This window comes from Suncus etruscus, chromosome 3 (assembly GCF_024139225.1).
Source record: "Suncus etruscus isolate mSunEtr1 chromosome 3, mSunEtr1.pri.cur, whole genome shotgun sequence".
Classification (NCBI taxonomy): Eukaryota; Metazoa; Chordata; class Mammalia; order Eulipotyphla; family Soricidae; genus Suncus; species Suncus etruscus.
In genome coordinates this window covers 4,517,512-4,805,869 of record NC_064850.1, presented here as the reverse complement: position 1 = coordinate 4,805,869, position 288,358 = coordinate 4,517,512, and the positions used below count along the sequence as shown (strand labels likewise).

At 38.9% G+C, this 288,358-nt stretch overlaps 4 protein-coding genes, 2 non-coding genes and 2 pseudogenes across 6 annotated transcripts in view; 3 read left to right on the top strand and 5 right to left on the bottom strand.

The window, feature by feature from the left end:
• Positions 1-55,368: 55,368 nt before the first annotated feature.
• Positions 55,369-55,907, bottom strand: LOC126003932 (S-phase kinase-associated protein 1-like; annotated as a pseudogene).
• A 9,985-nt stretch (positions 55,908-65,892) lies between these two features.
• Positions 65,893-96,705, top strand: DHRS7 (dehydrogenase/reductase 7). Its single transcript, XM_049770466.1, has 7 exons — positions 65,893-66,033; positions 79,566-79,718; positions 86,696-86,802; positions 87,688-87,927; positions 92,874-92,996; positions 94,207-94,422; positions 96,504-96,705. Exons 1-7 carry the CDS (start codon positions 65,919-65,921, stop codon positions 96,549-96,551), a joined length of 1,002 nt encoding a protein of 333 aa, XP_049626423.1. The 5' UTR covers positions 65,893-65,918; the 3' UTR covers positions 96,552-96,705.
• On the top strand, positions 72,648-72,812 carry LOC126005490 (uncharacterized; annotated as a pseudogene).
• A 7,328-nt stretch (positions 96,706-104,033) lies between the features above and the next one.
• PCNX4 (pecanex 4) lies at positions 104,034-127,087 on the bottom strand. The gene is made up of 10 exons (XM_049770321.1): positions 126,358-127,087; positions 121,556-121,735; positions 120,960-121,462; positions 120,675-120,775; positions 120,447-120,566; positions 119,433-119,793; positions 115,883-115,986; positions 110,944-111,971; positions 109,902-110,088; positions 104,034-104,735 (listed from the first exon to the last, which is right to left on the bottom strand). The coding sequence occupies exons 1-10, from the start codon at positions 127,044-127,046 to the stop codon at positions 104,487-104,489; spliced, it is 3,522 nt and encodes a 1,173-aa protein (XP_049626278.1). The 5' UTR covers positions 127,047-127,087; the 3' UTR covers positions 104,034-104,486.
• Positions 127,088-133,193: 6,106 nt separating this feature from the next.
• LRRC9 (leucine rich repeat containing 9) lies at positions 133,194-242,160 on the bottom strand. The gene is made up of 34 exons (XM_049770250.1): positions 242,113-242,160; positions 241,531-241,749; positions 240,554-240,694; positions 239,633-239,696; positions 239,267-239,337; positions 235,378-235,560; positions 231,679-231,834; positions 228,462-228,658; positions 227,627-227,758; positions 221,701-221,877; positions 221,279-221,396; positions 211,425-211,557; positions 209,734-209,856; positions 208,476-208,591; positions 202,025-202,237; positions 197,823-197,942; positions 196,968-197,159; positions 195,384-195,509; positions 192,254-192,388; positions 191,182-191,359; positions 190,282-190,502; positions 189,421-189,543; positions 184,326-184,456; positions 180,075-180,183; positions 178,727-178,863; positions 174,656-174,792; positions 173,374-173,591; positions 170,959-171,027; positions 167,770-167,910; positions 161,438-161,582; positions 153,945-154,113; positions 145,222-145,394; positions 133,715-134,077; positions 133,194-133,624 (listed from the first exon to the last, which is right to left on the bottom strand). The coding sequence occupies exons 1-34, from the start codon at positions 242,158-242,160 to the stop codon at positions 133,194-133,196; spliced, it is 5,409 nt and encodes a 1,802-aa protein (XP_049626207.1).
• On the bottom strand, positions 146,168-146,273 carry LOC126004612 (U6 spliceosomal RNA). Its single transcript, XR_007493881.1, has one exon. It is a non-coding gene; the product is annotated as a U6 spliceosomal RNA (small nuclear RNA).
• A 37,140-nt stretch (positions 242,161-279,300) lies between the features above and the next one.
• LOC126004665 (U6 spliceosomal RNA) lies at positions 279,301-279,407 on the bottom strand. Its single transcript, XR_007493930.1, has one exon. It is a non-coding gene; the product is annotated as a U6 spliceosomal RNA (small nuclear RNA).
• Positions 279,408-281,690: 2,283 nt separating this feature from the next.
• The window catches only part of RTN1 (reticulon 1), a 226,029-nt gene continuing 219,361 nt past the window's right edge, over positions 281,691-288,358 (top strand). The window contains exon 1 of the mRNA XM_049770367.1: positions 281,691-281,738. The gene's annotated coding sequence lies outside the window, so the exon portion shown is untranslated. The remainder of the gene's footprint in view (positions 281,739-288,358) is intronic.

Sequence of the window (288,358 nt, the reverse complement as noted above, 5' to 3'; positions counted from 1 at the left end):
ATTTTTAACCTACGTTTCCTACATTAAAATCCTTGCTTTGGAGGCTGAAGCAATAGTACGGGGAGGGGGAGGGCACTTACCTTGCATGTGTCCTACCTGGGTTTGATCCTTGGCATCCCATATGGTTCCCCTACGTCTGCCAGGTGTCCCTGTGTGCAGAGTCAGGAGTATGCCATGAGCACCATTGCTCTATTGAGACAGTTCTTTGGGAAGTGGCAGGAAAACAACAGTTCAGGTGCTCTAACTTAGCTCCATAGGCCAGGTGGCTAAAAACAACAGAAACGTATCTCTTGTGGCTCTGGATGATGATACATCCAAGATAAAGATGCCAGAAAGTTAGTGGCACCTATTAAGGATCTGGTGGAAACTTGTTTCTGGATCCAAGATAGTCATTGCCTTCATGGCAGATGTGAGCGAGCTCTCCAAGGTTTCTCTCGTAAAGAAGAGCATACATACTGTTCATAAACTCTTCACACACATCACCTACCTGCCCACTGAAGTCCCCACTTCCGAAAACTATCCCTTTGGGACACTGACTTGCAACATTGCATTTGGGTGGGGTACAATTTACAGTACACAAGAAATGGGGTATTGGTTTTCTTCACAAGATTATCAAGGGCCAGAGAAAGTCCAAGGTTAAGCCACTTTTCTTGCACAATCTGTTCCTGGTTTGAACACTGGCCCCACATTTAAGATCCCAAGCACAGAGCTGGTAATAGCCTCTGAACACCTTACAATAAACACAATTAGCAATCCCAAATCTCATATATCCCCCAACGAAACCAACACTTAAGCTTAATTTTTAAAACATTGTTTTATCTTTTAAAAATTGGGTTTTTGGGACAAATAGTAGGTAAGGCGGGTAAAGCACTTGCCTTGTACATGGCTGACCATGATTTGATTCTTGGCACCACCTATGGTCTCTTGAACCTACTAGGAATGTCCCTGAGTATAAAACCAGGAGAAATCCCTGAATACAGTGGAGTATAAACCCCAAGCCAAAATAAATATTTAAAAAATTGGATGTAGGGGGCCAATAAGATATCTCAAGTGATTGTAGTGAGCAAGCTTTGTATGTGAGAGCTTCAAGTTTGCTTCTCTGCACCACATGGTTTCCCATAGAACAGGTTGTCTTTAAGCACTGATAGATGGAACCCTCAAATAAAAAAAAAGAAAATATAAGAATGTTCACTTTGTTTTTTAAACTTAATATTTGGGACTGGAGAGAGAGCACAGTGGTAGGGTGTTTGCCTTGCATGTGGCTGACCCAGGAGGGACCCTGATCGATTCCTGGCATCCCATATGGTCCCTCAGCCTGCCAAGGGCGATTTCTGAGTGCAGAGCCAGGAGAACACTGCTGGGGTGGCCCAAAGACCAATCAATCAATTAATAAATAAAGTTAAAAAGTAACTTAATATTTGTATATTCTTCTGTTTTAATATTCTTGAAGAAGATAACTTATAATTACAATATAATATTTAATACCATGGACATATAATAATCCTTTTAACCAGTTCCCTACAGTAGAGCCTTCAGATTGTTGGTTTTTTGTTTTGGTTTGTTTTGGTTTTGGTTTTTGGTTTTTGGGTCACACCCAGCAGTGCTCAGGGGTTACTCCTGGCTCTATGCTCAGAAATCGCTCCTGGCAGGCACGGGGGACCATATGGGATGCCGGGATTCGAACCACCATCCTTTTGCATCAAAGGCAAACGCCTCAGCTCCATGCTATCTCGCCAGCCCCTTCAGATTGTTTTTGATACTCAAATTGTATTTATTTGCTTGTGTGGTGGCAATGGATGTACTAAGGATCACACAAAGACACGTGGGGTCGCACTGTGGATCAAACACTTAGCCACTGAACCACATTGCAGACATCTGTCTTTGCTACACTAAAAATAAGACTTCAGAGAAATTGCTTTTCCTTCTCTGGGCACATTTTGAATGATTACCAAAGCTGTGTCCTGAGAGGTGCGAGGACTAGGTTGGAGAACTCTGTCCCCACATTAGTCTGTCAGTCAAGCAGCAAGAAAACCACCTCAGGAATTTACAAGGTGTCGAGGAGCCCAGGGATTTGTCAGGAAAGCCGAAGTTTAAAGCCGAGAGAATCGTCAGGAAGTCCATGGCGTGAGAGTCAGGGCCAAGGCCTTGTACCGAGGCAGGACAGCGAGGACTCCCCCGACGAGGGGCTGATTGAGAGGCTCACTCGCTGCCCCCCTGGCTGGCACTGGGTCTAGACACATGCAAGAGAAACAACACTCAGCTGGCACCGTTGCCCTGGCAGCTCCCGGAATCTGATGCTGTTACTGCTGCTAGAAAGGGTTCCTGCACCTTCCCAGTTTCTTTGTTATGAGAAGCTACAGACAGAGGCTTGGGCCATGCTCTGGGAATGCCCAAGCCTGGGCGCTGGGATGAGAGACTCCAGGGTGGTTGCTGCCTGTGGAGAATGAGAGAGAGAGACAGACAGAGAGAGAGAGAGAGAGAGAGAGAGACAGAGACAGAGACAGAGAGAGACAGAGAGAGACAGAGAGAGACAGAGAGAGACAGAGAGAGACAGAGACAGAGAGAGAGACAGAGAGAGAGAGACAGAGAGAGAGAGACAGAGAGAGAGACAGAGAGAGAGACAGAGAGAGAGAGACAGAGACAGAGACAGAGAGACAGAGACAGAGAGAAAGAGAGAGACAGAGAGACAGAGACAGAGAGACACAGAGAGAGACAGACCCTGGCTTCCGTTGAAACTCCTGAGGCAGGAGAGGTGGTAGGCTGCCAGTCTGCTTAAGCCCAAAATAGCACCGCCTTCTTACTTTAATTTGCTAAATCGTATTTGCTAGGGAAAGTAGTTATGTTTGAGATAGAATTTTTGGAAGCTTGTGGTTCTTCCTTAGTTCTTTGCCTAATCTGATCTTTGATTATCTTTTATAAAACATATTTGTTTTTTTCCTATGTTTAGCAGAAAGACAAAGAATAGGCTGTATGTTTCCTCTTTCTTTCCCAAATGATCTTTAACTTCATTTAGGGATTTCTTTCCTTGGATTTTGGGTCCTATCCAGTGGTGACTGACTGGGATGATTCCTGCCTCTGTACTCAAAAATAACCCCTGGTGGACTCCTAGGGCCATATGAAATGCCAGAGATGGAACCTGGGTTAGCTGAGTGCAAGGCAAGCACCCTGTCTGCTGTACTCTCTCTCTAGTCTTTTCTTTTTCCAAGAAGAAAACCAGCAGAACTTTGTGTTTATATACTTTCTCTCACTTTTTTTCCCCCTATGGGATGAATTCAGCAGAACTCAGTGGAGCCAACATAAGAGAGGTGCTCTTTCCATATCACTCTTCCTGAGTGGTGTCAAGATTCTTGGAGGAAGTATACCCATCCATCCCTTCCTAATAAGCTATGACCTTGCTTCAGGCTGCTTCAGCAGTACAAGGAAGTGAACAAACACAATAATAGCACCCGAGAGCACTGAGTTTGGGTGAAAACTTCAGAGTTTTGCGATGAATGCAGTAAGTATTGAAGAGGAAGGGGAGGACATGATGTTGCCTGACGAAGTGAAAGGCTCAGCTACTTTTTTTTTCCCAATCCGAATAACATGGCTTCTGAATCTTTCCCTGGCTACTGAGTAAGAGTTGTTAACTTCTTCCAGAGCAGGAAGAAGTGAAGTCATGTAAGAACAGCAAGATGGTCCCATGGTACTTAGAAAGGACTAGATTGGAGTGAACAGGTGCAGTCAAAGCGCTGAGAAAGGAAGGGGCACAGGAACTGATGCCCATGGGCCTCCCCGAAGGAAGGTGTGGGCAGAACTGTCCGCATCGCCTCCTCTTTAGGCCGACAGTGAGGAAGGGAGTCTTGCCCTGGGATTATGGGGATGGCTGACACCTGATATCTGACACCGGACAGATGAGATCAACTGCAGTTTATTAGTCATATATACTTACAGCTCTCAGAGAAGGTGACAGCGGGCCACGAAGGGCCACGTGAGGCTTGCCCTTGGGGAGAGAATGAACTAGCAGGGGTCTAGAAGGCAGGTTTTAGGGTATCCAGAAGGGAAAACATTCTCGATTCCCAGACAAAAATGAGCTGGGCTTTGTTTGAATAGTTTTGTGAGCTGGCAGGGAACGGAACCTTGCTAACCAGGGAGAAGCAGGCACTCTGTCTGGCCCTCTTGATAAGGAGTGTTGTTTAGTGATGAGACCTTATCCAAAAGAGCAGAGAGGGCAGGGGAACTCACAATTAGGCCCTTGAATATCTCTGGACTTTACGCATTGAGTCAGCATGGATGTACTACAGTGCCTCAATTTCAAGTTTAGTGCCACAAATGCACTTAGAAACAATGGGTGATGGTGTAAGCTCTGGGGGTTAGAAAATGAGAACATTTTAGGAGAAAAACTCAGGTCATAGACCAAAGTTCCTTTGTACCTTCAGAAATTAGGATTCATAATCCAAATGATAAAATAAAATGAAATAGATCAGGAGAGAAACAGGAGATAGACTAAATGGGTTAAAGGTCATAAGATACACATAAAGTCAGTCTGGGGTGTCTCGTATCAGCATGGTGTCTATTGATAATAATGTATTATCTATTATAATAATAAAATGTATTATCTGCATTGTATTGTATTGTTTTGTATATATTGTGTTTTATGTTATATATTACATATTACTTATATTGTATATATATTTAAGAGTTGCGTATAGATCTTAAAAAGTCACATTTAAAAATAAAAAATTCTTTTTTTGTGTGTGTTTTGGGTCACACCCGGCAGCACTCAGGGCTCCTCCTGGCTCTGAAATCGCTCCTGGCAGGCTCTGGGGACCATATGGAATGCCGGGATTTGAACCACTGCATGCAAGGTAAACACCTTACCACTGTGCTATCTCTCCAGCCCCCTCAAAATAAAAATTTCTAACTAGGGGTGAAGATGGATGTTTTTGTGACAATTTTGAAATATATGCAAAGGGTAAATCAGATTATGCACCTAAAAATAACGTATTAGTTTTGGGTTTTTTTGGTTTTGGTTTTGGTTTTTTTTTTTGTTTTGTTTTGTTTTTGTTTGTTTGTTTTTTGTTTTTTTTTTTTGTTTTTGTTTTTGGGCCACACCCAGCGGTGCTCAGGGGTTACTCCTGGCTATGTGCTCAGAAATAGCTCCTGGCAGGCACGGGGGACCCTATGGGACACCGGGATTCGAACCAACCACCTTTGGTCCTGGATTGGCTGCTTGCAAGGCAAACGCCGCTGTGCTATCTCTCCGGGCTCAGTTTTATGTTAATAAATGTAGTTTGTGCTTGTTTTGGCAGTTCACATCATTAATGTTGTATGTTTGCTATATGATAGTTATATCACAAATATATGAGAAAAAGGAGGTAGAGGCAGATTGGGACTCACAAATTGAGCAAAGAAAGTACATACACAAGTAATAGTAAAGAGTCAGCTTTTGCCTAAAACCCTACCTGATGAACTAAGCCAGGGCAATCTCCTAACTTGCCCTTCATAAAAAGCCTGTTACTTTTGCTGCACTGTGAGAACTCAGGGAAGAAAAAGTGCATATGATCTCTAGAGATTCTCATAGATTCTCATAGTCTCTCCTCAAGGAGTGGCAGTAATAATAATAATAATAATAATAATAATAATAATAATAATAATAATAAAACATCAAAGGAACTTCTAGGGACTTTCCAGGGATGCATTGTCAGAGTGTGGCCAAAGGTGTTGGGTGGAACTTTCCAAACTAGCAATGTTGGACCTAAGCTTAGCAGCATAAATCACCCGTTAAATACATGATTGATGTGTCATCTGTTTGATGTGGTCTTGTCAAAAACCATGGATTCTACATCAGGTTGCACAGGACAAAATTCTTTTTCTCCAGAAGCTCCTAATCTCCTGAAGGGAAATTACATTTTTTAAATAAAAAGTCAGTGCAAGAAAATATACTAGTATGTTCCAAATGAAAAACATGAACAAGAAAGCTTTAGGAGGTGTCCAGGCACGGCTCAGTGGTAACGTGCCTGCCTGTCAGGTGTGAGATTTCTAGTTTGGCCCTAATACTGCCCTCATGCATCAGTAGCTCTGCTGTTTAAAATTTCTGGCACCACAACCAAGTGTGCTGTATTGGGTGCACTGCCATGAAGTTTGTATCTATGAAGCCATGACCTGTCTATGCTGCCTGTGCTTGGGACCCAGCATGTGATTTCAAAGATGCTGAGATCTCCACAGAGACTGGTACACATCACAAAAAAAAAAAAAAAGAACAACAACAACAACAACAACAAAACAAGAACAATCAAGGATTGGCAAGGATGTGGGGTGAAAAGAACTCTCATTCACTGCTGGTGGGAATGTGTCTAGTCCAACCTTTCTGGAAAGTAATTTGGAGATTCCTCAAAAAACTGGAAATTGAACTCCTATATGATTCAACTATACCACTCCTAGAAATATAACTTAGGAACACAAAAGTCCCTTCCTCACACCTACAATAGCCAGACTCTGGAAACAACCAAGATGCCCTTCAACAGATGAATGACTAAAGAAACTGTGGTACATCTACACAATGGAATGTTATGCAGCCATCAGGAGAGATGAAGTCAAAGAGATGAAATCTTCTTAACATGGATGGACATGGAAACAATTATGCTGAGTGAAATGAGTCAAAGGGAGAGAGATAGATGTAGAGTAATCTCACTCATCTGTGGGTTTTAAGAAGACATTATTATAATAACACCCAGAGACAATAGAGAGGAGGGCTGGAAGGACCGATCCATGATATGAAATTTACCACAGAGTGGTGAGTGCAGTTAGAGAAATAACGACACCAACAAGTATCAGGACAATGGTAGTGAGTGAGAGAAGTAGAATGCCTGTCTCAAATACAGGCAGTAGATGTGGGGAGGAATGAGATGGGAGGCACTGGTGGTGGGAAGGTTGCACTGGTGAAGTGGGTGGGTTTTGTTTTCTTTTTTATAACTGAAACCTAACTACAAGCATATTTGTAATCATGGTGCTTAATAAAGATATTATTAAAATAAAAACACAAGATGCTGAGATGACTCCTAAGAGACAACGACAACTTTCCCGGCAAATTTCCCAGCATGATCAGTCTCTGACCTCCTCCTCAAGCTCCCTCAGGAAGAACACCCACTCTCTAGAGCCTGGAATAGCATCGGGCTTATCCTGACTGCAGGTCATTTGTCCCTGCGTGCCCTCTGCCTGGAATGTGCTTCCTCTCAGACCACCTGCCCGCTTATGCGATGAGCACCTGCCTCCTCCAGATTTCTCGGTCATCTGGAAGAGACTTGTAGGATTGCTCTGGCTCCCCCCTGCCCTTGATTTGGGAATGATTTTATTAGTGTTTATTAACTGCACATCAAGCATGGGCCTTGATGAAATAAACTGGCTTTGTGGAAGCGATTGTTTTACTCACCTGTGCCTGCTACCTACTAACCTTCAATAACTATTTGTCCAAATAAATGAGTGAATAATAGATGCGTTCTTCTCACTTAAAGGAACCCATTTCTCACAGTGTAAGTGCCCCGCAGAACGTTGTTATTCCAAAGACCCAAAGAAAGGCCTGTGGTCAAATAAGTTTTGGACACTGGGGCTAAAACCAAGTTAGACAGGCTCCTCTTCTGTTGGGCTCCTCGACTCCTTAATATGTGACAGTGTGTGTTAAGGGCCAAACTGTAAAAGGAGCCTTTTTCTTTTGTTTTTAAGCAGGGCAACTCTCCTTGGTTTTCTGAGCTCAATTTCTCCATCTGTAAGAGGCCACGGTGCATTTTTACTCTCCCATGCCAACTCCATAGCCAAGTGTGAGTGTGACCTCTGGTATACCACCAACAGCAAATATAATGGAAATGGGAAAAGCAAACAAAGATAACTGCAGTTTTCCAAGGTCACTGTAAGGGTTAGAGAAAATGTGAATAGCTGGCATACCATGACTCCTTAGTAGCTGAGAGATGTGTTTTGTAATCAGGTGACACCAACTAGACTCCATTGAAGAGCTTGAGCCCGATCCTGCCTTTGGCTGGCCTCCACCCTGTGGGGCCCATTTATACCTCATGGTGAATAGGTTTGACCAAAGCCTGGCCAGGATATGAGCAATTTGGGACCAGAAATGGTGGCTTTTAAGGGATTGGAGTGATAGGACTCCAATAGTAGGGTGCTTGCCTGGCATCCAGCAGGCACAGGTTTGGATCCCTGGCACTATATATAGTTAACCAAGCATCACCTAGAGTGATTCCTGAGTGCAGAACCAGGAAAACCCCCTGCGCATTGCTGGGTGTGGTCCCAAAGCAAAACAAAAAAGTTGTGGCCTCTGAAAAAGGTATTTGACCTGTCTTGAGCCTGCCCCCAAAGCCAGAGGCCCTGGGAGCGAAGTCAAGTTAAGTCTTGTACATCTGAGGCAGGAAGGCTGTTTACGATTCAACCCCCACAAATGAATCTTGGCTCAGCCTAGCCTTAAGCTCTCTCTGCTGCTTTCCTCACCAAAGACTTCTTTCTAACCTCAACCGTGGAGGGACATTAGGATTGTCATACTCAGTGAAGAAACTCCAACAGTATGGTGGAAGGTTGATGTATCCCCAGAAAGAGACCTGCTCTCCATCTGGCTGTTTTTCCTTTACTTCTGATGAAATATAGCATTCCTCTTTTTTTTGTTATTGCTGCTGCTGGCTTAGGCTACAGGGCAGTGCTAATTTTTACTAAAGTAGAAAGAGTTCATCGGTAAAACAAAGCTGCCTAAAAGACGTATCAGGCTGATACCAAAGGTCATTACAATGGAAATATAAGCAGACACATAAACCAGATGTGTGTCCAGTATTTGCAATGTACAACCAAACAGGTTTGGATACCTTAGTGACATGTTCATCCATGTTGTATCTGAATGGGGATAAATACCTGAAACACCACATGGATAAAACATGTCACTAAGGTTGAACCAAACTGTGCTGAAATGTTGGCTGTGGTCCTTGGTGTTGCATTAAGGACAAAATTTAGAAGCAAAATTTAGGTCTTCTTTGCCACCTCTGGATGGGGACTAATTTGTTCACCCACCCCGAAGCAACTTTCGCTGCTTCCTAGTTGAATCTATTCCAGAATCTAACTAATTTCCACATCATTCATTTAAGACTGTTCAAGACCCAGCTTCTGCTTTTAAGACTAACCCAATAAACCAATGCACAAGCTGAGGAATGATATTTTAAACACGTGACTTCCTCCTACACGAAGTATTTGTATTTTTTTTTTTTTTTTTGGTTTTTGGGCCACACCCGGTAACGCTCAGGGGTTACTCCTGGCTATGCGCTCAGAAGTTGCTCCTGGCTTGGGGGACCATATGGGACTCCGGGGGATCGAACCACGGTCCGTCCAAGGCTAGCGCAGGCAAGGCAGGCACCTTACCTCTTGCGCCACCGCCCAGCCCCGAAGTATTTGTATTTTAACAAGGGTATTCTGGCTGAAACCAGACAAGTCACTCTAATGATAGAAAGTCAGGAGGTTGAATGGATCTTTCCAGAAGACTGTCCTTCAGTTTCTTCCATTCTTGTTCAGAGGCAGCTGTTTGCTCTGGCTTGGAAGCATTGGCAAAGTTACAGATCTTTGCTCTGCAGTAAAGGTAGGTTAAAGGGCAGCAGAGCACCAAATGGAACTGAGAATAGAAAACAGCACATGGAAATGGTATTTAAGTCGATGGATTGGGGATTACTGTCCTAAGCAGCCAGGATTTTTCCAGGAGAGTTTTTATACAATAAAATTAATGTGTTCTGCACTGTCAGTGTTTAAATAAACATGGAGGATTTATTTCTAGCCAAAATGTAAATTGGTGATGTGGATAGTTATGAAAAGAGAAGGCACGCTAAAACTTCAAACCTCCTGGTTTCTGTCACTGGTTCCTGGGCTTACACAACACTGATTTCTACATAAATAACTCACCTCTTAAACAATTTTTTTAAAAAAGATATTTGACTCTGTTTCCTCACTTCTTTTTCAAAAAGCAATGCTAAAGTGAACAAATGTTTATGGAAATTAACATAAATGCATGAAGGAAAAATATAAAAAGATAGTCCATGTTTTACATATTTATAATACATATCTCTCATGGATAAAAATTGAACACCATGATCCAAGATGTTCATTCCTAATATATGTCTTGGATTAGTGACTTTTCACCCTTTAATTGACTTTGACCTGCAAGAACCAATCTATTTTGCCTATGATGCTTTATTTTTTTGTTTTTCGGGCCACACATGGCAGTGCTCAGGGGTTACTTCTGGCAGGAGGGGGGGACCATATGGGATGCCAGGGATTGAACCCAGGTCCATTCTGGGTCGGCCATGTGCAAGGCAAACACCCAACCACTATGTTATCGCTCCAGCCCCTTGCCTATGACTCAAATACATACACACCTTTAAAAATGTTTCCTAAAACAAAGCTGTTTGTTAAATGCCATGCACTTGAGTGTTTTTCACTCTACTGTCATCTGTTTTAGCTGTTCTTTCTAAAAAAAAAAATGCTATTTCCCACCAGCATTGTTCAAAACATATTGCCTTTAAAGAAACCATGAACCTCCATATAAAAATTTTCATAGATGCACTATTTGAAACAGAATTAAAAAATTGGGAAATACATTGTTTAAACATTGTAATGAGGGCCCGGAGAGATAGCACAGCGGCATTTACCTTGCAAGCAGCCGATCCAGGACCAAAGGTGGTTGGTTCGAATCCCGGTGTCCCATATGGTACCCCGTGCCTGCCAGGAGCTATTTCTGAGCAGACAGCCAGGAGTAACCCCTGAGCACCGCCGGGTGTGACCCAAAAACCAAAAAAACAAAAACAAAAACAAAAACAAACAAACAAAAAAAAACATTGTAATGAGATATGAGGAAGGGATATTCTGAGGAATTGATACTCAGACTGCAAATCAATGCCTGACAGAATTCTGTAAAGTAGGGGCCGGGCAGTGGCGCAAGAGGTAAGGTGCCTGCCTTGCCTGCGCTAGCCTTGGACGGACCGCGGTTCGATCCCCCAGTGTCCCATATGGTCCCCCAAGCCAGGAACAACTTCTGAGCACATAGCCAGGCGTAACCCCTGAGCGTCACTGGGTGTGGCCCAAAAACCAAAAAAAAAAAAAAAAAAAAGAATTCTGTAAAGTAAAGATCTTGGATTTTTCAAGAAACCGAAGGAAGTAAATGTAGTTGGGTCATAGTGAAACTAAGACATAGATAGATGATGAAATTGGTACAGTAGGTTGGAGGTAAATTACACCATAACTTGAAAATAGTATTGGGGTAAGTAGATTTGAAAATAGATTTGGGGTAGGGACACAGTCAGTGATGCTTGGAGGATACTCCTGGCTCAGTGTTCAGGGGGCCATATGTTGTGTCAATTTTCTTCTTCTGGCACCACAAGGAAACTATGTAGTTGTAGCTGCATACAAGACAAATGTTTTAACCATTGTACTTTCTCTCTGTCCCTAAATAAATATTTTCGAATCCATATACAATGACTAGATTTATCTTTTCATCTACTGCTCTGGCTATTTTGTAAAGAATGGCTTAAAGAAAGGAAAAAATCTAGGGCTGGAAAGATAGCACAGCAGGTAGAATTTTAGCCTTGCATGCAGCTGACTGAGTTTGATCATTGACATCCCATCTGGTCTTTTGAGCCTGCCAGGAGTAATTTCTGAGCACAGAGCCAGGAGAAACCACTCATTGCAGCTGGCTGTGGCCCAAAACAAACAAAAAAGAAAAGAAAACCAGTTAAAAAGCTATTACAAAAGCTTGAATTGTGGTTAAAGTGGACACAAAGAGAAGTATACGGATATAGGGAAATCTTTAATACTTTACAAGTTTTAGATCTTGGTGACAACCTGTTTGAAGTTGGATTAAGAGAGAGAGGTGAGGGCCCGGAGAGATAGCACAGTGGCGTTTGCCTTGCAAGCAGCCGATCCAGGACCGAAGGTGGTTGGTTCAAATCCCGGTTTCCCATATGGTTCCCCGTGCCTGCCAGGAGCTATTTCTGAGCAGACAGCCAGGAGTAACCCCCGAGCACAGCCGGGTGTGGCCCAAAAAACCAAAAAAAAAAAAAGAGAGAGAGAGAGAGAGAGAGAGGTGAAATGATAAAATAAGGGCTAGGCTGAGGATCAAACTGAGGTTCGTCCTGGGTCAGCCATGTGCAAGGCAAATGCCCTACCTCTGTGCTATTGCTCCTGCCCTGTAACTTATTTTTGTAATGTATTTTATTATTATTACTATATTTTCAATTAAGCACCATGGTTACAGAATTGTTTATAATCTGGGTTTCAGTCATAGAATACTCCACCCTTCACCAGTGTACCTTTCCAGACATCAATGTCTCCCATAAACTGTAATTTCTTTAATAATGTGAAATTTCTTATAAATAAATGTATCTGGGAGGACACAGGTAATATAATGATTTGATGATGAATATTATTCATTAAAAATGAACAAGCTCTTCTTTAGCAATTAGATATCTTGGTAATTTTTTCTTTTGAACTTTTGGATTTTTTAATTTGTTTTATTTCGTTCTGGTTTGGTTTTTGGGTCATACCCAACAGCACTCTGTGGTTTCTCCTGGCTCTGCACTCAGACATTGCTCCTGGCAGAAGGCCATATGGGATGTAGGGGATCAAACCCCTGTCGGCTTTGTGCAAGGCAAACACCCTACCTGCAGTGGTTTTACTCTGACCCCCTAACCTTGTAGGGTTTAAAAAAATTTTTTTTCGGTGTTTGGAGCACAGTGAGCTGTGATCAAGGCTTACCCCTGATTCAGGAATCACTCTTAGAGGGCTCAGAAAAACATATAGAATACAAGGTCAGGCATTTATTGGCAAAGCTAGGGCCTTGCCTGCTGCACTGTCACTCTGGTCCCTGAATTCCTGTTATTATTTAAGTTCTATCACAGAAGCTTATTCTGATTCTATGCTTTAAAGTCTTTTACTAATTACTTTATCATGTCTTTGTAGTACCAGTAAGTGTAATATTATATTGTACTATTTAAAAATTCAGAGGACAGAGAAATAGCACAGCAGGCAGGGCATTTGCCCTGCACACAGTTAACCTTGATAATATCACAAGAATCTCAAACGATCCCTCTAGTATTCCTAGGAGTGATCCCTGAGCGCTGTTGGAATAAAGGGTTCTCGCTCTAACCAGGATATTTCTTCTTTTGCATGTGCTTGTCCCATCTGGATGGGAGGGACCTCTAGCAGGGGTCTCAAACTCGGCCCTCCGTACGACACTTGGTGGCCCTGCCCTAGAGGAATCTAGTTTGTTTTGTTTTGTTTTGTTTTGTTTTAGGTGTTTGGGTCACACTCCCCAATGTTCAAGGCTTACTACTGACTTTGCACTCAAGGGTCACCCCGACTGTGCCTCCTGCGGCCCCCAGGTAAATTGAGTTGGAGACCCCTGCGAGTCTAAAGTGACCCCCAACACTGTTCTCCATCAAGGGGGTGGTCCTACTCTTCTCAATAAAAACCTCGGGTCAAAGAGATTTGCTCCGGTTTCCGTCCCACAGCTTGCTTGTCTGTCTGCTGCTGGTGCTCTTTGGCCTGCTTGCAGATAGCTTGTGGCAGGATTTCCTGAACCTGTTTGATCTCTCTCACCTGTGTGGATTATTTCCTGTGTCAGTGTCAATTCCAGACTCACATTCCCCAATCCCCTGGAACTGGGGTCTGAGACTTCCTCTACAGGAATAAGCCCCGAGAACTGCCAAGCGTGGCTCACAGCCCCTGCAAAAAAATTCAAGAAAGGTTCAAAGTGTTAAAACATTTCCTGAACTGACTTATCATTGTAATAATCAATAAAATAAAATAAAATAATATGAATATACATTTTTAACTATTTATTAAACACAAAAGGAAACTATAGTACAGTGATTTTAAATAAAGATAGCATTTATAATGATTTAATTTATCCATGGATAAGTATGCAAAATCCTGAGAGAATAATCCTTTATGAAAACAGGTAGATAATATTAAAGTGAATTTTGACATGTGTCCACTCTTCAACTATGAATTCTTTCTGTGTTATGTAACTAAAATTCTAGTTATCTGTAATCAAAAGTATTTTGTCTTTCATATTCAGTTAGTTCTCTTTCAGTTCCATTGAAAAGAATATGAATACATCTAATCTGCAAAAAACAATTGCAAGTGATTTGAGTCATTGGCTTTGTTACTATCTGAGAAAACATTAAGAAGGTCAGGAAATGGTTTTCATTACATAGCTATTAACTACACCAATATCTCTTTTTTTTAGAGGCATCACACTTATGAAGCTAGAAATGTTCCAAACTTTTAAAGCTCCTGTTGAATTAGAAACTAGATGCTTCCAGAGACAATAGAGATGAGGATTAACAGTAGTGAAAATCAAAGTGTGGAGAGAGAGAGAGAGAGAGAGAGAGAGAGAGACAGACAGACAGACAGACAGACAGAGACAGAGAGACAGAGACAGAGAGACACAGAGAGAGAGACAGAGAGAGAGACAGAGAGAGAGACAGAGAGAGAATGCCTGCCCCAGAAACAAGAAGGAGAGGAAGAGGAGGAGGAGGAGGAGGGAAGAGGGCATCAGGGAAGGGGAGAAGGAAATTGCTGCCATTTGTGGCTGAAAATGTGCACTGGTGAAGGTTGCTGTACATTGTATGACTAATTCAATCAAGAACAATTTTATCTGTGGAGAAAAAGAACCCTGTAGTATGAACCTTGTAACCATGGTGTTTAAAAAAAAAAGAAATAAGATGCCTTTGATTCTTATTTTTGGTTGTAAACAAAAACATATATACATCCATATTAAATATTAATTATTGGGCCCAGAGAGATAGCACTGCGGCGTTTGCCTTGCAAGCAGCCGATCCAGGACCTAAGGTGGTTGGTTCGAATCCCGGTGTCCCATAGGGTCCCCCGTGCCTGCCAGGAGCTATTTCTTTTCTTTTCTTTTTTTTTTTTTAGGAGCTATTTCTGAGCAGACAGCCAGCAGTAACCCCTGAGCACCCCCGGGTGTGGCCCCAAAACCAATATATATATATATATATATATATATATATATATATATATATATATATATATATATATATATATATATATATATATATATACATATATATATATTAATTATTAGTTCCAATTGCAGGACCTTAGGAAGGTGCATGCAGTTATGTCAAGAAACAAATACTTGTGATTGCGATTTGTTAATTTAATTTTATTTATTTTTCATGGTTATAATTGGATATCTTCACCTGAAGATATAAAAGTTAGTGTTTTTTAAAACAGGTTGCATTTGACAAACTTAATTGCCCTCTACGTGAACCTAAATGAAAATGCTGTTCTGCTTAGTGTGAATGAATCTGTTTTATGAATACTTAGAAATAAGAATGAGGGTAGGTAGAAGAGAATGGGACCTTGCAAATTCAAATTTATGGAAAGGACTATTAGTGATTCTTGTTAACAATCCTGCCAAGGGATGGTGCCCTGTGGGGTTGTGGAATGTTGTAGCACTAGCTGTAAGCCTAAAAATAGAATCCACCACATATTCTTGTTGAGATAATCGAAAATAAATTAAAGAATATTAAGTATGGGCCCAGAGAGAGCACAGCGGCGTTTGCCTTGCAAGCAGCCGATCCAGGACCAAAGGTGGTTGGTTCGAATCCTGGTGTTCCATAGGGTCCCCTGTGCCTGCCAGGAGCTATTTCTGAGCAGACAGCCAGGAGTAACCCCTGAGCACCGCCGGGTGTGCCCCCCCCCCCAAAAAAAAAAAAGATATTGAGTATAAGTAAACTAGCAGAGAGGCATTTGATGCTGTTAGAAGGTATTCATTTAAGGTAGAAGAAATGTGGGTTTATAATATCCAGTAATTTTTAAATTACTTTGTTAATTCATTCAACTTTTTTTTTTTTTTTTTGGTTTTTGGGCCACACCCGTTTGACGCTCAGGGGTTACTCCTGGCTATGTGCTCAGAAATCGCCCCTGGCTTGGGGGGACCATATGGGACACCGGGGGATCGAACCGCGGTCCTTCCTTGGCTAGCGCTTGCAAGGCAGACACCTTACCTCCAGCGCCACCTACCCGGCCCCTAATTCATTCAACTTTTGAGCCATGCCTTGCAGTGATCAGGGCTTACTCCTGTTTGGCTCAGGGCTTTTTTTTTTTTTTTTTTTTTTTTGCTTTTTTAAAAGAAAATTCATCACATAGTTGGCATAGTTGAACATAATACATTTGTTTTCAGATAAGTGAGAGCAAATTATTATTAAAAGAAAGAATAGAAATAAAAAATTTTAAAAAGGAAGAGAAGAAAGCAAATGAAAAAGATAGGAAGAAAAAAGTAGTATAGTAGCAAGGACATTTGTGCAAACAATTGTATGTCCAATGAAGTCTTTAATACAATGGCAGAAAGTTTAGTAAGCGCTTGTTTTTAGCAGTCCATTCTGTTAAAATTGGGGTGTTCCTAGAGGGATAACAGCATCAAACAAATGAAGTCTGATGGAATTTCAAAGCACTATGATTGAGATTGTGACTTTTAGGGGCGTGTTCTCAGCTACCAGGCTTTCCAGAAGGGAAGAGGATTGCTTGCACGCACTCCAAAAAGCCCTAGTGATATCAGCCCAAATTCTGCCACCCCAGAAGTTTTGTCAGATTGGCGTCTCCAAAGAGAATCATAGAGGAGTGCTGAGGCAAGGCCTATAACAAAACGGTGATGCTGGGTGATGGATGCAGCAGGCATGGCTTTGGCAAGGCGGAAGTTTGGCCCACCTTCTCCTCTCGTGATGGCCAGCTTTCTGCTGCGTGGCCGTAGTAACCGTGATTTTTCATGGCTTTGTTTACATCTCGCTCAAGAAAAGAGTGAGTCTATGGGGCTGCATTTGTGGGTGTTGTTTCAGCTGCCAGACTTCTCAAAAGAAGGAAGATATGGGGGAGGGGACTGCACTCACTCCAAAATGTCAGGAATTACTTTTTACATTGCACGCTTGCGATCAAACTACAATCGGTTACACGCAAGGCAAGTGCCTTAACCCTGTGCTATCTTTTGGCCAGTAGCCAATCATCTTTGGTAAAAATTAGTAAAAACAAAAAAAGTTGTCCTATTCGAAACCATTTTTCTTCAACCTTTTCATACCTTCAGACGTGTCCTGTCCTGCATTCTCATACATGAACTGGCAAGTATAACCACAGCAGTGGACAAGTGGCTTTTAACCTTTTTACATCAGCACGTGTGAACTGGGACCTGAAGATCACTGGTCTAAAGTAGTAAATAAAATATTAACTCTGATTCATGTTCTTTCTTTTGTCTATTTAATTTTTAGTTTTGGGATCATAGCCAGTGGCGCTCAGGGCTTGCTTCTGGCTCTGTACTCAGGAGTACCTTCTGGCATGGATGAGGGATGTTATGTGGTACCAGAGAATGAACCCAGATCTGTCATATGCCAGGCAAACGCCTACATACTGTACAGTCTCTGGTCCTATGTTGTTTTTATTTTAAGCTTATTCTTTACTTCCTGGAGGTGCATATAAAAGTTTTCATCTCTTAGACTGAGGAAATAGCTCAATGAGCTGGAGTGTATGTTTTTTATTCATGAGTTCTGGCTTCTATGTCTACTATCACATATTCTTTTTTTTTGTTTTGTTTTGTTTGTTTTTTTTGGTTTTTTTTTGGGCCACACCCATTTGACGCTCAGGGGTTACTCCTGGCTTGGGGGACCATATGGGACGCCGGGGGATCGAACCACGGTCCGTCCTAGGCTAGCGCAGGCAAGGCAGGCACCTTACCTCCAGCGCCACCGCCCGGCCCCTTTTTTTTTTTTCTTACCCCCTAGTCCTTAACCATAGTTGAGACAAATCCCTAAACACTGAGCCAGGAGTAGTCCCTGAATATTGTCAGAAGTGACCCTCTGATTTTTGGCAAAAAGTCTTCATTTCTTTCTCCTTGAAATCCAATGAAATATGCCATCCAAGCACAGTCTTGGACACAGACCATGGAACGTCATCATTAAAATATGATAATATATATTGAAATATATAGACACTTTCTCATCACTTTGAGTAGTGGAGATTCAAAGAAACTAGCTTTCCTGTAGGTTGGTCTTCGCCAACATGCTTTATTTTGGTTTTGCTTTACATAAACCTGAATACATGCATTCCAAAATAGAGGAATCTTGGAGTTTTGCCACCTTCAACATTTCCTCTAAGTCATTAAAAGCAAATAGTCATCACTCCCACTGACACATTCTACAATATATTTTAATTCAACACATTGAAATATAGGCTAAATGTTTCATTTATACATTTACATTACACATTTAATGAAAATACACTATAGAAACATGTAGTCCCATCATGAATTCATGGTACTGAAAACAGCCTGCTAGAACTGAAGAGGTAGTATGGCAGATAGGGTGCTAGCCTTGCATACAACAGACCGAGGATCAACCCCCAATACCCCACATAGTACTTCAAGCTCCACCAGAAGTGATCATTGAACTCAGAGCCAGGAGTAAGCCCTGAACACTACTGGATGTAGTGTTCAAAAATTTAAAAAATAGGGCCGGAGAGATAGCAAGGCATTTGCCTTGCATATAGAAGGACGGTGGTTCGAATCCCGGCATCCCAAATGGTCCCCCGAGTCTGCCAGGAGCGATTTCTGAGCGTAGAGCCAGGAGTAACCCCTGAGTGCTGCAGGGTGTGAGTCTGCCAGGAGCGATTTCTGAGCGTAGAGCCAGGAGTAACCCCTGAGTGCTGCAGGGTGTGACCCCCCCAAAAAAATAAGTGAATAAGAAAATCTTCAAATATTTCAAAATAATCCTTGACTTAGTGCATCAGAGCTTGCAATATCATACAGTTTCCCACAAGAATTAATTTTATAAATTATTTTAAACTAAATTTAAATCTAATTATTGGGGTTTGGTGGGAGAGAGGCCACACCCTGTTGTGCTCAGGGCTTATTCCTGACACTGTGCTCAGAGATTACTCCTGACAGGCTCAGGGATTCAAATGGGATAACAGATTAAAACCAGATCAGGCATATACAAGGCAAGCAAGCATCTTACTTGCTGTACTATCTTTTCTTTTCCTAATACATTTTTATTTGCATATTATTAATAAGTACATCTTATGTGTAAATATATGTACATATATAGTACATCTTAAAAATATGATGTGATGTGGATTGGGGGGGGGTGTCGAGGCTACACCTGGTGGCATTCAGGGGTTACTCCTGGCTCTGCAAACAGAAGTTACTCCTGGCAGGTTCGGGGAACCACATGGGATGACAACGATAGAACCCAGGTCAGCCCTGTGCAAGGCAAATGCCCTTCCCACTGTGCTGTCTCTCTGATTCCTACACTATAAACTTTTCTTTCCCTATTAACTCTCAGAAGACGACCCTTCCAGGTCTAGCTTAACTATGTTTACCAAAGTCTAATACTAGTTAAGTAATATGGAATCAGATATAGCTAAGCCAACAGAACCAGAAGTAAACCCTAAGCAGAGCCAAAATAGTTCAATGAAACCAAGCAGAAAAAACTGGAAGTTGGAGGATAAGAAGTAGAATATTTAAATAAATAGGATATTTAAAGAAGTGATTGGCGGTTGCCATGTCTGCACTCAGACCGCTCCATAAAGTCATTTTATTCTCAAAAGAGATGCAAACCAAGCTGTGAAAAATTTTGGATACTCCGGCCACACAGCTGAAAGCTGGCAATCTCAGGAGAAGAGGGCAGTCAAAGGCCTGCTGGACCCATCACCCACAATTACTGCTTCACCAATGGCCCTGCTTTACCACTCCTCTACGGCTCTGCAGAAATACCAATCAGACCAAAACTCCAGGTATGCCAGTATTTTGGCTGATATCACCAGGATTGTTTTGGAGTGAGTGTGGGCACCTTCTCATACTTCTGGAAGACCGGGCAACCAAAAACATGCTCCAGAAAAGCAGTAGTATCAGCAATCATGCTTGGAATTTCTGGATGGTGGGGCTGTATTTGTGGATGTGTGACAACCTCATTTTTGTTTAATATTGTTATCCCTATAGGAACACACCAATAAACAAGAAAAGAAAGGTTGTAATACCACCCTCCCAACCAGTTGGTGAATTCATAGATAAAGTAGGGAGGCCCTATAGCTTAAGGCATTTATGCAATTCATTGCATTTATGCAATTTCTGTGAAAGGCTTTTCCTCTTTCACCAAAGAATTAGTTTTTCAGGGCAGAAGTTGTAAATTAAAATTACCTAACAGAATTAGGATTTCATTGGTGAAATTCTTTACCGGAGCTACTGAGAAACTCTGTTTAAATATAACCAGGTCATAATTTTTCTCGGCTCCTGCTGATAAATGCTTCCACATCAGCTAGCAAGCCTTCCACCAGATGATGAAGTAGCAATGGGTAGAGATTGTTCATTCCTATGGGCTAACTAAGAGATTAACTTTCCCTTGAGCAGAAAAATTTCAAGTTGTCTGCACATTGGGATGACTATGAAGTTGTTAAAAAGTACTTCCATCTCCAGATGTTCTGATTTAATTGGATTGAGACACAGCCTAGGCATTTTTTTTAAAGCTGCCCAAGTGATTCTAATGAGTAGCTAAGATAGAGAATCCCAGTTTTGTGTGTGTGTGTGTGTGTGTGTGTGTGTGTGTGTGTGTGTGTGTGTGTGTAGGGGGTGGAGTCTAAGGTTCAGTTTTTCCATCTCTTTGTTTAAGGCCCTTGGATCAGAGCACAATGCTTTGTCATTCCTTGGCATTTCTTTTGGACTACAATTATGAAAGTGCCATGAGCAATAGCAGCTGTTTTCAGCATGTGAGAGACTATCTGTTCATTCACATGCTATAGTGAAGGGAGGACATCTGCAGTGTGAGGTCCAGAGTAACTGTGAAGGGCTGGAGAGTGGAGCTTTATGTGCCCACAAAGAAGAGAAGTCATCTTTGCTCATGACTCATCACTGTCTTCAGTGGCTTCAACGGGAAGCTCCTGAGATTCACTGGGACAAGTCATTGTGAAAGCGTAGAGGTTAGGACTGAAAAGACAGTACAGCAGGTAGGGCACTTGCCTTGCACGTAGCTGACCTGAGTTTGATCCCTGGTACCACATATGGCCCTCTGAGCACCTCCAGAAGTGATCACTGTGTGCAGATCCAGGAGAAAACCCTGAGCACTGCCAAGTGTGACCCAAAATTAAAAAAAAAATGAAAAAGAAAGAGGAGAATTCAGGTGACTGTGTAAGTAGAAACTTTGCGAGAGTCTTATTAGAATGAAGACTTTTGGATTATGCCCTTCTTATTGTGATTTATTAGTTCTAAGACAGATATGGTTTTTATGTAGATGGGCCAATATCCACAGACTTTGGGAAACCCTAAGCAAATTAGTAAGTAAAGTGTATTTAACAAATAGAAAAATTTAAATTACTTCTGATAAGCATTCAATTCAGTTACTACTAGAAGCTGTTTGTGTTTGAGTATAGGGAAGAAGGATTTTATAACAGATATAAGATATGATGATGGTCACATGAAGATTTTTATCATGTGAAAAGTCAAATGACTGAGTTAGTCAATGAGGGTTTTTTGAAGAAATTAGCAATAAACTGGGCTTGGAAGTATGGGTTGGAGTTCAATGGATGTCAACGGGATAGAACAGGGAAGAATATTATTGTACCAGAGATGCCAGTTATTCTCTCATCATCTACCGACCCTTCTAAAGGAAGTTGGTCTGCTAACTTTCTACTCTAGCTAGTATTCAAATAGTATTGTTGATTGGATTCCATATGTTATTTGATTAGGGCTTGCCAATTTATAGGCTCTCTTCCTGGTGTGTCCTGGCTCACAACTTTTTGAAAGATGGAATAAGTACATTGAGATTTTTGCTTGGACATATTGAAAATAGTATAGGGATCTCAGAAGACATCCCAATTTGTGCTTTGATGGACTTTTAAATTATTTAGTATATTAAAGTTATAAATCTTTATTAAACCAAGTTTAATAGTACAACAGTGGATCAAAAACATGATATGATGATACAGTGGCAGAAATATTGGGTTGCTACTATGGTAATCTAAGGAAGGAGTGATAACAATGACAGCTGCATTATTTAGCATTGCTTGGATTCCAAGAATAGTACTTAACATGTATTATTTTATTTAGTTCCACCACCAGCATAATTATGTAAATTCTATTATTCTTCCCATTTTTAAATGGAAAGGAAAATTCAGAGAGTTAGGTCGTTTTCTCAACAAGCAACTGGAAAATAGTGAAGATAGAAAAAGCGTCTGAACCCAGTACAAAAAACTATAAAATCTCTGCTTTGAGCCACTACCTTTTATTCCCTCACACTGCAAAACAGGGGGATTGAGTTGGGAATAAGAGGATGGCAGTACCACAATAGTAACGGCTTCTAAACCTATCCTGAGCTCTTCAGTACCACAGCCATTCTATGCTTTGAGACTATTTCTTTTCCCATGAACTCATCAGCCTATATAAACAAGGTCATGGAGAAAGAAAGCAATACTCAACAGGTTTGACATGCAGATGATGAAAAGGCAGAGGCAGATGGTGATGCCAACCAAACTTGAGATATAAGGGGTAGGTATCCTTTGAACCAGGGGTCTCAAACTCGCGGCCCTCCGTACAACATTTTGTGGCCCTGCCCTAGAGGAATCTTTTTTTGTTTTGTTTTGTTTTGTTTTAGTTGTTTGGGTCACACCCCCCAATGTTCAAGGCTTACTACTGACTTTGCACTCAAGGATCACCCCGACTTTGCCTCCTGCGGCCCCCAGGTAAATAGGCTAACTTTAAAGATCACTGAAAATTAGGGGCTGGAAACATAGTACAGCATGTAGGGTACTTGCCACACATGCAAGGCCAAGCATCATTTAACCCCCTGACTTCATATGAATGAGACACCACATATGGCCCCTTGAGGTTTGCCAGGAATGATCCCTGGGTCCAGAGGTGAGGGCAAATCTTGAGTAACCTCAGATGTGGCCCCAAAATCACAACAGAAGAAAAAACAATTAGCCCAAGTCAGAGAACATGAGATAATTAGCGAGACCTTAAGAACAAGTTATTATTTGGAGGGTTAAAGTTTGGGCCACATCTTGCAGTGCTCAGGGTTTTCTCTCGAAGGTGTACTTAGGGGTCATCCCTAATGGTGCCTGGAAACCCTATGTAGACACCTTAAATATAGAAAGGAAGAGTAGTCAAGACAGAATGAGGGAGACTGAGAGAAATAAAAATCCATAAAATGGATAGTAAGAGAGAGCAGAGGATATTCAGAGAGGAAATTTCAAGAGGGAAGAGAGTTTATTTTATTGGTGGTTTTATTCCTTTTCTTTTTGTAATGCGACAACTTAGCCCTCACACATATAGGGCAAGAGCTCTAGTATCAAGACACCTCCCTGGGCCAAGGTTTATTTGATTAAAATATTTTTTTTTTGTTTTGGGGCCACACCCTGCAGTGTTCAGGAGTTATTCCTGGCTCTGCACTCGGGTCATTACTTGTGGTGCTTGGAGAACATATAGAATGCTGGGGATCAAATTTAGGTTGGCCATGGGCAAGGAAAATGCCCTATCTGCTAAGCTATTGCCCTGACTCTTGTTTTAAAGTTTTATTTACTGGGCCAGTGTGATAGCACAGCGGTAGAGCATTTGTCTTGCACGCGGCTGAAGACACGGGAAGAACCTGGGTTTGATCCCCGGCATCCCATATAGTCCCCTGAGCCTGCCAGGAGTGATATCTGAGTGCAGAGCCAGGAGTAACTCCTGAGTACCGCCAGGTGTGGCCCCCAAACCAAAAAAAAAAAAAAAAACCCAAAGAACTATTTACTAATTTTTGGACCACACTCACCAGTGCTCAGGACGTACTCCAGACTCTGTGTTCATACATGCAAGACAAATGCCCTCCTCTCTGTAGTTAACTTCACCCTCCCGCCCCAGGGATTAATTTTATTTTTAATTAATTAGTTAATTAATTAATTCTGGTGTTTGGGTTATACCCAGCAGTACTCAGGGATTACTCCTTGCTCTACACTCAGAAATCACTTCTGGGGCCGGCGTGGTGGCGCTAGAGGTAAGGTGCCTGCCTTGCCAGCGCTAGCCTAGGATGGACCGTGGTTCAATCCCCTGGTGTCCCATATGGCCCCCCAAACCAGGAGCAATTTCTGAGTGTGTAGCCAGGAGTAACCCCTGAGCGTCACCGGGTGTGGCCCAAAAACCAAAAAAAAAAAAAAAAAAAAGAAATCACTTCTGGCAGGCACAGGGAACCATATGGGACTGGAACCATCATTGGTCCTGGATGGGCTGCATGGAAGGTAAAGGCCCTACCGTTGTGCTATTTCTCCGGCCCCAGGAATTAATTTTAAATGCTTCAAAGAACCAAGAGAGAAAACAATGAGACATAATCTTTACATGGGGTGAAGACATCTGTATCAGTTAGGCTTCTTGGTGATAATCAATACAAGCAAAGTCAAGATAACTTTATCAGAAAAGAATATATTGAAAGAATAGTGGATTATTTAGAAAGAATGGAGATCCAGAGTAACAACCATGGGCAGGCACCAAAGAAGCTGGAAAGAAGAGATCATGGCTAGAGCTTTGACCAGGGAACTCTGGTCAAATCTACTGACATCACTGCACTCAACTAGACTTGTTGTCATTTTGGGGTCTTACCTGACTATTCTCATGGTCACTTATTCCTGGTGACTTGCTTATGGGTCACTTCCAGTAATGTTCAAGGGACCATGTGGTGCTGGGAATTAAACACAAGCTTCCTTTGTACAAAGCAGAACCATATGAGGAACACCCCAATCCGATAAGTAGTACTTTCTGGGGTGTGGGGGGAGGAGGGCCAATGGCTACTCCCAGCTCTATGGTTGGGGGTTGCTCCTGGCAAAGCCGGGGACTGAACCGGGTGCTTGTACGGCCTGAGCCTTAACTATCTTAGCTTAACTATTTTAGCTATCTCTCCAGCCCACAACTAGAACTTTTTACCTCCATCCTGAATAATTTTTCAATGAATAATTTCTAATAGACCCGGGGCTTTTGTTTCATTCTCTCAAAATAAAAGTTTCTTCAGCATTTTGGGGGACATTTCATTGACCAGTTCTTTGTCATATATTCTCATTCTTCGTTGGAGAAAAAGTCTAATTTTATTTTCACTTTTATAATAGGCCAATGAATTCTGTCTACCAAGTATCATGAATGGGTGAGTTCTCACCCACAAAGGCTTCTTCAGAAAAGAAGTTAGTGACAAACCCTGATGAAAGAGTAAGTGTATGCTAGGGAAGTTTTAGCTAAAATATAAACTACTCCCAAAATAAGGAGAACATAGATGAAGAAAACAAATCTTTTAGGAGAGGGAAAGTGTGACTCAATTTGTAAGAGAGAAGTCATTCAGACAAGAAAGAGAAGTGATGTAGGCCTCCGTCATTGGAATTTTAATACCTAAGATAGGAAGAATAAAGGGGAGGAAGTAAGGATACACACACATACACACACATGAACAAAGATATGTAGATTCACAAAGCCTGTTGGTGAAAAGAGAAGATTCTGTTGATATTAGGCATCTAGAAAAGGTGATTTCTTTTTTAGTTATCCACTACGAATACAGTTTTTTTTGTCTATCTCTTATCCTTTTTAAAAAGTATTTAAAAATTAAAATTAAAAATATTTAAAATTAAGGGGCCAGAGAGATAGCACGGAGAGGTAAGGCGCTTGCCTTTCATGCAGAAGGTCATTGGTTCGAATTCCAGCATCCCATATGGTCCACTGAGCCTGCCAGGAGCAATTTCTGAGCATGGAGCCAGGAGTAACCCCTGAGCACTGCCGGATGTGACCCAAAAATCAAAAAAAAAAAAAGTAAAATTAAAAAAATATATGTAATAGTCTAGGAAAATGCCTACAGAGGTTGAGTACATTTTTGCATGAAGGATGCTCCCAAACCACACGATCCTATGAGCACACCCAGGAATAACTCCAAAGTATAGAGTTGGGAGCAGGCACTGATCAGTGACAGACATAGCCCTGAGACTTCAATAAATAAATAAATAATATAGAGTATAGCATACTCAAGGAAAGAAGCACAAAACACAAATGTAATCCATTTAGTATAAAATTATGAAGCATCTGACACACCATCTAATCAAGAAAGAGCATGACTAAACAAAACTCTTAATCTGGCCTCTTCCCTCTCTAGATGTATTTTTGACATTTAACAATTTATTATTATTATTATTATTATTATTATTATTATTATTATTATTATTTGGTTTTTGGGTCACACCCAGTGGGGCTCAGGGGTTACTCCTGGCTCTGGTCTCATAAGTCACTCCTGGCAAGCATGGGGGACCATAGCGGATGCCGGATTCAAACCACTGTCCATCCTGAATGGCTTCATGCAAGGCAAATTCCCTACCTCTCTGTTAATTTTCTGGCCCCTATTTTAACATTTTTAAACACTTAAATATTTTTGCATATGTGCCTAACTAGCAAAGTTTGAGTTTTCCTGAATTTAAACATTTGTTTGTTTTGGTTTCTTGGGGGGGGGGGCACAAAGGATGACTTCCCAACTGGTGCTCAGGACACCTTGAAATCCTCCTGGCAATTCTTTGCCTAGCGGGCCAACTCAAAAGTGCAGCGCAGCTTTGGCGCTGCTAAGTGGAGTTTCTCCAGGTCATCCCAGCTATACTGGAGTGACCATGTGACGCCAGGCATCTGACTGTGGTCTGCTATATGCAAGGCATGAACCTTAACAATCTCTCCACTTCCTGTCACACCCAATTGTGTTCAGAGATTACTCCCAGGGTAGCTCAGGGGACCATGCAAGGCATGAGTTTCATTCATTTTGTTGAGTTTATATTAGATCTTTTTTGAAGGGGGCCAGGGCATCCTGGTAATGAAATCTGGAATGTGACCACTGACTCATATCCCAAGCCCAGTTTTGTTGAGTATAATCATAGTTTGTATACTTTTATTGCAGTACAATGTTGTATGATTATACCATGTGGATATCCGGTTTTTTTTATTTTATTTATTTTTTATTTTTTTACATATATATTTTATTTAAACACCTTGATTACATACATGATTGTGTTTGGGTTTCAGTCATGTAAAGAACACCACCCATCACCAGTGCAACATTCCCATCACCAATGTCCCAAATCTCCCTCCTCCCCACCTGACCCCCGCCTGTACTCTAGACAGGCTCTCCATTTCCCTCATACATTCTCATTATTAGGACAGTTCAAAATGTAGTTATTTCTCTAACTAAACTCATCACTCTTTGTGGTGAGCTTCATGAGGTGAGCTGTAACTTCCAGCCCTTCTCTCTTTTGGGTCTGAAAATTATTATTGCAAGAATTTCTTTCATTTTTCTTAAAACCCATAGATGAGTGAGACCATTCTGCATCTTTCTCTCTCTCTCTGACTTATTTCACTCAGCATAATAGATTCCATGTACATCCATGTATAGGAAAATTTTATGACTTCATCTCTCCTGACAGCTGCATAATATTCCATTGTGTATATGTACCACAGTTTCTTTAGCCATTCGTCTGTTGAAGGGCATCTTGGTTGTTTCCAGAGTCTTGCTATGGTAAATAGTGCTGCAATGAATATAGGGGTAAGGGGTTTTTGTATTGTATTTTTGTGTTCCTAGGGTATATTCCTAGAAGTGGTATAGCTGGATCGTATGGGAGCTCGATTTCCAGTTTTTGGAGGAATCTCCATATCGCTTTCCATAAAGGTTGAACTAGACGGCATTCCCACCAGCAGTGGATAAGAGTTCCTTTCTCTCCACATCCCTGCCAACACTGTTTATTCTCATTCTTTGTGATGTGTGCCATTGTCTGGGGTGTGAGGTGGGTATCCGTTTTTAATCCTTTCTCCCGTTGAGGAACACCTCAATTTTTTCCTGGTTTTGGACTGATCTCGAAGAGACACCAAGATGCTGAATTGTTGCAGGTAGGCTGGTCTCTGGGCTGAGAACAATGGAGCGGTCTCATAATGAAGGTGGGAAACCTCACTCAACCCCCACTTGTTTTGCCAGAAGATGCAGCAGCCCCCACCCCCACCTGACATCCTCTGACATAGAAATAGCTGAGCTCTACAGCTTCACAGCTAATCTTGAAGAGATGCCAAGCCACCGAATCATCCCATTTTCTCATAGGAGGCCTGTGACACCTCCAAATTTTACAGTACTGACAGCCCAGTGGGAGCACAGAAAATTAAATGGTAAAATTGTATAGACGCTCTCTAAGTTCAATGAGTGAAAACAAAACACAGAAGAACCAAATAGTACCAAACAGTTCAGTAAATCCTCAATGACTTCAGTAACTCCATCGTGAGATAGAACATTTTTCAAATATTTCTTTTACTTAACTATTTTTCGATACTTCCATTTAGCATTTTGTTTCAACAAATGATAAAAGAAATTATTTTGTATATGATAAGGGGCCAAACTTGAGGGTGGGTGCGAAACTAGGGACATTAGTAGAAGGAAGGTCACACTAGTGATGGGTCTGGTGTTGGGACACTGAATGTGTGAAACGTGTTAGAAACAAGTTTGTAAATCACAGTGTGCAAATAAAGTTTCAAACATTAAAAATTATTTTCTGTTCCTGGTAAATAAGAAGAGAGATACTAGGGGCCGGCGAGGTGGCGCTAGAGGTAAGGTGTCTGCCTTGCAAGCGCTAGCCAAGGAAGGACCTCGGTTCGATCCCCTGGCATCCCATATGGTCCCCCCAAGCCAGGGGCAATTTCTGAGCGCGTAGCCAGGAGTAACCCCTGAGCATCAAACGGGTGTGGCCTGAAAAAAAAAAAAGAGAGAGATACTATAAAAATTCTTATGTATATTTATTGGTGCAAACGTGCCCAAAATTTTTGTAGTGTAAATACCTAGGAGTGGAACTTCTGGGTCAAAGTGTATGGATAGTTCCAACTTCACCTGATGATGCCAAAAAACATTTGCCAATCTTGCGATCAATCCACTTTGCCCCAGGTAAACTATTAGAGTTCTCACAGAAAGGCCTATGTGGCTGGTGATTTCATAGAGTAATGTTTTTGCCTTTGTCAGACCAAAATGAGCCAACTTACCTCGATCCCAGATGGTTTTAGTATGTCAATTAAACAGATGACCATAATGGTAAAGATAGATTGTTCAAGAAAATATAGAATTTTGATCACTTAAGATAGTAAAGCATGAAATACCTGTTGCCTTAAATAAGTAGCCAAAATAAGAACAAAGTGCTTATTGGTAATTCAGTTACTCAATAAATCATAAATGCTTTTATTTTTTCCTTGTATATTTGCCACAATTCACTATTCAAAATTATAGCCACAGCATAGACAAAAATTGTTGTTTCATTTTATTTCTTTAATAATATATAAAGAACAACTTTTCTTTTTTGTTTGTTTGTTTTTTTGTCACACATGGCAGTGCTCAGGGGTTATTCCTGGCTTTATGCTCAGAAATAGCTCCAGGCAGGCTCGGGGGACCCTATGGGATGCTAGGATTTGAACCACCATCCTTATGCATACAAGGCAAATACCTTACCTCCATGCTATCTCTCCAGTCCCAAGAGCAACTTTTCTGTCTTATCACATGCATCTCATAATAATGGTTTTCTTTAGTATGTAATATTCTAACCAGAATGCCAGCTTCCGAAGAGATTGTCAGGACTGTTTTCAGTGTCTCCCAATTGCATTCTTTATTCTTCATGAGCAATTTTATGTAAATATTCATCTAAAGAAAAATCATTCACTGCATCCAAATGCAACTTTTAAGTGCCCGAAAGGTAGGACAGGAGGTAAGGCTCTTGTGTTGCACTACCAATCTTGGTTCAAATCCCTCGAGCCATATTTATGGTCCCAAGTACCATCAGGAGTCACTCTCAGCACAAAGCTAGGAGTAGCACCTGAGCACCACTCAGTGTGGACTTCAAATTTAAATGCAAATTTAGGCTCCTTACCTCTCCCAACAAAATTATACATTCCAACACTCGACCGTGTAGAAATGCTGGTTCTACTAACTACCCAGGGTCTACAGTATTTGACTATTGACCCGAGTTTATCTTTTCTGCTGAGTTTTCAGGTTTTTTCCTAATCCTCTGAAATGTTAAATTATCCAAATATTTTTTTCTTTTTCTTGAGGTCATACCAACATTGATTAGGGTGTACTGCTGGCTCTGTGCTCAGGGATAACTCCTGGTGAATTTGGGGACTATTTTGGAATGTCAGGGCTTGAAATCAAGTGCCCATGTTCTAGGCAGACTCTTTACCTGCTGGACTGTCTTTCTGGCCCACCTTCAGCATAAATTCTTCAAATAGGGTTTTAATGAGCCAGAGATTAATGCTTTTCTGAAACTTGATAGTAATAGTAACATACTTTTCTAAAATGGATGTTCCAAGTTATCATTGTATCTATGATATATGAATGTATGTATTCTATTATCCTGTTTCCCTGAGAATACAAGTGTCTTATATTAACTTTTGCTCCCAAAGATGTGCTAGGTTTTATTTTCAGGAGATGTCTTATTTTTCCATGAAGAAGAATACAGTACAAGTCTATTGTTAAATGAAAATAAAGAAAATGTATTACCTGTATACTGTACAGTAAATAGTATGGTAGTTGTCAACACAAACCAGACAAACTGTGAATCCTCCAGATGCCAGTCAGGGCAGCCCTAGCAACCAGTTTATGGTAAATTAAATTTCATTCTGAAAGAATGAAAGAGCCTAGGGAGGGCCTTATTTTCGGGGGATACCTTATATTTCGTAGGTCTGATTTTTGGAGGTTGTCTTATTTTGGGGGAAACACGTTAATCAGAGTCCTTAACTGCAAAATAAGGAATGTGTTGGCCCTTCCAGAGTTTCAGAGTGTTTCAGAGTGTGAGCTGTTCTAGAAAAGATAATGCTCTCAGCAATAGCACTGCAGCTCACCTGCTCAATGTGATCACTAATGCCAGAAACTTGGCTGTCTCCAACTCTGGATACCTTGGTCTCTTCTCCTTAGTGTGGGCCAAAAAATTAATGATGATGATGATGATTCTGTGCAGCAAATTTTCTTCTTGTTTCACTCTTTATATCAAACATTCAATTGTTTATTTTTCTAAATTACATGTCTATATTTATGTTGCAAAGGATCTTGAAAAGGGGGTTTTAAATTTTTCCTCAAGATCACATAGTACTCAATTTGGCAACTTTTCCAGGTATTAAAAGGTTGTTCAAAAGATACTCAAAAGATACCTTTAGATAATGAAGCTACTCTAACTATTGAGCTTCAAACTTCTTTTATTTTCATTGATCTGATTGCTAGTTTAATTTCCTCTTATTTCTATGTGCTGATTTTATAATCATGCATTTAAATGATAGATCAGTCTACCTTACTCATCTATTGTTGAAATAATTTTTATTAAAGTATCTTTAGCTATATTTATAAATAAAGTTCTCATAGATATGTAGAAAACTTTGTCTACTATAGTAACTTAGTTTCCAATGTCTTCATCTTTCAACATCTAAGTTTCACAATCATTTTTATTCAGGGAAAAGTTCAGGTAGGTTCAGCTTGTTTGACTTTTGTGCTCTCTCTCTCTTTCTCTCTCTCTCTCTCTCTCTCTCTCTCCTCTCTCTCTCTCTTCACACACACACACACACACACACACACACACACACACACACAAAACCCAGACAATATTCATTCTAAGAAGAAAAGAAGGTGGTTTTTGACATGGCCCAGAGAACTTCAGGCAAGTCTAAAATGAAAAGAAAAAAAAAGAATCTGAAGTCACAAGCATTTGCTGCATGCTATTGTACATTTTATGAATGGGTGGGGTATAATAACATTATGCCATATGTCATTATGTGGCATAGATTCTCGTGTCTCAGTTAGTATTTTTAAAACACGACAGAGAGACTTGACCTAGAACTTGGTCTCCTTTCTTTATCAAGGACTAATGATGAAACATGAGAGGATCCATACATATTTGTTCCTCGTATCTAACTTTTAAAAACATCAGTTTGGGTTCAAAGAATTACTTCTTTATAAACTTCAAACTAAGTATAGTTGTACATGACATAAATGTCCCTCTCACATCTGGAGGAGAAAATAGTTTGATCATTTTAGTCATGCTATAATGTAGCATGATCACAATCAGAACTTTTATATAGGTAATTTGTCAGGATTATAGATGATCTATCAACAGGGTCGTGTTCTCAGTTTTGGTCACATATTGTTATTAATTCATATGCATGCCCTTTAAACAGAATCGTAGAATTACCAAGCCACATTCTCAAGAGCCAGTCAGCATTCTTTAGGGCACTAGGCAATGCACTAGTCAAAGTCTTTATAGAAAAGGTACAAATGAGGGGCCGGAGTGATAGCACAGTGGTAGGGCATTTGCCTTGCATGCAGCTGACCTGGCAGAGACCTGGTTCAACTTCCTGTATCCCATATGGTCCCCCAGCCTGCCAGGGGAGATTTCTGAGCTCAGAACCAGGAGTGACCCCCGAGTGCAAATGAATGTGGCCCAAAATCAGTCAATCAAGTTTTAAAAAGAAGTACAAAGATAGAGGCTACTTTGTAAACCACTGCCCAAGTGTCTAAATCCCTCTGGATCAGTCTCTTCATGCTTGTGACATACACAGAGCTGCCTGTGCTGACATGCTGCCCCTAACTATGAATATCTGTGGATTGTAAATGACTTTGAAGGGTGAATAGCACTTTCTATTACCTGGTGAATTGTGTGCTCCCATGAATAATAAAAATAAATCTACCAACATGAAAGAAGGGGTGGGAGAGCAGGAAAAGACCAATCAAAAGTATCTCAAGCCCCAAATTATGCCCCTAAGGAGTCATCTAGCATATCCTTGGTTCCGTTTCCATGGCAGTAAAGATTGCTTGGGATATTCAAAGGCAATTTAAATGCATTTAGGCCACGGTTTACAAGGGTTTAATCTCAGAAAAAAAATCTGAAATGAGTAAACATTAACAACTAGTAAAATAAGCAGTATTAAAAAGCACGCACCCATCTTGCAAGCTTTTTTATATAGTGAAAAAATTTTAAAAGCGGGTTGACATATGAAAATTATGTCTGCTTCTAACTTGAGCTTAGGATGACTCATTGCAAGACAGTGCTACCATTGCCATATGCTAATTCAGAAATCTGAGACTGCTTATTTATTTTTAATGTAATTTTCAGCAGAGGTTATGAATCTGTATTGCCATGTCTCCATGATCAGCTTTGGGGGGGGGGATCCAAAATAAACACAGAAGTCCCCCCCGCCACCTCTCCCACTTTTGCAAATACATCTCCTCAAAGAGAAGTCAGTATAGAAAATTCATTTCTGAAAGTTTTGGTGATTTTTTTCAACCTTTCAGACTCAAGAAGGGGGAAATTCAAAGGCCCCTAAAGATGGATGAAATGTAACCTGGAACCTTAAAACACAAGTCGGTGATTTGCTAAAGTTCTAGCAGGAACTAGGAGAGAGGGCTTAAAATAAAGGATCAGGAAAGTACTAAAAGAAGAAAAAAGGAGAGCAGGGAAAAAAAAGCTATTTCTTGTTTGTTTGTTTGTTTGTTTGTTTTTGTTTTTTTTGGGGGGGGGGGCCACATCCGGCGTTGCTCAGGGGTTACTCCTGGCTGTCTGCTCAGAAATAGCTCCTGGCAGGCACGGGGGACCATATGGGACACCGGGATTCGAACCAACCACCTTTGGTCCTGGATCAGCTGCTTGCAAGGCAAACACCGAAGTGCTATCTCTCCGGGCCCAAAATTAATTTTTTTTTTTTTTTTTGGTTTTTGGGCCACACCCTGTGACGCTCAGGGGTTACTCCTGGCTATGTACTCAGAAGTTGCTCCTGGCTTCTTGGGGGACCATATGGGACGCCGGGGGATCGAACCGCGGTCCGTCCTAGGCTAGCGCAGGCAAGGCAGGCACCTTACCTCCAGCGCCACCGCCCGGCCCCAAAAAAGCTATTTCTTAACTACTATTCCTAAACTAGTAGTTTATTATACTACATACAAAAGCATTCCTGTATAGTAGTTTATTTATACTATTCCTAAAATAGTAGTTTATTTTCTAAACTACTATGTCCTAACTCTCTCACCCCACTGTCATTGTCTGATTTCAATAACAAAAAGAAGCCTCCGATTGCTTTATTTTATATTTCTGTTGAATAGATACTTTGATGGCACTTGATCTCTGCCTTATTACCACCGTCAGCAGCAGACTTTTTAGTCATTTCCCCTGAGCAGATAAAACACCAGGCACACAGAGGTTTCAGTGCAAGCCCCAAGGTCATGAGCTAGCAGGTGGCAGCCTAGAGATCCTGGACATCTGACTGGCAAAGTCAGTCCAGCTTTTTATCACTCCATTCGATTCTTGCTAGAGTCACACGTGTTTTCAACAGTTTTTGGTGACTTTTGCATCAGGAAATTTGGATGAAAGAGAGGCCAGGTTCATGGCAAGAGTCAGTTTCCAGAACTCAGTGTTTGTAGTAATTTCTACAGAGGACTCAGGAGAGAAAGATCCTAGAATGCCTTTCTTCCTCTGCTGGGTGTAACACTGAGAGAACTCCAGCAACTTGCTGACTCTATTCATCTCTCAGTGGCAATTTTGATGTTGGTCAGATAAGGATTTTAATTTGCCAATAAAAGAGAAGTTGAATTTCCAGGGGCCGACCAGGCATTAACTTTGTGGCCTGTGAAGAATAGATGGGGGTGGATGAAAAAAAATAGAGGGGACTCAAGAGGTTTTGTGGAACCTGAATGTCTTCTCTGTGGCTGAAGATTATGGAGATTTTCTTGGCCTGTGCTGTGAAGGTAGCACGACTTGCCTGCCTCTGAAAGCTATGAGTTATTCACTATTTCCAGCTGTACAATCACTTCATTATGCCCACACCCATATTTTTTGTTTATGGCCAAAGAAAAGGCCCTTTGTTGATGTCAAATTACCACCTGAAAACAAGTGTATCACATAATTCACCTAAAATGATGCTTTGTATGTAGGAGTCCTTGGTTTGATCCCCAGCAACACAAAACAAACAAAAAAAACAACAACAAATAAAATTATATTAGAGACTAGAAAGCAACTCTCCATTGTTCCTTGTTTAAGAAGAATGTTAAATCTTTCTAGGTAGTAAAAATATTTAGATTTGAGCCAGAGTGATAGCACAGGCAGTAGGGCATTTGCCTTGCACGTGGCCAACCTGGATTCAATTCCCAGCATCCCCTGCGGTCCCCTGAGCCAGGAGTGATTTCTGAGTGCAGAGGCAGGAGTAGCCCTTGAGCACCATCAAAATCAACAATAACAACAAACAAAAAAACCCAACAGGTTTCCTTAGCTTTAAATATAATCTTTCATAATCCTCACACTTGCATTTTACTTTTTAAAATGTTGTATACGTTTTTTCGTACTAGTAGTTAATCCACTGAAGTTGTGTTGGATGCCTTTGATAAGTGAAAAAGATTGAAGATGTAAGCCACTGTTAAGAGATCATACATTCCGAAGCGTCAATAAAGAGAAGTTTTGGTCTCCTAAGGAATGATTCTGGCTATACACAGAACTGGTGGGGACAGTCACTGGTCTACAGTGGTTGAATTCAGAACTGATGTTACTGTGGGGTCCTGGGTTCTGAACAATGAGGGACGCCATTTTGTAAAGGCCACATGGCGGGCTTCTCGTCTGTTCTGATTGAGGGACACCATTTTGTAAAGGCCACATGGCAGGCTTCTCGTCTGTTCTGATTGAGGGACACCATTTTGTAAAGGCTATATGGCAGGCTTCTTGTCTGTTCTGATTGAGGGTCGCCATTTTGTCAGGACCACATAGTGTAAAACACATGCCAGGTTTCCTAAGCCTATTTCCATAGATCCCGCCCCAAGCTACTTGGCCATACCAGGTAGCCTATCAGGGAAGGACACAAAGAAGCAGTAGGAAGGTACCCCCAGACAACAGCCAGTAATTTTAAAGATTGATAATAAAAAAAAAAAAAGCTAGAACCTCCCTATATCCCATTCCTATATATTCTATTCATAACCTTGGGCAGGATTTTTCTCCTCCTAGAGACAACACTGATCTGTCTATTTGGGGCTGTTGGTAGTCAGATTAAAGTTTTATCAGCTTTACTCCATGTGTGTGGTCCTATCCTTGGACTCCTGACCCTAACAATATCAGTCAGTGTCCCCCAATAAGAAATTGTCTGGCCAAAACAGACATAGATAGTGCACAGACTGAGAAAATTTGCAAATGAGATTTTCAAAACTTTCTTTGTGGGGCTTTTTACATGGATCATTCATTTTTTTCCCCAAGTGTCTTGCACACACAACTATTTAGTCCATTTTGGAATTTACCAGCCTCTGATGTGTAGGCAGTAAGTATTCAATGTTCACAGAGGATCGGAGTTCTGTTTAAGGACCAATGGCTCGGGATCACACAAAAATAATTGTGTAAGCCCGGCTCTAATGTTTATTTACAACATAGAAAAACAAATATTTGCTCGGTTCTAGTCTTGCATCCGTTTTAGAATACACCTGCTTAAAAAGTGGTACACAGCTTTGATGGCATTGACAAAATTGTTGAGATAGTTCTTGGGCATTGCTTAACTTAGATCTTGGAAATTCTAAAGATGAAGTCATTGCTGGTCTAATCTCCCATAGAAAGAAAACAAAAATATCACAAATGGTGGTAAGAGTGATCACTTTTGTAATTTTTTGGCCAGACCCAGTAGCGCTCATGGGTTACTCTCGCTCTGTGCTCAGAAATTGTTCCTGGCTCAGGGACCATCTGCCGGGATTCAAACCCATGTCTGTCCTGGGTTAGCCACATGCAAGGCAAATGACCTACCTCTGTGCTATCACTTGGGCCTCCAATTTTTTTTATCTTCTTGACTCTTCAACTGTATCATCTACCATGATTTTTATATGTGTGTTTAAATATATGTCATATGTATAATAGAATAGAACATATCCAAATCATGTACACCAGGGCAAGGCACATAACAAATGTTCAATTTTGGCTAATTTCCCCCCCCTGTTTATTTTTCTTTAGGGAGAAACCCCCTCTCTCTCCTAGCTCATGAAAAATGAAGTGTCCAACTGGTAGAAGAGCATTGGGAGAAGCACTAGGAAGGGACTTTCTGTCTTTCCACCCATTGGATTTATTATTCCACAACAGTGTTTTCCAAAGTGGGAGCTGTTGTCCCCTAAAGAGTGTTGGGTGCTTGGGGAGTCCCTGGGGAGCAGTAGTAGCCTTCGGTGCAACTGAAGGTATTTTTTCATTACTTGAAGAAGATAGAGTGGGGGTGGAGCAGAACAGTGATTTTTCCCCCTGAAACTGGAGATAGTATGCTAGTAAGTTTGAGAACCGCTGCTTCACAGAGGAAAACATTCTCATTTGAACCATGAAATGTGGAGAAAGTATATTTTATAACATTTTAGAAAGATATTCATTCTCCTTCTTGTAGTTCTTTTTCATTGCTTTATTTAAGCACCGTGATTACAAAGTTGTTCATGATTGAGTTTCAGTCATACAATGTACAGAGCTTGTAAGGGAGACCCAGGTGACTGGGCTGGTGGACACACCCCTCTGATCACAGGAGTGGATGGCTAGATGGCACCTTTACAGACTTCAATGGCAGACTTAAACCAGTAGCCCAGCTCGGCTCTTAGAGTATGAATTTCATCCTCCGTCTGACCCTCAACCTACCCAAGGAGCAATTTGCACCAATGTGCCATTCTTCCATTCTTGTTTTTTAGACATACTCTGTTTATAGAGACCATGCATTCTCCTCAGCTAAGCACCCTGTGGGTAAGAGCCCTGGTCCAGAGGTAGGCTTGAGTGGGAGAACATTGGGAAGGCCTCTCCTTCCCTTGGGTGGAGGTGGCTCTCAGTGGATCTTATCTTCCTTCCAGGGTTTAGAATTCTAAATTTGGCAGGAAAAAATTAGGAAGCTTGATCCAAGTGATAGGATCACAGGATATCTTCCATCTGACTCCTCACCCAATTGCTCCTCAGGGGAAAGGACTGAGACCGTGTGGATGAAACAAATTAGCCTCTGAGTGGGTCTGAAAATTAGCATACAAGATTTTTGTTGATGGCAAGAAAGTTGGACACTTCAAGTGGGTAGTTCTCTCCTTGGGGAGAAAGACGTTCCCTCCCCAATATCCAGACTTCGTGCTCTTTCTCCAGGACATAGTGGCACGGTCCTTTCTGCTCTTCTCTCATGACTGAAGTCACTCACTGTTCTAAGAGGTTTTATGTCTGCTACTCGATAGTCTGTGGGTCACTGTCCTTACTTTCCTTTATTATATCTGTCACAACTGCTGCTTTTCCAGCAGCCTTCAAGGGGGCACAGGTGAGAAGTCAAGGAGAAATTTCCCTTTCCCAGTCCCCCATTTGTAGGTTTGCTATCTCGACCCTTAACCACGTCTATGTTCTATCTGATTGGCTCCTTTTGATGGTGGGGTTTGAAAGGACCAATGCACTAGATAGGTCTCCACTTGGGAGCTGCCCTGCTATCATTCTGCCATCCTCCCAAACAAACTCCATGCCAAGTTTCCGGCGTGGTCAGAGCACTGTCATCTGCTGAGCAGATCACTAACTTGCAGTGTTGCTGGAGACCAACGGAAGATGCTAAAAAGATGAATCTTTGAAGTTTGGTGGCTTCAAGGACGTTGACTGATATTTGAATATAATGAGACAGTTCACTTGTGTTGGTGCGGGGATGGTGAGGCCTTTCTCGACTCAGCCTGTTTCCTACAGCCTCTATGGACGGACGAGCAGGTCTGAAGGTTGTAGGGGGATGATGGAGAAATTTCCAAAGCAGTCAGATGAAGTTCCAAGAGTCAGCCAGCTTGATTTCACAGTCCTAACCTAACATACACATTTCCTCACATGGCTTCTATGCTAGGCCTTTTCCAAGCAGCCACTTCTCTGCTCCTTCTCTGGCTCTCTCTGCCTCTGTCTCCCTTTCAGCTGCTCTTCAGGCTTCCTGGCTGACTGACTCCCCTTGGCTGATTTTTCTTGATTCTCCTGCTGGCTCTCCTTGTTGATAGTCTCTGCTGATTTTCCACTCTCTCTCTCTAACCTTCCTTCTTATCCCTTCTCTCCCCTAGGCAGACTCCTCTACCCACCCATTCCAAGTGTGGGCTGTCCTGATAATTCCGGTGCGATAAACAAGAAGTTGAGGGAGGGGATACCCACAGTTGACTTCCTGTTCTTAGCAGCAGCTTCTGAACCAGCATCCCTGATAGAAATATTGATCCAGCAGCTTCGTTCACTGGGTCTGGGGCTGCCTCCCACCCATGTGGCTGGCTCTGGGGCTGGAGGGAGAACTGTGTCTGGAACACTCATCATCATGGGTGACGTCAGAAACCCTTCTCTGCAGCCACAGCAGTTCTTGTGCACACCCTTGGCTTTGCTCTTTCTCAGAGATCTTGTAGCTCTTTTGCCCATGGCCTTTTTCATCCTCTAGTTCATCGCCTAGTTGTTTCTTCAGATCTCCTATACATGTTCCTTCTTCTGATCTGCCCCAGGCAACCTGAGGGAAGTGGCTGGCTCAAGATTTGACAGAGGGAAGACAAATACATACTGTCTTAATGAGAATTAATTAACGACATTACCTGGCACCTCCCTCCTCCACCTCCACAGTAACACAAACACTTCAAACACTTCAGTTTGCTTCAGAATCTATGCATGTATTGAATTATTTATCTGACTATTTTTTTTTGCAGTAAATGAACCCCACTCACTTGAATGAGCCATACTCGCTGTCCTAAAAATACTACCCAAGGTCCAGTGGAGAAGAGAAGTTACCGTGTGGTGTGATTTGTACTCTAAAACAGACATAGATTTGGGGTGCTTTGGCACCATGGGGCCAGGTCAAGAACTTAGGCATGAAAAGGCAGCCGGTCAGGCCCTTCTCAGGAGAGGTGGCGTCTGCATCAACATAGGCTTGAAGTCAGAAACAAATGCATGATAATAATATACATACATACAAATAACATACAAATTTGAATACAAAAACATGTTTAGGGGCTGGAGCAGTGGCACAGCAGTAGGGCTTTTGCCTTGCACACAGCTGACCTAGGACTGACCATGGTTTGATCCCCCAGCATCCCATATGGTCCCCCAAGCCAGAAGTGATTTCTGAGCGCATAGCCAGGAGTAACCCTTGAGCGTCACCAGGTGTGGCCCAAAAGTCAAAAACAAACAAACAAACAACCAAAAAAATCCAAACACACGCACACACACACATGCATGCACACACACAAACACAAACAAATACATGGGGAGATAAGCCAGAAAATGGCATGGTTAAGTTTTCTGGCTTAGGGGCCCGGAGAGATAGCACAGCGGCATTTGCCTTGCAAGCAGGTGATCCAGGACCAAAGGTGGTTGGTTCGAATCCTGGTGTCCCATATGGTCTTATGGTCCCCCATGCCTGCCAGGAGCTATTTCTGAGCAGACAGCCAGGAGTAACCCCTGAGCACCGCTGGGTGTGCCCCACCCCCCCCCCAAAAAAAAAGTTTTCTGGCTTAAACAACTAGGTGGAAAATGATGACAGTAGTGAAAAAAGAAGCAGTAAAAAACAATGGCTTGTGAGTCACCTGGAGTTGCCCCAAAACCTGTTGAATATAGAAGTATGAAGAGAAAAGAGTATGAAAAGAGAAGAATGTTCTTTGTTTTGTTTTGTTTTGTTTTTGTTCAGGGACCATTTACTGAAGGTGCTTTCAGAATCATTTGGACTGCAGGAGATTGAGACAAAGTTAGGCCTCCCTTCTATGCTTTATACTTGTAATAAAGATATTTTTAAGGCCAGAGTGATAGCACAGGTGTAGGGCATTTGCCTTGCATGCAGCTGATCCAGGACAGATGGTGGTTTGAATCCCAGCATCCCATATGGATCCCTGAGCCTGCCAAGAGCAATTTCTGAAATGCAGAGCCAGGAGTAAGCCCTGGGCACAGCTGGGTGTGGTCCAAAAACAAACAAATAAAAAGAACATATTTTGTTTTGTTTTGGTTTGGATTTTTTGGCCACACCCGGTAACGCTCAGGGGTTACTCCTGACTATGTGCTCAGAAATCGCTCCTGGCTTGGGGGACCATATGGGACACTGGGGGATTGAACCATAGTCTGTCCTAGGCTAGCATGTGCAAGGCAGATGCCTTAGGCCCTGCGCTACCGCTCTGGCCCCAGGAAACATATTTTTATTAACAAATTTAATATATACAATACCATATTAAGTGATTTACACACTTTATTTCCCTCAATTTCTCTGATACTTAATATTTTTTCTACCTTAAAATAAGGAAAACAATATTTTTCTCATTGTCACACAGGGCAGAGCTGGAATTTGAATCCAGATTGTCTATTCTGAAATTTGTGTTTTTTTCTAGGATCTGGGAGAAATGACAGAGGGAAGATTTGGAGAATTTTGTTGGGATTTAAATAAGAAATCATGGATCATTTTACTGTTACATTTGTTTTACTTGTGATCATTAATGGCACACAATTTAACATATAGGTAGTTCTTTTTTCCCCTTTCCTTTTCTTGCTTTGCCAGAGCCACTCATAGCAGACTCATTTAAGTACTGTTTATGTTTTTATTTTAATCTAATAAGTCAAAATTTAGATTGATCTAATTTAGAGCTTTGAACTAAGGACTAAGTTTGCTGTCTGATTCCCACCCAGACGAAGTTTAATATGTTTTGATGGACACATAACTTTTCACAGCAGGAGTGTTTCATTGTGTTGGCCAGGTCAACAGATTAAAACGTCCTCAAAAGATAAAAGTATATCTCAGGAGCTAAGTTCACATAACCATTAGGGGTCTCAAACTCAATTTACCTGCGGGCTGCAGGAGGCAAAGTCGGGGTGATCCTTGAGTGCAAAGTCAGTAGTAAGCCTTGAACATTGGGGGTGTGACCCAAACATTGCAGTTAGTGATGTCACAAAGTATTATCTTATTTATTTTTTCAGATTGTCAAAATAGTAAAATATTTACTTTGAAGAAAATTCATTCTTATTTTCTCTCTCTCTCTCTCTCTCTCTCTCTCTCTCTCTCTCTCTCTCTCTCTCTCTCTCTCTCTGACTCTGACTCTCTTCTCTATATCTTTCTGATTCTCTGGCTTTGACATTTTTTGTTGTTTTGGAATTAAATTTTATTTTTTAATAGCTTTATTTAAGCACTGTGGTTACAAAATTGTTCGTTGTTGGGTTTCATCCATACAATGTACTCCATCCTTCACCAGTGCACTCTTCCTGTCACTGCTATCTCCCTTTACCCTCCCACTCTCCAACCCATCTTGCTCTAGGGCAGGCAATTTGCTTCTCTCACGTCTCTGTTTCTGTCTGTCTCTCTTTTCCTATTTCTGACTCTGTCTCTCTTTCTCCTTTTGACACCGTGGCTTGCACTATTGTTAATGGAAAAGTGCCTTACCTGTTAGTTTTTTCACTTTCAGTGCCGAATTCTTGTCCAGAGTGATCAGTTCCATCCATCATTGTCTTAAACCCTTCTCTCTTCTAGCTACATCCACTGCTCTTTGTGGCTAGCTTTCTACCCCTGACTGGACCTCCTGATCTTTGTTTCTATTGTTTCTAGGTATTATCCTACTATCTCTTGTTTTTCTTGTATCCCACAAATGAGTCCGATTCTTCTATGTCTATTCCTTTCTCTCTGGATCATTTCACTCGTCATAATAGTCTCCATGTCCATCCATGTATAAACAAATTTCATGACTTCATTTTTCCTAATGGCTGCATAGCAAGTATGCCATGTGTAGCTGTACCTTAGTTTCTTTATCTGTTGTTGGGCACCTGGGTTGTTTCCTGATTCTGGCTATTGTAAATAGTACAATGCTGAACATAGGAAAGCAAAAGGTGTTTTTGTATTGTGTTTTTGTGTTTCTGTGGCATAATATCCAGGAGAGGTATTGCTGAATCATATGGAAGCTCCATTTCTAGCTTTTTGAGGAAATGTCCTCAAATGTATTGTTTTCCCAAAAGGCGGTATTGTTTTCAGTCTTCATTCCCACCAGTGGAATTGAATTTTAGAACATACTTTCCAAAGGTAGAAAAATCAAGACACACTTTTTTTTTTTTAATCAAGACATCTTTTGCTAAAGGAACAGTTATATGACAGTAGAACAGGCATGGGGAACATTCAGTTAACTCACAAATCCTGGTTTTCCTGAATCGCTGAAATAAAAAAAATTCATACACATTTTTCCATAACATGATCCTGGACATAATTCATGCATCATAAAATACAAATCACCCAGTAGAGGGCAGTGCTGGCTTATTCTTGATCCACTTTAGTAGCCAGTAAGTTCAGAAATGAAAGCTTTATCTTGGGGTAAATTCAACACACTCAGTAACAGATAGCTAGTTCTCTGTCCAGGAACATTATGTTAATCACACTTAATTGAACTAACTTTTATATTAGTTTTCTCAGAGACTAAAATCAATAATCAAGAGAGGATGATGAGGAAGATGAGGGGGAGGAAGAGGAGGAGGAGAAGAAGAGGAGGAGGAGGAAGAAGGGGGAGGAGAAGAAGAAGAGGAAGAAAAGGAGGAGGGGGCTGGGCGGTGGCGCTAAAGGTAAGGTGCCTGCCTTGCCTGCGCTAGCCTTGGACGGACCGTGGTTCGATTCCCCCGGTGTCCCATATGGTCCCCCAAGCCAGGAGCAACTTCTGAGCACATAGCCAGGAGTAACCCCTGAGCGTTACTGGGTGTGGCCCAAAAACCAAAAAAAAAAAAAAAAAAAAAAGAAAAGGAGAAGGAGGAGGAGGAGGAAGAGGAGGAGGTGGAGGAGAACAACAACAACAACAACGACTTTTTCTAAAAGCCTTGTGGCTTTCAAAAAGAAGCTATTTTAAGCATTCTTAGTCTAATTTTCCCCAAAGTTCTGAACTCCCAGAGCATCTAATTTCCTTTTGCTTGAAGATCCACTCATCGTCATATCATAACTATTTAGTCTGGAGGCCACACACATCAGTTCTGGAGAAGTGCAAGAGTTACTCCAGACCTGATGCTTAGAGGTTGCCTTGGCGGTACTCAGGGGGCCACTGAGATGCAGGTTTCAAGCTCAAGGCCTCACACATGCAAGAAATCCTCATCTTAATATAAAAGTGCTTATTACATAAAAGTTTGAAACGTTAGTCCGCAAGACCGGTTGATGACCAGAATCATTGAGTTGTCTGAATTTAGCAGAAAATCAAGGGACTCAGTGGTGATGAAATAGGGACTTGATTATATCACTGATCCGGAGGGGCCCCTTGATCTTATCCACTGACCTCTGAGATCATGCCAAGAAAGTGGTCTGAATTTAGGACAGATACAAGACATGCATGTCACAGTAACGGTGTCTCCAGCATGGCAGATGTGAGAAGTTATCTGCTATAATACCTAGCTAAAACCCTAAACAAAGGTGTCCCCCCAACTTCCTCTTCCTGGTAACCTCTTCCTTTGATATGTAAAAGCTCACCTGGATTGCAGGACTTTTCCCCACTCTGGGGGATTTGATTCTGGATAATAAAGAGAGAGCAGCGCTGGCTTTGGGGGGGTGCAGAGAGGCCATGAGAAAAACGAAGGCTGACTCCAATGAATATCTTTTCTGACTGGTTTGGTATTATTTCTCTGCCACTACTCTGCTTCACCAGACCTGTCTGCCTAAGGGGTTTAGCATTTGAAACGGTATCACCAGCTCATGGATATTTTTTTATTTTACAATCTGCTACTTCGCTGGTGCCCATACTTTCCATCACTGAACTACACTGGATCTGTATCATGCGTTAGGTAGGATGGTCCTTTTGACAATGTTAGTTCTTCCAGTTCTTGAGTATGGACTATTTTCTCTTTTATGGTGTCCTCTTTTTCTTTTATAAGCAATGTATAGTTTTCTTGCATAAGTGATTTCTAAGTTTTCACAGTATAATTTTGACATATACCTTGTTAAATTAATGTTTGAAGTTAGTATTTAAAATATTAAAGACTTTTAATGTATTAATATTAAATGGAGAGATGGCACTGGGAGTAAGGCGCTTGTCTTGAGTAGCTGCCAACTTGGTTTCAATCCCTGGCACCACATCTGATCTCCTGAGCACCACCAGGACTGATTCCTGAGCACAAAGCCAGGGGCTTCTCTTTCTCTCTTCTCTCTCTTCTCTCTTTCCTCATCACTCTCTTTCTCTCCCTCCCTCCCCTCTCCCATCTCTCTCTCTCTTATGATACCAGCAAAAAGCTATAGCTGAATTTTTCCTCTCCAACTTGGATCCCTTTGATTTCCAAATCTGCCTATTTGCTATGGCAAAGGACTACCAAGATAATATTAAATAATTATGGTATAATAGTCATCTTTGCTTTTTTCTCCTAATCTGAGGAGGACCTTCTGGTTCACTGCTGAGTATATGTTAATTTTGTGATTATTATAAATGGTTGTTAGTATATCTTGAAGAATGTTCTTCCTGTCCCTATTTTGTTGGGAGTTTTTATTTACCATAGTTTTTTCACCATGGATGTTGAATCTTTTGGTCTAAAGCTATCTGTGCATCTATTGCTATGCACAGACAGATGAAAACCATCATTTTTAGAAGATAAAAATCTTTCTATTTTTGCACATAAAAATAAAAAATCTATTATATGATTTTTATATTCCCTTTTCTTGGTATGGCATATTACATTAATTGATTTGTGTATACTGAGTTATACTGGCATTGCTTGGATGAATGCCACTTGATTATGTTATTTCTTTTAGATGTATTGTTGGAATGGCTCATTGGTTACTTATTAAAAAACTTTATTTTATTTATTTATTTATTTTGTTTTTGGGGTCACACCCAGCAGCGCTCAGGGTTTACTCCTGGCTCTGCATTCAGAAATCACTCCTGGCAGGCTCAGCGGACCATATGAGATGCTGGGAATTGAATTACCTTCCGTCTTGGATCTACTTCAAGCAAGGCAAATGTCCTACCACTGTGCCCTACTAAGAACTGTAATTCTTTGCAGGTGTTGGCTAGGGATTATATGATTCTTGCCAACATAGCAATTTGTTTGATTAAAAAGTAACCTGAGGTGGCAACAGGGATAGAATAATATCAAGAAAATAATCTCGGGGGCCGGAGAGATAGCATGGAGGTAAGGCGTTTGCCTTTCATGCAGAAGGTCATCAGTTCGAATCCCGGCGCCCCATATGGTCCCCTGTGCCTGCCAGGAGCAATTTCTGAGCCTGGAGCCAGAAATAACCCCTGAGCACTGCCGGGTGTGACCCAAAAACCACTAATAATAATAATAATAATAATAATAATAATAATAATAATAAAAAGAAAATAATCTCAGTGTCTCACAATACAACCCAACATATGTTATCTCATCATTTTTGTTCCACAGTATTTGTTAGAAGCTAGTCACTTAAGTCTAATTACAGGAGTGAGGATCACATAAAAATGGAAAGAGTAAAAACAGGAAACATTGGAAGTCGTGTCAGAAGATGCCAACCAAAGAGTCAAAGGAAATATTTTTTTATATTTTATTTAAACACCTTGATTACATACATGATTGTGTTTGGGTTTCAGTCATGTAAAGAACACCACCCATCACCAGTGCAACGTTCCCATCACCAATGTCCCAAATCTCCCTCCGGCCCACCCGACCCCCGCCTGTACTCTAAACAAGCTCTCCATTTCCCTCATACATTCTCATTATTAGGACAGTTCAAAATGTAGTTATTTCTCTAACTAAACTCACCCCTGTTTGCCAGTGAGCTTCATGAGGTAAGCTGGAACTTCCAGCTCTTTTCTCTTTTGTGCCTGAAAATTGTTATTGCAAGAATGTCTTTCATTTTTCTTAAAACCCATAGATGAGTGAGACCATTCTGTGTTTTTCTCTCTCTCTGACTTATTTCACTCAGCATAATAGATTCCGTGTACATCCATGTATGGGAAAATTTCATGATTTCATCTCTCCTGACAGCTGCATAATATTCCATTGTGTATATGTACCACAGTTTCTTTAGCCATTCGTCTGTTGAAGGGCATCTTGGTTGTTTCCAGAGTCTTGCTATGGTAAATAGTGCTGCAATGAATATAGGTGTAAGGAAGGGGTTTTTGTATTGTATTTTTGTGTTCCTAGGGTATATTCCTAGGAGTAGTATAGCTGGATCGTATGGAAGCTCGATTTCCAGTTTTTGGAGGAATCTCCATATGGCTTTCCGTAAAGGCTGAACTAGATGGCATTCCCACCAGCAGTGGATAAGAGTTCGCTTCTCTCCACATCCCCACCAACACTGATTGTTCTCATTCTTTGTGATGTGTGCCAATCTCTGGGGTGTGAGGTGATACCTCATAGTTGTTTTGATTTGCATCTCCCTGATGATTAGTGATGTGGAGCATTTTTCCATGTGTCTTTTGGCCATTTGTATTTCTTCTTTGTCAAAGTGTCTGTCCATTTCTTCTCCCCATTTTTTAATGGGATTAGATGTTTTTTTCTTGTAAATTTCTGTCAGTGCCTTGTATATTTTGGAGATTAGCCCCTTATCTGATGGGTATTGGGTGAATAGTTTCTCCCACTCAGTGGGGGGTTTGGAATCCTGGGTGATATTTCTTTTGAGGTGCAGAAGCTTCTCAGTTTAATATATTCCCATATGTTAATCTCTGCTTTCACTTGCTTGGAGAGTGCAATTTCCTCTCTGAAGATGCCTTTAGTCTCAATGTCCTGGAATGTTTTGCCTATGTGTTGTTCTATATATCTTATGGTTTTGGGTCTGATATTGAGGTCTTTAATCCATTTGAATTTTACCTTCGTACATGATGTTAGCTGGGGGCCTAAGTTCAAGTTTTTGCAAGTGTCTAGCCAGTTGTGCCAACACCACTTGTTGAAGAGGCTTTTCCTGCTCCATTTAGGATTTCCTGCTCCTTTATCAAAAATTAGGTGACTGTATGTCTGGGGAACATTTTCTGAGTATTCAAGCCTATTCCACTGATCTGAGGGCCTGGCCTTATTCCAATACCATGCTGTTTTGATAACTATTGCTTTGTAGTAAAGTTTAAAGTTGGGGAAAGTAATTCCTCCCATATTCTTTTTCCCAATGATTGCTTTAGCTATTCTAGGGTGTTTATTGTTCCAAACGAATTTCAAAAGTGCCTGATCCACTTCTTTGAAGAATGTCATGGGTATCTTTAGAGGGATAGCATTAAATCTGTATAATGCCTTGGGGAGTATTGCCATTTTGATGATGTTAATCCTGCCAATCCATGAGCAGGGTATGTGTTTCCATTTCCGTGTCCTCTCTTATTTCCTGGAGCAGAGTTTTATAATTTTCTTTGTACAGGTCCTTCACATTTTTAGTCAAGTTGACTCCAAGATATTGAGTTTGTTTTCTTAATGTCCATTTCTTCCTTATTACTATTGGTGTATAGAAAGGCCATTTATTTTTGTGTGTTAATTTTGTAGCCAGCCACCTTGCTACATGAGTCTATTGTTTCTAGAAGCTTTTTGGTAGAGTCTTTAGGGTTTTCTAAGTAGAGTATCATGTCATCTGCAAACAGTGAGAACTTTACTTCTTCCTTTCCTATCTGGATTCCCTTGATATCTTTTTCTTGCCTAATCGCTATAGCAAGTACCTCCAGTGCTATGTTGAATAGGAGTGGTGAGAGAGAACAGCCTTGTCTTGTGCCAGAATTTAGAGGGAAGGCTTTTAGTTTTTCTCCATTGAAGATAATATTTGCCACTGGCTTGTGGTAGATGGCCTTAACTATATTGAGAAAGGTTCCTTCCATTCCCATCTTGCTGAGAGTTTTGATCAAGAATGGGTGTTGGACCTTATCAAATGCTTTCTCTGCATCTATTGATATGATCATGTGGTTTTTATTTTTCTTGTTGTTGATGTTGTGTATTATGTTGATAGATTTATGGATGTTAAACCATCCTTGCATTCCTGGGATGAAACCTATTTGATCATAGTGGATGACCTTCTTAATGAGGCATTGAATCCTATTTGCCAGGATTTTGTTGAGGATCTTTGCATCTGCATTCATCAGGGATATTGGTCTGTAATTTTCTTTTTTCGTAGCATCTCTGTCTGGTTTAGGTATCAAGGTGATGTTGGCTTCATAAAAGCTATTTGGAAGTGTTTCCATTTGTTCAGTTTCATGGAAGAGTCTTGCCAGGATTGGTAGTAGTTCCTCTTGAAAAGTTTGAAAGAATTCATTAGTGAATCCATCTGGGCCTGGGCTTTTGTTTTTGGGCAGACATTTGACTACTGTTTTAATTTCACCAATAGTGATGGGGGTGTTTAGATATGCTACATCCTCTTCCTTCTGTTGCAAGTCAGCCCCTGAAGAGGTTGACTGATGAGGGATGGAGGATGAGGTCTTTCCCCTTCAGCTAGAAGCACGCGTCTGCCACCCTGTCTAGCCGACGGTTCTGAGGTGAAACGGTGGGTAAACAGCTCGCAGACAGTCCAGCTTGTGGAAATATTAGCCTTTTTCGGTGGACAAGACTGAAGTCCAAACCTCAGCATCACTTCCTGCCAAAAGCCTCTCGCCTTCCACAGACCCTTGTTTTTATCCCCCAGAATCAGGTACCACCCAATGGTGGGACAGATACCACCCAATGGTGGAAGCAGAATCAGGTACTACCCTAGGGTGGGGGCAGAATGCCAGGTCACACTCTAGGGTAGGGCACAATCACTGATCAGGTTAGGGTCAGTAACATAGTAATCCCCTAAAATATTTACATACACAACACCTTCAACGTGGAAGATTATAAGAGTCCAAGAATTTATCCATTTCTTCCAGGTTCTCATTTTTAGTGGCATAGAGCTTCTCATTTAGTTTCTGATTACCCTTTGAATCTCTGCCATATCAGTAGTGATCTCTCCTTTTTCATTCCTAATATGAGTTATCAAGTTTCTCTCTCTCTCTCTCTCTCTCTTTTTCTTTGTTAGTTTTGCCAGTGGTCTATCAATCTTGTTTATTTTTTCAAAGAACCAACTTCTGCTTTCGTTGATCTTTCGGATTGTTTTTTGAGTTTCCACTTCGTTGATTTCTGCTCTCAGCTTTGTTATTTCCTTCTGTCTCCCTATTTTTGGGTCCTTCTGTTGAGCACTTTCTAGTTTTATTAGCTGTGTCATTAAGCTACTCAGGTAAGCCCCATCTTCCTTCCTGATGTGTGTTTGCAAAGCTATAAATTTTCCTCTCAGTACAGCTTTTGCTGTGTCCCATAAGTTATGATAGTTTGTGTCTTTATTCTCATTTCTTTCCAGGAACCTTTTGCTTTCCTCCTTGATTTCATCTCGGACCCACTGGTTATTTAGTATGAGGCTGTTTAACTTACAGGTGTTAAAGTTTTTCTTCTGTGTTCCTTTGGAATTCACAAATAATTTCAGAGCCTTGTGGTCAGCGATGGTAGTCTGCAAAATTTCTATCCTCTTGATATTATGGAGGTATGTTTTATGTGCCAGCATGTAGTCTATCCTGGAGAATGTCCCATGTACATTGGAGAAGAATGTGTATCCAGGTTTCTGGGGAAGGAGTGTCCTATATATCTCCACTAGGCCTCTTTCTTCCATTTCTCTCCTCATGTCTAGTATATTCTTGTTGGGTTTCAGTATGGTTGACCTATCCAGTGTTGACAAAGCCTTGTTGAGGTCCCCCACAATTATGGAGTTGTTATTGATATTATTTTTCAGATTTGTCAACAATTGTATTAAATATTTTGCTGGCCCCTCATTTGGTGCATATATGTTTAGAAGAGTTATTTCTTCCTGTTCTACATACCCCTTGATTAATATAAATTGTCCATCTTTGTCCCTTACAACCTTCCTGAGTATAAAGTTTGCATTATCTGATATTAGTTTGGCCACTCCAGCTTTTTTATGAGTGTTGTTTGCTTGGATAATTTTTTTTGTTTGTTTGTTTTTGGGCCACACCCGGCAGTGCTCAGGGGTTACTCCTGGCTATCTGCTCAGAATTAGCTCCTGGCAGGCACGGGGGACCATATGGGACACCGGGATTCGCACTAACCACCTTTGGTCCTGGATCGGCTGCTTGCAAGGCAAACACCACTGTGCTATCTCTCCGGGCCCTGCTTGGATAATTTTTCTTCAGCCTTTTATTTTGAGTCTATGTTTGTTCTGACTATTCAGGTGCGTTTCTTGTAGGCAGCAGAGGTTGGATTGAGTTTTTTGATCCATTTAGCCACTCTGTGTCTCTTAACTGGTGTATTTAGTCCATTGACGTTGAGAGAAAGAATTGTCCTGGGATTTAATGTTATCTTTATATTGAAATTTGGTGTGTCTTTTGGTTAGTCTTGTCTTAAATTAGGTCTTTCAGTTTTTCTCTTAAGACTGGTTTTGAGTCTGTAAAGTTTCCGAGCAGTTTTTTGTCTGTGAAACCATGTATTCTTCCGTCAAACCGGAAAGTGAGTTTTGCTGGGTACAGTATTCTAGGTGAAGCATTCATTTCATTCAGTCTTGTCACAATATCCCATTACTGCTTTCTGGCCTTGAGTGTTTCTGGTGACAGGTCTGCTGTAAATCTCAAGGATGCTCCCTTGAATGTAATTTCCCTTTTTGATCTTGCTGTTTTCAGAATTCTGTCTCTATCTGTGGGATTCATCATTGTGACTATGATGTGTCTTGGGGTATTTTTTCTGGGGTTTCTTTTGGTTGGTACTCTTCGAGCATGCAGGATTTGATCACATATATTCTTTAGCTCTGGAAGTTTCTCTTTAATGATGTTCTTGACCATTGATTCTTCCTGGAAATTTTCTACCTGGGTCTCTGGGACTCCAATGATTCTTAAGTTGTTTCTGTTGAGCTTATCATAGACTTCTATTTTCATCTGTTCCCATTCTTTGACTAATTTTTCCATAGTCTGTTCATTTGCTTTAAGTTTTTTTTTCCAATCTCTCCCGCTGTATGGAATTGTTATGTTTCTCATCTTCCACAGCACCAAGTCTATTCTCAGCTTCTGATACCCTGTCCCAGAGCTTATCCATTTTGTCATTCACTTCGTTTACTGACTTTTTCAGGCCTGTTAGTTGACATGTTATTTCAGTTTGGAGTTTTGTGATTTCTGTCTTCATATTTTCTTGGTTCTTTTTAGTGTTCTGTTCAACTCGATCCATGGTTTCTTTGAGTTCGTTGAGTATCTTCCATATTGCTAGTCTAAAGTCCTTATCTGAGAGGTTGATTAGTTGGTTGGTCATTATCTGGTCATCAGAATTGTCATCTTCATTCTCTATGTCTGATGCTGGCCTGCGTTGTTTCCCCATTGTCATACTTGTATTGTGGGTTTTTCTACGTGTTGTGGTGGTATTCATTGGCTAAATGATGCAGGCAGCACACACCTCTGGCTCCACCCTTTCTGGATGAGCCGACTTGCCTCTAAGGGAGGGGAGTCCTCTGTGGATGAAGCCTCACACAGGATCAAATCTTAGGCCCGAGCACGCAGCAGAGAAGACAGTCCGGAGAGAAATGCTTGCTTCTGTGATCCAGCACAGTTCTTAGTGTGATTTTTTTCTTCTTGTTGCGATTGTGTTCTTTCCTTAGAAAGAGCCACGGCCACGTAGCGAAGCGGAGCTAAGTGCTCTGCTGGAGCCTCTTTTCAGCCCACTCCCAAGAGGTTCATGTGACAGGACAGTAGACAGACACACACAGGCAGCACTCACAATTTTTCACAGTTGGGCTGCACAGAGGAAATATTTAAATAAATGGGCATTCAGTGTTCCAATTAAACTTCTTTCCAGGGGCTGTAATAATAGCACAGTGATAGAGTTTTTACCCTGTAAGCGGGAGATCTGAAATGAACCTGGGTTTGATATCTGGTATCCCATATGGTCCCCCGAGCCTACCAGGAGTGATTTCTGAGTGCAAAGTCAGAAATAATCCCTGTGTGCCACTGGATGTGGCCCCAAAACCAAAAACCAAAAGCAAAACAAAATAAACTTCTTTTAAGAATAAAGAAGAAAACGACATTAGCAAAAATGGCAGAGAATTGTATTTTTCACTTTATAAGATGCACCTAACCATAGACACATATAGTTTTTCGAAGAGGGAAAACAAGAAAACAATTCTAAAGCAAATGGTGTACTAAAATATTTAACAAACTATAACAGAATATTTTAGCTATGTTAAGTGAACAGCGGTCAATGTGACATTAAAAACCATTACGGAGGCTGGAGCCGTAAGGTATTTGCCTTGCCAGCTCTACCCTAAGTGGTTTGATCCCCTGGCATCCCATATGGTCCCCCAAGCCAGGAGTGATTTCTGAGCGCATAGCCAGAAGTAACCCTTGAGTGTCACTAAGTGTGGCCAAAAAAACAAAACAAAACAAAAAAAAGAAAGAAAAAGGAATCATTATGACTGTCAGTAACAAATGGAGAGAATTTAAGTTTCAAGAACTCTTCTAGCTTTCTGGGAACCCCAAGAACTCCTCATTGCTAGAGCTAGCATTCACTCTATAAGATGCACAGACATTTTCCCCCATCTTTGGGGAGGGGGAAATGCGCCTTATGGTACAAAAAATACAGTAGTTCCAAGGGTGTGTTGCTTCTCAAATGCATAGTAATGTCAAGCAAAACCATAAGAATTAATATACTGTTAGAATTCTTCCCAAATGGATAAAATTGTACTGCAAATACTGAATGAAAAAAAAATGAAATGGAGCAACGAAAGCCTCTTCAACAACAGTGCTGGTAAAAGTGGTCAGTCATGTGCAAAGGAAAAAAAAAAAGACTCAGACCTCCTTCTAATATTAAACACAAAAATAAAGTAAAAACAGTTTAAAGTCCTTGATATCAGAATTAAATCTATAAATTATATTGAGGAAAACATAGGTAGGATACCTTATGACATTGAAACTAGAGATGTCTTCAAAGATTCAGTGCCATTGGTCAAGCAAATAAAAGCAGAGATAAACAAATGGGACTATATCAAACTAAAAAGCTTCTGAACTGTAATAAAAATATGACTAGGATAAAAGATACTTTATAGAGTGGGGAAAATGCTTGCCAATAATCTGACTGAGGGTTAGCATTCAAGATCTATACTTGGTAGTTACTGGTAGTTTCTTATATTGACAAGGAAACAACTTCACAAAAAGTGGGGGAAGAGATAGTCAGAAACTTTGTCAAAGAAAACATGCAAATGACTGATAGGTATAGGACAAAATGTTCTGCATCATTTATCAGATTAGAGCCCATCAAAACAACGAGATAGGATGTCACAACATGAGCCTGGCACACATCACTAAGAACAGAACGATTAGTGTTGGTGTATATATGGGGAAAAGGAACCATCATTCATTAATGGGAATGATGATTGGTCCAACCTTTTGAAAAAATAATAAGGACATTTCTCAATAAATTAGGGATTGAGTTCCATATGACTCAACAGTTTTACTTTTTAAATTAAGTTAAATTAATTTATTTTTTCTTTTGGTTTTCTGGGTCACACCTGGTGGTGTTCAGGGGTTACTCCTGGCTTTGTGCTCAGAAATTGCTCCTGACTTGGGGGACCATATAAGAAGCCAGGGATCGAATCCAGGTTAGCCTGGATCAGCTGCTTGCAAGGCAAATATCCTACCACTGTGGTACTTCTCCGGCCCCACAGTTTTGCTTCTTGGCATATACCCCAAGGGCCCCCAAACTCTATAATCAGTAGAAACTTGTATATAGCAGCACTAATTATAATAGCCAAGATCAAGACACAACCCAGCTGTCCAAGAACAGGTAACTGGAAAAAGAAACTATGGGACATGTACATAGTCAACTGTAAGGACAAAAGAAAGCATGTGATTTGCTGCTATGTGGAATGATCTAAAGATTATACTGAATAAAGTTAGAAGGAGAGGAACAGACACAGATTAATCTCTCTTATATATGGGATATAAAAAAATCGAACAAACAAACAAACAAAAAAAAAACATAGAAGGGCGGGAGTGATAGCACAGCAGTAGAGCGTTTGCCTTGCATGTGGCAGACCCAGACTGGACCCGGTTCGATTCCTGGCATCCAATATGGTCCCCAGCCAGCCAGGGGAGATTTCTTTCTTTTTTTTTTTTTTTTTTTTTGCAAGTTGCTTTTATTTACATCAACTTTTAATAGATCACTAATGTTAAGACAATAAGTAGGCAGAAATTGTTTTACGAAAAGGGGGAAAGCCCAAAATGCCACTTTCTATAGAGAAACCACCAGTTTTATTCAGAGCAAAAAAATAAAGGGGGGCGGCAAACCTTTGATCATGAGAAAGAATTCAAATATAGATACGGAATCTAAGCAAACATGCAATGAGGACAATAGTCTGCTAATACAACTGATTTGCTGCTGTGTTTGTCTACAGTTTGTCTAATATTAACAATTATAAACAGAGCAGCGCAACCAGTATTTTGAACAATCCTTACAGTGTTACAGTGTCTCTTCACACCACTGGTTCTCTTTGCGTACCTGGGCTTCCTCTTCTTCAGTAAAGTCATTTTTTTATATTGAAGGTCTTACGAATCTCCTCAGGTGTTTTCCCTTGATCATATTGGCAACAGTCTTGCATGTAACATCAAGCAAACCTTTGATGTCTAAGTAGTTTGCAGCCAGAATCAGTTCAAAAAGTGTTCCTTGGTACACTTTCAAGAATTCTTGGTCCTAAACAGGGATATCATCTGTTCGCTTTTCTTTGTTCTCATCATCCTCAGGAGGAGGGGGGTCATCCTTGTGGTGGGTGCACCGCTGAATAACCTTTTTTAATATTGCTGCATTAACATTTGGGAGAGGAACTGGGGCATCGTCTCCTTCATCATCCATTCCCAAATCTTCCAACATGGTTTTGATAGTTACAGACTGTTTGGCAATTTCCACATCAACTTCAAATATCTCTCCATCAGAACTTTGCAACTTAATAGAAAGCATGGTGTTCCTTTCGTCGAGAAGAGATGGCGGGCCACGGGTAGGGTAGACAGTCCTCGCCCACGCAGCTCGGAGAACAAGGCCACTCCAGGGGAGATTTCTGAGTGCAGAGCCAGGAGGACCCCTGAGCTCTGCTGGATGTGGCCCAGAAACCAATCAATCAATCAATCAATCAATGAATCAATCAATTAATAAAGTTTAAAAAACATAATAGAGGAATAACAAATAACCAACGTGGGTGCCCCTGTGGTTATTCTTTCTTGGAGGGAGATCGCGCATACACAAAGGCAAAGACAGACAGACAAAAGTGGGGAAAGGATTCCAGCCAAGACCGAATCCAATTCTGTTTATTGAAACTCAAGGCCCGGTTTAAATACTTTTTTGTAGCACAGTTCCACTCATAAATATGTCAATAAGCGGTAGATATGTTGAACAGGACGAATAACAGGATCCATTGGCAGGTGAGATGGAATGTGCAGATAATGAGCTCTGTCTCCATCAGGTCGGGGCTGTACTGATAATGGAACCTATCTCCGGCAGGTGGAATATACAGATAAGGGAATCTTAAATGTTTACCTTTACTTCTCCAGGCTACCTGCTTTGACTATGGCTCTCTGTAAGGTGCCCTTGAGTCTTAAATGGTTAACAATCAATTCTCAAATCTGCCTGCTTTTAACAAAATTCTATGCCGGTCACAAGGCCCTGCATTTCAACCCTGCATTTTCTGCCTGTTCTTAAAGGGGCTCCCTATAAACCAAGAGCACCAGAAAGTGGAAAGCCTGTCTAGAGTATTGGTGGGGGTGGGTGGGGAGGAGGGAGATTTGGGATATTGGTGCTGGGAATGTTGCACTGGTGAAGGGGTGTGTTTTTTTACATGACTGAAACATGACTGAAATTCATATTTGTAATCAAGGTGTTTAAATAAAGACATTAATAAGAAAAAACCTTCAAAAAATTGAGAACTGATGATTTTCTTTCTTTTTTTTTTTTTGGTTTTTGGGTCACACCCGGCAGTGCTCAGGGGTTACTCCTGGCTGTCTGCTCAGAAATAGCTCCTGGCTTGCACGGGGGACCATATGGGACACCGGGATTTGAAACAACCACCTTTGGTCCTGGATCGGCTATTTGCAGGCAAACGCTGCTGTGCTATCTCTCCAGGCCCAGAGAACTGATGATTTTCAATAGAAAGCTTACCATGGAGGTAGGGGGTGCGAGTGAGTGACAATCCTAGGGGTGCTGGAAGATGCTCAAAGGGCTGGAAAATGTGCTTTGCCTGCAGGAGCCTCATGCTCAATTCTCACAACAGTCCCCAAATTAGCCCTAGGTGTGGGACAATACCCTTTGCTACCTACAAAAGGGGAAAAATAATAACATGTACGCTATAGAATAGTTAGGATCAATAAGTAAATTCAGACTTGTATAGCAACCAGTACAGGCCTGCTACTATTTGCTAAATAAAAAATGAGTACCTTGTTTTTCTTTTATATTTTGCTTTAAAAGGCAAAACTGGCTCAAAAATAAACTAGCCACAGGGCTTAAGATTATCTGATAATAGGATGGAAGCAATTTCTAGTTCCTATTGGCACAGTATTTTGTATGGGAAGCTCATAATTTTTAAATCAATAAACAGTCTTTATTTCTTTGCTTTTAGTAGTACAACAAACTAAGTTGTAGATACCTGTTTCCATGCCTGGGTGTGAGTATATCTGCAGTACAAAATCGAATAAATAAATCAAATATATAAATCAAATCAAATTCCAGCACTGAAGAGAAAATGGTAGGTAACTACCAAGGGTAGTAATGCTCTCACTCCGCCTATGGTTTGGTGGGAGTTTTGAGAATTGGAGTCTTGTTCCCAGAGGTCACCCTAGTTCCAGAGAACAGAACAGAACTATTGGTTATTTCTAACCTATCAGGATTCTACCAAGTTCTTTCTTTTGTTTCACCTCTCCTGTGATCCATTCAAAGAGGACAAGCATTCTCAAAAGGTTACAAACATCACCAATATTTTTTAAGCAAACAGCCCATAAACCACTGTAGGGCAAAATATGAATGGAGGTAAATAATGGGGCCATGAAAGACTTGGAGGAACAAGTTTGAAGACAGTTTCTTTGGGAAATTGGAATATATCTAAAGCACCAAGATGTACTGGGAGTCTGAAAAGCCCTCACATAGAACTTGGACCTCTAGCAGCACAGAGTGCAGGTATCCAGCCCATTGAGCTATCTCTTTGTACCTCTCTGTTTTTCAACTTACGAAATATGCCAGGTACATTCGAATATTTACAAATGTTTACATGACGAGAAGGGATGAATCCTCAGTTTGGAACTATGAGGAAGTTACAGAAAGATAAATCACCTACATCTCCATATGTTTATTTTCCAATCATTTACTGGTTATAACAAACTTTTTCTACTTTTGTAATTATTTTGTGTTCATATGGGGGACAAGAGGAGGGGGTCTATTTTAATTTTGGTTCCGTGGTGGCATTTATCCAACCAGGAATTGAACTCATGGCTTCATGCATGCAAGAAAAACCACCGAGTCACACCCTTGGGGCTCTGTTTTGCCACAAATTTTGCTCTGTTCTTCTAACAAGGAGGGCAAATGTCTTACTGCTGAGTCACAGCCCCGGTCCTCCATTTTCTTTTTAGAATCACTTAGTTTGAATAAATTTCTGTCACTTGCCACCAAGATCCCTCCTCCATGAGACAATACTTTTAACATTTTTTTTTTTTTTTTTTTTTGGTTTTTGGGCCACACCCGGTAACGCTCAGGGGTTACTCCTGGCTATGTGCTCAGAAGTTGCTCCTGGCTTGGGGGACCATATGGGGCACCGGGGGATCGAACCGAGGTCCGCCCAAGGCTAGCGCAGGCAAGGCAGGCACCTTACCTTTAGCGCCACCGCCCGGCCCACTTTTAACATTTCTTAAGTTAAATCACTGTAATTGCAATTTTGTCATAATTTGAATCTTGGTAGCACTTTATTATTTATTTATTTATTTATTTATTTATTTATTTATTTATTTATTTATTTATTTATTATTCCTTTTGATCCTTGCTGAGTTGGGGAAGGTGTGTTATTCAGCAATTGTTAATGCTCAGTTCTTTTTTTATTTAGTATCTTTATTTAAGCACTGTAGTTACAAACATGCTTGTAGTTGGGTTTCAGTCATAAAGTACACCCCCCCCTTCACCAGTGCAACCTTCCCTCTGTCAGTTTTCCCCTTCTCCTTCCTCTCCCACTCCTTGCCTATCTTTGAGGCAGGCATTCTACATCTCTCACTCCTTGATAGCAGTTTAAAGGTGGAACATCCAGACTGCCCCCTTCTCCTTTCTTGCCCATCCTACTGGTAACTTCCACATATTCAATCTGAACCTCGGAGGCTCCAGTAGGTGGAATTAACATCTCTGACCTTGACATGGCCTTGACGTCTCTTGAATTCCAACTCACATGCTCTCTGAATGTCTAATACTTATCTCAGACTTAAAATGTCCAAAACAGAAATCATAATTTCCAATCCCCAATTTTCCTACTCTGTGTTTCCATCTCAGCAAATGTCATTCCATTTATTTATTTACTTACTTATTTGCAGGCCACAAATCCAGGTTATCCCAAACAAGATGTGAACAAGAATAATCTTATTGAAAATTGCTCTGAGAGTTGGTGAGATAGTTCAGAGGGATGAGTATATGATTGACACATGGGGGGACTGAGTTCCATCCCCCAAAACACATGGTCACCTTAGCACCACTGAGAGGGACTTCTAAGTACCAAATTAGAAATAGCTCTCCCCCACCCCAAACCCTGTGGCATGCTACGTGTGCCCCCCCCCCAAAAAAAAAAGAAAACAGGAAAAAACACTACCTCAGAATTGGAAACTAGAATTTAGATTTTTGGGGCAGAGGGTTTTTTGGGGGGGTCCTACCTAGTGATGCTCAGGGCTTACTCATGGTTATGTGCTTAGAAATAACACATGAAGTGCTGGGAACCAAATGGAATGCCAGGCTCAGCTGTAATCAAGGGAAGACCCTTAACTCTTGTCTCTGGTACTATCTCTGGTCCTCTAGAATTGTTTTTTTGGGGCATATACATTATATATTACACATATTATAAGCTATACTATATTTGCTCCTTTATATGTCAAATATAATGTTCTTGGAAGGGATAGCAATATCCCCAGGACTTATTATGAGGCACAGAAATTATTACTACTATTATTGTTATTATTTTATCAGCACTCTAACCCTGGGTCTTAAACATTCCAGGCTTGAGTTCTAGTAAACTCGACCTTTCCCATCTCAGAACCTTTTTGAACCACTTGAGCTCTGTGATTTTGCAAGTCGTAATTGGGCCAAACATTTATCCTCAGAATTTAGCTAGTTGTTGGCAATTCAGAACCAAATCATAGCAATTTCAGATTCATCGTAGTTGAAGCATTTTTGTTGCTCTTGGAATAATGACTGGAAAGTACACACATGTGATTGTGGTGCACTCTTTGTGATGCTTACTCACACACGCTTAGCTGTGCCGTGCCAGAGACGTAGTCTGTATGGCAAATCAGGAATCCCACACAGCACTGCATGGCTCATGTGGGGCGGTTCTGGGATCCAACTCAGGACCTCAGACTGGCAAGGCAGAGCTTTGGAACTGAGCTCTCCAGGACCCCCAGTGTAAAAATGCCTACTGTTTTCACCTCTCCAGGGGAAAGAACAACTATGGGGGCTGACTACAAATGTACATATATGCTAAATATAAGAATAATGAATATAAAAAAGAATAATCAATATAATGACAACAACAATATTAGTTTTAATATAGAATTAATTGCTAATAATAATTCATAAGGAAATGATGTGTGTGATTACTGTAGGAGCCACTATGCCCTTCACAGACTCCTAAGGGGCCCAGAGCTGTCAGGACTGCGGGTTGCAGAGACTCAAGGCTACCAGGGCCTGGTGCTACAAGGTTTGCAGGGATCCATATGGCCCAGCTGTTGAGTGGGGCCTTGTGCTCACCCAGAGACGCCAACTTGTAGCAAGCCCCTGCCCAGGACTGAGAGAGAGCTGGAGAAAGAAAAGAAGAAACTAAGTACTAAGTACTCCTGGTGTTTGAGGCCTGCACTGCCGTCCAGGGATTCCAGGGAGAGGGAGAGAGAGAGTTAGATGGAAATTCATTGGCCAGAGGTGGGCCTGGGGAGACCCGGGTTTAAAAAAGATAGGCTGGCAGTATTTCTCCGATGCTTTATCTCTGGCTCCCAGCTAGCCAGTAGGTACTGCTCTGGTCATTATTCTGGACCCCCTTCAACAGTCCAACTTTCTCCTTTCATTACTGCATGACAAGAGGGAAGAGTCCAAGGAGTATGTCCAGGGGGCATTCCAGGTCCAAGTGCCATATTTCTTTCAATGGCCAACCAACTCTCTCCATTTATCTTTTCTAATTGACACATATTCTTTTTGGTTTGTTTTGCTTTTTTGGGTAATGCCTGGCGGTGCTGATGAGTTACTCCTGGCTGTGCACTCAGAAATTACTCTTGGCAGGCTCAGGGGACTGTATGGGATGCCAGGTATCAAACCCTGGCCAGTCACATGCAAGACAAATGCCCTACCTGCTATGCAATTGCTCCAGCCCCAGATATTTTTTTATTTACACTGCCTTAAACAATTATTTGTAGCTGCTGGTTTATCCATTTCCCGGCACTAGAATTCACAAGACCACTGGGACAGTAGCAGAAACTGCCCTCTCTAGATAGCAAAACATGCTTTCCAAGTTGATTTTACATTTTGGATTTTGGGCCGTACCCATTGGTATCTGGGCAATTGTAGGTACTGGGGCTGAGGAGAAGAACATAGAGGATGCCAAGCAGTGAACCTGGGTTGGCTTTATGCAAGCCAAGTTCCCCACTCTCTGCACTGTCACTCCAGGCCCTGCTTTCCAAACTTAACCAAATACGAGGACAATCCTATTCAGTGACTGGGTTAATTTGGTGGAGTAGGGTGTGAGTGTGAAAATTGATCGAACGGTTTGTTGAGTTCATCTTGGTTTTGGAAAAAAGATGCAAAATAGATAGGCTCACGTTCAAATTCTTCTGATGAACTCAAGTAGAACTTATTTTGGGGGGTTGGGAGAACACACCCAACATGCTCAGGGATTACTCCTGAGTCTGTGCTCCTCAGGAATTACTCCCCGTGGGGTTCCAGGAAAGCAAAGGACCAAACATGGTGGCTTGGTGCAAGGTGCTGTACATCATCTTCCCAGATACACCCAACAGTAATTTGTTTGTTTTGCTTTTTGTGGTGCTCTGGGTGTTACACCTGGTTCTGCATTCAAGAATAATTCTTCAAAGTGCATGGGGGACCATGCACTGGGGTGAATGCCCTGGGGTGGGTTGAACTCTGCTTGGTCTCATGCAAGGCTGTACTCTAGGTCTGGGCCTCAGCTAGAACTGTTAAGACCATTTTCCCTGAGAACATTACTCAGAGAATCGTCCTTACAAATCTTGTGATCACTGGGCCCATAGGGGCCTCTCTAAATAATTAGAGGCCTTTACTGAAAAACATATTAATTATAAAGTCCTTGGTGGTGGGATGGGTGGAGAGAGAGGCCTTTTTCGGCTGGCTCAGGGCTTCAACCCCCTCCAGCCAGCGGTCTCAGGGTGATGGCAAGGAAATGATCCGCAGGTAGTCAGGTTTCAGGACATATCAACTTTATTCAGGCCCTAGCCACCATGTATGGCTCCTAAGCTCTGCCAGAGGTCCTCAAACTTTTTAAACAGGGGGCAAGTTCACTGTCCTTCAGACTGTTGGAGGGCCAGATTATAGTAAAAACAAAAATTATGAACAAATTTCTATGCACACTGCATATCTCTTATTTAGAAGTGAAGAAACAAAATGGGAATAAATACAATATGTGGCCCGCGGGCCATAGTTTGAAGACCCCTGCGTGACCTTTTAAGCCTGCTCCACAAGTAGCCCTGCCTTCAAACCTGTCTCTAGCAGCCACCTCTCTTGCTTTGAAAACCTCTCTCCCAAACCTCTAGCTCAATCTTCCCCAATCTATCTCCCCCCACCAGCACCCCCACTTTTGGCCTCTCTAGGTCAGCTAAACAGAAAGCCAAAGACCCCTCCCAGGTGTGGGCAGGCCTGCCTCTAAAGGTGAGCAAAACAGGAAATTGGGGGAGGGGAGTAACATCTGCCCCTTTCTTTACAAAAACAAAAAGAGCATAGGTTATCCTTTGTTTTCCTGGCTTCTACCTTTGGCTAAAGGCTGGAGCTTAATATTCCCATAGCAACAAAGTTCAAAGTGAGAACTTAAAAGTATCGGTCCTTTCCCAAAACATAACTTTTCTGCAAAATATACTGGTAGCTTAAAATTTTCTTAATGCTAATTTACCAAGTCCTATCCTGGAATGTCCTTGTTCCTATTAATCAAACGTTCTTAGTCAATGCTATTTAACCAAGCATTTTCCCCCTGGAACGTCCTGTTCCTACTCATTAACCTGTCCCTAAACAAAATTACATTTTCAAAACAGGCTACTCTCTTAAAACACACAGTAAAACATCATGCAATTGGAAACATTAATGATGGAAAACTATAAAGCACACTTAAATCAGCAAGAAAATGACTGAGACCAAGAGATACTCCTGAAACAAAGTTAATGCAGGTGGTTTTAAATAAAATTTTTCAATTGGGCTTCGCTGTTTTTATCTCCTTTTTAAATTTTTTATCCTACCATCAAATTGTCCAAGCGTGAATATGCTGTGGACTTCCCCAATTTATCCCACTACCTAAGACCAACTGTCCAGACGCTGGGCTTCTCCCAGGCCGCTCACCACGTGGCTTTACTTCCATGGAATCCTGGGCCCAGCAGACGGGTCTGGGTGAGAGCCAAGCAGTTCCACTTGCCTGCTCTGGAGCTTTATTTGTTGGATTTGTTTTGGTTTTGGTACCACCCACGGAGGCGCTCAGGGGTTACTCCTGACTCTGTGCTCAGAAATCTCTCCTGACACGCGCAGGGGGGATATTATGGGAAGTTGGCGGTCAAACCTGGGTTGGCTGTATGCAAGGCAAGCATGCTGTACTATTGCTCCAGCCCTTGGGGGTAAATTCTGAATGTATATGCCCACTCTGCAAGACCTAGTAAGGAATATGGGAAAATGAAGTTAGAATTTCTGTAACTCCAGTGATTGGCTACAAAATCAGTTGGTTGAAAATTGAATTTGTTGGTTTGCTTTTTCAGTATTGGACAGAGCTTTTTGGTGTTAATACAAAGCAGAAAAAGTTTAAAGTTGCGAACGTAATGGCAAAAGCCAGACTTTAGCCTTTTTTAAAGAGTTACAGAAGCTAAACTGAGCACTTTCCTTGCCTCAGTCAGGGAGATGATGACAAAAAGTCTCTTTCAAGTGGCATTAAAATGTTGCTTTAGCCTAAGTTTACTTTTCTGATTATTGTGAATTGTCCTGTTTCAAGAAGGAAAATGACAGTTTTTTTTGTTTTTTGTTTTTTCCTTTTTTGGTTTTTGGGCCACACTCAGTGGGCACTGAGGAGTTCCTTCTGGCTCTATGCTCAGAAATCACTCCAGGCAGGTTGTGGGGGATCCTATGGGATGCTGGGGTGTGTGTCAAACCAGGCTGTCCTCGTGCAAAGCCTGCTGTGCTGTCTCTCTGGCTCCTCCTGGTGCCCTTTCTTGGGGCTCTTCCCCAGGCTGAACAATTTCATTTTCTATATCGTATTTTCCGACGTATAAGACGACTTTTGAAACAAAAAAAAAGTCAACCGAAAATCGAGGGTCGTCTTATATGCCGAGTATATCCCGAAAAATGTTTCAATATGCTGCTCAACGAAAATTGTCTGAATATTGCCACAAAACAAATTTTCCAACTCGATCCTGCACCAATTACTGCCAGGCTGCTCGCACCACCTCTCTAAGTCAGTCAATCCAAGCAGGCTCTGATGCATGCAAATGAGACAATGTTCTGGACCCGAATCTACACTGTCAAAAGCCTGCTCAGATGGGCCAGAGTCAGAGAGGAAGCCTATTCCAGTAGAACCTTGGCACCTTTGCTTGTTGTGATTGGCTCACTGTGGGACATACAGTTGCAGCACAGGAACGTTCTGTCTGATACAGCGAATAGAGGCCTAAACCTATGTTTTAACTGCAAAGTTAGGGGGCTGTCTTATATGACCAGTCGTCTCATATGCCGGAAAATACGGTAACTAAAACCCAACTACAAACATGCTTGTAATCATGGTGCTTTAAAAAAAAAAAATCAAGATATATATATAAACTATATAAAAAATCAAGATATATTAAAATATATAAATATATAAAAATATATTCATATATAAATGTTTATAAATAAAAATAAATATGATATATCGATGTCATCTTTAAATATTATAATTGAATATATAAATCATAAATGAATCATAGACATTTAAAATATAATTAACATCAAAATTAAATTAATCATAATTAATCAAACATCAGAATTAAATATGATCTAAAAATGATATAACAACAAATAATATCCTATTGTATTATATGATATAAATATTATACACCTATAATAATATAATCTGACAGAAATATAAAATATTTATATACATATAAACAAATACCTAAATCAAGATAGTATACACATATGCATCTATGTACATATATTTAAAATCCAGATCAAAAACTTCCCAGTAAGACAGAAAGAGCAAAGTAAAAAAACAGAGACTCAATCCAAGTTTCATTTCTTCTGCAGTTGTGCAAGGAAGGGAGTAAAAGGCGGGCGTTGTCGGACTCCTATTCGACTTATTTTGAGTGCGAAAAATGAATAAATCAAAGGCAGCCACCCTTCAAGCTGGTGATGCCAGCCCAGCGCAGCCAGCCCAGCTCCCCGAGCGAGTCCCAGGGTGCACCGGCAGAGGAGGGCCGCACCCCGGGCCGATGCTGCGGGGCGTGTCCCGGCCGGGCCAGTCCGCTTCCCGGGGCGGTGCCCGCGTCGCCCTCGCGCTGTGCAGGGCCCGGGGAGCCGCTGTCCGGTCTCGGGGCGCAGCTGCCGCCGCGATGAGCTGGGCGCTGGCGCTGGGCGCGCTGCTGCTGCTGCTGCTGCTGCTGCTCTTCGTGCGCGCCGAGGGCGACCTGCGCCTGCTCTGGGCCGAGCGGTGGGGCCGGCGGCCGGGTGAGGACCTGGGGGGCCCTAGGGGGCCGGGGCACGGGGACCGCGGAGCTGCTTGCAGGCCCCGGGCCTGGCCAGCGAGGGAGAGGACCGCTCGGCCCAGGATGGGGGGCTGCTGATGCTCCCCTGGGGCTCCCCCTACAAGCTGGCCTCTTTGGAGTCTGGGGGTCAGCTGTGGGGTGCCAGGCGCTCTTAGTCGTGGGTGTGAAAGGGAGCCCCAGGAAGAGTGGGGTAGGTGGGCATGGGGCTGCTCTGAGGGTCGGCATGTCCCAGGCGTGTACTAACACCTAGGGTCCCATGCACTAGGCATGCACCCATACTTAGGGTGTCGTGTGCCAGGCGTGGACCAAAAGTTAGGCAAACGCCCTATTGCTGCACTATCGCTCCGGCCCAACATTTAACTAAATTTTTATGGTTACCCATTGAAGAAATCGCAGACTGAAGAGTTAACTTTCCAGAACTGTATTTATTTGTAAAGCACACACACATATGAAATATATATATATATATATGTATATATATGTATATATACATACACCTAAACAAAGCACAAAAGAGCTAATAATTTCATGTTATTGAAATTTTAGGATTCAATTTTCAATATTCAAGCACCAGGACTCACATGAGTAGCATTCTTGTTTACATTTTCCTAAGAGGGAAACGAATGTTCAGAGAAATTGCATGGCTGACCTGTCCAGAGCGAGGTCAGACTTGCCTGCATGCAAAGCTTCATCCATCCATCCATCCATCCATCCATCCATCCATCCATCCATCCATCCATCCATCCATCCATCCATCACATATACGTGCAAGGGCTGAGGGAGTTTTTCTGGACCACTCTCCAGTATGGAAAATGGCTCAGGGCACAGGGAATTGGCTTGAAAGGATAGCCAGTGCTCAAAAGACCGATTGTGCTTTGCAGAATAGAGACAAGATAGGGTGGGGAGCGATGGGACAGTTGTTTCTTGGGGAAAGAAAAAATATTGGACTAAATAAAAATACTTAGCTATTATTATTATTATTATTATTATTATTATTATTATTATTATTATTATTATTAGTGTTCTTTCAAAGCTCAAACGGCCAGTATAAAATCTTTCAAGTTACAGTTATTTCATTTCTCCCATTTTCTAGGCCTTGTATTAGTCTGGGCAGAGAAATACAGAGAAATTGTTAATGCATGGAGACGGGTATTATTACATAATAAATATTAATAGGTAATGTTTTTAAACGTGCTTATAGAAAAGCTATTCAACTCATGCTGAAAAAGAAAAGGTTTACAAGTCAATGATGTCTATAGCTTGTTAAAAGCTATTTCCAAGTATAAAGGTTTTTTTTAAAGGGCCCAGAGAGATAGCACAGCGGTGTTTGCCTTGCAAGCAGCCGATCCAGGACCAAAGGTGGTTGGTTCGAATCCCGGTGTCCCATATGGTCCCCCGTGCCTGCCCGGAGCTATTTCTGAGCAGACAGCCAGGAGTAACCCCTGAGCACCGCCGGGTGTGGCCCAAAAACCAAAAAAAAAAAAAAATTATTTGGCAAATATTGGGGCCAGAGCGATAGCACAGCAGTGGGGCGTTTGCCTTGCACAAGGCTTACCCAGGACAGACCTCGGTTCGGTCTCTGGTGCCCCATATGGTCCCCAAGCCAGGAGCGATTTCTGAGCGCATGGCCAGGAGTAACACCCACACCAGGTGTGGCCCAAAAAGCAAAAACCAAAAAAAAAAAAAAAAAAAAGATTTGGCAAATATGTATTTAAACTCAGTAAATATTAGCTGAAATGATCATCAGTTATATAGTTATATTTTTCTTGTACTGAATCCCTACTTTTTATTTACTCTTAAAAATTGGCAGCACTCACACTGATCTGCACTCATAATATTTTAGCTTGATGGTATTATTAGATCAAATAATAAACACTTCAAAATAACCTTTTGAAGAGTTCTTTGCTATGATTATTTCTTATGATGCTTAAACCAAATGCTTGCTCAGGATTAAACATAAACTTATCTACTTGAAGGCATTCACATGTAGAATTTCTATGTTTATAAATAACTGGGTACTCTCTTATTGCACTTCTGTTACAATACTTGGAAGTTTAATCTTTCTGGCCCACATTTCTACTGTCCACTCTTCTTTTATGAGTGCTTCATAACTATATCTGTGTCCAAGGTCATAGGGTGGTGACATATTACAAACAACATTATTTCTATAATTAAAGATTGGATAAGAGTAACTTGGGAGGGAAATGAACTCACTTTTGTTTTTTATTAATTTATTTTGTTTTACACACACGTTGGTTTCTTTTATTTTTGTTTTTGGGACACACACACACGTTGGTTACTTTTATTTTTGTTTTTGGGTCATACCCAGCACACACACACACACAGACACACACACAGACACACACACACACAGACACACCGAGACACACACACAGACACACACACACACACAAATGTTGGTTTCTTTTATTTTTGTTTTTGGGTCATACCCAGCAGAGCTCAGGGGTCACTCCTGGCTTTATTCTCGGGAATTATTCCTGGCAGACTTGGGGGGTGGGGGTTGTCCTTGTGGGATTCTAGGGATCGAACCTAGGTTAGCCTCTTGCAAGGCAAATGCCCTCCTTGCAATGCTATTGCTCTGACCTTTGTTTTACAATAAGAAATGGTTATTGAGGTCATTAACACTCCAGCTGACCACATATTCTTCTTTACATTCCAGTGGTCCTCAAACTTTTTAAACAGGGGCCATTTCACTGTCCCTCAGACCATTGGGATACCAGACTATAGTAAAAACAAAAACGATGAACAAAATCCTATGCACAATGCATATATCTTATTTTGAAGTGAAGAAACAAAATGGGAACAAATACAGTATGTGGCCCGTGGGCCATAGTTTGAGGACCACTGCTAGGCAATGTTTTTCATAAAAGAAATGACTGACTATTGGTTGATATTATTTGATCTTCTTCAGATAAATAGTTAACTAAAATATTTGCCGAGGATACACTATGAAGAGTTAACTTTCCAGAATTGTGGAAACTGCAGACTGAAGAGTTAACTTTCCAGAATTGTTTTAATTTGTAAAACACACACACACACACACACACACAATACCTAAACAGAGCATATATGAGCTGATAATTTCATGTTATTGATATTTTAGGGAAAACAATGATTGTTATGTGCTGAAAGGTGGGGCGATAATGAAAAAGTTAAGGGGATTTAGATTTAGATTTAGGTTCCAAAACAGTTCAAACATGAAAGATAGGTAGATTCAGTCAGGGAGAAAAAATTGTCTTTTTTGGCCCTAGGTATAGTACAGTGGGTAGGACACTTGTCCTGCATGCTGCCAACCTGGATTCTATCCCTAGCATCCCATATAGTCCCTCATACCCCTCCAGGACTGATTCCTGAGCTTAGAGCCAGGAGTAACCCCCACCCCCCGAGAACTGCCTAGTGTTGTCCAAAAAAAGAAAAAAAAATGTTTACTTTTCTTTTATGTTAAGTTTATTGGGTTTTATGTCTCTTTAAAAATTTTTTTAAAAAAAGAATTTATTGGGTTTTCTGTCTCCTTTTCTTAAAAACAAAACAAAACAAACAAACAAAAAAACTCCTAGAATACAGAATATAAAGATGCAAAAGGAAATATGCTGAAAAGTAAAGCTCTCCCTCTTGCCCTGTAGAAATCCCTCTTTGGAGGTAGCCATCTTTTCTGTCTTTTACGTGCCAATAGAGAAATTATTTGCTTCCAAGAATGCACCGTAAGTGAAAACTAAGAGTCTAGTCTATAGTGTTGCACCTGGTTTGAGAAAAATCAAGACACAGTTGGGAATAAGAAAAGTTGGCACAGCAGCACTTGGGAGGAAACGGCAAGGATTCAGTTGACAGTAGGCTTCAGTCTGAGTCAATAACTGCTCAGTGACTGCCAGAAAACACTAGGCAGGCTGAAGACACATTGAGGATCTGAAGCAACAAACCACAAACAACGACAGAGGCCTTCTGGATACCAGCTGGTATGTGCTGGGCACTGGGGACACAGCAGTGAGCCCAGAAGAAGGCCTCAAAGCCTAGCCCCTGGGCACTTAGCAGGTCAGGAGATAGAGTTATCTCACCTGGCTCTGCAGGGACCAGACCCTCCCCTGAAATCTGGGTCCTGCTCTGCCAGTTCTTTTCAATAGGAACTTTGACCAGACACTGTGGAGAGGACTGTGAACAGAAAAGCTAGGAAACTTAATGCCTTGTCATCTGAGGGAAGGGAGCAGAACTGGAAGTATTTATTTAGCCTGAGAAAAGTAAGAAATGAGAAGACAGGATAGAACAGATGTCTGCAGATACATGAAGGCTGGTTTGTCATCTGTATGAAAAGTTGGACTTATTTTTTTTCCACAGACCAGACTGCTGTTGAATATTGCTTGTCAGGACTAGTTTACAGCAGAGGGGAGAGAATTCCTGAACCTTTGAATACTGGACTTGGTGAAGGAAATCTTGGGATCTTTAACTTCTTTAACTTCTTCCTCCTGTAAGGGAGTTAGAATGAGACTAGTCAATAGCTTGAGGGGGAAATTCTCAAATTGGGTAAGGTGAAAGTTTCCTTTCATTTCTGAGAATCTACATTCAGTGGCTTTTTGTGGGAGGCCATTATAGGTATCAGATTCTGTGTGAACTGGTCAACAAAAATTGGTGGCAAATTAAAATGTTTGAGATTCTAGAGGTTCCATCATTAACTTTAAGTAATATTTTCTTTTTTTTTTTTTTTTTGGTTTTTGGGCCACACCCGGCGTTGCTCAGGGGTTACTCCTGGCTCTCTGCTCAGAAATAGCTCCTGGCAGGCACGGGGGACCATATGGGACACCGGGATTCGAACCAACCACCTTTGGTCCTGGGTCGGCTGCTTGCAAGGCAAACGCCGCTGTGCTATCTCTCCGGGCCCAAGTAATATTTTCTTACAATGAAGAAATCTTGGACTGGGCAAGGTGCTGGAGGACACACTTTGTAGGCAAGAGGTCCAGATTTGATCCTTGGCACTTCACGGGTGCATTGAGCATTGCTTGGGAAACATGGACCCCAGCACCAAGTCAGGAGTATCCTGGAACACTGCTGGTGTGACCCTAAAACAAAGAAAAATCATGGGAAAAACTTTGTTCTATGCTCATTAATAAATAGTTCAACTTTCTTCACCCTAGAGTGTGAGAATTGCTGACTGAATTCCTAACTGAAGTCCTCTAGACAGACCATTCAGTCATGCCTTTCTGTAAAAGTACATTATGTCCGGCTATTGTTGTCTACATGTAGTTAGTATTTGGGATGTTGCTGACCTGAATTCAGTTACTTGTATGAAATCTCTTTCTTGAGGACAAATTTATTTTTTTTAATTGGTGGAAAACAGGTTTTTTTAAACACCCTTTTAAAAAAATTTGATACTTATTATAATTAAAATGTGGGCTATTGGAAAGAGTTTGGCACTGTAGCTGTATATAAACCTAGGCTCATATTCCAGCTCAGTTCATGCTCTTGGGTACTTGTTTATTTCAGTTAGGAGTCCTTTCTTTAGTACCATGTTTCTTTAGACACTAAAGACATGGCAGTGAGCAAGGAGAAATCTGCAGAGCCAAATCTTATATTGCACAATGTTAGATCATTGATTTACTCTCTTTAAATTCATATCCCCCTTGTTTTTTTTATTTAGATAGAAAGAGATTGATATATATGTATGCATGCAGAAGGGTTGACCACATGTGAGGCAAGCATCCAACAGATTATACTATCTCTCAGACTCATATGATTTTTTTGCTATATCTTAAGAATATTTTTCTTTGTTGTTTTTTCGGGCCATACCCGTTTGATGCTCAGGGGTTACTCCTGGCTATGCGCTCAGAAATCGCCCCTGGCTTGGGGGGACCATATGGGACGCTGGGGAATCGAACTGTGGTCCTTCCTTGGCTAGCGATTGCAAGGCAGACACCTTACCTTTAGCGCCAATTCACCAGCCCCTCATAGTTTTTTTTAAAGGAAAGAATTCCAGTTTTATAATGTTCTTCTTGTGAAGGCATTAATAGGGCAATGTATTTGAAAATATTGAAAACAATGAAAAAAATGTATAGCTACAATAGTTAACATCCTATTGCTTCTGCTTAGAGAAATCAGGGCTCATGAACTATAGAGTGAATATTTTGTATTTTGCTGCCAATTTTGTATTTTGCTGCCAGAGGTCCTGTGTTAAGTATTTTTAACAATGATTTAGTCTACATTTTATTAAGCAATAAGTAGATACTGTGATTACTTTATGTATTTTGACTGGTTTTGTATATCCATCCTCTTTTAGGCATTTTATTTCAGATCCATTTCTAGTTGTAGAACATTGAGGAATAGATTCTCACTTAGGAGTGTGTGCAGGTAGCAGGATTTGGACTCTGGAGTCTCCAGTGTTTAGAGCTCCCCCTATTAAACCAACAGTTAGGATTTCTTATTTGACTCAAACAGTAAAGTAGTTTCCTGGCTGTCATTTTATTATGTAAATTTAGAAATTATATATATATATATATATATATATATATATATATATGGAGTGATGCCTTGTTTGCTATTTTTGATAATGACTCTTTAGAAATAAGGTACAGCTTTGTGCAGTGGCAGTATCATAGCCAATGAGGTTTATCCGAGGTGCGATCATTGCTAATTGAAAACTTTTCCCAATACCCCGCCATCGGCATTGGCAAAAAAAGAGAAAAAAAGTAAGGTGCACAGGAATGTTGTGCCAATGACTGTACAAATATGGTTTCTAATTGGACAAAAGAAGAATAAATGACTTAATTCTTTTTCAAAATAGTGTCTTTATGATCTTTAGCAAGAACATATTTAGACAGTGAATACACTATGCTATCTCTCTGTTATGTTTACCTCATCTTGAGAGAACAGCTAGATCCTCTTTAGATGACAGCTCTGGCACTGGGAAACAATTTTACACATTAGCCTCTGGTTAAAAGACATTGGATATGATTTTAAAATGTTGGGAAATAAAGCCCCAGTTTGAATTCAGCTGAGGTGTGAGAACAGCAGGAGCGGCCATAGGCAGTGGCCAGAGATCGGATTTAAAAAGCATGAGTTGGAATTGAACCTCTGGGACTTGAACCCAGATGCAGCTGTCTGTCGGTTGTAGGTGGAGTTTGGGGGATAATAAAGCCCCAGTTGGAATCCAGCTGAGGTGTGTGAGGCCAGAAAGAGTGCAACCACCCTTTGCTTTGCTCTGTGGCTGTGTTGTTGAGCAGCACCACAACACGTATGGTACTTAACAATACCATAAAATGTTCACAATGGGAAAGCTACACAGAACTCCACCACACCTTGTGACAGAAGATACTGATTCTGGAGTCCCAACATCACTGGACACCAACATATTTATCTGATCAGGACTTTAGAGAGGAAATTTTAAGGATGTTCAAAGAACTGAAAGAAGTGATGGAATGGAGGGGCCTGCAAAGTGGCGCTAGAAGTAAGGTGTCTGCCTTGCAAGCGCTAGCCAAGGAAAGATCGTGACCGCGGTTTGATCCCCCGGCATCCCATATGGTTCCCCCCCACCCCAGCCAGGGACAATTTCTGAGCATCAAAAGAGTGTGGCTCGAAAAACCAAAAAACCAACCAACCAAACAAACAAACATAAAAAAAGAAGTGATGGAATGGAGAGCCCATGAGAGGATATGAGAGTAGACATGAGAAAACTTCAAATAGAAATATCAGGGCTGAAAAACATGGTAGGTGAAATGAAAAGGTCACTGGAAAGCCTCACAACCTCACCAGCAGAGTAATAGCCGCTGAGGAGTAGAAGATGAGCTGAATAGCACCACCATACAACAGAAGAGGCTGGGAGAAAAAAAAAAACTCAAAGAAAGTGAACAGACAACAGTAGAACGCTGGGATAAACCCAATATAAGCAACATAAGAATTATTGGGAACCCAGAGCAGTCAATAAGAAAATTCCAAGGAAGAATCAACAATCAAGGACATTGCTGAGAAATTCCCAGACCTAAAGATTTAATGAAACCACATCCTGGATACTGGAAGAGTAACACTTGAAAGAGATCCAAAGAAAAGCACCTCAAGGCACATACTAATCGCAATGATGAAAACCAAGATAGGAGTAGAATACTGAAAGCAACATGATGAAAAAGGGAAATTATATACAAAGAGGTATTCTTTTTTTTTTGTTTTTTTTTGAGCCACACACGGCGGTGCTCAGGGGTTACTCCTGGCTGTCTGCTCAGAAATAGCTCCGGGCAGGCACGGGGGACCATATGGGACACCGGGATTCGAACCAACCACCTTTGGTCCTGGATCGGCTGCTTGCAAGGCAAACGCCGCTGTGCTATCTCTCCGGGCCCACAAAGAGGCATTCTTAAGTTTTACAGTAGATTTATCACAAGTAACTCTCAAGGCACAAAGATATGGTGGGATATAGTGACAAAACTCAATGAAATGAATACTTTGCCAAAGATACTTCACCAAGCCAGGCTTTCATTCAGGTTTGAATGAGGGATATAGAGCTTCATGGATAAAAAAAATATCTCAGAAACTTTACAGACTCAAAACAAAACTTAAAAGAAGAGCTGAAGGGTATACTTTAAGGCAGGGGTCCTCCAACTTTTTCAACAGGGGGCCAGTTCACTGTCCCTCAGACCACTGGAGGGTCTGACTATAGTAAAAACAAAACTTACGAATGAATTCTTATGCACACTGCATAGATCTTATTTTGCAATGAAGAAACAAAACAGATGCAAATGCAATATGTGGCCCGCGGGCCATAGTTTGAGGACCACTGCTTTAAGGCAAGGCAAATCCAGCAAATGCAACAAACTCCTATAAAGACATATATTTAATTCCACGACAACCATCTCTCTCAACATCAATGGACTAAATGCATCAAGTAAGAGGGACACATAGTGGCACAATGGATCCAAGTATTGAATCCTACATTTTGCTTCCTGTAGGAAACACAACTGAATAGTCAGAGCAAATAGACTCAAAGTCATTCAAGCAAACAAATTCCTTAAAAAGGTTGGGGTGACCATGCTAGTGTCAGGCAACACAAACTTTAAGCTTAAAAAGGTATGAGACAGAGATGGACATTTCTTAATGATCAAGGGATACGTGGAACAGGAAGAAATCACACTCCTGAACATATATGCATCCAATGAGGGGCCAGGAAAATACTTAAAATAATGGTTGATATTTGAAGAAAGACATCAATAACAACACAAACCTGGTTGGAAATTTCAACATTGCCCTTGATAGGTCAACCAAGCTAAAATTCAACAATTTGGGCACTGAAGGAAGAAATAGAAGAGAGTGGCTTAATATATATGTGTATAGGGTTCTCCATCTCCCAAAAGCTGAATACACATTTTTATTCATTGCACATGGGACATTCTCCAAGATAGACCACATGCTGGCCCACAAAACATGCCTCATAAAATCATGAGAATAGAAATGGTATCAACTACCTTCTCAGATCATCATGTTCTGAAATTAGAAGTGAGTTACAAACAGATAATGAGAAAGAATTTTAACACATGGAAATTAAACACTTACTACTGAACAGCCAGTGGATAAGAGACAAAAGATTCCTGGAAACAAATGAGAATGAAAACACAAATTACCAGAATTTGTGGGACACAGCAAAAGCAATATTAAAAGGAAAATATAATAGCTTTGCAAGCATTCATCAGGAAGGAATAAAGAATCTACATAAATATATTAGCAGCATAGTTTTAAAAATTGAAAAATGGGGGTCCGGTGAGGTGGCGCTAGGGGTAAGGTGTCTGCCTTGCAAGCTCTAGCCAAGGAAAGACCGCGGTTCGATCCCCCGGCGTCCCATATGGTCCCCCCAAGCCAGGGGCAATTTCTGAGCGCTTAGCCAGGAGTAACCCCTGAGCATAATGGGTGTGCCCCCCAAAAAAAATCAGAAAATGGGGGCTGGCGAGATAGCATGGAGTTAGGGCCTTTGCCTTGCATGCAGAAGGACTGTGGTTCGAATCCCGTCATCCCATATGGTTCCCCAAGCCTGCCAGGAGTGATTTCTGAGTATAGAGCCAGGAGTAACCCCTAAGCACTGCTGAGCGTGACCCCAAAACATAAACAAACAAAAACATTGGAAAATGACCAACAGAGTGAACCAAAATAAACAAACAAACAAAAGCAGTTGGAAGGAAATAATGTAATGAAATTAATGAACTGGAAGCTACAAAAAACAATCCAAAAAATAAATGAAAGCAAGTTAGTTCTTTGAAAAATAAAATAAACAAGATATATACACCATTACCAAGACTTGCAGTGAAAGAAAGAGAAATTTAATAAACTAACTTAGAAATGAAAAGGGAGAGATTACTAAAGATACTGTAGAAATTCAAAAGATACTCAGTTTGCTTTGAGTAACTTACGTCACAAAACTAGAACCTGGAAGAAATAGATAAATTCTTGGACTCTTATAACCTCACTAGATTGAACCACGATGATCTGGAATATCTGAACAGACCTATAACTATTGGGGGAATTGAAATGGTAATCAGAAGGCTTCCGAAAAACAAAAACCAGGCCTTGATGGATTCATTAGTGAATTCTTTCAGACCTTTATTTTTTTATTTTATTTTATTTTTTTGTTTTTTGGGCCACACCTGGCAGTGCTCAGGGGATACTCCTGGCTGTCTGCTCAGAAATTGCTCCTGGCAGGCACGGGGGACCATATGGGACACCGGGGTTCGAACCAACCACCTTTGGTCCTGGATCGGCTGCTTGCAAGGCAAACGCCGCTGTGCTATCTCTCCGGGCCCTCTTTCAGACCTTTAAAGAGGACCTACTGCCAATCCTTTAAGGGGAGGGAGGAAGGAAGGAAGGAAGGAAGGAAGGAAGGAAGGAAGGAAGGAAGGAAGGAAGGAAGGAAGGAAGGAAGGAAGGAGGGAGGGAGGGAGGGAGGGAGGGAGGGAGGGAAGGAGGGAGGGAGGGAGGAGTGAGTGAGTGAGTGAGTGAGTGAGTATGTAAGTAAGTAAGTAAGTAAGTAAGTAAGAAGTAAGTGAGTGAGTGAGTGAGTGAGTATGTATGTATGTATGTAAGTAAGTAAGAAGTAAGTAAGTAAGTAAGTAAGTAAGTAAGTAAGTAAGTAAGTAAGTAAGTAAGTAAGTAAGTAAGTAAGTAAAGGCCACTATCCTTGATGAACAGAGATGCAAAGATCCTCAACAAAAGTGTAGCAAATAGGATCCAACGTCTCATCAAGAAGGTCATACACCATGACCCAGTAGGATTCATTTCCGAGACGCAAAGATGGTTTAACATACGCAAGTTAAAAGTAAGGAAAGCATGACTATTTAAAATTCTGAAGAATCCTATCAGAGTATATATATTGGTATATTTAGACTCATCAACATGCTAGTAATGGTATATTCAGATCCAATTGCAAAGAATATTTGCAAGTTATAATGAAAGCATTCAAAAGTGGGAGCTTTTGTTTTGTTCAGTGGTATTCAGGGGTTACTCTAAGCTCTGCACTTAGGAATTATTACTGGCAGTGCTCATGGTTCCATAAGAGATAGAGAGATTGAATTTTTGTGTTCCTAGGGTATATTCTAGGAGTGGTATAGCTGGATTGAATGGGAGCTCTATTTCCAGGTTTTGGAGGAATCTCCATATCGCTTTCCATAGAGGTTGAACTAGACGGTATTCCCACCAGCAGTGGATAAGAGTTCCTTTCTCTCCACATCCCCGCCAACACTTTATTCTCATTCTTTGTGATGTGTGCCATTCTCTGTGGTGTGAGGTGGTATCTCATCGTTTTGATTTGCATCTCCCTGATGATTAGTGATGTGGAACATTTTTTCATGTGTCTTTTGGCCATTTGTATTTCTTCTTTGTCAAAGTGTCTGTCTATTTCTTCTCCCCATTTTTTGATGGGATTAGATGTTTTTTTCTTGTAAATTTCTGTCAGTGTCTTGTATATTTTGGAGATTAGCCCCTTGTCTGATGGGTATTGGGTGAATAGTTTTTCCCACTCAGTGGGAACACAAAAATACAATACAAAAATTCCTTCCTTACACCTATATTTATTGCAGCACTATTTACCATAGCAAGACTCTGGAAATAACCAAGATGCCCATCGACAGATGAATGGCTACAGAAACTGTGGTACATATACACAATGAAATATTATGCAGTCGTCAGGAGAGATGAAGTCATGAAATTTTCCTATACATGGATGTACATGGAATCTATTATGCTGAGTGAAATAAGTCAGAGGGAGAGGGGGAGAGAGAGAGAGAGAGAGAGAGAGAGAGAGAGAGAGAGAGAGAGAGAGAGAGAGAGAGAGAGAGAGAGAGAGGCAGAATGGTCTCACTCATCTACGGGTTTTAAGAAAAATGAAAGACATTTTTGCAATAATTTTCAGAGACAAAAGAGAGGAGGGCTGGAAGTTACAGCCCATGTCATAAACCTCACCACAAAGAGTGACGAGTTTAGTTAGAGAAATAACTACATTGCGAACTGTCCTAACAATGAGAATGTATGAGGGAAATAGAAAGCCTGTCTAGAGTACAGGTGGGGGCGGGGAGGGGAGGAGGGATATTTGGGACATTGGTGGTGGGAATGTTGCACTGGTGATGGAGGGTGTCCTCCTATATGACTGGAACACAACCACAATCATGTTTGTAACCAAGGAGTTTAAATAAAAAATATTATTTGAAAAAATCTTTAATGAAAATGAAGAAAATTGGGGCCCGGAGAGATAGCACAGCGGCGTTTGCCTTGCAAGCAGCCAATCCAGGACCAAAGGTGGTTGGTTCGAATCCCGGTGTCCCATATGGTCCCCCGCGCCTGCCAGGAGCTATTTCTGAGCAAATAGCCAGAAGTAACCCCTGAGCAACGCCGGGTGTGGCCCCCCCCAAAAAAAAAAAAGAAAATGAAGAAAATTCATGAGAAATCTCAGGTTCAATAAAATTGTAAAAGCCACATGTAAAAGCAAGTGCCTTATCTTCTGTACTATTTTTTAGGCCCTTTTTGGGGGATTTCCAGTGATGATCTTAACTATATCCATCATTTTGTAGATCCAGAAAGTGAGAAAAAGTGAGTCCAGACAGATTTCGCTCACTCGGCCTTTCTTTTCTCTTTCAGATACACAGGTAACTAGCTCCATAGATAAAGGGAGGACAGAGAGAGAGAGAGTTCATAAGCTAAAGTGCTTGCTTTGCCTGTGGCTGGCCCTGGTGGTCACTACTGTGAGAGACCCCCTGAGCACTATTGGGTGTAGCCCCAAATTTACTCCTCCTTCAAAAAGATCCATAAGCTCAGTTAACAGAGTTAGGAGACTTACCTGGAAGTAAAAAGTATGGAAAACTCACCTGGGATCTGGAATACAAAATAAAAATTATTTTTCAATTACTCTTAATACTATTGATTTTGCATTCATCATTTTAAAATTAGGTCTCATTTATTTGAATCCTTGATTTAGGGGTCTAATTCATGGTTTATCTTCCCTTTCTAACCCTCACTTGTCAACAGAATGGGAGCTGACCTCTCAGGTGGTGTGGATAACTGGAGCATCAAGTGGGATTGGCGAAGAGCTGGCTTACCAGCTATCCAAACTATGCGTTTGTCTTGTGCTGTCAGCCAGAAGATTGGATGAGCTAGAAAGAGTGAAAAATAAATGCCTTGGTAAGTACACCTACCATGTCAGCAATTCTTCCTAGAAATAAATCAAAATCCAAACTCAGTTTGGGGAATTTGGGGAAAAAGGGAATTTTCCTAAGCAGCACATTTCAGGTTCCAAATGCTGCAGTACTTTGATCCAAAATCCTTTATTTTGTTATCTTTAAATTAGCTGCCCTTTTATTTTTCTGCCACCTTTCTACTTTTGGGGGGGCGGGGTCACACAGTGGCACTCAGGGGTTACTCCTGGCTTTGTGCTCAGAAAACACACCTGGCAGGCTCGGGGGACCATAGGGGAGACCAAGGATCGAACCTGAATCGGCTTTGTGCAAGGCAAATGCCCGACTCACTGTGCTATCGTTCTGGCACCTGCACTTTATTCTTGTTTCTCTCTTCCTTCCTTCCCCTTCTTTGTGGTAGTTGTTGCTGTGTGATGGGCACAGTTGATCAGACTTCTGCTCATATAGGGATTACCCCAGGAGAGCTGAATGGAGATTACATGAAGTGATATGAGGTGGTGTCAGTGGTGGAACTCAACCTCAGACATGCAAAGCAGGCATTATACCACTGAATCACATCCAGGGGCCCCTCTAGTTTATTTTTTGTTCTGACTCTTGGCTTAAAAAAGTGACCACCAATGCTGGTACATTTTGTAACTAAATATATATATATTTTTTTTGGGGGGGGGGAGCCGGGCATCCCGACTTAGTACTTGTGGCCACTCACAGTAATTCTTGGACGAACATGTTGTGTGGGGCATTGAACTCGGCACCAGCATGAAAGTATGCACTCCCATTCTTTAAGCTACCTCTGGGGCCTAAATATTAAATATATTATAGTGTATATATAAGGAGATAAATATACATATCTGTGTAAATGTATTTGAGGAAGGCTATTGGACCATACCTACCATACTTTGGTGGTACTCAAGGGCTACTCCTGGGCTCTGTGCTCAGGAGTCATTTTTGATGATAATATCATATGTGATACTAAAGATGTAACTGGGTTGCCTGCATGCAAGACAGACACATTACGCATGGTACTATCTCGCTGACACACATGTCTTACCGTTTTATCATAAAGAAAAATATACCAGTTTAGGGGCCAGAGTGATAGCACAGCAGTAGAGCATTTGCCTTGCACGAGGCCAACACAGGACGGACCTCAGTTCGATTCCCGGCATCCCATATGGTCCCACGAGACTGCCAGGAGTGATTTCCGAGTGCAGAGACAGGAGGAGTAACCCCTGAGTGCCTCTGGGTGTGGCCCAAAAACCAAAAGAAAATAACCAATAACAAACAGTTTTATTTCTTTTTTTTTTTAATTTTTTTTATTATTTTAATTATGACAACAAAGATGCAAAGAAAGAGGACAGGGTAAAGTTACAGTGGAAGCCCAATCACCCATAAACAGAATTCTCGGTAGTCCCATCGATGATATCCCAGCCTTGAACTTTCAGCCAAAGAACATTAAGAAAAACAAAACTGAACCCATGTACAATACAATTACTTTGTCCCTCAAATCCCCAGTTGTAGTACATACTTAGCAGCACAAAATATAATCTAAAGACATTAGACTTATATAACTCCTTAAACATTGAGGGCAAAGTACATTTCTCTAGTTCCATGCACATGCTTACTAGTTTAAGTTAGCCTCAAAAGTTTTAGTGGGTTGTTTTTCTTAAGGATTGGAGTCAAGGGAACATAGTAAAAAACGGTATTAAAGTGGCATTTGTTTGCATAGGCCCACCAAAACATAAGGGATATGGAAAGGCAAATTATGGTCTAAATACAAGGAGACCCTACCCCTGAAGTTTCCTGGCACAGGACTGACTCTAGGCTCCAGGCACACTAGTTTGTCCAATTCAAGTCATCCTCTGTAGTGGCAATACACCTCCATTCCTCACTTAGTCTCTGTTGTTGTTGGTATCATGCTTCTGTATTAAAGATCCTGGAGTCTGCATATCCCATATTGTAGTCAGGATGGTGTGGAGCATCCTCTCATTTCACCTCACACTTATGGGGCAATAGAGAGAACCATGTCCTGTAGAGCAGGTCATTGTTGTTGTCAAGTCTTCTCAGTGTAAACGGAAGTCTCTTTTTAGGAGGTCGATGTCAGACCCTTGGTAGAGTCTTTCCTGGTAGAGGACTGCTTCCAGCTGTTGCTATAAAAGACCTTGGATGTTTCGTAGATAGCTTGCCTGGTTCTGGCATGAATGGAGGATGCCCATTCTTCTGAGGCCTGTGCCAGGTCATTATATCAATGTTCAGGGTGTAAGGTACATTGTACTGAGATTTATTAGATAAGAACTTATCTGTATGTATGGTGTTTTCCCATTTTAATGTGTCTATGCAAACAAGGATCAATGCCGTGAAGCATTATTGGTGCATCTGGAGGCAATGGGAACAAGACCAGCAATTTCCATGACATAGTTCAATCATAGGCATCAAACTGAGGGACAGTTCCACCAACAATCCTTACTGAACAGCTTACAAAGAAAAGACAAGATGAAAAGTGGATAGAAACATCATAGTAGAGGAATATATAGAGAGATACATCAGTTAAAGAAAATACGCATAAAATATTCAAAAGATATATGTGTTCAATATGTGTTCAATTTCTGTCCTTCTAAGTAGTTCTGGGATTTGTTAGATCTACTGTATGTCTTTGGTCAGAGAATAGAACTGTTTGTTACTGAAGTTAAGAAGAGTAAATATGGGATACTAATGGTTGGGAGGAGCATATAGCGCCCCCGCGCGGTTTGCAAAATGTAGACTGGTATGGAATTGCCAGTGACAGACTGAGTATAGCTGAGCAGCTATCTGCCACCCCCCAGATCAATCTCCACCCCCTTAGCCAACCTCTGTAGCCACCTGGAGATCCGGAGGAAAGGGGGAGAGGAGGCCGCTGGCACATACGGAGGCCTGCCAGCTGCCCGCCCGTGCTAGCCAAAAATCCTGCTCCAGGAAGGGAGAGAGACCCTCCCAAGCCCGAAGGAAGGGGATTTAAGCCCCACCCTAGGCCAGAGTCCGGACCGGGCCAGGGAGTGGGGAAAACCCAGGGTGTCCCATCAGCTCCTTCCAGAAACCCACCTGGAGATCCGGAGGAAAGGGGGAGAGGGGGGTCGGGTGACCCATGTCCGAGCCCCCCTACCCTAAGCCGGGCCAAGAGGCCGCTGGCACATACGGAGGCCTGCCAGCTGCCCGCCCGTGCTAGCCAAAAATCCTGCTCCAGTTTTATTTCTTATATATGACATAAATGTACATAGCCTTAGTTAAAATATCAGATACAGATATTAATATTACATGAAATGTAAGATTTTTTGGGGGGAGTTACACCTAGCTCTATGCGCAGAAATCGTCCCCAGTAGGCTCAGGGGACCAGATGGGATGCCGGGATTCATACCACCGCCTGTCTTCACGCAAGGCAAATGCCCTACCTCCATGCTAGCTCTCTGGCCCCTAGATGTGAGATTTTTTTTTTTAAAAGAAAAATAGAAAGAGCAGGGAAGAATGAATTTAGGCTTAAAAATTGCAATTTTCAAGGAGTTTGAGAGATTTCACAAAGTACACAAGGTAGGAGACAAGGTACCTAGCTTGCATGTGACCAACCCTGGCTTGATCCCAGGCGCCATGAGGTCCTCTAAGCATTGCTGGATGCAGTCTTGTGACCCCACCTTCACTGGGGTGGCTCAGGTAATCCCTGGCACCTCAGGAGCAAGCAGCACCACATTTTCAAGCCCTGGCATTGAACTGCAGCTGGATTGGCTGAGATTCTCAGAGAGGGGCCCTGGGTCTTTTGAGCACTGTTTGGGAGCCCCCCTAGAACATTGCAAGCTGAGTTAACATCTTTCATTTTCACTATAGGGCAATAGTTTTCTGTTAGTTTGTTTTTGTTTGAGGGCCACACCCAGTGACACTCAGGGGTTACTCCTGGCTATGTGCTCAGAAATCACTCCTGGCTTCAGGGGCCATATGGGTCTCTGGGGGATCGAACCGTGGTCCGTCCTAGGTTAGCACTTGCAAGGCAAATGGCCTACCACTGTGCCATCGCTCAGGCCCCAGGGCAATAGTTTTTATTCACTTTTTTCTGTAGTCATGCTTACATAAAAAATAACCCCAAATTATAATGTTAATATTTTTTGACGCGTTTAGTACCTAAACCGAGATACTTTTAAATTTTCAAATAGATTGGTTGTTGGGTCATCCTGCTACCATTCTTTCAAAAAATCTTTCCTTCAATTTGTTCAGGGAGGTAGCTACCCAGGAATGAGAGATGCCAGCACCACGAGGCCTCTTTCTGGCACTGCTTTAAAAGGCCTTTTGTGTTTTGTACTGGGTCTCTTTCCTCTTAAGGCAGTTGGATCTCTACTATTGAGATTTGTCTGCTCTGGCAGATATGAATCATAGAAACATTTCTGAAGTGGAGTGAGTGAGGCTGATTGGTTTCCTTTTTACCTATTGGATCATTCGCTCAAACTTTTTATTGACTTATTGTTGATGCATCACAATTTACTCTTTTGCCCATCAATTCTTTTTTTGTTTTGGGGACACACCCGCCTGTGCTCCCGGCTTAGTCCTGAGTGTGCTGACTGCACTCAGAGTTCACTCCTGGCAAGTTCAGGAAATCATATGTGGTTCCAGACATTGAAACCTAGTTGGCTGTGTGCGAGACAGGCTTGTGACCCACCATTCTATTTCTCTGGCCCCTACTTACAAGTTCTTGACAGACTCATTTGTTTCTGTACTTGCTTATTTTTCTCATTATCAATTCAGGTTAAGTGCAAAAACATCCATTTCTTTTTTATTTTTGTTTTTTGGGCCACACCCAATGAGCTCAGGGGTTACTCCTAGCTCTGCGCTCAGAAATCGCTCCTGGCTTGGGGGACAATATGGGATGCCAGGAATCAAACCGAGGTCCAGCCTGGATCAGCCACATGCAAGACAAATGTCCTACCACTGCACCATCACTAGTAGGAAGGTCTTGTGTTGGTCTAGCTGACAGGGGTCTTCAAACTATGGCCCGCGGGCCCCATATTGTATTTATTCCCATTTTGTTTCTTCACTTCTAAATAAGATATATGCAGTGTGCATAGAAATTTGTTCATAATTTTTGTTTTTACTATAATCTGGCCCTCCAGCAGTCTGAAGGACAGTGAACTGGCCCCCTGTTTAAAAAGTTTGAGGACCCCTGGTAGCATGTCCTTTGGTTGGGAACTTTAGCATTGTGTCCTCCTTATTTGTCTTCCCGAAATTCTGAGTTTCTGCTAGCAGGAAGCATCTGAGTCGTGTGACTTGATGACTTAAAGCTTCTTACTGATCTTCAAAAATCAGCTTCTTTAGAGGGAAGTAGTAACTGGAGAATAGAGTGCTGGAAGGAGGTATAAATTACCCCTGATAGAGGCGGACTGGAGGGCAGAAGAGTAACTGGGCACATTGAGGGAGGGAAGTGGACACTGACTAATGAAGGGCCTGGTATTGGGACATCCTTTGTTTGAAACTCAGCCATGAATAACTTGGTAGCTTTGTAACTTATGGTGATTCAATTAAAAAAGAAAGCAACATTCTTTTTGTAATGCCAGGGATAAAATCTAAGGTCCCTTGAATGCTAGGCATGTTGTCTATGAAATGCAATGTTCTTAGCCCTGATTTCTTTCTTTCTCTTTCTTTTCTTTCTTTCTTTTCTTTCTTTCTTTCTTTCTTTCTTTCTTTCTTTCTTTCTTTCTTTCTTTCTTTCTTTCTTTCTTTCTTTCTTTCTTTCTTTCTTTCTTTATTTCTTTCTTTCTTTCTTTCTCTCTCTCTCTCTCTCTCTCTTTCTTTCTTTCTTTCTTTCTTTCTTTCTTTCTTTCCTTCCTTCCTTCCTTCCTTCCTTCCTTCCTTCCTTCCTTCCTTCCTTCCTTCCTTCCTTCCTTCCTTCCTTCCTTCCTTTCTTTCCTCTTTCTCTTTTTCTTTTTCTTTCTTTCTCTTTCTTTCTTTTTCTTTCTTTCTTTCTTTCTTTCTTTCTTTCTTTCTTTATCTCTCTTTCTTCTCTCTTTCTTTCTTTCTTTCTTTCTTTCTTTCTTTCTTTCTTTCTTTCTTTCTTTCTTTCTTTCTTTCTTTCTTTCTTTCTTTCTTTCTTTCTTTCTTTCTTCTTTCTCCTTTCTTTCCTTTCTCCTCTCTTCTCTTCTTTTTTCTCTCTCTCCTCTCCTCTCCTCTCCACTCCACTCCTCCCTTCCTCTCCTCTCACTTCCTCTCCTTTCCTTTCCTCTTTTCTTCTCTCTCCTCTCCTCTCTTCTTTTCTTTTCTTTTCTTTTCTTTTCTTTTCTTTTCTTTTCTTTTCTTTTCTGTTCTGTTCTTGCAAGCAAAGGTAGAGTGGCCTGAGGGTCATTCCTAGCAATACTTGGCCCTGCTGTGCCGGCCTGAAGGTTGGGCCATGCATGCAGTTCTGGGGTCCATTAGAGCTATACTCAGCAGTGCTCAGAGGGTACCAGGCCTGGGAACCAAACTGGAACCTTTGCATGCAGGACATGCACTCCAGCACTTTGAGCCATCTCCCTGTCTTTTTTTGTTTTAAACATGTATAAAAGAGTATAAACACGTATAAAGCTAAAATTGTGACTAACCATTAGGCAAATGTGTGTTTCTTTATATTGGTAAAGAAAATACTGCTCAATATATGCCTTTCAATTTGTATTACAATGTCAAGTTCTTTTATTTAGAGTCTGTCTCAAGGAGAAACTACTTTTGACTCGAGGAGAACTATTCTGTTTTCTCTGTATACCTGCCAGCATTTTGTTTCATAATACGTTGCCATTTTCCCAACAGTCTCTTGATCCCTGAGAGAAACTCCTCAGGGCCATTCAGAAATGAGTTTGTTGCCAAATTTGGCTGTATTTTGGGGCTGGGGAGGACTGGGAGAGCTCTTTTAAATGTAAGGAGCAAAGCGCTTGATTGAAAGATTGACTGCAAAAATTTCACACTAACTTCTAAGTGTCTCTATTTTAGAAACTAGCCATTTAAAAGAAAAAGATATACTTGTTCTGCCTCTCGACCTGGCCGATAGAAATTCTCATGCAGCAGCGACCAAAGCAGTTCTCCAGAAGTTTGGTAAAGTAAGTAGCACTGTGAATTAATACGTCTTTGAGGTAGCTGCTGAAGATGTGGTGCTGTCATTAAAGATAAAGGGGCCCATGCACTGATATCCAGGCCTACTTGTTGTCTTTTGTCAAGATTTTGGACTCTTTGATTTCCCTTGATCAGATCTTTTCATATCTAAATAATTCATATATAATAATAACTGCCCATTTGGTTTTGGTATTTTTTCATAAAGACACACTTGATATTGTTAGGGTTGGAGTTGACACCCGAGTCAGCGTTGAGAATCAAAGACCGCCTCAGCTAATGCAAAGCACAAAAGGGAGTTTATTCAGCTGGCCGAGGTCCAACTCTCATCCAACCAGGGGAGTCTTGGCAAGGACCCCGAGTCAAATCTTCAAGCAGTTTATATAGAAATCACAAAGAGTAACAGAACCATTATTTCATTGTATAGATGTCTTAATTCATCAGTGATTTTTCTGACTTCACTTTGATTGTCTAAGGATACTCTGATTCAAACCTAGGTTGTTAAGGGATCCTTCACAGATAGTGAGCTCATCCAACCTCTAGTTCTTCATTCTTGGAGGCACATTCATTGTTTCTGAGTTAATTCCCTCAGAGTGGAAAGCACTTAAACTTTCAACCTGTCTGGGGTTTAGGCCCATCTTGTTCTTAGGCCCAGTTCTCACAATACTTTCCATAAAACGTTAATTATGAGAATTCAATTCAATGCCATAGACTAATTCTGATTTTTATTTGATCCTTTATTAGTTCTGGAAAAACTTTTCCATTTCATTCATTGTTCAACATAGCAACATAACAAAACCATAGATAGCAAGGCGATCCATCAACACACCAACCGGTCAGCTCCCAAAAGCTGTTTTTCTGATTTCATTTTCTAGATCGACATTCTGGTCAACAATGGCGGGAAATCTCAGCGCTCTTTGGTTGTAGACGCCAGCTTGGATGTCTACAAGGAACTCATAGAGATCAACTACTTGGGGACAGTGTCTTTGACAAAGTGTGTTCTGCCTCACATGATTGAGAAGAAACAAGGCAAGATTGTTACTGTGAACAGCCTCATGGGTTTTATGGCTGCACCCCTCTCCAGTGGATATTGCGGCAGCAAGCATGCACTGCAGGTAAGGCTCCTCTCACCCAGCTCCAACTGATCTACGTACATATGTAGTGGATAAACCACCAGTGCAAGAAGTCACTGCAACTGAGCTCTGATAGGAACAAAGACCCAGGAGCCCAAGCGTTGGCGCAGTGGTAGGGCGTTTGCCTTGCATGAGGTTTTGGTATTTGACCCAGTAGTCTGACCCAGGACAGACTTTGGTTCGATCCTCTGGTATCCCATATGGTCCCCCGAGCCTGCCAGGAGCAATTTCAGAGTGCAGAGCCAGGAGTAACACTTGAGCATCACTGTGTGTGCCCCCTGTCCCCCCAAAAAAGAACAAAGACCCAAAGGAGACCTTCACTGGCTAAAAAAGATTAGCCTCATAATTCAAAATGTATTGAATACGTACAATGCTGCACACAGATCCTGGGGGCTGTGATAGTTAAGATATTGCTGGGACTGGGGGTAGAGTGTTTACCTTGGATGTGACTAAAACTGGGTTTAGTCCTAGGCATCCCATCTGGTTCCTTGAGCACTGTCAGGAGTAACCTCTTAGTACTAGATGTGGTCCCCATTTTCTCCTCCCCCCCCAAAAAAAAGATATACAGTGGGGACTGGCCGCTAGTGAACAGGTCTCAACCAGGAGCACTGTGAGGATTAAGAAAACTGTAGAAACGAGAGAAAAAGCAAAGGTTTAGTGGACTAGCAATCGTCAGTTTTGTGGACTGACAGACCTCATTCCATATTTATTATCTCAATACAACAAATTTAGGAAGAACAAGGGGAACCTTGTCAGACATTTGCTTATCTAGGATAATCTATGCTTCATCCAGGTTGATTTTTTTTTTTATTATTTTGGTTTGGATTTGGGCCACACCCCATGGCACTCAGGGATTACTCTCCTGGCTCTACTTTCAGAAATTACTTCTACCCATCGGGGCCGGAGTGGTAGTGCTAGAGGTAAGGCGTCTGCCTGCCTTGTGAGCACTAACTTAGTACGGTTCGATTCCCCATGGCATCCCATATGGTCCCCCCCAAGCCAGGAGCAATTTCTGAGTTCATAGCTTGGAGTAATCCCTGAGCATCATCAAACGGGTGTGGCCGACAAGAACAAAAAACAAAAAGAAATTACTCCTAGCAATCTAGGGGACCAGACAGGGATCAAACCTGAGTTGGCTCCTAAGGCAAATGCTCTTCCTGCTGTGCTATTGCTCTGCCTCCCCCCCCCTCAGGTTAAACTTTTACATATCCAAGAGGATTTAGTGTCTGATGGGACAGAAATCTTTGAAGTGTGTTTATCTCCAAGTAGTCTTCTCTTTGAGAGGCAGCAGAGATAAATCACAGTTACAACAATTACAGGTCTCCCTCCAAGGACGGTTTCCTTCTGTGGTGTCTATTTTCCAGGATGTAAAGATCCCCATAAACCACTTATCTAGCCCCTATCCTCAGCCTACCTTTTTGTTTATTGTTTGTTTTGGGCCACACCTGGCAGTGTTACTTCTGGCTTTGTGCTCAGAAATCGATCCTGGCAGGCTTGGGGGGGGGGGGATCATATGGGATGCCGGGAATCGAACCTGGATATTAAACTTGGTTTTAGTTCCGTCAGAAAATCACATTTTCCACCGCATCAATTGGGAAGAACTCAGGCAGTTCTTAATCACACAGTATTAAAGACCTGAGGGGTCCAAAATTCACCTTCACTCCAGGTAGTAAGAGTAAGGAATACAATTCAAAAACCGAGAAAGTAGACCGTACTGTGAAGATGCCTTTTAAACAGACTGAGAGAGTCCATGTTTAAGCCCACACAGGTTGGAGTTTGGTTGTTTTCCTGATGGGAGGGAGCTGCCACTAGATCTTGTATAATTATTAATTAACGAGCCCTAATTAGTTGTGGGTGGAATGGATGGTGTGAGGCCTTTCTTGGCCCTGTCCAGTACCTGATGCCCTTTTGGCCCAGGGGTCTGTGGGTTCAGGATATCTGTGAAGTAATGATCCACAGGCAGTCAGGTGATATAGGCAAGTTGGGGAGGGTAATAGCTCCTACTCTCTGCAGAGTGGAGGCAAGGAGGGGTGGAAGGTCATCTTACAGATCTGCTTTTGGACTCAGCGTCCGATGGAGCTGTGACCGGCTCATTTGCAGGATGTTTAATTTGGTTTATCAATCTCAGCAGCTGGTGATTTCACTGGCCTAGCAACAGTGGAGGGTGGTGAGATTCCAGGCTCATGGCTTTTGGCTTGAACATGTTTCAGTACTGGGAACGTGCTTTTATATTCTGAAGTTGAAGGCGTTTCAGAAAGCTTGGCCTGGCCGAAGCTATAGCACAGTGGTAGGGCATTTGCCTTGCATATGGCCAATTGGAATGGATCTGGATTCAATCTCTGACATCCCATAACCCCCCCCCCCCCCCACACACACACACTGCCAGGAGTGATTTCTGAGTGCAAAGCCAGGAGTAACCTCTGAGCACCACTGGTTGTAGCTCCAAAACAAACAAACAAACAAACAAACAAGCAGAAAGCTTGCTCTGTGCACCCTGCATTGCAAGGGACATATACATGATATTGCCTATTAGGAGCATTACCAAAATGACTAATACGCAAATGACTACTTCAGTATATTTTATATTGGTTATTGGAAGAAAGAAGGTAGCAATATGTGCAGAGAAAGGCCAGGGCCCCTTAATCCAAAACCAAGCCATTGTCATAGCCTTGAACCAAGTAGGAGCTAGATTCTTAATCCAAGGTGGAATAATCCACTTGGGTAACTATGAATCTCCCAGAGATTCATCTCACCAGTTGTAGACTGTTTGTGGCACCCAGTGTCGTGGAAATCTCATCCCCCAGTCCTGGGGTGGGGGTGGGGGATTAGGGAACATGGGTCTATGAGCAATGTGGATGCAACAAATATCCACACAAGGTAAAAATGATAAACCATGTTCAGGAACTGCACCACAAGCTATCTAGTAGGCTAAAGGTAAAGCTATCTTTATCCAGTAGGCAAGATACCAGCAGGCAGGCAGGCTCGCTGTGGAACCTCAAGCAGTCTCTGACCCGAGGTCTTTATTGGGAAGAGTAGGACCACCCAATGGGGGTGAGCTGATAGGGGTAAAGAACCAATCCAGGGGTCTTCCATTCCAAGAGGGACAAGCACAAGCACAGATGAGTTACCCTGAAGAGAATAAAAACAGGCAGTAAATGATGTGTTGTTATTGGCTGCAGAGTGGCAGAAGGACTGGTGTTGCAAGAACTCATTCATCTTCATAATCTTATCTCTGTCCCTTTGAGGCAGGTGCACTTTAGTCTGACAGCAAGAACCCTTCGAGACAGATTAACCCTGTGGTGGTTAGAGATTGCATTAAGGCTGGGAATTGTTTTGTGGTACTGGAGCATGAATGGACAGAGAACCTAGCATCAGCCATCTAGGCTGTTGGTAGGCCACTCAGCTTCTGACAGTATTGTTTAGTGACATTTTCTAATTTAAGAAAAGAGGTGGGTGAAGTGGATGTCTACTCCATATTGATTTAGATAGGGACAGTGTATTTAAGCCTGGAGGATTAAGCATTTTTTTTCTTAGTTTTTTTTTTTTTTAATCTTTATTCAAGCACCATGATTACCAACATGTTTGTAGTTGGGTTTCAGTCATAAAAAGAACACCCCCATTCACCAGTGCAACATTTTCACCACAAATGCTCCCCATCTCCCTCCCTCCTCCCCCACCCCCTACCTGTATTAGAGAGAGGCTTTCTACTTCTCTCACTCACTACCATTGTTCTGATAGCTGTCAGTGTAGTTATTTCTCTAACTGCACTCACCTCTCTTTATGGTAAACTTCATATCGTGGGCTGGTCCTTCCAGCCCTCATCAACACTCATCTTCAGTTGTAGGTTAAACAGTCATATTGTGTGTGTGTGTGTATCCAGTTTATTCTTATTACTGCAAAAGAGGAATGCTTACTTAAAGTAGTTGCCAAAATAGTAATAAGTTTTCAGTTGGGCACATGCCTCAGCGTATACTCAGTCTGGGATAGATCCTTGACACGACATGGTCTCTGAGCCTCACTGGATGCAGCCCTGGAGGTCCCCAGCAACACCAGGATATTCCAGCAACACCAGGACACTGAACAGCATGTCAAGTTCAGGTCTGAGCATTTCTTCTTTGGAAGAGGGGAGACTGTGACTAGGGTGAGGAGCTGTACCTCACCCAGGGGTGGTTGTTCACCTGTGAACACATGGAATTTCTACATGGAATTGCTGAGCATGTCGGTTCTAGCAGACCTTCTGGAAGAAATACATTTCCTGTTTTTTGACTCAGGCAATTCAGAACACATTTTTAAAATATTTTATTTATTTATTTATTTATTTATTTGGTTTTGGGGCCAGACCCGGTGACACTCGGGTTACTTTTGGCTATGCACTCAGAAATCGCTCCTGGCTTGGGAGACCATATGGGATGCCAGGGGGATCAAATCACATTCAGTCCTGGGCTAGCATGTGCAAGGCAGACACCTTACTGTTTGCACCGCCACTCCAGCCCCTATGGGAACCATTTTGATAAATCAGGGCCAGTCCCACCCCCAGTGTCTGCCTCCCTCGATCAATGTTTCCCAAGTGCATCCCATACCATCACCTTTGACCCCTAGCTAGCCAGGAAAACAGGCCCATTTTAAGGCGAGACTGTTAGGTTTGGGTCTCTTGATTCTACTGTTGTTGCCTTTGGCTTGCATATTGAGGTCCATCCTTTTTTAACACCACCAATGCATCTGAGACCACTTGGCTCCTGGCCTCCATCCTTTTCTATTTGTGTTTCTCTTCTTCCAGTCAGTTTCTTTCATTCTCCTCGCTATACTCTGGGGCCAAGGGTGCCAGAACACATTTTGATTTTATTTCCTCATAAAATATAGAAATAATTTTATGTGACTAGTAAACATGAGCTAATGTGCATTTATTTGCCTTTCTTTTTACATATTAGGGATTTTGTGACGCGCTCCGGACTGAACTTGTTTCATATCCAGGCATACTAGTTTCTACCATTTACCCGGGACCTGTACAATCAAATATTGTTAAGGAATCGTTTACTGAGGAAGTCACAAAGGTAAACATTTCTAGTTGTGGAACTATTTGAATGCTTTATGAACTGTAGTGATTATATATTAGTTTTGTATCGCTGGTATTTTTGTTTGAGTTGCTTATGTATCATTTACAAAACTCTATAACTCTTGGCATCAGGACAATTGTTGACTAGCTGATATTGCTTTGGCATCATTTTAATATATATAAAATGTTATATTTTATTTAAAGTTTTAATTTAATATATATTACATATAAAAACTTTTTTATAAAGTCTAAAGACATTGCTGAGATTAGCACAAGTCAATGTTATGTAACCAGTCAATATTTTTAAAACTTCCTGTACATTCACAAATAAAACTGACAGTAGAATATCCAGTCTGGCTGCATTTTAGTATAATTATGCTGAAGGAGTTTAGAAAAAAAAAACGAACAATGCTTTGCAGAAGTAAGATTTCAAGTTAGCCTCAAATCAGCCTGTGCTTTCCTTAGCAGTTGATCACACACAGTAATTTATAAAAGGACTGCAAAAAGCTTATAGCTTTTTACAGATTCCCTAAAAAGATGGTATTCCCCTTATCATGAGATGTAAATACGCTTCTTTGTAAATGTTCACAGGTCTAGGTTCTTTCTTGCATTTCTTGTGGAGGCTCCAAGTTGAGTAAGCACCTTTGTTTTTTGTTGTTTCAGAAGTGAGTGACTTAGAATCTCAACATAGTGTTCGTGGTCTGTGTAAAGCACAGATAGATCGCTGCCTCTTTGGGCCAGTTTCCTTGTTTATAGAACGTAGTGAGATGACTAGATTACTTGTAGTTTTCATTTTTTTCACTACCAAAAGACTGCTTTTATCTGCTTCCTCCCTTTCCTCACCATAGACTTTGTACTGGATAAAACTTTATTTCTTAATGTGTTTAGTAACAATGTCCTGACTAAAGTGACGTCTAAGTATATTTAGATATGATTCTAGTTAAAAGCAGAGAACCTTCATCTTTTACTTAAGCTGTCTATGTTTACGTTATGAGTGTCTGATTTCTATTTTCTGAGGCTTTGTGAAGTTTTATGTATAGCTTGACTTTTTTCACAAGGTCTGAGAGACATGCGAGCAGGCCCACTAAAGCAAGCAACGAGACAACTCGACTAGACACGCAACTAGATAGCCTAGGTCCTTGTAGCTGAAAAGTTGCGAAACACCTCAGAGAAGTACTCAGCCATCTCTTTAAATGTAACTTTCTTAGATTGTAGGTAATCCTGGCGATCAGTCCTATAAGATGGCCACCAGTCGTTGTGTGCGGTTGATGTTAGTCAGCATGGCCAATGACCTGAAAGAAGTTTGGATCTCAGATCACCCTTACTTGTTACTGGCATATATGTGGCAATATATGCCAACGTTGGCCAGGTGGATAACTGGAAAACTCGGGAAGAAGAGAATTCAGAACTTTAAAAGTGGTGTGGTAAGATTGATTTATACTTTTTTTTTTTTATCCACACCCTCTGGGTTTTTTTGGGGGTCACACCTGGCATTGCTCAGGACACTGAATGATTTTCGGCTCTGCGTTCAGGGATCACTGCTAGTGGTACTTGGGGGACCATGTCAGATGTCGGGTATCAAATATGCGATGGTCATGTGGACCAGCTCCACTATCTTGCTGGCCCTGCTGATATCTACATTTTATGATACAAGTCAACTTTACAGTAAAGACAGAGTGATAATTTCTTTTGAAAAGATCACACTGGGGTTGGAGAGATAGTATGGTGGGTAAGGTACTTTGAGCTCTCCCAGCAGTGATCCATGAGCACAGAATCAGGAATAAGCCCTGAGCACCCTGAGAATGGTTCAAACCTCAAAAGAAAAAGAAACATCAGCACAAAAGTATCATTATACAGTCTCACTATTTAAGCACTCCAGAAAATGTTAATGTTTAATTTGTTCTAATATTTTAAAGAACAGTAGACATAAATTAGTGGGGGAAAAGCGAATGAAGCAAAACAAAATGCTGAGCCAAAAGTGATAAAACTTCCATGCTGCACTAATATGCCTAAGTTTTAAAAAAATTTTATGAAGGGCTATTCATTTTTCCACCGAGTTATAATCGGGACCAGTTTGCTTGTTCCCCTTGGCTTCCGCTCTCAGGAATAATCTGGGAGGGCTTGGGGACCATTTGGCATGTCAGGAATTGGAACCAGGTTGGCCATGTGCAAGGCAAGTGCCCTAACCACTGTACTATCTCTCTGACCCTGGAGCGATTCTGTTCTAAAGAGCTTAGGTCATGCTCAGACTTGATAGTATGGGATGGTTCTAAAGGTAAGACTCCTCAAATATTACAGCTGAGTATAAACTTACCAGTTGATATGGTGGTGCTTTGCCCAGGATAGAGAAAAGGAGGAGAAGACCAACTTAGTAGAGGGAGAAGTGCCAGAATATCCTAGTGAAGAACAGAGTTAATGCCACGTTCCCTAGCACTCACCCATGGATGAGGGCAAATCATTTCTTTACCGGTCAGTCTCTGCATCTACAAAAGGGAATTTAATGAGGATGACAGGAGCTGGTGATTAGTGTAGTGGAGATGAAAGGAGTTAGTATATGGAAGGGCTTAAAATATACTTTGGAAGGCTGAGATCATGTGAAGGGCTGGAGTACATGCTTTGGCTGTGAAAGGTTCCAGCACTGCAAAGTTCCCTGGTCCCTCAGCATATCCAGAGCCAATCTCTGATTCCCCAAACCATAACCCACACCTTGGAGAGTGGTTATGGTTCTAAAGTGTTAGCTGCTTATGCAAAGGTTTTGTCTGTGGACTATATATATGTAAAATATAAGCCTTACTCAGTAAATTTAGTATTTATTTTGATTTGACTTTCACCAAAAACGATGGCCTCTCTTTTCCAATTACCACGTTTATAAAATGCAATCTATTGCTTTGTCTCTTTTAAATGGCTTCTTTCATTTTTTAATACCAGTCTGAATTATCTCATTGTTTACATAAAACCAGAGGTACTCAAACAAAGTTCTGCATTTTACTCAATTTTCTATTCCTTGCTCCTTTCTCTTCAAGACTCTTTTATTTTGGTGGGACATACCTGGCAGTGCTCAGAGTCTACTCAGGTTCTCAAGAGTGACCTTTGGCAGTGGTCAGAGAACCACAGTTGGTGTTAGGGATTTGGAAATGGGTCCCAAAGATTCAAGCCAGGTAAATGACAAATGACTTACCCTCTGTACTAGCTGGCTTCAGTTCTTTGCATTTATTAAGGCAAGTCAGCAAGGGTATGAGTGTGATATGTTGATCCAGAGAAGAAAATTCCATCAATTAAAAAATGGCATAAGCAGAGGCCAGCCAGTGGTAGGCATACCAGATAGAGAATTACAAATATTTTTCTGTAGATTTAGAATTCAGGTTATTATTTAAGTACTTGCTCAGTTTTTATAGGAATCCTTAACAGTGAATGACAATGATTTATTTTCTCAGAAAGAAAATAGAATCTGAAATTGAAGTGAATACAAGGAGAGACTAATCCGTGTTACTGTCTGTTGTTATAGGATGCTGATTCCTCTTATTGTAAAATCTGGAAGACAAAATGTGAGTGAAGAAGTACTTGCATTTATCAAGCCCCTGGAGACAGAAATGGCTACCATGGAAACTGCAATCCTCTTATATACTACTGCAGACTAATTTGTGATTTTATTTTTTAAGATACAACTGTTGCTGCAACATGATAATAAATGATTGTTGGGCACCTGCCACAGGTGTGTTCTGAGCCCTGTTGAGCTGCGTCAATCACCAGTTGTAGGGCAAACAGTCACTAACTTCTCCATCCCCTGGGTAATCACACAAAGTGGAAAGCTCCATATCCCCAGCCCATGGGGCCATGTTATAGGGGTTCGTGGACATGCTTTTTTGTTTACCACTCATGGACGTGGTCCCTGGAGTCTCTGAGTCTGGGAGTTGAAGCAGTCAGAGAAGATCAGCCATGGGAGAGGTTCCAACATTCTTCAATGGAACCTTGTGCAGCCCAGGGATCCCTGTGTTCAACTTGTTTCCTCCCTATGATCTTAGGGGTCATGAGCAACCTGTGGCTCTTAAGGCTTTCCCACGGCTGTCAGGGGGCCAGGTCAGCAGTAGCCCTAGCTAACAGTAATGACAGTCTCAAAGTTTGTCTCAGTAAGCAGCAGCTAGTAGCTGCCATCAAACTGGACCCCTCCTGAAGTTCCATGAGATGAGGGGTGTGTGTGTGTGTGTGTGTGTGTGTGTGTGTGTGTGTGTGAAAAGGTGAGTCAGAGAACGCTCCTCGTTAAAGGACACTAAGGATTTTTAAATTATAGATTACACATGATCTTATCTCCAGTAACTTGCAGGTTGCCTTCTAAGTTAAACCAGATCCGACCATGACGGTTCCTATTTCAGACTCACAATTGGCTTTGACATCCCAAGGTTCTACATAGACACATGAACTGATTGAAGACTGAGATGCCACTCAATCCACAGACTCCCTACCCAATTCCCAGCTCACACAGTTGAGGGACAGATTTGTGCCAGCTATTTCTTTGATTCATCAAGAGTGGTGGTGAGGGTGGGGTAGAGACATCTGATGTGGGGCCAAGAAAGAGAAAGAACATCTCCAGAGCAAAGACAGCCATGTTTATTGATTAGGACAATGGTCCTTGGTTATGTCCTTACAGCAGGCCCCACTCCCAGCCTGTTTTATAAGGAAAATGCTCCAAGAAAGAGCTCTGTGGTACCAAGCTGGTAGGTTGAAGTCTGATCAAATCTTTTTCGGTGATGGGAAGTTTCTGGTAGGCAGAAACAGCCCTAGTGAGTGGCTGAATAACTTGGAAGAGGCACAAAGGCAGATGCAGGAGAGTAGAAGTCATTTAGATTCCTTATAAAATGTCTAACTGAATGACAGTAGTAGTAGTTGCTGAAGCATTTCCCAGTGTCCCATATCTCCCACTTTGGGAGAGTAACTTGGTTTATTGTAGGTGGGAATTGGATATTTAAATTAGGGGAGAGTAAGAGTAGGGTGTGGACTCTGTCAATCAATGAGGAAGGATGTGAGAGAGGGTTGAAAATGGTGTGTGCTTCTGGGAAGTTTAGGGAAGTCAGGGTAAAGGGATTACAGAAGGCATGGGTGTGTATTCTCTGGGTGTTAAAAACAGGATGTGTGCTTATGGCACACAGTTATTTTCTGTCATGCCCCCCAGGAAGAAGAAAACATTTTCAGACCCCTCCCGCATGACAGTAAATAGTATCTTTATTAAAAAAAAACTTTAACCTGCAAAACAAAAATAGATAAACTAATTTGAGCTGATTTTTTAATCAGAGGTGATGTCTGGATGAATGGCTACAAGGAGCACGTTTTGCAATGCATAGCTTTTCGAGGCGGGGTTTGAAGCAGGACACAGCGACTCTCAGCTCCAGAGACATACAGAGACATAAACATGGGGCTTAGTTTGTTATGACAGTGTTTGCTGAGGTCAAACGCGCCCCCCTTTATGGAGAATTGCGCCCCCCCCCCCCGAGGGACGCTCCCTACAATTTGAGAAGCACTGGCTTATGATGACTAGTTACATGGGTTCAAGTAAAAAAAATAATTTAGGCGGGGCCAGAGCGACAGCACAGTGGTAGGGTGTTTGCTTTGCATATAGCCAACATCAGATGGACCCCAGTTTGATCCCCAGCATCCCATATGGTAACGCGAGCCAGCCAGGAGTGATTTCTGAGTGCAGAGCCATCAGTAACCCCTAAGCAACCGGTGTGACCACCCCCTCCCAAATTAGCAAAGTAGGGAAAGCCAGTATAGCCCTCAAGTCCTCCCCATACCCCCAACACACTTCTTTGGAATGTAGGAGCCAGAGAATATGCAACTGTGTCAGAGATACTGTGAAGGTCGCAGTAAATAAAGTATTTGACATCAATAATTTTTAACAATCGACAACAATAATTTTTAAAAAATTATTTTGTTTTTTTGGTGCTCAGGCATTATTAGCATATGGGATACTGGGGATAGAACCCAGGTCAGCCAAATGCATGCCCTATCCACTGTACTGATCACTCTGGCCCCAACAAAGACTCTGTTTACCCTCATTAGAGTAGAAGAGGAAAGGGATCCTTGGAAGGAAAATAAGACTAAGGAGGCCGCTCCTGTGTTCAGTAGGAACTGGACTGACTGACCCATCCATGGAGACAAGTTTCATAACTCCAGTTGCAATGCAAAGGCGGAAAATAGTTCAAATAATTCCCCTTTTGGGTTTTACATGATCCCTTGTTCAATGATCCACTTGCCACATTCCTGGCCTCATGTCCAGAGTTCCTTGGGGCATCTGAAATGTTTTTTCCTTCCAGGAGCCTGAGATTCTCACAGTGGAAGCAGGTACTTTTGGTGTGGGAGACCTTTGGGCCTTCCCAAAAGGAACTGGTTGGATTTTAAGAGCTGCAAGGATCTAGTGGTACCTTTTGCTCTTTTTCTTCCTTTGCCTTTTGATTTTCTTTTAGATTGCTTATAAAAGATAAGAGCTCCCTGGATGGCATATAAAGATTACTTATTGTTGTTATAAATAATTTCATCCAAATCTCTATATTCCCTTTTAATCTTGGGCCAAACCTCAGTATGCAAGAAGATTGTGGATTAGGGATGGAAGCAAAGGAAATGGAGCTAGGCATGTCAGCTTCCTTGGCCTTATCTTTCTTTCTTTCTTTTTTTTTTTTTTGGTTTTTGGGCCACACCCGGCGTTGCTCAGGGGTTACTCCTGGCTGTCTGCTCAGAAATAGCTCCTGGCAGGCACGGGGGACCCTATGGGACACCGGGATTCGAACCAACCACCTTTGGTCCTGGATCGGCTGCTTGCAAGGCAAACGCCGCTGTGCTGCTGTGCTATCTCTCCGGGCCGGCCTTATCTTTCATTTAGGGCTTTCTCAATCCTTGGGACATAAAGTACTTCTCTAACCCACTGTGTGTGGTCCTTTTCCTGCTGGATTAGGTGTTTCCTTCCTAAGGTGACTTAAGTGACCATGTTTAGACTGTCAATACCAGAAAGCCTGTCCCCTATTGGAGGGTTTCATGGATGCCTGTCCTGGACAGCTCATCTCAGGGGACCCTATCTCCATGAAGAGGGCAGGCCCATAGATGGCAAAGATCCATCCAATTAAGGTATTCTGGATAAACATCTATCCTTTGAGGATAGACTGAAAGGGAATTCAAGCCGGATTCTTGGAGAGCTTTTTTTTTTTAAAAGAATGTTTTTGTTTTTGGACTACACTCAGATGCTCAAGGTTTACTCCTGGCTCTGCTCTCAGGAATCATTCCTGTTTTGGAGGGTTTTGGAGGACCATATAGGCTGCTAGGGATTGAACGTACTAGGTCAGCCTGTGAGAACCAAAGCCCACTGGGCCTACGACCAAACGACTAAGGGGGTCCCAAGCCCCCAAGAAAATCACTGTAAAGTATCTTTCCATTCTACAACTTGCCCATAGGCAGAAGGTGTCAGTCAGCCCAAAGATAAAACCGCAAAATGTACCCTCTAATGGGCATTCTCTGATATAGAGGAATTAGGTGGGTCTGAATGTTCCACCAGATAAGGACCCGTGGACACAAAGTTGAGTCGGCAATGAGTTGGGACATCAATTCTAAGAAATGATGTGATTTGTGTGCAAATGGAAATGGGCCAATCATGTAAGTAGTGAAGTGCTTGTATTGGCCAAAGGAGTGCTTGAGTTGTAGAAGCTTGTAAAGCCCTACATAAACTGCTTCAAGATTTGACTCGGGGTCCTTGCCAACACTTCCTTGGTTAGATGAGACTTGGAACGCAGCTAGTTGAATAAACTCCCTTTTGCAGCTTGCATTATTGGAGGTGGTCTTTGACTCAGCGCCGACTCGGGTGGTCAACTCAGACCCTTACAGGCCATGCACAGGTAAGTGCCTTACTTATTTTACTATAACTCTGGCCCCAGAGCGATCTTTTGAAAAGCATACAATAGACCTAGCATTTAGGCAGGGGTAAACATGAGTATTCCTGACCCCTGGTATAGGAATGCATTAAAAAAAAATGGCAGCAGTGGATAAGGCTGGAAGAATAAACCACTAGAGGCCAGGCCTGGAAAAGGGACCCTGCGAACTGCCGTTCATCCCAAATGTGATGGGGAGAGGGGACTGGGTGTGGAAATCCATTAGGGCTTGGAGTTTCACTCTGCCATACCCTAAAGAGCAGAGATGGAGGGGGAAGCGAGAGAATAGGGTGTCAGAATAAAAACAGGCTAAATGACAAAGAGACCCAGTGGAATTTCCACCATTTCCTGCTAGAGATTTATCATCAGATATTTTCAGGGATCATTAGAAATGCCCAAGAAACATCAGCTGTCCTTGGAATCTGCATTTTATCCTTGAAAATTAAGGAAACCCCATAAAGATGCAGAGGAACTTCTTAGTGGCTAGGATGGGTTAGGAAAGCAGGGGGTAGATTTTTAACTCAGGCCAGAGTAAGGAAGGCAGAACGGTTATTTGCCAGTGACTGAGCACCTTAGACAGGGCTGAGAAAAGGAGCTTTCAGTCTCACAAACAGTATCTTGGCCAAGATGGCCAGTTCTCCATTTCTTCCTTTTTCACTACCAGCAGACAAGTTGGTCACTAGAAGAAAAGATGGCCAGCATGCACAGATTTCACTGCATAGCTACCAACGCTGTGCTATGCATTTAAAGGCCAGAGGATGGGATTCTTAGAGGGAACAAGATGGAAAGCGTGTGGGGGAGAGTGATGACAGGTTGAATCCCAGGAATTTCTTATTTGATTAGTGGCCAGAGAGATAGCATGGAGGTAAGACGTTTGCCTTTCATGCAGAAGGTCAGTGGTTTGAATCCCGGCGTCCCATATAGTCCCCCAAGCCTGCCAGGAGCAATTTCTGAGCATGGAGCGAGCCTGAGCACTGCCAGGTGTGACCCAAAAACCAAAAAAAAAAAAAGATGTCATAGGAGACTCAGAATCTTGTTATCACTGAAGACTGATAGCAGAGGACTGGAGACAAGATGTACAAATTCAGTAGAAACTTTGTGCGGGATGTTGATGGGGACTATTAGCAGTTGCAGTTGTATTTGTTCCAACACTGGAATGGATGGGCCGGCAGCAAGGAGCATCGCACCAAGAAAGGATTCCCTGGACAAAGAGCATAGGGCCAGGGGTTGAGCAGCCATTTGGATCCAAGTGAGTCGGCCAGCCAGGCTCCCTAACCTCGAAGCTGCTTTTCTTGGCCAAAGTTAACAGAACAAAAGCAACTCACCTGAGGGGTAGTGTGTTAAGGTACTTATGATGATTAAACCTAAGCAGGTCCTTAATCAAGCCTGAGTGGGTCTTTACAAGGGTGTGAGGAAAGGAAAAGTAGGGAGTGAATTAAGAATCAGCTACAGGTGTCCACAACTTTGAGAAAAGGGAGACACAGGAAGGACAAGAGGAAGGGGGAAGGAGAGAGAAAGAGAAGGAGAGTTAGGAGAAAGAAAAGGAAGGGGGAAAGGGAAAAGAAGGGAATAAAAGGAAAGGGAAGGGGAGGGTAAGGAGAAACAAGGGGGAAGGAAGAGGAAGAGAAAGGGAGGGGAAGAGAAAGAAGGGACCAGGAGAAAAGGAAGCTCGGACATGGGATATTCTAAGCAGGACAACTGGGAAAGGTGAAAAGCCTCTTAATATTCCCTTAGCTAGGGTGATGGATAGGTGAGTACGAGGCACTAGTACTAGTAGTAGACACTAAAGATTATAAGGAGGACAGAAGAAATGGAAATAGCAGGATGTTTGTGTTCTTTTCTGCATATCCTGAGCCCATTCTCAGGTTTTTTTTTTTGGGTCATACCCGGTGACGCTCAGGGGTTACTCCTGGCTATGTGCACAGAAATCGCCCCTGGCTTGGGGGTCCATATGGAACGCTGGGGATCAAACCGAGGTCCATCCTAGGTTAGCACGTGCTAGGCCAATGCCCTACTGCTTGTGTCACCACTCCGGCCCAATTCTTAACAGTTTTTCTCGAGTCTTTTCTTTTTTTTTGGTTTTTGGGTCACACAAGGCAGTGCTCAGGGGCTACTCCTGATTATATGCTCAGAAATTACTCCTGGCAGGCTTGGGGGACCATCTGAACCTCTATCCTTCTGCATGCAAGGCCCTACCTCCATGCTATCTCTCCGGCCCTAGAGTCTTCTCTTTCTAACCTCATTACTTCCCTCTCCTATTCCCATACTGCTATTATTCCGTATATTATATTATTACACATAGTTGCAGTTTCTGTAAAAATTCTCAACTTCAGGACCAAAGAGATTACTTCCCTTACAGAAGTAAGGTACTTGGCTTGCAATATGGCAAATCCTGGTTCAGCCCTACCACTGCATTTGGTCTCCAAGCACCACCCAGGTTTCTCCTGAGCAAAAAAACCAGGAATAGCCCAAGCATAACTGAGTGTGGCCCAAACCTTGCCACCCCCCAAAATGAGTTAAAAAGAACTCTTCTCTTTATTCTCTAAAGCAGAATGTCCAGTTGAAAATATATGAAAAAGGAGTCCGATCTATGCCACTAATTCAAATTATCCTAAAACTGTTAATCCTTGAGTGTGATAAACCCTATTTCTTTCCTATATATCAAGAAAATAATTGGAAAGGAGAGCAAATATTTTACTGAATTGGGGCCAGAGTGATGGTGCAGTGGTAGGGTGTTTACCTTGCATGCAGCTCATCCAGGACAGACCTGGATTCGATCCCCGGCATCCATTAAGGTTATCCAAGCCAGGAGCGATTTCTGATTGCATAGCCAGGAGTAATCCCTGAGCATCACTGGGTGTGGCCCCCTTCCAAAAAAAGATCGCAAGAAAACATTTAACTGTTAAAATAAAAATAGCACTTTTTGGGCCCGGAGAGATAGCACAGCGGCGTTTGCCTTGCAAGCAGCCGATCCAGCACCTAAGGTGGTTGGTTCGAATCCCGGTGTCCCATAGGGTCCCCCCGTGCCTGCCAGGAGCTATTTCTGAGCAGATAGCCAGGAGTAAGCCCTGAGCACCGCCGGGTGTGGCCCCAAAACAAAAAAACAAAAAACAAAACAAAAATAGCACTTTTTGAAAATACTGCAAAATTTAATTATATTTTAAATAAATATATATACATGATATAATCTTCAACAGACTTCATTGTTGTGTAAAACACTGATATGAATATAAAGCATGTAAAAATTACAATTGTTGACTTCTGAAAGTATTACACACTTAAGGCATTAACAATTCATTATCTAAACAAATATTTTTGTATTTATCAAATCCTAACATATGACACGGGGCACAAATATTGACCAACTAGTTCTAATTCTATGTTGAACATAAAGTTTTCTGTTATTTGTTTTGCTTTGTTTTACCATTAAGACAGCTAAGAGAATCAAGTTTACAGAGCTTGGCTTTTCACAGGCATATGACTTGTGTGATGATGAGAGTTATGAGAGAAATCACAGTATTTTTGTAAAATGAAAAAAAAATCTCATTACCATTTGATAATACAAGTCAGAACAGTCTCTATTACAAATGTATATGAAGAGGTTTCGAGGAATAAATCGGATATCCCAGGGGAGGATCAGCTGCTTGTACCGTAAGGTTTCTTAAGAGAAGTGGATGAGCTTGGATGCTGTAACGTTCCTCATCATCGTTTGTAGCATAAAGCAACTCCCACGAAAGATTGGCCCACTGACCTCGGACAGCTTCAGCGCTTAACTCCCCAAGTTGGATCAATAGTTCTTGAAGGGTAAGTACTCTCCCAGTATAGATTCCCTTTTGAGTGATTGAGATAGAAAGAAAAAAAAAGATTAGGGCCTTTATGTACAGTTAGCAAACGGAAAGTAGCATATTAAAATGTACACTGAGTTGATGATCTGCAGAATTCTAATAACCCCTATTTGGAAGCTTTCTTTTTATTTTTAAATTTTTAGTGTACCATTGTGAATTCCAAATCTTTCACAGTTGTATTTCAGGCACATAGTGACAGCGAACTAGGGTCATTCCCACCACCAGTGCTGACCTCCCTCTGCCACTCTTCCGAGTGTGCATCCCAGACCTCCACCCTTAGGCCCCTGGCCTATCAGTGTTTTGTGCTTAATTTGTTTAGTTTGGGTCTCTTGATTCTGTTATCGTTGACTTTGGCTTGGGTATTAGTTTTGACTTTTTTTTTTTTTTTAACTCAATGCTCCTGAGACCACTTGGCCCCTGGATCCCATCTATTTGGAAGCTTTCTGAATAAGTATGAGAAGAAAATTTCTCTGACACTCTTTTAATTCAATGATCAGAGTAACAAAATATCAGACCTCTTTTACTTCTCTTTATTCCTTCACCCCATCTGAGATACAATTCATATTCCATAAAATTTACTCATGCACATGTATAATTCAAAAATTTTGTTCATGTACGTGCAACCACCATGAATTTATGAATTTTAAAAACATTAAAACTTGGGGCAGGAGTGGTGGCACAAGCGGTAAGGTTTCTGCCTTGCGTGTGCTAGCCTAGACGGACTGCAGTTCGATCTCCTGCATCCCATCCATATGGTCCCTTAAGCCAGGAGCGATTTCTGAGCACATAGCCAGGAGTAACCCCTGAATGTCACCAGATGTGGCCGAAAACCCCCCAAAAAACAAACCAAAACAAAACATTTAAACTCAACTTTAAAACATTTTCATGACCTCAGAAAGAAACCTCATACTATTTAGCTATTCTAAATAGGCTTCAACTCCAAATCCTAAGCAACTACTACTGTACTTTCTATTGTTAAGAGATTTACCTGGTCTGGAGATTTCATTGAAATGGAATCACGAGATCTTTCAAGAAGCTGTTTTCTTTAACTTACATATTTTCTGGGGCCGGGCGGTGGCGCTAGAGGTAAGGTGCCTGCCTTACCTGCGCTAGCCTAGGACGGACCGTGGTTCGATCCCCCGGTGTCCCATATGGTCCCCCAAGCCAGGAGCGACTTCTGAGCGCATAGCCAGGAGTAACCCCTGAGTGTCACCGGGTGTGGCCCAAAAACCAAAAAAAAAAAAAACAAAAACAAAAAAAAAAACTTAGCATATTTTCAAGGTTTATTCATATGGAAGCCTCACTTAATACTTCATCCTTTTTATCTCAATGGTATTTATTTTAAAGGTATGACTTTTATTCCCTGGTTAATGGAACATGTGTTGTTTTAATTTTTGGCAATTATGAGTGCTACAAACAGTGATAGACAAATTTATATGTAGATTTTTTCATTTCTCATGGGTATATACTTTGGATTGGAATTACTGGGTCACACTGCAACTATGTTTAAACATTTGGAAAGCTGCCAGACTATTTTCTAAAATGGTTGTACCACTGGTATTTCCTTCTTCAAGCATGAGATTCCAATTTCTCAACATCCTCACTAATGCTCACTTGACTTTCAAATTTTGGCAATCTTGGCTTATATTTTGATATTTGATCTGTTTTGAGTTCACAAGGGTCTGCAGTTGACAGAACAGCGTATTCCTCAAAGAACATGTTCCAGTACCTGTGATGTGATGTTTTTGAAATGGATCAATACTATATAATTAAGTTAAGGTTACTGAGGTAAGATCTTCCTGAAATTTTTGCTTGTTTGTTTTTAGGCTACACCCAGCTATGCTCAGGGGTTACTTCTGACTCTGCTTAGGAATTATTCCTGGCGGTGCTCAGGATACCATATGATGCAAGTACCTTGTCCACTGTACGCTCTCTGCCCTCCCAGATCTTCATGAATAAGAAGTCAGCTGGTATGTTGATAGAGATATAACGTGGAACCTGTACCTCAATTTGGAGGAATCGTATTTTTTTAAACTTTATTTATTGATTGATTGGTTAGTTTTCGGGCCATACCAGGTGGTGCTGAGGGATTACTCCTGGCTCTGCACTCAGAAATTGCCCCAGGCAGGTTGGGGGACCATATCGGATGCCGGGAATCAAACCAGGTCCTTCCTGAGTTGGCAGCATACAAGGCAAATGCCCTACCACTGTGCTATCTCTCCGGCCCCTAGAGGAATACTACTATCTTAATATTTGATTTATTTCCTTTTTTTTAGTATTTGATTTCTTTCTTTTTTTTTTTTTTTTTGTGGTTTTTGGGTCACACCCGGCAGTGCTCAGGGGTCACTCCTGGATGTCTGCTCAGAAATAGCTCCTGGCAGGCACGAGGGACCATATGGGATGCCAGGATTCGAACTGATGACCTTCTGCATGAAAGGCAAATGCCTTACCTCCATGCTATCTCTCCGCCCCCCCCCAATGATAATTTTTTTTTTTTTTGGTTTTTGGGCCACACCCGGCATTGCTCAGGGGTTACTCCTGGCTGTCTGCTCAGAAATAGCTCCTGGCAGGCACGGGGAACCATATGGGACACCGGGATTCGAGCCAATCACCTTAGGTCCTGGATCGGCTGCTTGCAAGGCAAACACCGCTGTGCTATCTCTCCAGGCTCAGTATTTGATTTCTTAACTAACATATAATCTTTCCTGGGAAATGTTCCTCAAGCATTTGAGAATACTGTGTACTGTTTTGTAGAAAAAAAATGTGTGACTTAAACCTAATGTTACTTTATTGATTTTGTGCCTAGAAAGTTATCTATAACTTTTTTCTTGATTTAAGTATATGATTATCATAACAATGTGAATGAATGAGGGAAAAAGAAAGTCTGTCTCAAGTACAGGTGTGGGTGGGGTGGGGAGTGGGTAGATCTGGGAAATTGGTGGTGGGAATCCTGCACTGGTGAAGGGGGGTGTTCTTTATATGACTAATCATACAAGTACAATTATATTTGTAATCACGGTGTTTAAATAAAGATAATTAAAAAAAATAAGTATATGATTATTATGTAAAATGTATTACTTTTTATTACTTATTTATTATTTATTTATTTTTTATTACTGGTTAATATCTGATTTTTACATTTATAGAATCTTATGTTGGGTATATGATTATTTTATCTGCCTGTAAATTGACACCTTTGTTACTCTTCATTTTAAATCTGTTTTCTTAGATGTTACTATAACTATCCTTTTACAATTTTCATTTGTACAGAATACTTTTAATATAGAATTTTAATTTTATTTGACTTAAAAAATATTTCCTAAGGGCTGCTTTAAGCCGTACCATGTCTTGTTTTAGTAAGTTATAACTGATACTAACTTAATTTTTGTGAAATAAAACAATCCTATAGTTCTATGATCTCCCCCCCCCCCCGTTTTGTGATATTGTTACTTATTATAGTAACACTGCTATAATTTTATGTAGCTGAGAGAAAAGTTGTATGTTTACTGACTGGTTCTGCTACATTAATTTATCCTTTCTTGTTCTCCTTTATTCCTGGGGTGAAGATAATGTACCTCTCTGAGACACTTACTTTGAAAGACATGTGTCTGGCAGAAGCTCAACTTCATGTTTCTTTAACCTCCACCTCATAAGTAGGCAAGGGGGATCAGGGCCCAGGAATTCTTAGTGGCACCACCCCCAAGATAATGCTCCCTCCAATAAAGATGGTCCCAAGAAAGTTCCCAATTCTATTATTATTTTTTTTATTTTGGGGCCACACTCAGCAGTGCTCAGGGAGTATTCCTAGCTCTGTGCTCAGGGATCATTTCTGGAAGGAAGTACGAGATCATATGGGGTGCTGGCAATCTAATCAGGTTTGAATGTGCAAGGAGAACACCTCTCCAGTGTACTATCTCTCCAACCCCTTGGAGTTCCCAGCTCTTGACTACAGCTACACTAAAGCTAGCTTTGGAAGAGATGGCTAAAAGAAAGACGAGAATGCAATCATCATGCCTCTCCCTGAAATACAGTCAAGGGAAGATGGAATCCTGTGTTTCTCTCTCACACTAAGTAAAGTTTCTATTTGCTGAATTGGGCAGGATGGGTTTTGGTTTAAATATTGTGTTCTCTCACTATTCTTACTGGGTTTTAATTTCCTTGAATAAACATATATTTATTTATTTTAAGGCCTTGGAACCATTCTGAAGATGTCAACTGTCTCTCTAGTTTGTTAAGTTTTCATTGAACTGTCTGTTAGTGGTTGGAGGCTCAGTTCTTATGGTGATTCCAGGCAGTGTCTGGGGTATCATGAAGTATTGAATGAACCCTGCTCCTGCAAGTAAACCATGTGCTTGTACTAGCCCTTTGCGCTACATCTCTAGCCCCCAATTGACTAGATTTATAAAACTTTCATCATTTTCTTTGGGGTGTACATTTGTGGAGTGACTTACACTAAAATGCCAGATGTAGAATGCTCACCAGCATGAAATACTGACTTTTAGGACATTGTAAATGCAATAAGAACAAAAACTAAAACTTAAAAAGTTATGACTGGTTAATGGGGCTGGAGCACTAGTACAATGGTTAGTATGGTGCTTGTCTTTGAAGCGGGCTCAATTCCCAGCATTCCATATAGACCCTTGAGCACTGACAGGAGTGATTTCTGAGTGCAGAGCCAGGAGTAACCCTTGAGCACTGCTGGGTGTGACCTTCTCTCAAAAAAAAAAAATATTGCTGGCTCAAAAAGAAAGTACAGGGTTAAGGCACTTGACTAACATACAGCTTAACCTGGCGTGACCTGGTCCCCACATTGTCCCAATAGCGTCACTGGGAGTGACCCCCAAAAGAGAACCAGGGATCAGTCCCAAAAATCATAAATATAAAAAACACTGAGAAGTTATTCCTTATTTGGAACCTTAATTTTAAAAAGTGATATATGCAATTGTTTATTCATCTTTCAAGAATAAGAATACTGGTCATTCAAGGACTGGAGGGTATGTTGGTCATAAGCCATAATTACAAATGCTTTATATAATTGCTAAATCTACGTCTAAACTGAAATATCTAGCACTTAGTTAAAACATTTTAAAGTTGATTAGTCTTCTTAGAGTTAACATATAAAAATGTTTTAAAACATACTTTAAACCTTACCATACTGAAATCATACCCCAGTGAAAACAAGAATGGTTTTTCTTGTAAAACTGCTTCTTTCCACTTTTCATCAGAAACTGAGCCAATGTACCAGTCACTTTCATATTCTTCAAGGTAGTCAACCAGCTCATTAAAGTTTTCTACTGGACCAAAACTTGCTTTGTCAATCATTAGTTTCAGAGTATATCTTTTAAAAATGGAGAAACGATAAATTTTAGATTTTGAAGTCAACTTCATAAATGAAATTAATTTGATCAGTACTTTATTTCTTTTGGTTTTAGGATTCACCCGTGGATGCCTGGGCTTACTCCTAGCTCTGCACTCAGGAATTACTCCTGGTAGTGTGCAGGGGATGGAACCCAGTTCAGCTGTGTGCAAGGTAAGTGCGTAGCTACCTGTTGTGCTATCTCCCCAGCCCCTTATTCAGTATTTTTAAGAGTATCTAAAAATCATATATAATATATATAGTTCAAATAAAAAGATTAGGGAGAACAGTTAAAATTAAGAAAAACAGGTTTATCACATAAAAAAAAGGTGGTACAATGAGGTTGGAGCGATGGCGCAAGTGGTAGGGCATTTGCATTACACACGCTAACCTAGGACGGACCGTAGTTCAATCCTCCGGCGTCTGATAAGGTCCCCCAAGCCAGGAGCGATTTCTGAGCGCATAATCAGGAGTAACCCATGAGTGACACTGGGTGTGGCCCTCCCCCAAAAGGTGGTACAAATTAAGTGTATTACTAACGTAATCTCAATACCTTGCAAACATTTTTGTTTAGGAAAGTGATTATTCTTTGAATTTAGAAATAAAGAAAATTTTTGTTATTAAAAAAAAAATCAACAAGTACTGGAGGGATAATACAAACATTAAGGTGTCTTCTCTGCCCACAACTGACCTAGTTCAGACTCTAATACTACATTGCCCCCCAAAAGATCCCAAAGTGAGTAATCCATGAGCACCCCTGGGTATGGCTCTATCAACCCCCACCCAAATCAACATTTTCCTGCCAATGTCACAACATAAAGAATCAAAACAAATTACCGAAAAGCCTTCAGTGCTAGCTGGAACAATTCTGGCTTTTGTTTGAGCCAATCCAAGGCGACAGACCAAGGCAAAACGCCATTGTAAGCTCTCAAAATATGAGAAGGAGTAATGATAATGTCTGTTCCAAATAAACTAAAATAACAAGTCATCACTGCATGAAGGTAGAAATCTCTTAAAACTCCGTCACTTGCAATTTCTTGCAGTATTTTTGGAGCATTTTCTTCTAAATTAAAACATTTTAACTGCTTTACAACAAATATGTACCAGTCTTCTGGAAATAGTGATCTCATTTCCCTCATTTTGGAATTAGGTAAACAATTGGACATCCACTCCTCAGGCAAGTTTAACAAATGCGAATGAGAACAACTGAATTCCACAATAGGGACATAGGTTTTATCTCCTTGCTTTCCTTTGTCAACCGCAGGGTATCCCAGCATAACTGTTTTATAAAAATTGTTTTCAGGAGCTGTTTCTAAAGAATCATCATCCATTTGTGCTGCTACTGATCCTGGAATAGGTACATTTGTAACTGGAAAACCTTTTAACTGGTATAACTGGTATTGTTCGTTTCCTTTCTTGCTAATTGGCTCATCATTAAAAATATCATCAGACCAGTCTTCCAAATTTTCTGAATTTAAGCTGTCAGCATCTTCTGGGATTGGGAGTTGGGATACCGCAGTCAAGTTTACTGGAGATACTTTCCCTTTAGATTCTGTTTGGGGCAGAGTTTCCTGCATCTTGGGTCTTCTGGCGCAGTACTGAACAAGTATCCACACAAGTACTTTCACAAGGTCACGCTTAAATTCTCTTAAGTTGTCCTGAGAATCAATGATGCCAGAGAGGACATTCCTGGCATCAGAATAGGTCTTCACAGGCAAAAGAGTGCAGGGGGTCAAGACATTTCCAAAGTGCTCATTGATGGAACATACTCCTTTGTCTTCTTCTTGCTCAAAGGCATCTTCAAAAACTTCATCCACTCTTTGTGCTTCCACAGTATGACAAGATGTCTCTTGCAATTCTAACCCCTAAAGAAAAAATTAAAATACTTGACTTTATGATATTATCCCACAGAGAAGAACAAATGATATTTGTAAATGCACATGGATTGTAATAATAAAAATAGGAAAAAAAGTAAAACAAAATTTTGGGGATCTTTCAATAAGTATTCATGATGACTGAAGGCCATTCCCAGGTGGCCACTCTCAGGTCTACGATTTACTCCAGTGCCGTGGAGTACCTGGGAAACCTGCCCAAGTGTGGGGACCTCCATGACCGTGCCAAGTGATTCCTCTAGGGCCACATCTGTGGTGCCAGGGAGCAGATCAAGACCAGGTACATATACAGAAGCACCATCATTAGCTCTTCAGTCCATGCCCTCCTCTCTCTGACCCTGCCAATTTTTTTTTTTTTTTTTTTTTGTGGTTTTTGGGTCACACCCGGCAGTGCTCAGGGGTTATTCCTGGCTCCAGGCTCAGAAATTGCTCCTGGCAGGCACAGGGGACCATATGGGACGCTGGGATTCAAACCGATGACCTCCTGCATGAAAGGCAAACACCTTACCTCCATGCTATCTCTCCGGCCCTGACCCTGCCAATTTTTAACCAAAAAAAAAATTAACTCAGATCTAATGGCAGTCAATACATGGTTTTTTTTTTTTGTTTTTTTTTTTTTAATGTTGGATAAGGAAATTAAAAAAAAAGGCAAACATAAAGAACGAGGCTACTGGAGATGGAAGATAGCTGTCCCATTTGCTTGCATTCACTAGGCCCTCTGTTCATTCTGGGAATACATGTCACGCCTCCTCTCCTCCTGCACTCCTGGTGTGGTCTTGATCTACATCCTGTCCAGCCCCACCAGTAACTTATCTTAGCCCTGAGCACTGAATCCTCACCAGCAAGTGGATTGTCATCAGGAATGACACCTGGTACCCTTAGAAACTGCTTTGGAGACCTCCAACCCCCCCACCAATGAAAGATAAACTATAAACATAATGCTACTTTCCAATATGATAGAGAAATCTGAATACTTTGTGCCATAATTTAATCAAATATGAACACATTTTTGGGAAGATTGTAGTGAGGGTTACCTAAAAAAGGCCTTTTAAATTATAAAATATAGTTGAGGAAAAAACTAGTCATACAATATCTATGGTAGTTTTGCATCTTTACCGTCTTACTTTTTATGACAGCATTACTCTACTGCAAGGATGTCATGGTTTACTTTATTACACACTTGTTTATTCTTTTTCCAGTATTAGTTAAAATAATAACTACGGAGGTTTATTATTTGAGTACTGTCTCCCCCAACCACAATCTTGGAACTCTCCTTTAGTTGCTTCCCTACCAGTACTCAAACTAGGAACCTGGCACACTGTACATATGTATGAAATATATGTTGGAATAATGAATATTATCAATGTCCTTTATGGATTTTAAACATTTTACTTACTTCCTTGGAAGGAATCACTTGAAAATCATGTAACAGGTCAACTATTTTTTTTTTATCTGTTTTCATAAAATCATCAGTGCCTTTAATAATTTATCAGGTTGTACCAAGATTCAGGAATGTAACCCTGGCATCTATTCTAAAATCAAGGCTTAACAGTCACAACTTTGACTATCCTTTCTCAAGATTTCCTTTCCCTCTTTCAAAAATAAAATTTCTAGCACAGAGAATTGTGAAGAGTAGTGAAAATGCTTTGTAAATTTTCAAGCACCATATAAAAAAAAACTTGTATAGCTAATTAGCTAATGTTTACCTCTCCAAAATGAGAAAGTGAAAAAAGCCTATCACCAAAATATATCTATAAATATTACATAAAACACAAGACCAATAAAACTATATTGCTAAGAAATAGAGCTATTCTAAGTAATGAGAACATCCAATACTTTGTCCGACTTTTTGCCTTTTTCTATCTGTCCAAGTTTATGAACAGCAGTTCTTGAACCACAAACAAGTAGGTCGGTATCACAGGAAAATGTTAAAAGTCTGCTGTGCCCTTCCTCAGAGTTTCTGACTGAGTGGGGTCCAAGAATTTTCATGCCTATCAAGTCTCCAGGAGATGCTAACATTATTAATCTGAGAACCAATGGGTTAAAGGGATCTTTTAGTCACCAGGTTTTGTTTTTGTTTTTGGGCCACACTCAATGGCGCTCAGGAGTTACTCCTGGCTCTGGCCTCTGGTTACTCCTGGCAGGCTTGGGGAACTATATGGAATGTCGGGGATTGAACCTTGGTTGGCTGCATACAAGACAAGGGCCCTACCCGCTGTGCTATCACTCTGGCCCCAGTCACCAGTAGTTTTTATCCAATCTGTACGAAGACAAAAAAATCATTCATTCACCAAATATTTATTAAATGACAGGTACTAGGTTCAGGGGCTTAGGATATATCTACCAAATAAAAAGAAATCCCTGTCATTGTAACATTTACTAGGGATTTGAGAAATACAGGCAATCAACTGTAGAACTGTAAATTCATCAATTCATTGAGAATGATACTTGTTATGAAAATAAAGAAAAACCAGGCCAAAGAGATCTGTGAGCACTGATATGGGTGGAAGTACAAATTAAGCATTTAAGATTTGCAGGTGGTGAGAAAGTCAGCTGCGTGGAAGAGGTCCCAAGCCATTATAAAAATCATTAGAATAACCACATTATAACTGTGTGGGAACAGCCAGTGGACTGGAGTAATGTGAGTGGGTAGTCAAGAATGCCAAAGGTATTAGTTCCTTTGGCTTTTAATCCAAATGAAAGAAAGGGAGAGTTCCACTTGAATAGGGCAGTGATAATGAAGACCTGTGCTTGAGAAGACAAGAGTGGGGCCTAGAGAGAAGAAGGGAGATCAATTAGGAGGTCCGAAATTATGCAGGAAAGGACTGAGATGGCAGGCAAGCAGGGTGGTGATAAGCGGGGGATACATTAATGGCTAAAAGGGGGAACAAGCGGGATTTCATAGCTGATGTTGTGGGACTGAGAAACCAAGAATTATCACTTAGGACTCTGAGGCATGTTGATGTGCAGAGTCGGGAAAAGAGAAGCAATGAAGGAGAGTGTCAAGAATAAACCAGGGAGATCAGTGAAAAGAGACAGCTAATGGTGATAAAGCCTGCAGACAGAGAAAGTACAACTTGTTCTGGGAGTTAGTTGATCACTGCATTTAGCAATTTAACAGCCAATGGAGACAAGGCCAGTTTTGGTGGAGTAATTAAGTGTGAAAATCTAGAGTAAATTAAATATGGGTGAAATATAATTGGGCATATGAAGTGTAAGCAACTCCAATAAAGCATTTTACTGTAAAAGAGAGAGAAGGACTGAAGATGGAGGAAATAGGACAAAAGGCTTTTTGTTATTTGGGGCACAACTGGAGGCAATCGGGTTATTCCTGGCAGGCTCAGTGTGACCAATATGGGATACTGGAGATCAAACCCAGGTCTGTTCTGGGTTAATCGTGTGCAAAGCAAACACCCTACTACTGTGCTACTGCTCTGTCCCACCACCCCTTTTAAGTTGAGGATATCTATATGATATAGGAGCTAAAAATATTTTTTTGGGTGGCAATACTTATGGAACTCAGGACTACTGGCAGTGTTTGAGGGACTACATGCAGTGCAGACAACCCATCTGGGGCTGGCTCCTTGCAAGGCAATAAATAATAAATGCCTTAACCCTTGAGCTAGCTCTCTGGCTCCTTAAAAATATTATTGAGTCATACTTTTTAAGGTTTTCAGTTAGATACAGGTAAAAAGAACAGGAAAAAATAAAGTCTGCCTGTTAATATGTGCATATTGAAATATATCTAAATGTTAAGGTGTTTTCACAGGTAACTAAAAATGTTATTTCAAATTAAGCTACTAAGTGTTTTATGTGCACACACAGGTAAAAGTTTACATATAGACCATATAAAAATATCAGAGAGGTTTGAAATGAACATTGACCTTAATGTTAACACAGCAGTAAGAATAGCCACGCTCTAGAATCATTATCCATAGTAAACGATCCTGGAAACGGCCCAAGTAATGAGACCCAGGTAAGAGGAGACCTAAAACAAATCAGAAAGAAAAGGCAAATTATTTTTTAGAACTGGTTTTTTTTTTTTTTTTGTGGTTTTTGGGCCACACCCGGCAGTGCTCAGGGGTTATTCCTGGCTCCAGGCTCAGAAATTGCTCCTGGCAGGCACAGGGGACCATATGGGGCGCCGGGATTCGAACCGATGACCTCCTGCATGAAAGGTAAACGCCTTACCTCCATGCTATCTCTCCGGCCCCTAGAACTGGTTTTATTTCGTTATGTAAATCTCCAAAACTGAGAATACAACTTGAAACTGATTTAAACTCCCACAACTATTCGATGCACATCAGGGGACATTAATTTAAGCTTTTATTTAAAATTTTTTCCATTCTCCTATTAATATTTCAGATATGTAGTGGAGTAATGTTTAAGTCACATCCAGTGGGAGGGCTCTGGACCAAAGGTTTATTTTTAATCTTTTGCCATTATAAATCATGTCATAGAAATGATCTTTGTGAAAGTTGTCTTCTGCAACATGTTATGCAGAAGAGTTAATATAGGAAGACATGTGACTTCCTTGAAAGGCCTACTTACAAGTTGGTCTTCTTTTGCTCCATTTGCTCCAACTTAGTACCACTTGAGTCTCCGCTGAACACTCTTTCTTCAGGGAGTCTGGTACTCTAGTATGTGCGAGGCAGAGGCTGCCTTCATGACCAGCTTACATCAAAAGCCTTAGACGAAGTCTTAAGCTTTCCCGAGAGCCAACCTTACATGTTGTCACAATGTGTTGCTGGGCACCTGTACCAGAAGTGTGTATTTGGAAACTGTACCTGTGCCCACGTAGCTTGGTCCTGCACTGATTCTGCTCAGCATCCCTTTCCATATATACATACATGTATGTGCTGTGAGTCCCGTGATTCCTCCTAATGAATCCTCAGCCCTAAGAATGGTGTTGCAGCCTCTAAAAAACAGGCATGTTTCTCTCCAGAGGTGAATCACTAATTTTTATGCCAGGAGATTTGTCTATCTTGATTAGAGATTATTAGTTTATCCTCCAGGTGCTTGTAAGAGTACACCCACTTCCAGCAGAATGTAAGTGTCTGTTCCCATAGTCAAGATCATACTGTTATGTCAGAAATTTTATTATTTACACGTAAGATATGTGAAATATTACCCTCTGTTCTACCACTACCCTACAAGGAAATTTTTTTAGGGGTGGGGCTTCCCAAATAATGCTTAGTGGGCCCGAGGATCTCCACTAATTTAGCCTGGGAGTATTTGGGGTGAAAAATACTTTTTAATATACTTCTGGCTGGAGTAGAATTCGCTACCTAATAAAGTGAATTATTCTACAGAAGTATATGAATAAAGTGATAGTAATTTCTATCTTATCATGAAGGATTTTTATCATTTTAGAAGTGATTTTGACTTAGCAGGTATTTTTTAAAAGTAGCATACATTACATAATATATTAGTTGAAACTAGATAAAATACTGAGAGTGTAGAATATTTCCTACAAGAGATATGGTTATTCATAACAAATGTGCACTACAGCGATAAAAAAAATCTCCTAAATTATCTCATAAAAGATAACTAGCAACTCACACATAATAGATAGCCCAAGTATTTGATCAAAATTGCTAGCTTAAATTGCTACTTGAGGGGCCAGGGACCAAGCTCAGGAGTGAAGCATGTGCTTTGCATGTATGAAATCCTGGGTCTGTTCACTGGTACCACACATATAAAATGCATAGCTAATCTGCTTGTAATCACTTTGTCAGGAAGTCACTAGACATTTGTAGAACAAGTTTGCTCTGAAAACTGCAAAAGCAATCTATTTATCAGCTTATAACTTCTAAAATCAATGTATGAATTACAATATAGCTAATTCTGTATTCAATGACGTTATAAAATTAGTTTACTTTGAATAAAAAAGTATTCTTTCTCATATTTGCATAGTTCTTCATTTGGGGAGGCTACTGTTGACTATCACATCTCATGGCCGCTCCCATTATACTATTTAAGTCATTTAATAATATATGCAAATTCTCCTAAACTCTTTATCTGATATCATCTACAAATTAGCTGTTATTAAGAATGTTACTGCAGGCCAGAGCAATAGCACAGCGGTACGGCATTTGCATGGCATGCGGCTGACCCACAACAAACCTCCGTTTGATCCCCGGTGTCCCGTATCGTCCCCCAAGCCAGGAGTGCTTTCTGAGCAGGAGTAACCCCTGAGTGTCACTGGGTGGCCCAAAACACAAAATAAACAAACAAAAAAGGAATGTCACTGCACCTGTTAGATTCAAATTCATAGATTCATAAAAATTTAGGGAAATATTTTATGCTTATATTTTATATATAGTAGAATCATATCTGTTTTTAACATCTCTATTAAATCTATGTTTTGTAATAGTAGAATTATATCCCAATTTTATTTAAACAAGTGGTGCTTCTTTTTGTTTGGTTGGGGGCCATTATCAGTGCTGCCAGGATCCATTCTAGGCTCAGTGCTTAGGGGCCATTCCTGGCACTACTCTGGGAACATGGGGCACCAGAGATCAGACCCCACGGCTCCTGTCTGCACTAGAAGGAAACGTGCTTGTAGAAAGTAATATCATCAGGCCAGGGATGGAGCTCAGTGGTATGACCAATGCCATGTATTCCTAATAGTAGGGCCCTGTGTTTGATCCTCAGCACTGTAAAAATCATAGAAAAAAAATGTCAGGTTGTGTAGAAGGAGTCTTGCAAGTGAGGGTGTAGTTTCTATCCCCAGCACTGGCCCGCATATGAGTCCAACCCCTGTAGCACAATCAGTCTCTGATTTACTGCAACCAGATGCATGAAGCACTCTGGAAATAAGGGAGACAACACCTGGCAAGCACTTCAATCAAAAGTGTCACCAACAAGCATGCGAAGTCCCATGAGAACAACTAACACTGAGTACTGTAACTAGTGTGTGGCCCCACAACTTAGCATGTTAACTCAGGTGGGCATTACAACCAAGGGTACAGAGACATCTGGCCATCACAACAAGACCAAGAGTAAGGGAGAAAAACTGTCAAATCATCTTAATAACATCTTCCCTTAGCATTTTTATCACTATCTCCCTCACAAGAAGGCAGGAAAACATATATTTCGCATACACTCCTTCTGTTTAAAATCAAAGCACTTGAATCAGTTTAATAGCAGATCATGAGGTTTTTCTGGTGGTGTTATGTTTTGGGTTTAGGCTTGTTTGTTTGGGGGGGCCACACCTGGTGGTGCTCAGGAGACACTCCTGGATTTCTGCTCAGGATCACTTCTGGCAATGCTCAAGGGACCAGAGGGAGTGCCAGGGATCAAAGCCAGGTTGGCCTATGCAGGGTAGACTTCTTGCCTGCAGTACCATCTCTCTGGCCTCTTCTCTGCATTGTGTGTCTTAAATATAAAAATACCAGTGAGGTTTTTCTTGAGCAAAACCCACTGACTTACCCAAACTTCCAGTTTCCATTGCAGACTGCAGCGCAGTCATCAAGCTCGGGACCATCTGGCGATAGTACACCGTATCTGCACACATGCAGGCCGAGGCACCCACGACTCCCGGCCAGCTCTGAACAGGCCGGGGAAAGCCCACCAGAAACAAAGGAAGGGTGAAGAGGGGGAGCAGGGGCGAAGAGAGTAATGTAGAAAAAGCTATCAAGACCAACACAAACGGCGAGAAGACAAGGTTGAGGATGCATAAACTAGTGGTTGATTTTCGACGTTTCTTTTCTGTCAGAGAGGCCACAAGGACAGTCACAGCAAACTGCACTTTAGAGACAAACTGAATCAGACGATCACAAATGATGCCAACCTGCAGAGATATAAGCATTATTTTAGTCTTAAAAACTTTTTTAAATTTTCAAGTCATGTACGGGAAGCTAAACTAACCAAAGTTATTTCTATAAAAATTTTTAAAAGAGGAAATACTGATAGAGGTGAGAGATGATGAACTCTGAAAAACACAGTTGTATAATGGTACAATTATATAACTGTTTCTCACAGACTTTATATAAAACATATTTTCATACGTTGTGTAACTCCAATTGTGTAATAGTCAGAATAAGAAAATCGATAGAGATGCTAAGCTGGTAAATGGTGGCTGCAGCTGGAATGAGAACCAGGAGGGATGGAGAATGAAATGGGAATAATTATGTGTATGATGCTGAAAATATTCTAAAATTAGACTATGTTGTGGCTGCATCACTCTGAATACATATCACTCAAGTGTAATAGTTTCAGTGGATAAATATTATATGAAATTTATCTCAATGAAGCAGTTAAAAAATATATTTTGTAGGGCCAGGAATAGTACAGAGGTTAAGGCATTTGTCTTGCATGCAGTAGACCCTTAGGTGCAATCCTTGAGCATAGGCCAGGGCACTGTTGGGTGTGGCCCCAAAACACTACAACATTACCACCACAAGAACCCCAAAATATATATGTTTATTTATTTATTTTTTTTACCAGTAAGAGTTTGATTCCTGTATCCAAGTTTCTGTTCCACCATATGTCAGCACTAGAAATCAAGTGCACTGCTGATACAATTACTATTTCCAACAAAGCGTGTTCGGTCTTCTGCCATACCTGCAGTACACAAATTATTCATTTTTATTAGAAACAATGTGTTAATATAAACTGCTAAATCATTATTAAGCCTAGAAATAGAAAAAAGCTATTGTATTTTAAGATTACCATTCTAAAAGCTCTTGTAAATCCAATGGAGACAGACACGGAGTGGAGCTTGTGTAAGGAACTGTCCAACGAAAGAAATGCCATCACAGCAAAAGGTGAAACTAAGACAACAGAAAAGGACATTTAAAAAGGTAAAACATCCCTTTCTATAATTTAATTTAGCCAGTATTATTTTTATTAGTACATTTAATCAATATACATGTAATATTAACAAATGTAGAAATTCCATAATTGGTTTTTGGTATAGTTTCTAGTATAATAGGGTAGAAGAGATTATCTTCCTACCTAGTTTTAGCAGAATCCGTCTGACAACAGCTATCTTCATAAGCCCTCTTCGTTTCTCTAAGAATAAAGTCACGGTTTCCACATCATTTGGAAAGAAAGGGTTTCGAAAAATTCTAAAAATATAGACACTTTGAATTTCTCTAAGTAACCACAGGGTTATGAGTAATGGCATCAAAATGTAGCTAACGATGGCCTGAGCACTGTTTCCTGTAGCAGCAAAGTAATGTAGCAAACCATTTTCTAGGAGAGCTAACACGAAGATAATGATGTTGAAAAGGCACTCCTTCCACGTGAACTGTGTTTCTGGGTCACAGGGTAAAGCCTTAGCTGTGGCTCCAACTCTGTGTCTGGTCACCTTCTGTCTGAGAACAAAAATCATCTCACTTAGGTTGAGGCTCAGTAAGAACCCAAGGCCAGTCAAGAACAGAACCACGCCGACAGTGCTGGGAATGAAATAGGAGATGACAGCTACTCCAGCAGAAGCGATGAGCATGAGTAACAATCTGTAAGGAAGAAAAGCAAAGAGATTTTCTTGAGATGAGAAACAGAAAGTTCTATAAGAATCGACACGTACCTTTACGATTTACAATAATTACCGTAGGTGGGTTGACACTGATGAGCCTCCAAGAACAAACTCTAACACCTGTTCCATGGCCCAGAACAAAAGCGCATCTGGTGGGGGCAGGATCCCGAGTGCCCACAGAAAGGGTAAAAATATAAACACGATGTGTAAAATCTGATTTGCTTGCTCTAGAGTGGTTATGCTTACCATAAACCTATAAAAGAGAAGGAAAATGTTTGCATGATACAATATAACACATACAAGAAGATCGTTTTGCAGGAAAAAGAATACACACACCCACCATATCCATCCCAATACAGGACACTTACAGAAAAGTTACTAGCTTCAACATGTGAAAAAATATCATCACTGGTTCATTTAAACTGTATGTCTTCCTCTATATAAGCGACTATCCTCCCTTAATTGTACAGCATTGTACTTTTTGTTTAGTATTTAAATAAGAGAATCAAATGTAGGAAGATCGAAGAATTTTTCTTAGAGAAAATTAGAATTTATAGATTTGTAACACTGAACAAACTCACATTTAAGGCAAAATTTTCCCTATGGTAGAAACTATGATAGGAGACAAACTTCTTTTGTGGGGAGGCATATCTGGCAGTGCCTACAGATAGCTTAGTAGGATACCTCATGAGCTGACTCATGCTTGGGGTTGTCCCCAACATCTGTTGGGAGCACTTTGGGTTGCCAGGGATTGGCATGCTATCCAATCTGTGAGTTACCTCTTAGATCCCTGATAGTTGAAAGTCTATCCATCATTCTTCATCTAAGTGTAAAACACATAAATGTGAAATTACAAGTAACTCTGCAAAACCCAAGGCTGCCCACTGTTCACGTTACCTCACTTAGTAAAGAAAGAAAACTTTTTTCTCCTACACTCTCCTGTAATACCTTGCTCTAGATTCCAGAATTTAATTTCAGAAACCAGAATGCTAGGCTACAAATGTGTTTCTATTGGCTAGCCTGGGAATTTAACAAGTAATACTGTCTCATTTTGTTTAGACAGTGTATGGATTTGAAAACACAAACTATACAATCTCATCAAGTTAGAGAAAACAGCTGGTTCTTATCAGTTAAATATAACATTGATGTGTCATTTCAAAGTATTTAACACAAAACTTTAAAGCACGTTAGAATAAAGTGTATTCGTATGTTGCTACAGTTTTGTTATGAGACTAATCAAATATCTTGTCTGGAAACGAAAAAAGTATTTCATTAACCTTCAAAAGAGAAAAACAAGTCTCAAACCTCAAAGCACAACTGTTAATACCTGAGCTACTAGGAATCAGAGTTAAGGAAAAGGCAATTTCTGTAATAATTATTCACTTCGGAGTATGTTAACTCAGAAGCAAATGGATAGACATTACAGAAAATTTGAGTTTCCGTTACCCCAACCTGAAAACAGAAAATGCACTGTCTCATAAGTATGTCCTTCAGGTTTCTATAAGCAGAGAATTAACCCAATTGCAATGGTATGAGGTTAAATCAGAGGGCAAATACTCTCTTGGTAGCATAGCTTTCAAGTTAAATTAATTCCATGTCGGTCAAATGCTAGACTCTAATGAAAAAGGACAACCAGACTGCACATACAAGGCCAGAGGAATCTTAAGGAACACAAACAGATTTGTGCAGTTTTTAAAAAACACTTCTTGGGGCTGGAGAGACAGCACAGAGGTAAGGCGTTTGCCTTGCATGCATACAGAAGGTCGGTGGTTCAAATCCCGGCATTCCATGTGGCCTGCCAGGAGCGATTTCTGAGCCAGGAGTAACCCTTGAGTGCTGCTGGGTGTGATCCAAAAACCAAACCAAACCAAACCAAACCAAACAGAAACAAAACCAAAAACACCATACACAAAAAACACTTCTTAGCCAAAGCAATAGTATAGTGGGTAGGACTCTTGCTGTATACATGGCAGACCTAGATTTCTTTCCTAGCATGCTATATAGTGCCCCAGTTTACAGGAATTATCCTTGAATGCAGAGCATTGAGGAGGAAACATTGAGCATAGCTAAATGATGCTCCCAACAAAACAAACAAATAAAAAAACACTTCTTTTGCTAAGATACTTAACGATAGATGATTTCATTTGTACAAAATAAATGTAAAATTGTAGTATGGTATAGTGACTTACATAAATCCTGGAGTCTTCCTTTTAGGCAGTATACTTATTTGCTATGGAATATTGGTTCCATAACTACACAATGGAAGCTTTATCACAACATTAATGGGAAGATTAAATGTGCAGATACATTTAAAGTTCTTAGCAAAGTATCTGGCAAAAATTTTTTTAAAGGGTTAGAGTGATAGTACAGCAGGTGGTTAACCGGGGTTCAATCCCCAGCAACCAATCCGGTTGCCTGAGCACCATCAGGAGTGATTCCTGAGTGTAGAGCCAAGGTTAACCCTTGAGCATTGCCGGACATGGCAGAAATAAAAACTTCAAGGGGTGAGAGAGATAGTATAGCAGTATGGTGTTTGCTTTGCATTTGGCCTACTCAGGTTCAATCCCCAGGATTTGTTTCTGGAGCCCTCCAGGAGTGATTCCTCAGTACGGAGCCAGAAGTACCTAACTCTTGAGCATCGATGGGAGTGGCTGAAAACCATAAAACCAACACAAAACCCCACAACACACACTTACATGTTAAAAATAAACATTTTACTTAAACTTATCCTCCAAGTCTTTTTGTTCTTAAACAAAATGCTGATGCAGAAAATACACATTTAATATATATTAAATATAAAGTACATGTCATTGAAATAACCAAGCACTTATCGCTCTTGTCTTTAATTAAGCCCTAATCGATGATTATTGTCATCAGTTCTATTACAGGGGAAATTTTTGATTACTAATATTTCTCACATCTAACCAGTTTTCTAGGGCAAAGATAATATAAACCTTCTAGAAAAATTATTATTCTAAAAGCTAAAAATAGTTCATAAGAATCTATGAATGCCCTCCCATTGGATGTTCTTTCTATGCTATAAATATATACAACTCACTGAAGTGCTGAGAGCACGTGAGCTATACAATAAAGGTAAAACACTGTCCATGATTCAAATGTAGAGTAAAAGGACAAGGGATATGGTTCACAGGCAGAAAGCATGCCTGGCATGGATGAGGCTACAGATTAAGCCTCAGGAAAAAAAAAAAATCAAGGCTTAGAAAATAATTTAAAACTGGGGCTGAAGAGATAGCACATAGTAGGATGCTTGCCTTGTATGTGGCTGACCCAGGTTCCCATCCATCCCTGGCATTCTATCTGGTCCCTGATCTCACCAGGAGTGACACTGAGAGTAGAACCAGGAGTAAGCTTGACTTGGTTCACACCACCGTAATCAAATACCTTACAGTAAGTGGCTTCAACAGCAGAAGTGTTTGTCTCACCATTCTGACAGCAGGATGTCTGAGATGAGAGCTTTCTCTCAGTTTCTGGTAAGAGCACTGTTTCTGGCTTCCGGACAGCCACTGTCTCACCTGGCAGAAATGGAGGGGAAGGGAGGGACCAAGCTCCTCTTGGTCTCTCAGATGAAGGGCACTGATCCTTTCACGGCTCCACCATCATTATCCTAATAATCTCCCCAAGATCCCACTGCCGAACACAACTCCATGGGAGTGTAGGACTTTAACAGAACATTTGGGGAGAGGAAGGGGATGGACAAGACACATACTTTGAGTCCTTAGACGGCTGTATATTTTACTTGGAAACTAACCTGAGAAAGAGAAAGGCGTGATCTATACAAAGAAAGAAAATTCATTTTATGAGAAGGCACACAAAAGGGATTATCAACTTTTTGTTTTGTTTTTGGGTCACAGTCAGTGACGTTCAAGGGTTACTCCTGCCTATGCGCTCAGAAATCGCTCCTGGCTTGGGGGAATCATATGGGATGCCGGAGAAATCAAACCGCAATCCATCCTAAGCTAGCGCGGACAAGGCAGATGCCTTACCCCTTGCACTACTGCTCTGGCCCCAGAATTATCAACTTTCATAAACAATGGCATTTTTTTCCTTCTGTAGTAGACTGATCAAAAAAATTACACTCATATTCCTTCTATATTCTCTATAATAAAACAAAAAATGTTACTCTTAAATTATATCTGTGTAAAATGTTGATGTAACTTTTGTTCTTCATATTTCCCCTCTGGGGTAATTTATATCTTCTAATGGATTTCAATCAGGCCTTCTTACAGACCCACAGCTTTTCTTAAAGTGAAACAGAATTGAAGTTTTGCCTAGTTATGTATAGGGCCTTCAAAATCTACTGCTTTAGTATGAATTCCTAACTTGGTTCAGTTTTGAGAGAGTAATAATCAAAACTACCTATTAGGGGCCAGAGTGACAGGATAGCGGCAGGTAGGGTATTTGCCTTGCCTTGCACACAGCTGACCTAAATTTAATCCCCGGGACCCAAGAGTCCCCCATCCCTCTACTAGGAGTAATCCCTCAGTGTTGCAGGGTATGTCCCCCAAACAAACATAAAATCCAACTTATTACCTAAGGTTTGGCTTCATGATTTTTCACTTACTTTATTTTTATTTTATTTTTTTGTGTGTGGGGGGGCAAACCTGGTGGGATACTCCCAGCTTAGGCACTCTAGACGCTGCACCCAGTAGTACTCAGGGAGAACACTTGGTGCCAGGAGCCATGCATGGGTACATTAACCATTTGCGCTAACTTGCTAGTTCCTTGAATTTTAACTATAGATTATGATAAAAATATTGCCACTATCACACATGCTTAAAAACAAAGCAATCTCTACAACATTTATTATAATACAGTGATCATCATTAGACAGCGACTTATTCCACGGCTTCTTACCTGTGTGCAAGATCTACAGAAACAAATAAGAAGATATAAAGAGGCCTCATCAGCGGCGTTATTTCGAAAGTGTCCTGTGCCTGGAAAGTCGCCGTCTCGGTGGCAGTGTTTACAATTAACGAATATTCGCCTATACATAAAGTCATCCATCCAAAGACAAAGAGCAGCACGGTTCCTCCCAAACTGCCATACAGCAGGGTTATTCTGTTGGGGAGCAGGTACCATGTTCCAAGACCACATACTAACCCGGCTAGAACGGAATGAAACACTATGTTGGCTATATATTTCTTGCCAGGAATGAGGAAGTTGATAGTCTCAGTGCCAGCACAGCTCGTGAATTCATGCTCATCTTCCTCTGCTAAGATATCTGTGCTTGGCATCCTTTCGACTGTCACTGATTTTTTCCTGGCGTAGACACTGCTCAACTGGATGGCAAATGCAGTGAGGAGCATCAGTCCCCCTGAAAGCAGGGCTGTATAATAATCCTCCAGGAGGCCCAATTGGTACAGAAGCGTTCCCAGGCCACCCCAAAGCCATGGGATCAAAAAAAGAATAATTTGATTGACGTAGATGTAAGGAGGGGCACAGTAGCCTAATTTGAACCGGAGGCCTCCGAGAACAGTCTGGGGAAAGCGCTTCAGAAAGAAGTCCTGTTTGTAGTCATTCAGCAGAGGCACATCTGGACTCATCCTTTCATCCTTCTCTCCGAATTATTCTGACAGTCACATTCTTTTCTGTAACAAAGGGGGGAAAAGGGCACTTTAAAAACATACTTAAAACCTGGCATGGAAGGGCACGTCTCCCCAAACAGATCTCTATATTATTCTTTTGCTGCTTCAAGGGAAGGATCTATCACCATATTCCTCTGGCTCTTCCATACTCACTGCTGATGTAAACTTGGAACTAAACAGATACTCTCTGTGCTGTTTTATTACTTGAGAAAAAAAATCATATTCGTTATTAAGTTGGAACTCAACATTTAAATTCAGCTTTAAGTTAAACCAAGTTTTTAGAGTTTAACATCTAAGGACAGAGTTCTGAACATTTTCAAAAATCCAAGATATATATTATTTTTATCTATTTCAAATGTCAGCAAACTATTTCTGTTAGTGTGGGTAAATATGTTAGGCAAATATGTTAGGCTCTTTAAACCACAAAGCCTCTGTTAAAGTAATTACACTCATAGGATCAGAGCGACAGCACAGTGGGTAGGGTATTTGCCTTGCACAGGGTTGACCTGGCTTTGATCCCTGGCATCCCATATGGTCCCTGAGCCTGTCAGGAGTGACTTTTGAGCCAAAGCAAGGAGTTATCCCTAAGCGCTGCTGGGTGTGACCTAGCACAAAAACATTAACAAAAAACAACAAAAAAAACAAACTCTGATATTGCAACCATAGAAAATATACATACAGATGACTGAAAGGTGGTGTTTCAATAAAACATCAGAACTACCCAAATAGGCTATGGCCAGTTTTAGCCTGTGGGTCTTAGTTTGCCCATCCCTGCTCTATAAAATAATAGAAAAACTTGTCAGACAAGAATATTTTAACATGTCTGAAATACTCTAAAATGCCAAATAAGGGACCAGCAGTTCAATTCTTAAAGGTTCTGTCACAGACATGTGAGTTACTCAAACATGAGAAACTCATTTCGTGCTATGACTTATCTGTTAAATAATAAGCACTGTCCACCCATTAATGGAAGGTAAATTCACCAACACCTAAAAAGAAAAAATAATTTTTTGAGCTGTCACTCTGAATTCCTTATTTTTTTTAAATAATCATTTTATTTAAGCACCATGATTACAAACATGTTCGTAACTGGCTTTCAATCATAATATCCATGTCCCTCTTAGACCGAAAGACCGCAATGTCCCCTATTTCCCTCCTCCCCACCCCGCCTATCTTCACTCAAACACATTGACTATTGTAAATTTTATTGAGTTGAGCTATTTTTCCTAAATAGCTCAACTGTCAGGATCAAAATCAAAGCGATTTATCCTAATAACGGGAGGAGGGAGGGAGGGAGGGAGAGAGGGAGGGGGAGGGAGGGAGAGAGGTAGGGAGGGAGGGAGGGAGGGAGAGAGGGAGAGAGGGAGTATGGGAGGGAGAGAGGGAGAGAGGGAGTATGGGAGGGAGAGAGGGAGGGGGAGGGAGAGAGGGAGGGAAGGAGGGAGAGAGGGAGGGAGGGAGAGAGAGAGATATTTAGTTATTTAAGATGCAAAGTCAATTGGTGGCAATTTTGTAATCGTGCTAAACTTCTGCCAAATAAAAAAATCTGAGAATAAAGAAACAGAAAGACAATTTGGGGAAAGCGACCTTCAGATAAGGACGGGACTGGCAAAATATGTCAGCTTCTCTCAGCTAAGTCAGCATGGCACATGGGACAACTTGATAGGGAATAAAGAGGTACAAATGAGGAGCTGTCTAACAGAAAAAGTTCCTGGGCTGGGGCTGGAGAGATAGCACAGCCGTAGTACAGTCCGTAGTGCACTTGGCACACAGCTGACCCAGGGTCCTCCGAGCACTGCTGGGAGTGATCACTGCGCTAAGGGCCAGAAGTAAGCTCTGGGCATTGCTGGTGGCGGTCCAGGGAAACTGGTCCCCTCAGTTTTCCCCAAAAGTTCTTTGCCCAGAGAATATAGTAGAAGGTTTTCTTTGCTTGCAGCCATCTTGGTCACGTCCCTGGTTCAGCTCTCTTCCCTCCCACATGTTGCTGAGCACCGCTCAGGGTCACTCACGAGCACTGAAACCACTAAGCACAACCCTTGAGCACTGTGAAGTGTGACCCAGCATCCTCCACCAAATAAAATTAAAAGGAAAGAAAAGCCATCAAAAAAAAAAGAAAAAAAAAAAGCTCATCAATAAGAAAGTGTAAACTATCAGCAAAATGGAAAAAATTTTTTCAGCCACTATGTGATATAGTGATATAGCCTATCGCTATATAAAGAATGCTTGCTTAGAAGAAATGCTACTCAGGCTGACATCTCTGGGGACTCTTTGGAGTCAGAGTAGGCCGCCTCTGTCCATGCCTTTGTGCTTCCAGAAGTGTCAGCAGCCATGTCTAAAATCCAGGGCTGCCTCCATGTTTGTCCATTGTGCAGCACTGTAGACTCATCTAACTTTTTTTAGGGGCCACACCTGGCGGAGCTCAGGGGACCTTCCTGGCTCTGTGCTCAGAAATCACTTCTGGCAGGCTCAGGGATACATATGGGATGTCAGTTCAAATCTGGGTTGGCCGCGTGCAAGGCAAATGCCCTACCCACTGTGCTATTGCTCTGGTCCCTCATCTAACTTTTGAAAGAGTCAAACCAAGCTGCAAAAACTCATAGATATACCAATCTTGCAGCTGATTGCAGCAGGGCCCCTCAGGTGAGGGGAGGGGCAAATCCTTACCCTGTTGAAGCTCTGGGGGTTGCACACACAGATCCATTGTACAAATGCTGCCATGCCAATGGCCTCGCTTCACCTCTTTTCCACTAATCTCTGCAGAGACACCCAAAACTTCAAAATATGGCTGGCTGATACCTCCGAGGTCTCTTTGGAACCAGGAAGTCCCAAAAGCCACATCCATGGACCATTGCTGACACCATGAGCCTAGCAACACATATGTGGTCCAGCAGCACATATTCTTGAAGTCTTGGACTGCATGGCCATACCCCATTAGGAATACACAAAATGAGATGCAAAAGTATTCAGAAGCCACATAAGGTCAACAACAATAACAACAAAAACCAACAACAGAATGCTCAACTAGCAATAAGCTAGACAACAAAACCTTCAACAATATAATGATCTCAACTGTGATATGACAATCTTCACAAATTTTCTTTTAGAGTTGTTTTTTTTTTCAGTAATTCCATTTCCATTTAGTTGTAGCAAGCAAGGGAAGGCTTGGTGGAGTTTGGGAAACTGAGGACAATGGTGAAGGGGATATTACACTGGTGGTAGGTGTTGGAACATGGAATGCAAGAAATAAATGTATCATGAGCATCTCTGCAAATCAGTTTAAAATTAAAAAAAATATTGGTGGGGGGTCACCCCCAGTGGCACTCAGGGATTATTCCTGACTCTGTGCTCAGAAATCGTTCCTGGTAGGCTCGGGGGACCATATGGGATGCTGAAAATTGAACCCCCACCTGTACTTGGTTGATCGCCTACAAGGCAAATGCCCTACCGCTATGCCATCTCTCTGGCCCTAAAACAATTTTTTTAAAGAAAGATTGCTACTCAAAAGGTGAAATTAACAGTTTTCATTAGATCTATGAATTCCATAAGTAGGTATATACCAGTAAATAAAAATATGAGTTTACATGAAAAATGTATATAGGAATTCATAAATATAAATAGTAATATTTTCAAATTGGAGACAGTCCAACTATATCGAGTGAAATGAAACATAGTATAATTGTGAAGTGAAGCATTACTGAGATTATAAAGAACAATGCAGAAACAACGCAAGCTACAACAAGCGAGGGCTTTGAAAACAGTTCCAAGAAAAATAAATTAGTCACGAAGGACCACATAGTATAGCATTCCACTGATATGAAATGTCTATAATAGACAAATCTCTAAGACAGTAAACAAATTATTGGCTGACCTTCGTGGCTATCTGGGCTGGTGGAATGATGAGACTAGAGGGCAGTGACTGCTAAGAGGAGTAAGGAGCTTACTTGGGTATGATAAAAATATTTAAAATTGGATAGTAGTGATAGTTGTCAGCCTTAGAATATACTAAAAATGACTGCATTGTGCATCTTGGGGGAAAATGCACACAAGGGGGTGCTATTGTGAGTGCCAGGGAGTGAAAGAGAGGCAGCAATCTCTGGTCAAGCTACCCTCCCAGCCTTGAATCGTGCATTCTCATGGGCAAACTGTATGAAGCAAAAAAGATGTTCTATTTATTTTGTATTGGATGGGGGAGTGTCACACCCAGCTGTGCTCATCAGGGCTTCCTCCAGGCTCAGCACTCAGGGATCATTCCTGGGAGGCAGGGAATGGGTTCGGGTAACCTTGAGATACAGGGGTTCGAATCTGGATCAGCTGTGTGCAAAGCAAGCTCCCTACTCCTCTGTACTATCGCCAAGACTGCACAGAAATGGTGTTTTAATCCAGCTCTTACACAATCTGAGCAGGGGACCCCTGGCCAGGGATTTTCAGGGGCAGTTCATAACAAGTAGGAGGCTCTTGAAATAGGAAACTTTTGAGAACTGGGCAGGTTCCCCAACATAACCATAACATGAGCTGGGGGTCTGCTTCTGCATGCCGTTGTCATCAAGATTAGGGGATCAAGATAACATCACAACTGAAAGGATGGCCTTGGCCCTGCGGCGGGAATGATGAAACACAGGACCATGCCCACAGACCAGAGAAAAATAATTCATTGGGTCCCCGAAGCATTAGCTTGAACAGAACCTTCTGACTGATAGGGCTGGATTGCCCCAAAATGGCCACGGGTCACGAGGCGGTGACAGTCACTGTGGCCTCCAAAGAGACATCTACATATATAAAATGCCCATTCTATGTTACATATCATATGCTCTATCCAGTGGTCCTCAAACTATGGCCCGTGGGCCACATATTGCATTTGCATCTGTTTTGTTTCTTCATTGCAAAATAAGATCTATGCGGTGTGCATAAGAATTCGTCCCTAAGTTTTGTTGTTACTATAGTCAGACCCTCCAAGGCTCTGAGTGACAGTGAACTGGCCCCGTTTAAAAAGTTGGAGGACCCCTGATCCGTCTGCCAACAAGGCCCTCCACACAATCCAGCCAGGGCCATCCCCCGAAGGAGGACGACCCAAGGTATGAGGAAGATTATATAGAGAAAGGATACAAGGTGGTTCCAGCTTTCTGATGATAATTAAAATGATTGTCTGTCCTCAAACTATGGCCCGCGGGCCACATATTGCATCTGCATCTGTTTTGTTTCTTCACTGCAAAATAAGATCTATGCGGTGTGCATAAGGATTCGTTCCTAAGTTTTGTTTTTACTAGAGTCAGACCCTCTAGGGGTCTGAGGGACAGTGAACTGGCCCCGTTTAAAAAGTTGGAGGACCCCTGATCCGTCTGCCAACAAGGCCCTCCACACTATCCAGCCAGGGCCATCCCCCGAAGGAGGACGACCCAGGGTATGAGGAAGATTATATAGAGAAAGGATACAAGGTGGTTCCAGCTTTCTGATGATCCTTAAAACGATTGTCTGTCCTCAAACGATGGCCCGCGGGCCACATATTGCATCTGCATCTGTTTTGTCTCTTCACTGCAAAATAAGATCTATGCGGTGTGCATAAGGATTCGTTCCTAAGTTTTGTTTTTACTAGAGTCAGACCCTCCAGTGGTCTGAGGGACAGGGAACTGGCCCCCTGTTGAAAAAGTTGGAGGAGCCCTGCATATTTCCCATTGCGTGCATCGTATGTATAATCATACCCATCCATGTGCATTATGCAATCTGTGTAGATGCGTATCATCTACTCTATATCCAAATCCAAACAGACGGACACTCAACAGACCTCTTACTTGGGGCCGATCATTCCAGGTGGGCAATGGAGCCAAAGGGAGGTTCGTCCACTCGTGCATCCTCCGTCCCGTCCACACTCACCTTCCCCAGGCGCTAGCGGCTTCCCAGACGGGATTCCTGGGGCACAGCAGGAGGCGTCCCGGGAGAGAGCCAGCTTCGAGCCCCGGCGTCCCACATGGCCGGCGGGCTGCGGCGGGGAGACGGACCAAGCACGTCGGCGTGAGGGCGCTCGGGTCCGCGCCGCCGCGTTTCCATGGTGAACGGCAACTTCCGGGGGCGCCGTGAGACGCAGTGCGCGTGCGCGGGGAGGCGTGGCGGCTAGTCACTGCGCGTGCGCGGAGAGGCCCGACGGGCGGTCCGGGAAGCCAGCAGCAGTGCACTTGCGAGGGGAAGGCGCGGCGGCGAGTCAGTGCGCGTGCGCGAGGAGCTGTGTTGGGTGGCCCCGGAAGCAAGGTAGCGCGCGTGCGCGGGGACGTGCGGCGGCGAGTCAGCGCGCACGCGCGGGAGGCGTGGCCGACAGCACCGGAAGCGAGCAGTGCGCTTGCGCAAGGAGGCTTGAGGGCGCCCAGTGCTTGCTCGCTGACCGGTTTTGGGGGGGATCCGTCCTTTCCTACGGGGATGCCGGAGGCGCGGAGTTCCGACTGCTCCCGGTCCGGTTAACAGTCGGAACCGAGCCTCGCCGGAGGAAGCTCCGCCGAGGTGGCGACGGACGCCTCGGGCTTGGCCCTGACCTTTCACCCTGGCCGCATCTTACATAAGCCAGAGCGTCGTTGCCGTGGCGACGCGACGTTGCGGGGGGGAGAGCCCCGTCCTGACCTTTCACCCTGGCCGCGTCTTACGTAGAAGAGCGTCGTTGCCTTGGCGACGCAACGTTCCCCGCGGGGCGGCGTCTGATTGGTTCAACAAAGGACAGAGAAGCCTACGGACCCGGGCTGGTTCCAGATGCTGCGGCTTCCCCGGATCTCCGTGGATGGAGAGACGCCTCCTGTCCGCGCGGCTCCGGGCGCCTCGGGCTCCCCCGACAAGGCCTAGCTGCAAAGGGTTTTTGCATCGGGTCCAGCTGCATAGGATCCAGCTGCAAACAATCCAGCTGCAAAGGGTCTTGCATTGGATCCAGCTGCAAAGGGTTTTTGCATCGGGTTCAGCTGCATAGGATCCAGCAGCAAAAAATCCACCTGCAAAGGGTCTCGCATCGGGTCCAGCTGCATAGGATCCAGCAGCAAAAAAAAAAAAAAAAATCCAGCTGCAAAGGGTCTTGCATTGGATCCAGCTGCAGAGAGTTTTTGCATAGGATCCAGCTGCAAAAAATTCAGCTGCAAAGGGTCTTGCGCTGGATCCAGCTGTAACCTTGCATTGGATTCAGCTGCAAAGGATCTGGAGGCTAAGGGTCTTGGCATTGAAAGCACATGGACCCTAATCTGAGCTTGACATCTAGGGCAGTTTGCAGGGAGAACCTCGGTTGTACGCTAGTGAGGGCGCATGCACTTCTAGGCCATCGGTGGCCTTTCCCGCTTTGGGGGAATTGGGCAGGCATTCTGTGGGTTAGAGCGCCCACTGAGAATGCACTGGTGTGGGTCAGGAGATATGGAGGAGAGTAGGAAGGTTGGAGTCAGCGAGACCTGCTGGAACCCCAGCACCCCGCCCACCCACTAAGGGCCTGGTTTTGGTGTAACCTAATCTCTCTGGCATTGTTCTCTTACTGGTTAAAAAGAGATGGTAATAGCATTCACCCACACTAGTCTGTAAATCCGAGGAAATAACACAGCTTTATTAAGAGCTTAGCGAGAAGCTCTCTTCCTTCTGCGAGCTCAAAATGCCCATTTTTGTCACCTTCATTAAATGCACTATCCCCCAAATAGAGTGAACATTTGGGGGACATATTTGTTGTAGTTTCCCCCCCCCCCCTCTTTCCTATGTTTATACATTGAATATAATTTTAAAAAGCCATCCCTTGGGCCACATGGGTGGCGCTCAGAGCTTAGCTCCTGACACTGCTCAGGTATCACTCCTGGCAGGGCCAGGGGACCACAGGCAGTGACAGGATCAAACCCTGGTCAGAAATGTCTTAGGCAAGCACCTTACCTGCTGTATACTCTGGGCCTGTTAAGATTTATTTGTACACAGTATTTTAAACATGAAGCTATAAACTGACAAAATACACCCCTCTGTATCAGAAATTTTTCCCAAGGGCTAGAGGAAAGGCTATTACTGGATGGAGTGCATGCTTTGCAGGCAGCCTGGATAGATCCCTGGCACCTGTGGTGGGCCAGAAGCACAAAGGGAGAAGCCTTTAGAGCACCATTAGGCATCCACCAAGTCACTATATAACCAGAAGGAAAAAAAAATCCACAAAACCCTAAACTTAAAAAAAAAAAAAGAATCATGGGCGAATTTGCAGGGAACGAGGTACAAACCTTACATTCAGGAGCACAGACCCAGAGATAGTTCCTAAGTAGCAATAGGTATGGAGAAAAAGCCCAGACAAATGGACAAAAGCCATCGATTTTATGAAAAGTTAATGTACAAAAAAATGTTATACTAAATCGTCATGTATAGATATCAAGCTAAATACTGGGTTCTCATTTTCTTGATGTAAGTTTCCTCTACAATAACGTAATAAGTAGAAAATATTTACCGCGTTTTCTGGCATATAAGAACCTTTTAACCCATGAAAAACTTAAGTCATTTTATACGCTGGTATACAGCATGCTGAAACTTACTCCAGTTTCAGGGACGAGTGATCCACCCCCCTTTTACTGCCGCATCCCATCCAGCTGCCAGGCGTCATCACTCAGTCCTCTGCTTGTCCTGATTCATCTTTCAGGGCACACAGAGGAAGTGAGTTACTGAGTGCTGCATCCCATCCAGCCGCAGGTTTCATCACTGGTATGCAGCTGTCTGGTGCTCAGTCCTCTGTTCAGCTCTTATGGAACACAGAGGAGGTGCTCTGTCTCCCTTTAGCTGTCCTACTAATCACTGCACCCCAACCAGCTGCTCTTGGAGGAGCCCCCCTCCCTGCTCTCAATGTAGATCACAATTAAAAATATCACAGTCACTCACTACAAATGACAAATGTAAAATGACTGTTGGCACTCCAAAGTCTAGGTTTATGAAACATACTGTTAACCTTTGAGGGTTCTACTCTTATTCTCTTACGTTTTTTTTATTTCCATTTGGTTAAAAGAGAGGTAGTTTTATATGGAAAATATAGCCCAAACCCTATATTTTAACAGGAAAAGTAGGGGGTCGTCTTATATGCCCAGTTGTCTTGTATGCCGGAAAATACTGTACTACAGAGCAGCATATGAGATGCATATACTTGCAGTGATCATCATGATTTGTAGCTTTTATGCATAATTGGTATATGATACTATTCTCTTTTAACTGTCCTGCAGGTCATATTGGATGTTAGAAGGAAAATTCTTTTAAAGCATTTCTTACTGAATTATTTATTAAGGTTTTTTTTTTTTTTTTTTTTTTGGTCCATACCTATTGGTGCTTTGAGGCTATTCCTGGCTCTTTGTTCATGAATAATTCCTGAGGTTCTCTTTTAAAGACATACATTTCCTACCTAATTCATATAATGAAACCAAATTCAACTGAAGAATCAAATGAAAATAATTTTGATTGTCCCACTTACTGCAGAAACATGCACTTTTTACTCCATACTTCATTATCCTCTGGAAAACTTGTTCCTATGTCATTGGTTTGACCAAAATGTACACTGGGCTATAACACTGAGCTATGAAAACAAATTGAGAACCTATGTTCAATGTACAAAGTCTTAATGTTTACCATATAAAAATAGTTTAAGTTTTATACTTTATCATTATGTATAATACATATAATATGCATATATGAGGTATATATCTTATGTTTAAGATATATAAGTATATAATATGTAATGATATAAATAGAGCATAGAGATATGTGATATGGATCTTTTTATTTTGGAGTAATAGGGCTCAAACCCAAGGCCTCAGACATGCGAGGCTCTACCATTGAGATCAACCACGGGATCAGAACTAATACGTTCTGGGAAATAATTCACATTCTATACTAAATCTGTTCATTTGACAAGCAAGTCATTTAAAACTACATCAGTGTTCTCCTCAATAATGTTAAGAAATTGGGCCATATGTCATTGTGCTCCTCTTATGTTTTAAATTACTCATGCTGCAGATAAAAGTTAAAAGACTGTACATTTAATGCAAAATTGAAGTTTTCTAATTATACTTCAAATATAAAAGTGAGCTCGTTTTATTGTTAAGCAGACATGAGCAAAACATGAGCATTGGTAACTTAAACTTCTAAATGCAGTTTTAACTACTTTTACTGGGTTAGTGGTTTCTGTCAATATTCATATAAAATAGTGTCACCTTAATCAGAATTCTATTAGTATCTTATTTTACTTGCTGGGATTGTCTAAGAGCAATTAAGTAAAAATATTAAGCACAGTATTCTGATTTCTGCTACATAATAATCAAATTACTTTATTTTTAACCTCTTTGATAAAAGTAGTGGTAAGAGATGTTGAAAACCTGGATGTGATTTTGAAGAGAAAATGCTGGACTACCCTGGCAGCAATCAGAAACAATTAACAATACCAAACGATTCATTTTTTTCTAGGCTGCATGACAAATTACATTTGATATTTCAGGCTTTCCACTGCATTTTAAAGTAAGACTGCCATCTAAGCAATTTTCTAGGCAACTCCAATCAAAATGTAGCACTTAACAGTTCTTGCTGTAGACATGAAGAGTGTGATTGTCTATGTTGATTAACTTGAAGATTGCTTTGGGAAGACTTGACAATTCTAGCAACATTCCAATTTACAACTTATGAAGAGCATTGAAGACAGTATTTAATCAGACAAGTATAAGGCTTCCTGTTTGTAATTTTGTTCTATTTATAGAGCAAGTCCGTGTAAGATTTTAAACGGGCAACATATTTTTTAATGACATTATTCTCAGGTCAAATAGCAAATAAATATCATAGTATTGATATTTGGTAGCTAATACCAAAATATTGATGCCTGTTATGTGTCAACTGTTGTGCTAGTCAATTTGGTAGCACAAAGAAGAAATATATATTTAATATCAAAGTATTCATAGTTAAATGGTAGAAAATTAATAATAAAAAACAACAGCTCAAACAGAACTGATTACATTAATAAGTTGAATATGACTAATAGTTTCATTTGTTACATACACAAAGGTCAAATAGAGATGTTTATCTACCAGATGTCACAAAACATGACATTTGAAAAGTATTCCTACATTTTATATTAGAAAATCATAATTGAATGTTAAGTATATTACATCTGGAAACATATAGGAAATTTTTCAAATACTGAGAAAGACCTTTAATGCTGACAACTTATTTTTCATGAAATTTCTGGTTTGAAGGTTAAGTTTTTAGTTCCTTAGTTTAAAAATAAGTCTGCTGCCATTTTTACCCCCCAGTGCACCAACAATATGGCATTTTTCCTTTTTGCATAGGCACACTAAAATGGGGAAATCGTATGTATTTAGAAATATATAGAAACAAGCTCTTATCTACTAGGGATAAGAACCCATAAAGTTTATAATATGGGGCTGGAACGGTGGCACAGCAGTAGGGCATCTAGAATGGACCTCCACGGTTTGATCCACTGTGTCCAATATGATCCCCCAAGCCAGGAGCGATTTCTGAGTGCAGAGCCAGGAGTAAACCCTGAGTGTCACCGGGTGTGGCCCAAAAACCAAATAAATAAATAAAGTGTATAATACAGGGGCACCTCCCACCCTGAACATTTGCCATAGGAACTCAACTTAGACTTCATGTGATCAGGCATCAACTGTCCAACCCCAAACTCCAGATCCCAACCTTAGAACTAACAGTTCCTTCAATAGAACCAGGAATCAAACTTCCCCCGTGGAGTCCCTAATACCGCTCTGGCAACAACTTGCTCCAGGCTAGGTGCATAAATCATCCTGACGATGAGGAAAGAGCAACAGCTATATCTAAAGGCAGATTGCCCCACCTTATTACCTAATGGTGAGATGAAATCAGCAGACACTTCTGCCCCAAAACCAAGATCGCTAATTACAGAAGACTGACTACAACAGTGACTAAGCAGAACTTCTGGAACCATAAAGAAAGCCTCTGTAGGCCTAGACTTCGTCCTAGGATCTGTGCAAAAACCAACACCTCAAATTACAGAAGGCTGACTTACAACCACAACTGAGCAGAACATATCCTGGCTCTATAAAAAGACCTCCTTATTGACCGGAGTCTGATCAGGGGTCTCAAACTCAATTTACCTGGGGGCCGCAGGAGGCAAAGTCGGGGTGATCCTTGAGTGCAAAGTCAGTAGTAAGCCTTGAACATTGGGGGGTGTGACCCAAACAACTAAAACAAAACAAAACAAAAACAGATTCCTCTAGGGCAGGGCCACAAAATGTACGAAGGGCCGAAAATGGCCCGCAGGCCTCGAGTTTGAGACCCCTGTGAGATGATCCCAAGATATTATGCTTCAAGGGTGGAGAAACCCTGTATCTCTTAGGCCAAGGAGATTTCCTTTCTAATTTCCCCAACACTTATTGTGCCTATGCAAAACAACAAACAAACAAACAAACAACAAAGACCACAAAAAAATGTGCCATACCAGTCCCTCCCTCTTCCTTTTTTGGTTTTGTTTAGTTTAGATTTTTCTTTTTCTTTCTTTTAAATTTATAGCTTTTAGACAGGGGCTCCATTTTTTTTTATACAACAGAACCATAGAACATGATCCATCCTGTTCTGCCTCATAAATTAAAAAAAAAAAAGTGGATGGTACCAGGGGCAAGCAGTCTCATGAACATTGAGTGGAAATGAAAAAGGATCAGACCTAAACATCCAGCCTAAAGTCAACAACAATAGTCTCAAAATACCCAAACTACAACAAGCTACACACAAAAGGGACCTGTTACACTAGCAGTCTAGGGGGCTAAGGGTGAAGGTATGGGAGGCATGCTGGGAAGAGTGTCAGAGGGAGGTCAACACTCGTGGTGGAACTGGCCCTAATTCATTGTCACTATGTGCCTGAAATACAACTGTGAAAGGCTTGGAATTCACATTGGTCTCAGTAAAAGTTATTTAAAAACAACAACAACAAAAAACAAGTTTAAAATACATTCATATGAAGGAAGGTTGTTAATTAGCTATTTCCCATTACAAATTCCAGTTTTGTATATATATTAAATGCTTGTATTTCTAGGACTACTGTGTATATATATACACCTTACCTCCATGCTATCTCTCCGGCCCCAATATATTTTTAATTCAATTAATAGAGTAAATATTTGGAACCAAAAATCTATCCTATTATAAAAAATCTTGTTTATTTATTTTTGTTTTTTTGGGGGCCAAACCCAGTGATGATCAGTGGGGGGGATTACACTCCTGACTATGCGCTCAGAAATTGCTTCTGGCTTAGTGGACCATATGGGAGGCCGGGAATCAAACCATGGTCCATCCGGGCTAGCATAGTCAATGCAGATGCCTTACCACTTGAGCCACCGCTCTGGCTCCAAGTTTATTTTTAATTATACAGTTTTTGTGTACATCATACTCATTTCAACAGCTTAAATAGAGTAGTTAAGTTTTCTTATGAATATGTGTTTTTATTTAATTTTATTTGGTTTTGGGAGCACACCCAACAGGGTAGTATAACTACTCCAAGGCTCAGTACTTGGGGGTTGGAGGGACCATGCGGTAAAAGGAACTGACAGCAAGCCTCCTACCTGTGCAAAAAGCACGTGGCTCGGCTCATTGAACTCTCTCCCCCAACCCTGGAATGTGTATTTTCTTTTTCTTCAGCCAAGACAAAAGGGATAATTTATTGTTTATGTTACACTTAGCATTTAACATGGTCAAGAATAGAGCTAATCCAGAATGCCAGGTCTAGGGCAAAAGATCAATAGACAAGAGAGACAGTTTTCATACGAGTAAGGAGGGTCTTTCAATAGTTGTACTGATCAGATGACGTGTTCCATGCCCATTGAGACATTCTAGAAGGCATGCCGTGTTCAACTGTATTCATATCCTTGGCCTCCATTATTCCTCATTGCGACTTCTGTGGCTTCCATGGTTGCACATGCGAGCAATTTTCTTGGATCTTTGCCTCATCTTTCGACTTTTGCACTTTCCCCACTCATTTGTTTTTTATTCCGTTTTGTCTCTTATGGTGCAGCAGTCTCTAAAGATGGTGCTATGGCTGAGAGCTAGAATGCATATATTTAAATAAATTATTTTACTAATAGTTTATGTTAGGATAATTAAATATAGAATATACTTAAGATCTTTCTGAACCCCCAAATTCATGAATAATATGTGAAATGCAGTGGCAGTTTGGCTCTGATAACTTCGCTTCAACGTAAGTATCAGTAAAATAACAATTCAAACCAGGAATATTGTCAAAAATTTACACTTCAAGTTCTCAATTCTGGACTAGAGACATAACTCAATGGGCTTAGTGTGCTGGCTTGCTCTACAGGAGGTCCTGGATTTCATCCTGGTAACTCTTGGCCCTTAAAACACTGCTGAGAACCAAGCAGAGTAGCCTCCGAGCACTACCAGCTGTGGACCAAAAACAAACAAAACAAACAACAAAAATAAAACAACCTTTAGAAACCAAAAGCATCACAAATTCCTAAAATTTAAAAATAAATAATTTTGTGACATTAGCGAGACAGTTGAGGGAGGAAGGAGCTTGCCTTGCATGAGGTTAACCCTGGTACTGTCCAGGTACCATAATATAGTCCACAGAGCACCAACATCCCTGAGCACAGAACCAGGAGTAAGCCCTAATAACAGCTGGGTATAGGCCTCCCCCAATTTTTTACATTAGGGTTGCAAAAAACAGGGCAGTAACTTTCAGCTAGCTTTCCCTGGTGTTAAAGTTTTATGGCTTATATGACAGAAACTAGCAACTAACAGTGATAAATACTGTTAGCTAATCTACTAACCTATTTTATCTTTCATCCGTTTTTCCCACTAATATTTTTTTCTGCTCTGGATCTCCCCTAGAATCTTAAGTTAGTTATATCTTCCAGTTTCCTCCAAAATGCAATAGTTTTTCTGTTTAGATTCAATGCCATTGTAACTTCATTGAAGTTAGAGGCTAGGTATAAGCAGAATATTCTTTATTATATTTGAATCATACCAAACCCTCTACTGAGAAAATTGTATGACTCAATCTGAAACAAATATCTGTAAATATGACCTTAATTATAATTTTTATTGATATTGGCCATCTCAGCCAATATCAATGGATAAAGAAAGCTCTATATGCAACAACAAACTAAATCACTTTCCTATATTTCACAAGATAATAAGTTCCTCCATTTGGGCCAAACCAACCAGTACTCCGAAGCCACATCTAACAGTCATCAAGGCATTACATGTGGTGCAGGTGACAGAACTTGGACCTTTTGCTTGCACAGTGCACACCAACCCACTGGGCCATCATCTCCTTGGACCACAAATATATCACCTACATTTTTTTGTTTGTTTGTTTCTTCAGTGCTCAAGAGCTGCTCCCAGTTTCGTTTGGGAGGCCTTGTGCTGCTAGGATCAAACCTGGAGTTTCCACACTAAATATCTATAGTCCTTTGGGTCATCTTCCTGGCCATATTTTTTTTTTTAAACACACCTGGTGGCACTCAGGGGTTACTCGTCGCAGGCTCAGGGGACCATATAGGATGCTGGGAATCCAACTGTGGTCCGATTGGGGGTTGGCCGCATGCGAGGCAAAAGCCCTACTGCTGTGCTATATCATTCCACTCCCTGGCCACACTTTTAAAAGTTGTTACTGTTACAAAAAGAAAATGACAAAACATTTTTTCTCCATTTTTAGTTCTTCCATGAAAATGATGTTCCTTGAAAATTAAGTTTATGATTATCTAATAGCTATCTTGTTTTCTCTTTTAAACAGTGAATAAGCGTTTACTCATGTCATAAGAATAAATTCTACTTTGACTTTCTTATCATGCATGTAAAAAATCGTACTAGGGCCCGGAGAGATAGCACAGCGGTGTTTGCCTTGCAAACAGCCGATCCAGGACCAAACGTGGTTGGTTCGAATCCCGGTGTCCCATATGGTCCCCCGTGCCTGCCAGGAGCTATTTCTGAGCAGACAGCCAGGAGTAACCCCTGAGCAATGCTGGGTGTGGCCCAAAAACCAAAAAAAAAAAAAAAAAAAATCGTACTAAACAGTTTGTGACCTTAAGACATATACTGAATCTGCTATTAGCTGTTATTTAATCTTTTTTATTTTGGGGCACATACTCCCAGCTTTATGCTCGGGCGGTCACACCATGGTGCTTGAGGCACCATGAGAATGTCTGCCACATTCTCATTCTCGAATAGCTCTGTTATCGACTGTTTTAGATACCTGCTTGCTCTATTTCTGTCTTATCATTAACTAATAACGACATTATTGAGAACTTAAAGAACAGGGACTGGAGAAATAGCTCAGTACTCTCAATGCAAGCTCTGTATACCCTTTCTATGGGTTATATATGTTATCTAGATTATTTTTTCCTAACATTTTTTTCATTTATACTAGCACCTTTGCCACTAAATCTAAACCAACGTTTGAGGCAGGAAGTTTGACATACCGATTACTAATATACTGTAGGATATTATATCATTAAAATTATATTAGAGCTACTTTGTAATTGTGCTTTTATATGGGTGCATATATACATAACATGTTGATTGATACTTTATATTTACAGATACACACTGCATTTAAGAACACCAATGGTGGCCGCTTTACTATTTTGATGCTAATAAAGGCCTAATACCTATAATGAACAGAGTCCTTTACAAGGTAAATTAACCAGGGAAATGTGCCAATTTTGACTTCCTTTTCATTCTATTGAAAGACTGCATCCATTCTCCTTAGAGTTAAAGCTCTTCATTTGACTGTTCCTCAACACTCTATAGAGCGCCAGCTTGCTTTTCACCTATCTTTTAACAGTTTAACATAGACGGCTGGATCAAGTCCATTGTTCCAATTGTATGTAGCTTAAAAAGCTCTGCAGTATTTTACTCTTTCCATTGTATCTGGCTTCTCTGAGTGCTCTGCTCACTGCCTTTCACTCTACTCTCTCTGTTTTCTAAACCCATTTATGCCTAATCTTTCTGCAGACACTTGTCATCTGGGAGCTCAAATTGACTTCTCCGCATTCAATTTCCTTTACTAAAAATGCACCATTAAGGATGATTGAACTCTTTTAAAGTACTTCATAAAAGAAAAAAAGAGAGGTCATAAGAAACTAGGCTACCAGTGTTTGTAAATACCTGTTTTCAGCCAGATTGATATGAAGGAATAAGAAAAAAACTGAAAATTTAAAATTCAGTTGACTTTTTTTATGGATAGTTTTTTCTTCTTTGAGCAACATATTTGTAAACAATTTTGATGGCGACGAATGATGAAGGGCATTATATTGTAATTAATTATGGAACAAATATAAGCAAACAAAAGTTGTCTAAAATGTATAGAGACACAAATTAATGTTTTACAGTAAGTAGGGTATAGTTTGAAATATTTGCTAGTTTGAAATATTCAGACTTGCTAGTCTGAAATATTTTTAAACAAAAGTTAATTATGAAGTTAAAGACTAGATGAAAATACAGAATACTACTTATGAAAAATACTTTGTATACATTTTATTTTAATATTCAATCAAAATTTACTTTCTAAAATTTTTACTTGTGTAATTTATTTGTGTAATTTTTACTTGTGTAATTTATTCTGCACATATAGAAGTGTTTTTTATATTTAATCATACAAGGAAAATTACTCTGATTTTAAAATAGCATTTCAGAATCATATCTCATATATGAAGAAAAAGAAATGTAGATGATTTTAGAAAGTTACATAAAGGAATATGTAGTTAAGCTTTAATAAAATATAAGGGGTAAATAATTTTATTTTAGGTAATGATTAAAGCTGGTTTAAATTCCTTGGTGACATTATATTTTTGAATAATACTTTGCATTTTAATTATAAGAAAAAATCATTAGAACAAAATTTTAAGAGAACAGAAATTAAATTTGATAAATGTCAGTTCAGTAGTTTACAAAAGTATTATTCACAGATGAGTAATATAATTATTAGCTTTATAAAATAAATTTTACAGAAACAAAATATTGTGTACTTTTGTTTATTTCTACAAGCAATCATAAACTAAAATTGCAATGTATGTAGATTTTCCTTAAAAGTATTTCAATAATAAAATATTTTTATTGTTGGCATTGCTCAGTTACCGAGTTCCATCAGAATCTCATGGCCCCTGACCTTTGCTTAATGTACCTTGGTGGTCCATCATCTGGATGAGAGCTAAACTATCTGGCATAATTAGCTGGATATCTCTAAGACTGGCTCCTAGAATACTGGACACTGCTTGGGATGTCACTCGCAAATTTTGGTAATAGAGTTCCACGGGTAAAGGATATGCTTTGCAATGTAAACTCCCACAAGTGCTGCTGGTGTGGCCCATACAGCAACAAACCAAAATTTCATTAATAGTGGCAGGAGCAATAGGACAGTGCGTAGGACACTTGAATTACATGTGGTGGACCCAGGGCCCAGTGATAATGAGTGAAAAAGCCAGGAGTATGCCCTGAGCACTGTTGGTGTGATCCAACTGTAAAACAAAAAAATTCAAAGTAAAGAAAGATGAACACGAAAAATTGTTAAGCTGGTCGAGGTCAACTAGAGCTGCTAACCTATGTAGGAGAGAAATAAAAAAAAAAAAAAAACTTCAGCTATTTTTCTTCTCAAAAATTTTTGATTTTAATTTTATTACTTAATTCCAAGCCACTACATTTGAGATTTATAATTCCTGAATTTTATAGATATCCCCAGTATTTTATATTAAAATATAAAAACATTAAAATAAATATAAATTAATCAATATAATATTTTATAGTAGTGTCAGCTGAGTAGAATCACAGGAAATCTGATGGGAAAGTTACTATGTAACTCAGTGAGCCTAAACAGTAACACAGATGACTCAACTGGTACCAACTACAGTACAATACATCTTTAGACACTGACTTTAGGAACAGAATGGAGAGATATAACAACCATTTCCAAATGATGCTATGGACCTACGTTTTGATCAGTTCATTTGACTTTGTGTTATAACAAACAATATAAAGTAAGTTTGTGCCTGCTTTGGTGGTGGGTTCCAGGATGTTGGTTGGGGACAGTGGTGAAAGGAAGGCCACAATAGTTTGAACATTTATTTATTTATTTAAATAAATAACGCTTCACGAATTTGCATGTCATCCTTGCGCAGGGGCCATGCTAATCTTCTCTGTATCGTTCCACTTTAGTATATGTGCTGCCGAAGCGAGCACTAGTTTGAACATTTAAGGTCTGAATGACTGTATTATGAACAACTTGGTAAGTCATAGTGTTTAATAAAAATTAGGAAAAATTATTTGATTGGACTGCATATCCTACAGACTTGGCCACAAATTTTTAGAATTTGTAACATAAGTGAAACTAAATTGACAGTAAGACTAAGAGATATAATAATTCAAAACATTAAACACTTCTCATAATGTGTGAAGTTTATGAATAATGAAGTGATATTACTTAAATATAAGGATTTTTAAAAAATCATGAGTGCCCTCAAACAAACACACATACACACATACATACACACAAACATACTAATACAAATATATATATATATATATATATATATATATATACAAACATAGCAAATACTAATCACTCTTGGCAAAACCATAGTTAATTTTATGACAAAAGAAAATTCAAACTTAAAAATAGAGGTAAATAATAAAGTTACTGACCAATTAATCTGTAGTGAATATTCACATATAGAAGTTAGAAGATAATTTTGACATTACAATATACAGTATTATAGGATCCTAATATATTTTTAAAAATCTCAATTTTGGGATTTTAGGGTATTTATGTTGTCATTTAATTTAACACAATTTTAACTTTAATGCCATTTAATTTTAAATCATGCTTGTAACTGATACAGAACAATTCTATTAAGACATTTCTAGGAGTCGAGCCTGTCAGGAGTGATTTCTGAGCGTAGAGCCAGGAGTAACTCCTGAGCGTTGCCGGGTATGACCCCCCGCACCCCCCCCAAAAAAAAACACAACAAAAAAAAAGACATTTCTGGAAGCAAATTTTAGTATCAAAATTATATATTGTTCCCTACTAAAGATTTTGAAATAATAGTTTATAGTTGTATATAGAGTAGAGCTCTATATCAACTTAAAGAAATTAGTAAAAGTTAAATGTTGGTTTACTTGTAGAACAAAGGGAAATTAGGTTTTAAAAAAATCTAGGATTAGGTATCATATTTATTCCTTTTTAAAGCCTATTTCTTCTTCATCTGTGGAGACTGTATACATGGTCACTTCATATGACTGTTCTGAGTTGCAAAGTATGGGTCAGTAGTTTGTAAATTTAACAAACAGCCTGTTTGTGGAGTTGTGGAGTATGCTGTTATTTATAGTTATAAAATTTTAGTTTGAGAAAAATTTACTTAAAATAATTTAGAGACGACTTTTTGCTTTGTAAAAAGAAGAAGCTACTTTGTTGCTTTGTGAATTGTACATAACAAGTGCTTAACCTAGCCAGGCATTCCCAAGATAGTACATTGCATATAATTTAGTAGCATCTGCTAGCGCAGAAGAATAGTTGGACTATTGTGTACTGCTGAAATGATAATACAGAGATTAAAGCACTTGCCTCGCCTGCAGTCAACTCAGTTGGATTTAGTCCGAGCAATAATGGTGGAACCCAAATAAAAAAAGACAAAACATTTTCCCAAGGAATACAGTGCTAAATTGTCTTTCACTGTTTTTGTATGAAACTCTTAAGTTTGAATTTATTTTTGGCATAAGAAACAATACCTAAGTGCATATTTATTATTAATTTTAGTTTATAACATATTTCAAATGAGTTTCTTTTCTATAAGAAATTTGAATGTAACTAAAAATACAGTAAAACCCATATCTCAAAAGTTAAAATATGTATGTAAAATAAAATGTTTGGTTTTTTAAATGCTTGTTCTTAAATAAATTATAAATACTTAGGACAAATGACTAGAAGAAAATATGCCAAAGTGTTAAAAGAATGTTAGAAGAATTGTTTTTTCTATTTTATACTTTTCTTGTAAATTTTTCTGAACAAAATAACCTGTTTTTTCCCAAGAATTTTATTATTTAAAAGAATACTGTTATAAAAGCAATGTGTGGTCAGTATTGATATAAACATATTTATAAAAATTAAAAAGCAGATCATGTGAATTTAATAACGAGTAGTAAAGGGGATTGGAGCTGACAGGTTCAACTCTGTAATGAAAGCTGATGTCAGAATTCAAGGACAACAAAGACACCTTCTGGACAACTTCAGAACTACATGGAATTTTATTTCCACCTAACTGTTTAAAGACAATACATTAAGAATGATAAAAATCAGTCTTTACTAGGCTTGTAATTTAAAATATTATGTGATTAAATCGAAAATATACAACATTTGAAGAATATAAAATTGTATAACCTTTGAAACTGGTATTATAATACCGTTAAAAATAATTATAGAGGGCCCGGAGAGATAGCACAGCGGCGTTTGCCTTGCAAGCAGCCGTTCCAGGACCAAAGGTGGTTGGTTTGAATCCCGGTGTCCCATATGGTCCCCCATGCCTGCCAGGAGCTATTCTGAGCAGACAGCCAGGAGTAACCCCTGAGCACAGCCGGGTGTGACCCAAAAACCAAAAAAAAAAAAAAAATTATAGAAAAAAGTAAAAAATACAGGACCCTCCACACTTTGACCACCACCATTCTCAACAGGCCCTCAAGTTCTCTACTTGCTTCTCTACCCTTTCAGATGAGATCGACCACACAGATAATATCCCTGGTCTCTTTTTGAACCGGAAGCAATTCCCCTCCCTTCTACCTGTGTCCCAGAATACTCCCCTGTCTGGTTCCTGCTATTACAGTAGGCCAGAGAGATAATACAGTGGGTAAAGTGCTTGCCTTGTATGTAACCAACACAGGTTCAGTTCCCAGCATCCTATCTGGTCCCTAATGCATTATCAGGAGTGATTCCTAAGTGCAGAACCAAGAGTAACTCCTAAGAATCATTGGAGATAAACCAAACAAACCAGATCAATAATAGTAGGCTCTCACCCCATCTCCTTACCTGCATGGACACATACATGGCCATCTGATAACAACTAATCACATCTCACACCAGTTTACTCTTATCATGCCAGTGAGCATGGCAGGGAAGAGAAAGAACAATAAATTCTCACAGACTTATAGAGTGTAAACTACAAAGATTTGCCTTTAGCAAAGGAGGAGAACAGAAACACAATGAGGCAAAGGCACAGAAGCCCACCAAAATCAATGAGTGAAAAATAAAAACAGGAAGGCTCTAAAGCAGTGGTCCTCAAACTTTTGTTTTGTTTTGTTTTTTTGGGTCACACCAGGCAGCACTCAGGGGTTACTCTACACTCAGAAATCTCTCGTGGCAGGCTCAGGGGACCATATGGGATGCTGGGATTCGAACTACCATCCTGCATGCAAGGCAAACACCTTATCTCTATGCTATCTCTCCGCCCCCCTTCAAACTTTTTAAACAGGGGCCCAGTTCACTGTCCCTCAGATTGTTGGAGGTCCAGACTATAGTTGAAACAAAAACTATGAACAAATTCCTATGCACACTGCATTTATCTTATTTTGACATGAAGAAACAAAATGGGAACAAATATATGTGGCATGCGGGCCATAGTTTGAGGACCAGTGCAAAGACAACCAACACGATAAACTGAGAATTTCTTTAGTTACACAATGTTGAAGATGTTTAGTGAGCTCAAAGAAAAAAAATATATATAGGTAGTCAGCATAACACAAGAAAACAGGAGAGTGAAATTGAAGAAAATAATCAGAAATAACAAATGTAAGATATGGTAGGTGATATAAAAAAAAACTCTATAGAAGGCTCCAACATCAGAATAACTAGCACTGAAGAAAAAGATTAAAATGCTCCAAGATGAGATACAGGAAAGCTCTAAAACACAACAGAAGATGGAAAGATCTGGAAAAAAATGAACAGCACATTAGATAACCATGGAATAAGTTCAAGAGGAACTGAAAGCAGCAAAATCAAAAAGGGAAAGTACATACAAAGAAGAATCCTTAAGTTTTTTTTAAAATTGATTGATTGATTGGTTTGGGCCACACTCAGTGGCACTCAGGGATTACTCCTAGTTCTGCACTCAGAAATCATCCCTCAAAGGCTGGAGGGCCATATGGGATGCTGGGAATCGAACCAGATCCCTCCCAGCTCAGCTGCATGTAAAGCAAATGCCCTATTACTTTTCTATCTCTCTGGCCCCAAAAAATGTTTTATTAATTTTTAAAAAATATTTGTGTTTTTCTATCATAACAATGTGAAAGAATGAGAGAAGTAGAAAGCCTGTCTCGAGTACAGGTGTGGGTGGGGTGGGGAGGAGGAAGAACTGGGAAATTGGTGGTAGGAATCTTGCACTGGTGAAGGGGGGTGTTCTTTACATGACTGTAATCATACAACTACAATCATATTTGTAATCACGGTGTTTAAATAAAGATACTTTAAGAATAAAAATATTTGTGTTCTTTTAATTAATTGGCAGTTGGACTATACCCAGTAGCACTTAGAGTTTACTTCTGGCTCTGTGCTTAGATATCATTGCTGGCAAACTCGGGGGACCATATGGGATGCCAGGAATCAAACCTGGGTCTTTCCCAGGTTGGCTGCATGCAAGGCAAATGCCCTACCACTGTGCTATCTCTTTGGCCTTGCATCCTTAAGTTTTACAGCAGATTTATCACAGAAATCCTACAGGCCTGAAGGCAGTGGTGGAATATAAAAAAAAACTCAGCAAAATGAATACTCTTATTTAGGTATGAAGAAATTATATACAGCTTCCTAATAAACAACAGTTCAGGAACTATACAGACTCAACACCAACCTTAAAAGAACTGAAGAGGGAACTTTAAGGCAAGACAAATCTCACAAACACACCAAACTTCTACAAAATGATGACACAAAATTCCATGCCAATAATTTCACAGTCAATGTACCCAATGCATCAATTAAGAGATACAGAGTGGCAAATTGGATGAGACACACTTCTGAATAGTCAGAGCAAACAAAGTCTTTGACTCAAAGTCAAGGGTTGAAGGACAATCCTTCAAGCAAAGTACTCCCTTAAAAAGGCTTGGAATGGTCATACTAATATCAGATGACATAGACTTTAGACGTAAAAATGTTATGAGACAGAGAGGGTCATTTTATATAATCAAGGGATATGTACATCGGGAAGAAATCACACTCCTAAAAATATATGCACCCAATGAGGGTCCAGAAAAATGCTTTAAACAACTGTTCATAGACTTGAAGACATCAACAACAGCACAACAGTAGTGCGAGATTTCACATAGCCCTGCCACATCTTGATAGATCAACCATACTAAAACTCAACAAGGATTTATGAGATTTGAAGGAAGAATTGGAAGAGAGGGGCATAGTATATATATATATAGTATATATATATAGTATATATATATATAGTATATATATACTATATAGTATATATATATAGTATATATATATAGTATATATATATATAGTATATATATAGTATATATATATATACTGTATTTTCTGGCATATAAGATGACTTTTTAATCTATGAAAAACTTCTTAAAAGTCGGGGGTCATTTTATACACCATATATGGCATACTAAAACTTACTCCAGCTTCAGGGACGAGTGATCTGCCTCCCTTTTACTGCCGCATCCCATGCAGCTTCCAGGCATCATCACTCAGTCCTCTGCTTGTCCTGATTCATCTTTCAGAGCACACAGAGGAGCTGAGTTACTGAGTGCTGCATCCCATCTAGCTGCCAGGTGTCATTGCTGGTATGCGACTTTCTGGTGCTCAGTCCTCTGTTCAGCTTCTATGGGACACAGAGGAGGCATTCTGTCTCCCTCTAGCTGTCCTATTAATCACTGTATCTCAGCCAGCTGCTCTCTGCTCTCAATGTAGATCACAATTAAAAATTCAGTCACTCACTACAAATGACAAATGTAAAATGATTGTTGGCACTCCAGTCTAGCTTTATTAAACATATACTGTTAACCTTTGAGGGTTCTACTCTTTTTCTCTTAAATTTTTTTAATTTTCTTTTGGTGTGTGGTAAAAGAGAGGTAGTCTTATATGGCGAATATAGCCCAAACTCTATATTTTAACAGGAAAAGTAGGGGGTCATCTTATACTCCAGAAAATATGGTATATATACATAATATATGTATGTATATATGTATACATATATACCCCAAGGTAAACCACATGCTAAACCATAAAACGTACCTTAATAAAATCAAAAGGATAAAATTGTATCAACTATCTTCTTAGATCATTAGGTACCGAAAATAGAAGTAAATAACAAACAGACATGGCAAAATAACTTTAACACTTGGAAATTAAACAGCTCACTACTGAACAACCAGTGGTCAGGGAAATCAAAAGATTCCTGGCAACAAATGAGAATGAAAACAAGAATTATCAGAATTTGTGGGACACAGCAAAAATGGTATTAAGGGGAAAATTTATAGCCTTGCAAACACTCATCAGGAAGGAGAGATAGAGAGACAGAGAGAGAAAGAGAGAGGGTTAGGAGGGAGGGAGGAAAGGAGGAGGAAAAGTGAGGACATTGATGATAGGAAATGTGCACTGGTGAAGGGATGAGAATTGAAACTCAATCATGAACAACTTTGCAACTGTTTGTCTCACAGTAATTCAATTATTTTATTTTATTAAAAAGAAATTAAACTTTGAGAGGTAATATCACTAAAATCCACAGAATGATAGAGAATATCTTTATACTGAACTGAAGTAATTTAGTAATATAATAGGCTTTAAAATTTTTTTAACTGACACTGACAGTCTTTGTACAACTTCTAAACAGAAATAGTTTTCTTGGAGGTATGTTCATTTTTCTGCAGACAGTTACGTTTGATTTGATCTTGGCAAGTAGATGCCAGAAATAGTCAGAAATGAAATATTTAAAAAACAAATAATAAAACTTATTAATGTAGTAGCATTACGTAAGGTAATTCTGTGGTAAATAATTTTTTATATGTGTAAAATGTCAAAAAACACTATAAAAGAAATGACTCTAAAAAATAACTAAAAATAGTTTCTTTTAGTACTCAATGGGACCTGACTGTGAAAGGTAATATAGCAAGAGCTATATTATTATATATGTTAATATATATTATATCTAGCTCTATGCCAGATATAAACAGGCAGGCCATTTTAATAGATGGGCCAGAGCTGGACTTGCAAAAATCTGTGAGACAGGTAAAATTTGAAATCTAGGCAATTCCATGTTAAGCAGCAAAGTGGATTTTTGACATTGAGATAACAGACCTAAAGTCTTAGCTGGAGTTCTTAGATGCTGGCCTGGCCTTTAGAGCTAGGGTATAGAGTAGAGGAAGCACAAGTGGGAAGCATAAGGAGAGATTTGAGGAACATTCTTAACTTAGGGGCTGAACTTACTATTTGTATTTCAAATTACAAGTAAAATGCTTTGAATATTCAGAAACCTGGAAGTGAATACATTTAAAAGTAGTTTCCATGCTCAGTGTTGTCTGAATTAACTACTTTATTAAGCATTATTCTACCTGGTTAGTCAGCTTTAAGTCTTTGTGCCTCATTGGTGGTACCTAAGGACTAGGCTCAGTTTGGTGCTTCGGGGTGCTCAGGGACTTGCCAGTGCCAGGGATTATCCTGGACCTCCTGCATGCAATACATAGGCTCCTCTACAAAACAGTAGTGTGCTCATGGAACTATATGTAGTACCATATATTAAATCATGGCAAGACAAGCTGCATGCAAGAGAAGAACCTTATACACTGTACTAGTTCTCCAAACCCATTAGTATTTTTAATGAGAAGAAATTATGTTGAAACACAGAATTGGTTTACCTTGCTTCATCTTCAATGTTCTGGTATGTGGGTGTAGCTGGAGAAGTCAAATTTGGATGTGATAAGATAGATGAAGGAAAATGTATCCCTCTGAATTGCCGAAAAGCTAATTCTGCATCAACGTTCCGAGGACTATTTGTCAGAATTCCTGAGTTCTTTCTCTTTTTGTCTGAAATTAGGAATTATGAAAGAATAACAAGTTATATTTTAAAAATGATTGTTGATTGTCCTTCAGTCAAATGTATGCTATCCATATTTTATGATATGAATTAAAAATTAATACAAACAAAAGATTATAATATATTTTGGAACTTAATTCTGCTTACATTTATCTGACCTAGCAAACCAATTTTATAATTTCTAGTACATTTTCTTTTATTTTTATTTTTGGTTTTTGGACCACACCTGTGACTCAGGGGTTAATACTGGTTCTGCACTCAAAAATCGCTCCTGGCTTGGGGACCATATGAGACACTGGGGGTAGAATCCAGGTCTGTCCTGGGTCACCTGTGTGCAAGGCAAATGCCCTACCACTGTGCTATCTCTCTGGCTCCTCTAGTACATTTTTTTTCAGCCACACCTGGTGACGCTCAGGGGTTACTCATGGCCATGCACTCAGAAATTGCTCTTGGCTTGGGCGACCATATGGGACACTGGGGGATTGAACCACTGTCCCTCCGAGGTTAGTGTGTGCAAGGTAAATGGCCTACTGCTTGCACTACCGCTCTGGCCCGTCCTCTAGTACATTTTAATTAAAATCTATTAAATTTAAGGCAATGAGTTACAATGTGGTTGACATTAATGGTCTTGATTCATAGTTAGCTTACCTCATCTCCAAAGTGCCTAAGACCCTCCACATATGTGCCTGCTAGGTAAATTTTTATTAGTTTTGTTTGTTTGGGGGCCATATCAGTTGAATCCAAAGATATTCCCAGGGTTCACATCCCACAGTTCTTGGAGAACCTTGCTATTGCCAGGGATCAAACTTGGATCTCACATGTGCAAAGCACACACAATTCGTTGAGCTATCTCTGAGTCCTAGGTAATTTTTAAGATACATGTGCGAAGGGACACAGGGAACTAGCTCAAAGGACTGGAATATATGCTTTATATGCTTGATGCCCCAAGTTCTATCCCTGGAATGAGATGGATCCTTATGCCTCAGTGTCACCAGGTATGGTCCAAGTGGCCCAACATTGTGAGCCCAGATATCAATGTACTGCTGGTCTGGGTATTGAAATACCTAGACCTTTTTCTGAGGGTTACCTAGAGTGGATCTTGGGTTCACTGAGCACTTTTTGGGATAAACACCCCCTAAAAAATAAAAAGCAATCATATTTTAAGTATAAAATTAAAAAATTGGGACAAACAGAAAACAGGTAAGAAATCATAAGGTCTCTTCAAAAAATCTAAGTAGTCATATAATGAATCATAACGGAAACAGGTATAGGAGTGAGTTGAAAATAAAAACTGTGGGGCCAGAGAGATAGATGGAGGTAAGGCATTTGCCTTTCATGCAGAAGGATGGTGGTTTGAATCCGGCATCCCATATAGTCCCCCAAACCTGCCAGGAGCGATTTCTGAGTGTAGAGCCAGGAGTAACTCCTGAGCACTGCTGGGTGTTACCCAAAAACCAAAAAAATGAAAACTGTTATTCTTGAAAATTACATATTTTTTACTATTATTTATAATGAATTGTTCTAATTTTACTTATAGTTAAATCAGAAGGATACACTTCTTGTTTTTATTAAATCTTAAAGCTTATGTAAACTGAAGCAGTAAAAAGTTAAAAGAAACATTTTGAAATATACTATGCTGGATTTCTTTCAACTAAGTGAACTTTCAAATCACAGACTGTCTATGCATAGTTAGTTTCTAGGTCTTTTTTTTATAATTGTAATGTTCAGTTTCATTGTTTAACAGAGGTTGGAGGCAAAGTGGGAAGTTAAAAGAAAGGGAGGAGGTGAGACCCTAAGAGATAAAGTGCCCCCCTTCCCAGTCTTATCAAAATGATTGCTATTGATGAGGTGGGATGGGGAGAAAGCTTTTTTTTAAGTCTGGGTTTAAATGTATATAATAGAATAGAACCATTTTTGTGGTCTATTATTTTAATGCACTCCCTCCTTTGAAGATATATTGCTTGAGGAAAGGAGCTGACTGTGAAATAAACAAGGACTTGGCTTACAGCAGGACCAATGACATGAGAGGAGCTTGGCCTTGCAGACACAGGCAGAAGAGACAGGACCAGTGTACTTTGAGAAGAGCTGGCCTTGAGGTAAACAAGAGCTTAGCTCTACTTTGCTCTGCCACCATACATTTAGCCTCACTACAAAATATTAGAAACACCACACCTCAAAGGTCACAATGAGGAAACAATGCAGAATCCACCAGGCTTACTGACCGAAGATTGTAGTTCTGAAGGCACAACTAGTATGGATTCTCTGATAAGGACTTGAGAGAGGAAATGTTGAGGATGTTAAAAGAACTTAAATCATGGAATAGAAATCCACAAAAAGGTGAGAGAATTTAAGAATAGAAATGAGAAAACTCAAACATAAATCATAGAACTGGAAAACTTGTTAAGTGAAATGAAAAAGTTACTGGAAGGCCACAGAAGGAGAGTAACAGCTGCTGAGGATAGAATTAATGATGTGGAAGATGAACTGCATAATATCTTCATATAACAGAAGAAGTTGAAAAAAAGCCTTAAAATAAACAGAAGATGCAAAAATTCTCAAAAAGAGTGAAAAATAGGGATAAATTTAACAGAACAACATAAGAATTGTAGGGGTCCCAGAGACCCAGAAAGAAAACTCTCATGAAAAATTCCATGACTATTGAATCAAAGACATCATTGCTGAGTTTTCCAGAGTTGAAGAGTGCATGCACCACATCATGGACAACTGAATAGTCCTAGCAAAAAGAGACCCAAATAAAAGCATCCCAAGACATATTTTAGTCACAATAATAAAAATCACAGCTAGAGATAGAGTACTGAAGATCAAATGGAAAATTACATACAGAAATAATCCTTAAGATTACAAGATTTATCACAAGCAACCCTCCATGTCTGAAGGCAATGATGGAACACAGTGAAAAAAACAAAAAAAATTAGTGCCTCACCAAGAATACTTCACATAACCAGACTTTCATTCAGATTTGAGTGAAGAATTCACAGCTGTGAGGAAAAACAACAACTCAGAAACTTTACAGACTCAAAGTCACCTTACAATAACAATTTAAAAAAGGCACTTCAAGACAGATTCAACAACACACGGAACATCAAATATAATATGACACAAAATCCCATAACAATAATCCCTCTCAGTCACAGACCTAAAATATCAATTTAGAGACAGATGGCAAATGGTTCAGACAAAATTGAATCTCACAATGCAAGAAACACATATGAATAATCAGAGCAAATACAGACTCAAAGTCAAAGGTTGGAGGACAATCCTTCAAGCAAAGAACTTCTAAAAGGCTGGATTGGCCATACTAATATCAGATGACATAGACTTTAGGCATAAAAAGGTTATAAGAGACAAAGAAGGTTATTTTGTATATAATAAATAGATATGTACATCAGGAAGAAATTATACTCATAAGCATATATGCACCCAGTGGGGGGCCAGCAAAATACTTAAAACAACTACTAATAGACTTGAAAAAGACATTAATAGCAAAACAATAGTAGTGGGGACTTCAACACTGCCCTGTCACCTCTTAATAGATGAACCAGGCTAAAACTAAACAAGAATATACTAGCTTTGGAGGAAAAATAAGAGTGGCTTAGTATATATATATATATATATATATATATATATATATATATATATATATATATATATATATATATATATATAAATGGCTTTTCATCCCAACAAAGCTGACTATACATTCTCTAATGCACTATACATTCTCCAAGATAGACCACATGCTGGGTCATAAAACATACCTCCATAAAATCAAAAGGATAAAATGGTGTCAACTATCTTCTAAGACCATGATGCTCTGAAAATAGAAGTGAATTATAAACGGACATGGAGAAATAGCATTAACACTTGGAAATGAAACAATTCACTACTGAACAACCAGTGGTCAGAGAAGATATGAGAAGAAATCAAAAGATCTCTGGCAACAAATGAGAATTGAAAAATGAATTATCAGAATCTGTGGGACACAGCAAAAGCAGTAAAAAGAGGAAGGAAGGAAGAAAGGATCTACATAAAAAACTTAATGGCACAGCTTAAGAATTTGGAAAAATGACTAATGCCTACTGAAAATAGGCAGGCAGAAGAAAATAATAAAACATAGTCAAGGAAAACATTTCAGATGAAATGATATTATATTAGAAAATCCTAAAGACAGGCCCAGAATGATAGCACAGTGGTAGGGCGTTTGCCATGCATGATGGTAACCTGGGTTTGAGTCCCAGAATCCCATATGGTCTCCTGAGCCAGCCAGGGGTGATTGCTAAGTGTAGAGCCAACAGTAATCCCTGAGCACCACTGGGTATGGTCCCCCAAACAAACAAACAAACAAACAAACAAAGAATCCTAAAGACTCTACAAGAAAGGTTTTTTTTTCCTTTTCCTTTTTATTTTTGTTTTTTGGTCACACCCGGTGACACTCAGGGGTTACTCCTGGCTACGTGCTCAGAAATCGCTCCTGGCTTGGGGTACCCTATGGGATGTTGGGGATTGAACCACAGTTCGTCCTGGGTCAGCCGAGTGCAAGGCAAACGCCCTACCGCTGCACTATCACTCTGGCCCTTCTACACAAAAGATTTTGAAAACAATATATTTATAGTAAAGTGGCAGGCTACTAAAAATAACAATCACATTCACAATTATTCAGAAAATAAAGTGCCTAGAGGTCAACTTAACTAAAGCGGTGAAAGAGCTATACAAAGACTATACAAAAACTCTTCTTCAAGAAATAAAAGAGAGGGACCAGAGAGATAGCATGGAGGTAAGGCATTTGCCTTGCATGCAGAAGGATGGTGGTTGAATCCTGGCATTCCATATGGTCCCTCGAGCCTGCCAGAAGTGATTTCTGAGCCCAGAGCCAGGAGGAATCCCTGAGCGCTGCAGGGAGTGACCTAAAAACCAAAACCGAAAAAAAAAAAAAGAAATAAAAGAGGACATAAGGAAATTAGGCATATACCCTGCTCATGGATTGGGAGGATTAACATTATTAAAATGGCAATATTCCCCAAACATTTTACATATTTAATGTAATCCCTAGAAAAATACCCATGAAATTTTTCAAAGAAGTAGATCAAAAACTCTAGAAGTACATACGTAAAAATAAATGTTCATGAATGGCTAAAGTAATCGTTGGGAAAAAAAGATGAGAGCTATCACTTTATCCAACTTAAAACTGTACTTTAAAGCAGTAGTCATTAAAACAGCATGATACCGGAAGAAAGGACAGACCCTCAGATAAATTGAAGCAACTTGAATATTCTGAGATGGACCCATAGATCCATTAATCTTTGATAGAGGGGCAAGAAATGCAAAATGGAGCAAGGAAAGCCTCTACAAAAAGTGTTGTTGGGAAAACTGATCTACTACATGCAAAAAAGTGAATTTGTCGCTATTTAACACTGTGCACATAGGTAAAATCAAAATGGATGAAAGATTTTGATATCCGACCTGAAACTATAAGGTACATAGAGGAAAATGTAGGCAGAACACTCTATGACATTGAAGCTAAAGGCATCTTCAAAGGTGAAACACCATTGGTCAACCAAGTGGAAGCAAAGATAAACTAATTAGACTACATTAAAATTCTGCATCTCAAAGGAAATAGTATACAAAGACTGCTCATGGATTGGGAGAAACATTCATCTAATACTCATCAGATAAGGGGTTAATATCTAAGATATAAAATGCACTGATAGTATTTAGCAGGAAAAATAACCCCGTCTAGAAATGAAATGAAGATATGAACAGAAGAAATACAGATGGAGAAAGGCACATGAAAATATGTTTCTTATCATTTATCATCAGGTAGAAGCAAATAAAAACAAAGAAGTGATATCTCACAGCAGAGACTGGCACAGTCACAAAGAACAAGAACAACCAGTGCTGGTCCAAATGGACTTTAATGCTAAGTAGTCCTTCCTTGAAATTGAGGGGACGAAGAGATAGCATGGAGGTAGGGAGTTTGCCTTCTATACAGAAGGATGGTGGTTCGAATCCTGGTATCCAATATGGTCCCTCTAGCCTGCCAGGAGTGATTTCTGAGCATGAAGCCACGAGTGACCCCTGGGTGCTGCTGGGTGTGACCCAAAACAAACAAAACAAAACAAAAAAAGCTGAAATTGAGCTCCTATTTGATCCAGCAATAATATTCCTAGGGATATACCCTATGAATACGAAAACACAATAGAAAAGCTCTCTGCACTCCTATGTTCATCACAACACTATTTACAGTAGCCAGAATCTGGAAACAACCCAAGTGCCTGAAAACAGATGAGTGGATAAAGACTGTTGTACATCAACACAAAGAAATACTACACAGCTGTTAGGAAAAATAAAGTCATAAAATAATTTGCTTACACATGGATAGATACGAATAACATGCTGAGTGAAATGAGTCAGAGGGAGAGGGGCAGACATAGAATAATATCACTCACTTGTGGGATATTAAAACACAAGATAGTACTGTAATACTATCTAGAGACAATTGAAATGAGAATCAAAAACCGGAGAGATAGCACAGCGCTAGGGCGTTTGCCTTGCATGTGGCTGACCCAGCCTGCCAGGGGCGATTTCTGAGAGCCAGGAGTGACACAAGAGCACCACTGGGTGTGGCCCCAATGCCCCCATCTCTTCCCTCCCCCTTCCCCGCCTGTATTTGAGACAGGCTTTCTACATTCCTCACTCACTGACATTGCTATGATAGTTATCAGCATAGTTATTTTCTCTAACTGGACTCACGCTCTTTGTGGTGAGCTTCACATCTTGAGCCAGTCCTTCCGGCCTTCATCTCTGGGAATTATTTCAATGTCTTTAATTTTTCCTAAAACCCATAGATAAGTGAGACTATTCTGTGTGTCTCTCTCTCTAATTTCACTCAGCATAATAGATCCCATCTATATCCATGTATAGGAAAATTTCATAACTTCATCTCTCCTGATGATATTCCATTGTGTATATGTACCACAGTTTCTTTAGCAATACAAGTACTTTTAAACCTCTAGTTTCTGCTATTTTAGAAGAAACTGATTTTTGTAAATATTTATTTTAAAATATGGCAAATGAAATACTGATTTTTATAATAATTTGGAAAACATACAAATATTACAAAAAAGCAAATATCCAGTTATAGCCTATTAGTATTTGAGCAGAACCAAATATACAGTTCTTAAATCTAGGATAGCCATATGAAACTTGTACTTGTAGTTTTAGGAAATGTAGATGAGTGATATGTAGCTTTATACTTTGTTAAAAAACATTCATTCTATAATTCTGTCACAGTACCTTCAGGTTCAGTAGGTAAAGTAAAATCCGATTCCATGTAATGGTTAAGTCCACCAGGTAGAATTACATTTGTTATTTTTAGGGAAGGACCTTTCAGTGGTCCAAATGATCCATAATCCATAGAAGAGCTAGTAACAGGAGTAAACTGAATAATAAAATGAAATAAAATAGTTAACAATGCCTCACTTCCTCAACTTTAGTTTAGTCTTTTGCTACAAGATTCTTCTGACATATATTTTAGGTCAGGAGTTATGTATTTCTCTATTAATATTTTCTTTTCTTTTTAAATATATATATAATCCTTCACCAGTGCAACATTCCCATGACCAATATCCCAATTGTCCTTCCTCCCCACCCTGCACAGGCCTGTAGTCTAGACAGGCTTTCTACTTCCCTCATTCAGTCAAATTTTGTTATGATAGTTCTCAGTGTAATTATTTCTGTGACTGCACTAAACGATCCCTGTGGTGAGCTCCATGTCAGGAGCTGGACCCTCCAGTCCTCCTCTCTTTTGTCTCTGAGAATCATTACACAAATGTTTTTCATTTGTCTCAAAACCCATAGATGAGTGAGACCATTGTGTTTATCTCTCTCCCTCTGACTTATTTCACTCAGCATAATAGATTCCATATACATCCATGTATGGGAAAATTTCATGACTTCATCTCTTCTGATGGCTGAATAATATTCCATTGTGTATATGTACCATAGTTTCTTTAAGCATTCATCTATTGAGGGCATCTAGGCTGTTTCCAGAGTCTGGCTATGTAAACAATGCTGCAATGAATATAAGTGTGAGAAAGGGATTTCTGTATTGTATTTCTCTAAACTCAGAGTTGTTACCTGACAAAAAAGTGAAATACAGTTTTTTGGGTCTAACTTCCCCCAGGACCCGACATTGTCATTCTAGCCTACATTGTATTCATTTTATAATCTAGCATGGTATTTTTGCTTTCTGACCTTAAGGAAGTAGCAAGAGTAAGAACTTTCAAAAGAGTCTTAAGAATTAGGTATAGATTTAAGAAAAGGAGAATTAGGCCTTATCCCTTTTTGGATGTTTCTTTTTATTATTCATAGGAATTCCTGTACAGTAAAAGTTATATATTTGTTTTCCTTATATACCTGGTAAATTAATTTCTCCAAAACAAGAAATAAGTACTAAAAGAAAGGCATAATCGTATTTTTCTAGTGAATATGCTAGCTCTCTCTTTTTTTAAATTTAGTTGAGGATTAAGAATCTATTGAGATGGAATTTGGGGAGACCCCATGTGGAAGGCCTTCTCCCTAACTTGGGTGCACTGGGAGCCTTGATAGGCCCCCAGCCGTCCCCTCTGCTGCCCCCGGCCTCCAGGCCTTCCCTGGGTTCCAGCCCAGGCGGCCAGAAATGGTGGTTCCTAACTTGGGGTGTGCTGAGATTTGCTCAGTTGCACTAAGTCTGTCACTGTCAATTTCTGACCAGTCTACATGTGGAAAACTGCATGGGGGCCTTAGCCCCCGCGTGCACTGCATGTATTAAGAGTATTCCCTATCCTTATGTTATGTTTTGCATATCCAGAATGTCCATTTTGTATTCTGCCCTTTCCCACACCCCTACAAAGCTCATTTTTACTCCTTAACTCTCACCCCCCCAAACATCACTAACCCACATTACTCTTTTTAACTTTAGTACTGCACAATCCTAATCACAGACCAAAGCCATGCATTGTGTGTGACAACCCCAAACTGTTTCAAAAGACATAAAATAGACACGTATTTCTTTAGAATATTTTGTGTTTTTTCTCTGACAGCTATAAGTCGTACTAAATATTCTCTTATACAGTGACGATTCTAACCACTTTTTATCTTCTCTTTGTGAGCTGTTCAATAAGGAATTTTGGTGAAAGAGTGTTGGGGACTGACTTGTTTGAGGCCATTTTGCTGTTCTTTCTGCCATATTCCAGCTTTTCACCTAAAAGCTATTTTGCAGTCTTGCTGTAAGTTTTTGAGCTATAGAGAAAGGAATGTGCAGCTGTAGATATAATTAGCTCTAGCCCGGAGGAGAGCAAAAGCTGCCTGGTACCGTTATCAGAAACTAGGCCTCACTCCTTAAGACCACATTCCGGAGTGAACTAGGCTGTTATCAATAAGTGTATGCTACATTGTCTGTTCAAGATCACTGAGGCAGGCACATCTTGCACCACCTCCTGATAGTCAAGCAATTAGGAATGCAGCTGGAAGGTCACTAGAAATTTCCATAGCAACAGCACGTTCATCATAACTTGAAGGTCATCCAGCCCCCTAGCCCACTGCCCACTTCCTTATTTAGAGAATGCCTAACTTTCTTTGTTCCTTAAAGCCTGAAATATATCCTTGCCTTGTATGGGCCTTCGTGCCAAAAGTATGACTGACATCACCTTTGTACTGCCCCCTTCTCCTTCATTATATAAGAAGGAGCTGTAGCCCAATAAAGGTACCTTTGAGCAGTGAGACGCTGCCTTGGGTCTTTATTATTAACCTCTTTCAGATTTTTTACAGGTGTGGTTGCTCTTCTACTCAGCAAAATAGGAGTGCGGTTGTCTGAGAAGCCTTTCCAGCTAATTCCTGCTGGCCGGGTCCCCCCTGGGGGGGCTTCAGGACCCCGCAAAAGAGTCCCCCAGTTTAATGCTGTTGATTGAACCATGTCATGGGGATTGTTGGACTTGTTCTTATGGCCCCCATATGCGCCAATAACACCACGTGGCATTGTTCCTTTTTTGCATAGGCACATTAAAACGGGAAAATACTATACATACAAATAAGATCTTATCTAATAGAGATTGGAACACACAAATCTTGTAGTGCAAAGGGACCTTACACCCTGAACATTGACATAACGACCTGGCACAGGCCTCAGAAGAAAGGGCATTTTCCATTCACCCCTGAACCAGGGAAGCCATCCACGAAACATCCAAGTTTGTCTATAACATCACTTGGAAGCAATCCTCTACCACGGAAGACCCTACCACTGCTCAGACATCTACCTGCTCAAAATAGACATCCCTTAACACTGAGAAGACTTAACAACAACGACATGCTTACAGGACAGGGCGCTCTGCATTGCCCTTTAATTGTGAGGTGAAACTAGAGGATGCTCCACATCCTGACTTCAATGTAGGATATGCAGATTCCAGGATCTTTAATACAGAAACATTATACCAACAGCAGAGACTATGTGAAAAATAAAAGTGTGTTGGCACTACAGACAATGTCTTGGATTGGACAATCTAGCTTGCCTGGAGCCTGGAGTTGGTCTTATGCCAGGAAACTTCAGGGGTAGGGTCTCTTTGTATTTAGGCCAAGGTTATTCCTTTCCATGCCCCTCATATTTTGGTGGGCCTATGCAAACAACAATTGCCACTCTAACACCATTTTTACTGTGCTCCTTTGACTCTAATCCTTAAAAAAAATCTTAAAATTTGAGGTTAACTTAAGCTAATATGCATGTACATGGAAATGTAAAAAATACTATGCCTCTAATGTTTAAGGAGTTACGTAAGTTTTATGGCTTTAGATTGCCTTGTGTGCTGTTAAGAAATATTATAATGTGTTACAATCTGGGGACTTGAGGGACAAAGTAATTGTACATGGATTCTGTTTTATTTATCTTAATGTTCTTTGGCTGAAAGTTCAAAGTTAAGATATCAGCAAGGGGACTTCTTCTGAGAATTATGTTTTGGGTGATTGTCCTTCCACTGTAACTTTACCTTGTCCTCTTTCTTTGCATCTTTGTTCTCATAATTAAAAATAAAAAATTAAAAAAAAAGAATCTATTGAATTTTAAGGACCAGAAAATAAAATATTTTAGGTTGGAGACTTGGCTTCCTAGAAATTTATGCTGCTCAGTCTTTATTCAGACTTATTTCTAAGCATATTATTCAATTTAATTAGAGGTATAAGCTTTTGATATTTCTACAAAATTGCCAATTTTCCTCAGTGAGTGTAACTAAGAATGGAGTCTTGTAAAAGGTATTAGACCATTCACTAAAGCCAGCTGGTTACAAATTTCCCAACTTAATCCTTTATGGAGTATTTTTCCTTTACAAAACTAGAATGCTCCCAAATTTTCTTATAAAATAAAGTCTGAAAATGTTCTGGTAAAAGCAATTCTTTACCATATTTTTCATACCACAAGACCCCCACCCCCCCCCCAGAGATGGGGGGAAATATCTGTGTGTCTTATGGAGCGAATGCTGCCTGGAGCTGAAGCCTGAGTGCAGGGAGGAGAGCAGAGACTAACCACTTGTTAATGACAGCCATAATGATTCTTAATGTCATGTTGACTGTTTACTTAACATGGTTGAAATACTATTCGGTCATAATTTATCAAATATTTTAGTACATGATTTGCTTTAGAGTATTTTTTCTTGTTTTCCTCATCTAAAAACTATATGCACAAATCTTATGGTCAGGTGCATCTTATAGAGCAAAAAATACAGTAATTTATCTTTTCTTAAAGTGCTATTAAGAAGAAAATAACAGGCAGGAATGATAGCACAGCAGATAGGACGTTTGCCTGACAAGTGGCCAAAACCGGGTTTGATTCCTGGCACCCCAAGTGGTTCCTTGAGACTTCCAGGAGTAACTTCTGAGTAATTTTATTTTTTCTTTTGAGAGGGAACATTTGCAGTATTTAGGGGCTACTCTTGATGTGGGGTACAGAGATTGCTCCTAGTGGAAATCAAGAGGCCATCATCTGCCTGGGGCTTGACCCTGGATCTCTCAGTGAAAAGCATGAATTCCAGAACTTTGAGCTATTTTCCTAGACTCTGAGTGATATTTTTATGTGCATTGAATAAATTAGATGCACTTTATCCAACTTAGTCATCATTAGTTTAAACTAGAATTTATACATTTAAATAGCAATTTTAATAGCTCTTTCACTGAACTTTATGTGCAATGGTATATAAATATACATACACAAAGGCAGACTAATACTTCTTTCTCAAAAGATGTCTATGTGACAATCTCCAAAATTTCTGAATATATAATTTACATGGCAAAGAATACCTTGCAAGTTTAATTTCTGCATTTTTCATACCATAAAATGCACCCCCTAAGTGTGTCTTATGGAGCAAATGCCACCTGGAGTTGAAGCCTGAGTGCAGGGGAGGAGAGCATCTAAAAACTATGTGTGTCTTATGGTCAGGTGCATCATATAGAGTTATACATTTTTAATTGACTTTTTTAAAAAAACATGTGTCAATTATTTTACTTACTATAACTCTATTGCTGAAAACAAAAACTGAGTGGGGAGAAACCTACTCCTACATACTGTGCTCTGGGGATCAGAGTATTTTATAGAGGAAGTGGAATGAATGTCCTGAAGTAAATCAGTGATTTAAGAGATAGCATCAACAGAAGTGTTGTCCCTTCCCTCTTCAACACAAATTTTAACAGTCATTTCTATTCAATAAGTAAATTAAGTCCAGTTTCTCTATTTTTTAAGCATATGAGTTTCTGTATTTCTACTGTCCTATATTTCACTGTCCCACCCTAGTTAAAATTTTTATAATATAGGACTTGAATTATTCTAAAAGCCTCTTCACAATTTCTCTGCCTCTGGCCTTTCCCCCTTCAGACTTTGCACAGATCTGATAATATTCCATTGCATTCTTTCCTTTCCTTTCCTTTCCTTTTTCCTTTTTCCTTTTTCCTTTCCTTTCCTTTCGTTTTGTTGTTGTTGTTGTTGTTGTTGTTGTTGTTTTTGGGTTTACTCTTGGCTCTGCACTCAGGGATCATTTCTGGCAGCACTGGAGGATAATATTGGGTGGTGCCAGGGGAAGAAACAAGACAGTTTAGGCCATAATTCCTATTTTCTTTTCTATATGCTAAGTGGAAAGAGCTTTATTGGTAGTTTCTATTTATAAAAATGACAAGCTTTGTTTTTCAACCTTCTAGCATTATCTGACATCTAGGTAAAGAAGCACAAAGATTTCAAACTATTTCCCTAACTTCTATTTACACATGTGTTCTATTCACCAGATTAAGCTATATTTAACAGCTGACTAAATAGATACTATAAAACATCTGGGATTTATGTATGTAAAATATACACAAAGTATAATATTAATAGTATGTTGGTTTTTTTTTTTTTTGAAGGGGTTTGGGTCACACCCGGTGGAGCTCAGGGGCTACTCTTGGCTCTGCACTCAAATCGCTCTGGGCAGGCTCAGGGGACCATATGGGATGCCAGGGATCATAGCCAGGTCTATCCTGGATTGGTCATGTGCAAGGCAAACACCCTACTGCTGTGCTATCACTCCGGCCCCAGTTTGTATATTTTAAATGGAAAGTGGAAATAATAGAATTATTACCAAATTTTTCTTTGCTTGTAGTTCAGAGAAGTGAAATTCAGCCTTTGCTCTATCTTCTGCACTAACAGGAATTCCATCTAATAGCTGCAAATTTGGTAGTCGAAATATGATTATGTGGCGGTGGACTGTTTTTCTACAAATCTGCATAAAATTCAATATGGAAAGTAATCTATTAAAATATCTTTTATTTCAATGATCAACCTATGTGGAAGGAATTTAGCATTAGGCAGTAAAGAAAATGACACAATAGCTAATTTATAGGATTAAACTATACAATTGTAAGCACCTTTCTTGAATAATTCTCAATTCCTTGTTAAGCTTCATGAATGTAAGAGCTTTTGTTTAAAAAAAAAGCCAAGGCTACAATTTGGAGGCTTATTTAATTAATTTTGGGAGTGTGTTAGGGGGTCACACCTGACAGTGCTCTGGGGCTACCTCTGGTTCTGTGCTCAGGTGTTGGTTCATGAGTTGCTTTGGGGAACATATGGTGTCAGATATTACACAGCAGTTGGCTGCATGCAAAGTAAACATCTTAATACCCTGTACTATCCTCTCTGGATCCATATTTTTCTTTCTTTTTTCTTTTATTTTGGATCAATATTTTTGAAGTATGTTTTATGATTATTAATTGTAGGCAACTTTAACTCATGAGGAGACACACATATAAGAAACTATTTGAAACATAGTTTTTATAATCATTACCCAATTTAATACAATTTAGTGTTTTTAAAAAAGACTACATTTCAAGTCACAAAACAAATTTCATAATAACAAAAATATTAATTGTCCATATCCATAAGTGAAAAAGGCACATTATGAGATTTTGTTACACAAAACAACAACACACATGCATACCTCAATATTTTATGAGTTAAAGGAGAAATATTTTGAAAAGATTTTCCAAATAAAAAAATTAAAAAAAAGACTATGAATCGGGGCCGGGTAGGTGGCGCTGGAGGTAAGGTGTTTGCCTTGCAAGCGCTAGCCAAGGAAGGACCGCGGTTCGATCCCCCGGCGTCCCATATGGTCCCCCCAAGCCAGGGGCGATTTCTGAGCACATAGCCAGGAGTAACCCCTGAGCGTCAAACGGGTGTGGCCCAAAAACCAAAAAAAAAAAAAAAAAAAAAAAAAAAAAAAGACTATGAATCAAATTTTAGGATACTAGCTAAAAACAGTACTTTGTAATCTAAAATTTATTTCATTATTTTAAATTCTAGAAAACTAAAGAAAATGATGAAAGCTGGAAATTAATGAAATGGAAGACAAATAATACATGCAATAAAACCAGAATATGAGATTAATACAATGGACAAATAATGATTAAAACTTACTAAGAAGGGCCGAAGAGATAGCATAAGAGCAAAGAAAATTCAAGAAACTTAGGTATATAAATAGACAAAATATAAAAATGAATATTTATATTTATAACCATTAATTAATTTGAATAAGAAGCATTCAACTTAACCTAAAAATATTAATCCCTGATCATTATAGAAAGGTCTAATTATCCCTCAAGAAATTATTAGTCTCTTACATAAACTAACCCATAGTTTAGAAAGAGAAGAGCTCCTCATTAATTGTATGAGGTAAGAACAATCTTGAATTTGGAAAGAATAGTATAAGAAGACCAACTACAGGGTTATTTTTACTTATTTTTATTTTTATTTTTATACTTAGTTCTTCAGATGAAATATTAGCAAATTAAATTCAGCAAAGTTCAAAGCATGACAGAGTAGTCACGCTACTTTCCAGGAGCTCAAGGTTGATCATGGCTAAAGACTGTCAGTGAAAATGGCAATTAACAGCTAAGAGTATTTTCTATCATTTATCTATATACTACTAATTAGTCAAAAATCAATGGCCATTAATTTTAAAAACAGATTGTAAATTTGGGTTAGGAAAAAACATGAAAGCTATCTATAATCTATAGTAAACATCTATTTAATAGTGACACATTAGAAGCAATTTTAAATCAATAATTTATTAGTGTTTCTGCCCAACTTGAACCAGAGTTCCTAGTAAGAAAACAAAAGAAAAGGAAAGGAAACAAAAAATCATTATGATTGGAAAGAAGTGGTTCATTATTTGTAGTTAATTAAAGAGGCTTTAGCAAGATTTCTGAATAAGGAGAGATGTGTGAAATTAGAATTTCTATACTTCAGAGACAATTGAAAAAATAGTTTAAAATAATTTTACTGTTTATAATAGTGATGGAAACATAATAAATTTAACAAATATTTTTAAAATCTTTGTGTAGAAAAATGAATGCATCATTTGTGTAGAAAAAGTACAGTATAAAATGCAGAGATATCCATGTTTATGAATTGAAAGATGAAAACTAGAAATAAAAAATATTGATTCCTATATTTGTGGACATAATCTCCTTACTGGACTTTCAATCCTTTTATTCCTGCACTAGATAAAACAGTATCTTCATGGGTAAACCTGAGAAATCATGTTTAATTTGTCTTTTTTCTTGGGAAGAAACTTAATGCTGGGAGAAACATTCCTCCCACAGTTATTTCTGCCATGTAGAAAACTCAGCCACTGTGACCAGGGAGATCCTGATTGCTGTTCCTGGGATTTGTTCACAGAACTATTTGGATTTCTCAGTAAGCTACTTATTTTTATTTCTTCATTGCCGCTGTTTAATTTTTGATTTGTTCAGATTTTAGGCAAACAAGTTTGACATTTTCAAATGCTCCAACAGAAAAGAGGTGACAAATTTCTTTCAAAATTAATTTATAAACTCAAGGCCATTGTAAGTAAAATATAAAAATGGTTCTTAAATAACTTGAGAAACTGTTTCTTAAACTCAGAGGAAATATAAAAGGTGAAGAATAGAGGAGAAATAAAGATAAAAAGATAAAAAGAGAAGTGGAAGAGAAAGCTTATCAATGCAATTACTTCAAGACTTATTTATCAAGACTTACTTTCAGAATTTTAATAATTAACATTCCAATAATGTCACAAGGATACATAAATAGTCCCTTTTAACACAATGCAACAGAACAGATATAAAACAATAGCAGTTTATATTATAGTCATTGGAAGGAGATGCTACTCATTAAGCCATTCTTGGATAACTGTGTATTTACTTGAAACACATAATTAAATAGTTATCATATTACATAAAACAAATTATAGCTTATTGAAATGAACCAATGAAGCAAGAAGTAAAATACTCACAGGATTGCCATAAACTGTAAGCTCTTTGAGAGAAGGGATAGCATCAAGCTTTTCCAGTTCTGTTATATCCTATTCAAAAGTTTGTATATTAGAACTAATATATTCAAATAAAGATTAACTTGAAACAATGAAATATAATTAAGACTTAAGTTTAACTTTTGACTGAATACTCTGAAATGACCTTGAATTAAGTAATTCATATTTCATAGTGGGGAAGTCATTTAGCTTCACGGATGGTTTGGTCCTTGGTACTGCATATGGCCCCATGGACACTGCCAGGAATACCACAGAGCATAGAGTTAGGAGTAAGCCCTGACTGAGCACAGCCAGTTTAGTCCCAAAACAAAAGAATATGTAATAATAATAGTCCTATTTTAGTTGTAGTTGTTTATTATTCCTGCAAAAGGAAGACTATATATAAATTTTTTTTTCATTTTTTTGGCCACACCTGTTGACGCTCAGGGGTTACTCCTGGCTTGGGGGACCATGTGGGACACAAGGGGTCTGTCCTAGGCTAGCCCTTTCAAAGCAGATGCCTTACCTCTAGCACCACCGCTCCAGCCCCTAAATATATTATTGATCATAATGGCCAAATAAAAAACATGAATATACTATGAAGAACATACAATTTATGGAGGATTTTAAAGTGAGTCGATAGATATTGCAGATACCTTCACCGAAGTATTGTTTTTTTTTTTAACTTAGCTTTGTTACTTCTAGTTCATGAGCTTTTAGCCAATGAAGGCTTATGATCTGTTTGCCCAATTATGGAAATTAATGTTGGTATCAACCTACCTATGTTGGTATCAATCTATAGAAATCTCTCCCCAAAAGAAATGAGAACTAAAGGTTAAGAATTTTGAGGACTATAGTAATTTAAGTAGAAATAAACAATCTATAAATTAATCTTTTTATTGCTCTGAGTTTATTTTTCTGAAGTCAAATCTTATGGACATTTTAAGGTATTACAATAGTAATAATATAATGTTAAAATGGTCCATATAAATGCTAAGTTTTAAGTATATAAATAAAAAAGGAGTTTATTCTATGATTTATCATATAGAGGACGTTAGCTATTTTAAAATTCGAAAACAAACTCTTATAGGTCTTATTCAATTTAAGTTAAGGGAAGACCAACCACCCTTTCATTTCACAGAACACTCCTAGGGAAAAGCAGGCACCCATGCCTAATCTCCTGTAAGCATGCTACTAAGTGTTATATAAAATAGGAAGAATGTCCTTATGTATGAGGTACTATTAGAAGTTTATGCTCTTAGCTCTAGTTGTGGCTTATTGTAAATATACTATTGTATATACATACATACATACATATATATATATATATATATATATATATATATATATATACAATCGCCAGGACTGGCTGATAAAATGCTGTATAACCTCAAGAATAAAATAGAGATGCTTCATTATTGAACCATTCGTCTATGATAAGATGACTCCCACGCAGAATTTCTCTTGAAGAGCTCTGATTTTATCTTATGCTAGACTGTTGTGTGAGATATGGAAGGACTGAGAAATTCTTGGCCATAGATTTACTTTAGAAAAATATTCAGGGGCCCGGAGAAATAGCACAGCGGCGTTTGCCTTGCAAACAGCCGATCCAGGACCAAAGGTGGTTGGTTCAAATCCCGGTGTCCCATATGGTCCCCCGTGCCTGCCAGGAGCTATTTCTGAGCAGACAGCCAGGAGTAACCCCTGAGCACCGCCGGGTGTGGCCCAAAAAAACCAAAAAAAAAAAAAAAAAGAAAAATATTCAGGTGGTGTTTTATTTCTACTTAAAATACTATATTCCTCAAAATTCTTAATATTCAGTTCAAATCCTGAAATGTCTCAGCCCCTATATATTCTTGAGATTATATTGGTAAAATTTGGTAACAGATAAGATCTGATTTCACAATAATAATTTGGATCAGCTCAATTACTATGACTGGAAAACTTTTCCAACAAATTAAAATTATTCTAATTTAGAGTTCTTTTTTTTTAAATATATATATGGCATTGAGGAGTTTCTCTGTAATCAGAAATCACTCCTGGCAAGCACAGGGGACCATATGGGATGACAGGGATAGAACCCAGGTCAGTTGAATGCAAGGCAGATGCCCTACCCATTGTGTTTTTGCTCTGGTCCCTAAATTTCTTCTGTCTTTCTGGAACTAGAATAAATTTTTGAGAAAGTACTTCCAGTCTTGGAACATACCATTTAGCAGTTGTATGCCATTTAGCTCTAAGTGTAAGGGGTAGATAGAACTAGGTTGAGTTAGCTTTGTAAATCTAGAAGTAGGATGAACATTTCCCTGACATTAACAGTTAAGTATTGCTAGCTAAATTTTAGTGATGTGTTTGAAATGTTTAGAACAAAGACTTGTAAATTCCATAATAAAATAATATTACCTGTATTTTATTATATCCTAGGAAAAGCCTCTCTAATTTTACCAATGGTTGCAATTTATTTAACTCCCGTAACCTATTTTCTTCCAGGCGAAGTGCCAAGAGGGAGCTCGGTTTGGCAAAGGCACTGTCATTGAATGCTTTGATGCGGTTACGGTCCACAACCAGTTCCTGAAGCTGTACTAAGCTGTCAAGGCCTTCCACTTGACTGATTTCATTCCCTGAAAAAAAGATGTCTCTTATGTCAAATAGCCCAAATGTACTCAATATAAATAATTTTTAATATTTTAATAACATTATTTTAAGTATCAAAAATAACATTACCCAGGATAAATGGAAATGTAGTTTACAGGAAGTAAACTATTTCTTTTACTGGAAATAAAAAGAATAAGAAGGAGGAGCTGGAGAGATAGCATGGAGGTAAGGCGTTTGCCTTGAATACAGAAGGATGGTGGTTCGAATCCCAGCATCCCATATGGTCCCCTGAGCCTGCCAGGAGTGATTTCTAAGCATAGAGCCAGGAGTAACTCCTGAGCACTGCCAGGTGTGACCCAAAAACCAAAACCAAAAAAAAAAAAAAAAAAAAAAAAGAAGCACTTGTGAGTTAATCACTGGCTACTTTTTTGAATTTTCACTGACTATGATATATAAACATAAATCCATATATAATGCCTAAAATAAAGCATTTTATAGGACTATTGTATAATATTCTTTAATCCTGAAATATCATATTTACATTATTTATATAAAAACCATTTGTGATTATTCTTTTTCTCAATCTGTCTTAACTAAAGCTTGATATTTTGTCTAGAGAGTGATAAATTCTTTTTGTTTTCTTTATTTTTTTTTGAGGGGCCACACCTAGTGATACTGAGGGCTTATTCCTGGCTATATATTCATAAATTATTCCTGATGGTACTTGGGAATCATATGGGATGGTAGAAATCAAATATGTATTGACTGTATTCAAGACATATCCACTACATTATCTTTCTAGTTCCTCAAAAATCTATTTTTTGGGGGGACCACACCCAGTGATGCTCAGCGCTTACTCCTGGCTAGGTACTCAGAAATCGTTCCTGGCGTGGGGGACCATATGGGATGCCAGGGGATTGAATCACGGTTCGTCCTAGGTTAGCACGTGCAAGGCAAATGCCCTACTGCTTGTGCCACCACTACAGCCCCAAATCTATTTTTAATAATAAAAGTTGATACTTTGTCAAGTTTAAGAAAGTAATGATGAAATTCATTTTTAATATGAAACTTTCACATTAACAATACTTACCCTGTAGAAATAGAAATTTTAGATTTCTTAGTCTGTTAAGTTGGAGGTCAATTAAGTTACAAATTCCATTGTAACCCAAATGAAGAACTTCTAAACTGTGCATTATGGTAGGCAAATTTTCACTGTTCACTGTTTCTCTGAAACATAAAGGTAAATTTCAGTGCACAAATATAATTTCAAATAAACTTAATAAAGTATGGTAATAAAAAGAATATATTTACCAAAAAATCAGAATTAGAACTACTACATATTGTCTCTTTATATCTTACATAAGACATTTTTCTTTAAATGGTAAGGAATAAAGGACACAAAAAGTCAACTGAAATGAATGGCATAATCTGGCAAAAATTATGATATTCAGATTAGAAAAGAATAAGTAAAAATGCATCTTCTAATACTATGATCTTGTAGTTATCTATCCCACAAAATCCATTAAATAAAATGTGTACTAGGGCTAGTGAGATAGCTAATAAATTTATAAAATAATTATGACTAGTCCTTTATTTAAGGAATACCTTTACTGCTTCTCATGAAGTTCTGAATCCTTCAAAATAATCAACTTTTCCCATAATTCTGTTAATGATGATTTGTAACAATCTCCCACAAACCACTGACATTTTGATGGCAACTAGAATGCTGAATCCATCCAGAGGGTTTTCAATTGACTTTTCCCAGAACCATTAGCAGAGTCACTATCTATGGAAGCTACAGCCATACAAAGTGTATTTAATTCCAATAATAACATTGGAAAGTACAAGTCACTTCTTGATCCCTGGACTGTAGAGCCAGTATTGTGAGAGCAGGCATGAAAACTGTATTAATTACCTTGAATATTTCCATCAAGAGATCTTGGGTAATAATCAATGAACATTATCAATAAGTAATAATATCTAGACTCTTTCTAAGTACTAGTTCCCAGCAGCAGGATTAAAATATTCAGGATACCGTTTTGCAAACATAGCCGCCACCATATAGACTTTATTATTCCATCTATGTAGAGCACACAAAGAGTAGATTCAGAGTAATCTTAAGGACCCTAAAATGTTTGGAATGGTGAATGGGCATTAGCTTCCACTTAATGTTGTATTAACCTTTAATGAGAGTCAACCTGTTCTTTGAAGTTCTGAGGTCTGGCAGACTTCTTTATAGTCATGCAAGTTCTAAGTGGCATTATGTCCCAATGTAAGAGTTGTTTTGTCCACATTGAATGTCCATCGTTTAGGAGAGATAGTTCAATGTGCTGAGTGGAGGCTTTGCATGTGGGCAGGTTGGGTTCAAACTTCCAGGGTATCACATGGCCTCGTGAGTGTCAGTAGGAATGATTTCCCTGTACAAACACAGTGCAAGTGGAAGTAGACCCCAAGCATCACTGGCGAGAGAAGGAAGGAAGGAAGGAAGGAAGGAAGGAAGGAAGGAAGGAAGGAAGGAAGGAAGGAAGGAAGGAAGGAAGGAAGGAAGGAAGGAAGGAGGGAGGGAGGGAGGGAGGGAGGGAGGGAGGGAGGGAGGGAGGGAGGGAGGGAGGGAGGGAGGAGAGATGGTAAAAAGGAGGGAGAGATAAAGAAAAAGAGAATGAAAATGAAAATCATTTTTACTTTGCTGTCATTAAGAAATATTTTCTTTCCTGGAACTTCATGAAACAACTTCTACTTAATTCAGACTTTTCTTCTGTACCTTTTCACATGTCTCCAAAGGCTCAAAGAGTTAAGGCCTTGCTCTGAATTTGACTTTGGTTTGGGAGAATGCTGTGGCTAGTTTGATCTTCTTTTTCTGTACAGGCAGCATGTTTGTTTTGCTGCCCTTCCATTTGTGTGTTCACTAGAGTAGCACATTCAATTTCCTTTCAGAACTTTTCCTTTTCATACACCATTTGTCTGTTTAGTGCAAAAGGCTTAGCTTTCAGTCCACCTGGATTTTCAACATATCTTCTTACTGAGTTTAATCATTACAGCTTTTGACTTAAGCTGAAAGAAATTTGACTTTTTTTTTCACGTGAACACTTAGAAGGTCTTTGTAGGGTTATTTGTTAGCCCAACTTTGAAAATGATGTATTTACGGAATAGGGACAGTGGAGGTAAGATATATTGGGAATAGTGGTTGGTGGAGCAGTTAGAACATATACACATTTATAAGTTAAGTTCTCAATATTATGTTGAAAGTTTGTAGCCCTCCAAAATAATTACAAAAACAAAATAAAATATAACTGGTCACAAAGACCACATCACGTACACACAATTAAAAATGATTATCAAAATGTGAAAGACTTAAGTGAGCACATACTTCTATAACAATAACACTTACAAACTTGCACAATGGATGGCTGCCATAGACTTTCCATTTATGCTAAGTGCAATGTCTGCAAAGAACAGTAAATTGGGGCACAAAAAAATAAGACATGCCTATATAATGAATGGAATACTACTTGACAGTAAAGTAAAGCTCATTAGACACAGCAATTCTCAGAGCAAACCTCTGAAAGAAGTGATACACACAAGATTATTTACCATGGAGTCCAATAATAAAAAACTCTAGGGAAAAGGATAAATTATAGTTATAGAATACAACACAGTGGTGGTAGCTGACAGGGAGAGGTTACTGGGGTTTTGCAATGCAAAATGAGAAGATTTTGGAATAAGAATGGCTTGTACCTCAACTGTAATGTTGAAAGTTTTTGTTAAAAATTCACTAAATTGTATATTTAAATTGGTGTTAGTATATTTTAATTATATTTTGGTGGGGATGATAAAACATGAGGAATTTTTTTCACTGGGAAAATCAGAACCAAAGTACTCTAGAATATTTTGATGTTCTACCAAAAATGTGTCAGAAGGTAGAAGGTATGTCTTTGTCTTCTTCATAAAACATCTTTTTCATTGATACTGGGTATTAAGTGACTAGACAATTTAGAAAAAACAAACAGATGAACAAAGAGAGGTCAAAAGAAATTTCAATCAGGATCAGTGAGACAGTACAAGCGCTAAAGTGCTTGCTTTGCAAATGGCTGAGACAGGTTTATTCCAGGCACTGTATATAGTACCCTGAGCACCAACAGGGGTCACTCCTAAGCATAGAGTTAAGAATAGCCATTGGGCAGTGCTTAGTATGACCCAACTTACCCATCCTGACACCTTCCCTTTCTCTCCCCAAAAGGAACTTTAGTTCATGCTTCTATCTATATAAAGTTCTTTTTTTTTTTTTTTGGTAGGATGATAACACTGTTTTGAAATTAAATGTAGTAATGGTTGCCTAGCTTTGTCAATATACTTAAACAATTACAGAAGAATAAACTAAGGGGATCTGATGTTATGGAAATATAAACTATTTCAGTCTTATAAAAGAATTGTAGGGATAAAGAGATAGTGCCAAGAGGCTGTGCATATGCCTGAAGGCTTGGGGTTCAGTCCTCAGCACTATCTGGTTCCCTGAGCACCACTAGGAGTGATCTCTTTAGCCTTTGAGCACTATTGAGTGTGGCTCAAGGTTTCTCCTTCTGCAACCAAAATGAAATAGAAGGTAATTAAATATACAAGGTTTTTTGTTGTTGTTTGTTTGCTATTTGCTTTTTATTTTTTGTTTTGTTTTTGTTTTTGGGCCACGCCCACTTGATGCTCAGGGTTACACCTAACTGTGTACTCAGAAATAGCTCCTAGCTTGAGGGACCATATGGAACACCGGGGGAACGAACTGAGGTCCGTCCTAGACTAGTGCAGGCAAGGCAGACAGATAGATGCCTTACCGCTTGCGCCACCTGCTCTGGCCCAAAGCTATTTGTTTTCTATTCTTATAATATGGATACAAAATGAAGAAAGCAGGGAAATAGCAAAGAAAAAGGAACATGGTGAAAATGATGTTGTGGTATTTTTTTTTATGAGTCCTACCATTAACATTTTGTATATCGTGGTGCCTGAAATAAAAAGTTTAACAACCAAAGGATATTTTAAAGATCATTTTATTCATGAGGTTTATTTTTGACACATATTGTTTTTAAATTTAAGTGAAATATGCTATTATCATTTATCTGCTTTTAAAATTCCTACCCCAAATTATTTATGATTATATAAAAGAGAATAATACTTATTCAATTTTGAGGCTGTTTGTCCATAGCCACTTGAAGAAACTTTCTGGTAGAGCAGTTGTCTGTTGGTTAAGTGAGCTTGAGGCTTTAGTTTAGGCATGATTGATTCAATGTGATTATAGTTGAGGCATAACACCTACAGAAAGAGTATGCCATCAGTTAGACACTATTGCTGCATATAACTTGGATGGTCACCAATAGCCTACAAAGTATTAGAAAGTCAGGATGACAATTGGACTATACAACATAATATATCAAAGATAATAACGACAATTTTGTTGCTGGGGATCTGACCCAGGTCTCACATGTGCAAGGTAATTATTTTACCACTAAGCCACATTCCTGGTTACCAATGACAAATTTTTATATTTTAACTTGTGTAGATTTGATTTTGAATGTGTTTTATTGCATAATACATTGGGAAATTAACAATATTTCAAAAAAATTATGGATACTCTCTAAAACTTCTCAGTTTTTTTTTAGTCAGCCACTCTTGACTTCAAACCTTGTTTAGAGGAGTTGACTTCTTAGTTAAAGAGATTGACTTTCCCTGTGTTTAAAGGGCCCCAGTAGTGGTCTCAGGAAAAATTTGAGGTCTGCTTCAACTTAGATGGAACTGGAAGGTGGCAGGATGTGGTAAATGAGTCAAAAAGTAAAAGATAAATGATCTCACCCATATGTGAAGATTATAAAGACAATACCTGATACAAACAAGTCATGAGATGATCAATACAACTGAGGAGGAACAGAGAATGAAGGAAGAGGGAGAGAGATCACACAATAATGGTGGAGGGTCTTGAAACACAGGTGAAGTGACTAGTGTAGTAACTGCGAGTGTTAATCAATGAATAGTGCTTCAAACTATCATAAGTTTTTTAAATTTTTAAAATAAAAATTAATTTCCATAAAACAAACACTAAACCATGAACAGAGATGTTGGCTAGAGAACTTGTTCTGCAACTATAGTTCACACCAATTCCTACAGAGGCAGAATTCCATCTTGGCTCACTATAAAGCAAGATTTACTACTCATAAGACAACTACATAAAACCAAAGTCAACACAATGATTTTGGAAGGTAGTAATTTTCTTGCTTTGTGAAAAAAATTCAGAATAATCTCTCTTATTTTGGAACATGACATGAAAATTCTTTGGGTTGTACCCAGTTGGGCAGGGATATTTCCAGAAGTGCTTGGGGACCATATAGTAGTCATAGTTGTTAGGGAAAGAACTTGGAGCTCTTTCATGCAGAATATATGCTCTGGTCCCTTGAGTCAACTCTTGATCCCCAAAAATACTTTTATCCATTGCAGTGTAAATTTTAATGGAAAATTTGTGAGTGACTCACCTTCACACTGGGCAGATAGATTAATCCACTAAACGAAGTGAGGTTATTGTTCTGTAAATTCACATTACACACATTTCGAAATTGGTCCACTGGAATCAAATCCACAGTTCTAAATTTAGACAAAGTAAACACAATTATAATTTTACTGAAATGCAAGAAGTTAGGAAGAAAGGGGAAATGCAGATTGTAATGGCTGCAAAAGCCATATTTCCACGCAGGGAAAGTAGATCTGGAGCATGGTCACCTAAAGCTGAGAGTAAACTATGCATGGCAGAGTAGTAATCAGTCTCATCAAGCCGAGAGAGAAAAAGCTGCCTGCCAGACTGCAGTTTTTATTTTATTCTATATTTAATAATTTCTTTACTTGAGCATCGTGGTTACAAAAATGTTCATAGTTGGGTTTCAGTCATAGAATGTCCACCCCATTTCACCAGTACAATTTTCCCAACACCAATGTATCCCATTTCCTTCCTTTTCCACCCCCTGCCTGTCTTCAGACCATATATTCTCCCCTCTCCCCTCCCCTCCATTCTCCTCTCCTCCCCTCCCCTCCCCTCCCCTCTCCTCTCCTCTACTCTTCTTTCTCTCTCTCACTATCACTGTCATGGTAATTGTCAGTGTAGCTATTTCTCTAACTGCACTCACCACTCTTTGTGATAAGCTCCATGTCACGCACTGATCCTTCCAGCTCTCATCTCTAAGGTCTCTGGGTATTATTACCACATTGTCTCTTATTTTTCTTATATCCCATAGATGAGTGAGACTATTTTATGTCTATTTCTCTCCCTCTGATGCATTTTACTCAGCATAATATGTTTAGGAAGATTTCATGACTTAAAATTTCCTAACGGCTGGATAGTATTCCATTGTGTAGATGTACCAATTTCTTTTTTTTTTTTTTTTTTTTTTTTTTTTGGTTTTTGGGCCACACCCGGTGACGCTCAGGGGTTACTCCTGGCTATGCGCTCAGAAGTCGCTCCTGGCTTGGGGGACCATATGGGACGCCGGGGGATCGAACCGCGGTCCGTCTCCTAGGCTAGCGCAGGTAAGGCAGGCACCTTACCTCGAGCGCCACCGCCCGGCCCCTGTACCAATTTCTTTAGTCACTCTTCTGTTGTCACGCATCTGGGCTATTTCCAGATTCTGGCTATTGTAAATAGCACTGCAATGAGTATAGGAATGCAGAGGGCATTTTTTGTATTGTGTTTTTATGTTCCTAGGGTATATCCCTAGCAGTGGTATTGTTGGATAAAATAAAATTAATAAATTAAAGTTAAACGAACATGCCTTAACCATCTTTATTAATTTAACATATTTTTTTCTAGAATTTTCTGAAAGGCAACAACAAATATGAAAAGACACTGTCCTTAAGAAATGAGATTTGGAAAAACTATATTAAAAAAGGAAAAGTTTTAGAGTTAGATGTAATGGAGTTTTAAAGGAAAAGAACTCTAAGGAGGAAGCAAATGGTGACTTCACATAGGAAGAAGTTAGGAAAATTTTAGAGGGTTTTTGAGCTACACCAAGCAGTACTCAGGGCTTACTTCTAACTTTGTGGTTAGGCACTTGGTGGGGGGAACCATATCTGGTGTTGGGAATTTGAACTAGATAAAGCAGAATCCAAGGAAAGTGACTTATCTCCTATATTATATTTCTGGGACCCTGGAGAAAAGATCTTAAATGGATACTTAGAGAATATACAGACAGTCAGATAATTACAAAAGTTACAGGGTGGAACAGGTATAAATAAACATGTAGTGTCACCTAATGATTGAGATTAAGATAATAGAATATTAAAAATTCTGGACTTGTGACTGTAGCAATATGTAAAGTGCATAGAGGGTTTATTCTGCAGGTGGTCAACCAGGGTTCAATCCCCCAAATCTTATAAGGCCCCTTGAACCCCCCAGGAGTTATTCCTGAATGAGGTCAGAAGTGACCACTGAGCACTACTGGATGTGGCATATATAAACACAAAAGAAATTTCTGACTTTAAGAATTTGTGGGAAGGGAATGCAGTTAGCATAGAGAAGGAAACGGGCCAGAGTGGTGGCGCTAGGGGTAAGGCGTCTATCTTGCAAGTGCTAGCCTAGAACGAACCACGGTTCAATCCCCCAGCATCCCATATGGTCCCCCAAGCCAGGAGCGATTTCTGAACGCATAGCCAGTAGTAAACCCTGAGCGTCAATGGGTGTGGCCCACAAAAAATAAAAATAAATAAATTTAAAAAAATGGAGAAGGAAACGCTATGACAATTAGAGTGGAAATTATCACTATGAACAAAAATTGGGTGCTGAAAAGATGTAAAGTACTATGCATTATACCCCCTCAGTGACAGAATTGCAAACCATGGTGACTAAAAGGAAAAAAAAGAGAAGCATCCTCTGTAGAGGCAGGCTGAGGGAGGGGTGGTGATGGGAAGGAAATTAAAGATACTGATGGTGGCGAATGAACTCTGGTGTTGGAATATCTCTAAAACTCAACTTCAACAATTTTTAAGTTTTGTACCCCATGGTTATTCAGTTGGAAATTAATTTATGAGTTTTTCCCATGACAGTGTACTTCAAGGGCGGAGAAACCCTGTATCTTTTAGGCCAAGAGAATTCTTCCTCTAATTTCCCCATTATTTACTGTGCCTATGCAGAAGAAAAAAAAAGAAGCAGCACAATATAAATTATTTATTTATCTATTTATTTTTGTGCTCCACTTTGCTTTTATTCCAGGACTGTAGTTATGTGGTGCTTGTCTTTATTACTGTAGTAGTCTGGATTTTTTGTTTGATTTTTCTTTTTATATTGCTGTGGTGTTTCTCTTCCTTTCTCCCTTCCTTCTCTCAAACTGATGTTGAGAGCCTCTAAGAACTCTGCCCATTTTCAGCTTGCTTGATTTTTATCCCATTTTATTGCTTGTCTTCTCTTCAAATGAATCACATGTCTTGAAACATCTTGCTCCGCCTCTCAAATTGAGGGGGAAATAATGGAGGGTACCAAGACCAAGCAGTTGTATGATCACTAAGTAGTGATAAAAATGATCAGACTTTAACACCAAATCCAAAGTCAACGACAAAAGAATCGATACCCAATCTACAACAAGCTAGACACAGAGGGGACCACTTATACTAGCAGCCGGAGCGGGGGGGGGGGTAAGGGAGAGGGATATGGGATGCAAGCTGGGAACAAGGGGGAGGGGAGAACAACTTTGGTAATGGGAATCCCCTGATTCAATGTTAATATGTACCTAAAATATTACTGTGAAAGATATGTCATCCACTTTGGTCAAAATAAAAATTATTATTATGTAAACAAAAGAAAATTAATTTATGTGCCATATAAAAGAATTTTTAATATTATTCTGCATGTAATAAAAAAGTCAATGAACAATGCTGAGAAGAAAAGTGATATGGTAAAACTTGAATTGTAGAAGGTAGTATAGATAACAGACAAATTTCAGTGAAGATTACTCTCTAAGACAAAACACAATATAAGATTCCCACATGGTTTTACAATATGGTTCATCTTCCAATTTAGGTTAGTGATGATTAGTCTGGAAATAAAGAGGGAATTAAGGGAAATATATAAAAATCACTTGACTTATACACAACTGATCCAGGCTTGATCCTCAGTACCTAGGGTACTGAGCAGAATCAGGAGTAAAGCTTTGAGCATCTGAGTATTACCAGGTATAACTCCCCCCCCCCAAATAAAAAAAAAAGAGAGGGAGTGAAAGAGGAGAGAGAAAGAGAGAGAGAAAGAGAGAGAGAGAGAGAGAGAGAGAGAGAGAATTCCTAAATTTTTGGATGGGCAACAACAAACAGATGGCTGTTGTTTCCAAGATGTTTAAAGAACAACTGAATATTTAAAATGAAGAATCTAGGTTTGGACTGAAGAATGATTATTATAAATAAAATACGTCCAAGGGCATCTCCCTGAGAAAGAGCGATTCATGAGAATAGCATCAGAGAAATGGCAGAAGTAGAAGAAAAATGTCACAAGACTGATAGAGCACATGAGGAGTAAGCCTAGTGAGCATGTACTAAGCTTAAAAGTTTGGTTATAAGGGAAATAAAGACCTTAGAAATAAAATAACGATGTTTAAAATCACAATGTGTGATTGCATTTCAAAGTGTGCTGAAGTTAGTGCAATATTTTAGAGCAGAATAATATTTTTAGTTGTTATATTTGGATATACTTTGTATTAATTATAAACATTAAAAATTACAAATTTCACCATATTATTTGATTAAAATCTTACCTAATGGAGGATGATGGCCAATTTAGTTCTTGCATTTGGAAGAAGTCTGAATGTCCTTGTTGTTCTGCAATCATGTCAGAAGTAAGTCGGCCACCAAATAAATCTTTTGCACACTCAGTCTCTGATGGTTCCTGTAAAGGAGGACACGTGATGATTTCCTCCTTTATTGATGATATTAATTCTTTGGCTTCAAGCCAAAATGGAATGAATGTATTTCTATCTGCCCCATTAAGTACATCTAGCCACCACCTATATCCTGTATATATATTTATATATAATTATATATATTTATATGTACATTTAAGTTTATATATATATATATATATATATATATATATCAAGAAACTTAAATGTCTTCTCTAAGACCCAGCTTTGAACTGAGCAATGTTATCGAACTGAAGAATCTTCCTTCATATGTTACTTGAATTATGGTAAAAATTTTTATGTTTAGCCTTTATCCTCTCTCCTGGTTGGGCCAGATGGCCAGCCAGAAGGGCAATGAAAAACTATCTTTATTTTTTATCTAGAGAAAAATACAAGACCAGTTTTGTTTTGTACGTTACTCACACATTTTCTTTTTCTAATTTATACATAACATACAAAGAAATGAACACAATATAATTTCATATGAACTAGTAAGAGCCAGGACTTAAGGCAAAATGATCCAACAACAATCCACACCAAAAGGATACATTTGAGAAAAGCCTAAGTGGTTCTACCTAATTAAATTTTATTTTCAAATATAATTTTCAGATTTTACCAAAACTCCATGCCAATTTACTAAAAGGCGAAACAATCAAGAAATGGATACCAAAAATGTAAGACTATAAATTTTCTACAGTGTTGTTTTTCCTCAATAGACCCCAAAGTACTGTGACCACAGGGCTAACTCTGGGGGCACTGGGACCATTAGGATCCCAAGAAGAGGGTCAGTTTCCCAACAAACTTATTCCCTAATTGTGGAATAGTGGTAACATTTCCTAATAGTGGGAAGTTTTCTGGTGAAGGGGATGTGTGTACTATTTTATGACTAAAACCCAACTACAAACATGTTTGTAATCATGGTGATTAAATATATTAATTTAAAAAATCTGACTTTTAAAAGAATGTCTATCAGGGGGTCCTCAAACTTTTTAAACAGGGGGTCAGTTCACTGTCCTTCAGACTGTTGGAGGGCCAGATTATAGTAAAAACAAAAATTATGAACAAATTTCTATGCACACTGCATATATCTTATTTAGAAGTGAAGAAACAAAATGGGAATAAATACAATATGTGGCCTGCAGGCCGTAGTTTGAAGACCCCTGGATGGTATGTGATTTGTTTTGGTTTTTGGACCACACCTGGTGATGCTCAGGGGTTACTCCTGGCTAAGCACTCAGAAATCGCTCCTGGCTTGGGGGACCATATGGGACTCTGGGGGGTCGAACTGTGGTCCGTCCTAGGTCAGCCGCGAGCAAGGCAAATGCCCTATCACTGCTCCACTGCTCTGGCCCCTGGTATGTGATCTTATAAAATCTGGAAGATTAATGTAGGGCATGCTGATGTTCATCAGAACTTCCATCCAGGTTTAGAATGTGATTGTCATTGATAAGGAAATGTCCCTACATGTTCACTTAAGGTGGCCAGCTGGGCCTATGAAATCTATAGACCTTGAGGGTCTAAATAAATCTAGACATATTATTTTTGCATCCTCTAAGGCACATACTGCTATTAAGAACTGCTCTGTCAGCAAAAGCAGTCAGTAGATACTGAAGATGGCTATATGGCAGATGTCCCTAAGTGGGAAGTTTCTTAATGTAGCTGTCAAGTCTGGCATAGTGGTAGCCCCTAGGTGGTTAATCAAATGAGTCTTGATGAGAATAGATATTGGCTCTGAATTGGCCTTTGCTTACTCCATATTAAATGAAAATGTTGAGAGATATAAGGGAATGCAAAAGGAGATAGCATAATTCAGATATATATTGTTTCTTAAAAAAAGGAACACACATGATAGTATATGTCCAGTAAGAGCAGAGCAATAGCCTTCTGAAAGAAATAGTGTATTAAAGTGTGAAATTAAGACACTTATTTTTTCTTTTTGAAATTAAAGGACATTTCTGCTCTGTGAAGTGATAACTATTCATAAATACACCTGCACGATGTATGCTCTCGCAGAAGCACTTATGACAGATAAGTTGCTATAGTAGGAACTGTTGACATCACACACAGAACTCTTTCAACAATTGTGACTTTTTTAAAAAATAATTTCTTTATTTAAACACCATGGTTACAAACATGTTTGTAATTGGGTTTCAGCCATAAAATGCACACCACCTTTCACCAGAGCAACTTCCCTGCCACCAGTGTCCCCCATTTCCCACCTCCCACATCCCCTGCCTCTCTCTGAGACAGGCATTGTATTTCTCTGTCATTGTCATGGTAGTTGTTAGTGTAGCTATTCTCCAACTGCACTTACCACTTTTCGTTGTAAGCTTCATATCATGTGTTGGTCCTTCCAGCCCTCATCTCTATTGTCTCTGGATAATATTGCTATCCTGTCTTTTATTTTTCTTAAATCTCACAGATGAGTGAGCTACTCTGTGTCTATCTCTCTTCTTCTGATTTATTTCATTTATCATAGTAGTCTCCATGTCCATCCACCCATCCATGGGCATATTGCGTGACTTCATTTTTTCTAACAGATGCATAGTATTCAATTGTGTAGATGTACCACAGTTTCTTTAGCCACTTGTCTGTTGTTGGGCATCTGGGTTGTTTCCAGAGTTTGACTACTGCAAATGGCACTGCGATGAACATAGGGGTGCAGAAGGCATTTTTGTGTTGTGGTTTTGTGTTCCTAGGGTATATCCCTAGGATATATTGCTGGAACATATGGGATCTCAATTTCCAGTTTTTTTTTTTTAAAGAAATATACATACTGTTTTCCAGAAAGGCTGGACTAGATGGCATTCCTTCTGGCAGTGAATGAGAGTTCCATTCTTCCCACATCCCCACCAGCACTGATTGTTCTTGTTCTTTGTGATGTGTGCCAGTATTTGTAGCTTGAGATGGTACCTCATAGTTGTTTTGAATTGCATCTCCCTGATGATTAGTGTGATGCGGAGCATTTTTTTCATGTGCCTTTGGCCATCTCTATTTTTCCTTTGAGAAAGTGTCCATTTCTTCTTCTCATTTTTAGATGAGGTTAGATTTTTTTCTTGTTATGTTCTGCCAGTACTTTGTATATCTTAGATATTAGCCCTTATCTGATGGGTATTAGGTGAATAGTTTCTCCCATTCTGTGTGTGGCTTTTGTATCCTAGTCACTATTTCCTTTGAGGTGCAGAAGCTTCTCAGCTTAATATAGTCCCATCTGTTTATCTCTGCTTCCACTTGTTTGGACAGTGCTGTTTCCTCCTTGAAGATGCCTTTAGTCTCAATGTCATGGAATGTTTTACCTACATTTTCTTCAGTATACCTTGTGGTTCTAGGTCTGGTATCAAGGTCTTTCATTCATTTGGATTTGACCTTTGTGCATGGCATGAGATGGAGGTCCAAATTCACTTTTTGACATGTAGCTGACCAGTTGTCCCAGCACTGCTTGTTGAAGAGGCTTTCCTTGCTCTATCTGTGTTTCTTGCTCCTTTGTCAAAGATTAATTGATTGTATGTCTGGGGGTCATACTCTGAATACTCAAGTCTATTCCATTGATCTGAGGTAGATCCTAGACAGACACTAGTTTTCTTTTTTTTTTTTTTTTTTTTTTTGGTTTTTGGGCCACACCCGGTAACGCTCAGGGGTTACTCCTGGCTATGTGCTCAGAAGTTGCTCCTGGCTTGGGGGACCATATGGGACACCGGGGGATCGAACCGTGGTCCGTCCAAGGCTAGCGCAGGCAAGGCAGGCACCTTACCTTTAGCGCCACCGCCCGGCCCCAGACACTAGTTTTCTAAGATGAAGAGGTGAGAGCATGAAGGGCCGGTTTGCACCTTACAGCTTCATGAAAATGGTTATTCTCACTCAATGGGAACATAAGCAGAGTTAAAGGAGAGACTATCCTGAGGAAATGCTTTTTAACTTTAACTACATGCTTTTTAACTTTTTATATTTAATTTATTTTCTAAGTAAGTTCCTTAAATGAATCACCATGAGATAGATACAAAGTTGTCCATGATTTAGTTTCAGTCATAAAATATACAACACCCTTCACCAGTGCACATTTTTTTTTTTTACCACCAATGTCCCCAGTTTTTCTCCTATCCTCCTCTGGCTTGCCTCTGTAGCAAACATTTTTCTTATCTATCTCTGCCTTTTTTTCTTTTAGATATTGTAGTTTGAAATATTGTTACTAAAGCAGAATTGTAGATTTCACTTTATCCCTTTTCAGCACCCAGTTCCTGTCCAGAGTGATCAGTTCCAACTACTATTGTCACAGTGGCCCCTTCTCTGCTCCTCCATTATTTGTGCTAAGCTTCCTATCGTGATCTGGTCCTACTGGCCCTCATATCTATTGTTTCTGGATATTATTGCCGTACTATCTTTTTTTCCTTATAAACCAGAAATGAGTGTGATTAAGAAGCTGTTTCTAGATCCAAGAAAATAATAGGGCATTAGAGTAGTCATTTTTATCTTATTCCTTAAAACTTTGCCCTTTATCCTGGGGCTGGAGTACAGTGGGTAGGGCATTTGCTTTGCATGCAGTCGACCAGGCCTCAATGATCGCCAAGTCCCACCAGCAATGATATTTGAGTATAGAGCCATGAGTAAGTCATGAGCACCACTGGATGTGACCACAAAACCAAATAAAAAAGGTAAAAAAACAAATACAAAAATATTTACTGTTTATGTTTTAGGCCTTGAATCCAGGGGGTACAAATGTCAGCAGTATTCCCCCTTCCCTGACACTTCAATTTAGAAAACTAAGCATCGGTCAGAGAAGAAACTTTCTAAAACCAGATCCAATTTGTACTTTGCAAATGTACTTTATTTTAAGAGGTATGTTAAATTTTGGTATCACACTAATGATAAAGCAGTGTTCAAAATAACTGTGAAATATAATATATTAGTGACTCTACTGCTTGGACCAACTGCAATTAATCATGAAACAACTCACAATTGGTATTCCATCCAAAGCTTTCAGTTCTGGAAGATGAAATAGTACAAACAGCCGGTAGTTTTCTTGATTCCATACAATAATGTTTCCAAACAAATCTAGAATTACCAGGTTGCATAAACTCTAGGTAATAAAAAAAAACATTCACATTAAAGTCATATGACTTGATTTACTAGTCCCCCCCCTCCCTTGAATGCTTCTTTTGGGGGGATCCCAAATCAGTACTTCAGGTTGTTCTCAGGAAGCCAGAGGGCTTTACCAGCCAGTTCTAAACCAACTGGAAAGTAGCTGCATACCAGGCCCCAGTGGTACAATACTGCTTGGGCCTTGCAGTGTCAGAGATTACCTGGACCAGGTGGTGCTGGAGTCCTCTAGGATGGAACCTGGATGGCTGAGGGAACCAGGTGGTACTGAAAATCGAACCCGTTATACTATGTTTGGCAATTATCCAGTACATATTTCATATTTGAATTACTCTATAATTTCCTAGTTATTTGCATCTTTTTTTGGGTGTGTGTGAGAACTCAGTAAGTATTTAAACACACAAAAATGGGATGGGAAGCTAGTCCAGGGGTTAGCATGATCGTGAACCAGGTTTGATGCCATGAACTCCTGAGCATCCCCTGGTGAAGCCGTGGAAGCTCCCAAACATTGAGTAACTCTAAGATGTGGCCTTGGAGGCCACAGAGCACCAGTAGGGTAGCTCTCATGGTACCCAGCATTACAGAGCTTGAGCAGCAGGTTGGGTTCTAGCATTGTTACCAGCCTGGTTGGCTGAGAATCTCCAGGAGAGATCCCTGGAGACTGTTTAGATTCCTAAACAAACAAAACCCACAAAACGTTACTACCCCAGATAGTTACCTTTAAGTTGCAGATTTCCTGATTTACAGCGATATAGTTATTGCTAAGATACAATTCGGTTAGAGTGATAACTTTCTGTAAACCACTCAATGAAGCAATTTTGTTGTTCTCAAGAGAAAGGGAGTGAAGATGCAGCATGTTATCAAATACATTTTTTTCCAAACTAGTGAGAAGATTATTATTCATGCTTAGGTGTGTTAATTTAGTCAGTTTGGAAAGGCCTAGAAAAATAAGCAAATTAAAAAGGAAATTCTAGACAGTACTGAAATAAAAAAAAAACTCTTGGTTATTTAATTGTTAGACCCTTTTTTTTTTTTTTTTTTTTTACAATTTAAATGGTCCGAAGGAATCTGTACTATTGATTACCTCCGGTTTTTATTTTTTTAAATTTTTTTTTATAAAAAGGATATATTTACTGAAAATAAACGGGTTTAGGGAAACAGGATAAAATCATTAAAGCAAAAATCCTCAAATATATCAAACATATGTCTATGGGAAAAGGAAAGAAATTTGGTAAAATTTTGTGGGTATAGAGAAATTAGAGTTTGGAATATTTTTGCTTACCTTCAATACCTTCACGGAGAAGGGGGTAAAGGCAACTACGTTACATACAAAGCACAACTAATAATATTCAATAAATTATAACATATATGGGTTATTTAAAAGGAGAGGAAAGGGGAAAGAGGACAGGAAGATGAACATTGGCTTACCTGGGTTCATCTAGACCAGCTGGTCACAGACCTGTTAACAGGTATTGAGAATATTCTGCCCCACATCTTGGAATTATTCTATGATCTTCCTATTCATAAATTCTGTCCTCAGTGTCGCTCTTTTTTATTAAATTTTGTTTTGATTAATTAGGCATTCCCATGTAAAATTTTTCAAGATCAAGTATCATACCTTCTATCTTTGATATGCAATTTCCATCTAGTATGAGCTCTTCCAAATTAATACAAGATTCAAAGCCCTCCATTTTTGTGAGATTATTATTGCTGAATGATGCCCATTTCAGATTTTCCAATCTTTCTAAATTTGTGATTTCAAAGAGATTTTGTCCATCAAGATTTAAGGCAGTTATCTGTAGAATAATTCACACTATATGTTACTCATCAATAAATTCAGCTATATAAAATAACTATATTTTAATGAACTAATTCAAATACCAGTGTTTTGCATTCTCTCAGGAACTAAGGACAGCATGAACCTTAGTTTACATAAGGGCAAAATTTGACCGGTTGTGATTCCAAGACGGAGTTACATGATTATATTCACACTACAATGTGCCAGTCACACTCCCACTGCAATCAAAGACTCATCCCATTTGCTGGGAGAACGTCTTCTGCTCTCAGGCCCTTCATGGAGTGTCTCTGCACAGTGCTACTCTCTCTCAAAGTCAGTCTTGTTCAGATTGTTCCATAGTCAGAGATAAAGAGATATGAGGGCCTGACCTGTTTCAACCCATTTTAGGGCAAATTTTGAACCATTCTTGCTGTCACATTCTCCAGAAAGACAAGGCTGTCTAAGTCAGTCAATACTTATCTGGGACCTATAATAAAGTACAACTAATAGCCTGCATTTTCAAGGAACCCCTCTTTAAGCCCACATACTATCTCTGAGTAGCAAGAAACCTCCCCTTTTCCTTGTCTGTATTCCAACCAGCTTTCCTCTTTCTGCCTGGACAAAGAATTTTTGCAGGATGTATCCCTTTTGAGTTGATCTCTGCCATTCAGCCTCTAAGTTTACAGGGTTATTTTGACATATAATTAGAATCTAACCTTTGGCTTTGTAGTATACCTTTATCCCAATTTTCCATTTGCTCCTACAACATTACAACCTACATCTTGGCCTCCTTATTTTATTTTAGAGTCACTTCCTCACCTACCTGTGCCCATTTTATGATATAGATAAAAGTTGACCAAATATTTATTGAAATCAAGATTTTATATTATATTTTTACAAAAGGAATTTTTACCTTCAAGTACCAATTTGTACCCAGATATAAATGTGGTCCTGTCTTTGAAATCTGTGTCAGAATTTTGGAAAAAGGCCATATACTAAGTATCCGTGGCTTTTCCTCTTTAGTACTAGAATGCTGTATGAGAGAAAACTGATATAACAACAACACATGATGAATAAAAAAAATATCAAATAAAGGTTCCTTTATACATAGCAAATAATATTATTTCTTAGAATAGTTGTCACTGCATAAATTTAAAATAGTTTTTGTCTTAAATGTTTCTAATATTAATTTTTTAAAATTATATAATTCACAAAAATATTACTATAGTGCAAACCACAGCTGACAAGATAGAAAATATTACTGCTATCTTACAAGGTTATTTCTATATCCTATTTCAATAGTTTCTTCTCCTTTCCCTCAGAAGCAAATTAGTCATCTTAAGCAAGTCAATCACTACAAAGAAATCTAAAAGTTCATATCAATAGACCTATGTTTGTATTAATAAAAACCAATGAAATAGATGTTTTAATTTTATGTAAATGGATAGGTGAATTTAGAAAATAGCTTTCCAATTTGCTAAACACATGATGTATCGATGCTGTTGGATGTAGATAGTTCATTCATTGACATTGCTATATAGTATTCCCTTACTGATTCTTCTATCATAGAACATTGGTATTCATCTTAGTTCTTTATTATTATTATTATTATTTGGTTTTTGGGCCACACCCAGAGATGCTCAGGGGTTACTCCTGGCTGTCTTCTCAGAAATAGCTCCTGGCAGGCACGGAGGACCCTATGGGACGCCGGTATTTGAACCAACCACCTTAGGTCTTGGATCAGCTGCTTGCAAGGCAAACGCCACTGTGCTATCTCTCGGGCCCCTCTTTATTAGTTTTTAATTAATTTACTTTATTGAAAGAGCATGCATTACATAGTTGACATAACTGAACATAGTGAATTTGTTCCAGATAAGTGGAAGAGCTATTATTTAAAAGAAAAAAAAATAAAAAGTACAGAAACAAGAAAATTTGCAAAAATTATTGTCTCACAATAAGATCATTAAGTGATAATCATTGTCATAGTTTAGTAAGTTCTTTTTGCTAGTTGACCATTCTGTTACTCCCTTTGTTTCTGAACATTAGGTACCTTCAGACATAAAATTGGTGTGTTCCTATGGGGATAACAGTATTAAAGAATAATGGAGTTGTCACAGCCACACATGGTTCAGAATTTCAAGTCTGATTGCTATTACTATGGCTTTTGTGAGGCATGATTTTGGCTGCCAGGGTTTCTGGAAGTATAAGAAGGCAGGATATCTGCCCTACTCCCCAAAAAATTCCTGGTGATGTCAGCCCAAATACCTGGAATTTTGGTCAGACTGGTATCTCTGCAGAGAGCCATAGAGGAGTGGTACAACAGGTTCATTGGCAAAGAGGGGACTGCTGATGGTGGGTGCAGGTGGTATGGCTTTGACAGGGTGGGAACTTGGCTTGCTCTCTCCTTATGAGATTGTCAGCTTACAGCTGCAAGGCCAGTATACCCATAATTTTTCACGGCTTGGTTTACATCTCTCTCTCTCTCTCTCTCTCTCTCTCTCTCTCTCTCTCTCTCTCTCTCTCTCTCTCTCTCTCTCTCTCTCTCTCGAACAGACTGAATCTATGAAGTTGGCTGGATATGGATACAGACTCCTAAGTTCTTTGCTATTATAAAAACTATTGGCATAAACATCTTGTGCATAACACTTGGAAAATACATATAAGAGTTTCTTTGGAATACATAGCTTTTCTTCTAAAACTTTAGTTTCACTTTTAAAGCTATTGTGTCCAATGACTTTAACTAACTAGCTACCTTTATCTCTTAAGGCAGTTTTGTTATTTATTAAGTTTTCATGTGTATCTGAGTTAATTTTTATAGTTTTTTAATCCTATTTGTTTATTAGTCTAATTTACTGCCAATTCTACATTCTTTTTAAGGATTTTAGCATGTTTTGACTTCTGGTAAAGTAATTCTTTAAGAGCTAAATATCAAAATAATTTGTTTTGGATAGATCAATAATCAATATTAATATTATGTTGAAAAAATACATAACCCACTGCAACAAGTAAATAGCTAGAAATTAGTTTTATTATTTTTCTTCTATATTTACCCATTCAATATGAGATAAGAAAGTTCAAAGACACTTTTTTTTTTTTTTTGGTTTTTTTTGGGCCACACCCATTTGACGCTCAGGGGTTACTCCTGGCTATGTGCTCAGAAATCGCCCCTGGCTTGGGGGGACCATATGGGTCGCCGGGGGATCGAACCGCGGTCCTTCCTTGGCTAGCGCTTGCAAGGCAGACACCTTACCTCCAGCGCCACCTACCCGGCCCCTCAAAGACACTTTTATTCCTTGTATCAGTAGTGTAAACCTTGGCAGAAATAGCTAGGTATTTAGAGTGGAGCAATTTGGGATAGATATTGATGCTACTACTTTTCTTTTTCAAAGCATGGTGTACTTAATCTGGATAATAAAGTATTTCTCTTCCTCAGGTTAAAGATTTTGTTTTTATTTCAGCCAGTCACTTATTAGATAGACAATTTCAATAATTGGTAAGTCATTCACAAATTCTCAAAACCTGACTTTCTTATCCACAAATGTTATTATTAGTATTTTTTTGACCACTCTGGTGACACTCAGGGGTTACTCCTGGCTATGCACTCATATGTTGCTCTTGGCTTGGGGGACCATATGGGATGCTGGGGGATCAAACCACAGTCTGTCCTAGGTTAGCACATGCAAGGCAAACGCCCTACCACTTGCGCCACTGTTCCGGCCCCAAGTGTTTCTTATTTTTTTATCTAGACTTTTGAGAAGGATTTTGGTGATTTCCAATTGACTAGCAAATTATGCTAGAGGTATATTTGATGTTAGAGTTTAGGGATGATGGAGTCTTACAATTCCATTGTTATTTAAATAGGATATATTTACATAGAAACATTCTATTATTATATACTAATATTTAATCAGTATACTAAGAAATACTACAATCTTAATACAAAATAATTATAAATGCATATAAATAAATACATATTTAAATCTCCTGAATAGCATAAATATTGAGAATGAATACTTAATGAATGTTAAGTAGTAAAATCTAACCTGACTAATTTTTGTTCCAGAAATAAATTTTGCAGCTGCTGTTGTTTCTTCTTCAGAAATGGGGAGTCCATCCAAATGAGTAAGTGTCTTTATTCTGCCAATAACACTCAACCTTAATGTGTCTGGCTTGGGAAAAATAAGAAAAAGCGAATTTTTATGAAATATTACTTAAGCTATGACACAGAAAGTAGCATGCCTTATATGTAGCTCTTATTATATACCTAAAAATGAAAGCTTGATTCTAATTCTTTAAATGCTTACTTCTTAAGTTGTAGTGTTATGAATTTGAATCCAGGAGTGGTGAAAATTTGGAAAGAGTAAAAAGTATTGGATGTACAATGACTCAAAACGAATCCAAAAATCCACTATGTAAAGAATCCAAAGTGCTTTTTTTATGGCATCACTTGCCCATGTTGTGTTTAATTCCTAGTTAAAAAAAGGGGTTGTGAGTGAAAAAAAATGTAAGAAACTCTACGTTAAGTGACAGTTGGGGGGCCAGGAAGACAGTGTGCAGGTCATTTGCCTTTGGGGTTTTTTTCTTGTGCAGGTTGCTTGCCTGCATAACTGAGATTTAATCCCCAGTGATCTCTGACTACAAAGTCAGGAGTAAGGCCTGGGCACCAGGCTGGGCGTGGTGCCAAAACAAAAAAAAATCCATAAATGATGGTTGAAATTAAATTGATTTAATTCATCTGTCCTAGGTATATAGCTCTACTATCATAAAGGTGGGAATCCTATGTTGTGTTGAAAAGTGTGTAAAGAACACCTGCAGAGTTTCCTGTTTATCTAGATCAGCAGTTAGCTAGTCAGATGTGTTTGAATGCCATTCCATAGCTCTTGCTCGGGCTGACTCAGGGCAGACCGAAGGTTCGATTCCTTGGTGTCCCATATGGTCCCCCAAGCCAAGAGTGATTTCTGAGCACATAGCTAGGAGTAACCCCTAAGCATCACTGGGTATGGCCCAAAATTAAAAAAAAATTAACACTGATATATATGTATTTATACATAAAGGATTATAAATTTGGATCTTAAGACAGTATATTCAGAGATATGTAAGTACAATTATTAAATATACAAATAGCATAAATCTATATATTTTTATGGTGAGAAAGTGTTCAGTCAAATCTTTTTCATAGAACATGAGAATGAAAATTCAGATTATGAGAGGAACTGAAATTTGGGTTTAATGTAATGAAGAAATAACTCAAAGTACTACTCTAAAACGTTTCCCCCTTAATAGTATGTTCTTCTCTGGAGTCTGTTATTCTTGGTTCCTATCCCTCATTAAAATAGATTTTAACACATTAAAGTGTGTAAATAAATAAATAAGTTCTGGATTTTTGCAGTAGTAACATCAAACATGCTTCATGTCATGTTTGTATTTTCCAACTACTGGAGGTTAAAAATATGATATTAAATTATTGATTTGTAACAACATTTTATATTCTTTATTATTACACCAATTATCATGAAAATTAAATTTTAGTCAAACAAAGATAGTTATGGTTATCATTGAATAGATGAGAAAATGACTGAAATGAAGATGACAGTTTACTATCCTTAAGAGCATGGTCTATTGCTTACCTTTTGCCATGGATTATGTCGAATATCAAGAAAGAGAAGGTTTGCGGTTTGTTTGCACAGCATATTTATTTCATCAGCAGATTTTTTTAGTTGATTCCAGCTCAAGTCTAAATACTTTAGTTTCATAAGACCCCTAAATCCCTCAAGAGTTATCACGTGATTATGGCTTGCATCCAAATATTCAAGGTTATACTGCAACACATACAAATAGAAGTGATGCTAAAAGAACCATGGTTTTTATTCACATTATACTTGCTCAGTTCTATGACTTTTAAAGTACTTTATATTCTTTTTGATAAACATTACAGAAAACCTAAACATACTGCAATAATGGCATTATGTATGTGTTCTCTTAATGAGCTACAGATATTTTATTTTCTCTCTAAATTTCCACTATATGCCTTGATGGTTCAGAATAGCAATGCTTGTTTTCATAAAAGAGAAAGTAAAGAGAACCCCAAACAAAAACAAGGAAAATTTGGAAAAGTCATTGTACTCAACGTACTTAAAGTATGTATAAAGATGTATATAAAGGGTCCAGAGTGATAGCACAGCTGTAGGGCATTCACCTTGCACACAGCTGACCCAGAAATGGACCTTGGTTCAATCCATGGTGTCCCATATGGTCCCCCCCCAAGTCAGGAGTAATTTCTGAGTGCATAGCCAGGAATAATCTCTGAGCCCAAAAACCAAAAAAAAAAAAGTACATGTATACTTCTTAAATTATATACATATATTTTGTTCCTAATTTTTGTGATACATTTTTAAATATGAAAGTATGAGGTCAGTTACAAGAATTATTAGCAATTCACATGATTATTTTATTTCACTTAGTTTTAAAAGAATTGTTCTTACCAAGTGGTATACTTCATCTAAACAAGTAAATTCATTAAAACTTATATTAAGTTTTCGAAGTCCTGTTAACTTGGAGAGGTCTCTCAATTTACTCAAGCTGTTCCCATGTAGATTCAGACTCTGATGTCAGAAAACATAAATGAAGAAAATGAGGCAAGTTACATATTGTAGATCACAATTATATCAGAATTATTTCAAAATGTTGAGCCTAGAATAAAAAAATTCATGTATAACCTTATATGGTATGATTCATAGTTGAATCATTGAACTGTTCTTAATTTCATTTTTACTTAATCTAAGTAATTGCCAAAAATGTTTTTTTAAGGAAATAGTTATGTATGTTGTTAAAATATTTATTAGGACAGCTCTCTTATCGTCAGCTAGTAAACAAAGCAGGCCCCAATGGTTTGGAATATTAAGTAGCTATCTCACAAGAAAGAAGGATGATAGTGATACATCCTGATGGCAGAAAACTGTGTGAGAGTATTAAGGAAGAAAGGCTGAAGGCATTCTTATATGACACTGTCTGAGAAAAAGGTAGAAGAGAATATAAGGCAATTTCTATATCAGAATTTGTCTGGACAAACTTTCCCTATCCATAAAAAAGTGAATGCTCTTAATACTTTTACATGTGGGAAAAACCTAATGTCTTTTTACTTTCTGATTTTAAGCTACACTATTGTTCATGCCTTGAAGTGAAGGTTGTATTTGTGCAATTATAAAAGAAAGATACAATTGATCATAATATTCACAAAACATGTATAGCATAATAAAATTAGGTATCTCTATTTCAATCCTCTTCCCTCTTCATTGCTATTTTGTAATCTATTATACAGTGAACAGAACTAAATTCCAAGTCAAAAGAAACAACCATATTTCCAGTAACCACCAAAAACAAAGCTAGGAAGGGCAAATTTAAGTATACTAGTTATGTGTGTCAATGTCGTGTTTTTGTTTTGGGGTCACACCAGCTGTGTTCAAGGGGATTGAGCAGGGATCAGCTACATGTAAAACAATCACCTTACCCCCTGTAGTATGTCTCTATCCTTGTACTGCGTCTCTTTAAACATGTAGTTTATCCTACAGGTATCATTCATGATCAATTTTATACATTTCTTTTACTTAACACACTTATAACTAAGATAATCAAGTATCTATATTTTTAATACTGATTAAGAATTTAATTTTAAGCAATGAAGAGACTATAAAGAAGTTAGGCACTTTTCTTGCATCAGTTTACTATGGTTTTTGAGTCATGGCCAGCACTACATATGGTCCCCCAAACACTACCAGGAATGATCTCAAAGAATAAAACCAGGAGTGATCCCTCAGTGCCATCATATGTGGTTCAAATATATTCAAAGGGATATATAAACGTGTGGAAAGGTAGGCCAGGAGGGATGGATCCATACAATAGTTTATAGACCAATGTTTTCCAAATTGGACAATACCACCCGCTGTGGGGCACTGGAATAATTTACATAAATGGTAGTAATTGTGTGGAAGAAAAGGTTCTTTTGCTGTTTGCTTAAATTAAGTATATTTCTAGTGGCGGACCGAGGATTTTGTTATTGAAAAGGTAGGACAAATAAGTTTGGGAACCTCAGGAGAGCAGTGGAGATGGCGAGAGGGAAAATGAGGACATTGTTAGCATGAAATGTGCACTGGTGAAGAAGGATGGGTATTGGATAGTATATGACTGAAACTCAATCACGGACAACTTTGTAGCTATCTTACGGTGATTCAATTAAAAATGTATTGAATAATAAAAAAGTAAAAATGTTTGAGAACCTCTATTGACCATATTAATGATTTTGGTTTTACTTTCAAACAAAGAAAGTCATCTGAAAATTTCGGGCCCAGAGATATAGCACAGCGGCGTTTGCCTTGCAAGCAGCTGATCCAGGACCTAAGGTGGTTGGTTCGAATCCCGGTGTCCCATATGGTCCCCCGTGCCTGCCAGGAGCTATTTCTGAGCAGACAGCCAGGAGTCACCCCTGAGCACCGCCGGGTGTGGCCCAAAAACAAAAACAAAAACAAAAAAAAAAAAGAAAGTCATCTGAAAATTTCAAGTTGGAGTGTTGCGGAGTAACAAATGTTATTCAAAGATGACTGTAGCTGTTGGATTAGCTGGATTCTACCCTACTTATTATTTGTTCTTTCTCCACCCCAGGGTGTGATCTGCTGTTGGATTACTGGGTTCCACTTTACTCAGTATTCCTTCATTCTCTACCTTAGAGTGTGGTCTGGTTCTTGCTAATAAAAAGCCTAGGTTTCAGGAAGGCTTTGTATTCATTCTCCAGTCTTCGTTCACTAAGCTACCTGCCCCTTAGGAGCGGAAGGCTTGTGTGTTGGAATTCCTGAGCCCATTTTGATGCCCTCTTCGCTGTGTGGATTATTTCCTGCCTCAGCATTTGCTTCCAGACCTGCATCTCTTTAGGTCATGGTTTTGGAGCCTGAGGCTTCCTTCTCATGTAGCTTTGTAAATTGGAGGTTCAAGGTGGAAGTAGATAAAGCAAGATCCTTGGTAACTGAGATCCATGAAGATCCTCCTATCTTGCACTGAGTCATATTCAGTCATATAGTGAATAACATCAAAAGACAAAATAAAATGTGAATGGCACTTTCAGTTAAGTTCAGATGTTAAGGTAGCTTGAATAGAATGGTAGTAGACTGGAAATGGAAAAATTTGATAGTCAAGATATTGAGGTATTCTTATAATCTCAATAGAATTTCATCTGTGAAAAATTGCCTTAGTAATTAAGTCAAATACTTTTTTTTTTTTTTTTTTTTTTTTTGGTTTTTGGGCCACACCCAGCGGTGCTCAGGTGTTCCTCCTGGCTGTCTGCTCAGAAATAGCTCCTGGCAGGCACGGGGGACCATATGGGACACCGGGATTTGAACCAACCACCTTTGGTCCTGGATCGGCTGCTTGCAAGGCAAACGCCGCTGTGCTATCTCTCCAGGCCCCGTCAAATACTTTTAATTAATTTTTAAAAGTCTATTTATGATCAACATGATTTGAAACTTATACCTCTTAATCTTATAGATAGCCTTTCTGTTACTCAGAAATAAAATCTCTGTAAACTAAAAAGCTATTTCTAAAGCTATATTAACCAGTATAGTAGTATAGGCCACATTTGCCAATGAAATATGGCTTGTCTTAATTGAGATGTGTTAATATTAAAACATATACCATATTTAAGAAACTTAGTATGAAACTAGATTAATTATTGCATGTTGCATGCTTAAATACTATTTTGGATATATCGAATTAAGTACATTTTTTAAAAAAATAATCTTGCTTATTTCCCTCAGAGAGAGAGAGAAAAACACAGAATGGTCTCACTCATCTATGGGTTTTAAGAAAAATGAAAGACATTCTTGCAATAATAATTTTCAGACACAAAAGAGAAAAGAGCTGGAAGTTCCAGCTCACCTCAGGAAACTCACCACAAATAGTGATGAGTTTAGTTAGAGAAATAACTACATTTTGAACTGTCCTAATAATGAGAATGTATGAGGGAAATGGAGAGCCTGTTTAGAGTACAGGCGGGGGTCTGGTGGGGAGGAGGGAGATTTGGGACATTGGTGATGGGAATGTTGCACTGGTGATGGGGGGTGTTCTTTACATGACTGAAACCCAAACACAATCATGTATGTAATCAAGGTGTTTAAATAAAAAAATGATCATTAAAAAAATAATCTTGTCTTTGTTTTTTCTTATATCTCTCAAGGAATGTTCAGGACTAATTCCTGCAATAATCAGATCATTGAGGGTAGCTGAATGTTCAAGCCCAGGGGTGCTACCGCAGCCATATTCTGCGGATCATGAAGTACCAGGGATTGTGTCTGGGGATTCAGCATGCTATGCATGTTCTCCAGTCCTGATTTATCTCCCAGTCCATTTTATATGTTTTAATTTAAAAATGTTTTTAAACATGGCTATTTGAACATATATGTAATCAAATATAAAATTTATACTAATATAAAATAAGCATATATAAACTTATATAAGTTATGTAATAACTTCTATAATTACAGACCATCTGGCTCATGATATATTTTTACCAAAGGCAAAGATCTAGTTCACATAGGAAGAAGAGCACAGCATTTAAAATTTCCATTTATTATATTTAGACTTTATATGGTAGATTCTGATTCCAAATTAAGATTCTGGTTCCTAACTCTATAATACTCACCACAATATGACTGAAGCTGCTAGTCTTGGTGAGGGAAAATATTGTTTTATCATTCAAACTAACAAGTTTTGGTTTGGACTTGATTTGGGGTTCCATTTTCATAACTTCATCATCAAATTTCAAATCCTGAGATACTACTGTTGCATCTGAAATATTTTTGCTTTCTTCTAAAATTATATTGTTGAATGAAGAAAATAAAGAGTGAGCCTTGACCTAAAAGTTATCGAAAATATTTTGATCATTATATTTATCATTTTTAAAAGAAACAGATTTTGTAGACAATAAATTAAAATTTTCCATAGAAATTTGATTTCAGAGGAACAAGACAAACAGCAGAATGTGCTAAGCAATTATAATACTATTGGGTAATTATGGTAAGAAATATGAATGAACAAGAATAACATGCAACAAGCCAGAATGTTCTAAAGAAACAAAGTTATCTATGAATCTCTGAGAACTCTGGGGGAATAAAAACATTTATAATAAAATAGCTTACTTTGGGAAAGAACAGGGTTATATCTCAATATAAAAATAAAAACAACATAAAAAAGTAAGTGATAAATACTAAAACAGCTCCCCCAAAAGCTCTGAGAAGTCACATGAATATGATAAATGAATATGGTAAAAGCAATGTTATCCTCAGTGATATCTTTGGAGATTAAATTCTAACAGAAAGAAAAACCAAATGAAAAATAAATGGTACTACACTAAATTTCTTCCCTACGATTCCCCACAAAACAAAACCACTGCACAAAACAACACCTTCTCAAAATACTATTATTTGGAAAAGATAGCCTATGGACGTGTAGTGAATATTTGCACATGACACATGTATGACAAAGGGTTAATGGCCTAGATATATAAAGAACTCATTCACTTCATACTAACAATAAATGAAGTAACCCCATAAAAATAGGCATAAAATTTGATTAACACTTATCCAGCGAACACATATAGCTAGCCAAGAGGCACATGAAAAAATACTCAAAGCCACTAATTGTCAGGTGCATGCAAATTAAATAATGGGATATCTTCTACTCAAGTGGAGATGGCCTAAATCTGATACAAGTTCTGTGAAGGGTGTGTGGAAAAGGAACCTTCACGTAATGTGGATAGCAATATAAACTGATTCTAGAAATGACAGTATAGACTTCTCAAAATACTGAAAATAGATGTACATGTGAACAAACAGTCCCACTTCTAAGACTCGATCTTAAGATTATAAGAATACTAATTTGAGGGCCCAGAGAGATAGCACAGCAGCGTTTGCCTTGCAAGCAGCCGATCCAGGACCTAAGGTGGTTGGTTCAGATCCCGGTGACCCATATGGTCCCCCGTGCCTGCCAGGAGCTATTTCTGAGCAGACAGCCAGGAGTAACCCCTGAGCATCGCTGGGTGTGGCCCAAAAACCAAAAACAAAACAAAACAAAAAAAGAATACTAATTTGAAAAAAATACTACTTTATACTCCTATGTTCATCATGGTATTACTTATAATAGCTAAGATATGGAAACAATCTAAAAGCTCAATGATAGGTGATTAAAGAAAATATAATATATATCCACAAACTATAAAGACAACAACAACAAAATTTTTTGGTTATTTTTTGGTTCATGTCTTGTGGTACTCAGGGGTCACTTCTGGCTCTGTGCTAAGAAATTACTCCTTGAAAAGTTTGATAAACAAACAAAAAAAGGATCATATGAGGTGCCAGTGATCAAATGTGAGTCTGCAGCGTTCAAGACAAATGCCCAAATGCTATCGCTCTGGCCTAACAAAAGTTTTCTGTTAAGAATGAATGGAATCGAAGAGGATTATGGTAAGCGAAGTTAGTTAGGAAGGAAACATAAATATTTTCTATTTAAATAAAGCAAAGGAAGAGATAAAACGAAACTAAAATAAGCCCTTGAATACTAAATGTAGGACTGAGGTTACCAGAGGGGTGTGTGTATTTGAACAACCAGTTTTCATTCTATTCTGGATAATTTTTCTTGCTGGTTCTTGTCACTCATTGGCTTGAAGTACCTGTGCATTGAAGCTCCTTTTGGATTGGTCCCTTTCCCTATCTGTTCTCCACCCCAGGGTGTGGTCTTTCGCTTCCCAATGAAGACCCAGGGTCTCAGGGAGAAACTCTTTGTGGTTTCAGTTTTCCACAACTGAGCTATCTGCCTGCTGGCCTTAGTGTTAGGAGTGGAAAGTTTGTGGTGGAATTTTTCTAGGCCTGTACTATCCGCTTCAACTTTGTGTGGATTACTTCCTATGTCAGCTTTTGCTCCTAGACCCATGTTTCCCCAGTCCCTTGATATTCGGCCATGAGGCCTCTGCTTTAGGTGTGAACATTGAGTGCAAGGTGTCCAATAGACTATGGTGAAAAATTATTTGTTATCTGATGTTTAGATGATACATAAATGATACACACATTTGAGGAGATAAGAACCTATATTAATAATATGCAGTGTTGAAAAACAATACTACTTACCTACATAAAGAGAAAAAAAGAAATTAGTGATGTGAACTTAATATTGGAACAGCTTTTCAGAACATAAAAATTAAAAATAAGTACAAAATATGAAAGGGGAAAGCATGTGAAGGTTCAATTCCAAATGCCTAATTTTTAATTAATAGGTTTTTAAATAAAGAAAATAGCCCAGGGACTAAAAATAGAATGGATGAGGAGCTAATCAGGACAGTCAGAGAAGAAAGCTGCAACAGAAATAAAGACTTAAATGCCCATATGAAAAAGTTCATGAAATGACAAGCAGAAGGACAATGGAATTCAGGTTTCACTGAACAGTAACATTGCCTATTACTGACTTTATCTACCCTCTCAGATTCTTTTTTATTTTGAATCATTATGTTTAGTTTGTTAGGATTTATGAGTTATGTGTTCTGCTTATTGGCTGAAATCCCATACATAACAACAATATGACATATAAGTAGCCAGAATAATATACTCAATAGAACATTTAAGTCCTATATAAAGAAATGGAGAGGACTTGAGTAAACAGAATGGAATAACATTTCTTTTCTTTTTTTTTTTTTTTGGTTTTTGGGTCACAGAAATAGCGTCTGGCAGGCTCGGAAGATCATATGGAATGCCAGGATTCGAACCACCGACCTTCTGCATGAAAGACAAACGCCTTATCTCCATGATATCTCTCTGGCCCTGAATAACATTTCTAAATGAGAGGACCAATATTGTGATAAAATAAGTGCATCCCAGTTGTTTAAAATGTATTTTAAAACTTTACAATAGTAACAATATTACTACTTTATACTTTAAGTATTGATATGCCATGCTCATCCAGATGAAATTGTTTTTGGTGGGGATTGGACATCTGGTACTGCTCAGAAGATATTCTACACAATGGAGTACTATGCAGCAGTTAGGAAAAATTAAGTCAGAAAATTTCCTTATATACTAATGGACATGGAGACTATTATGCTGAGTGAAATGATCTAGAGGGAAAGAGATAGACATAGAATAATCTGACTCATTTGAGGAATATAAGGAAAACTAGATATAGGATGGTAATAAACCGAGACAATAGACACGAAGGTCAGGAGGTCCAACCTAGGGTAGAAAGCTTGCCCCCAAAGAGTGGTGAGTGTAGCTAGAAAAGGGTCTACTAGGACAGTGAGTTGAAACTGATCACTCGGGACAAGAACTTAGTGCTAAAAGTGGAGAAAATAACAGGCAAGGAGGCAAGGCATCCCTCCATTAAGAATCGTGCAAATACAGAGTCAAAGAGGAAAGAGAAAGAGAGAGAGAGAGTGAGAGAGAGATTGAGAGAGAGACTGAGTGAGAGAGAGAGAGAGAGAGAGAGAGAGAGAGAGAAGTAATGCCTGTGCCAGAGGTAGGTGGGGGAGAGTGGGTGGGAAACTGTAAACTGTATTGAAAACCAATGTACCTAGAAGGGAAAAAAAGGAAGAGAGAGAAAGAGAGAGGAGAAAAATGTATGCCCCAGAGCAAGGAAGGAGAGAGGGAATTGGGGAGATCCCCAATTGGTGGTAGGAGTTGTGAACTGTGTACAGGTGAAGGTTTTTGTATATTATATGACTGTAACTTGAACACACACACATACACACATACACACACAAACAACTGTGGAAAAAAATCCCTGTATTATGAAGGACCTTGTAATCATGGTGTTTAAATTAAAAAATAAAAAATAGGGGTTAGAGTTGTAGCATAGTGAGCTCTGAGCGCAGAGACAGGAGTAATCCTTGAGTACTGCAGGGTGTGGCCCCCCAAAAAAACCCAAAAATCAAAAATAAGCTTTCTTCTTTTTCTTCTTTCTTTTTTCATTCTTGTGGTTATTATTTGGTAATTTTTGTTGCTGGGTGCTTTTTTTTGTAGTTACTGTTTTTTGTTTTTTAATTTATTTTGTTTGTTAGTTCTTTGTTATGTTTTTCTTCTTTTTCACTTTCTTCTTATAAATTGATATTTATAACTTCTAGACAGATTCCTCCTAGTTTTTTCTCTTGTTTTATTTATTTATTTATTTATTTATTTATTTATTTATTTATTTATTTATTTATTTATTTATTTATTTATTTATTTATTTATTTTTCTTCTTCCAACAGAACCACACAACTTGAATCATCTTGTTCTGCCTCATGAATTGAGGGGGAAAAATGAATGGTACCAGGACCAAAGTAGTCATATGAACATTGAGTGGAAATAAAAAACGACCAGACTTAAACACAAAACACAAAATCAACAACAGAGTCAATGTCCTGTCTACAACAAGCTATACTCAGAGGAGATAAGTAACGATAGCAGTTCGGGTGTTCTAATGAGGGAGATATGGGACACATGCTGGGAACAGGGGTGAAGGGAGGACAGCCGTGGTGGTGGGAATAGCTCTGAATCATTGTCATTATGTACCTTCAATATTACTATGAACAATTCATAATTCATTTTGGTCACAATAAAAATTACTTAAAAAAACTGGAAAAATGTTTCTGCAATAAATAATTTAATAGAGAATGTTTACAACATATATAAAAGATAAGCAACAAAAAAGTAACCCATAAGCATGTGACAAATAAAATATCCCTGTCTTGCTCATCAGGTTAGAAAATAATAATTATAATAGGGGCCGGCGCGGTGGTGCTAGAGGTAAGGTGTGTCTGCCTTGCCAGCGCTAGCCTAGGATGGACCTTGATTCGATCCCCTGGTGTCCCATATGGTCCCCCAAGCCAGGAGCGACTTCTGAGTGCATAGTCAGGAGTAACCCCTAAGCATCACTGGGTGTGGCCCAAAAACCAAAACCAAAATCATAATAATAATAAATAATAAATAATAATAATAAATTTTTGGGTCACACCTGGCAGCACTCAGCAGTTACTCCTGGCTCTACACTCAGAAATTGCTCCCGGAGGCTCGGAGGACCATATGGGATGCCGGGATTCGAACCACCGACCTTCTGCACGCAAGGCAAACGCCTTACCTCCGTGCTATCTCTCCAGCCTAATATTATTATTATTAATAAAAAGAATAGTAATATATTGCTAAGGATAAAAAACTGAACACTCACACTGAGACTTGTAAATGGTTGAATCTTTGTAGGAAAAATGAATAAAATCTATCAAAATTAAAGTGCAAATACCTTTGAATCATCTAATTCTTCTATAACTCTATCCTGCTGAGAAATTACCATATATGTATAAATATACATCTATAGTAATTTTTCAATGAACTACTGTTATTAATTTATGTGTCATTATTTTTATGGGATCCTAGATCAAACCCAGAATTTCATACATGAGAGGCATGCAGTTTGCTACTAAGTCATATCTTATACGAAAAATACCATTGGATAGTAATAAATCTAGAAGTGTTATCAAGACATGCCATAAGTTATCAACAAGAGGATAGTCAAATTACTATATAGAATAGAAAGTCAAATTATTGTATATGATTTTAGTTATAATGGTCAAATTATTGTTCAAAACTGTCAAGGTATCAGATATAGATATCAGGACAATGAATAGATCTATCTGTATTAGAGTGAAAATATGTGCAAGACCTTTTGAAAGAAAAAGATAGCAGAACTTTAGAACTAGCTCATATTATGTAAAATGTATATAGTAGCAGTTATTTCTAAAATTTTTAAACATTAAAGAAAGATCTTTAAAGGCAAAGCTGTAAAACTATTGACAGTGAATGTTTGTGAATAAAATGGTTGTACAACTGAAAAAAATCAGAATTTCCTATTTACTCTATATAGTTGCAATGTGGTTTCAATCTTTTCTGATTCACATAGCCACAGACTGTTAAGATAATATATTTGCATGATAAAATAGATTGCATAATGGTTTGTTTTAAAAATTAAGATTTAATAAAATAATTACCTATATATTAAACATGGCATAACACAATTAGACTTCAAATTACTTCTCTGTTCTCATTTTAAAAATTCAAGTTTTAAAAGTACATTCTTACCACTGTAAGATACTCAAATTCAACAACATATTCTGGTAAAACAAGGTCGTGATCAAAGACAAACCACTTGCAGTGCCGAATGCGACAATCACAGTTTCTGGGTCCAACGATAGAATCTGGAGAAAATCCCAAAACAAAAACAAGAAAAAAAAAACTTTTAAAAAGGAAAAAGAGAAAAATCACTCTTCATAATCAAATTAATATTTTTATTCTTATCAGATCAATAAATAATAAACAACAAATGGCTCAGAAGCTGCTCTCAGTGGTACTCAGGGGTTGCACTGGTGGTGTAAAACCTTTGTAATGAGGAGGATGCCTGAGCATAAGAAAACACAAACAAGTGTTTTAAGAATTCATTTTAGCAAGGATCATGCAATGTGGGAATACAACTGGGGTCAGTCACCTGCAAGACAAGTGTCTTAAACCCTGCGCTATCTCTTTGACCCTAATTATATATCTCTATCTCTATCTATCTATCTATCTATCTATCTATCTATCTATCTATCTATCTATCTATCTATCTATCTATCTATCTATCTATCTATCTTTCCCCCTAAATACTTTTCCTTTTCCTTTTCTTTTTGGGTTGGTTACATCCGTATTTATTAATGATAATTTTTTCATAATTCATTTTTATTATCTTTATTTAAACACTGTGATTCCTTTTCAATATATGGTTATCTATGGCTATACAGGTTGTTTTTTAAAGTTTGGGTCACAGCCGGCAAGTCTTACTTCAGGCTCTGTACTCAGGGACCACTCCTGGAGGGCTCAGGAGACACTATGGGATGCCTATGATCTAAACTAGATTGGCTTGTGCAAGATAATCACTCAATATGCTGTTAATATCTCTCTGGCCCTGGCTGTGCAGTTTCGACAAGCATATTATTTATTATTTTAAAATCTTTATGTTAAGTTTTTTTATCCTTTGAAGCACATATGCATTAAATATAAAAATATCAGAAAGTTCTTTGGAGTTGGAGTGATAGTACAGTGGGTAGGATGCTTGCCTTGCACAGAGCTGACCCTGGTCTAATTCCAAAGCCAGGAGCATCACCATGATCCCAAAGCAAAGCTTATAAATGTAGGTATATTGATGTCAACGAAATAGAGAATAGAACCCCATTAATAGCTAGAAATAGTTTTATAGTAAATTTAAAATAATCTTAACATATAAATTAAACTGTAAGAATACATTAAATACAAATATGTTGTATTTAGAGAGATAAATATGCAATTCTGTTTATTTCAGACATACTTAGTAAAACTTTTTGAGGAAGAAACACTGAATTGGCCCTTGGATAGTTGGCTCGACTGACCGAGTCATGTTCATAAGCTTGAATACACTGGCCAAGAAAAACCTTTGTAATGAGGAGGATGCCTGAGCATAAGAAAACATAAACAAATGTTTTAGAATTCATTTTAGCAATTTTCCAATATCACTTTCTTACTTTATCAGACAGACATTACTATATGATACAGATTAAGAGTTCATAATTTCTAATTTGCAACAACAATATTTTATATTTTATTTATATTTAGCACACAACACAGTCCTTGATCAAAATAGGTATTTGTTGGAAATATTAAATACATATTATAGATTACCATAAGTATTAATAATACATATTACAATCTACATATAATATGTGATGACGTAAAAGATTTATAGAAAAGCAAGATTTTAGGAATATTTTAAATAAATAATTTAAAACAAAGTTGAGCTAGAGAAACATAACAGGGTAGGCTGCCTTGCACATGGCTAATCTGAGTTCAATCTCTGTCATACCATTTGGTCCCCCAAGCACTACCAGGAGTAATTCCTGGGTGCAGAGCCAGGAGAAACCTCTGACCATTGCTGGATCTGGCTCCCAAACAAAGAACCCACCAAAAACTCTACTGTACCTGGATAAAAGTCATTTCTATACATCAGTATTTCATACATAGCTGAGACATTAGGAACTATTTAACACATAAATACTGAATAAACAAGCATTTATTCCTTTTCAATATTTAAGAAACAGATCTTTTAAACGCAAAGTGCCTTTAGGAGGAGCTGAAATAATAATTTCTAATTTCTATGAATATAACAGATAATATTTTAGACTAAGTTATATAATATAAACAAGGAGGCTCCGACTGGTTTTGGCACTTATATTTAAAAATGGATTTAAAGAAAAACAATGAAATATTTTAAAATATATGAATGGAGACTGAGAAAAAAGAAGCAAATGTTTTTTTTCTCAAGTAAGACTTATTTCAGGGCCCGGAGAGATAGCACAGCGGTGTTTGCCTTGCAAGCAGCCAATCCAGGACCAAAGGTGGTTGGTTCAAATCCCGGTGTCCCATATGGTCCCCCGTGCCTGCCAGGAGCTATTTCTGAGCAGACAGCCAGGAGTAACCCCTGAGCACCGCCGGGTGTGACCCAAAAACCAAAAAAACAAAAAATCAAAAAAAAAAGTCTTATTTCAAAGTGTAGTAATTTTATTTTCTGATTATTATTAAAATATTAACTAATTATATATTTTAGTTAAAATAGTTAACTATCATTAATGACAAACTACTACAAGATGTATATAACTTTGTTCAGAATGAAACATTTTAGATTTATAATACGGAACCTACTCTCACTTATAAACATTTTATTTATTTAGGACACAACTTAATGAACAAAATGACTATGAACAATTTCTATTTCATATAAGTTCGACTTCAAGAATTAAATGAGTAATAAATGGATCTCGTACTATTAATTTGATATAATAATCACTGAAGGAAGTGTTGATAGACTATTGTTACTAAAGTAACAAATAGAAAGTCAGATACAAGACCAAATAAAAGTTTTAGCAATCTTTAGGATGTTAAAACTGAGTATCAAAATATTATGAAAACAATAAATGCATCCATAATAGAATAAAAACGTTTAAAACTACTGTACATGTTACTTACCATGTCTAAAATCTTCATGCTCAAGAAAACTTTTATTTTCATCCTTGTGCTTTTGCATCAGAAATTCAATTCTAGGACATTCGCATATACTTAGGCTGTTAGCAAGAACAACACCTTCATTTTTGAGAGGTATCTATTTAAGAAAAGGCAATGAATATTTTTCCAAATATTTGGTAAGAATTTAACATTAACATGGTTTGTTTTTTTTTTAAAGCATGGTTAGTTTTGACATTTTATGTTTATATATCTGGGCAAAGAAAATGCAGGTTTAGACTCACTGAAAAATCACAGATAACTTGAAGGTAAAATTTTTATTTGGTAAAATAACTCACATATTTTAATTTTTATACAAATAAATTATAAAAAGTGATATAGATAAAAAGTTAAAATCAAGACAATATTTGTGAAGCAGGAGCTATATAAATTCACCTATTCTTATTCTACCCCTTCATTTTGCATGCTTATCCAAAGCTGTAGATTTTGTACCTAAATCTGTTTATAGCAATCGTATGTTACTGAAAACTGTTTGGAAGTGTTTCTGTTTCTTTGATTTCCTGGAAGAGCCTGAAAATGGGCAGTAGGTCCTGTTTAAAAATTCACAATAACTCAATAGTTAATCTATCTGGGCCTGCGTTTTTTTTTTTTTTTTTTTTTGAGGGGAGGAGGTTTGATTACCAATTCAATTTCCTCTGTAGTAACTGATCAGTTCAGATGTTCTACATTTTCTTGGTTCAACCTGGGGAGTTTATAAGAGTCCAAGAATTTATCCATTTATCCTGGGTTTTATTGTTTTGTGGCATAAAGATCTGACGATCTTTTGAATTTCTGGGGTATCTTTTGTGATGTCTCTCCTTTCATTTATAATTCAGATTATTATAATTCTCCTTCTTTTAATACTTTTTATTATAACACAATTATTTACCAGGATGTTCATAATACAGTCTTTTGAGGCATCAAATATCCAAACACCAATCCTACCAGCAGTGTGACCCTCTCTTCATCAGTGTCCCCAATTTCACACCCATCACTATAGCCTGCCTCCTGCAGGCACAAACAAATTTACTTCATAGTGTTTGTTACAATAAACAAATGAAATTACCAAAACTTAGATTAACAAGGGTAATCTAAAATAATTATCTGCTCTCCAGGGTGTTAGTAATGTTAGTGTCTAAGGTTTTACTGGGCTTTGGTTGTTCAAGTTGAGCCTTCTACGTTACTGTTTAGGCTCACTGAGTTTAATATATAATTTTACCATCAGATTTTCTGTAATACTACTGGACTAACACTACTATAAAAAAATTTTTTTCGGGGCCGGAGAGATAGCATGGAGGTAAGGCATTTGCCTTTCATGCAGGAGGTCATCAGTTCGAATCCCCGCGCCCCATATGGTCCCCTGTGCCTGCCAGGAGCAATTTCTGAGCCTGGAGCCAGAAATAACCCCTGAGCACTGCCGGTGTGACCCAAAAACCACAAAAAAAAAAAAAAATTTTTTTTTCGTCTCACTGCTATAATCTGCAAGTGACCATACGGTCCAGAATTTACAGATCTGAAACTAATTTGGTAGCACTGCAGTTTAATAAGGTTAAGTTGTGGATCTTGGCTCATTTTGTTGGTCCTTTTCTATGATCTTAAACTGTGCTGCTAGGTTATTTTTTGTGGGCCTTTTCTTCTTTGCTAATGTGTACTTGCGTTGCTATGGTCTTTATTCTTAACACTGCTTTTTCTGTGTCCATTATGTTCTGGTATCTCATATCTTTATTTTAGTTATTTATAGAATTTTTTTGATTTCCCCTATTACCTACTGGTTGTTCAGTAGTGAACTGTTTAATTTCCAAGAATTTAAGGTTTTTCTTGCTTCTGTTTGTGATTAATTTCCATTTTCAACACATTATGAGAAAATGGAAACACATTCCCTGTTTATCTGGAGGGTTAATATTGTCAAAATAGCAATAACCCTCCAATTATTACACAGTTTCAGTGAAATCCCAATAAAATTACTATGGCAATCAAATTACTATTTGCAAATTACTATTTGCAATCAAATACTATTTGCAATCAAACCATTGTGGTTAATAACACTTCCATCTTCATTGAAGCCCCCAGCTCCACTGGACATTCTCCCCATATTGTTACTAAAATGTTTCTTGCTTATCATGACTATTAGCTTTGTTAATGCCTAGATTAACCATCAAACCTGTTGGTCCAGTTTCCAACCTCATTCTCGAACCTCATTCTGCAGATGGTCAACGCCTCCACCATCACTGACCCTGCCTATCTGCTATTCATCTCAACCGCCCTTCTGCTTTGGCGACCCCCTGCCTGTCTCTGACCCCTTCGCTCTGCAATCCAGCCCCAAGCCTCACTTCGGCATCACCTTGGAACAGGTGGTGGAACTTGAACTTTGCCTTTTGGTACCCAATATGATTCCCCCTAAAATTGTAATCAAATTCTTGTCGTTGATTTCTCCTTTCAGTTCATGATTGCCCCCAATTTAACGTTTTTTGCCTGTTTCACTAGTTTATCTCCCCCATTGTTTTACATTTGTTTCTTTAGTCCTAGTACCACTGTGTTTTGGTTGTTTTAATGCCTAAATTGACTGTTAGATCAAAAATTGCCTTATTACCTCTTAAATATAATCTTGTGTCTCTCCCCCGCTGCAGTACAAAAATCAAACACTGCCATCACCCTAGCCTTATTAAAAGGCCTAGGTGTTATTGGTGTAAGCACAAATATTTATTCATTGGTTCATACTCTAGAATCTGCTAATGCCTTATAACTGTTGCTAAAAATGTTTACAAACTTAAAGAAGTTTACACTATTGTTGATTTCCTAGCAAAGAGTGCAGAATAACCACCGTGGTTCAAAATTAACATTTTTTTTGAGGAAGGGGGGGAATTTGTGTCATCCTTAGAGTAAAATGTTGCTTTTTAAAATAAATTCGGCTTAGCTAGAGATAGCATTCAACACATAGAGGATAATTTAGTAAATAGATAAAAAGATATAGAGCAGAGTGAGAGCTGGTACAAAAATTGGTTTTCTACCACTCCATGGATAACAACAGTGCTCCCAGCCTTTTTGGGGCCCTTCATTGGCTTTATGTTGCTTGTTTCCTTTGGTCCTTGGGCTTTTCGCAAACTCACCACCTTCGTAAAGAATCAAGTGGATGAAACAACCAGAAAGGACTCAAAGGTTCTGTACCAACAACTATGCACCTCAGAAGACCAGCTGACACCTGACATCTCCCCTCCTGCCAACTCTCCGCCACTTAAGTTTGAAGTTATCGAGGAGCTGGCGCATAGACCTCAATCTGTGTGCTCGCGCCTTGCCAAGCTTTGGAAACGACTGACTCAAGGGTAGCAGATGCGGTGACTGGAAGCCCCACACCTCTTCACCCAGTGTGGCCAGTCCACCGAAGCCCCACACCTCTTCACCCAGTGTGGCCAGTCCACCGAGGCACGTCTGTCCCTTCCATATTGTATACTAAACAGGGGGAGATGTGGGAGATCGAGCACCCCACATATCAAAGGAACTCTGAATGAATTTTCCACCGCCTGCCTGATTCAAGCCACAAAAGTTTGCATAGCCCCAAACCAACAGAAAACTCTGCAAATAAATTTAGCTCAGCACAAAGAATCTGGCTTAACCAGATGCCTTAACCTTTCCATGGAACCTGTTTTTGTAACTGCTCTCAAGCATGTAGTTATAGATATGTTTTTGTAAAGTTTAAATTATGATCCTTATTGCTTGCACAAAAGATAGATCTAAATGAAAAATAGGCTAAACAAATAATTGTATTTGTGTAAATATCAATTAGCTATTTGTTTAAGAATTTGCTTCCCCTCCCCCCATCCTGCCAGGTTCCTCTTTATCCTTCCCGCCATCAAAATGTGTTTATGCTCCCATTGGTTAAAATTGTTGTACTTGTAAAAAAAAAAAAAAAAAAGAATTTCCATACAGTTTCCCCATGGAGTCTGAACCAGATAATATTGTCACTAATTGTGAAAAGGGTTACTTTTGTTACCATATTCCCACCAACATAGGTTGTTTTGTTTGTAATCATTTTTATTTATGCTATTGTCACTGGTGTGCTATGGTTTCTTGTTGTTTTGACTTGTATTTTCCTCATAATAAACAGCATGAACACGTAAAAAAAATGTTACAATCAAAAAACATTACTATGGCATTTTAGAAAGCAACAAATCAAATTCTTAAAACTCCTATGAAATATGAACTCTTACTTTCCTCAATAGTGAAATCAATCCTAGGGGAAAAGAATAAGGGAGGCATTGCTCTCCTCAACTTCAAACTGTACTACAAAGCCATAATAAGCCAATCTAAACAGCATAGCACTGTAATAAGTAGAGGCTCCCAGACCAAGGGAATAGAAGTTAAAATCCAGAGGCAGATACTCAGATATATGGTCAGTTAATCTTAGGTAAAGGAGCAAAAACTATGAACGGGAGCAAAGATAGCCTGAATAACAAGTGGTGATGAAAACACTGGTTGGTCACATGCAAAAAAAAAAAAATGTCAGACTTCTTCCTAACACCATGTAGAGAAGTCAAATAAAAATAGATTAAAGGGGCCGGAGAGATAGCACAGAGGTGGGATGTTTGGCACAAGCCATACCCAGGATGGATCTGGGTTCGATTCCCAGCATCCCATGTGGTCCCCCAAGCCTGCCAGGAGCGATTTCTGAGTGCAGAGCCAGGAGTAACCCCTGAGCATTGCCTAGTGTGGCCCCCCCCCAAAAAAAGGATTAAAGACCTTGATATTAAAACTGAGTCCAAACCTACAATTACAGAAACAGAATGTCTCCTATCAAGATATTTGGCTTTAATGTCTCCATGACATTAAAGATAAAAGCATCTTTAAGTACTCAGTGCCATTGGCTAAGCAAATAGGAACAAGATGAACAAATAGAAATAAGAATCTTCTGTACTTTAAAGGAAACAGGGACCAAAATATAAAGATACCCCAAAGACTTTGAGAAAATATTTGCCCAGCACTCATCTGAAAAGGGTTAATATCTAAGATAAATTGTTTTAAAACTAAACAAAACAAAAATTTCCTCAAAGAAGACATAAATGGCTAAAAACATCTGAAAAAATGCTTTGCATCACTGATCATGAGGGAAATGCAAATCAAAACAACACTGATTTCCTCCTCACACCACAGAGACTAGCACAAATCTAAAAGAATAAGTCATTGTGTTGGCATGGATGAGGGGGGTGGGAAGTGACCCTCATTTACTGCTGATGGAAATGCCAACTGGTCCAACCTTTTTAGAAAATACTATTAAAGTTTCTCAAAAAAACTAGGAACTGAGTTTTCATATGACCTATCAATTCTGCTTCTTGAAATATACACAAGGGCCCAAACACACAACGGAAAAAAAAGATTTGCATCTCTATGTTCATTGTGTCACTATTCACAAGAGTCAAAATCTGGAAACAACCTAAGTGTCCAAGAACAGAAAACTGGATAGAAAAACTGTAGTATAAATTCACAGTGGTTCTTATTCTCATTGTACAGAAAAAAAAGGCAATTAAGAGGTAAAGTCAGAGAGCTGCTCAATAGCAGTGACATTTTAATTTTATGTGAGCTATGATGTGGAAAAGATTAGGAGGCACTGGTTTATACTAACTGCCTCACAAAACAGGCAAGAAAGCTGAACATTTTGGAGTGAGGGAATAACATTGATAACAAAGAACTATCAGCAGAAAAGTTGGAAAAATGAAGTAGGAAAAAGAAATGGTGGCACTGGTGAGTGCTGCCTGTGTATGTTTGTCTCCTGTCCTGTCTCCTGAACCTCTTGGGAGTGGGCCGAAAAGGGCCCAGAAAATTCGCTCTCCCAGAGGCTCATTCATGCGCCAGAATGCCAAGGAACTGCTTCCAAACGTGAAAACCGGCTATAAGCAGTACTTCGGAACGTCAGGCTGGGAAAATCTATACCTGCCCAGCGGTTCCCGACTGTGAGAAACTGTGAGTGCTGCCTGTGTGTTTGTCTCCTGTCCTGTCTCCTGAACCTCTTGGGAGTGGGCCGAAAAGGGCCCAGAAAATTTGCTCTCCCAGAGGCTCCAGAAGAGCATGGCTGCTCTGCTTCACTATGGCCATGCGCTCTTTCTAATGAAAGAATGCCACTGCAACAAGAAGAAAAAAATCACACTAAGAACTGTGCTGAATCACTGAAGCCCAGCATTTATCTCTGGACTGTCTTCTCTGCTGCGTGCTCGAGCCTAAGATTTGATCCTGTGTGAGGCTTCATCCACAGAGGGCTTCCCTTCCTTGGAGGCAAGTTGAACCAACCAGAAAGGGCGGAGCCAGAGGAGCATGGCCACACACATCTTTTAGCCAATGAATACCACCACAACACGTAGAAAAACCCACAATACAAGTGTGGCAATGGGGAAACAACACAGGCTAGCATAAGACATAGAAAATGAAGATGACAATTATGATGACCAGAAAATAGCCAGCCAACTAATCAATCTCTCAGATAAGGAGTTTAGATAAGAAATACGGAAGATGCTCAAAGAACTCAAAGAAACCATGGATCGAGTTGAACAGAACACTAATAAGAACCAAGAAAATATAAAGACAGAAATCACAAAACTCAAAACTGAAATAACAGGTCAAATAATAGGCCAAAAAAACTCAGTAAACAAATTAAATGGCAAAATGGATAAGCTCTCCAACAAGGTAACAGAAGCTGAGAATAAAATTGGTGCTGTGGAAGATGAGATAAATAACAACTCCATACAGTGGGAGAGATTGGAAAAAAAAACTTAAAGCAAATGAACAGACAATAGAAAAATTAGTCAAAGAATGGGAACAGATGAAAATAGAAGTCTATGATAAGCTCAACAGAAACAATTTAAGAATCATTGGAATCCCAGAGGCCCAGGAAGAAAATTTCCAGAAAAAAATCTACGGTCAAGAACATCATTAAATAGAAACTTCCAGAGCTAAAGAATATATGCAATCAAATCCTGCATGCCTGAATAGTACCAACCAAAAGAGACCCCAGAAAAAATACCCCAAGATACATTTTAGTCACAATGATGAATCCCACAGATAGAGAGAGAATTCTGAAAGCAACAAGATCAAAAAGGGAAATTATATTCAAGGGAACATCCTTGAGGTTTACAGCAGACCTGTCACCAGAAACACTCAAGGCCAGAAAGCAGTAATGGGATATTGTGACAAGACTGAATGAAATGAATGCTTTACCTAGAACACTGTACCCAGCAAAATTCACTTTCCAGTTTGACGGAAGAATACATGGTTTCACAGACAAACAACAGCTCAGACTCAAAACCAGTCTTAAGAGAAAAACTGAAAGACCTAATTGAAGACAAGACCGACCAAAAGACACACCAAATTTCGATATAAAGATGGCATTAGATCCCAGGAAAATTCTTTCTCTCAAAGTCAATGGACTAAATGAACCAGTTAAGAGACACTGAGTGGCTAAATGGATCAAAAAACTCAATCCAACCTTCTGCTGCCTACAAGAAACTCACCTGAATAGTCAGAACAAACATAGACCAAAATAAAAGGCTTGAGGAAAATTATCCAAGCAAACAACACCCATAAAAAAGCTGGAGTGGCCATACTAATATCAGATGATGCAAACTTTATACTCAGGAAAGTTGTAAGGGACAAAGATGGACATTTTGTATGGAAACACATACCCTGTTCATGGATTGACAGGATTAACATAAACAAAATGGCAATACTCCCCAAAGCATTGTACAGATTTAATGCGATCCCTCTAAAGATACACGTGACATTATTCAAAGAAGTGGATCAGGCAATTTTGAAATTAATTTGGAACAATAAACACCCTAGAATAGTTAAAGCAATCATTGGGAAAAAGAATATGGGAGGAATTACTTTCCCCAACTTTAAATTTTACTACAAAGCAATAGTTATCAAAACAGCATGATATTGGAATAAAGACAGGCCCTCAGATCAGTGGAATAGGCTTGAATACTCAGAGAATGTTCCCCAGACATACAATCACCTAATTTTTGATAAAGGAGCAAGAAATCCTAAATGGAGCAAAGAAAGCCCCTTCAACAAGTGGTGTTGGCACAACTGGCTAGCCACTTGCAAAAAATTGAAATTAGACCCCCCCCAGTTAACATCATCTATGAAGGTAAAATACAAATGGATTAAAGATCTTGATATCAGACCCAAAACCATAAGATATATAGAACAACATGTAGGCAAAACACTCCAGGATATTGAGACTACAGGCATCTTCAAGGAGGAAACTGCACTTTCCAAGCAAGTAAAAGCAGAGATTAACAGATGGGAATATATTAAACTGAGAAGCTTCTGCACCTCAAAGAAAATAGCACTCAGGAAACAAGAGCCCCCCACTGAGTGGAAGAAACTATTCACCAATACCCATCAGACAAGGCGCTAATTTCCAAAATATACAAGGCATTGACAGAACTTTACAAGAAAAAAAAAATCTAATCCCATCAAAAAATGGGGAGAAGAAATGGACAGACACTTTGACAAAGAAGAAATACAAATGGCCAAAAGACACATCAAAAAATGCTCCACATCACAAATCATCAGAGAGATACAAATCAAAACAACTGTGAGGTACCACCTCACACCCCAGAGATTGGCACACATCACAAAGAATGAGAACAAGCAGTGTTGGCGGGGATGTGGAGAGAAAGGAACTCTTATCCATTGCTGGTGGGAATGCCACTTTTATTCAACTTTTATGGAAAGCAATATGGAGATTCCTCCAAAAACTGGAAATCAAGCTCCCATGCGATCCAGCTATACCACTCCTAGGAATATAACCTAGGAACACATCAATACAAAAATCTCTTCCTTACACCTATATTCATTGCAGCACTATTTACCATAGCAAGACTCTGGAAACAACCAAGATACCCTTCAACAGATGAATGGCTAAAGAAACTGTGGTACCTATACACAATGGGATATTATGCAGCTGTCAGGAGAGATGAAGTCATGAAATTTTCCTATACATGGATGTACATGGAATCTTTTATGCTGAGTGAAATAAGTCAGAGAGAGAGAGAGAGAGAGAGAGAGAGAGAGAGAGAGAGAGAGACGGAATTGTCTCACTCATCTATGGGTTTTAAGAAAAATGAAAGACATTCTTGCAATAATAATTTTCAGACACAAAAGAGAGAAGAGCTGGAAGTTACAGCTCACCTCAGGAAGCTCACCACAAACAGGGATTAGTTAGAGAAGTAGCTACATTTTGAACTATCCTAATAATTCGAATGTATGAGGGAAATAGAAAGCCTATCTAGAGTACAGGTGGGAGTTGGGTAGGGAGGAGGGAGATTTGGGACATTGGGGATGGGAATGTTGCACTGGTGATGGGTGGTGTTCTTTACATGACAAACCCAAACACAATCATGTATGTAATCAAGGTGTTTAAATAAAATATATATAAAAAAAAGAAATGGTGGCACTAAAGGAAAAGAGAAAATAGCATGCTAGCTAGAAAATAATGCTGTGTTGAATGGAATGTTCTTTGAAGATGGAAAAGACCTTGAAGATTTTAAAACAGAGTAAACAAATTGATTTCTAGATCATCTACATAAATATTACTACATAAATAGTAAATGCATAGAAAGACTTTATAGATAAGCATATAAAATAACACTTTAGGGACAATGCAAAGAAGAAAGATTTATATATTCTGATAGCATTATTTTCTGGTAAAATAGTGAATAGAAGTGTCCTATGAATAGGAACAAAAGGATTGAGTGAGAAATCATGCTTAATTAAAGGTAGAGAGTCCTGTTGATTAGGAAGAGAGCATTAGTCTAAATATTTTATGCTACCTTGCTTGTTTCACTGTCTTTGAATCCTTTTTCAAGTATTTGTAGTAGGTGTTTTTTCTTCACTGCATTTTCAGGTTCAAAAACATAAAATAGGCATTCCAGCATCTTTTGACAGTTCCTTAAGAATAATTGAGGTAAAAAATGTTTGAGAATTGATTTTCAAATAAGCTTAGACATAGAAAAGAACAATCATATGTTCTGTCTGAAATATTTCCCACTACACCTGACATTCAGGCATCGCTATTAAAACTCTCCTTCAGTCTCAAAAAGAGGAAGTGGATAAACTAGGTTCTCAGTCTAGTCAAGGGTGAGGCATGCTAAGGAAATACTTACTACAAAGATGTATTGATAATATTCTAGACTTTAAAAGACATTTTTATAAAATAAAGCCATGTCAAAATGTTGCTTAGGAAATTTCTTACTCTGAATTGTTCACATATTCATTGTCCGAAAAGTTTTGAAATTTCTCTTCAAATTTTAGTCTCAAAATACGGTTGTTAACTTTAATGATGCGGTTTACTTTTACTCCCATAATGCCATAAGTTTTGAAGTCCCATGCACAAAAACGTGATAGAATCAATTCATAGCATGCATTAAACCTGTATGAGAACATATAATATACAGAAAAAACAAGTTTCCTTAAAAATGTGAAGAAAGTAATTACTTATTGATAAAAATACTCTATATTTTGTTTTGCTAAAGATGTCATATAGAAGTTTATTCCAATTTTTAAATGCTTTTAGACATAAAACAATAATTTATGATATATACTCAAATATTACATGTTTGGTTTGGCTGAGAAATATTTGTTGGGAAATTTTCACTATTGAAACACTTTTATGACTACGGTGAAATTATTTCTGGCCTCTTTTTTATTGATTATTCTTTGTCTTCTTTGATGCTTCCTTTTCCTTTGATAGACTTCTTAGTGCTAAGCTGACCAAGGAGCCTCTTCTCATATTTCAATAAACATTATTAGTAGGAAAAATATTTTCTGGGTAAGGCAGGGAGTTTTGGGTAACACCCTGAGGTATTCAGGGGACACTTCTTAATCTGTGTTCAGGAAGTCACTCCTGAGGGTGCTAAGGAAACAATGTGTAGTACACCAAGGACCTAACTGGTTCTTGCAAGGTCACATGCAAGGCAAGTGCTTTATGCTCTGTATTATCTCTCCAGCCCTTCCCTAGATTACTTCATTAGTCATTATGTATAAATAGATTATATGACTTGTAATATGTACTGAAAAATCCCAACACCTCCCCGGCGACTTTCTACCCAATTCAGCTGGATATGCTCTGGTTTGAATATCCAACATCAAACAGGTTCACTTATAAATTTAATAGACCTTCCAAAACTAATTCAAAACATGCCCCTAAACACACTCCTTAGTGTTTTTCATCTGAGTATATGGAGTCACCATCTAGCTAGTAAATTAGGCCCAAAGCCTGGGAACAAACTGTCCTCCTCCCCTATTTCTATCTAGTTAACAAGTTTGTTGGACTTGACATCTAAAATATATTGTGGCTATGATCTATTTTATTCTTTACCACTGTTATTAATTACCCTAATCCAAATCAGTATCCTATCTATTAAATTACTGCAATAACTTTATATTTAGGGATGCAGAAATGAAAAGGATTGGGTCCCTACTTCACTGAGCCATATTCCAAGAGAATTGGCCCCAAAAGGCATAAGTCATGCTATAAAGAAAGGTTTTTAGTAAGGAGGTGACAGAGGACAACTTAAAATAAGCCTCACGTAAGACTTTCCAGAGAAAAAGAAAGCTAAGAACGAGCCAGTTGCTATGCACTCAGAAACAAAATTTGAGTCTTGTTCTCTGCTGCCCTCACCTGACCATACTCAAAATAATCCTGGTTTTAGAGTTGCACACAATTTAGTTTAAGATGAGACTTCAAAATGGATTGATTTGGGAAGGAATTTAAATGATTCTGTTTGGAATAAATTTGCCCTTGATGAATTTTTTGCTTCTCAAATGCAAAATCAATGAAAACATGAACAAGGATCAGAGGTGAGCTTCCTGATGATGTCTTCCAAACATCTGTGTCTAGATTTAGTTTTTTCCTTTTTATAGCAGCTATCTACCTTTCTTACTGGCAAAGAATGAAGTGGTACAGTTAGGAGCGGCCACATTTCTCCTCCCATATCAAAATAAGGCAGTACCAACTGTTGACAAACGCTTGCAAGGCCTTCGATTACAAAACTGGGTAGGGAGAGAGAGAGAAGCGAACTAGAAGTGACAGTGATGGAAGATCTTGAGGACTTTGGTGGTAGTGAAGGTGCAGTAACTGTGTACATAAAATCATATATGTTAACACTATCATAACAGTGTTACCTAAACTATAATAATAACAAGAAAAATATGCACAATAAGCCTCTTTTGGCATTTTTTTTGTTTTGTTTTGGGGGGTTACACCCAGCAGCTCTCAAAGTTTATTCTTGGCTCTGTGCTCAGTAACTGCTCCTGTCAGGCTTGGGGGACCATATGGGATACGGGAAATAAGCCCGGGCCCATCCCAGGTTGGCCGGATGCAATGCATATGCCCTACCACTGTGCTATCCCTCGCCCCTATTGGCACATTCTTAATTGGGATTTCGATTGCCTGCATCTCAATTTGGGAAGAGTAGTTCCTTTTTTACATTATGACATTTTTATTTCCTTCTCTTATAGTTCCTAAGTAAAATATTTATTTAAAAATATCCTTCATGTTTTCCCACTTTAGAAACCATTTTAAAAATCCCATTCTACTTCAAATGCTCTTTTCCAAACCTACAATTATCCTAGAACTTACTGATTTTGTTATTATAGTCTCCCACAATAGATGCAAATTTTCTTTGAATTATTCTTAGCATAGAATCTGGGCCATAGTAAATGCTCAGGTAAAAGAATGTGAGCAAGTGAATAAAGCAAAAAAGACCCAAAGATGATTGAATGCACTCTCTCTCTTCATTAAGTTTATAAACCAAAGAAACAGTAATTAATATGGTAGTTATAAGAAAAATTATAAAAGTGTTTAAGACAAGAGACACAACTCAGTACTATAAAGATGCAAAAAAAAACTTGGATAGAGATGACAAGAAAATCTCTCACAAAAGAATGGCTTTCCATGGTGGCCTTGAAGATTTTGACAGGCAATGATGGAGTGAGGGCAAAGGGGGATGCAAGGCATTCTGGGAGAAGATAATAGAACAAACAAAACCACTTATATGGTGATGCGCCTGGAATGTTCTAAGAGTCGTGAGGCACACACTGCTGAGTCTGAAGGGGGTTGATAAGGAGCTAGAAAAGTTTAGAGACCACAGAGTGAAGGACAAGATGTCACGGTGAAGAGTTAGAATGTGATCTGGAAGGCAAATTGCTAGATGAGGCCTTTGTTTTGTTTTTAACAGTCTAGGAAGCATGCTAGTAGGGAACATATGAGAAACTTAGGTCTTCTTACTGATTCATAAGCAAAGACCAAGTGCCTACACAGGCAGACACTGAGTTAAATATTGTAGCCATAGTCTGATGGGAAAGTTCTGAGGGTCCATGGTGCAGGACACTGGAGTCACAATACAGAGGTAAGTAAGAACCTGAGAGAGATATTAGTGAGGAAAACAAACGGATCTTGACCTAACTATGGATATGGAGATTAAAGGAGATATGAAGTCAAGAATGGTGCAGGGGTCCTCAAACTTTTTAAACAGGGGGCCAGTTCACTGTCCCTCAGACCATTGGAGGGTCTGACTATAGTAAAAACAAAACTTATGAATGAATTCTTATGCACACTGCATATATCTTATTTTGCAATGAAGAAACAAAACAGATACAAATACAATATGTGGCCCGCGGGCCATAGTTTGAGGACCACTGGTAGAGGCTGGAAAGCTCAAAAGATAGTATATATATCATCAGGTGCAAAGGCCCTATTGGAAAACCATGTTTCAAGGCTGGAAAGACCGAGTCTTTCATATGCCTGACCTAGGTTCAATCCCAGGCACCACATATGGTCCTGGCACCACACAGCAGTCAGTGCTCAGAGTCTGTTTCTGGCATGACCCGGTTGGTTTGTGGGGGAAATACAGAGGGTTGATGATTAAGCCAGGGTTGACAAGGCAAGGCAAGCACCTTACCTGCTATACTCGCCCTCTCCAAACTTGGTATATATCTTAGCATACATAAGAGGTCAGAGCTAAGGTGGTCAAGTCTGTAGTGTATTAAAGGGAAAAATGTTCTTAAAATTTTGTAAAATTTTTAATCTTATTTTCTCCTTAAAATAGTGCAAGGGGCATTATTTTTTTTATTTTTATTTTTTTGGTTTTTCGGGCCACACCCATTTGATGCTCAGGGTTTACTCCTGGCTAAGTGCTCAGAAATTGCCCCTGACTTGGGGGGATCCATATGGAACTCCGGGAGATTGAACCACAGTCGCGATCTTTCCTTGGCTAGTGCTTGCAAGGCAGACATCTTACCTCTAACGCCACCTCGTCGGTCCCTCAAGGGGCATTATTAAAACCAAATAAAAGGCAGGACAGATGGGTAAAGCACATGATTTACATGCAGACCTAGGTTTAATCTTGTGCACAGCATGGTCTCCCAAGTACAGCACTAAGAGTAGATAACTCCAAGAATTGCAGACTATGTCCCCATCAAAAATCCAAGATAAAATAATAAAATAAAAGCAACCAAATAACTGCTATATTTATCAAAATCCATCAAGGCTATTAGGCTGACAGTGCTACCTAAATAGCTTTTTTAATTCCATTTTGCTTTTATATCCTGTCTCCTGCCACTAATTTACTAATTATGTTTCAATAACATAAAAGACATAAATAGCATTTATAATAAAAAAATTTGTTTGCACTTAAGTGGAAGATTAAACATTTCCATGCACTCTGCAGAGACATTCCATTCAACTTTTGCACTTAAAAAAATCAAGGGCCTCATTTATATAAGACTTGAGAGGAATATTCTTTATATATTTTATATAAAAATTACATATTGGATTAAGAAAATAGTGGTAACTGATGGAAAATGGAATTTATTGATACAGAAGATGTTTTTAAAAGTTTCTCTCTTCACTACAGAATATCTCATAGTTTCCCACTAAAGTTTTCCCTATCACTGAAAAATTTTGACTCACACAAGGGAGAGCCACATGTAATAGAAATCAGGGACTTGGTCTTAACAATCCCACACTTTTCTTTCTAAAAACTTCCTGAAAATTTGCATTTTAATTCATAAGAATCAGTTTTTATTTCAACACTGACTGCAAGTAAAATAATATCCCAGGGAGATAATGCCAAGTCCATTCTAAAGCTATATGTGTTTGTTTCTTAAGTTCTTTTAACACAGAGTTTGTATTATGTATAAGATTTAGGATGATCTTAAGCATGTTCATTAACTTCTAACTTTTGAAAAAATAAGAGCTGAAATGTGAAAGAGATAAGTAGTTATTATTTTTCTAAATATCTTGGTGTTTTTTAATTTAGAATTGTATTTTGTTTTCATTTCTAGTTGAAGCAACACTTCCTTTTGCTAGGCTTTCATTCTGGTTTGAATGCCTGTTTCCTGTTTCAGTTTAACTCTCCATTTTTTTCTAAATAAGTTTTTTCCCCAAATATCTGCTTTAAACATATATGTAAATTCATTTTAGCCCATAGGGCTATGCACACCCTGACTTTAAATAGCTCTAGATAGCTTAAATATCTTAAATAGCTCTTTGACTTTGTTATGTAGCCACAGAAAATATGCTACACATCCCCCCATGAAATATGCAACCCGCTGCTATTATTTTTGCTTTGGTACTCCTTAGTTTTAGCTTCTCATATAATAGAATCCAGAATTTATATGAAGCCCAAAACTAAACAGATTAATGTGAATAAATTAGTAATTATCATAAACTTTTATAAATTATATTGAGTAAAGGGTAATAAAATGCCATTAGAAGGTTTCTTTTTCTCTTTTTTTTTTTTTGTCATACACTGCAGTGTTCAGAGACTATTCCCATTTCTGTGTTCAGGAGTGACTACTAATACCACTAATGAATGGTGCATCAGATACCATATGTGGTATTAGGAATTTGAATCTAGTCAGTCTCAGTCAAGGTCAGAGGATGAACATCTGTACTACCTCTCAAGGCCCAGTAGGTGACTGAGGCTACTTCATGGCAATGTTAAGAGAAATATATAAATGGTTAAATGGATGAGTCAATATTTGGTAAAAATTTCTAAATTCTTAAAAATTTAGAAATGTCTAAAAATGGAGAACCTTAAGATTTTAAACATTGATTACCTTGGTAGTTGATAAAATAATTTTTCAGTATATGACTAAATTTCAAAGAGATTTACCAGTCATCAGAACGTGTGCCTTCTTCAAAGTGGATATTTCCCACACTCTCCAACTCAGTTAACAAAAATGAGACCAATAAGTTATGACTTTTCTTCTTCTGATTTACTTCCATATGATGAACTGCTTCAATTCTACTTAAGAAAAATATAAAGCTACTAGAGTGATGTAAAAAATTACATTACCTCAAATTTTTTAACATCAGAGTAAGTGAATATAAAAATACTGACGTAACCAATTTTAGTTCTGAGTATTTAGGCAAGTCACCACCTTTATATGCTGAAAGTTCTTAGTAAAATGGCAATATTACTACTTGTAATAAATATTCTTACACCCAATAAAGACTTCGTTGAGAAATAAATGCAAAACACCTATTTATAAGGATCTTAGCAGAGTTCGATAAAGGACCAAGAGCCAAATAAATGTCAAGTTGTTAATAGAGTATTATCAAAGAGCTAACTAAATTTATTCACGTAATACCTAGTAAATTAAAAGAAACACTCATTAAGCCATACTACTTTATAATTTCAGTTGAGATTCAACACTTTTGGACAAGTTTCCACATAAGTATTAGATATAAAACTTTTTACTTTGCAAAAGCAGTGAAGTGGCTAAAATTAACCAAGGCAGAATGTACGGTTATCTAACTATATGCTTTCTTTGAATCAAGAATGTATACTTCTACCAGAAATTGAAATGGAAACACACTTCATGTTCTCCTTCATTATTAAAATTGTTTCCACTTCCAAAGAAGAAAAGTGAGTTCAACTGAAAACCTAGGACATTCTGTTCTCTCATGTTTCAAATTCGAACAATTAGATAATTCATTAAACATACTCATCTAGCTTTTTGTTCCAGAATGCTATCCTTTCATTCAAGGCATTTAGTTTGGCCAATATCTTCTTCTGAGGCAATGAGTCTTCTGTCTCAGTTTCATAGTTCTTTGTTTTTTCAAGTACAGACACCTTACTACTATTGGATTTAATATTGTGCCAGTAGACATGTCCCCTGAGTTCCGTCATTTCTTGTTCCATCTGTGAAATCAATGTAGTACAGTTAAATCTTTTTAGTGAGTTCTAGGAAATATATAGCTAATGTAAATAAACAAGGCAGAAACCTAGGCAATAGTCCAGACTCTATAGGAATGTAATTACAACCTTGGTTAGCCAATTTCTCTTGACCAAGTGAAAGATACTCTGAGGTTAAATAATCTCATCAATATCATTTTGTATTGTAATACCAATTATTATTACAAGCAGTGAGTTAGAGGTTAACAGGAGCAAGAAGAATGGCAAAGAGATGTTATGCTGGTTCTCCCTGAACTATAGAGTCAGATGAACTAAAAGCATGAGATACAAGCTACAATAACCAAACTTAAATATGTATCTGTCAAGAAGTCAGGCTGGGAGGTGGGAAGCAAAGGATGGAATTCGTGGAGTGAAGTTGACTCTAGAGACAGGCTAGGTGCTGAAAAACTGTATTTATACCTGAAACAACTAGGAATAACTTTGTAAGTCACTGTGACTAAATAATAAAAAATCATTAATAATTAAATTAATAACGATTAGTTATTATGGTGTTATATATGTATGTGTGATATTAAATATTTAACAATTAATAGTAATAAATAAGTATTGTTATTTTAAAAACACAGATCAGACTGAAGCAACGTTTCTTTTTTTTAATTTTGAACCACACTCGGTGATTGGTGCTCAGGGGTTACTCCTGGCTCTGCACTCAGCAGTAACTTCTGGTGGGCTCAGCAAACATATGGGATGCCAGGGACAGATCCCATGTCAGATGAGTGCAAGGCAAATATGCCCACCAACTGTATGGTAGCTTCAACCCCTGAAGCAGTGCTCCTTGCAATTAATCTTTTCTATTTCTTTACTTTGAGAAAATATTAATGAAATCCCATAGGATAAATTTTAATCACAATTCGTTTTTTAAAACAAATTATTCTTCCCTGATTCTATTTGTTCTGTGTGAATTCTAAATTTTTCTTACATATCCAAGACCAAATTGAAACCTAAAATAATTTTATCTGGTTGCTGTTTATGAAGAATTATATATCTAGATAAACTTTTAGTATTTTTGGCTTATCAACAGCAATTTATTTCTCAAAGTTCTTCAGGCTAAAAGTTTGAAATCAGGATGCCAGCTTTCTTCTGGGTAACAGAGTGTTTTTTTTTTCCCTGTTTTTCTAAGTGTATTTTTTCCCATTGTATTTATTTTTGATAAGGTATAAATCATCCCAATTTCTCTACTCTCAAGTGTTTATTCTTCTAATGCTATCTTCCTTCCCTCCCTCCCCCCTCCTCCTCCCTCCCTCCCTCCCCCACCCCTCCCTCCCTCCCTCCTTCCATCCTTCCTTCCTTTCTTCCCCCCAATCCCACATATTTATTTTTGATAAGGTGTAAATTATTCCAATTTCTCTACTCCCAAGTGTTTATTCTTCTAATGCTATTTTCTCTCTTTTTCTTTCTTTCTTTTCTTTCCTTCCTTCTTCCCTCCTTCCCGCCTTCCTTCCTCCCCAATTCCATTGTATTTATTTTCGATATAGTGTAAATCATCCCAATTTCTCTACTCCCAAGTGTTTATTCTTCTAATACTATTTCCTTCCTTCTCTTCCTTCCTTCCTTCCTTCCTTCCTTCCTTCCTTCCTTCCTTCCTTCCTTCCTTCCTTCCTTCCTTCCTTCCTTCCTTCCTTCCTTCTCTTTCTTTTCTCTTTCTTCTTCTTCTTTCCTTTCTTTCTTTCTTTCCTTTCTTTCCTTTCTTTCTTCTTCTTTCTTTCTTTCATTCTTTCTTTCTTTCTTTCTTTCTTTCTTTCTTTCTTTCTTTCTTTCTTTCTTTCTTTCTTTCTTTTCTCTTTCTTTCTTTCTTCCTTCTTTCTTTCTTTCTTTCTTTCTTTCTTTCTTTCTTTCTTTCTCTCTTTCTCTTTCTTTCTTTCTTTCTCTCTTACTCTCTTTCTTTCTTTCTTTCTTTCTTTCTTTCTTTCTTTCTTTCTTTCTTTCTTTCTTTCTCTTTCTTTTCTTTCTTTCTTTCTTTCTTCTTTCTTTCTTTCTTTCTTTCTTTCTTTCTTTCTTTCTTTCTTTCTTTCTTTCTTTCTTTCTTTCTGTCGTTCCTTCCTTCCTTCCTTTCTTTCTTTCTTTCTTTCTTTCTTTCTTTCTTTCTTTCTTTCTTTCTTTCTTTCTTTCTTTCTCTCTCTCTTTCTTTCTTTTTCTTTCTTTCTTTCCTTCCTTCCTTCCTTCCTTCCTCCCTCCCTCCCTCACCCCTCTCTCCCTCCCCTTCCCTCCCTCCCTCCCTCCTTCCCTCCCTCCCTCCTTCCTTCTCTCTCTCTCTCTCTCTTTCTTTTTTGGTTTTTGGATCACACCCAGTGACACTCAGGGGTTACTCCTGGCTATGCACTCAGAAACCCCTCCTGACTTGGGGAATATGGGACACTGGGGAACTGAACCACAGTCCCTCCTAGGCTAGACTGGGCAAGGCAGATGCCTTATCGCTTGCGCCACCACTCCAGCCCCTCTAATACTATATTTTGAATAATTATATTTTCATTGCTTTTTCTAGTGCACTAAGTTTTTGTATGTACAAATTTTTATTTTGAGGTTGACAATCTTTTATTTTTGAGGGTCTACTGAATAAAATGTGCATATAATTGTTAAAGTATAGCAACTTAATATTAATAACATGTTATATACTTAATATTAGTAAAATAATATTTTAACAATTTAAATAAGAAAATGAATTTTGAGCACAGCCTGGTGGTTTCTGATGAAAATGCAGCTTAAAGATCTCTATGGCTCTAGAATTATACAAAATTTAAATTTAAAAAATTTCATTAGTAGGCCTATAAATTTCTTCAATTAATCTTCTAATCACGAAATGAAATTAATCAAGTATCTAAAATCAAGATATTTGGGGCAGGGGATAAACTTGAAGTTCAAAATAATAAATTTTATACTAATAAGTATAATTAAAATGCTATAATTAAACACTATAGTATCTTGCAGTTTTCAGATAGCCATTGAGATTTTATAATATTAAATCTTACACTTTTTTTCACAAAGCTGAGTAATATTATTCTGTCCTCAGGCAATTTCCTTAATTTGATTTTTCGATCATTTAACTTTTCAAGGTCTGCATCAAGATGCCGCTGAATAATTTTCAAGCGCATATTATAATACATTAATTTTTTCATTACTGTCATCTAAAATGAGAAAATAACATCAAGCATAATTAAGAGCAGAGGTAATATTAATCAATTTGGAAAAAACAGTATAATAGTAAGAACAATGGTATTGTACGTGGTTATTCCTGGCACCACATATGGCCCCCAGATAAGCTCATACGACCATATGAAGTGTCTGAAGTGATCCCTGAGCTCAGAATCAGAAGCCCTGAGTACTGACAGGTGTGGCTCTAACCGAAAATTTAAAAAAATAAAATGAATCTATTCTTTTTTGTTGGAGACTGTTTGGAATAATTAAAAAGCCCTCTCACTAATCAAAATGAAGTTTCTAAAAATCTTGGCCAAAGTGCTTTTTACAAACTGCATGTGGCCTTCCTTGCCCTTGGATCCAAAGAAATAGAAATAGCCTAGAGCTAGGGAGTTACTAGGCTCCAAGATGTCCTTGTAAACACAGGGGTCAAAAGGCCCAAGCTGAGATTAGATTTTGTACTTTGTTGCTCAAAAATAATGTAAATCTCTTGACTGATGATAATCTTATTAACCTTGTAAAATCAAGATGTTCCCGTAGAAAATTACAGCAATTCCTACTGTTCCCCGCCCCTACTCTCTCTCTGTTTTGCATTGTCTATAAAAGGTCTAAATTTTCTTTTATTAAATTGGACTCCTGATCAGACCCTCGTCTCGAGTCTCATTTTCCCAGCCCCTCTTCTATTCCAGGCCGGATTCTTCTTCGAGAACCGCGAATTACTGACGTGGTCTCCAGCTTTACCTGCTGGTCGGGGTCCCTGGAAGACCATACTTTTTTTTTAAGCATGTCTAGGAATAGGGCTCAAACAGTAGAAATGAGATTACCAGAGGGGAGACTGAAGTGGTAAAAGTCTCCAATGTGCTTTCATGGAGAAATAGTGATACTATGGTATGTTAATATATTTTGAGGAGGTGCAAAATTTTACCCCTAAACCCTATACACTTGTATAAATGAATGTTACCTCAATTAAAACATATATTGCAAAAACATAAAAAGCTGATTTGCTAGCCAAAAAATAAAGTCATAAGCAAAAATACATTCAACCAAGCTTGATTTATAGTACTTAATATTTAAAATGAAATTTTCTGCCCATTAACTCATTGGAACCTACAATAGTCAGAGAGAGGTAATATTATTTTCTTTACTACATATTGAGAAGAAAAAAAATTAACTAAATGTTAGGGCTTGAATCTAATCATTCTGATTAATTTCATGTCCTCCCTCTGTCCCATATTGACACCTTAGGAGGTAGTCATTCTAGTAGATCCTGGGTACCTGTCACTAGTAGTTTATAAACTACTGTACAATCATGATGGAAATTTAAAGAACTATCAATAATATGTTCAAATGTTTATCACATTACAGTATTGCCACAATATAGGGGCTGGAGCGGAGGCACAAATGTTAAGGCACTTGCCTTGCACGTGCTAACCCCCCCCCCCAACCTCCCCCCCAACCCCCCGTGTCCCATATGCTTCCTCAAGCCAGGAGTGATTTCTGAGTACATAGCCAGGAGTAACCCCTGAGCATCACTGGGTGTGGCCCAAAAACAACAACAACAAATTGCCACAAAGAAACAGAATTAAAGAGAACATTTTAGAAATCTACACAAAATCCTTAATTAAAAACAGATTCTCTTTTAAACATCATCTTGATCTGAATAAAAAGTTGAATGATAATGCATGTCCTACTTGTGCTTTAAAAGGTAAATAAAGGCTAACTATATTACAGTGGAAAAACTGAGATAACAAGTTAAGGTGTCAGGAATTGCTTATCGATCCTTTGAGTAATTTTCCCTGCCCCAAAGTAATTAACTATATATTTGAACTGTGATTAATCGTAGAAAAACTCCTCTCATAGACTTCCTTTTCTCCTCAAATAAATCACCTTACTTCAGCTGATTGGGCCCATATAACAGAAATATTTTATACTTCGTTTCTTTGCACATTTCATTCAACCTATCCAGATGGATTCTACTGTCCAACTACTATCGGAAACCAACTACTCACACTACTTTCTGTGTCAAACCATCAATAGTTCTCCTTCAACTTACTGGAATCTAACTGGTCTAAAGAATTGCCCTTTCCCTCCTATAGTCCATTCTTTCACCAAAAGAATACCCTAAAAATAATTTGCCTTGCCCTTTCTTTGTTGAAAATCTTCCAGTGCCTCTTATTCAAAGTAAAATCTATGAACATACAACATTGCACAGAATCCACAATAATGCCCATTACTCCTCTCTTCATCTCTTCTTGCTCCGCCTCACTACTCTATTCTAGCTACATCAAACTTATTTTCTCAAATTTAAGAAACTTCTGCCTCAAGTTTTTGCACTTGCCAATCCCTGAGAAGCTTGCTTTCCCATTTCAAATCTCTGTCCAAATATCAACTTGAAAATTCTTTCCTAAAAATTATATATGACTAGCAAATTCCCATTTCTTTGCCCCAATCAATAATAGAAACTATTCACCCAAGTTTTCATTCACCCATGTTTTTTGTACCCTATATTTTTAACATCATATGATGTACTAGTTATTTATACACTTAATTTCTTATTATTTGCCTTCTCTCACTATAATACAAGCTGCAATAAAGAGGAGATTTTGTGATTCTGTCATTCTTTACTTGTGGTGCCTTGAGCTGTGCCTGGAATGCATTACACAGTAAATATTTGTCAGATCAATGAAATTTTATGAATCATTTTTACCCTGGGTTCACGTTTGCAGAAACTGTCATATAATATTAAGTATACAGATACAGAATTTTCAAAATATGATTGTTCTGTCTTCATTTTTTTACTTTAATAATGTAAGAGAGACCCTATCTACCTCTTACAAATGATCATGAACGTCAACTAGTAGATAACAACTCTAGCCCTTTGGTCAAGATTTCAAGACAGTCTACTTACTAGAATGATGGGTGAGTAGGGCTAAAGCGATAGCACAGCTGGCAGGGTGTTTACCTTGCACATGGCTGACTGGGTTCAATCCAACACTCTAGGTGGTTTCCTGAGCCCCCTAGGAGTGATCCTTGACCACAGAGCCAGGAGTAAGCCCTGAGAATTCTGGACCACCAGATGTGACCTCAAATAAAATAAGCCAAAATAATTGGGGGATGGTAGTGAAAGCAGAGAATCTTTTTGGTTTAGGAGGAAAAAATAGGGAAGAAAATTAAATTTGTAAACAAATTTCTAAAATAGAGTAGAGAAGTAAGATAAATGAATAAAATATTCTTTCTCTATGCTTAAATGATGGTAAGTCACAAGGAAAAGATGGAAGACCTGTTGTAGTCATATCTTTGGCACATTCTAAATGCTCAAAATAATTGGTGGATTTTAACTGGATGAACATATGGGGGAAGGTTCTGTACAAATTATAAATGTTTCTTTATTATTTTATTTTTCAGTACTGTCACTCCAATAATACCAATTAATATTCTAGCAGTAATATTATTTGACAATGCTAATACGATCTGTGGCAGTCAAAAAGAAGCAATCAGATTTGAGTGAGACACCAGAAGAGCAATGCACTTACATCAGCAAGTTCTTTGATTGCCTTTGCAGACACATCAAATGTGTCAAGTCTTTGAAGAGAAGGCAGATGATACAATATATGTATGGAATAATTGAACAGTAGACAGACTGGATTGCTTTTATACTGTGGATCATTCAGACATAAGTCCTTTAAGCAGCGTAGTCTGGTTAAGTTAGTGAGGTCCTGAAATAATAGTAAGACTAATGTAAAATTATTTAATTACAACTGCTCATTTCTGGTTTTGTTTTGCAAAATTAACCTTTTTATGGCATAACTGACATGACATAGTAATTAACTGATTTTTAACTTCACAAGTAAATGGGTTTGACAAAAGAATACATGTATGTAACTATCTTAACAGATGAGACATCAAGTATTTTACAATAGCTTGCTCATGCCGCAATGCAGTCAACTCCTTTCGATGATCCCTGAGCCCTGGAAAACACAGATCTGATTTTTTACATTTTGCCTTTTTAAAATCTTATCTAAATAAATCTGTAGATAATTCAAAAGGTCCTGCGTTTGATTCCCAGAGTCCCAAGGTTCCCAAGCACTGATGTAATCATTTCCTAAGCACTAAGCCAAGAGTAAACTCTAAGCTCCACTGGTTGTGACCCCACAAAAGTCTTCACAAACAAAAACAATAATTATGTGCTCCTTTTATACCCGGGTTCTTTTTATTATCTTTATTTCACTATTTATGCATGTTTTCTACATAAATAACTAGTCTTGTTTCTTTTACTTTTTGTTTTTGTTTCTATTACGGAGCAATAGTGTATATTACATGATCCAAATCTATTCTGTTTATACATTTAGAATGAAAGAGTATTTTAATATTTTTAGGATTAGCTTTCATGAATAAAACCAGCAAGATTAAGCAAAATTTATTAAATAAAATTAGAGTCTGTGCCTACATCATCATGGTCTCATCAATTCAATTATATATCAAAAAGAGATGATAAAAAACATTTCTGCCTAATTCTTTAAACTTACACATTTTTCTATATATAAACAATTTAATGTCTGGATAGATGGTGTTTAATTTTTTTTGTTGTTGTTTTTTGGGCCACACCCGGCGGTGCGCAGGGGTTACTCCTGGCTGTCTGCTCAGAAATAGCTCCTGGCAGGCACGGGGGACCCTATGGGACACCGGGATTCGAACCAACTACCTTTGGTCCTGGATCTGCTGCTTGCAAGGCAAATGCCGCTGTGCTATCTCTCTGGGCCCGGTGTTTAATTTTTTGTAAAATGCACTGTTTTCTAAAATTGTTGTACCATTTCACATGCCAATCAGCATCACAATAAAGTAACAGTCTGTTTTAGAATAGGGATTTGAACAAAAGGTCACTCACAATTTAACATGATACATTCTAACTATGTGCCTACATATTAGTGATTTTTAGTAATTTTTTTCCAGTAAAAACATACCAAAAATGGGGCCGGGCGGTGGCGCTGGAGGTAAGGTGCCTGCCTTGCCTGCGCTAACCTAGGACGGACCACGGTTCGATCCCCCGGCGTCCCATATGGTCCCCCAAGAAGCCAGGAGCAACTTCTGAGCGCATAGCCAGGAGTAACCCCTGAGCCTCACAGGGTGTGGCCCAAAAACCAAAAACCAAAAAAAAAAAAAAAAAATACCAAAAATATGAAAATAAACTGACATGATTTAATAACCAATTACTAAACAGATGGTTTTACACAACTACATTTTTATTATTTATTATTTTAATTAAAAAGTGTTTTGATGTACAAAATAGTCCAGAGACTAAAAAGGTCCAATTCAAAAGAAAACAGAAAAATATAGAGATAGGCGGCCAGGATAGTCATACAATACGTGATGAAAAAAAAAAGAACAAAAGCAAAAGAACAATTCAAATCTTAAAAAGCATTACATAAAATATTGAAAATTAGACTACCTACCCTTCTGATGTCAGACCATCTTTATAAACATTTTTGATTGTGCAGTTTATGGATTTTTAAGTCAATAAAATTACACATTATATAAAACATTACATTTTTAAAAAGACAATGTAAAAAGAGATTTCTTAAAGACCTTAAAATTGAAATACTACTAGGCAATTAGATATAATAATGAAAAAATTAAAATGACATATAATCTATATTAAAAGCATTATTCTCAATACTTAAAATAGAATTAACTAATGTCCACAGACAGATAACCCATTAACTATTGTGTTATGTGTACTGAATGGAATGCTATTTAAAAAGGTGAAATTATGCCATTTGTACCAATATGCATTAGGTAAGCATGTAAGAAATTTAAATAAAAAAAACAGAAACAAAAAAACAAACAAACAAACAAAAGGGGCCGGGAAGGTGGCGCTAGAGGTAAGGTGTCTACCTTGCAAGCGCTAGCGTAGGACGGACTGCGGTTCGATCCCCCGGCGTCCCATATGGTCCCCCCAAGCCAGGGGCGATTTCTGAGCGCATAGCCAGGAGTAGCCCCTGAGCGTCAAATGGGTGTGCCCCCCCCAAAAAAAAAAGAAATTTAAGTAAAACAGGTCAGGAAATAAAAGACAGAAAATGAGCTATGAGGATATATGAAGGTTATCCCTGAAAATACAAAGATTCCAAGATAAGTAAGCCATAGTTAAGCTACAGTGAGACTAGAGTGGTTAGAAAGAAGTGAACAGAAGGGCAAGAAAATGTGGTCAGAGAGACAATAAAAAGACTAGATTCAAGTCTTGTGGGCTCTTTTAAGACCTGGCTTATACTCTGAAGAGATGAGAAGCCAAGGGAAAGTTTTTTGAGCAGAAGAGTGATTTGATTTTACGAACTCCAGCTTCTTTGTGAAGAACAGATTAATAGTAACAAAATACTAAGCACAGGAGCCAGATAAGTAGTATAGGAGGTAAGTGCCTGCCTTGTACTCTTTCCTAGTACCACTTTTGGGCCCCCAAACACTACCCAAAATGATCCCTAAGCTCAGACAAGAAGGGATCTCTGAGAACATCCAGGTATGGCTAGGAATGAAACACACACACACACACACACACACACACACACACACACACACATACATACACACAAAAATAAACACTGAAAGACATGTTCTTGACCCTAGTTCTCAATAATGCAGAAATGATGGTGTTTTAAGATTAATGTATGTATCTTTGTAAAATCTGAAGAGACTCTGGACATCTTCTAAAGGTAGAGCAAACAGAATTGTCTGGTGAATAGAGTATGGCATGAGACAATGACTCAAAGTAAGAATTTTGATTAAAGTTACTGTAACAATGGGGATACCATTTAGAAAAATAGAGAGGCTGCAGGGGAAGTTTGGTGGAGTGGAAATAATTTTGAACTAGACTAGGAGATAGTCATCGGATTGCCAGGGAAAGTAGAGATATTAATTTAGGAACAAGAAGTGAAAAAAAGGATATTTAAAGAACATATGCTATAGGAGAGGATAAGAAAACAGAAAACTAAAAAGGTATATTCAAAGAAAGAAAACTAAAAGAAAGTGGTATTCTACAAGCCAAGAAAGTAGTTCTTTGGTTTCAACAAGGTCAGGCAAGGAACTGAAGCACTAGTACAGGAAGTAGGACATTTGTCTTGCATGTAGCTAACCTGAGTTCAATCCCTAGCATTCCATACAGTCTCTGAGCACTTCCAGGAATGATCCCGTAGTGCAGAGCCAAGAGTGCAAACCTGACACTGCCAGGTAGTGACTGTAGCCCACAGCCCTCACCCTCAACAAAAACCAACAGTATTATGTCATTAGGAACAATTAAGCTGGCTGACTAAAATTTCCAATTTGGGTTAGAAAAAAAATAATTAAATGATGCCTTAAAAGAAAAATAAAATCCATAATATGATTCATGATCCAGACTAATAAATAAAAATGAGAGGAGGTTCCACTTTAACATACCTTAAAAGAACATATTTGATTACCAGACAGATTTAATTTTTCTAGCTGCTCGTTGCGATCAAGGCATCGACCTTTAATTTACAAATAAGATAAAAGAAAAATTAGTTTTTCATTTTACCACCAGTTCATATTCTGTTATAGCTCTGAGTTGAATGTAGCAATTGTTTCTTGCAGATAAATCAGACTAGCATTAACACTAGAAATAGCAGCCACTGAATAGGAGACATTTCCCAACTTAAGAGTTACATATTTATAAATGCTTTGCAATTATCATACCCCAGAAATGAGAAAGAAATCAGAGGAACCTCTTTTATAGTAATAAGGAGTATGGCATTACCTGACATTTTAAACTAAAATAGTACATACCTATGTTATATATGAGGTTTCCAGCAAGATTGAGATCTTTTAAATTCTTCAAAGTATGCAAGCCCTAAAAATTTAGACAACATACATTTTTAGGAAAAATCATTATTTATATTTCACCACCTGATTAGTTCTCTGGGAACTCTGAACACAGGGAATTGTGAACTTCACATACACAGATGGAAATGGACAGCTTGATTAAGAAAATCTTTGAGCCTTTTTATACAGGAACCTGGAGAAAACTACTAGAGGGAAGAAGAGACTAGGAAGTAGAAAGGAAGACAGTCAGCAATAAGAAATGGAAACACAGGGCTGGAGCGACAGCATAGTGGTAGAGCATTTGCCTTGCACACAGCCGATCCAGACTTGGGTATGATCCCCTGTGTCCCATTATAGTCCCCCAAGCCAGGAGTGATTTCTGAGCACATAGCCAGGAGTAGCCCCTGAGTATCACCGGGTGTGGCCCCCAAACCAATACATAAATAAATAAATAAAATAAAATAAAATAAAATAAAATAAAACACTCCACAGAACATGTTTATCATCTTAGGCAAGTTATTCTCTTTTTCCTTAAATGAACTTTTATTTGTATGTGTGTGAGATGATGGGGGAGTAAAACGATCAATTCCAGGGCTTTGAGCATGTGAGGTCTGTGCTCTATCTACCATTGCAGCATTGCTGGCCTCAAACCTCTTTTAATATTCAAATAAATAAATCTTAACCTCTAAGGTTGAGAAGGAGTAAATAACATATATAAAAGTCCTCTGTGCATGATAAAATGGCATGTATATGCCAGTTGTTCAACAACAATAATTACTTTTTAGTTCTTTAACTCATGAATGACTTTACTCATTGTGGCTTGATTCTTCCATAGTAATTAAATTTACACAAAACTATTTGAACTATGTGTTCAAATAATCTTACCTCAATATTTTTAATTATATTATGGTTCAGCCAAACCACCTCCAATTTGAGCAATTTCTCTAAATTTTCTATTTTGGAAATTTTATTATAATATAAATACAGTTTTTCCAACTGTTTACATTCTTGAAGACCTCTAATTTCCTAGAAAAAGAAAAGATGTGTTAATTTATATCCTATCATTACTACTTTTTACCAAGGTATATTATAGGTACATTTTCTTTTAAAAATAACATTTTATCGCATAACAATTATCCAACAAAATGAGCTACAATGAAATATAATATCAAAAAACAGGTTTCTCAGTTTTCACAATGTCTTTAAATTTTAATTTTCAAACTATATTTTAACCTACTCAATTCTACTTTATATGGCTATACTACATAATTGTTTTCTTCTTAAAATTAAGTTTATAATTTTTAAGTTACAAATTTAAGTATTTCATAAAACAATAGTTTTCTTAGCAATAACTCTATCTGTATTTTCATTTCAAATTCATAGTTCTGATAACTAATACATAACAAATAACCTCATGCATAGTTATTTTCTGCTATTAAATTCTTTAAAATAAAATATTAGAATGGGAAATTTATTTGGCTCTTAATATGCTTTAGTAATATTGCTCTTCATAATAAATGCTATTTTTATATATCTATAGCATTTATATATCTATAGCATCTAAATAAATAAATTTCACTATAAGTGATATGAATATTATTTAATCTATTTGATTAGTAAAAATAAGTAAATTAAAGGGAAAACTATGTGTTCATTTGTCTTCTCTGTTTTTAATTTTTTGCTTCCGCGTTTTAGTCTCCCTTTTCTGGCATGTTTTGTTAAAGGGTTTTGTTGCGATTTACCATTGTTATTTTTATCCCTGCTTTTTTATTGATTCACATCACATGCATACAATTATTTTTCCAAAATCAAAGAGTTCAGCATAAAACACATAGTGATAGATTATATATATTGAGACTTACTTCTAAGAAGCATTCAGCAATCCAAAGTTCTTTAAGTTGTAAACAAGACTGTAACCCCGAAATTTCTTTTATATCTTGAGCAATTATTGTGAGACTTGTCAAATTAGGAAATAATGATAATCCAATTATACGAGGATAACCTGAGAAAAACATCTCCAGTTTTGAAGCATTACATCCTTCTTGTCCAACCACCTCATAGGATAAACCATTGCACAAACACTGTGTTCAAAATGAAGCTGTTATTATCTTTTAAAATAATAGAAAATATTATTTCTAATTAAAAAATTAAAAATCAGTTGCATGTCACATTTGAGTCTTAGAGAAGGGGAAATTTACCATATGTAACAATCTCTCTAGTTTCAAAGGTTATTGGGTAGATAAAGTTTCTAGGTAAGATTTGTCAAATTGTACTATGTTAGGGCTGAGGGGTGCAGCTCATCCCTGCTTTATACATACACAATGGTTCTCTGGGTTTAATTCCCAGAAAAAAAGAAAAAAAACTTAAAGCAAAAAGAAAAAAAGAAATCAAAGTGTTTCATTTTATATTTTTACAAATGTATATGAAATTTAGCTTTGACTTACAAGGTCTCTAATAATTTCTTCTTGATTTAGGTCTTCATATTCAGTCATCTTCCACTAAAAACAAAAGTCATAATAATATACCTGTTACAATGAAAAATAAGAAAGTAAGTACTAGAAACAAGGCATTTCAAATTCAAAAAATATCTAAAATGAATCACAAAAATTTTCACGTATGTCAAGGTCTAGCCCATCCCATCTCTGAATTAGAAAGTAATTTTTTTTCTGGATTTAATTCTCTCTCTATAACTCCTCACCATTCAGTGTCATTCTAGCTTTGCACTCAGATAGAACATAATTTTTCTTCTATAAGATCTTAACTATTGTAGATCAAAGTTCTTTCCCTACTGCATCTTTACCTTGGTATTAGCTTATGTCTCTATTTTTTTTCGCTAAATAAATGCCTACTGATCTCCTTTGAGCAGGCTCCAGTTTATCTTTTTTTATATACAACAGTTCACAAATCTGACACAAGTAAAGAGGAAAAAAGGGTATAGCAATATAGGAGGCACAGTAATATTTCTTGAGTGGAACTAGCTCATTTTTTTCACTTAATTCATGCTTAATACCAAGATAGCTTCTTTAAAATAAGCTCAATTTTTTTTTAAATTTTCTTAACCTTTTATTCTATTGTATTATTCAATATGTTCAGCACTTAAAAATATATAGTAATCCAGAATCCAGGGTTGGGGGTGTGTCCCAGTGGTAGAACCCAAAACTCTCATGTGAGACCCCAAGCACCATTGTGTGTGTGTGTGTGTGTGTGTGTGTGTGTGTGTGTGACAGAGAGAGATAGAGAGATCAAAAAAGAGAAAGGCAGAGGAAAGACAGAGGAGAGACAGAGAAAGAGGAAGGAGAAATAGAAGGACATCCAAGTTTTAAAATGATAAAATGGCAGACTTCGAAAGAGCATCGTGATCCTCTGTCACAGATATGTACAAGCATATGGGCATATATATGCATATGTATGTGTATTATTCTTCAGAAAAAATATCAAAAGATACATATTAAGTTGTTAACAAGTTACCTCGTGAGTAGGTGAAAGGTGATAATAATTATAATAGGCATGAGAGGCTGAATGAGGACGAATCTAGATAAAAATGAAAAAGAAAAAATTATATTTTAAGAGGTATGTTTAATATTAAATAGCATGAATGTATAATCTTTATCAATTCACTGCTTGTAAATATTTGGATAATTTCTAATTTAGAACTAAATTGTACTTCTTTGAAGTTTTTTTTTTTTTTTTGCGCAGGATACAGGCACATATTTCTTTTGGGTCTACACCTAGAAGGAGGAAATTATTATTTTATATCTTTATTTAAGCACCATGATTACAAACATGTTTGTAGTTGGGTTTCAGTTATAGAAAAGAACTCCCCCTTTACCAGTGAAATCTCCCCACCACCAATACCCTCCTCTTTCTCTCCTCCCCCATCCCCTGCCTGTATTCGAGACAGGCATTTTATTTCTCTCAATCACTACCATTGTTACCATTGCCATGATAGTTGTTAGTATAGTTATTTCTCTAAATGCACTCATCACTCTTTGTGGTAATCTTCATAGAGGGTTGGTCCTTCTAGCCCTCATCTCTATTATAGTCTGAGTTTTATTAAAATAATGTCTTTTATTTTTCTTAAATCCCACAGGTAAGTGAGACTATTTTGTGTCTATCTCTCTCCCTGGAGGGAGAACATTATTATTGTATCAACATGGATGATTTTGCGCAGCAATGGTAGAAATACACAATGAATACATTCTGTGGAAGTATGTTTGTTTAAAATATAAAAACAAAATCTATGTTTTCAGAAGGGCTAAGTGAGCTAAGTTACAGAGCCATTAGTTATAGGGCTAAGTGGTAGTTAAATGAGCAGGAGGAGGCAAAGAGACTTCTGGAATGCTGATGGAGATATACTTCATTATGCGGGTGTCAGTGTATTCACTTTGAGAAAGCTAGACACCTAATATTTATTTAATTTCTCTCAAAATGTTAATGAAATAAATTGGTACTTTGAGGCTAGAGAAAGAGTATATAGCAAGCAGGTAGGGCACTGACTCTGCATTTAGCTGACCCAGGTTAGATCTCCCAGCATCTCATTTGGTCCCCCAAGCCTTTTAGAAGTGATCCCAGAGTGCAGAGCCACGAGAAAACCCTCAAAACTACAATGCATAGCCCCCAAATTGGAAAAAAAATGAAATGATATTTAAATGTTTGTTTAAAAAGCATTCACTGGTTCATTTTATTCATCATAGAAGATTATGTTCGTATATAGATAGATACTTTTAAAACTTAAAGGGAAAACATTATGGTAACTTGGGTTCATCTATTTACCTATTTTCTTGTTTAAATCTCATTAGAATGATGAAGTAAATATAAAAATTAGAAATATGTAGTAGTGCTAGGTAAAGAGCAGTCAGTCAAGAAATTCATGAAATTTCATCTTTTGAATGAAAATGAACTAGATGGTATCAGAGTGAGAGAAAAGTCCAATAATAAAAATGACACAGGGCTAGAGTAATATAGTAGAGCAAATAAGGTGTTTGTCTTGTCTTGTACACAGCTGACTCAGATTCACAGTCAACCCGGGGCAATTCCCAGCATTTCATATGGTTAGTTCTCGGAGCTCATCAGAATATGATTACTGAGCACAGAGTCAGGAGTAAGCCTTGAGCATTTCTGAGTGAGGCTCCAAAACCAACCACAAACCAAACCAAACAAACAAGTGAATAAAAACAGTCCTAAATTCAAAGTAACAAAAAAGTTATATAAAATAATCCTAAAAATGTCACCAAATGCAGAACAGCTGTGACAAGATGGCAGCTATGGGACGCGTTAAATAAAAGGACAAACATAAAAGAAATTCGTGATCTCTATCAGAGCACTGTATATGCTCTCAAGCTTTACAAACAAAATATTGCTCCATCACATGAGTTGAGCACTACAAAGCTCTGTACACTGGACTCTGTCATTTACGTGCTCATTAATATAGGTGTCGAGGGCTTAATTCACCAGTCAGAGAATGACAGGGAAAAGGAAGCCCTCTCTTAATAAGCAAAGAGCAACTTCTGAGCAAAGAACAGAAGGAAATGAGGGAGCTATGAGAAAATCTGAAGAAGCTGCATCTAGGCTGAGGGCAAAGCAAACGCGGAAAGTGGGGTATAACCATATTTAATATATTTCATTTGCAGAATAGAAGGAAATATATGGTTGCAGCCCAGGGAGGGAAACAGATTGGTAGGTGTGAGGTCAAAGGAGAATTTTTGTGGGGTCAATCATTTGCCTTTTTTCCAGTACCTAGGTGAGGTTTTTGGGATTACCTGATTAAAATGAAAAGCTATGTGAAGATGTTAAATGGAAGAGTAAAATGAGCTGTTTGAAAAGAATCACTAGCAATTCTCTTGATAATAGGCAGGAAGGGTTAAGAAACAAGCCATAGCTGTAAGAGAGAAGGATGGAGGAATAGAGCTGGATAGATTAATGGGGATTGTGAGAAAATGACTAGATGACACATCTATGTTGAAGGTGATTCTGATTATTCCTTCACACATCCCATTGGTAACTTTTGTTCTCACTTCTGGACAACTCCCAAATATTACAGCATATAGGTTTCAGGAGGGACACAGTAAGAGACCACTCAGCAAGGAACCTGGAACATTTAGATACTCCATCAGCAGCACATACATATGTGCAACCTAATCTTTCTTCCTTGGATGTATTCTGATGGCACATCAGCTAAAAGAAGGCTTTTTTGATACATCAGTCGCCAGAAAAGCATACCAGCCCACATTCCTGTTTAATCCTTAAACATTTATGGTTAATTACTGTTTAATGTTTCCATAGGAAAACCTGCTCACCTCTACACAATGGGCAATGCTCATTCAGTTCTCCCAGTCACTAGATGGCAGTCCAAGTTATCAATCTTTGTCCAAGATTTACATTGCAGAAGAAACAAATTCTTTGTCCAAGATTTATGTTCCAGAAGAAATGAACTCCCCCACCTTTTTTTTTTACTAAATTATCATATATGTTTAAAGTTAACTTTGGACTCAGTCACAGGTGCTTACTCTAATCACTCAAGAGAATACTTTTCTTAAAAATATGCATAATTAGAATACCAACCTTCCCTCTCATGTCACCTTATTTTTCCTTCATTTAGGAAAAATATTGCTTTCGGTACTATTTAATACTTAGCCAAATCAATCAATTAAAAACACCCCAAATACTACAATTTGCATTCACTATTCTAAATTATGAAAAGCCTATATCTTAACCAGGTACAAAAGGACCCAGTTTCTAGCTGGCATTTGTGGTTCCTTTAAGAGATATAGCTAGCTTAAAACTATTCTGCCTTTAGGAGAAGCCTTTACAGGGTCTTCCCACCAAAGAGTTCTTTCCAGTTCCTTCAGGGAATTAGGAATTCAGAGCTGATATAAAAGCTTAGATGGATCCAATCACCGCTCTGGAATGCTGCTGGAAGATTTTACAGAATCAGCTCAGTGTTTGAAGTTGCCCATAGTTTCAACTAGACATTCAACAGCAGACTTTTTTTTTTTAATATAAATTTTTAGTTTGATCATAGTGGCTTACATATTGTTGACAATAATATTTTAGGTACATATTTACATAAAATCAGGGGGGATTCCCATCGCCAAATTGTCATCCCTACGCCTCCGTTTCTATCCTACCTCCCTTTTCCTTTTCCCTCACCCCAGGGCGGCTAGAATATGTGGTCCCCTCTGTATCTAACCCACTACTTAGTAGTCTTGCACCTGTTTGGTCTTGATGCCTCCCTTATTTCCCCCTCTAACTGGAGTCAGGACTAGCTAGTTCAAGTTGCGTGGTTTTGTTTGAAGGAGAAAAAAGTAATAAACTGGGGTAAGAGTCTAATACCCCGAAAATGGGCGGAGTCCTTCTAAAGGCTCTCATCATCAATCTGGGAGATGGAGAAAAAGTAGGTGAAACACTCCACTAGTACCAAAAGAAGTGTCAAATATCCAGTGAGGGCTCCAGCTATATCGATAAGCACCACACAGAGCAGACAAAACAAACAAACAAACAAGTAGAAAAAACAAAACAAAACAAAAACAGACAAACAAAAATCACGCCATGGTCTTGAATTAAGAAACATGGCATAGCACATAACGAAAGAGAAGAAAGGAAGAGAAAAAAAATAAGTATAATTGGGGACTACACTTTCAATAATCACACCCAAACAGAGAAATCGACCAAAATAGATTGGTAAATCAAAAATAATAATAACAATAATAAATAAAGGTAATATATATATTTATATCAAAAAAATAACCAAGGTTTTGTGCTTTTTGTATTTTTGTTTTTTCCCTCCTGCACTGGCACAGTAAATATTGGGGTCATTCGAAATTATTCCTCTTAGTTTCCTCTCCTAGGAAAGTAGAATCAGACTAAATAAACATTTGTAGTTGTTGACACTGTGGTTCTTCTAAATGTTCACCACTTCACATATTCTTATAATATGGCAAGATCTAATTCTTATCTTCACAGAGAAGAGCCATGCCACATTCTTTAATTTCTCTTAAATATATTCCATAAGTTCTCTCAAAATTATTTTCCATGCTAGTAAGGGAAAGTATACTTCCTCTTGTCCAAAATGAACATTTCCCTGTATGATGACTCTTTATTCTCCACTCAGAAAACAGCATCTAAAATTTTTCTTTTAAGTTATTCATATCTTCCTTATCTAAGTCTCTTTTAGATAGAGATATAAATATTAGGTTGTTTCTATATTTCCTCAATAAAATCCTTCTATCTTGTATATTTTATAAATAGCTAGTTTTATATATTGTTACAGAAAGACTTCTAGGTAGTAGTCATTAGTATAACATCCTTGCCTCCATTCAATTCTCTACTCACTGCTCTATCAATTACATCTACAGCTTCCTTTTTACAGTCAACAATCTAATTGCCAAAGTCAGAGGGTATATTTAACCCTTGATAAACTCAACCTTGATGTGATTATGTTTCCTCCTTGGCTTTGCTCTATTACTTCAAATTCGCTTTTTTTTGGGGGGGGGAGGCATACCCTGTGGTCCTCAGAAATAACTCTTAAAACCAATGCCCAGTACTCCTAGTGGGGCTTGAGGTTCTGATTATATGTAGTGCCAGAGAGTCAATCTGGATTGGCTATATGCAAGGCAAAAGCCTTAACAACTGTACGATCTCTTCAGTCACATAAATAATTTTATATTTAGTGTTAAATTACTGATCTTTCTCTTCATCTTTAGTCTGCAACGAATCCAACTATGCACCTGGAAGATCCATCTGATGTCATAGATAATTCAAAGTTAGTATATTCAAAAAGAGACTATATTTTCTAATCTGCTTGGTAAATAATTATCATCTTCTTAATCAATAAAGCCAGAAGTCTGAAACTTATCCTTAACTTTTTGGCTTTGTCTTACATCTCTCATTGGTTAAATCCCTTAGCATGTACCTCTTTAATGTTGATGTATTTTCCCCCCTCTGCACTAGTCTAATCACCTTTACCTTGGTCCAGTCCATTAAATCTGGATACCCTCCCTATTGTCTTTCTACTTTTTGATCAATTGTCTACAATACTGTGCCAAGTAGCCTTCTAAAAGGTTATACAGGTCCTCTGGGGAGCAGTCCTACCATTCGAGTTAATAAACTATAAGCCTCCAACAGCACCACCTACCTCTGACCACAACTAGATAAGAGTTCTCTGAGTTGAGAACTAGAAAGAGTTCTGAGGCATATGATGGTTTCATGCCCTAAATTATTTTTAGTGACTATATGGCAAAATTAAAACATAAAGATTTAAATCAAGTATCTTCTTTAATTCTGAGACTATTATCCATCTCTTTCCTCACAATTCCATTCGACACTTGGTTTTATAAAAGCCTTGGCTGTAGCAACTAGCCCAGTTGGACTGTGATATACAGAATTTTTCTTTCTTGCTGGATACTAGTCAAAGGCAGCACCCAAAAGTGACCGCAGTGCCTTACGCATGAAGTGTTCAGCAAAAAGTTTGCAGAGTGGATTGAATTGCCACCCTACAGGCTCCTGTATTGTAAACTCTATGTGCCCAGTCAAAGTTTAATAACAGAGTATAGTATACCCGTCTGTGAGGTGTAGCAGGTAGGTAGGGCAGGGCTGCATTCTAAGAACTACTTATTTTCTATAGACTAGCCACTTCGGTGTCTCTAAAAGGCTTTCTCCTTTTGAGTAGAAGACCATCAGGACTCACCCCTCATCTCTGATGGTCTACACAACGCCCCCCTGCTGGAACTGGATGAGCCCTATTAGTTTGGATCCTGGAACACCTGGTTTTCTCTCTCTGTTTCTCTGTCTCTGTTTCTCTCCTCTCTCCCATCTCTCCCTTAAGAACAACTCTCTTCTCTCTGTCTCTCTCTGTCTCTCTGTCTGTCTGTCTGTCTGTCTGTCTGTCTGTCTGTCTCCTCTCCTCTCTCCCTCCCTCTCTTTCTGTCTCTCAGTCTCCTCTCTCCCATCTCTCCCCCAAGTTGTTCCCCTAAGAACAACTCTCCTCTCTCTCTCCCATCTCTCCCTTAAGAACTCTCGTCTCTCTCTGTCTCTGTCTCTCTTCTCTCCTCTTCTCTCCTCTCCTCCCTCCCTCCCTCTCTTTCTCTGTCTGTCTCTCTCCCATCTCTCCCCTAAGAACAACCTCACTATCCTGCTGCCCATCATCATTCATCATCTCATTGATGGCATCCTTGGACCCCCCAAACTTGGTCTCCCGGCCAATGTCCTCCGGGAGGCTGCGGATGACGTCAGCCCCCAAGGCCCCAAAGGGTGACAGACAGACAGACACCTGCTTCCAGACCAGAGGATGGATCCTGGCACAGTTCGAAACGGAGCCGAGTTCTTGGTTCCCGTCTAGCAGCCGCCACGACCCTCCGGGTGGTCCAGAGGCGGGTGTGGACGCGGCTTCCCGCCGCGGTTGCCTAGGAAACCGCCTGGGGGGGGACCTAGGAGTGAGGGGCGGGGAAAGAGAGGTCACGTGACGGGGCCGTTATCCAATCAGCGGAGACGGTCCGTGGACCACCCGGAAGACCCCGCGAGCGCTCCTGGGTAACGGGAAGTCGGTGCCGGCCTGGAGCATCCTCACACCTGGGAGCCTCTTGGCGCCTGGCTCGGGATGGGATGCAGGACCGGCCCGAAAGGACCTCACGACGGGCGTGGCGGCGGCGGCGATCTAGTCATCCTTTCCTCTTCCTCCTCCTGGCCTAGCCAAGGACACCCTTTGGCCTTCCAAAGTCTGGACTTGAAAGCTCCAAGGGCTTCACACTGTGATGTCACAGGGCCTTGGGGCCTAGTGGACGAATGGCTGCTGATGCTTTCTTTCCCCCAATGATTGCTGAAATCTAGGAGTGTAGCCCATCCCATCCAAGGGTTAGTTAGGGTGCTGGCATGGACATCCCAGGCTGAAGGGGACAAAAAAGAAAAACAACCTTTCCAAGGGTCTTGTAATGCTTGAACAGGTCTTTTTGATATCCTGCAAGGTACCCCCCTCCAAATGCCCAGGAGAGAGCCAATGCTACCCAAAAGTCTAATTTAGGTTGGAAGGAAGGGAAGAGTACTAGCGAGGAATGGAGAGACGTTTGGACTAAGTTCCAAGGCAAAGGCATTTCATTTTATTTCATTCTTCAAATCCGTCCCAGTTGGTAGCTGCCACCCACACAACCCACGTATACGAAATCATTCCAGATTGAGATGTGCTGTGACGTAGACTTTCCATTTTGAAAACTTAATCTAAAAGTAACGATTAATGTTTGCACTGTTCACCCGTTGCATGGGTGATGTTTTTTATTTTTTTGATAGATGAGGTAAGCAAAAAAATATTTCTCTTAGTTCGAGAAAGTGACTTTTAGAAGATTGCATTATGTGACTAGTATTGATTTACTGTGGGAAGTAATTCCTGTAGTTTTGTTGTTGTTGTTGTTGTTCAGATGGTTTGTGTACAATTTTTACACTTCAAGTCACGCAGAATCGGGTCTTTAATGCTTATTTTAATCACCAGGTGGCGACCTCACTCAATAACCTAGTTTCAAATTCCTTTCCGGAGAAAGATAAACGAATGATTTTTTAAATTTTCCCTTTTTCCTAACAAATATCAACAATTCGACATATTCCCGTGATTCAGTTTATTTTATCATATTTTAAAGGAAAAATTAGGTTTACCATAATATTTTGTAATTTCCATGACCATTACTTGATTTTATTAAAAATGAAATTTTAGTAGCTTAGGGACTTAAATGCTAGAAAATGATCATTTATTAAGTAAACCTAGTTAGTCTGACAAGATTACTGGGATTTTTTTAATACAATGAATATATAGTAGTTTAGAGACCTAAACCTTTAGATTAAGAAATTATTAGAAATAAACTAGATGAATTACCTATATCAAGCTCATTTTTCTTCCAAATTATGATGCAGCTCTTTTAAATAAAGGTATAGTTATGGGACATGGGAGACAGATGGCTCAAAGGGCTGGAGCACATGATTCTTTTATCTTTTTATTTTTTTAGCCAATTACGTCCACACAGCATTGTCCTTTAGGATTATAGAGAAAATAACCCCTAACACCCTTGAAGGTAACCTCAAAACCGAAAAAGAAAAAATAGAAATTATAGGAACCTGGAAAAGACAATAGGTTTGATGTTCTTGTAGTTATGTAAACCAGTCATTTAAAGACTTATTTCTAGGTAGCTCTCAAGAATTTGGCTGTCAACAGCTGGTTAAGTTGGAAATCACAGCAGTTTAAAAACTATTAGTCACTTGCTAAACCAGTCTTTGTCTACAGCAGTGTTTTTTAAATACATTTTTTATTTAAACCCCATGGTTACAAGGTTGTTAATAATATTTTTATACAGATAAAATTGTGACTTACAGTTATACAATGAATAACAACAACCTTCACCCAGAGTGCATTTCCCACTACCAATGTCAACAGTTTTCCTCTCACCCTCCCTGGTGCTCTCTTCCCTCCCATCCACCCTTTCAGGCATTTTACTTCATTCTCTATCATCTATCTATCATCTATCATCTTTCCCCTCTCTTTTGTGACATTGTGGATTGTACGACTGCAAATGAAGGCATGCTATGAAGGTCTATTTCATATTAGACCTTCTCTACTCTAAGTGCTCTCTCCACCCTGTGGCAAGCTACCTACCAAGAAATGGTGGTCCTGAATTTTCACCTTTATTGTCTCTGGATAGTATCCCCACACTGTCTTTTATTTTCCTTATATCCCAGTGATGAGTGAGATTATTCTATGCTTATCCCTCTTTCTCTGACTCATTTTACTTAGCATAATCTCCATGTCCATTAACATATAAGCAAAATTCATGACTACATTTTTGTAATGGCTGCATAGTATTCCATTGTGTGGATATACTACAGTTTCTTTAGCCACTCATCTTTTGTTGAGCACCTGGATTGCTTCCAGATTCTGGCTATTGTAAATAGTCCTGTGATGAACATAGGAGTGCATAGGTCATTTTAATATTGTGTTTTTGTGTTCCTAGGGCATATCCCTAGGAATAAAATTGCTGGATCACAAGGAAGCTCAATTTTCAATTTTTAAAAGAATATCCATATTGTTTTCTAGAAAGTCTGGACCAGATGGCATTCCTACCATCAGTGAATGAGAGTTTCTCTTTACATCCACACCTGAACTGTTTGTTCTTGTTCTTTGTGATGTATGCCATTTTCTGTGGTGTGAAATGATATCTAATTGTTTTGATTTGCATCTCCCTGATGATGGCGAATATATACTTAATGGGGGAAAAACTAAAAGTCTTTCCTCTAAGATCTAGCTAAGACAAAGTTGTCCCCTTTCACCACCTCTATTCAACATAGTACTGGAAGTACTTGCCATAGAAATTAGGCAAGAGAAAAAATATCAAGGGCATCCAGTTAGGCAAGGAAGAAGTCAATACTCTCATTGTTTGCATGTAACATGATACTATATTTATAAAACCCTGAAGATTACCAAAAAAGCTTGTAGGAACATAGATTTGTATAGTAATGTGGCAGGCTACAAAATTAACACAAAAAGTCCATGACATACAAATAATGAAAGAGAAGAAAAAGACATTACAAAGCAACCCTACTCACAGTTGTGCCTCAGAAAATCAAGTACCTTGGAATTAACTAAAGAGGCGAAAGATCTATACAAGAAAACTATAAAACACTGCTTCAAGAAATAAAAGAGGACACAGGAAATGGAAACATAACCGGTTCATGGATTGGAAGGATTAACATCATTAAATTGGCAATACTCCCCAAAGCATTATACAGATTTAATGTGATCTGCGTGACATTTTTCAAAGAAGTGGATAAAACATTCCTGAATATAATTGCCCAAGAAAAGCTAAAGCAATCCTTAAGAGAAAGAAGATGGAGACATCACTGTTTACCAACTATAAATTGTACTGTAAATCAAATGAATTAAAAAAAACCCGTGGTATTGAAGTAAAGACAGACCAATGGAATAGAGAAGTATTCTGAGACCGACCTCCACGTATACAACCAATTAATCTTTGATAAGGGGCAAGAAATGCAAAATGGAGCAAGGAAATCCTCTTCAACAAATAGTGTTGGAAAAACTGTCCACAAAAAAAAACTGTCTACAGTAGTTCTTAAAGGAATAATTGCCTATTCATAATATATTCTGGATGATCAAAAGTCATAGAAGTAAAACAAAAGCAATGACCAGTCTTTTATTTCTTTTTCTCATTTTTGGAGTTTATATGCTTTTGTGTATAAATTATACAAAGAAATAATAGAAATTGAAACCACAAGAAGCCAAGCAATTTGAATAAATATTCAAAGTAAAGAAGACACATTAATCGCTCTAGTCTTACTCCCAAAGGCCTATACATCAATTTGAATGTTTATGGGCAAAGGTGTCTTCATTCCAAAATAATTGAGAGTATATATTATTTATTTATTATTCCTTTTGATGAAAAGTTTATTGCTTCACAAACTTAAAGAGGAAAAAATTTTTAAATAGAGGTGACTTTAAAGATTCAAGTGAAATCTTAAATTATAATTTAAATTTTATTGAATTGATAGTTATTTTTATTTCCTAATAAGCCCTGGCCTTACTAATAAAGAATTCTGGAGACATTTTATGATGATTTGACTTAGCTTTAATTCTAAAAGGTAAAACATCTGAAAATGTTAAGTGTTTAATTCTTGCAGACATTTGGTTCTTATATAAAAGAGCAGTTTCTAGTCTATGATTTTAGTAAATAATCTGTCAAAGTTTTCTGTTCCACATTTTAAGTTGATATAAGAAAGGAATAGCACAACTCTAGGTTTACTTTGGCAATGAGGTGCCAGTAATTATGTGGCACAAAGTCATCAGAGAGCATAGATAAGAAATATTTAATTGAAAGGGATTCAATAAAAAGGGTTCTTTTGAAGTGAAGTTCTTTCTATTCCACCTCCTGAAGTAAAGTTTTGAAAAAAAATTTTTCTTTTTTGTGAAGTTAGGTTTAGTATATATGCTGCCGAAGCGAGCACTTTGTGAAGTAAGATTTGGGAGGGGGGTTTGTTTGTTTTTCAAGTCACACCCATTTGATGCTCAGGGGTTACTCCTGGCTAAGCACTCAGAAATTGCCCCTGGCTTGGGGGGACCATATGGGATGCCAGGGGATCGAACCGCGGTTGCAATCTTTCCTTGGCTATCGTTTGCAAGGCAGACACCTTACCTCTAGTGCCACCTCACCGGCCCCGTGAAGTAAGGTTTTATTTGGAAATTTTGATGAGGATGGATAAGAAGAGAGAATAATGCACACTTCTCCAAAGGTGGAGAGCCCCTGTCCATATCCCAGCATTCAAGTATGAAAGTACATATCTGAAAAGAGGAGATTTGGACACTATGCTCTGGCAGCATGTATCCAGGCTACACATGTGCATTGAAATAAAGTTTTAATAAAGTTTGTAACAATAGAAGACTTTTTCTAAGGGATCTACCCCCCAAATAGATAATATTTGTCCATGGTTTGTTTACATAATGGGAAATCTTGTCTTAAAAGGTAGCCAGAACAGAAATATAAAGAAACTAAATTTACCATTGGGTGAGATCTAAAAGTCAAAACCAGCAAACAAAAATAAGCCCAGCCAGAAAAGTACCATGCCACAATCTCAATCAAATGGTAAGATCCAAAGACTGCTGTCTTTTCATTAAAGTGACAATAGAGAAATGAGAGCTCATATACAATAAATAGAAACATAAAACTCACATCATATTTTTTAACCAAAACTCTATGAGAAAGAATATAGAATATGTTTGAAGTACTCAATAAAACAATCTCCACTTAAGAATTCTAAAAGTGGGGCCGGGCGGTGGCGCTATAGGTAAGGTGCCTGCCTTGCCTGCGCTAACCTTGGACAGACCGCGGTTCGATCCCCCGGTGTCCCATATGGTCCCCCAAGCCAGGAGCAACTTCTGAGCGCATAGCCAGGAGTAACCCCTGAGCGTTATCGGGTGTGGCCCAAAAACCAAAAAAAAAAAAAAAAAAAAAGAATTCTAAAAGTGTATCATTTATATTTGAAAGAATGAAAATTCACATTACCAAGCAAAGTTCAAGGATATTCACCACATGTAAAGTATTTCTAGGGATTGAATGGTCTTCCAGAAAAAGCAAGGACCAAATAAAAAAGTAACCAAAATCTCTCTAGATTTTTATAACAATTCCCTTCATATCAATACTTTCTTCAATATTAATGAATTGGACACTTCAGAAACAGATGATTGAATTGATAGAAAAAATCTAATTTTTGCTGCTTCTGATACACATGCTTTTCACAATAAACATAGGCTCAGAATGGAATGTTAGAATCATACAGGCTACCATTCAGCTTCATAAATCGAGGGGGGAAAGAATGATACCAGGACTAGTCATATGAACATGTAGTGTAAATAAAAAATGACCAGACTGGAACACCAAACAGAATAGATACCCAACCTATAACAAGCTGTAAGGTGGAGACCAGTTGCACTAGGATTCTGGGGGGTAAAGGAGGGATATGTGGGAGACATGTTGGGAACAGGAGTGGAGGGAGGACAACATTGTTGGTGGGAATGCCCTTCATTCATTGTCAATATGTACCGTAAATAATTCTGTGTAATGAACTTCAGTCACAATAAAAAGAATCATACAGGCTAATCATAAACAACAAAGAATTAATGGTCATACTTACATAAGGTTGAATAGAAAGTTATCAGAGATAAAATCATTATTACATTATATTAAGGAATCAACTTATCACTTGTTCAAACATCTGCATTGAAGGAACGTGCAAAAAGGTTTATAAAGCAACTGCAAAGGACCTCAGGAGATAAATCTATGGCAACAAATAGTAGTGGGAAACATTAATACTCCAGAGTTCTGAACATATAGAACACCAATAAATAAAGGAGTTATAAATGAAGTATCAGTAAAACTGACATTAACAGATATATATTATTATGTCATCTGTAAATTGTTAGGTCTTATTTATCAATTTGTGTGTCTTTTCTGCATGATTGTTTGCTATGATGAGAATTTTTGATATATTGAATAACAATAAAGAGGTTGTCATACTTTGTGCCTCATTTTAGAAAGGTCTTAGTTTTTGACACTGAGTAAGATAACATTGGCTATTGGCTTGTTATACATGTCCATTAGTATCATGAGTTATTTTTTATATTTTATTGAAGGACTTAAAAATCATGAATAAATGTTGACTCTTGTCAAAGGTTTTTTCTGCATATATTGCTATGACATTTTTATTTTTCCTTTTACTGATATTGTGCATTTCATTGTTTTAATATTTTGAAACTTCCTTTCACCTCTCAGATGCATCCCAACTGATAATGTAAATAATCGTTTTGATATACTGTTGAATTTGGTTTGCTAAGATTTGTGCACATATTTACATTGTTGTAGTTTGTGGGGGATATCACCTTGAAACTTTCTTTTTTTTTTTTTTTTGGTTTTGGTTTTGGGTCACACCCAGCAGCGCTCAGGGGTTACTCCTGGCTCTATGCTCAGAAATCGCTCCTGGCAGGCTCGAGGGACCATGTGGGATGCCGGGATTTGAACCACCAACTATCTGCATACAAGGCAAATGCTTTACCTCCATGCTATATCTCCGGCCCCCGAAACTTTCTTTTTAAATACAGTAGTGTCTGCATTTGGAACTCGAGTAATGCTGACTTCACAGATGTTAGAAAGGATCCTTTTTCTCAATATTTTTGAAAAGCTTGAGTATAGATAAATCTTCTTTGAAGTTTTGATAGAATTCACTTGTGAACTCATCTAAACCTGGGCTTTTCTTTTGGGGGAAGATTTTAAATTACTGTTTCAATTTTCTTACTTGTGATTGATCAGGTTTTCTATTTCTTCTTGATTGAATCTTGGGAGGTCATATAGTTCTTAAAATACAACTGTGTATTCCAGCTTAGTGATATAGAGCTATTCATAATCATCTCTTTTGATATTTTGTATTTACAAGATGTGATACTTGTTTAATTTATCACCTTTCATATTTGATTTGATTTTTAGGTCTTCGCTCTCTTTGCTCCAGAGTTTACCTAAAGGGTTGTCAATGTTACTTACTCTCTAAAATAAAAGTCCTGGTTACTTTTAATCTTTGAATTATTTTCTTAAGTTTTGTATCATTTATTTTATCCCCAGTTCTTATCCTTTCTGTTCTACTTATGTTGGATTAGTCTATTGTTCATCTTCTAGCTTCTCACTCATAATTTTTTTTTTTTTTTTTTTTTGGTTTTTGGGCCACACCCGGTGACGCTCAGGGGTTACTTCTGGCTATGTGCTCAGAAGTCGCTCCTGGCTTGGGGGACCATATGGGACGCCGGGGGATCGAACCGCGGGTCCGTCCAAGGCTAGCGCAGGCAAGGCAGGCACCTTACCTCTAGCGCCATGGTCCGGCCCCATCTTCTAGCTTCTCAAGCTGTGAGATTACACAATTCATTTGAGACTTTTCTTGTTACCTAATAAAAATCAGTACTACTATGAACATCCCCTTTTGTAATGTTTTTCTTGGGTTTTATATGCTTTGATACTTTAGATATTTGTTCTCTTCCTTTTAACTACTTTTTCATTTCACTTTGATCCAATAGTTGTTTAATAGAATGTTGTTTAGAATCCAAATTTAGAGTTGCCGGTGGTTGAGGGGGTATTGTTGTTTTTGCATTTTGATTTGCTTTGTTTGGGGGCCACACCCAATGGTGCTTACTCTACTCTACTCTCAGGAATTATTCTTAAATGGCTGGGGATCAAACCTGGGTTGGCTGCATGCAAAGCAAATGTCCTACTCTCTTTACCATCACACATACCCTTTGGTTTTTTTTATATATATATAGATTATTTTTACCTTCATGTCATTGTGTTTTGAAAAGATACTTGATATATTTTCTACTTTGATGGCTTTATAGATAGTAGATTTTGTGACCTGGCATGTGACCTTTACTGGAAGATGTTCCATTTTGAGTATTTGACTTGTGGGGGTAAAAGATTCTGTATAGAATATTAATTTTAGTTCTTTTAATTTATCATCATCTTGTTAATAGTTAATATGTCCAATATTGAGAAAAGTGTTAAAGTCTCCCATTACTATTATGTTGGTGTTTTTCTCAGGATGATTAGACATTGCTTTATAAATTTGCTGTCCCTTTGTATATATTTTCAGGATATTAGCAGGTTTTACCAGGCATGCATGTGGAGGGAAAAAAAAAGAAATTACAGGATTTTTTATTTGATCAAGATAAAGAAGGAAGTAAATTTTGAAATGAAAATTTTTTTAATGGGAATAAGTTTTAGGGGGCAAAGGGTTATATGAGCTTAGTCGGTTTAGGATATTTGTTAGAAATCCAAATAGTGAAGTAAAATAATTGAACTTAAGAAGCTGAACTTCACAGGAGCAGTTCAGGCTGGGAAAACATATTTATTTATCTTCAGCCTAGAGACAAAATTTAATATCATGAGACTGGATGATATTGCCAAAAAGAGTCAGTAAGGAGGAAATATTGAAGAACTAAGCTCTGGAACATTTGAATATTTAAATGTCAGAGAGATGAAAAGAAAAGAGATTTTACCAGAATGGTAAGAGGAAAACCATGGAAGTATGACATTCTAGAAGCTTAATGAAGAAAACTGAGTGATGATAAATTGAAGAAGATAAGGCTGAAATTTAGGTCATTGATGCTAAGAAAATTTTCTGTAGAGTGGCTTCAAGAAAAATTGGAGGAAAGAAATTGGAAACTGGTACTGTATGTAAAATTCTTTCCAGGAGTTTTGCTATAACAAGAAAATCAATGGGTTAGAAAGCAGAGAACTAAGATCCATGATGATAATTTCCAGTTGGGAGAATAACAGTTTGCTTTGATGCTAATTGGAATAATTTAACTGGGCAGAATATAGTATTCAGATGTAGAGGAGAACTGTGGCCACAAAATCCTGAAAGAACAAGAGATGGTGGGTGAGTGTAGCTAGCTATTCTAAAAACTCTCTCCCTGCTTTCCCTTTTCTCCTCTCACCTTTTTTTTTTTCTTTTGAGTTGTAAAAATTCATCTACACTTGATTAAGGACCCTCCTAGGTTTAATTAACATAGGTACCCTTAACTATGTCAACCCTTCTCGGGTAAATCACCTTTGTTCTGTTAACTTTGGCTAATAAAAGAGAGCAGGGAGGTACAGGGGGAACTGGCACAGTTCTATCCAAGAGGCTGCTTAACTGCCTGGCTTGTTACTGTTTCTCCGGTGAATCTCTCTGTTCTTTGTGTGATGCCTTTGCTGTTGACCCATCCATTCCAGAGTCAGAACAGATATGATGAACTGATACAACCAACAGTTGAGCACAGGTTTCAAGTTAGTTTGGGCAAGAGAGAAAGTAGAATACTGAATAAAAGAGTGAGTACTGAAGTAATTAGGTGTAAGTAATGATGAAAGTGTATGGAAGTTATCTCTCACATCTTTAAATTTTTCAGTGAAATAGCAAATAGGGTCATCTAGAGTAAGGATATTGGTTGAGGAGCAAGCAGCATAGAGATTTAGTCAGTACATGGCCTTGTATGTGGCCAACGAAGGTTCAATTCCCAGCACCCTACCCATGGTCCCTTAGTCTATCAGGAATGATCTCTGATAGGGCACAGCAAAGTGTGACTCAAAAAGGTTTCATCCAAAGTCCTTGGATAATGCATTTGTATTTCTAATAATTAGAAGTGCTGCTACTTTAATGATCTATAAGAAATATTTAATGATTGATATCATAGAGTGCACAAAAATATCAAAATTATACTTTCTGCTCTTTTACAAAGCCAGCCTTCTTTATTAAGATATTAAGATAAGTTGAAATAAAAATCTCTTCATTCTTCTTCTCCAGCCTTATATTCTGATCTAACAAAAATTACAACATTTCCCAGAAATTTATTTAAATTGCGAGGAGATTTAAATGCCAATGATAAGTAAATGAGCTTTCAGATCTGGTTTTATATCACATTAGAGTGATGTGGAAATGTAAATACATACAATAAACTTCTCAAAATGAATTCACTGTGTATTTAATGTACTAAATGGATTAGTAGACAGATCAGTTTTGTTTGATAAGTGGGAGGGGAGAATTTCGGAGAGACCAGTAGAATCTCATACAAAGATGTGGAAAGGAATTGCCAAGTCTGAGACCCATTGTGTTACTACTTTAGTACAATGGCTGACTCCATTGCCCAGAGAGCTATCATTGCTCTCTGGATTTTCAGTTCAGGTGTCAAAAGCTGCCATCGAATGGTTTGTTGAATGCAGGCCATACGATGGTAGAACAATCAACCCCCCCCCCCCACTTTAATGGTGGCTCCAGAAAATAATCTCTGATGTGAAGCGGTACTCAACTTTTGTTTATATATCTATTTATTCTTTTATTTTTTGGAGAATCAAGGTTGATGGAACACACCTGACTATGTTCTGAGCTTTCTCAAAGCTCTACACATAAGGATCACTCGTGGCAATGCACAACATACAGTACATGATGCTAGGAATTGAACCTAGCTGAATGAATGTTAAGTGTCTTGCCCACAGTTTTATCCCTTCAATCCTAATAAGAAAAGGTTTACCAAGAAGATACAAAAGTTTCTAAAAGTATGACTTTTAATAAAATCATAAATTGTAACTCTCCTTTAGACTTACAGCAGTCCTTGTTCATTCTTGTTGGTTTCAAAGGCAAAATAACAAGAAGCTAGAAAATGTTTGAACTTTTAAAGATCAGAGAATGGATCAGAGAATGGGGAAAAGCCAGTAAATGAGATAACTGCAAATGAGATCTTTGTGTTCTTCAACTGCAGATATTTCTCCCTCTTCCATATACTTAATATGGTTAATTCTACACTTATCACATTTCTTCCTTACTCATTTGAAGTGATTATTTAACCGATTTACAATCCTTGTTTTGAATGCTTCATTTTGAAATTTATTAAGGATTTTCTAATGCGATATTTCATTGAAAGAAAATGGAAAGTCTTTTCTTTAAGACTTTAATGAACAATCTAATATTTCCTCAGTAATTTCCTTCGGATTTTCTTGTTTCAATTTGTATTTTTTGACTGTAACCACAGGTACTCAATGCAAGTTACTTTTTTTTTTGGGGGGGGGCACACCTGGTGACACTCAGGGGTTATTCCTGGCTATGTGCTCAGAAATCGCTCCTGGCTTGAGAAACATCTGGGACGCCAGAGATCGAACCACAGTCTGTCCTAGGCTAGTACCGGCAAGGCAGTACCGCACCCCGCCACCGCTCTGGCCCCTGCAAGTTACTTTTTAAGCATCCACTTTCACAGGATTTTCATTGAGTGTATTGGTGGGGTGCATAGCACAGAACCCTTTTCCCTGGAGACACAGGGTGAAGTTTGGAGGGGAAAGGACGTGGATTTTCACAGCCACTTTGGCATAACTAAATGTCCCATGGAAAATAAAAATAAAGAACAAAACAAAAAACTCAAGGTGGTATTTTTGTTTGGTCAACGTTTGAAATGGGTTAGGACTTATGCTGCTATAGCTATAGTTTTTAAATTTTAGCCAATGTAAGAATAACTTCAACAATTGATTTACATCATAGATTCCGGAGCCTATTGCTAAAGAATTTGACTCAGTGGTTCTGGAGTAGGACCTAGAAACATTTATAATAAGAATATCATATGGGAGCTGGAGAGATAGTACAGCAAATAGGGTAATTGCCTGCACACTCTCAACCTAGGTGTGATCCTGGTTTGATCCTCAGCTTCCCACATGGCTCCTAAAGTACCACCAGAAGTAATTCATCAGTAGCGAGCCAGGAGTTACCCTGGAACATCTCCAGGTGTGCTTTCCCTGTCTTCTGACAAAAAAGAATGTCATGACAAAGCTTGTCTCCAAACTTTGAAGACTATTCCTTCCTACTGTGTTAATAATATATTATCAGAGGAAAGACCCGATAAGTCAGAGTATTTGAGGATAGATGCAGAGCAGATAATATTCAGATTTTTAAAATGATTTTCAGAACTTTAATGATTCTTAACTTCTTTGCCTTGAACATTTTGGTGAGCTTAGAAATATGGATGGAGAAATTTGGCAGGAGCTACATATCTAAAACATTTGAACACACATTCCATTGCATGATATTTCACAAAACCCTCCAGTGTACAGCAACATTTGAGTTTGATGATCAACTCCAATCATCAAATCATAGAAAATCTTGATGGGAGACTGCAGAGAATTAAACTTTGTAGTTTCATATAGAAGTGTTTTATCTCATCAAATAATATTTTTTGTTAGAAGCAATTCAGCATTACATGAGAGTGAATTGGATTCTTGGAGCCATAAGATAATCATTCACAAGAGAATATTACCTTAAACCTATATATGATATTCTTTATTTGGAGGTCTCAGAAAATCTGGATATTTATTCTGAAGGATACAAACATATTCCATCAGTAGTTGTGATAGGTATTAGCACCAACATGGTAGCTTTCATGCTAATACAAGAGTCACTGGAAATCTTGTATGTCTCAGTAACACTTTGCTTGGATGCTGGTTTCTGAGCAGAGTCCTTAGCAAAACCATTATTTTTCCCAAGATAAACAAAAAAAGGTCAGCTTTGAGGAAAACCACAAAATATGAAACTCATAGAAAAAAGTGAGATATATAGTACATTCTTACAGTATTTTAGTAGAATTCAATAGTTATTACAACTACCTGGTTCTTAGCTTTTACTGCAATGCTTTCAGTTCCAATTGGACAGCGAAGGGCTCTGTAGTGTTTGACTCCAGTGTTTGACAAAGAATGGAATGGGCATGGAGCTCCTTGGAAGATTTTTATATGGTAACAGTGGTGAAAACTTTGGGTAGAAATATTTGTGGTCTCTAGTTATCAAAGTTTATATTTCCTGAAACTGTTTAGAATTTGTAGAACTTGGGGATAGAGGGTGATTGACACATGGCCTTGGAGCTCCATGATGGTTCATATCGTATTATGAGTGCAGGTCATTTGAAACCAGAATCAAGTTTTTCAACTACTTCTATACACTTGGCTGCACTCAGAGGTTACTCTTGGTTCTGTGCTCAGAAATTACACCTGGCAAGCGCAAGGGACCATATGGGATGCTGGGTATCAAATTTTGTTCATCTGCATGCAAGACAAATGTGCCATCACTGTGATACCACTTCATCTCCTAAATCAATCCATTTAAGCTACTCTAATAAGACTACCAGGTTTGAGAAAAATTTTGCATATACCTGAGCTGATATTTAAGTGGTATTTAATCAGCTTTTATTTGTGGGCAGAGTAATCTGGAAAGAGTCACAGTTACTTTCACTTCTAACAATCTAAATGGATTGTCTGTATAGGACTTACCAAAATTTACTATCCAGAATCTCTTTATTCTACTCCAAATTATTTGAGCTAAATGTAATAAGTAGCCTTTTCCAAGACTATGCTATGACAGCACTATTGCTCCTGTGGCTGCCAGACCTAGTCACCCACTTTGGCATCCTTCAAATTTTATCCCATTTAAGCTGTGAAGTTTTCATAGGAGCTCAGTATGAAGCTGTATTTATTGTATTTAGGTTTTTTTTGTTATGGGAGAGGAGGTTTAGGAAGAATTTCAAACTTCAAGAAGCCTGTGACAAATTATGTGGTCAGAAGTTTTAACTAAAGTGAGACCTAGAATTTGACCGAGATTTTTGTTTCTTTCAAATGCATTTGATATATTGAGGGACTGAATATAAGAAAAATAGGAGGAAAGGTGAGGAACATTGGTATTCAAAATAAGAATACAATGACCTTCTGCATAACTGTGGATTATGGGTTGTTGTTGTGTTGTTGTTGTTGTTGTTGACATTGGGGGTTAACAGAGGTAAGCAAAGATTTACAGAATCCAAGAGATTTGCTTCTGAGTCTCCATATGTCCTGCTAAAGACTCTATTTCATTGGGTAAAAGAGAGCAGGAAACAAAAAAGAGAAGAGATCCAGTAACTCAAGCTTAATTAGGAAAGAGCTAGATACTTGAAAGGTGCTAAGAAAATAAAGTGAGACTAAGGATGCCCTAGTACTGGAAGCGAAGCCATATTTGAATTAGAAACCATGACAAATAACCTGAAAGTGGATTGGGAGGAAAAAACAGAAGATATAATAGTGGTAGTAACTAGAATTGTAGTGGCAGAACTGGTGGTATATAAATAATGATCAAAGTATGAAGTTATGTTCCTATAAGATAGTGTATTGGAAACATATAATACCATGGTATTGCGATTCAGAAAAAGAAACACAAAGAATGGAAGAAAAAAAAATAAGAATTTGAGAAAGAAAATCTATTAAAAGCATCTTATCTTAAAATATGCTCTGATCTACATTTAATGTCTTCATAATCTGAGTCCAACTAGTTTCTTTTATTATTTTCCATCTGGCCATCCCTTGTTCTAGAAAAGTGGATTTACTTACCCTTCTTTGTGCTTTATACTTTCTCCCATATCTTTGCTGTTTCTTAGACCAGAGAAATCTCTACTAAACAGAGCCTCATACATCGGTTATAGAACTTCCACTTCTACCATTTTATTATTCGTTACATGATTTAAAATAGTAATTTATTTTTATGCTTTTGGTGTACTTTTGGTTACTGCATCCCCATTAGAGTGGCCCAAACCCTCTGATTCTATCACTATGCCATTTCTATCTTACCCCTTTCTCCCACTTCCTAATCTCCCCTCTGGTTGGTAACTTCAGTTCTATTATCAGTCTTAGTTTTCAGTGGTCCTTACCATTCCCAGTCTTTGTTTAAATATCACCTATGAGCACAATTGCCCAGAAGTTATCCTTCTACCTCTGATTTATCTGTTTAACGTTAAAACCTCTAGTTCCACTCAAATAGTAGTAAAAGGCAAGGTTTCATTTTTTCTAATAGCTGACAATAGATATCTAATTTCTTTGTCACTCATTTGACATTGGACCTTGGATCATTGATTTTGGCTATTGTAAAAAGTGCTACAATAAACATAGTGTACATCTCTTCAAATTAATATTCTTGTATCCTTAGGATAGATGCCAAGGAGTGGAATTTCTGTAGCATATAGAAGCCTTATTTTCAATTTTTAAGATATTCATACTTTTTTTCATAAAGGCTAACTGAGAAAATATTCCCATCAAAAATAGCCACATCCCCTGCCAGAACTGGTTGTTTAGGGACCTTTAGATACAGATATTTTTACTGATATGCAGTGCTATATTTCTCATTATAATTTTGAACAAATCCTATCATTTTAATATTATCATTTAAATACATTTTGCAAAGTTTTTTTGATCTCTTAAATCATAGTAGTCTTTATATTTTGAATTTCATTGTAGTACTGCATCTTTGCAATTTTAATAGTACTTATTACTTATGCTTGAGTTTTGTTTGTTCATATGCTCAGTTTATTAGTTCCATATGTTGATGATTAATTTTTGAATTCCAAAAGTGCCTTGAGCAAATTGATAGTGTCAAATTATCACCAAACAGACCAGGTATTTTTTTGCAGTTAAAATTGGGACATATGAATAGTTCTGAATATTCTGTAGGAAGTGATGCATGACACACATCAAGCTTGGTATGCTTTAAATCAATTAGAATTCTTTACTTTTTTTTTTTTTTTTTTTTTTTTTTTGGTTTTTGGGCCACACCCGGCATTGCTCAGGGGTTACTCCTGGCTGTCTGCTCAGAAATAGCTCCTGGCAGGCACAGGGGACCATATGGGACACCGGGATTCGAAGAATTCTTTACTATTTCTTTCCTCCTTTTCTTATGTGACAACCTGCAAGGTCATGTGTTTCAGATAGTCTAATAGCAAGTTGGTGGGGTTTTTAAAAACTTGAGTCCCTCATTAATCATGTGACTCAAAGCTGTCTCTGAATTATACTTGATGTGATTCTAAGAGATTTTGTTAAGGCACTAAAATTTCAGAATTAACTGTTATATCAGTACTGCATATTCTCATCTGACAATAGAAAGAAGATAACAAGCTTACAAATGTATACAAATGAAGAGTAATTTATTGAACAAATTATGTTTCTGTAACTGTTAAAGTTTGGTGCATAAACTGAAGGTTATTGTTATCAGAGCAAAAAAGGACGATATTATCAGAAAGAAAATAATTTCTATTTGATTATAGTCTTCCTACAAATATTTTGAAACCTATGTCTTTATAAAATTTATTTAATCATCTGCTGTATATAAAGTTTCATATTTTTTGTTTTATTTCCCCCTAAAGTTATAATTTTATATAGTTTTTAGGTCACAAAATTTAAGTTAACAGTAGAGATATATTACCCAAATAAGGGCTGCATTTTTAGTGTTTGTTTATCTTTTGGACAACACTCAACTATGCTCAGATAAAGGATGCTTGCTGATTATCTTTTTTTTTATTTAAATACCTTGATTACATACATGATTGTGTTTGGGTTTCAGTCATGTAAAGATCACCACCCATCACAAGTGCAACATTCCCATCACCAATGTCCCAAGTAAAGTATGTTATAACTTCTAATTTTATTTTAGAGAATTTAGAAAAATTAAAATGTGACAGAATGTTAATCCGAAAGATAATTTGTTAAAATAATTCATAAGGATTACTGAGCATATTAAGTTTGTTGAAATGATTTTAGCTCTGGAGATGTTCAACATTTCTTTGGGTCTGTGGTTGGAATCTCATGTCTTCCCTAGTAGTGTGAGAGAGTTTGGCTCTAGGCTTCTCACTTGAGAACCTAAGCTGAGTTAGTAAAGCTGTTTGATATCTACTAAAGATATAAATAGTATGTATGCTAAGTTACCTTTTCTTGGAATGCAATTTATTATGATCCTGATCAGCCAGAGTTGTAAAGCCAGAACATGGACTTACTTTTCTTTAAATGTATTTTAAATGATTTTTCAATAGTGCTAATGTTTTATTTTATATTTTCTATGCTGCTACACTATGTCATCAACTACAGTGTCAAAACATTGATTTTTTTGTTTTGGAGTCACACCCAGAGATGCTCAGGGGTTATTCCTGGTTCTGCACTCAAGAATTACTTCTGGTGGTACTCAGGGTACCGTAGAGGACTACAGGGATTTAAAGTGGATTGGCTGCATGCAAGGTAAAGTGCCCTACCTTCTCTCATCCCCAAAACACCAAATTTAAGGCTTAAATAGGAAAAATTGTTGGAGGAAGATATATTTTTTTATTTGCCAAAATTAAATGCAGAAGTGATCTGATTCTATTGAAGGGTTGCTGTTTCCCAGAAGATCATGTAGATGTTTTTGCAGATTTTTATTATGTATTTCATATAGAATATGTTAATGTTTTCTCTGTCAGATAGTGTGACTATTGCTTTCAAAACCAAAATCTAACAACTTGAATACTCTCCTACTATGCTCTAATATTCCATGTTCATCTCAAAAAGACAGTATTTTAATTCACTTTTCTGATAGTATGTCTCTTTACTGCTCGTGTTTATAGCTAGTCAGGCTTTCTTCATGCTAAGGTTATTTTGTTTTGAGCTTTCTATTATAATTAAGATTTGTACTTTCATTGTTTTACCAGTCATGAAGATTCATCCTGATTGATAATTATCTTCCTCTTTGACCCAATTGGGTCCCAGAGGGATAAATGACCAATGACTCAGGACAGACTCATAAAACTACAGACTAGAGTTTGTTTGCCTTATCTTTTTGTGACATGACTAAACTTGTATTATTGCAATATGGAACTATAGCATGACCTGAATCTTTTGCACAGAGATTGTCTTCAGTTTCCCTAACTACAGTCATGTAAATTGTGGATTTCTGCCAACTGCTGTTCCTAGTTCACACTTTTCACAGAACATGTATTTCCTGTTTCCTAAATTTTACATTAAAGTAACTTCTTGGATATAAAACTCTTAGAAAGGAGAGAAAGAAAATATTTTCCTTGAAGCTTCCAAAAATTCCAGGAGCCTGAAATTTCTCAATAATTTTGTTAGGTTCCAAAATGAAGACATGTCATTTCACAAAGACTAGGGATTATTGGAATATAATGTAATGCTATCTATCATATATATGTTCCTCTATCCCTCTAGGACCCTATTGGTTCATCGGAGTAAGATAATTATAAATCAGGATGAGCCTATCATGACTGATAAAACAATCTAAGTAAAATTCTTAGTGATAAAAAAATGCCTTCATATAAAGATTCAGATAAGAGAGGTTGAGATTATATGAATAAAGTCAATGCCTTTTATCTGAAACTACTAGTCCTTTAAAGTTAGAGCTAACTATGAACCCGGAGGTTCTGCGACACTCCAAAGGTGGAAGAATATAAGAATTTAGGTTATACAAGAGCCACCCACTGAGTGGGAGAAACTATTCACCCAATACCCATCAGATAAGGGGCTAATCTCCAAAATATACAAGGCACTGACAGAACTTTATAAGAAAAAAACATCTAATCCCATCAAAAAATGGGGAGAAGAAATGAACAGACACTTTGACAAAGAAGAAATACAAATGGCCAAGAGACACATGAAAAAATGCTCCACATCACTAATCATCAGGGAGATGCAAATCAAAACAACGATGAGATACCACCTCACACCACAGAGAATGGCACACATCACAAAGAATGAGAACAAACAGTGTTGGCGGGGATGTGGAGAGAAAGGAACTCTTATCCACTGCTGGTGGGAATGCCGTCTAGTTCAACCTTTATGGAAAGCGATATGGAGATTCCTTCAAAAACTGGAAATCGAGCTCCCATATGATCCAGCTATACCACTCCTAGGAATATACCCTAGGAACACAAAAATACAGTACAAAAACCCCTTCCTTACACCTATATTCATTGCAGCACTATTTACCATAGCAAGACTCTGGAAACAACCAAGATGCCCTTCAACAGATGAATGGCTAAAGAAACTGTGGTACATATACACAATGGAATATTATGCAGCTGTCAGGAGAGATGAAGTCATGAAATTTTCCTATACATGGATGTATACGGAATCTATTATGCTGAGTGAAATAAGTCAGAGAGAGAGAGAAAAACGCAGAATGGTCTCACTCATCTATGGGTTTTAAGAGAAATGAAAGACATTCTTGCAATAATAATTTCCAGACACAAAAGTGAAAAGAGCTGGATGTTCCAGCTCACCATAGGAAGCTCACCACAAAGAGTGATGAGTTTAGTTAGAGAAATAACTACATTTTGAATTTTCCTTATAATGAGAATGTATGAGGGAAATGGAGAGCCTGTTTAGAGTACAGGCGGGGGTTGGGTGGGTAGGAGGGAGACTTGGACATTGGTGATGGGAATGTTGCACTGGTGATGGGTGGTGTTCTTTACATGACTGAAACCCAAAAACAATCATGTATGTAATCAAGGTGTTTAAATAAAAAAATAAAAATTAAAAAAAAAGATATTAATGTACAAAAAGAAGGTCAACATATTTGATAGTAATCTCACTGATCTACGCATCTAGAAACTGAAGTATCTTGTCAAAAAGTATGTTTTCATTTAAATTTTAATTGAGGCAAATAAAATTTATCAGAGTTATATTAAAGTGTTTTAAAGCTCAAAAAAAAAAAAAAAGAATTTAGGTTAATGATCATTGAGCTGTCCAGGGTGCTGACTTATACACAAGGTATTCGTATCTCTCCTATTCTTAACACTTCTCTTGACACTCTATTTCTTTGATCTTTCAATGCCTTAGATGCAGTTTATTATAACTATTCTCTATTATTTTGTAGTTTATTTCAAGATATGCTGAATCAGTCTTTTATTAATGGCGAATTGAACTCAAACCGAAAATTGTATTATACTTGGTCAATTATGAGAGCATGAATGAAGTATTGCTGTGGAAGACAGAGATGTTACTAACAGCTACACTAGCCTTGTGCCTTTGAAAGTGTTTCAGAACCTTCTATACTAATATTTTCTGAAGAAATAAAACATTAACAGTATCTACAATATAAATTGCAAAAATGCAACTTACTAAAAAATTTAAATTGTCTGAGAAGTGTGCTTAGGAAAAAATACACTATAACAAAAGGAATTCACTAAGAAAGATAAATTATTTACTTGATATTCAGAAAGTATCTCATATTGTACCAGAGTTCTAAATATAAGATTAAACAAGAATATAAAATAGATGCTAATCTTCACCGTGAATGAATTAATGCTATTTTAGATGTGACACAAAGCAACGAAAGACAAAATAGGTAAATTGAACCCATAAAAATTAAAATTTTTTCTGCAAAGGATGACATTACAGAGTAAAAAGACAGCTTACAGAATGGGAGAAATTGTAAACCATATATTTAACAAGAATCATATATTCAGATAATAAAACAAACTTTTATTACTTGGTTTAAAAAGAAACCAAGACTGAAACCCAACAAGAATATACTAGACCTGAGGAGAGAAATGGAAGAAAGAGGCCTAGTGGATATATATAGGACACTCCATCCCCAGAAACCTGGATACACATTCTTCTCCAATGTACATGGGACATTCTCCAGGATAGACTACATGCTGGCACATAAAACATACCTCCATAATATCGAGGATAGAAATTTTGCAGACTACCTTCGCTGACCACAAGGCTCTGAAATTATTTGTGAATTCCAAAGGGACTCAGAAGAAAAACTTTAACACCTGGAAGTTAAACAACCTCATACTTAATAACCAGTGGGTCCGAGATGAAATCAAGGAGGAAATCAAAAGGTTCCTGGAAACAAATGACAATAAAGACACAAACTATCATAACTTATGGGACACAGCAAAAGCAGGACTGAGAGGAAAATTTATAGCTTTGCAAGCACACATCAGGAAGGAAGAAGGAGCTTACCTGAGTAGCTTAATGACACAGCTAATAGAACTAGAAAGTACTCAACAAAAGGACCCAAAAATAGGAAGACAGAAGGAAATAACAAAGCTGAGAGCAGAAATCAACGAAGTGGAAACCCAAAAAACAGTCCGAAAGATCAACGAAAGCAGAAGTTGGTTCTTTGAAAAAATAAACAAGATTGATAGACCACTGGCAAACCTAACAAAGAAAGAGAGAGAGAGAAACTTGATAACTCGTATTAGGAATGAAAAAGGAGAGATCACTACTGATATGACAGAGATTCAAAGGGTAATCAGAAACTACTTTGAAAAACTCTATGCCACTAAAAATGAGAACCTGGAAGAAATGGATAAATTCTTGGACTCTTATAATCTTCCACGGTTGAAAGAAGAGGATGTAGCATATCTAAACACCCCCATCACCATTGATGAAATAAAAATGGTAATCAAAAGTCAGCCCAAAAACAAAAGCCCAGGCCCAGATGGATTTACTAATGAATTCTTTCAAACTTTCCAAGAGGAACTACTACCAATCCTGGCAAGACTCTTTCATGAAATTGAACAAACGGAAACACTCCCAAATAGCTTTTATGAAGCCAACATCACCCTGATACCTAAACCAGACAGAGATGCTACGAAAAAAGAAAATTACAGACCAATATCGCTGATGAATGCCGATGCAAAGATCCTCAACAAAATCCTGGCAAATAGGATTCAATAACCTCATTAAGAAGATCATCCACTACGATCAAGTAGGTTTCATCCCAGGAATGCAAGGATGGTTTAACATCCATAAGTCTATCAACATAATACACAACATCAACAACAAGAAAAATAAAAACCACATGATCATATCAATAGATGCAGAGAAAGCATTTGATAAGGTCCAACACCCATTCTTGATCAAAACTCTCAGCAAGATGGGAATGGAAGGAACCTTTCTCAATATAGTTAAGGCCATCTACCACAAGCCAGTGGCAAATATTATCCTCAATGGAGAAAAACTAAAAGCCTTCCCTCTAAATTCTGGCACAAGACAAGGCTGTCCTCTCTCACCACTCCTATTCAACATAGCACTGGAAGTACTTGCTATAGCGATTAGGCAAGAAAAAGATATCAAGGGAATCCAGATAGGAAAGGAAGAAGTCAAGCTCTCACTGTTTGCAGATGACATGATGCTCTACTTAGAAAACCCTAAAGACTCTACCAAAAAGCTTCTAGAAACAATAGACTCATGTAGCAAGGTGGCAGGCTACAAAATTAATACACAAAAATCAATGGCCTTTCTATACACAAATAGTAATAAGGAAGAAATGGACATTAAGAAAACAACCCCATTCACAATAGTGCCACACAAACTCAAATATCTTGGAATCAACTTGACTAAAAATGTGAAGGACCTATACAAAGAAAACTATAAAACTCTGCTCCAAGAAATAAGAGAGGACACGTGGAAATGGAAACACATACCCTGCTCATGGATTGGCAGGATTAACATCATCAAAATGGCAATACTCGCAAGGCATTATACAGATTTAATGCTATCCCTCTAAAGATACCCATGACATTCTTCAAAGAAGTGGATCATGCACTTTTGAAATTTATTTGGAACAATAAAGACCCTAGAATAGCTAAAGCAATCATTGGGTAAAAGAATATGGGAGGGATTACTTTCCCCAACTTTAAACTTTACTACAAAGCAATAGTTATCAAAACAGCATGGTATTGGAATAAGGACAGACCCTCAGATCAGTGGAATAGGCTTGAATACTCAGAAAATGTTCCCCAGACATACAATCACCTAATTTTTGATAAAGGAGCAGGAAATCCTAAATGGAGCAAGGAAAGCCTCTTCAACAAGTGGTGTTGGCACAACTGGCTAGCCACTTGCAAAAAATTGAACTTAGACCCCCAGCTAACATCATGTATGAAGGTAAAATCCAAATGGATTAAAGACCTCGATATCAGACCCCAAACCATAAGATATATAGAACAACACATAGGCAAAACTCTCCAGGACATTGAGACTACAGGCATCTTCAAGGAGGAAACTGCACTCTCCAAGCAAGTGAAAGCAGAGATTAACAGATGGGAATATATTAAGTTGAGAAGCTTCTGCACCTCAAAGGAAATAGTGCCCAGGATACAAGAGCCACCCACTGAGTGGGAGAAACTATTCACCCAATACCCATCAGATAAGGGGCTTATCTCTAAAATATACAAGGCACTGACAGAAATTTACAAGAAAAAAACATCTAATCCCATCAAAAAATGGGGAGAAGAAATGAACAGACACTTTGACAAAGAAGAAATACAAATGGCCAAAAGACACATGAAGAAATGCTCCACATCACTAATCATCAGGGAGATGCAAATCAAAACAACAATGAGATACCACCTCACACCACAGAGAATGGCACACATCACAAAGAATGAGAACAAACAGTGCTGGCGGGGATGTGGAGAGAAAGGAACCCTTATACACTGCTGGTGGGAATGCCGTCTAGTTCAACCTTTATGGAAAGCAATATGGAGATTCCTCCAAAAACTGGAAATCGAGCTTCCATACGATCCAGCTATACCACTCCTAGGAATATACCCTAAGAACACAAAAATACAATACAAAAATCCCTTCCTTACACCTATATTCATTGCAGCACTATTTACCATAGCAAGACTCTGGAAACAACCAAGATGCTCTTCAACAGACGAATGGCTAAAGAAACTGTGGTACATATACACAATGGAATATTATGCAGCTGTCAGGAGAGATGAAGTCATGAAATTTTCCTATACATGGATGTACACAGAATCTATTATGCTGAGTGAAATAAGTCAGAGAGAGAGAGAAAAACGCAGAATGGTCTCACTCATCTATGGGTTTTAAGAAAAATGAAAGACATTCTTGCAATAATAAATTTCAGACACAAAAGAGAAAAGAGCTGGAAGTTCCAGCTCACCTCAGGAAGCTCACCACAAAGAGTGATGAGTTTAGTTAGAGAAATAACTACATTTTTAACTGTCCTAATATTGAGAATGTATGAGGGAAATGCAGAGCCTGTTTAGAGTACAGGCGGGGGTCGGGTGGGGAGGAGGGAGATTTGGGACATGGGTGATGGGAATGTTGCACTGGTGATGGGTGGTGTTCCTTTTATGACTGAAACCCAAACACAATCATGTATGTAATCAAGGTGTTTAAATAAAAAAAATTGAAAAAAAAAGAAAAAAAAAAGAAACCAAATTTTAAAATGGGAATACAATTAGAGCACATGATAAGATGGTAAACACTTTTGCCACCAAGGAAATGTAATAGAAACAACAATCATAGGGTCCAGAGAGTTATCACAGTGGTAGGGCATCTGCCTTGCATGTAGTCAGCCCAGGAGATGGTCGTTCGATTCCTGGCATCCAATATGGTCCCCTGAGCTTACCAAGGGTAGATTTCTGAGCGTAGAGCCAGAAGTAACCCCTGAGCACCATCATGTGTGACCCAAAAATCACAAACAAGAGAGAGAAAGAAGCCACAATTAAGATAAGTACTTCACAACTATGGGATGGTTGTAATGTAAATATAATAAATGTTGAGAAGAATATAGAGAATGAGTGGCAGAGAGATGGGAGCAAACTGAAACAATGGTAGAAGGAAGTGGGAACTTAAGTGAGGGTGTGTGGTATTGGAACCTTGTATCTATAAAATCCTATCATGAATAAAATTATATATTACAGTGCTAAAAAGTAAAAGTCGTGTAGGAAAAAAAAGTTCTTGCACTCAATGAAAGATTTTGAGTGGTGAACTTAATTTGGAAGATGTTTGGCGTTTTCTAAGTTGACAAAAGAGCCTAGGAATAGAAATATAGTACAAGGGTTAAGATACTTGTCTTGAATTCTGAGAGACCTTGATTTGAATACTCAGAGAACCACTTACAGTTCTCAGAGCAATGGTAGGGGTTGCCAGTAAATAGAGAACCAGAAATAGCTTTTGAGCACAGCCAGTGTTACCCCCAAACCAAACAAAATACCCTAGAGTACACTATGGCTAGAATTCTAATTGAATATATACAAACAAAAGTGAAATAACCTAAAACATTATACACACTCACAATTTATGTAAACTAGCTTTATAATAGCCTTGATTTTAGTCATAATATTCTTGATCTGATCAAAAACACAAACATACTTCTCAAAAACATGAAAGAAATAAGTTATTGTGTGACTCTATTTCTCATCAGATTTTATAAAAGTAGGTGTGTAGGGACAGGGAGATGACACAAGGGGCTGCATCACATGATTTGTACAAAGAAATTCCAAGATGTATCTTTGGACAGTCAGGAGTAAACAACCCTGTTGGCCTCAAGCAAAATAAAACAAGGAAGTATGTCTGCATGTGGAATAGTGTTTTTAAATTTAATTTTAGGTGGAACTAAACTAATTAGGGCTAGAGTGGGTACAGTGGGTAAGGCAAGTGCCTTGCATGGTGTGGACTCTGGCTCATATCCCAGATTCAATATGGCTTCTTAGCACCTCTAGGAATATTACCTTAGTGCAAAACCAGGAGTAACCCTAAAGCATCATCGAGTGTGCACCCAAACAAACAAAAAAGGACAAAGAATAAAGCTTTAGGATGTGAGGACAATGTGGCAGCAACATGTTACCCTATTGATCACTAAATTCTATTTTGCTTATCTGACTGGATATGGGGTGTTCCCTTTATCCTTCAGTGCTCCATGAGTGTTCCTCCCATAGCTTCACACTCTATTGAAGAAGATGGCTTTCCTGACTACAAAAGGACCATTTTTTGGTCAAGGATATAGGAGTAGCTGCACTCTCCTGCTAGAACCTGCAAACAAGCACTCAAGAAAGAGATTTAATGACACCTACGTCCCAGCAGGTTGGAAGAAGTTGAACTCATGTTCTCAAAATATTAATATTATAGGATATCTTTAAAATGCTTATTCACAAGGAATTAACTTCTTTTCTAATTAAATTTATTTTAGATAGTGTGGTTTACAGAGTTGTTCATAATAGTTATTTCTGGAATTTAATATTCCAACACCAATCCCACCACTAGTGTAACATTCCCTCCCCCCTTTTTATCACTTTCCCAACCTCTCTGCAGCCTTCCTTATGGTAGGTGTTAATAATTTACTTACTATTGCTTGGCATAACTTCATTAAAAGAAATTTTGTGGGCCTGGAGAGATAGCACAGTGGCGTTTGCCTTGCAAGCAGCCGATCCAGGACCAAAGGTGGTTGGTTCAAATCCCGGTGTCCCATATGGTCCCCCGTGCCTGCCAGGAGCTATTTCTGAGCAGACAGCCAGGAGTAACCCCTGAGCACTGCCAGGTGTGGCCCAAAAACCAAAAAAAAAAAAAAGAAATTTTGTGAAAATTGTCACATCTTACAATAGGGTTATATGCCACTGTCTAAAGTTCTACTAAGTTGTATATTGCTAGTTTTTTTTTTTGGGGGGGGGAGGGCTAAGCTTATGTGACTTCTATAACAATTTAATATCTATAACAATAATTAACAATCTAATATCTATAACAATTTAATATCTAATTTGTATTCCTACTGGAAAATTAGTATTAAAATTATAGAAGTGTCACTCGGTTGCATAAGCAGCCATGACTTTGAGAATCTGTGGAGCGAGGATGAATTCACATGGCGACAGTGGTAGCTCAGTGGTAGCTCATAGAATGAAAAAATAATGTGTCTATGGTGTTAGCAGCTTGCAGAAGGCTTGGCAGAAGGTTCTGGATCATGGGTGTGACTGCCAGGACTTCTGGAAGTATAGAAGTGCCAGGAAGATGGCCTGAACTGGCTCCAACCCATCCTAGGAGATGTCAACCTACAAAACCAGCATACTGGAGTTTGTTTATTTATTTTTAGCAGAGATTAGTGGGCAGAATTAACTTCCGTCCTGAGAATATTGCTTTGCTTCTCAAACTTATAATTTCTTAGATGTTTTGTGAGTCCAGACCTTGGATATTTCCTGTTAAAAGTCCACAACTCATGTTTTTTACCCAAAGAAATAGCAAGAATTTTGTAGTTTTATCCAAATATACAAATTAAGAAAAACAAAAAAAATCAAGATGATCAACTTCTCCTTCCTATTTTTATTTTAGAAATTTTTTTTTATCTCCTTGTTTCCCATAGAGGATGGGAAACATCCTCTTTTCTATGTCCCCAAATTCTCTTTTATATTGCATCTAACTAGCACTGGGTGTTTCTGCATTTTGTTTTGAGCTGTGCCATTTTCAGTGATGTGAAATCACATTTTATATGACAACTCATCATTTAATGCTCCCCAAATCCTAAGCAGTTTAAGATAATTAGGTTACATTTTAGGAAACCAAGGCATAAAATAATTGACTAATATTGAGGTTGGAAATACTTTCAGCTTATAAGTAGTTGCTGTGATGTGCTATCTATCACATTCCCTACATTCTCTTTTACCATGAATATCATATTTGGTCTAAGTTAACTAGGTTTAAATGCTCAATGAACCAAATTCTTTTTTTAAATAATAAATAATAATTCTTTTCAAAAATATCACTAACCCTTTCTACCTAATACCCCACCCAAAACAATGGATGAAGACAAAACCTGGCAGTTCTTTTGTCTCAATTCTTGCTAAGAATCCTTTAACTGTTCTCAACTCTATTTTACTTTCTAAAGTCTTTAGAGAAACAACTCATAGAATCTATGGAAACCCTGTAATTCCATCATTATATTATGTTCATAAATCTTCACTTAGTCAAGCTTTGTTGTTCACAGGGTACAGGAGTAAAATAATACTGAGAAAAACTGGTAGTTTCAACAATAGCATAAATTAGAAGTTACTTTCTCCAAATAGACACATCTTATGAGGTGAACTGTAAGGAAAGATAGTTTACTATGATAGTTGTGCAAATTTTCTAAAATTGAATGTGTAACTTACTTTTCAGAAAATATACTCTTAACAGTGGAATTCAGTTCAGTTGGAACTGGAAAAAGTTTACTAAATATGAAAAATCAGTTTCCTCTAACAAGTCTAAATATACATATTTTTATTTACAACTATCAAATAGAATATTATGTGTTGAAATAGGACTCATGGCTAAATCCCTTTTTTTAGGTATAAGAAAGTTTAAATACATATGTATTCATATATATATTATATAAATAGATTCCAAACAAGAAATAACTATGTCATATATTCATATATAATTATATTTTCATGTATATCTCTATGGATTTCATATGTATATGGAAAAGTTATAGCATTCTTGGGGCCACATCCAGTGGCACTCAGGGGTTACTCCTGGCTCTGCCATGCTCAGAAATCACTCCTGGCAGGTTCAGGGAACCATATGGGATGACGGATATTTAACCTGGTTTGGTCCTGGGTCAGCCACAGGTCAACAGTGTGCAAGACAAATGCCCTACCTACTGCACTATCACTCTGGTCCTTGCATTTTTTTTAGTCACCATGAGCTAGGGGTTAAAGTATAGGATCATTAGTGGCTTCATTTTTTGTGTTTTGTTTTTTGGGCCATAAATGGTGGTGCTAAAGTTTCACTTTTTTGGCTCTGCACTCAGGGATCACTCCTAAGAGACTTGAGGGACCATTTAGGATGCTAGGGATAAAACCCAGGTTGGCCTTAAGCAAGGCAAATGCTCTACTTTCTATGCTATCTCTCTGGCTCCTTACTTCTGTTGTTGTTTTGTAGTCCCAGGGATTTAACTCAAGGCCTCACATATGCTAAGAAGGTACTCTAACACTGAGCTCATCTCAGTTAGTATAGTTTTTATTTTATTTATTTATTTACATGGAACACTTCACGAACTTGTGTGTCATCCTTGTGCAGGCGCCATGCTAATCTTCTCTGTATCATTCCAATTTTAGTATATGTGCTGCCGAAGCGATCACAGTATATTTTTAAATAATTATTTTCATTTGTATTTCTCAGAGAGACAGAGAGCCATATATTATTTTATCTCAAATATTCTATATTTATCTATACACAATATGTCATTAAATCTTCCAGTATTCTTATATTACTGTTAATTACAGTATGTGGCATTTCGATCTGGTATTTCTGATGCACCACAGCATTAAAGAAATTAATTTGAGAAAAGGACCTTTGCACCTTCTGATAAAATTATGGGATTAAGAGCCACAGAATGTTGCTAGTTGTAAGTGGAACAGCTTTTCATCTTAAAAGCTTTTTTCGCCCTGGGAAAAGATTTTTGTTTGTTTTTGGATCGTGCCATGTATCACTCAGGGTTTACTCCTAGCTCTGAGCTCTTGGTAGGGATCAGGGGACAAGATTTTGAAAACCATGATGATTCATTTTTAGACTATTTTTGATTATCGGTGAAGGGGTTAAAATGAATTTATGGGCCAGAGTGATAGCACAGAAGGTAGGGTACTTACCTTGCCTGATGCAGACCCTCATTTGATCTCTCTCTTCTCATATGGTCTCCTAATCCTACCAGGAGTGATAGGGCCAGGAGTAAGCCCTAAGTATAATTGTCCTATATTAAATTGCACATAGATATTGTAAACACTAATGGCATTTTAAACTGTGTCATCAGTGACATTATTACTATCATCACTTTTGAAGGTATTAATAATATTGTCTATTGAACAAACCTATTTCCTAAGTTGATCTTCACTGAATAGAGGAAAGAATTGAACCGTGTGTGTGTGTGTGTGTGTGTGTGTGTGTGTGTGTGTGTGTGTGCGCGCGTGCGTGTGCGTGAGCATGGGAATGTATTCTGTGACGGGCAGAGCTCAGGGCTTACTCCTGGCTCTGTGCTATGATGACAAGGATCCAACCTAGAACGACCAGAGTAAGGCAAATACATTATCCACTGTACTATCCCCTGCACTAACTTGAACACTTACAAGGTACCTCTCAATGGTTTTTAATTTTTCTCGAGGAGTGGATAATAAGCCCAATTATTTTTCAATCTGTATGCTTACTGATCCTTTTCTTTCTTTCTTTCTTTCTTTCTTTCTTTCTTTCTTTCTTTCTTTCTTTCTTTCTTTCTTTCTTTCTTTCTTTCTTTCTTTCTTTCTTTCTTTCTTTCTTTTTTCTTCTTCTTCTTCTTATTATTCTTCTTCTTCTTCTTCTCCTTCTTCTCCTCTTCTCTTCTTCTGTTCTTTTTCTTCTTTCTTCCTCTTCCTTCCTTGTCCTCCTCTTTCTTCCTTGTCTCCTTCCTTCCTTTTCCTTCCTTCCTCTTCCTTCCTTCTCCTTCCTTCCTTCCTTCCTTCTCCTTCCTTCCTTCCTTCCTTCTTCCTTCCTTCCTTATCCTTCCTTTTCTTCCTTCCTTCTTCCTCCCTTCCTTCCTTCTTCCTCCTTTCCTTCCTTCCTTCCTTCCTTCCTTCCTTCCTTCCTTCCTTCCTTCCTTCCTTCCTTCCTTCCTTCCTTCCTTCCTTCCTTCCTTCCTTCCTTCCTTCCTTCCTTCCTTCTTCCATCCATCATCCATCCATCATCCATCCATCCATCCATCCATCCATCCATCCATCCATCCATCCATCCATCCATCCATCCATCCATCCATCCATCCATCCATCCATCCATCCATCCATCCAAGCGGGCTGCCTCGTCCTGCTCTGCCCTTCCTTCCCCAAGTCCGAGAAGGCCCCCGAGGGGTCGGCTAGCTCAATCCTGCCCCCAAACCGGGCCGGCCGGAGCCAGCCAGCGGGGTCCCCGCAGCCTTGTGCCGGGAGGGCTGGCGCGCCTTGCTCTTGCTCGGGGCCTTTCCCATTTCCACCTGCGTAACCGGGTGGGCGGCTCGCGGCGGCGGCTCGCGGGGGGCGGCGAGGAGGCGGCGGCGGCGGCGGCGGCGGAGCAGGGGCGGAGCCGGAGCCGGGGAGCGGAGCGCGGAGGCGCGGCCAGGGTTGCAGCAGCAGCGGCAGCGGCAGCAGCAGGAGCGGCCGCCGCAGCCTCCGGAGCCCGGCCCGAGTCCCGGCGGGGGCCCAGCCAGCGCCCTCGGCCCGAGCCCCTCGCCCGCCCGCCCGCCGCCCGCCGCCCGCCGCCGCCGCCGCGCGCCATGGCCGCCTCGCCCGACCCCCGCGCCCAGCCGCCGCCGCCGCCCGCCGAGCCCCCCGCGCCCCTCGGGGTCGGGCTCCGGGGCGACGGGCAGGACCGGGCGGCGGCGGCGCCGGGGTCCGCGGAGCCCCCGCGCCCCGGGGAGCCGGGCCCGGGCCCCGCCCGGCCGCCGCCCGTTGCCGTGGCAACTGCAGCCACAGGTAAGGAGGGACGCGCGCGCGAGGAGGCGCCGCCGGGGACCGCCTGGCCTCCGGGTCCACGGCCCCGCGCTGCCCACCGGGGCGCCGGCCTCTGCCCCTGCCCCTGCCCCGCCGCCCGCGCCTCGCTGCGGGAGCCTCGCGTGGGGGGGAACGAAGCTGGAGATGTCCCCCCAAAGCTCCAAGAAGACAAAGCTGGAGGACGTCCCCCCAAGCTCCAAGAAGACAAAGCTGGAGGACGTCCCCCCAAGCTCCAAGAAGACAAGACGCACCGGATCCTGGTGTGGCCCTTCATTTTAGTTTGGTTATCATTGTTGTCATTGTTTCTAAGGCTTGACTCGTGCTTTGCCTAGCACTCCTCGTGCCAACAGAGCGCCAGCCAACTACTTTCTTGCTTAGGGCCCAGCCTGGGCGGGGAGCAGACGAGGGGGAGACGAGGGGTCCCCCGGGTCGCGCGCCAGGCTCGCTCGCCTTGCGCTCCAGCAGCCGCTGGGACCCAGCGACCCGCACGAGCCCAGGGGGGACGCGGCTGCACTCGCTCCCGCACTCCCACCCCTTGGGGCGCCCCTTCCCCACGTCTCCCCTGCTCTCTGCCCCTCTCCTACCCAAGCGAGAAGAGAAAGTCTCAGCTGCGGGGCTGAGTCAGAGCTCGGGCGTCGCAAGCGGGTTGGGGACTCGTGGCAGCACCAGCTCGGATCCGTCCAGAGGGTCCCCTCCTTCTGGGATGTCCCCTCGTTCCTGCGCTCCTGGAAACTCGCAACTCCCAGCCTGGCCTGGCTGCGGGACCGACCCAGAGCACTCGAGGGGCAACGGGTGGGTGACATCCCTCGCCCTTGGGTCGCAACGTGGTTTCTCCGGTCGACCCAAGAGGAGGCTGCCTGCCAGGCGCGGGTGCAGAGCTGGGAGCAGCGTCCAACTGTCTCACGGGGCCCACCGAGGCAGCAAGCACAGGTTTTGGGGCGTCCTGGCAGACTTCAGGAACTTTCCATGGCCTGGAGCAGAGCAGAGCTGTTCTGTGGGTTCCTTGAGAAAGCTCTGCCTTGCAGGACTGCGTGCTTGTGTGCTGGATGCGAATTTGCGCTTCAGTGGGCATTGCTGGGCTCAGTAGAAAGAGTATAGACCAAGGCTGATTTGATTGTGGCCTTGAAAGGAAACTCTTGGTACCTGCGAATGTGAATCCGGAATCTTAACGGCGGCGTCGTCTGAATAGTGATGGTTTCAGTACTCCTCAACCGCTTTTCTGAAGAGTGGATAAAAGCAAACCAAACAAAGAAATGCCTTCAATAACACGAATAAAATGTCTAAGAAAAATAAAAAGAGCCCTTCAAAGTTGAGAATGATGGATGGACAGCACGGTGATGAATGGATGGGTGGATGGATGGATGGATGGATGGATGGATGGATGGATGGAGAAGAAGGGGGCAGAATTGGCAAGCTTGCTGTTGGCAACTGATTTGGGGGAAATCCACACTTTCAAGAGTCTAGTGGAGAGCAGTAGTAGTTTTAACTGTGAGTTGAGGAAAGCAGATGTATGGAATGCATTGGCAAAACGTCAGTGTTCGAGAGGAAGAAAGAAGAAAGAAAAGGAAGAAGCCTCTAAAGCAGAAAATCCGATTTGTCGTGTATTAGTTTTTACAGGAAACGATTCTTAAGTTTCACATTAAGGCGACAAAAGGAAAAAGAAGACACAGAAGGGTACATTTTGTCTCACCCTTTCTCTGTTGAGAATAGCTCATAACTCAATTTTTATTCACAGTCATCAAAGCAATGAATGCTTCATAAACATTGCCACCTCCCAACAATGTTCCCAAGGTTAGTGAACTGGAGAAGGGAGACTAAGAGTCCTGTAATCACTGGCATACTCACACTAAAATGAGCCGAAGGTGCTTAGAACAAAGTAGGCAGGTGATTACGATGGCATCAGATTACGATGTCAACATTTTCCTTTATTGACTGTACTAGGGATCTCCAATCAATCATAGGTTACAGATAAACTATCAAATAAAATATGATGCTAGGTTTGGGTGGCAAGAGAGTGAAAGGATGGAAAAGGACTGTATATTTTGCATGGTCAGATGGAGTTTTTGTTTATTATTGCTGCCTGAAGTAAATTGTTAAGTGTTTAAGGCTTTATTTTTCTGTGTAAGTTCAAGAATCTTATTTTCTACAAAGGAGTTAGAAATTAAAATGGATTATTCAGAACTGGTACAGCTTTTAACGCTCCTTGTTTTACAATTGTGTTTCTTAGTTGACTGGATTGGCTGCAATAGAGATCCAGATGTTAGGTATAATATCTACAATAAATAACTAGATCTTGGAAAGTCCAAGAAAAATATGGATCATCTTTTTTGTCTGTTATTTGAGGATTCATTGACTATAAGAAAAACTGGCAAGAGTGTTGTCAACTTTGTGAGACATAAAATCCAGGGAAAGCCTGGTAAATAAGCTGCTTTACTGTTGTTGGCTTTTTAAAAAATGATGTTCTTTGGAGTTCATATCAAGCCAAACAGAAACTTAAAATTTGATCATGAAGCACTGGAAATGCTTCATATGTTTTTATTTATGGAAGTATTAAATATTAAGACATTAAACAAAATATCAATGTATTAATTATTTTTAAACACCACCATTCGTGCCCTCTGGACATTCTAATATTGATGTTTTGCACTCCTGGCCATTAAATTTTCTAAAGAATCATCTCCAAAAATATTTTTAGTAATATCCCAGCCTGAATATATTTAAACATCATAAAGCTGCGCTCTGAAACATCATCAGTACTATATTTCCAAGTAATCTCCTGCTTTTTTGTTTCTTGTAGAATGGAAAATGCTCTTAACAAAAATAACAATTTCTAAAGCTGTAATTCTTCATTTCTAAAATTGATAAAGAGCATGTGAAATGATGTCTATTGCCATGGCAATGTTTATCACACATTTGTAGGCTACACATGTTAGAGTTATTAATCAGAAATCATTGCCATCGTCTAAGAACTATACGAATGATGTTAAGAGCAGCTGTTTTGCTCCCCCTCCCCAGATCAGTTATTTTATTCTTGGCAACTATTCAAAAGTAATATAGTAGAACATAAGGCTAGAAAAATGGTCCTTCTTTAAAGGAAGAATTTAAAATAGAACATTTAAAAAATGCAGTGGTAAAGAAAGTCACTCCTTGAGGGATGGGTGTTGTTGGGAGATTGTGTGACCAAAACACAGTCATGAACAACTTGTACTATATCATATATCTCACTATGGTTTAATTAAAATGTTTTATTAAAATACAAATGTTAAAAAAATTCTGGGGCGGGAGCTATAGCACAAGAGAGTATAGGATAGCACAGCACAGTGATAGCTCAGTATAGGACTCTCTTTTTAATCATCTAAAAGTATAAATCAAATGATCTACATCCGCTTTAATGCAAATCCTACTAGACAGGCTTCTCAAGACCATGCTCCATCTTCATTTTGTTTATACATATATGGAGGTCAAGAAATTAATTTTCAAAATTGCTAATAAGGGCATTTCTTTTTTTTAATTTTAGTTTTTGGGTCACACTTAGCAGTGCTCAGGGGTTACACCTCACTCTGAACTCAGAAATCACTCCTGGCAGGCTTGGGGAACCGTTAAGTGGTGATGGGGATTGAGCCCAGGTTGGCTGATAACAAGGCAAGCACCCTACCCTCTCGCTGACTTATCACTCTGGCTCCTAAATTTGTAATTTTAAAATGCTGAGGGTGAGACTCTTGGGAAAATATTATGATTCAGATGACTTCATAATATTTAAACACCCTGTTTTATTCTGTTTAATATAATAAATTGCACTATACACATTATCAGTCATCATAAATCCATGTGGAGGCTAGACTGTATGTCTCACTTGTAAAATGTATTTGAAAGAAAGATGTACATTAAAAAATTGAAATCATTCCTAGTATCCTTTTATGAAGATATAAATTTCAGTCCATTTTATTTCATATTTTGAAAAATGGCTGTTCTAAATAAGTAGGAATGTTACATTTTTTTAAAGTATTTTACAGAAAGTATCAGAACAATAGCAATATTTGAAAGCTATGTTGAATGCAATTTATTATTTTAGATGCAGCTTCTGGATATAATTATTAACATTTCTGTCAGTGAGTGTGGTGCATATACCCTTTTATGTAGGGCATGTGAATTGGATTAAACGAAAATTTAGAAATATTTACAAATTCAGGAAATTAAAAAACATCCTAAAATATGTTAATAAATACACTATTAATGTTGCAGCCAAATTTTTTTTTCATAAACTCATTCTGTTCATTGCCCCTTAGATTCATCTCAGATCTCCTGCCCACATCTTTTTTCTAGACTTTCCCTCATTTTGAGGATCTGGAGAGGAGCTGTAGATTACCTGAGTCAGTTTATAGTGTACCCCCCAAACAAAACAGGTAACATAAAGTTTCAGAATGTAAGAAACAATTATGATGCAATTCAGCTTGGGCCACACGGACTGAATGGCTTTTTGTGGAAGAATCGGTACTAAATGTAGGTTGTGATTTCCTAGAATGTGCCCATTTCTGTTTTCCATTAGTACTAAAAAAGTTCCCTTTGTATCACTTTTCAATTATCCAATTCCCTAGTCATCCTGGAAAGCTTGGCTAGAAGGGTATTACAATTTAACCGCACGCACACAAGGGTGTTATTTAATTTACAGGTTAGTTCATCATAAATATGAGCATAGACTACATAGCTAAAGGGAAATTGAATCTATTACCTAATTCGATTCTCTTCATAGAAATAAGTGGCTGGATATCATTCAAAGATATTTGGGTTAGTAGCGTTTTTATTTTAAAATTAAATTATTGCAGTGGGATTAAGAGATTCGAAAAAGACGACAATGAAAGATAGAATGCAGTGAAAATAAAAGGCATTTAAAAGATTAATATAGTTGAATGCCGGTCACAAACTTTATTATAAAGAATATGAGCAAAAGACAAAAGGTCAACAATCGGTACTGTTTGTTTAAAGAATGGAAGAGTCTGAGAGCTGAAACTGGAGAGGCCCTCTGCTGCTGAGACTGTAATGAGACTGACGGAAAAAGGAAAGAATTTTCAACTCACACTTAGTCTAGGTAGACTAAAATGGAAAGTTATTCTTACTCCTGGCTCTTCATCTAGGGATTACTCCTGGTGGGAGATCACAATGGAATGGATGCCTGGGATTGAATCTAGTTTGACTGCATGTAAGACAAGAACCTACCTGCTGTACTGTCTCTCTGGCCCCAAAGAAAATGATTCTTTCCTTTTTTTGTTGCTTGTTTTTTTTGTTTTGGGCTATACCTGGTGGCGCTCAGGGGTTACTTCTGGCTCTGAACTCAGAAATTACTCCTGGCAGGCTGAGGGGTGGGGGGACCCTCTGGGATGCCGGGAATTGAACATGGGTCCAATTGCATGTCAACCACATGCAAGGGAAATGCTCTAGTTGTGCTATCTCTCCGGTGCCAGAGTATGATTTTTTTTTTTTTTTTTTGGTTTTTGGGCCACACCTGGTGACGCCCAGAGGTTACTCCTGGTTATGCACTAAGAAATTGCTCCTGGCTTGGGGGACCATATGAGACGCTGGGGGATCGAACCTCGGTCTGTCCTAGGTTAGCGTGTGCAAGGCAAACCCCTTACCGCTTGTGCCACCGCTCCAGCCTCAGAATACGATTCTTACATTTTTAAATTCTAATTTGGAAAATTTGATCCTTAGAGAGAGAGAGGTGAGAAGACCAAAGTCAGTCAGCAGAAGAAAAATCATCTACTGCTGCTTTGATAAGATTGGGTATTTTGAGTCAACTACTTTATATCTCATGTTTCCTTTCCTTTTCTTTTGTTGTTTTGTTATTTTGGGTTTTGGGACCATACCCAGAGATATTCAGGGGCAACTGATTCAGCCTGGTGCTTGAGGGGGAGAGGGGTCACTCCAGGTGGTACTGAAGCTTGTGTCTTTTGAGCTCTCTCTCGGGGCCTTATTTCATGGTATTGAGTGATGGTACTGAGAAATCTTAAAGTCATCCCTTGTATATTTTGAGAATAAAACTAATACTAGAAAAGCTGAAAGGGGGTGATTTTGTGGTGGTCCATACCTGGTGGTGCTCATGTCTTACTTCTAACTTAGGCTTAGAGTTTAGTCTTAGCAGGGCTAGGGACTGTATGCCCCACCTGGAATAATCTATCGTCAGCTCCCAAAAATTCACTGGTATAATCTATCGTCAGCTCCCAAAAATTCAAAGAGAGAAGTGCGATGTTTAAGTAAGGGAAAATGATGCATTCTTAAAACTTAAAAACAAACCATGGAGGCCAGAATGATAGTACACTGGTAGGGAGCTTGCATATTGTTGATCCGAGTTCAATCTCTGGTACCATAAGGAGTCTCCCTAACCTCTCCAGGAATGATCCCTGAGTGCAGAGCCAGGAGTAAGTCTTGAACACTTCTGGATGTGGCCCCAAACACCAAACAAGCAGCTTGCAAATCTGATGGTAGATTTAAAAAAAGTGTTATGCTAAATATATAGAAGCACTTAGAAAAGAGCAGATATGTTAAAGAACAGAAATTGCCATTGGGGAAAAATAATTCCCTATAAAACAAATGTTCTTTTTTTTTTT

Bases quoted from the DNA above. Each gene is read 5' to 3' on its own strand.
- LRRC9 (XM_049770250.1), bottom strand. From the start codon at position 242,160: ATGACTGAATATGAAGACCTAAATCAAGAAGAAATTATTAGAGACCTT. The intron at 208,592-209,733 runs GTATGTCTGAAA...GATTTTCTCCAG, and splicing joins TCCTCAAAAAGTTTTACTAA to ATTCTATCGTTGGACCCAGA. The intron at 190,503-191,181 runs GTATGATACTTG...TTATTTTTCTAG, and splicing joins TTGCATATCAAAGATAGAAG to GCCTTTCCAAACTGACTAAA.
- DHRS7 (XM_049770466.1), top strand. From the start codon at position 65,919: ATGAGCTGGGCGCTGGCGCTGGGCGCGCTGCTGCTGCTGCTGCTGCTG. The intron at 66,034-79,565 runs GTGAGGACCTGG...ACTTGTCAACAG, and splicing joins GCGGTGGGGCCGGCGGCCGG to AATGGGAGCTGACCTCTCAG. The intron at 87,928-92,873 runs GTAAGGCTCCTC...TTTACATATTAG, and splicing joins GCAGCAAGCATGCACTGCAG to GGATTTTGTGACGCGCTCCG.
- PCNX4 (XM_049770321.1), bottom strand. From the start codon at position 127,046: ATGAGTCCAGATGTGCCTCTGCTGAATGACTACAAACAGGACTTCTTT. The intron at 120,567-120,674 runs GTAATCTTAAAA...TGTGTACTGCAG, and splicing joins TTACAAGAGCTTTTAGAATG to GTATGGCAGAAGACCGAACA. The intron at 111,972-115,882 runs GTCAATGTTCAT...TTTTTTCTTTAG, and splicing joins ACTGCTGTGTTAACATTAAG to GGGTTAGAATTGCAAGAGAC.